This window comes from Punica granatum, chromosome 1 (genome assembly GCF_007655135.1).
Source record: "Punica granatum isolate Tunisia-2019 chromosome 1, ASM765513v2, whole genome shotgun sequence".
Taxonomy (NCBI): domain Eukaryota; kingdom Viridiplantae; phylum Streptophyta; class Magnoliopsida; order Myrtales; family Lythraceae; genus Punica; species Punica granatum.
This window is the reverse complement of record NC_045127.1, coordinates 51,055,606-51,334,755: the sequence shown is the minus strand read 5'-3', so window position 1 is coordinate 51,334,755 and position 279,150 is coordinate 51,055,606. Positions and strand designations below refer to the sequence as shown.

Genomic DNA, 279,150 nt, shown 5'->3' with positions numbered 1-279,150 from the left:
TATATATATATATATATGTTACTGTTGACCGTGTATGCTCGGTAAACAGGTAGCATTTTGGTACAGAGTTGCGTAGAATCTTCATTCAAGACGAGAGTGAATGGAAATAATTTCAGAGGGGCCCGATTATCAGGAGGATTTAATGGGCCCTTCCCTTCTAGTAAAATAGCTTCTGATTGAGGTCATCTTCTTTTTGTTTCCTCGTGACCCTTGAAAGCAAAAGCAAGATCATATGCTGCAACCTCAACAACAAGATCGAGTGGTTTGGACAGTTTTCCATCCCATTAGTTTTGCAATCTGATTTTAAAATTTTAATTCTAACTTTAACTCTACTCACTACACAATAAAAATTAACTCTTCCAATTCAAAAAGGTGAGCTCCATATATAAACCCACATACAACTTCATTATACTCAATTCAATTTTTAATATTAAATTCTTTCAACTATTTATTATTTTTTTAACAATTTAACAATACAATCATCACTTTCTCTTAACTATTCATTTTTTTTTTCATAATTCAATAACACAATTATTACAATCCAATTAAAATCAAAACTCAACTCTATTTAACTCTAAAATCAAACACGCCTGAAAATCTGGCTAGTTTTTTGTTGCGGCACGGGAGCAATTTTGGCCAAGGGAGAGTAAAATCCAATGGAGTAGGGCAATATGGTTTCCATTAAGCATTCTCCGTGCTTCATTGAATGACATAGAAATGGTATACGTTGGACTCCGAGAGCGTATTAACCAATTCAGCTTTGCTTGGAAGGTTTGGAGTTTATAGAGAAGTGAAGGACTGCAACTCCGAGCTGGCTTGGGTTGGTCTGTTAAGGGTAGAAGGTTGGACTCTATTGTTATTCTTTGCCTGTTCTAGACGTGTTATGTAAATCAGGTGTGGCGGGATCGTAACATTCAAATTTTTTCAGAAAAAAAAAAAAGACGAGCTCAATTTCCAATCTCGAGACTAAGGTAGAGACTTCATTAGCTGCTAGATTTTTTTAAATTCTGATATATATATATATATATATATATAATCCTTAATAGTTAGTTATTTTGTACATTCATTTGTTTGATCTTTTTCTTTTGCTAAAAGGTAAAGTAGATTCACTATAATCGACAGCAAAAGCGGATATAAAGGAAAAATGTCCAGTCAGATATTACAAGAGCAGAATCAAATGACTTATCTGACACGCAAACGACAAAGGAAAATGAGTGAAATAATTATTTCGACAAAAAATAAATACAATTATCATTTGCCATCTTAAAGTCCTTAGATCTAATCACGACCTCTTAATTGCATTTCATCATGGACCTCAAGTAAAAAACCAGGATGGTGGAGATAGTCCAAAATCCATTATGAAATTCTACTTCATTGCAGAGGGAGTTCCTCCGCAAAGTCGAGTAGATGAAGGGACTTGAGCCAGTATCCGTGTATAAGAGATTCCATCACATATCCAAACCCCAAGATCAAATATCAATGGCCCTAGCCCTAAATGACCCAATCCCAAGATAATCAAACCAAGGCAATCAAGCCTCGATTGGTTCAAACCACACTGCGGACTCGAGACCTGTCCAATATCCAACAAAAAAAAAAAATGGCACAGTTGAAGACAACGGCACAAAAGGTTGGTTTGAGCAGGCGGGAGGCAACCAAGCAGTCTAGTGGCCTGATCTAGTTTAATGATGGACGGTGGATGCTATCGTAGGGGGCGGAGGCGGGATATTCGAAGACTAGAAGCCGCAATTTGGGGAAGGAGGAGATCTGGTCGGACAGGAAGGGGGCGGAGCTGAGGCAGAGAGGCACCACGGGGTTGCATTGGCCACACAAAGGCAGGCCGAAAGCTGTCAGCGGCACTGCCTTACCGCTTCAGACATACCGCGCCATCGAATAGGGGGTAGGGACTGCCACCACTCCTAGCCGCATATCCGATTGGAGAGAAGGAGAGCTGATCACCAGGGGGGGGGGGCGGGGGTGCTGTCTCACCTCCACAACACGACACCCAAATTGGGGCGGAGAAGGATGGCCCCTACAACCTCCGTGTCGCCGTCGACACGATCTCCACCTCAGATCTGAGGCGGAGATGTCGATGGCGGTCGCAGCCTCCTCAGCTACGAAGAGGCGTCGGGTCGAAATCCACTGCGGGGCTGAGCCACAACGAGTGCTGGGCACAAGCCGACAAGTGAGGCTGATCCTGATCGTAGAAATCGACGCGGTAGAGAACAATCTACACCACAACTTTCAAAGGGCAAGCCGATGGAGCTCCACTGCCATACCCATGAAGACCAGAGGAGAAGAGAGGGGGAAAGGAGCAGATGCAGGACGCCATCGGAAATCAAGCCCACCGGAAGGAAGAGAGTCCATGATAAATGATATACTCAGGACACTTATTCAATAAAATAAGAAAGGAAAAGCACAGAACCCAGAGACGATACTTTAAAGCATACTTAAAGTATGTTTTATTAGTGCATTCGACCTTAGCCAACGGCCGAACCCACTTAGTTCTGTTTAAAGTCCTCGTTTTGAATGAATATGGATTTATTATGACTTTAAAACAGATTGGTGGGCCCAACCCATTGGGCCCTCAAAGCATACAGGGCCCACAACTTGTGATCGCGAGGTTTGTTTGATTTTAGAGTTAAGTAAAGTTTAGTTTTAATTTTAATTGGGTTGTAATGATTGTATTGTTGAATTATGAGAAAAAGTGTAAAAAAGTAATAAATAGTTGAGAGAAAGTAGTGATTGTATTGTTGAATTGTGGAAAAAGTGATTGATAGTTGAGAGAATTTAAAGTTAAAAATTGAATTGCATGATTAAAAAAATTGAAAAATAAGGAGAAAAATAATAATTGTATTGTTGATTTTTGTTATGTAGTAAATAGAGTTAAAATTAAAGTTAAAATTTTAAAAACTTGATTGTAAAACCAAACGGGGTGAATGTAAAGGGAGAAGGAGAATTATTGGCTTTTTTTTTTCTAACTTTCAAGAAAGAGTGCTTCTAATATAAGGAGCTTCCTTAAAAATGCGCGTTTAAGGAGAATCCAAAAAAGATAAATTTATTACTATTTAGCAAAAAAAATTGTTATTTAATAAGAATTTTACTGTATTCAAAATAATAAGTTTCTTATAAAATAATAAATTTATTACTATTTAGCCGGTATCAAAAAAATAAGTCTCTCATTAAATAACAAGTTTCTTGCAATTTAAAAAGTTTTTTATTATTTTGTTAATCACAATCATCTGACAAATTATGACATGACGTCCTGTAATTGATCTCTACAAATATCCCTTTTAAGGAGGTGCAGTAGGGAAGTGTATCTCGTGAGGAAAACTGTAAAAGAATCTTAATTCGGATTTCAACTTGCTTTATGATGACAAGTCGCAATTAACAGGAGAAAGGGGGAAAAGAAACACAAATAACCGCATGTAGTACTTTCTTTTTTTGGATCTTTAATTTTTTCAATCCTTAATGTTGCATATTTGGTCCACTTCAGTTCAATTATTTACTTTCTCATCAAAAAATAAATTCCAATCCAAATATATATTTTTTAAAATAATTATTATATAAGGAGCTACCGATGACATAAAGGGGAGAAAAGTGACCGCTGGTAGGGCCTCCTCCCCTAAAATCGACAGATCCTAACCAAAACTAGAACCATTGAATCTAGGGGGAGGGGAGTAACAACTCTTTTCTCCTCCAAGATTGTCAGTGATCCCAAAGGCCACTGAAGACATCGAAAGAGGAGGGTTAGTTGCTAATGAGGCTCTGATCGATGCACTCCTCCTCTCTGTTTCCTTCTCTAATCTCTGTTTTTTTTTTCTCGAAATTTTTCCAATGAAGTTATATTTTAAAAAAGCTTTTTTGAATGAAAAAATTACTTTTGTATGAAAAAGTATATGGTGAGGTTGAAGTGAATAAAACATACAATGTTAAAAGCGAAGTTGAAAAAATAAAATTAGAACGAAAATTTAAAAATAATATAAAGTTGATGATCAAAATGGATTTTTTTCCGTTACTCAAAGTGATGCATTCCACCAATAAAACTTCTCTCCTTTGACATGAAAAATTAATGGAAGGGATCGTAAAACTTGTCCCGCTAGTAATTAATTTCACATTCAATTTTCTTAAGAATTATCTTTCAACTAAATTTGTAATCAACTGTCATTAATTTTAGTGAAATTACAATAGTATATGCTATTGTGAATAGTTGCGAGAATTTTAAGGGGGATTAGTTGATTTTCTAGATTAAAAAAATCCTAAAATAATTTATTATAGACTTTGAAAACCCATATAGCAGTGCACCGGCATCCAAGGATTAATGCAAATGATCTTAATTGTTGCATGTCCCTGGGAGGTTAGGTCGGGTTATTGGCCCGCTGTGGCTGCCCTAACTAAGGGAACCTAACTGCCACGAAATGTTCCTTTCACTATAGCTCGCTGAAACTTTAGCCCAACTTGGTCACCGCAGTCCCACTAACATACGAGTGTATTAAGTCCAAGGCCCACTAGATTAAACATTATGGGCCGGCCACCGCCATCCGATAATACACCCACATAGTGGCGAGCTCTATGTCCTTATTGAAGTTTGAACTCATAATGTTCAAGTGGAGCGCTTAGAGCTTAACCACTAGACCATTGTGCTGGTGGTGATGTTCTTATGATCATTACTAGGCTAAATAGCGTATTAATGTTTTTTTTCTTTCGGTGTGGACCATGGTATTCGAAAACTCAATTGAGTCTCGATTAATGTAGTCGAGCCGGGTCGATCTACTAAAGGGTAAAGCACTCATAACATAGATTTTCTGCATTCACAAGGACTCGAACCCAAAACCTTGCTTAAACAGAACAAATACCGAACCGCTTGAACTGACCGATGTTAGTAAATAGCCCATTAATGTTAGCTATCAATTTTCCTTCATACTACTAGTAAATAGCCCATTGCCAGGTTGAGATGGAACTAACTAGAATGCAATATTTTCCGTAATATCATATATCGGATGAGACCTCGGCTCACTAATGGTCATAACATTGTATGGGCGGATGTTTATACTGTATGATTGCAACAGTTTGAACTATAATACAAACTTTGCACATGATGATCAGTTACTAGCAAGTAAAATTCTCGTGCTTCGATTTGAATACAACTCGTTACGAATATGTTCACATAAAATACATCGATAGACCCACACCAAACACATAAATACATGAACCGTTGATGTGTGTCAATCAAGTCCATAAACATGGATACGACCCTCAAGTTTGGTACGACAATCAACACAATCGGTGAAAATAATATGCGTTGAATTAGCGTTTAAGTTGAATTTAGTTGAACTCATTAGAATTTGAAAATTTTGCATTGAGTCGATGTCGATAGATTGTTTGGTTAGTAAGAGGGGGAGATGAGAAAGGTCAAAGTCAAAAGGGGTATGAATTTCCAACACAACTTAATTGCTCGCCTTATAACGTAAAAGGAAGGGAAGGGCTCTCTCTCCCCTCACCCTTTGAGAGCCCCAAGAAATTAGAGATAGATAAAGAGAGACGAGAAATTATTACATAGACTTAGATCACCACTTCATATATGGACTAAACCAATAAGAAAATTACTCATGTTATTATATCAGAAAGTAGCACGCCCATTATTTTAGAAAGAGTCCAAATCTTCACAACTTCGAAAATTTGTCCTCGCTCAATCTCTCTCCTCCATCTCTTCTCTCCATCATCTCTATCCTGCGGGCGCCGACTGCCGTCACATGCCCTTCTTCCCAAGCTCCTTTCCCTCGACCATCTATCCCAAACGTATCTTGGACTCGAGGTTCCTTAGGCCTTGAGTTTTGCATTGTCTAGGAACAGTTTATTAGGTTTGAAGGCAAAACCTATTCTTGAATTCTTGAGCAAATTTGGGAGAGTCAGGCTAGAAGGTTGCTGTAGATTGTTGTGGTAGCCGACAAAGCTCCGAAACAGAACCCTTCATGTTGAAGTAAGAAGCTCCAAAAGACAAACTTGCCTATAAATCAATTACCCAATAAAGGGAAAGGAAAAATTGAAGAAACTGCCCTTTAAAGCTTGAATTATCACCCAAAATTATTCTGCAAATTCCAATTTTTTTGCAAATTTCGTATTCTTTTATTTACTTATATTCTGATTAGATGAATTTGTCTAATTTAATTAAAAACCAGAATTGTTGTCGTCTTTGTTTTGGCAATCCACCATTAGCTCGCACAGCCATAGCATCACACCTATCTCCTCTTGAACTCCATGTTGGGCCGGTTTCTCTTCTATATGGAGAATGGTGAGGGCCGGTGTTGGAAGTAATCCCACATGGAAAAGTTGAAAGGAAATCCATAGGTTTATAAGAGATAATGGTCTAGCAACCCATTGGCTTAAACTTTTGGGTTGCGGATGGGCCCGAGTCCAAAGTAGACCTGTGAATTTTACCTAACAAGTGGTATCAGATCCCAAGGTAACGATCCTGGGGAAGTGCACACGCTATGCGTGGAAACCCACACCACGACAAGGCCCGAGTGTGGAACTCATGGCTAGTGATGGGCCTAACAATTGGTATCTGAGTCCGGAAGTGGAAGCCCGGCTCGAAGTCCTCCATATAGTCGAGAAGGGGGGGAATTGTTGGGCCGGTTTCTCTCCTATATGGAGAATGGTGAGGGCCGGTGTTGGAAGTAATCCCACATGGAAAAGTTGAGAGGAAATCCATAGGTTTATAAGAGATAATGGTCTAGCAACCCATTGGCTTAACCTTTTGGGTTGCGGATGGGCCCGAGTCCAAAGTAGACCTGTGGATTTTACCTAACACTCCATGTGTCTCGGAAGCACACTTTTCTACTCTTTACTCTGCCACTAAAAAGGGGTTAAGCTTCCTTCTCAAATTTACTACAAGCTCGGGCTTCCTCCGACCTTGGTTCCCTTCGGCGAGGAAAGCGCAAAGCTCGAGGTCGGAAGAACCTTGAGTGCAGGATAAATTCGAGATAGGTGGCCAGGGGGAAAGGGGCCTAATGGGGGGAGGGGCATGTGATTGCGGTCGGCAACTGCAGGAATGAGATGAAGGAGAGAGATGGAAGAGAGAGAGTGATGGGGGATGGAAAGTGAGTGATGGGAGAGGGGCATGTGATGGTGGTCGACAACTGCATAAAGGAGATGGAGGAGAAACAGTGAGTGGAAGCAAGGGCTCTTTCCAAAATAATGAGCGGGTTGTCTTCAAGCATAATAACACGTGTAATTATCTTATTGGATTAATTCATTTCTGACGTGGTGATCTAAGTCTATGTAATAATTTCTCTCTCAAGAGAGAGATGTGTTTGAGCTTTGGTTAAGCATTCCTATAAGAGAAGGGTTGGGGTTTGACGTGAATTTTTTATTATCTTCTGATGACTGTGAAAATCTGATGAAGAAAAAGAACCGTAAGAAAAATGCATGGATTTTTACTACCCGACACCCGCATGCTACCCTCTCTCTCCCGCATTTCCTTTGGCTTTCATTGCACATATAAATTATAAAGGGATAACACCAAATATCATGAACTTGCATCGTTTTTCCAAGTATAGCATCAACTCTCAAATTTTCCAATTATAGCAGGATATTACTCCCATTAGACCAAAAATGCCACTTGTCAATAATTATGTCACGGTTCGTGACGACAATCAACGTGACCTAATGATTTTTAAACTCCAATAAAACAACGACAAGTGGCCCTCTTTCACCCAACCGATTTTTCAAAAAAATTTATACTTTTTCATTTTTGAAATTTTGGCCCAAATTTTTTTGGAGGAGTAGGCAAAATCCTAACCCCGACTAAGGGCTCCCCACCGGCCCTCGATCCCCTAAGCAAGGTGGCCTGAGTCCGACCATCTCGCCTGAGGGATCGAGGGTCGACAAGGGAAGCCCAGGCCGGGTCGAGGCCCCCTCCCCTCTTCTCCCATTTTTCTATCAGAAAACAGGGGAAGAAAAAAAGGGGGTCCCGACCCAACTGGGGGCTCCCCTGCCGACCCTCAAACCCTCCAATAAGGTGGTCGAACTCAGGCCACCTTGCTTGGGAGGTCGAGGGCCAGCGGGGAGCCCTCAGCTGGGTCGAGCCCCTGCCCACTCCTTCCCCGCATCTTCCCCCTTTCCCCCTCGCCGGGTTTTTCCAAAAAAGTTTTGGGCCAAAATTTCCAAAAAGAAAAAGTGTGGGTATTTTTGAAAAATCGGCTGGGTGAAGAATGCCACTTGTCGTTGTTCTATTGGATCTTAAAAATCGTTAGGCCGCATTAATTGTCGTTTATTGCCACGTCACGAACTGTGACAAAATTGTTGACGGGTACATTTTTTGTATGACGGGGGTAACGTCCTGCTATATTTGATAAACTTGAGAGTTGATACTATATTTGGGAAAACTGTGCAAGTTCATGATATATGGTGTGATTATCCCAATTATAAATAAAAAAGTGAAGTATAACGAGAGGAACGTGTTTTAGTGTAATGACATAAAATGTCGACTCAAAATGATCAAGAAGCCTTGAATTTAATAGGATTGATGTGTTTTTTAATTTTGCTTCATTTTCATTCCTTTTATTTGGCCGTTAGCCTTTTTCATGACCGAAAAAGAAATTCAAGTATAACGACAAATGGAGTCGTACATCACTTCAATATATAGTGGACTGAGTAAATGTTTTGTTGTATAACATGCATGTACATATAATATTAGAGTGCCTTGTCATCGGCCGTGAAAGAAGCTAGCCGGTACGTCCAAACACATGACTGGATTAAAAACATTTTATACATGTGTTAGTCGACGATTATCTCGGTCTGAATATAGTTTCGTTGATTGTTTATGATCAAGGCAGTTCTTCCTTGTTGAGTTTTGAATCTTCATTGGGCTTATACGAACTTGAGTTCATTTCCACTTAAATGCTCAAGTTGATAAGTGTTGATACCAAAGTCTCATATAAACCAATAGATTTTGATTCATCTTTTCCATGTGAGTTTAATATCCTCAACACCCACCCTCACGTGCGATGTGTGATATATTTCTGCCTACACGATGTCACGTGCCCTTAAACACCCGTCCTCCACAATTGATCTCGAGTCGTGATCATCTTCCGTGCTCAGGTTAAGGGGGACACTAACACGAGGCACACTTTTGGCTACACTCGGACATATTAGGCCTAATGTGTATGGGTGCGCACACGTGCGTGGGCGCCCATACGCATAACTTAAGCTCTGATATCGTATTAAATTTCCATTGGGCATATACGAGTTTGGACATATTTCCACTTAAAAACTCAAGCCGGTAAGTATTGGTACCCAAATCTCATATAAACCAATGGATTTTTATTCATATTTTCCATGTCGGATTAATATCGTCAATATAATAAGGTTTGCCCGAATTCCTAGGTTTGCATAGACATTCTTGACCGATGTGTTTATATATATGTGTCCCATCATTAAAAAAATATAATATATAATAGGGTGAAAGACACTACCTCCGCTGAGGTTTTGCTAAATGTCGCTCCACCCCATTCTTGATAAACAATGGACACTCTACCCAATTTTTGATCAAAAATAGACATTTCACTCCATTGACCATCTTTGACTTAATAACATAATTCTTATTAAATCCCTATCCTTTAAACTGTTCAATTTCATCATAATTATTTTTTCTTTTATTTATTCATATCCTCAAGATTATGCGTGTCCACTTTGATTTCGTCGTTATGAGTTTTTGATAAATCTATTCATATGGAGGCTCTTGGCGATCTAGAGTGTCAGGTGGCAGTTCGCAAGGCCTTGCTACAAGGAGTGGGCACGAGACAGTTTGGTATGATTTTCAATATGAACTATAATCGTCTTAAATTTTTTGGACAAGAATTTAGCGAACCATAGATGAATAGCGTATTTGAAGGGAAAAAAAATCTCAAATGAATTGTATTCCATTTTTGCCAACGGAACTAAACCGATTGATAAAATTATAAATCATAGATCAAAATCCTAAACTCCAATTGTCATCGTAGTTTAACAATTCATAAATAGTTCACAGAATGAAAAAATAAATATATGAAAAATGAAACATATCCAAATTACAAAAATATATAAAAATGAAATATATCCAACAGTTCACCAATTGACAAATTCTTCTTTTATAGTGAGATTTCATTTTATAAAAAAATAAATATATAAAACACTTCTAAATTTGAAATTTTAGTTAAAAAGTAAGAAAAGAAAAATTCACAATTCTTCTTCTAAAGTGAGATTTCATTTTTTCTGTATTTATTTTTTTACTCGTTAAACTATTTATGAAATGTTAAACGGCGATGAAATTTGGATTTTAGGATTTTAAATTATGCTTTATAATTTTATCAATCGGTTCATTTTGATTAAAAGAAATGGAATACAATTCATTTGAGCTGTTTTTCTTCCATTCCAATACGATTTTCAAATATGGCTTGCTAAATTCTTGTCTAAAAAATTTAAGACGGTTATAGTGCATATTAAAAATCATACTAAACCATCCCATGCCACTCCTAGTAGTAGGGCTTTGTCAATGGGCCACCCGACACTCTAGATCATCCAAAGCCTCTATATTAATAGACATATCAAAAGCTTGAAACCGTGAAATCAAAGTGGACATATATAATCTTAAGGATAAGAATAAATAAAGGAAAAAGAATTAGGATGAAATTGAATAGTTTACGGGATTGAGACTTAATAAGAATTATGTTATTAAGTCAACGATTGTCAATGAGGTGGAGTGTCCATTATTTATGAAGAATTGGGTGAAGTGTTCGCTTTTAGTTAAGAATGGGGTGGACTGACATTTAGCAAAATCTCAAGGGATGTTAGCCTCTTTTACTCTATACTGTAACATATGATATGATAATAATGATGATGAATATATTCTTATGATTCAGAGGATTTTACTGCCACTTCTATTCCAAAGGCCGACCATGTCTATAAATAAAATTTAAAGGTGACCTTATGTCAATTACATACATATTTTAACCACTGCATTTATATTGTTATATATTTTTATCTCTGCAAGCCAATGACGAAGTCGGGAGACCCTTTCTTGCATATTTCATGTGCATGTGCCGAATAGCATACTGTAATTATTGTTTACCTTACCATGCAAGGAAGCATTGGTAATGACTTGATATCGGTATATATGATATATCTGAGTAACTAGGATACCATATATATAGGATATTACTGTTAATCTTAGCTATCATTTTACTTGAAATCTCACTTTCTTTTTTAATTTTTTTTCATTTGCTTCATGCAAATCCAAATCAAAAATCAAAATCAGAAAAAAAAATAAAATAAAAATAAAAGTAGAAACGAATGCGTGGGGGTTGGGAGTGGGATTATAATTCCAAGGAGGCACGGGTGCATGTGTGCGGGGTTCCGCCGATTTCTCCAATGCCATGAAATATATACATATATTATTGTCCCACTTCACTTCACTTCAATTCCCTTCCCCTCCCCCACTTGGTCCCCTTTTCCCATGCCATCGCCTCTCCCCTCCCGGCCACCTTGGTCTTCGAGCTCTCTACCTCTTTCTTATATATATTATACATAAATACACATATATATAATACATAAATATATATATATATATATATTTATATATATTCATCTATCTATTTACGAGAGTTTCATGCATTAATATAATTTGTTTTTTGAATTCGGGGTCGAAGCCCGATTGAATTAACGACATAAAAAGGTTAAGCAATACAATAACATGATATGATTACTCCTACAATATTGACCCAATAAAGAAAAATTAAGAGAAACTGATTAATCAAATCGAGAGTTTCTCAAAACAATAAGTGGTCGAAATTTATGATATAAATTGCTGTCTCTCTACTAGGTCTTTGTTTTTCTTTTCTTTTTTTCCTCCAAGCTCGGATTTTTCTTCGAAAAGATATATATATATCTATCGAGAGAGAGAGAGAGATAGTAGAGGGAGAGTAATTTTGAATATGCATGGCCGCCTAGTAGTATATAGTAGTCCTCGTGTCCTCCTCCTCCTCAATGGCTAAGTAAACGGCCCCGCCATTTCCTCTTGCTTGTTACCCGCTTCTTTGCCGTGTATATAAGAACCAAATGTCAATAATATATATATATATATATATGCACGGCAGAAGTGTATGTATTCATGTATGTAGAGTAGATGACCGTAAGTATAGGAAATATTGATATGGAAGTGCATTGTTGTTCGTCTGTCAAATTAATGTGGATAGTCTGTATGTGCATGCAGGGGATATAAAACATGGGGTGAGATCGTAGAGACAAAGAGAGCATTGAATTGGTGAAATTAGAGAGGGAAATCGAAAAATCGCATTAATTTGTTTTAGATGAGTAAAATCTCTTTGATTTGAGATTGTATATATGTGTAAAATTTTCCGTACAAAAAAAAATCAAAAAGTTAAGAGGTACGATTGATCCTCTTGGTTAATTCCTTCAATCCCCTCCTAGCTAAATATATACATGGCTGGTCACTCCTTCCTTGCTGTACAAATCTATATAGGTCAAGAGTCATTATGCTCCTATATATACCATCCTCCTTTAGGCCAAAAAAAGGATGTGAATATACGGAAGCAGCCTACTAGCTAGGGGCATGCATGCATATAATATAGGGGAAATTGCCAAAAAAAAAAACACAAACTTTACTCGTTTTTCTATTTATAGCACGAACTATTTTCTTTTGCACAAAAAACACCAACTTTGCCCATTTTCCTATTTATAGTAGGACGTCAACTTTTTTGCTAAGTTTAATGGATTTGCTGGCGTGGAACCTGACGGTGTCACGTGGTGCTTGGAGATTGGGCGAGTGGGACCAAAGCATTTTTAAAATTAAAAATTATTATGCGAAATTTTTAAAAATAACAAAATCGAAAAGAAAAAAGAGGGAGGGGGCTGGCCGGGTTCATATGTCGCCGGCGGTCTTGATTGGAGGGTGGTGGTCGGCAATGAGGCCCCTCAATTGGAATCGAAGGGACCCAAATATTAGAGTTCAGCGTGTCCATTCGATTCCAATTGAGGGGGAGCTTGCTATCGGCCACCCCCAATCGGAATTAAAGGGACCTGAATATTGGGGTTCGAAGGTCCCTTCAATTCCGATTGGGGGTGGTGGCCGGCGGCGAGGTCCCCCAATTGAAATTGAGGGGTTCGAAGGTCCCTTCAATTTCGTTATTTTTTTAAAAAATGGTAGATTAATTTTTTTAAACACCTTTGGGTCTCATCCATCGAATCTCCGAGCATCATGAGCCACTGTCAAGTGCCACGTTAGCAATTCCATTAAACTTAGCAGAAAAGTTGATGACTTGCTATAAATAGGAAAACATGTAAACTTAGTGTTTTTTTTTGTGCAAAAGAAAATAGTTCGTGCTATAAATAGGAAATAATGCAAAGTTTGTATTTTTTTTTTTACAATTTTCTCTATGATATATTATCGATGTATTATATACATAGGACTTAGACTAAATGTTGGGGAACGGGGCGGTGTAGTATAATGACTAGAAGGTGCATTAAAATAGAAAAATAAGAGTTGGACTTGGAGATACAATTTGAAAAAAAAAATGTGACAGAGAGATTGAGAGAAAATAGAGCAATATAGGAAGAAACTGATATTAGAGGAAGGAGAGAGGTGAGAACAATATCAAATAGATAAGGGTAAATTGCACTGGTGGTCCAAAATATTTTATAAATGTTTCATTATGGTTCAAAAAGTTTTTTTCGCTACATGATGGTACAAAATGTTTCAAAGTTGTTTCATGATGGTACAAACCATCAACTCGAGCTTGATGCCGTTAAGCCGACGCTGACGTGGCTACTACGTGTCACCTCTTGCTGACGTGGCCGAAAAATTTTAAAATTTTAAAATTTTAAAAATAATTTTAAACTTTAAATTTAAAATTTAAAATAATTTTAATATGACATTTAAAATAATTTTAATATTAAATATTAAATTTTTTTATAATTTTTTTTAAAAAAATTATTTAAAAAAATTTAAAATTTTAAAATTTTTTAAAATAATTTTAAAATTTTCAAAATTTTAAAATAATTTTTTTTTCTAAATTTTTACTCTTTTTTTGTATTTTTTATTATTTTTAATATTTTGTAAAAAAAATTTAAAATTTTTATATTTTTAAAAAATAATTTTCAAAATTTAAAATAATTTTTTTTATTTTTTTGAAAATTTTTACTCTTTTTTTGGATTTTTTAAATTATTTTTTGTATTTTTTTGGACTTTTTAAAATTTTATTTTCTCTTAAATGACGTGGCGCACTATGATTGGTTTCACGTAACAAAAGTGACACATAAGACGCGCCACGTCAGTAAAATGTTAACGTCGTCAAGGCCAATTGACGGTTTGTACCATCATGAAACAACTTTGAAACAATTTGTACCATCATGTAGCGAAAAAAACTTTTTGAACCATAATGAAACATTTGTAAAATATTTTGGACCACCAGTGCAATTTACCCAATAGATAATTACCCTTCAATTTCTCTTTTTTATTTTAAATTGTATGATATTTAAATTATATGAAAGATATGTTCGACTTTTCAATCATCCTTTAAATGAGAAGGTTGTTACAAAATTAATTTCTTGCTTAAATAATAATAATAGTATTTACAATAAAATATATATTTTCTATAATCTAAAAATTACAGATCCTTTTCTTATTAAATGAGACTTATCGTACTTTTTTTTATTGGTAAGTCATTAAAAAAATATTAACTGCCTCATATCTAGCTTTTCTCTTTTTTGTGTATACTTTAATTTTCGAAAGTCCAATAAATCTCGATTAATTTAATTTGCGCCGAGTGAAGCCTATTAAAAAAAATCTTAATTCATAAAATATTAACTTGATGCCTTATTTAAAAAGTTATTCCTTCTTTGATTTTCTTTACATTTTCTCCGGAAAGGGATCACAGATTTTGATTTTTTTGGGTAAAAAACAAAAGGCTGAGATATCGATTAACGTGAGGGTAAGAGCATATTTTATTACGTTTAGTAAAACCGATGATTCACCCAAAAAAGAAAACAAAAGTAAAACCAATGAGAGAGAGGCAGCTAGGGTTTTTACTTTTTTACCGAGGGTTTCGGAGCCCTTTGTTGACGGGTCAAACTTACAGTGTAAGTGAGAGAGCGAGAGGGGTTTTGTTTTGCCTGCCTGTGCGACCTTCAAGATCAATCTGTCTCCTCACTTCCTTTTTTTTTTTTTTTCCTTGTCTTGTTTCTATTTGGACTGATCCTTTCTCCAATCTCCGTTAAATTATAATACTATCTATTCTCATTTCTCATCTCTCCCAATTTTCTTAGAAATTTTATTTTTTGGTTACATTTTTAGAGAAATTATTTCGACGTGATCGTTGCGCGTATAGAAATTAGGTGTCCCAATATTGATTATAAAAAAAGGAAAAATAGTCTGAAAAATTAATTATTTTCATAAAATTTCTTAATCTATCGATTTATTTAAAATTTTGGCCTAAAAAATATAACGTTTGCTTCCGTTTACTTGATCTACCAATTCGTTAATTGAGCCGTTAAAACTGCTGATGTGGCCGTTAACGACGCTGATGTAACAGACGGTTGCCCACGTGAATGGTATGCCACAAGTTTGCTTTTTTTGCCTCATCTACCAAAATATTAATAAATTTTTCCTCATTTATCAAAATATCAATAATTTTGAAAAATCACATATTTAGCTTTTGTTCTCTCATATACCAAAATATGGCTTCTTTCAAAAATCGCATTTATCAAAATATGACTTTTTTGAATGATTATAAGTTTGAATTATGGACTTATATATATGCATGTTGATTTGAATGTTAAAAGATTTTTTAATAGAAAAGAAGTATTAGAACTGTTACAAATTTGTTATTTGCAAATAAAAAAGTGTCCATATCTGTTATCACATTAAGTAATATAGGAACTTAGACATATTATACTATAAAAATAATAAACATGCTAAAATAACCATTCCAATAGAACTTGTGCACACCAACATATATAAAATTTTAGCATGGTTCAACTTGTTGGACACAGGTTCTATTAGAATGATTATTTTATCATGGATATTGTCTTTGCAGTATAATATGTCTAAATTCCTATATATATGGAAGCATGATAAAAGTAGACCGTGTCAGATGGTCCAAGAACACTTCATTTTTTAATGGAATTTTCTCGATCTTTTGAGCTTTTTCTAAATAATAAAATTTTGAGTTTTAGAAATATATAGTTATAAATTTGTGGAATCATTCATTATTTTATTGATTTTTTGAATTTTTTTATTTTTAAATTTTAAAAATAAATCAATAAAGATTTGTGGAACTGGTAGTTATTTTCTCAATTTTTTAAATATTTTAGAAAAATAATTTTTATTTTATTTTAAAAGTATATGGATATAGATATCAGGGACCGATGGTTATTTTCTCGCATGTACGTAGTTTAATTTTAAGTACATTCACAGTTAGATTTTTGGAGATGAGTTTTTCAGCTATTTAATTTTTTCTCGCACATAAAATTTTTTAGAATTTTAGGATTTTTCGATTTTATGTTTGTAGTTTACATTTTGATAATGTAGATATGACGAATTTATGTCTTCAACATTTTCAACATATATATATAGGTCCCTAATTAAAACTTATAATCATTCAAAGAACTCATATTTTGGTATATTAGGGAACATAAAAAACTATATGATTTTTCAAAGTTATTGATATTTTGGTAAATGAGGGAAATATTATTGATATTTTGGTAGATGAGGGAAAAAAACAAACCATGTGATTTTTTGATTAAAAAGTTTGTGGCATGCTATCCACGTGGGCAACTGTTTTCCACATTAGCGCCGTTAACAGTCACATCAACAGTTTTGACAGCTTAAGTAACGGATCAGTAGTCAGGGAGACAAAGGTAAACGTTGTGATTTTTCATGCCAAACTTTAAAATTTTGATAGATCGAGAACTTTCGTGAAAGTAATTGATTTTTCAAGTTATTTCTCCATAAATATATATATATGTGTGCGCGCACGCGCGTGTTATCAGCGCCCATATAATTTGGTTAATTAGCATTCACGTCTTAGTACACTGACGGCGCAGCAGACTGCACTCTTCAGTAATAATATATTTGGACCTCAAACGATCCCCCCTCTCTATTAACAAAATATTAATTACTTCCGTTAAAGATTTAGCCAAAAAGTACGTTTATGTTACGAACACTTAGCTAGTATTAATATTACATAAAGTATATAATAAATTATAAGATGCACATCCATGCACGCACAACAATACATGGTTCTAGGTTAGCTATTTATTTGTCGTTTCATTTGATTGCAATTCTTCGTAATTATATGGTTCAGGGAACCCGATCATTCTAGTGAGTGGAAGGTCGGGCTCCCCGGACTAGTAGCTATCTATCGAAATATGAGGAATGATATATGTCCTATTGTCTGGGTGCAAATTAAAAGACAGAAAAAGTTCCGAAAAAAAGAAAAAGAAACCAACAAGAAGAAACTACTACATTTAATTATAAATACTGATATTTATAATGTAAAAAAAATTATATGTATGGTATGCATGTATATATCTCCACATATGATAGGTGGAAGTGATAAATCATTATACTGAACACTTGCGGTACAATGAAACAAAAGTTATGAGCGGATCGATACTGCATGAATAATTATGTGTATTGGATACAGTCTGATGGGGGGCAGAACCCCCGCTAAAACCGGGGGTCCACCGTAGGAGCCTTGAGTAATATTAGGTAATCTAACTGAAAGATTTTGGTGCAGAGACAGAAATTGTCGACGTAAAATTGTGAGATTTCGAGTTTAATTAATCCTCGTTAATAAACTTCCATGCTTCTTTGTTTTTCGGTGCGTATTTTGGTATTCAAAAATTTAATGGATTTCAATTAATCTAATTCGAACAGGATTGGCCCACTAAATGGGTAAAACTCTTACAGTATAAATTTTTTTCATTCATAAGATCGAATCCGAAACTTTGCTTAAAGAGAACAAGCATCAAACTACTTGAATTAATATATGTTGGTTCCATACTCTTTTAATTGTACATAGTTGGCTTCCGCTTTTCTTATATTGGGTCATAGACCCACTTTAATAGAACAAAAAAGTATTAGGTAATTAGTAGACGATAATACAAGAAAGAATATTAATGTATGAAGATTCAGTGCAGTAATATCGATCTGTTTCAGCTCATCATCCATAATAACTTCCAAATACAATCTATTATAATACTGCGTCGTGCCATTGCATGGGAGATTAGCACACAGTCCAATATTTATTTTACTGTCTCAAAAATCAGACTGATCAGGATATGGGGCTGGGGGAAGACACCTGCATATATGTACAATATGCACCGACAAAATGAAAATATATGGAAGTTGCAGGAATTGGATGATGTCCAACCCTAGTCCAGCTAGCTAGCTGCTCATCAATCAATGAGTATGGAGACATGCTCTCAAATATTTGCTTACAATCCATTATATACCATCACTATATTTATGATCAAGATAATACATAGTATATATCCTCATCGATTAGATGCATCAATAGCTCGACATCGACTGCTCGTGGCTCTGGTTCCTGATACAAGCGCTAATGACTGCTTAGTTATTTTCGTCTTTACGACAAGGCTGTCGACGACGGTGACTGGCCTTATATTCATGTATTAATTACCAGGAAAAAAAAGAAGAAGTATTGGATCTATACTATTTACACTAGCGTGTGGTCTCTAATCACACTAGTATCGAGAATGTATGAACACTCAAAGGAGACCATATCATTCTTCAAAAGTCCAAATGAATTAATAGTGTGTGGATTAATTAATTTACTTGAGTCCGACTTATGTTTACGATACCCCACATGGTTGTCATAGAGACTCATTTTTCTGAATCTTACCCCTCGTGCATGTGCTATTAATTAATTGGGATTTTTCCATTTTTCTCTCTACGGTCAAAGACATCCTTCTTAACTTAATTGTGTGCACCTCGACTTGACTAGCTCACCTTTCTTGGTTAGCATGGATGGACCGAGAGAGACTGACGTAAGCAATATTACCTCCTGAAATTTGATGTACTCCAAGAAAATTTGTATATGAATTAATCGTTCATTGATTTTTGATGGAATTATATATGTATTTCTTCCTAAATCAGAAATGTTTCGTTATTCGCCCTCTTAAGGATTCACAAATTCAATCTTTAGTTTATCTCTGCTAGTGAGTTAAATGGCGGGTCCTTCTCAATCGTTCTGCATGATTCAAATGGACATAAAAGCTCTCGTGTCCTAACTCCAAGATATAGTATACATGACCCAAAGGAAAAGAGCTAGATACTATTTATAATGCTATGGTTTGTACCATGGTTTTAATTATAATTATATATAATATCTGGGTACTAATTACATATATATGTCTCTGATAAATAATTTAAATATACAATCACTCAAGAGATTTTGAGTTAGATTTTTTATCAAGAGAAGAGAGATCATCAATATCTGTGGCCAAGCACATTCAAAGAAAGGGAAGAGAAAGAAAGATAAATTAAACTCTCAGTTTCATATATATAAATATGCATATATCCATGATGAATCACCATGATAAATATTTATATATTTTCCATTTTTTATTATCAAGTTATAAAAATAAGTGTTTTATATGTAACATGGGTATACCACATAGAGTGCGTTTGGTTTCAGAGTTAAAGTAACTTTTATTTTGATTGTGGAAAATGACAAATGAGATGATATTATAAATTTGACTTGGAAAACGTGTGTTTTTGTTGTGTAGTGGATAGAGTTAAAATCAAAATCATGATTCTAAAATCAAACTATGAAACTAAACGGGCCCTATGTCGTGTTGATAAAAATATATTTTTTATATGTCTGATGACATAGTGCCGTGGTGTACCTGTTATACACAATACCATCTTGATAACTAGACTGTAAATTAAATTAGGACATATATAGACATTTTTTTTTATTTTTTTATCAGTATTATATTTTCTTATCCCATAAATGTATAAATTTACTAACATATTAATTTATAATTTTTATCTTCATTAATATTGTTTTTTTCATGTTATTGGTAAAACTACAATTTTTAATAATTCAAAACACACATATTATATAATAAAATTGACGAAAAAGAAAAATTGCTTATGTTTATATAGTGCAATTACGGGCTTGATACCGAGTATATATACTTCCTCAGTGGTCCATAGCTTTCTTCCTCCTCTTCTCTCTCTCTGTCCCCCCTCTCTCATCTCTCTCTCTCTCTCTCTCTCTCTCTCTCTCTCTCTCTCTCTCTCTCTCTCTCTCTCTCTCTCTCTCTCTCTCTCAAGAACTGGTAGAAGACGATCATATATATGACTAATCTATCTATATATATCCATATAAATATAGTAATAAATAGGAATAATAATACTTAACTTATTAATTCATAGGTTAATTGCAATATATAAATTAATGAAGTATAATAATAATAATTGCTTTCTTATTTTATATGATTCAGCTAGACTGGATTAGTCGGGGCCCAATTGGACTTCCGGATACCAGGATTCATTCCGAAAAAAAGTATAATAATAATTGTTATTATTGTGATTAATAATACTATACAGTATGCGACACAAAAAAAATTCAAAGAAGTATTAAGAAAAAGATTTCCCATTTCATTAGTAAACAAATATTCATAATTTTTTAGAAGTATTTTATAGCTAACCTTGTTAAAACTTAATTAAGCATTTCTTTCATCAAAGTGATTGGGCCATTTTATCTAAAGTTATTCAAATTCATGAAACTTATTTATGTAATTTGAAAAGAATAAAGAAGCATATACTAACATTTTAAAATTTTGAATATTCTATGATTATTTTTCTTTGATCAAATAAAACTAAAGATTTTGAAGCTTTTAAGATTTTTTAAGATTATTTCCATAGAAAGACTAATAATAGAAATAATATATATGAAATTCTTTACTTATGAATTGAATATATATTCAAAATCGTACGTCAAAATTTACCGTATTAAAGTTTACATTAAGAAATAAACTTTTTGTTGATTAATATAAACTATAAATTCATATCAATTATAAATACATACAACAATCTGATAAAAAAAAAAGTATAGATAGAGGCTAATTCACCTTATAACCATCTAAAGTGCTTTGGACAAAAAGCAAGCTTTATCTGGTCTATTGCTCATTCCCAATCTTTATGCTGCGTTTGGTTTGTAAGTAATATTTTAAAATTATACTTTGATTTTGAAAAAAAGTTGTATAAATAGTTATGTATGGAATTCATCATTTGATTTTGTATAAATTATTTTATTTTGTTGTGGAAAAAAAATGGTATAAATGGGACTCACCCTTTGACTTTGTATGAATTATTTTGTTTTATTGTGGGTAGAATTAAGTTAAAGTAATCACACTAACAAAACAAATAAATTAATATTTCGTTGAAGAAAGAACCGTCTAATGTAAACAGAGCTTCCGCATCTAGGTCTGCATTTGCGCCTATGGTCAAATAGATTCGGGCAAAACCAACACATGTTAGCTCAACACATGTTCTATCCTGCCACGCACAGGATAGAACACTAATGATATATATGGTACGCATAGCTCAACCTCCGCACGCGCACGCAGCGTGCCGCCTCCTTGTGTTGGCCTCTTCCCTTGCTGCGCTTCACAAGTCTTTCTTTCCCTGCAGTACTTAACCTGATAGCATAGCTGACTAGAGAGAGAGAGAGAGAGAGATGGAAGCTATGAACAAGTGGTTGGCATTCTCCCTCTCCGGCGGCGGCCATCGCCACCCAGAACTGCAGCCGTCTGCAGCCACCGATCCTGCCATTTCCAGTGAGTGAAGACTATATATTTACATAAATACATGCGAATATTATTCTTATGCATATAAAGTGCTAGGTTTTGATGTTACCCTCATATATTTTTTTTCCCTTGACCTCGATTGCTCTCGATTTTCCAGCATCAGATTGGAGTATGAATGGGGAAGGTGAAGATGTGAACTGCAGGAGGACTCAGTACTCCTCGGCATCACCTTCGTCAGGAGATCAGCTGTCTATGCTTATGCGTGGTCACGCTGCTGCTGGTTCCTCCTCATGCAACGGCGACAGAAACAGCAATATTATTAGGGAACATTATGAACAACTGGAAGCTCCCAAGCTCGAAAATTTCCTCGGTCAGCACTCCTTCACCCAGTGTAACCCCTATGCAGCTGCTTGTACTGATCAGGACACAAGCCATCGTGGTTACTTGGCACCGTATAACCCAGGCAACAACCACCACAACAGCTGTTCAACCTCAGGGGATGCCATGGCGGACACAAACAGTTGTAGCCTTGGCGGCAATCACCCGAATAACGGTTCGTCATCCATTGGACTCTCCATGATCAAGTCATGGTTGAGGAACCAACCCCTGGCTCCGGCAGCTCCTCCTACCCATGATGATAACCGCCAGCAGCTCATCATCGAACACAGTAACGGCAACAGTGCCCAAAATAATAACCTGTCACTCTCGATGAGCGGCGAGACAGATTCACAGTCACAGTCGAGCTCCGGCACTCCTCTCCCCCTACTCACTCCGACAGTCTCTCGCGGTGCCGCTACTCCACTACCATCTGATCATGGCCATGATAACAGTGATAGCAATAAAAATGATAAGCTGCAACCGGACAGCGAACCAATGGAAGTAGTTCCCCGCAGATCTCTAGACACCTTTGGACAGCGAACCTCGATCTACCGTGGCGTAACAAGGTTCTCTTGTATTTTCTTTGCTCCCATCGATCTTCCCCTTAGGAAAAAAAACCCTAATTAATTTTCATTAATTCTTTTCATTATTATTATTGTAAATTCATATATAAAAATCAAATTGGAAGAAACCCATATATTTGCAGACACAGGTGGACTGGAAGATATGAAGCTCATTTATGGGACAATAGCTGCCGAAGAGAGGGACAAACTCGAAAGGGAAGGCAAGGTATACACACACACACACACACACACACACATATATATATATTACACATATATGTATGTTCCATATTACAATATTATCATTTGAAACATACACATGCCTCTTCATCTCTTCTTCTCCATTGTAATATCCGATCAATCATGTGTTGACTTCAACTAATTCACTTTTATCCGTGCCATGCGCTATTCTCTTCATCATCTGGGACTGCTCAATGCCGCTGATGCTCGTAATATATGTCACAGTATATCTGGGTAAGATACACTCATTCGAACTCATTGATCTTCTCAGAGTTTATGGTTTTTTCCTCGGAGGATAATTTCCGTGAAGGTGTAAGTAAGACTCCGAATTAATATAATCCACAGGCCCATCGATTTAATATATGCTCATTCTTGTATAGGAGGGTATGACAAGGAAGAGAAGGCTGCAAGAGCTTATGATTTAGCCGCATTGAAGTATTGGGGAACCAATACTACCACCAATTTCCCGGTATGTATTTATTCTGGTCCCCTCCAAATATATATGATGATCGGAAAAGTATCTTAACTCTCTCGATCGTTACCGCACCGGTAATACTGGGATGGAAGTTCACTTGGCATTGTGAGGCAAGCCTCCAAAGTCAGAAATAGCCGGTCAGGCCATTGATATCAATTGTTCGACGCATAGAGTGCACACCCGATGATTTTCTTTTCTTTTGTAAGCACAGAGACCCGATCGATATTTACTGCATAAACAAACAATTACTCTTTCTTTCTTTCTTTCTTTCTTTCTTTCTTTCTTTCTTTTGAAATTCTTGTTTGAAAATTATTTCATAATGCATGTAGGGGCGGATTCTCCAAATTATTCCTTTTGCTCGGGGGAAAAAGAGAGTCTCTTTTTTTAAGTTGCTGCATTGGAACTGCCATTTGAACTGTTAATTAGGGTTATGGCAAGATCACTATATTATATATATTTTTGTACTTACATATGAAATCCAGAAACCCTAATGTATATGTACGTATAGAATTACATGAGAGGTAAAAGTTGCTATTACGAGGAAAGTGTCTGAAATGCAGGAGAAAAGGAGGATCATTTGCCCGAGAAATGTGGTCTTTGTTTAGCTGCTAATATATAAAAAAAAAACAAATAATTTTATTTTTACCTTTATATCTAAAATAATTATTTGGGTAAATTTGAATTCGATGATCAGATAAGCAATTACGAGAAAGAGCTGGAAGAAATGAAGCACATGACGAGGCAGGAGTTTGTCGCGTCCCTTAGGAGGTATCTGCTGGCAGCATATATCTCTTCTCAATTGAATTTCTATATATGCATCCGTATGAATTAGTACATTGGAGGGTAACTACTGTACATGTAGCACGAAATGATGAGCGTAAATGATTGGTGCAGGAAGAGCAGCGGCTTCTCTCGCGGCGCATCCATCTACAGAGGTGTCACCAGGTAACCACATATTAACTTGGACCGCCCAGAAAATGTACCGAACTTTCCGAGTTATCCATGTATATATTTTATAGTTTAGGGACTATCATATTACAATATGGTCACTTGTTTCCTATTTTTGGCCAGAATGTGGTATTTTGCCCAAGAAATAAAAGCCAGTCTGGACTGTCAATCCGGGCTCTTTCTATGATCACTTTTTTTGAACAATCATTCATAACTTTCAAATATTTGATTAACTTAGGTCTTAGAGCCAACATATTCACACATAAACATTATTTGAAGTGATCATACAAAACTCGTGTTGATGAGTAAACTATACCATGCAAACTTGCATATCTGTTTTTTTTTTTTTTTATTTTTTTGTGATGAGAATTGAATTTAAAACGAGTTGTCACTATAAATATTTATGATTTATGTTCTTATTATGGATGAATGGCTGGATTTAGGCACCACCAGCACGGGAGATGGCAAGCAAGGATTGGAAGGGTAGCTGGGAACAAGGACCTCTACTTGGGAACTTTCAGTAAGCAATTGATTATATACATGGGAAATAATCTTCCAATGGTCCTTCTTCACGCAATGATTAATTAATCGACAATGCGGTATCGACTACCTTTTGCAGGCACGCAGGAGGAAGCAGCAGAGGCGTACGACATTGCGGCCATAAAGTTCAGGGGCTTGGATGCGGTGACAAACTTCGACATGAGCAGGTACGATGTCAAGAGCATACTCGAGAGCACCAGTCTGCCCATTGGAGCCGCCAAGCGTTTAAAGGACGTCAGTGATCATCCTCGCCACGTTCATCAAGCCATATCGACGGATATCCTGCAGGGTAATGGCTCTCACGAGAACAACCCCAGCAGCGCCGCGGCAATGATGCTTAATGGGATCAACAGCTACAGCCACGCAGGAGGGTGGCCTTCCATGGCCAGAGCCGGCTTGAGCTACCAACAAGCCCCTCTAGGCGGCAACTTCCTGCTTTACGGACACGGACAGTCGATGCAGAGGATCTGGGGTTGCAAGCAAGAGCAGCAGGACCAAGAAGCAGGTGACAACTCTTCATCTGATCATCGTCACCATCACATCTACAACTCGGGAATCAGCGGCACAACCCACAACTTCTTCCAGCCCCTCGCCAGCGGCAGCAATTCGATAATGTTGCCCCATGATTACCTCACGAACTCTGCTGCAGTCTCCAATCCTGACTTCCAGGTTTTATCTACCGCCTATGCAAGCAATGCTACTGCTTACGGATCAGTACCTGATCATCATCATGATCGGGAGGGCAGTGACACCCATCGCAGCATAATGTACGCATCTGTGACTCCTGATCATGATCCAGCTTACAGCAGTTACCAGGTAGCAGCTGTTGCCAGGAGCCTATACCAGAGCCAACAGCATTCATCGGATGAGCCGAGCAGCAATAATTACACCAGTTGGGTCCCAACTGCGATTCCCACAGTGAGTTCCTCATCATTGAACACTTCAGCCAGATCATCTCCAGCCAGCAACGTGAACGTGTCCCTCCATTGCCATGATGCTCCGGCTTTCACTGTGTGGCCCGAATGACCCTCCTGAATCACCTATAGCTTCTCCGAGCTATATATAGCAATCGATATCATGTATACACGTCCAATCCCGACTGATTGTCTTCGACTTCACTGATATGAAACAGAGGAAGGATAGGTTGAGATGATCTCTTTAATTAGTTCTAACTTCAGTAGTTTGCAGCTTGCCCTGCAGACACCTTAGGGGGTCTCTCTTTGAAGTTCATGCAATAGCATATGATCTTCATTTGCTATGATTTTGGGAAAACTTCAGAGATTCGAATGAGACCCCTCGGATACTTTTTCTTTTCACTTTTGGCCCTTTCCTTTTGTTCTTCTTCGATTGAACCCAACTTTGTAATTTTCCCCCTCGACTTAGAGATATACAAAGAATGAGTAATTTACTTTACTTTTCTATCAATTCAACGACACAATCATTATTTTTATATCTTTTTCTTCAATTTTCCTCTCTTACTTTTCTTATATATTATTACAATTAATTTTTTGATAATAAATTTTCTCAATCATTCAACATTTTTTTCCTCAATTTAACATTTTTTCCTCGTTTCAACAACACAATCATTATTTTTTTTATTTTTTCTTCAAATTCTCTCACATACTTTGTCCAACTATTTTCGTCTTCATCTTCTTAAATAAAATTAAATCAAACTTAACTTTGTTATCAAACGCAATGTATGATAAATTAGATTGTGTAAACAAACAAACCATTAGTGTACTATATAAGGAAAAGTAAAAAGGAATTATTTGTCAAAGGTAAACCACTAATTATGATTTCATATATTGCGCTGATATATCTCATTATATTTTTCTCCTAAAAAAAATCTAACTCCAGCCCTCCTAGACAGTTTATTGGTAGTAAAAAAAGTAGTGAAGTTGGCTTATTCTTTCCACAAAGTTCTTCGGATAGATTTCAAATTCATACATCAGAGGTAAAGTTCGTCTACTAACGATACAATTTCTCAATTGCGCTGTACCTCGTGGTTACGATAATATTTTTACTTGTTAAATTACAACATGTAAATATTGGAAATTTGAGGGGGGAAAAGAAAATAACGATTAATTGAGGAAGCGCGGCACTCTGAAAGCGGCGGCAGCCAAACGGAGCCGAGGAACAGAGGACAGTGAAGACAGTTCTGTCCTGTCTTTGCCCCTCCTGAGGAGGCTCGTGGAAGAATGGGTACTGTGCGGCGGATGACTCTGATTGGCCTCTTCCTCCTCGTCGCCGTCGTCGGATTAGGAATCCCGACCTCGGGGGCAGCAAGGACCGGTGACGAATCGAAGAGAGTGATAGAAGTGGAGGGGCCGGTGGTGTGGGCGGTGCAGCTGTCGGATCTCCATTTCAGCGTCCACCACCCCGACCGCGCCCTCGACTTCCGTCGTCTCGTGGGGCCCGCCCTCTCCCTCATCCGCCCTTCCCTCGTCCTCCTCACCGGCGATCTCACAGGTTCCCCTCCCTCCCCTTCCTCCTCTCTTCTTCCCCTCGCTCATGATGAGAGCAAGGTTTAGCCAGATTCGAACTTTCACGTCGTAGCTTGGTAAATTCATGGCTGGCTCTAATGGGATTGATGCCCTTAACGGCAGATGGGAAGAGCAGGGATTTGCTCACGATGAAGCAAAATGAGGAAGAATGGGTGGAATATCAGAGCGTGATGGATGATGTAATACAAAGGAGTGGTCTTGACAGGACCATCTTTTACGATGTCAGAGGGAATCACGACAACTTCGGTGTCCCTGCGGTTGGTGGTGCTTTGGATTTCTTCTCCAAGTACAGCATCAACGGGCGCCTGGGAAGGAGGAGCAACGTTAACAGTGTCACACTGCAGGTCAGTTTCATTTCAGCTCAATTTGCTGCTCGTCTCTTGTTCGATGTCTTACTGACTTTGCGTATACTTGCTCCGTACTAATGAAGACCCCTGAGAGGAAACATCTATTTGTGGGACTGGACAGCTCTATGCGGGTTGGTATTCGGGGCCCGACAAATCTTTTCGGGCATCCCACAGATGAAATGTTGGCTGAGACAGATGCGCAGCTCTCACAGTGGGACTCCCTCTCTGGGAAACCAGTGACAAAGATATCCTTTGGGCATTTTCCGCTCTCGTTCTCTGCTGCCTCTGATTCCGGGAAGACCCTTAAAGAGATCTTTCTCAAGCATTCCATCTCAGCGTATATCTGTGGACATCTCCACTCAAGGTTTGGCAAGAATTTGAAGCGGCATCACCGCTCAAGTGATCGCGTTTTATCCTCAGAGAGGTTCTTCCAGTTAAATATGAAGCCACAGGCTTCTGCTACAACTCAGAACTGTTCTCTTGGAGCTCCCCCGGCTGAAGAATTCTGGGAATGGGAGATGGGTGATTGGAGAAAGAGCCGAATGATGCGTATTTTGGCTATTGACGGTGGTCATGTTTCATACATGGACATTGACCTTAAATCAGGGCTTAAAGAAACCATCATCTTGCCAACGTTTCCCCTTGATTCCCGCTTCATGTCCACATCTTTGTCCCATCGCACATATGAATGTGAATTCATGGTTCCTTCGTCCCATGAGACAATCAGAGCACTTGTGTTTTCCAACTCTCCAATTGCGTCGGTGATAGTCAGAATCTTTGACCTGAGAGGTGGGGATTTTTCCATGGTGATGGATTCACAGATGACCAAGCGTGAGGATATCACCTCTGGAGGAGCTCTTTACAGTGCTCCATGGAATTACCGGGCTTTCGAAGATCCCTCTCCCGATAGATATTGGCTTCAAATCATAGCTAATGACGCTATGGGTAGGCCAACCTTCACTGACCTGAGGCCATTTTCTATCAACGGCCTGAGTGCTCACCGCTCTTGGACATGGAAGGAGTTCTTTGTCATGGGTTGTCAATGGGCTGCCCTTTATGGCCCCATACTTTGGTCTGTATTTTGTTTTCTATTCTCCCTGCTTCTCATTCCAAAAGTGCTCTGGCTGTGCACGAACAAGCAGCTCACTTATGCAAGTTCCCTTGCTAATAAAAGCATCTTCAGTGGAGTGGCATGGATTTTACAGGAGCTCTGCAACATTCCTGTCGTTTGGTTTGGTTTCCTCGGATATCTGTTCTTCCTTCTCTTGTTCCCCTGGTTTATCGGCCAAGTATTTACTAATGGTGGGAAGGGATACATGACCTATAAGGGTTGGGTCGTGAAAAGCATCAGTCAAAGAGGAGGAAATTTTTTTCTAGGACACCCCGATATCATGGTAATTGTGATTCCTCATCTGGTCTTTGTGGTCTTGCCTGCCGTCTTGGTTGCTGCAGCTCTTGCTGCTGAGAGGACCCGTTATCAGGAAAAATTTCGAACTACTATGGAGAAAAAGGAAGATGATTATAGTCTGCTGCACAAGGGATCTGTAAAGCATGATATCCAAGGAAGTAGAACGTCAAAGTTCCGGTTTGGCAATCGGTGGACGCAGAAATTCCTTTTGGTAGTTTGCTTGGGAATTTTTTGGAAGCATTTCTCGGTAAGTTTCAACTGCCAATTGTACTAGATTCTTTTGCCCACAAAGGAAAAAAGGAAGAAAAACGAAGGATAGATATTGTGTTGCCAGAAATTTTCCAGATTATGCATTATCATACTTGAAATGTGTCATTCCTATACTCTAAAATCCCTGACTTGGAAGAGAACAGTATAATGTTTCTGGATAAATTGATTTAAAGGCAGCGAACTAGTTTGATCTGTCTAGCAACTTTAATTATCTTGTCAAAAATGGAATGGTGCCATACGATTCTTTTCGCCTTACTCGGTTGCTGATTCTATGTTTCTTTCGATTACAGAATTGCAGGGCTCTCATCAAAGCCTATGAGATGAACCCGTTTTTCCATTTTCCATTGTACAGCTTCTCGGTGCCTCTGTTGCTGGCCTATTCTATGTACGATACAGGAAGAGTCGGCTAGAGCATTGAAGAAGCAGAAGATGCTGGTCCTCTTTGCGCTGAGGATTGTGGGGATGAACATTGCCCTTGAATGTGCTTGGAAGCATGCCCGCTACGGACATGCAGCGGGCTACTTTAGCTCAAAGAATGGACTGATTCTTGGCAGACGAGTTAAAGACAGGTCTTTGCACACGATCTTATTTTTTTATAGCTCTAGGAGACCACAACGAAGCCAGTGTTGTATTTTTGGAAGTTGATATATAACTTAGCAAAAGCATTTTGATTTAACCCAAAAAGCTAACGTTTCAATTAGAGAGATTCCTAAGCTCTTCATTGATAGCGATCCTTTCCCCGTCTCCTTTTGGTTTTTGTTATTCTGATTTATTCTTGGTGATAGAATGATCGTGTACATTTGTACCATTTGGTTTTATTTGCCTGGCTTGAAATTTGAAGTATAGAAGCGATTGCAAGGAAGACTGGACAAGATTAATTATGAACTGATATACGCAAGCAGTATCTCGAGCAAGAATGGATAACGTGACATGAATTGATGCTTTGAGCGACGGAATAGAATCGCCCAGTAATCTTACATTCTCATCCTGAAAGTAATTTAGTTGAAGTCGCTGCTTCCTTTATAGCTTGATAGCTAGATATTACATTAGGGGAGGAGAAGAAAATGTTACATTTCAGCAGCAAAACAAAGGAAAATTACAATTTACAGTCCCTCCAGCGATCAGCAGCCTCGGGGGTCGATGCTTCGGCACAAAGCCCTTTGCATCTTGTTTATTCAGTCGTCAGTTCCCAATTCGGGACTAGCAGTTCTCAGAAGAACAAGCAGTGGCCCCCTGTGGCATTATTTTGATGGCATACTATTAGAAGTTTTGAGTCTTGACCCTTCCTCCTCCTTCCAACTGGCCCCACGAAGCTAAATCTTCCAAATTGATCTCGTGTACCAGCACTGCCTATTGTGGGCGGGGATCTCAATCGCAAGTTGCTCCACAAACCCAGGAGGCAGGCTTCTAAATTTCCGAGGCCGAAGCATGAAGAGAATGAAACCATCTACTGGCGCTGGCGGCAAATTTGGCAAACGGTGACGGAGTTATTGTTTGCAAAGGTGCAATGTCGGCAGGACCAGTGTCCAGAGTCGTTAATGCTGCTGCTTCTACCGATGGATCTAAGTGCTGCAAATGTGACCTTGCTTCTCTCTCCTCTGCTGCTGCTGCCTTTGCCTCTTAAGCTCCTTGAGCTTCCTGACCTGCTGCAGGCAGACCGAGAGCTCACGTCCGACAGTCCATTCTCGAGGGCCCTCACCAGATTCTCAAAGTAATTTCGGGTAACACTGCTCCCACAAAGCTATTTATGTTAGTTTAAGTAAATTCCTAAAAACGGCAATGCACTCCGCCTATCATCAATCTCTGGCAACTTGACAAAAACCAGCATGCTCTTTTTTTGCACAGGACCCTTCTAGGGAGAAAAATGTGATTGCATTATGCATCATTCGTGACATTTTCACCTGGTCAATCCCGCAAGTTTGGTGCGGAACTCATTAAATTCTTTCGACAGGGCTGTTGCAGTGAGGTAACGCTGCAGCTCCTTCTCTGCACATTGGTGGAGGCGTTCTAACCCCGACTCTGCCTCACCTGTACACCTACCGCTCCAATTAAAAGAATGAAAGCAATAGACATGCACAGAATTTCTGGTTTGAGAAGACTACTACAGACACCTTGCAAGTACTCGAAGAATAGTCTCTTGGCATGTTCTTGCTCTGGTATATAGAATCCATAAGCATATGTCCATTTCAGAACACGCCTACATTCAGCTATCTGTAGAGAGCGAGCCATGAGGATACTAAAAAGCAGTTAATTCTGACAGCATACCAAAACTGCAACTTACCTGTTGCCAAGCATCTATTATGAATTTCAGTTGGGACTCAGGTTGGCACTGTATGTCACTTAGCTTCTCCAGCTTACAGAAGAGAACAAAACCAGAAAATTATGTGAGTTGAAGGGATCAAACCAGTCTCAAGCAACACAAAGCACACACAGATCTAATGCCAAGTCAGGCCCTAAAGTGTTCGACGCGAACAGGTTTTAACTAAGGGATTTTCCACAAGTGATACTAATAACCCATTTATTCAATCATACTTGGCAATGATTAGTCTATTCACATCACAATCATGGCACACATAATAATGCTGCCGGTATCATGCAAAAAACTTTAAAGTTCACCCGACCATCTAACTATTTTAATCTTTGAAGAAGGCTTTTTCTCTTCTGACAGCTATTAATGATAAATTAATGACCATCGACATCACAGAACAATGGTGAAATTTGATACTTATACTTACATGCACTGTTTGCATTTGCTGTAGATCTGCAAGTGCCTTCTGCCTAGACTGCATAATGGTTAGCAAAATTTAGACTGAATTAGCACAGTTTAACCATAGGAGACATTGAAATTTGCGCGTGCTGGCTTGTGCATCATGTGTGTTTGGACCAATTCATTGGAAGTAAAGAGAAGAGAATCATATGAGGATAAATTTGCAGATGATACTGACAGATTGATTAGTAGCCCATCGTTCATAATAATGTGTATATCTCTCAAGGGAGTTTTTGGCCGTCTCCCTCCGCTTCTCAGCCTCATTAAACTGCACCAAGTGATACAAGAGATAATCAGAAAGTTACTTTAACAATTACACATAAAAAAAGAAGGGAAAACTATACATTTGATCATATACCTTTGAATAATTTTCTATTTCGGTCCTTTTCCTTTTTCTTGATTCATTTTCATCCAATACCTTTAATTACTTTTCTATTTTTGTCATTTTATCATATTTTTTATTAGAGAAGATTTTATATTTGATCCTTAATCTTTTGAAGTTATTTTTTATCCTAATTCTTTTATTTTGTTCAATTTTTCTTAATACTAGATGTTTTGTTTCTTATACTTCAACCCTTCAAATTCTCATAAATTGCCCTCACAGCATTTTTAAATTTAAAATGATTATTATTTTAATTTCAAAAATAAAACAAAATATACCAAAATAATCAAATAAAAATCATGAACATACTCGAGAGAATAAGCATGGCCGAGAGTTTAGGTCGCACCCAATCTTCGCAGGGACAATGACAGTTTGCGTTGAAAGAATCGGTACTCAAATTTGCGAGTAAAAAAATGACAAAATACAGGAAAAAATAAAGACAATTGTAGATCAATAGTCACTAACCACACCTATGAGGTTGGTAGTAACACACTATGCAAGGACATGATAAATCTTGATGCACTGAATGATGTTGTAAAGTGTAATTGTGGAAGGAGGTATAGGCCTAAGGTGACCTCCCCTAGGGTGGTGCCCGACTTCGTCCCCTATCGGCTACCGCCACCTCTCCCCCTCTCAATTTACCGTCCTCCCTCTCAAAGTATATTTCTATTGATTTTTTATTTTTGGATTTAAAATAATAAATTTTTATAAATTTCAAAATGTCGCATAAAATTTTTATGGGAATTTGAGGGGTAGAAGTATAAGAAACAAAACGTTTAATATTAAGAAAAAATTGAACAAAAAAAAGAACTAGTATAAAAAAATTACTTTAAAAAGTTGAGGACCAAAGTTAAAATAGTCTCTAATAAAAAAAATGATAAATGGACGAAAATAGAAAAGTAATCAAAGGTATTGGATGAAAACGAATCAAAAAAAAGGAAAAGGACTGAAACATAAAAGTATTCGAAGGTATAGGATCCAAACGATAAAAAAAAAATTTAAGGACAAAAATAGAAAAGCATCCAAATCTAGAATACCAAATGTATAATTATCCCAAAAAAAAACTGCCAGAGATATTGGAAGATTGATAATATGCAATAATAAAGAAGAACTACAATAGCATACCACTCCGTCTTGCTTTGCAGTCTCATATCGATTACATGCATAGAATCCACCAGTTCTCTCACCATGAACTGACCATGGACCAAGGCAGAGCCTGCAATCAGCACACAATCTCAACAACTGAGAAAGAAACGGAAAACTAGAATGTGATTTTCCTCTTTTCTTATATTTCCTTTTTTGTCAAAATGAGGTGCACAACCAGAGACGTGCGCCAAATATTTAAAAGAAATATTTAATAAAATAGAGACAAGTTTTTCACTAAAATTCTAGCAAACAACTTCAGAGTGTTATGTGAGCATGTCACTCCATCAATTTAGAGAACCAACAAAGGAATTTATCATGATATTTTGTTATCTTATGGAAGGAGGATCAACCAAAGGGTGTGTAATAGCAATTACGAGGTCAGCCACGCTGATGCTAGTCAAGGAAAAGCACTTACTTACCAGCAAAACTCATATTTACATGGCGGAGTGCATGTGATATGCATACATCCTTGATTTTTCTCAATTGGCCGCTTGCATTTGGGACAAGGCTTGGAATTTGCCAATATCCTACAATTGATCAATGGTAACATCTCATATTGAAATTTGCAAATCAGGCAAAGGTGAAAAGGTAAAAGGAACAAGTGAGAACCATTTTTCCACATGCATGATCCCTCGCATCATGTTCTTCTATCAGTATCTTTTTCCATTCATTTAAATTCCTGACCTAGCTCTCTCCAATCAATTAGAATCAGTAGCATGAAATAATTATTTGCAGTCTGTTACCAGTTCATATTTTCAGATTCAGCACTATTCTTCAAAGTCCACCTGGCCACAGTATCACAGTCCACTGGACGGTGAGCTTCTTCAGTACACTGCAAGATAACTTCAACTGATTACTGCTTAGCAGAAGAGCTTTTCATATAATCTGTTAATTGGTTATAAGTCAAAGAAGAAGAAGCACGGTAAATGGGCCAGGTGAAAATTATATATAATCATGGTGGAAACTCACATTCCAGCAAAAGCTGTGTGAGCAGCGGCAGATGACATCGTAATATCCAGAGCCTACAATAAATTCTATAGCATAATCGCAGCCAGGTGCAGGACACCATTTTGTCTGTAAACCAAAATCGCCACATGCAGGTTCAACAAAACAAAACAAAAAGAAGGGACGACAGTCAGATGTTTTACATCGTTTGGTAAAATAAAACGAGGTATCAGCCAAATATCGTGGAATTACCTTCTTGTTATCTTCAATATAGGATCTAATAAAATATCGATTGTATTTCTTCTTGTCTTCATCAGAAGCCAATTTATCAATCATATCTTGACCAACAGCAGCTGTGCACGAAGGATCAGGACATCGCAACATCAAGCATCCAGGACCATCAATAATGGCTGTGCTCATAAAACCTGGTCAGGGACATAAAACAAATTAATGACATGAGAGAAGTAAAGCCCTGATAAAATCACGAGCCTAAACCGATAGGATTGGAGAAAACCTGCCCAGCATGCTTGACAAAAGAGATGGCCACAGGCTGCTCCATATATTCTATCACAGGGATAGGATTCAAAACAAATTCCGCAAGTAATCTGTTTGAAGGAAAAAGGATATATCAGCAATCTACTGACACAAGCCAGGTCATTTAAGCATAATAAGACTAGCTGCCACTACCCCAAGAGCTTCACAGAGCAGTGGACCTTTTAAGATCTTGATCCTAACAGACAAGCACATTACAAAGGGATGCGGTATCAATAAACAGTATAACTGATGGATGGATGTCTTACTTCATTATCATTTGGAAATTCCACGAGCAGTTCCTCTAACAAGCCAACAGCCCCACGCACTTTTTCCTCATTTGCGAACCATTCATCATGCACTTTGCTCACATTCCTGGAAATCCAAATTCCACGAGGATTACCTCGAGAAGAATACTATGCAGCTTCAGAACCTTATCTAGAAACAATGTCCAGTGCTAATTCTGTTTCATGGACAATTCTAAAACAAGCCTTGCTCGTGCTCTCTCTAAATTCAGCACAGTTAACCCAGAAATATGGAAAAAGCTGATGCAAGTTGAAATATACAAGCAAAGGTATCACAGAGTGGAAGCATCTTATCCCTTACCAATTATAGTGCCGAAGCAAGATACCAGCTGAAACCTTCGAAATGGACAGCACATTAGAGACCCTTATAATATCATCTTCTTGACGTTGCAGGATATCTTCTTCGCCCAAAACGGAATAATTTTGCTAAATAAGATAAGAGACATGAAAAAAGAGAAGGACTGTGAGAATGGAAAATGTGAAGGGCATATTTGATCGAAAATCGCTGCTTTTGTGTGAGGCATGGTGGTCAACCAATTGAAGCTTTCTCAGGAGGGATCTATATTAACGCAACAGCAGGAGTGTAGTAAAGAGATGTACTTCATGAGGAAAGGATGAAAACCATTCAAAACAGATGGAGAAAAGGGTACTCTAATCTTACTGGAGAAAAATGGCACCGGGCTAATACACGGAGAACTATGACGTGGTTCCAGTCCAATGGAACAAACCGGTCACGTTCCTTAGAATATGTGGCCCCATCCCAATACTTGTCCTAGGTTTTTTCGCTCCACCAAGTCATACATGATCCACTGCCACCAAATAATTTTCGAAGCCATCTCTAACATGCGGTTCTTTCCCAAAGGAACTTCATTTACTACATGGGACCTTCTTCCCATTAAGAACGGTTCAAATCAATATATACAGCAGGGAAGGTAGCTGGAAATGTGGGACAGTGTTCGACAATGACCACGGAAACATAAATGCCGTCTCCATCAAAACAGAAATACGAAGATGCCTTTGTCCCCGACATGGCAACAGCTCCAACGATAGCCTGTCGGGATATGCATACAGTGCATTGTGATCGAGCACATGAAAATTGATTATCAACAGTATCATATGCATCAGCTCAATCAGCCCAAAGCCGTTCTCAGACGACATAACAGGAACGGAAAGGGAGGAAATGACGAATTAAAATCTCAAGCGATCGGGTGAAGGGAGAGAAAGGAGAAGGACCTGGTGGCGGGCGTCATCGGAGACGTCGGAGTCAGGTTCGCCGGCCAGGTCAAGGTGGTCGCTGTCGGAGTCGCCACCGCTGTAGAAGTCAGCTTCATCCTCCTCCTCCTCCTCCTCGTCGTGATCCATCGACCTCGTCGGAAGGAAGTACCTTCTTCCTGTTTTCTTGGACTCCGGTGGTTGGCCGGAGAACGTAGGAGAGATGGAGTGCTGCTTGAGGATGAGGTAGAGGACACGGCGAAAATGAATGCATAAACTTAAAAATAAAAAATAAATTAATTGGTTTTTTTTATAATTATTAATTATTAAACAAATAATAATAATTAATGATAATTCAATTATAATATATATAAAAGTCGGCAAACCATACCGGAACCGAATTTTGCAGGAATAAAATTTTCCCTAACCGAAACCAATCCCGTAACCATATCATAATCATAAATACATTTTGAAAAATAACCATTTTTTCTGTTCGGTTAACGGAACCATCCCGAATTAAGAAAATTAACATTAAAGTTTGAATTTATAAAGTTTAATCGTTTTACAATAGTGCAATCAACACTAAATAAAGTGTAAAAAAAAAGAGCACATTTATGTATAATAATCAAATTTTTACGAAGTTCTAATTACCCAAAAATATCAAAATTCCCATCATAACTCAACACCTCTCAACCTTCTACACAATGACTAAATGATTTTTGAGATTTCTTTGCCAACTTTTTTTAAAGGAAAAAAAAAGAAAGTGGAAATATTTAAACTCAAATCTATAAATAAATATAACAAAATATACAATTTATATAATTTTACATATATTCGGGACGGAACTGTTAACCGCGATTTTTGAAATTAGAAACCATAATCGTACCGAAACCAAATGATTTGAGAATTTACTATCAATTTTTTTCCCGAAACCGAATAATTTGATTATTTTTCGGTTCATGACATACGTGACGTTTCGATTATTGATTATTTGTGCACAGTCCTAACGGAGATATGATTGTGCAATGTAAGCCAAATCACAAGCTCTCAGCTTCACATTAATTGACTTTTGAATTTCGACGAAACGAATTCTTACAACATTTCATTTGAGTTATGTTCAACTATTTCGTATATTTATCTGTATCCTTTGTATGTAATAATATTTCTTGATAATTGAAAAGATTTCTCGATATATATGTGATTTGTCTAAGTTTAATGTGTTAAATATCACATAAATTGGGGACAAGAAAGTTCATTTTATAGATCACCTTTTACACATCACTGTAGTTTTCTCTGTATTATAGCCCCTATGTAATATAGTCTGCTCTTCGTATGTATCTGCTTCTATATATTATATATTTATTATTTTTAATAAAATAAATAAATTATTTTATTTGCATAAGACATTGTATGTATTTACGTGTTCCGGTCATTATTTTCTAATTTTTTTACTCTCATTCATAATATTTTTATTACGTACATTCGAGGAAATATATAGCTTTAGCGTCATTGTTCTATTTGTATCATTCCTATACCGCAATATGTGATAATTATCTAATTTTTTCATATAAAAATTGACAAACAGTTATTGCGTAATGCCCGAGTATCAACTAGTCTATATATCTATATCTATATAAAATACTAAAAGCTAGAACAAAGCATCGAGAAGCGCCACATAGGATGAAGGAGAGTTCTATTTGCGTGACTTTTCGTATAACCGCCAATAGTAACTTGACAAATAAATCAATAATGTGCCACCCCACCTTTTGAAGCCGAACGTGCATTGGAAGATGAAAAGATGAACTTATAATCAATCTATCAAATTGCAGCATTAAATCTTCCACGGATGTAGAATGGTCTTCACGTTTCGCTCGGGATTCATCTTAGAAGATGGCCACTTGCTTCTAGTAATATTTTACTTGAGACATTGTTCACTTTTTTCAGTATGAACTCTCGTATCCGGAAGTTAACTAGACTCTGATTAATCCAATTGAGCCGGATCGGCCCATTAAGAGGTATAGCTCTCATAGCATAAATTTGTTGCATTCACAGGGATTCGAACCCGAGACCTTGCTTAAGCGGAATATACGTTGAATCGCTTGAACTAACCCACTTTGGTGAGACACTATTCACTTGCTTCTCATGAATTTGAATCACTTTTTTTTCTTAATTTTGTCATACTGAAAGTGGGATTCTTCCATATCGGGATCTCACTAGAATTTTAAATCAAGAGTGAGAGAGAAATTTTTTGCGATTATGGGAAGAATTCTGTCCTTAGTCCTCTTCTTGACTATAGAGGTATTAGTAATTTTTGTTCACTGAATCGACTATCCTACAAGATTGTACTATTAAAAAGAAGGCTTCTATTATTTTTACAAAGAGTTGGTCACAAATCTTAGTAATGGATGAAATAATCTTACCAATTATTTTTTTCATGAAAAACCAAAAATTGTCACCATGCATTATACAATATGTCTGTAATTTGCCTCACATGCGGTTCTGCATCTAATTATGACACTTAAATATTATATAAATGTTCCTAATAAATATTAAAATTTTCAATTCGCAAATAAATCTTAATTTTTTCAAAAAAAGTTAAAATTTTTATATGTTAATTTTCCTACACACTTAGCTTTCTCCATAAATTACATAACGTTTTATATATTAATTTTCTTAGACACCAGCGCAAAACTTTGGAAATGTACTTAGTGATTAAAAATATTTTAAAACGTACATTCGCAAAATTAAGGCAATCAACTAGTTTATGTTACTTTAGATCATATAAATTTTTTTAGGTGCCCAAGGATCTTGGTGACGTTTTTATATGATGTAGTGATTCAAAATTTAGTGGAAGCATCTTGTACATCATGATAAAGTTTGAGGTGGCGACTGAATCGAGACTAACACATCGTGATTTCATTGAATAAGAATCACACATAAGTTTTTATGGTGCAAAGGAGTGAAGTTGACCATTAATATAGTTAGGTAGTCAAATTTATAGGTGTTACTTACTATACCATCGATTAATATAACGTGTCGAATTACTTCATACGCTTGCGACATTAGAAGTGAACACTTTCACCCGTAGTAACGTGCAGGAATTCTTTTGGAGCTACGAAATAAACGGATTCATCGAGCCGAACATAAGACCCAGAAGCCCAAAATGATCTTTTGGGCCAAAACTCGCTGTGAGGCCCGAGTACAGGATAGTCATGGATGATGAAATGGCCCGTGAAAGGAGATGAAAAGCACTGGGATCGGATCCAAATCCAATCTTGAGATGAACGTAGACGAAGGTCCAATGACTTTCTTGTGGGCTTTATAGAGGCCAATAAATACATAGCTCAGTACTTTCTTTGAATGTTTAAACAAATTAAACGCGCGTAATCGAGAATTAGTTTGGAGCTGAGTACATATTGTGATCTCATTTAAAAAAAGAAGGTACAAACAAATTGCATGATCTCTTGAGTCTATATAGATAAATATACCTGGTACGGACCAGTAGATGTAGACAGACTATTATTCGCGGGGGTAGAGAGAGAGAGAGAGAGAGAGAGAGAGGAGCAGATTCTATGGCGTAGACAAAAAAAATTCTTACCTAAAAATGAATATTTTTCTTTTTCGAGCTTTTCGAAAAGCATAAAGCAATACACATGGACAAAATATCTTTTGGCTTTTTCTGGTATAGAAAAACGATCTTTTAAGAAATGAAAAGCCGATGTAATATCGTCGTGTGGTTGAAAGGGTAACTTGTTTGATGAAGTCTTAAACTCAAGTTACCCCATAAACAATGTAAAAGAATACATCATCATATATTAATTGGACCACATGTACGACCTCTAATCAAGTTTACCTATTTTGTAAGCTTGTATAATGTTCACGTGGATCATGAGAATAATTGGTCGAATTAAATCCGAACACCCTTTGTTATAAGAAAATATATTTTCTTCGGTTACAAGGAAGGTCAACGGGTTTAGTGTAATAAAATATAAATTCTAATAACTAGTAAAAATGTATGGATAATCCCATAATAAGTATCAAACCTAAAATCTCTTGATACCACGCCGCACCTTCTTTTGATATTATATATATATATATATATATATATATATATCATTGATATCATGAGAACTTTTAGACATAATTTTGGGCAAAAATAATACAAGTTAGTGGGACATAATTTACTGATTTCTCGTCTCAAATTAAGATGATTAACAATTTTTTAGAATATATATGTCATATCTATACTAATTATATTACCGATCCTACTTTTTCCTCTTCTTTCTCCATCTCTTTCATCTCCTTTCCTCTTTCTATTACCCGCCAAAATCCGAATCATTCACCTGCCTTTTTTCTCTTTCACATCTAACCATTTCTCTTTTTTAATAATTATTTTCATTTATTTGTATCATAATTAAAGAATATCTCTTTTAATCACTATAAAAATCTGCACATGTTACATCATACATATTAGAGACTTTAAAAGGACAAAAAATTACAAACAGATCGTGTATCGCACAAGTAATATTTTGTATTATCATAAAGGAAGAAGGAAAATAGTTGGTGTAACTTTTCTTCTCTCGATAATACTCATAGTAAGATTAAAATTATAAATTTAAGATACTTAGATTGGATGGAAATTAAAGGAGATATTAGTCATTTTAGTGATTACTTTAACTAAAAACTATCACTACCTTCCCACTATTCTCACTCGTTCGATTATTATATATATATATATATATATATATATATAGTGAAGTTGATCCAAACCCAATTGGAAAATTAATTTCCGCCCTTTCCTGGTTGTTAATGGAGGTCTATAAATCTTGAAATAACTAGAATGTATATATATATATATATATATATATATATATTTGGATACTTGCCCTTTATTAAACTAAACTAAACCAAACAATGCAAAGTCTTGGGGATGTATTCCTGAATACATCCTCAAATAAAAGCAAGTGCAATGCCCTGTGGGGCCAGAACTAAAGAGAATGTTGACCAATGGAACATACAGCGACAACTTCGCCATTCAGCACAGCAACGATTGTCCTCTCTATAAGTGAGTCAGACAAGAACTTGCCAATGTCAATCCAAAAATAGTACAGAAAGCTACATTATCACCGCGCTACTATCTCATTTCTGATAAGAAAATCTTTTATATTATTATGCAGCCGTGCATGCATGGGAATAACCAAAGCTGTGAGTTTCTACATTGGTGGATTCCCTTTAAGACTAGTGGCTTGGAATAGTAACATTTGTCAGGTTGGGATAAAAAGGACTCTCGGCAAGGACGATGAATCCCATAAATTCCCTTGCTGTGCTAGCTATTGCTATAATGATGATGTAGCTTGTACTATATGATATATAGAAATTGACCCCCAAAGAATCCCAAAGACTCTCCGATGTTGTTGTGGGTGAGAGAGGTCGAATTGATCATCAAATTTTATCATATCGAATAATAGCTGGCCACTGAATTATTGGGAGTTGATGAGTCGGTTTTTATGCCACTATGTCGAGTCTTTATTTCGTTTACGCATCTACGCATTTTCTTTCCACATATAGAGAATATTCATGTTTCATAAATATTTTTTCGTTAGATAAAACTTATCATTATGCGAGAATAAAAACTAATACACGTAAGCATTGAGATATTTTTAAACCCGTAACACCCCGATGATATATCTTTCAATTATGGGGCTGAAGCCAGAGAGAATTATCAGAGAAAACCTTAGAGATGCACGCTTGGGCTAGGGCAACCGGGCCTATTACAAATCTCTAGAAGAGCAAACAGATTACCTTAAGATCCGATGGACATATGACCAAGGTGTATCCACTCATATCATAAGTGCTAGAGCTTGATATCCGAGCCAGTTCGTATAGACAACAATCTCGTTCTCTGCATATCTACAACAAACGATAACAATCCAATTTCATCGATTGACGAAGAACATCATAACGTTGTGATGACGTAGAATAAATGCCCAAATACTTTCTAAAGTTTAGGGAGCTATTGTCAATAAAATGTACTTGGAAGGGGACAGATTTTGACTTGCCCGGGCACCGTTGGCACCCATAGCTAAGGCTTGGTTTGGTTTTATTTTTTACTCAATTTTATTATACAATAATTATTTTTTTCTAATTTCATAATAAAGTCTTTCATATATTTTTTTAATCATTTTTCTAATCGATTTTTTAATAATAAATTCCTCATATGCTTTCAAATCTATATACATATCAAATTTTTAATAATTAATATTTCATCTACTTTCACATCTATATATACGTATATATATTATCACGCATCAATATATTTATCAATACTTACAATCAAGACATAAAATTAAATTAAGTTGAATAATTATTCAACTCGAAAACTAAACACAATCTAACCTTTCTTTCTTCTCAAATCTTTTTCTTTGTGGAGAGAGGGGGTGGAGGGAGGGGACGTGAGGCTGACATGACATGGGCCGGTGTGTGAGACCAGAAGAGAGAAAGGCATTATGCTTTGTTTTTTTTTCTTTTTTAAAAGACGTTTTGTTGGGAGGGGGAAAATGATTTAATTCCCTTTTCTAAGCTTATCCTTTCCATTTTGGGAATACTCCCACAGCAAACTGAAAAGTTATTAGGGTTTGAACATCCAATCCTATCTGTCCCCTCTCTCTCTTGACTGATCCCTTTAATTTCCTTAAAGAAAGTAAAGTAAAAATCGAAAATGTCTCCCACCACATAAGCCCAACCCATGTCAATCGTAGGATTCTCATTAAGCAAGTTGCTGGCCGCCCCGTGTGTTCAACCCATGTTAGTTCAATGGGGAGCTAGCGGGACAGGATTGGAACATTGATGTCGTCCATACATATCGAGAGGGTAATTCGTTTACGGATTGGCTGACAAAGAGTGCTTTTCATTGACCCTTAGGACCTCACTCACTACAGAAAAAATGTTTTATAGATGGAATTTTGAGACATAATGAGTTTGTTTTTAAAAAAATTGAGACGTAAAATTTCGTTTATCACCTAATAAATGGAAAGAAAGATGAAAATTTCCGTCTCATTATTTGATACGGATTAGGAGATGAAAAATACTGTCTGTTAATATGAAGATGACACTTTCCGTCTTAGATTCCATCTCTACTATGGAGTCGAAATTGGTTATCTCAATTTTGAGATGAAAATTTTAAATTGAGACAGAAAATTCCATCTATCATCAAAGAGACGAAAAATAAGATTAAGAGACGGAAATTTGTCTCTTAATAATGAGATGTAAATATTTGTCTCAAATTCTCATTTCTATCCACATAAGACGAAAGTTTATGTCTCAAATTTCCATCTCTATGGATTCGGATACTACTTATAAGTTCGAATCTTCATTTATCTTTTTTTTTTTCGATTTTTCATCCCAAATCTTCTTCCTTTCCTTCTATAAAACTCGAAAGTTTTCTAGGGTTTTACACATAAAATTAAAACCAACTTGTAAAATTTCTAAGCTAAAAAAAACCCTAACACAATCAACCGAATCCCAAATTTTTCTTCAATACTCTCCTTTCATTGCCATTTCTTAATTTAAAGATTTGTTATTGGCTTTGATCAATTTGGGTCTTTCTCTTTGGAGTTTGAAAGTAAATTTTCGAGCATCTTCTGTTAGATCTCAGAATCAACAACGAACATTTTCTTTCGTTGAACGAGAAGACTCAACAAACGAGAGGAATGCGAATTATATATACTAAATTGGGAGCAGAGCATAAAATAGAGGCAGCACTGAAATGAAGAATCCAACTTTACTACTTAGCCTTCCTGTTGGATTCTTGTTCGTCTTCTTCTTCTACTGCTTGTGTGTTCTTTGATTTTCTTTATTTTTCCTTCGTTTGAGATAAATCAGATTGTAGTGAAAGATGAAGTATACTTTTAACCAGTTGAATTTTTTGCCGATTTCATTGCATCCCTCTATTGCTCTTTCTTTTTTGGATAATACATAAATTGCTGACCTGTCATTTATATTGCATCCACAAGGATTCAACTCAACATACTTAACGGAATAAATAACGAAAGGTATATGATGAAAATAGAAAAAAATTATAAAAAAAAGATGAAAATAGAAAAGTTGACAAAGGTATAGGCTGAAATATAATTGTTCCTATAAAATATAAGAAAAGTCTATCTACAAATTTCAAAAATTATTAAAATAAAATTAATATATTGATTGTACATTAAAAGTGTTGTAGATAAAATAATAAATAAATTACAAACAAGAGATAAATATTATTCGGAAAAAATGTACAAACTACAATAAGTGAAAGTGTAAAATCAGTCGAAGACATTTAACAAATAAGCAATAGAAATTTAAATATTAGTAAAATTTGTAGTTGTATAACAAATAAATGAAATGTTAAAATGTGTTAATAAATGAGAGTAGTTTAGGTGGTAATACGCATGCGCTCCATGGTGAAGACCTTAGTTCAAATCTCCGCGAGTGCAAAGCCAATTATAATTAGTGAGACATGGTGCATTTCACCCTGATAAGGGCATATTATACTGATATTTTATTGTGCAATTCATGTTAAATTATTATTAATTTTATAAAAATTATAAGAAGTTGGTGATTAATTATGTATAGTTTGATATTGTAGGTCTTTGAGGATTTCGATGGAATTACGAACAATATTGAGGAGTTTTGCGCAATTTGGAGGAAGCTAAATCATCTAGGCTAGCAGCTTTTGCCAGATTTAAGAGCCATCCTATATCTTTCGGAAATCTTTCTTCGTTTTGGATATAAATACTCCTTATTTCGGAAACTTTTTTTTCCCTATCTTTTACCATTCTTTTAACCTAGAGAGTCCTGGGAGAGAGTCCTGTTCTGGAGTCGTCACCTTGATCAATTGATTTGAAGCAAAACATTGTGGAAGAGACTAATCCTTGAAGGAATTGTTAGGTTTTTGTTTTAGGATTCAATGTTGATTTATTGAATTGTTGATTTCTGAACTATTAATTGTTTTATGCAATTCAATATCTTGAGTTTACTGCTGAATATGAATTTTATTCCAATGACTCCTTTGAATTATAATTGTGTTTTCAATTCCATGATGTTCTAAGCTTCTCTTGTGGGAATATGATGAAACCCTAGGTAGTTAATATGATGATTGTAGCCATGTTACAGGATTAATAGATGTATGGATGATTCATGATTGCAATTCCTATAATTTCAATTATAATTCTTAATTGGTTATAATTGTTAATAACACTATTGATACGGGAGTTGATATAGGGTTTGTTAGGAATTCTTGATTATACTAATTAGTTAAATGCGAAAGCTGCGTTGATTAGAGATTATCTTGGGATTAATGCAATGTTTCTAGTTTGTTATTCGCTAAGACATTAGAGATAATTAATTTAAGGCGTCAGGCAATTATAGCACTGGAAGGTGTATGATTGTAATTTAGAGTCCACTATTAATAATAGATGCGGGAGCTGATTAATTAATTAGAGGTTTAAAACTTTAATTTTAAAGGCTTGATAAACTCACTTCAATGACCGCATAGCTAATAATCTATATAACATGATGGCAATCTGATTAGTGAAACTAGTGTGGATTCTGTTTTTCCCACTTTCCATTGATATATTTTCATACAATTCTCTTTCTGCTCTTTGTGACGATTTAGGTTGGTTAGTAGTTAATTAGTTAATTCTCTCAATTTGATTGCCTAGATAATAATATAATCTAATATAGGTTTAGTACTTAATTAATCCTTGTGGGATCGACACTCTATTCATCACTATATTACTCGATCTGACCCAGTGCACTTACTGGTAGAATTCACGCTTATCTTTATATATATTCGCAACGGATCAAGTTTTTGGCGTCGTTTCCGAGGAATAACTTAATATCAGATCACCTTTAGTTCTATTGTTAATTTGCACTAGTTGAGAAGATATAATAGAAGAAGGGAAGAATTGCAGGCAGTTGAGATGGCAGACGATGACATCAACCACCGGATATAGGGTGCTACCAGAGCACTTAGAGACTATGCAGTACCTACTGTTATGGGTTCTGCGATCAGAAGGTCCACTATTCCGATTAATACCTTTGAACTGAAGCCGTCACTCATCCAGATGGTTCAATCAAATCAGTTTGGAGGATATCCCAATGAGAGTTCTGATAAGTATATTGCAGGATTCCTCCAATACTGTAACACGGTAAAGTTGAATAATGTCATTGATGATGTTATTAGATTACAACTTTTTCCTTTCTCACTTCGGGATAAAGTGAGAGCCCGGTTCAATTCATTGCCACAAGAGTCCATCACCACCTGGGCCGACCTCTCATCTAAGTTTCTCAGGAGATTTTTCCCACCAGCTAGGACTGCAAGATTGAGGAATCACCAAGTTCAGTGGTGAATCACTTTATGAGGCGTGGGAGAGATTCAACGAGGCAATCAGAAAGTGCCCACATCACGAATTTCCAGATAATCTCCTAATTGAGATTTTCTATCTTAGTCTGGATGAGACATTGAGGTCTCTAGTAGATGCTGTAGCTGGAGGCGCACTGATGGGTAAGAATTATGATGGAGTAAGTGCTTTGATAGAAGAGATGGCCTCTAGTGCACATAATTGGCAGAACGAGAGAAGCAAATCAAGAGTGGTATCAGTCAATGACATGGACAATATTTCTAATTTGACAGTCTAGATTTCAGCTCTCACTACCCAGGTAAGTAAACTCACCTCAGCCCATTCTTTCAATACTAATCAGGTTGCTTTTTGTGAGTTGTGTTCAGGACCACATTCGACTCTTGAATGCATGTTTGGAAATCCCTCAGCTTCATTCAATGGAGAGCAAGTGAACTTTGTCAACAACTTCCAACGGGTTAATCAAGGACCTTATTTGTACACTTACGATCCATGGTGGCGTAATCATCCTAATTTCTCATGGAGGAATGAGAATAATGCACTTAAATTGCCACCTGGATTCCAGAAGCAAGGCCCTGCTTAGAATGCTCCACCTTAGCAAAATCAGTCTAGAATGGAAGAGCTCATGTTGAGCTATATGCAAAAGACTGACACCATGCTACAGAATCAACCAGCTACTATTCTAAACCTAAAGGGTCAGATTAGTCAGATTTCTCAATAGTTGAGTAATAGACCATCAGGGTCTTTACCCAACAACAGTGAGGAGAACCGCAAGGGTGTCAATTCTATAATGCTAAAGAGTGGCAAGGAATTGGACACAGTCAACAGAAAAGCTCAAACCCAAGAGGAGAGTTCGGAGAAAGACAAAGGTAAGCAAAAGGTGGAGGAACCAAGGCAGAAGTCACCATAGGTGAAACCGTATGTTCTTCTTGTCCCTTTTCCAAGAAGATTGAAGCAACAACAGCTGCACGCCTAATTTGCTAAATTCCTGGATGTCTTTAAAAAGCTGCAAATCAACATTCCATTTGCAGAAACACTCTAGCAGATGCCTTCATATGCTGGATTCATGAATGATCTGCTCACTAAAAAGAAGAAGATTAATGGGAGTGAGCATGTGATGCTTACAAGGGAGTGTTCTATGATTCTCCAGAAGGACTTGCCTAACTTACCACGCAAACAAAGAGATCATGGGAGTTTCATTGTCCCTTGCACTATAGGGAATTTTCATTTTAAGAAAGTTCTTATCGATTCAGGTGCAAGTATAAATTTAATTCATCTGTCTACTTTCAGGAAACTTGGACTTGGAGAATGTAAGGAAAATCATGTTACCTTGCAACTTGCTGACAGGAGTATCAAATATCCAAATGGCATTGTCGAGAATGTCCTGGTGAAGGTAGACAAATTCATATTTCCAATCGACTTCATAGTCTTGAGATGGAGGAGGACAGAGAGTTGCCCATGATCCTTGGCAGACCGTTCCTTAAGACAGGTAAATCATTAATAGATGTGGAACAAGGTAAACTCACTTTAAGAGTTATGGATGAACAAATAACTTTTAATGTTTATGATGCCATAAAGAAATTTGATAATTGCAAATCATGTTACACCGTTGATATTATTGATGAGCTTATCTCTAAGTCTATGGAGGAGAAAGCATGTGTGGATACAATGGAATCAGTCCTTAGGGATCTGGATTATTGGAGTGATGATGATGAGCCTGAAGAAGAATATGTGGAGAAGGTCATTTATGATACTTTGCCAATAATTATCTTTTCTTCCTTGACAGGTGATCTAGAGCAATAGCTCTTAAACGTGCTGAGAGAGCACAAGGACGAAATAGGATGGACCATTGCAGATATCAAAGGGATCAGCCCTCTGATTTGCACTCACAGGATACGGTTGAAAGCTGAGTGCAAACCACAGAGACAACTTAACCCAACTCTCAAAAAGATAGTGAAGAAAGAAGTTCTTAAACTGCTGGATGCAGGTATTATCTATCCTATCTCAAATAGTAAATGGATTAGTCATGTTCAAGTAGTGCCTAAAAATAGTGGTATGACTGTGGTTAAGAATGAGGTCAATGAATTAATTCTAACTCGTACTGTGATTGGGTGGAGAGTTTGTATAGATTACAGGAAACTGAATGATGCTACCCATAAGGACCATTTCCCCTTCTCTTTCATTGATCATATACTAGAAAAACCTACAAGGCATGATTATTATTGTTTTCTAGATGGTTATTCTAGTTATAATCAGATTCATATAGCACCCGAGGACCAGGAGAAAACCACATTTACTTGTCCCTATGGCACTTTTGCCTTTAGAAGAATGCCATTCGATCTTTCTAATGCACCTGCCACTTTCCAGAGGTGCATGACGTCTATATTTTCTAACATGTTAGAGAATTTTATTGAAATATTTATGGATGACTTCTCTATTTTTGGGAAGTCATTTGAATCGTGTCTGACAAATTTAGGTTGTGTGCTTAAAAGATGTAAGGAGACTAATCTGCTTTTGAACTGGGAGAAATACCATTTTATGGAAAGAGAGGGAATAGTCTTAGGTAACAAGGTGCCAGAGAAAGGGATTGAAGTTGATCGAGCAAAAGTGGAGATAATAGAGAAGTTGCCATCACCCACTTCAACAAAAGAAGTCAGGAGCTTCTTAGGACATGTTGGCTTCTACAGGAGATTTATCAGAGACTTTTCTAAAATTTCTAGACCTCTTTGTAATTTACTTGAAAAAGATTATGCTTTTGTTTTTTTTATGATAGTTGTTTGCAGGCATTCAATTTATTGAAGGAGAAGCTCACTTCTACATCAATGATCGTTGCACCTAATTGGGAGCTTCCGTTTGAGCTGATGTGTGATGCTAGCGACTATGTTGTAGGAGCAGTACTTGGGCAAAGGAGAGGTAAGGTATTTCATGTAATATGCTATGCTAGTAGAACTTTGAATGAGGCCCAGAGGAACTATGCCACAACTGAAAAAGAGCTTTTAGCAGGCATATTTGCATTTGACAAGTTCCGGCCTTATTTGATAGGTTCTAAGATCATAGTATACACAGACCATACTGCCCTAAAATATTTGTTTGCTAAAGCCGATGCTAAACCTAGGCTAATTCGCTGGATTCTATTGCTGCAAGAATTTGACTTGGAAATTATAGATAAAAAGGGAACTGAAAATGTAGTGGCTGATCATTTATCCCGTTTGGAATCTAATTGTTTAGATCCACCCATTAAAGAAAAGTTCCCTGATGAACAGTTGCATGCAGTAAAAATCCAAGGATTACCCTGGTATGCTGATATAGTGAACTACATGGTTAGCAAAATCACACCATATGGTTTGTCATCTTAACAGAATTTTTTTTTTTGCATGATGTGAAATATTATTTTTGGGACAAACCATATCTATTTAAATGTTGTGCTGACCAAGTAATTAGGCGCTCTGTGCCTGAAACTGAACAGCTTAGTATAATACAACATTGTCATTCTAAGGAAGTAGGAGGCCACTTCGGTGTGGAAAGAACTGCAGGTAAGATCTTATTTTGTGGATTTTATTGGCCTAAAGTATTTCATGATTGCATGAATAACGTTATGTCTTGTGCTCAATGCCAAGGGACTGGCAATATTTCTAGGAAGCATGAATTACCACAAAACAACATTCTTGTAATTGAGCTTTTGATATGTGTGAATAGACTTTATGAGTCATTTTCCCTATTCTTTTTCAAATAAATATATTATTGTGGCTGTCGATTATATTTCAAAATGGGTAGAAGCAATTGCTCTACAAACTAATGACACCAGAGCTGTAATCAGATTTTTAAAAAAGAACTTCTTTTCAAGATTTGGGGTACCTAGAGCCATTATAAGTGATGGGGGATCGCAATTTTGAAATCAACAGTTTGAAAATTTATTATCAAAATATGGAGTTACTCATAAAATTGCCACCCCTTATCATCCACAGACTTGTGGACATATTGATGTGTCCAATAGGGAAATAAAGCATATCTTGGAGAAAACAGTCAATGCATCTAGGAAAGATTGGTCTTTAAAACTTGATGATGCATTGTGGTCTTACATGACATCTTTCAAAACCCCTATAGGAATGTCCCCATACAAGATTGTCTATGGTAAATCATGTCACCTACCAGTAGAGCTTGAGCACAAAGCATATTGGGCAATAAAATACCTTAACTTTGATTTACAAGCTATAGGTGAAAAGATGTTGCTTCAGTTGAATCAGATGGCTGAGATGAGAGAGGAAGCATATGAAAATGCTAAGATATACAAGGAGCGAGCCAAGCGATGGCATGATAGGAACATCCTAAAGCGAGAGTTTTTGCTTGGTCAGAAAGTCCTATTATACAACTCTCGCCTGAAGTTGTTCCTAGGTAAGTTAAAATCTCGATGGTCTGGACCATTTGTTATTTCTAATGTTTTTCCCTATGGTGCAATTGAGCTAAATTCAAAAGACGATCGCACTTTTAAAGTAAACGGTCATCTTCTCAAGCATTACTTTGAAGGGGAAAACATTGATGGTGATGCCACTTCGGTGGATCTAACAAATCTGGTTGAAGAACTGGAAAAGTTGAACTAGTGACTATAAACAAAGCGCTTCGTGAGAGGCAACCCATGTTTAACGCTGTTGTAAAACATTTTTATTTTGTTTTACAGACTCTCTAATATTAGTGTATTTTAGATTTTCGATTTATGGTACATATTACAGTTGAGGAGTAGGGAATGAGGAAGCACATGATGCTCACTACAGTCCTAGGACAAAAAGGGTGGATAAAAACTGCTGACTCTCTCTATTGCTATACTGATTGGAACTTCAATTACTTCAGCTTAATTTTTCGAAACCGGGAAAGTACTAGTATTTCCTTTTCTCTTATGTTCTTTATTTTGATTTTCGTTATACTAGAGCTTCATTAGGAACAGTGAGAACACTGTTTAATCTAAGTGTGGGGAAGGGAGATACTAAACAGATGGAGTATAAAATTGAGTATAATGTTGATGTCTGAATTCTATAATTTAATTTGTTACTCATGACATCTGATGCCTGTCTTTGTTGATAAGTTGTTATACTTTCTTATCACCTTGAACTATAATTGTCCTTAAGTTATCTGGCAATTGTTAGGCCAATTTTTTTTATTGAAATCTAGAGATTGTACAAAGAATATTGTTGATAGCATTTGTTTAGGAATTGTTTGAAAACTTGACTCACTTAGGCACCCTACTCACTACTGTTGTGATTTTTGTACTTAGTTAAAATTAATTAGTCAAATTTTTAGAAATCAAATTTACCTAGTTTTTAGCCCTAGTGTTTGTAGTTTAAGAGTTGGTCAAGTCCTTAAGTGAAAAATAAACAGGTCTACTTCTAGGCTAAGTTAGTTCGTATATCATCTTTTTAATTGTTCTAATAGCACTTTAACATTTAGTGAAAGAGGTAGAAGAAGTCTGAAAAGTGTTAGTGAGCATTTAAAAAAAACAAGCAAGCATAACCTTTACTCCAATGACTCAAGAATTGAGTTATGAGTATCATAACTTGAATGTTAGAGTGAGGAAGAGTTCGTAGGGGTCCCTTTAAAATCCGGTCACTTGGGTGATGAGCTCGGGATATGCCAACTTAAGGACGGAAATAAAAAGGATACCATATGAATTACGACTTGTAATAAAAAGGAAGAAAACCTAGGGATGAAGCAGATACCATATGCTTTCACTTCCTTGTTGGCTTGCTTAGAGGGATAATTAGAGGGATCATATGCCTGCTAACAACTATGAAATTTAAATGTGTATTTTTCCTTCTAGAACTGAATATCTACTTTTGAAATAGAAATCTTAGGCTACACTTGGATTAAAATTTGTTTTCTCTAGATTAGCTGGATAATTTCAACTGTAGTACTATGATCACATGTTTCCAGTTTGGTTTGAGCAGTGGACACCACAAAATAGCAAGTCATAAATTGTGAAATATCATATGCTTGAATCAGTGAATATGAAGCGAATTTGTACTCTCTATGATAGATTTCTTTCCTTGGTCTTATTTATTTCTTGAGGACAAGCAAAAGTTCAAGTGTGGGGAAGTTGATAAGGGCATATTATACTAATATTTTATTGTGTAATTCATGTTAAATTATTATTAATTTTATAGAAATTATAAGAAGTTAGTGATTAATTAAGTGTAGTTTGATATTGTAGGTCTTTGAGGACTTAGATGGAATTACGAGCAATATTGAGGAGTTTTGCGCAATTTGGAGGAAGCGAAATTATCTAAGCTGGCAGCTTTCGTCAGATTTGAGAGCCAACCTATATCTTTCGGAAATCTTTCTTTGTTTTGGATATAAATACTCCTTATTTTGAAAGCCTTTTTTTTCCATCTTTTACCATTCTTTTAACCTAGAAAGCCCTGGGAGAGAGTCTATTTCTTGAAGGAATTGTTGGGTATTTGTTTTAGGATTCAATGTTGATTTATTGAATTGTTGATTTCTGAACAATTAATTGTTTTATGCAATTCAATATCTTAAGTTTACTGCTGAATATGAATTTTATTGCAATGACTCATTTAAATTATAATTGTGTTTTCAATTCCATGATGTTCTAAGCTTCTCTTGTGGGAATATGGTGAAATCCTAGGTAGCTAATATGATGATTGTAGCCATGTTATAGGATTAATAGATGTGTGGATGATTTATGATTGCAATTCCTATAATTTCAATTATAATTCTTAATTGGTTATAATTGTTAGAAACACTATTAATACAGGAGTTGATATAAGGTTTGTTAGGAATTCTTGATTATATTAATTAGTTAAATGCGGAAGCGGCGTTAATTAATTTAATTAGAGATTATTCATGGATTAATGCAATGTTTCTAGTTAGTTAATTGCTAAGACATTAGGGATAATTAATTTAGGGCATTAGACAATCATAGAACTAGAAGGTGTATGATTGTAATTTAGAGTCCACTATTAACAAGAGATGCGGGAGCTGATTAATTAATTAGGGGTTTAAGACTTTAATTTTAAAGGCTTGATAAACTCACTTGAATGACCACATAACTATTAATATATATAACATGATGGCAATTTGATTAGCGAAACTAAGGTGGATTCTGTTTTTCCCACTTTCAATTGATATATTTTCATACGATTCTATTTCTACTCTTTGTGACGATTTAGGTTGGTTAGTAGTTAATTAGTTAATTCTCTCAATTTGATTGCCTGAATAACAATAAAATTTAATATAAGTTTAGTACTTAATTAATCATCGTGGGATCAACACTCTATTCATCACTATATTACTTGATATGACCCAGTGCACTTACTGGTAGAATTCGCGCTTATCTTTATATATATTCGCAGTGGATCACACCCCATGTATAGGTTGGTGGGCGCACCGACCCAATATCTTTTCTTCTTTTTACATTTTTCAGCGGAGCTCTGACTCTCCTTTTGTCTTATTCGTGAGATGAAAATTAAGACAATATATTCTATCTATCAGGTTGAGATCGAAAATTCCATCTCAAATTCTGTCTTAGTCGAGCATGAGATTGAAATTTTCATCTCATCATTTTGCAATGAAGCTTTTTGGAATGACCCCTTTAAGACAAAAAAGTCCGTCTCTATATCATGTAGAGATGAAGTTTTTCGTCTCAATTGCCATCTCTATAGGAGCGAATTCTTGTAGTGACTTTTTTTTTTTTTTTCAGATTTCACCTACTGTTCTTGCAGCGCTGATGTTCAGCGATACTGTTGGAAACTTCATAACTCGAACTCGTTTCTTTTTTATTTTTGTCGTTGTAATAGGCCTTGTCCTTGCTTTACTTGCCAAAAGAAAAAAGACAGTGTTGGGTCCCGACTTCTCACTTGGACGGCCGATCATCATTAGCTCATCAGATCTTTTGTCTTATGCAGTCTCGTCCATAGCTCTCTTCCGGCTGATTTTAACCTAGTTTTTCACTCTCTTTTTCTCATAAACTTGTAGGAAATATATTGCCTGTTAGTTGCTGATTTTGTACAATGGGTACATAAGGTAGAAAGTTTCGTGGAGGCCGTAAAAGATCTCGAAAGCGATGATTTGGATCCTCAGCAACTTCATTATACCATAACTTGAGTACATATTAGGATGGTTCTAGGATGATGCGTACGAGACTTTTTTTAAGAAGTTAATGTAACCAGTAATGGATTGTTGCGTATTATTTTTTCATGCACTATATACAACCATGGTACGACAATAGCTATTCACTTTGATCTATAATTTTAGCTTTAGTCATAGTCATGAACTACATCAGGTGTCCGCAGTTTTCATCAAACAGTAGCTAGATAAGCTTGGTCTGGTCCGATATAGTTTTCCATGGGACTGACAATTACGCTGACAGGACCAGCAGATTGTCGATCAGTCCTCATCAACATGTACATTCCCAAGGTTCGAGCCTTCGAGGACTTCCATAACATTGACTGGCCAAGGACGTGGACATAAAACTAGGATATATACAACTCCCATTTTGGAGTTCCATACGCAGTTGAGATAGAGATAGAATCGTCACACGCATACTGTGAGAAGCAGATATATGCATCTTCATCGAACTTTAACGGGAAAAAAATCATAACAGCTAGCGAGATGAAGCGAATTTTAAAAAGAAAAAACAATATTTTAGAGCCTAGTTAAAAAAAATGATAAATGCATCATATTCATATGAATAGATATTTTGAAGTGCCGGAGAGGTGACCAACTGAAGGTGTCATATCCGATCGACATGTCCATTGCCATCGATCATTGCATGTGCAATGATGTAAACGCGTAGCTAGTCCCATAATTAAAGAGAAAGGATGCCCCCCCCGGTCCCCCCCTTTTTTAAAGATATAGAAACAAGGCCATTCAGAACGAATGCATAGACAGAGCACTACGGCCTCGATCATCTCTAGTCCCTCTAAATATGGCAATTCCTCGTACAAGATAAGAAAGGCTCAATATTCTCTTTTCATGTGTGATTTTCCATCCTTTTTGCTTTTGGACTTCCCAATAAATAATTCCACAAACCTAAGAGGAAAAGAGAAGATTGCAAGGTGAATTCTCAGCGTTTGTCTGTTGGCGGGTCAATCTCAAGAAACCACAGAAACAAGAAATTATAAGTAGGAAAAAGAGAGAGTTGTTAATTTCGTCTGTAGGGAGAGGGAGATCAGTCATGTATGTCGCAAGGGATAACTTTGCCTTTTTAATTTCGTTTTGGTCTTTCCCAAAGTGTATGATTTGTTTGCATTTGTTTTCGGGTGAGGTGGGGTGGGGGCCTAAATTCAAAGGTAACAAAAGTTTTCCTCGTAAAAGGGATGTCTTTGTTAAAGTATTCTGCGCATTAAATTAAAGTTGCTTTGGATCCTCCATATTTCATCAAGAAAAGGAAGTTCCGTACGATGACACTCCATATTCATATTTGACATGGAATCATGGTAGTACATAAGTTCGATTTAGAATTTTATGTACCACTTAATGTGTGTTTGATTACTCAAATTAAATTAATGTGAAAAGCACTTCATGGGATTCAACTTGTTTAATAAACATTTTAAAAAAATGCCTCAACCTAATGGACTTAAAAAAAAAAAAGCTCTTAATCATCAAATAGATGGAGACTAACTTAATCATTAAGAACGTAGTTTTTCTCTGATTCGCTCAGGGGCAGTGATGGCTAGGATAAGAGGCACCACCGCCCCCTCCCTCTCCAATCGAGACCGTTCGATCTTTTTTTTTTTTTTTTTGCACTTTTCATTTTTTAATCTTATGAGAGTTTGGAAAAAATATAATAAAATATAATAAACTGAAAAGAAGTTAAAGTTTTGGGACAGCGTGTATATATAATTTCAACCTTTATAATTTTTATCCAACTAAACACTTCTTATTTAATCAATTAAACACTTGTTATATTGAAATCTTAAATTTTCAACATTTAAAATTAAGTCTAAACAAATACATACTTCTTCTTACTTGTCTCTTCCCTTTTAGAACAACGAGTTTTTTTGTAGCATTTGTGCAAATGTGCTATTAATAATGAATTGATCAATCTCCAGTGAAGAAACTTTGCGAATTAATCAACTAACGTAGATAGGTTCAGGTGATTCAAAGTCTTTCCCTCAAATAAGATCCCAAGTTCGAGTATATCAATGGAGAAAATTCAAGATCGGAAGAGCTTTACCCTTAATATGGACCAATCCATTCGAACTACATTAACTAGAACCCATTAGATTTTTGAATATCACTGTGCATATCGAAAAGAAAAAATTTTAATACGATAGTTGTAACAAAAAAAAAATGTCCCATATAAACCTTCGTTGTTCATAAAATATTTAGTTGAATTAATGATCCCCTTGTATTTCACCCAAAAAATTATTAACAAAATGTTTATAGGAAGGATCACTTAATATGCTTTTATTTCTTATAAAGGAACCCTATTGTGTGGGTATATATACATATACATATATATATATATCTATATATATAAACATACTTTCAGTAACTATATTAAAAAATAATCACGAAATGTTGATAAGAAGGATTACAAAGTCTATATATATATTATAAAGCGCGAATGAGGATTTGGGATAATTTTACTTTTTTCCAATTTTATCCATAAAAAACATATTTTTGTTATTTAATTGCGGTTGAATTAAGGTTATAATTGTAAATTTCATAACGTATAATTAACCTCCCACTATCCATCCATGTCTCCCTTCCCTCTTTTGATTTCTCACCCTCTCTTTCTCTCTCTCCCTAATATTAATCATCCAAACTTTTTTTATTTTAGTAAATAAGGTAAGTAACATAAAAAAAACCTTTAACGCCAACTTTTGAAAATTACATGTAAAATCATGAACTGTTATTTTAGTATTAAATCTAGTCTCTGTCAATTTTTCCATTATCTTTTGCCGATGTGACAAAAGTTCCATTGATGTGGCACTTGAAATTTCTTAAAAACAAATAATAAATTACTTAAAAAGGCTTGAACTTTTTATATTTTTTTAAATATAAATTGAAATAAAATAATAATTTTTTTAAAAATAAGAAAATAAATAAATAAAAATTAGGAATTTGAGTTTCCTTGGACGTCTTTGTTGAAAAAAAAATATTCCCGCACTCCCTCCACACCCTTGGATGACATCGTCAGCCGACAACCCTTATATTTGTTTGATTCATTGCAATCGAAATTTAGTTAGAATTTAGATTTGTTGATTTTCATTCGTATGAATACGAATGAATATGGGTTGGATCTGAATTGGTTAAATTTGGCTTCATGGTCTAGCTCTTGGCCGGAAAATCCTCAGGGACCCACAAGCCTTTGGTCCCGAGCCATTTGGGGCTTGCAAACCCCAGGGTTAGGTTCTCGAGCCTAGTTGAAACCTGATCCTATGGTTCATAAGCCTCAAGTGGCTCGGGAGTTGCAAGCTCGGGACTCACAAGCTTGTGGGTCTCTAAGAACACTTTCTGCTGGGATATCTGCCATCGAAGCCAAATATGGCCAATTCAAGTGGAGTTTAGCCCATGTAAGTGCGGCGCAAGAGGCCACGAGGGATTTGAAAATGTGATAGTCAAGAGTAAATTAGTAAATTAAGATCATATTATGTATGGGTAGTTCATATTACGCATGGGGTTGGAGCAAGAAAATTCGATATCTATTATGCATATTAGCCCAGTCTGTGATTATATTATGAATGATAACAAAGTAATTGAGATTACGTATGTAAATATGTATATAACCGAATTCCATGACAATGAACCAAACATAGTGTAAGGATCATCAAATAACGATGTGATCCGAGGGTGAGGAGGAGCGTGGAACTAAGGTTTGTCGGCAAAGCCGTCAAAGGAAAGAAATTTATTTTATTTTCTTATTTTTTCTGAATTGTTATTTTATTTTGGGAAAATTGAGAAAAAAAAATGAAAAGTTCAGACTTTTTTAGGTAATTTATCCTTTATTTTTTAGATTTATCATGTGCTAAATTAGCGAATGTCTCCCACATTAGCGGGACTTTTGCCACATCAACAAAATATGACGGTAGAACTAACGAAGACTAGATTTGATACTATAATGATAGTTCATGATTTTATATGTAATTTTGAAAGGTTTGTGTCAGAATTGAGAAAACGTGAACAATTCCAGCTTTCTTAAGTTTTTTACGTACCCTAAATTTTATCAATTTTTTGGTGCATCGCTTAATATCCGGAAGCCAATGGACCTTGACTACTTCAGGATTGAGCCAGGTCTTCCATATAGGGGAAAAACTCTCATTGCATAAATTCTTTTCATTCATAATATTTAAGCTCAAGACTTTACTTATTGTTTGACTTGAGGGAAAATGAGGGGAAGGGAAGAGAAGGAAAGGGAAGGAAATTTTTTCCTTTATTTGGTTTTGATATTTAAAAGAGACTAAGAGGAATTTACCCCAAAAAAATATCTACCGAAAAATATTTACCCAAAAAAAAGAGAGTAAAGGGAATGGAGGTGAAACTTTCACCCCCTTTCCCTCCAAGAGCTCATTTTCTTTCAAACCCAAATTTGGAGTTGAATGGAGGTGAAAAGATATTAACAACTTGTTTGGTTAGAGTTAAACCTCTATTTTAATTCACTACAAACTTTTTAAAATTTTAAAATGACCCAAATTTTTTAATATTTTTCAAAATGTGCCCCATCCCTTCTCTCCTCACTGTTCGTCGTCTTCCTTCGCGCCCATCTCTCTTCTCTACCTGATTTCCCTTTAGATCTCCTCTTGCCCATAAAGAAATTTCAGAACTTTTGATTCGACACATCGATTCTCAATTCCGTGCAATCAATCATGGATTGGAGCTTCCACGCGATTCCCTTAGCGAAGTTCTCGGAGGACCTCCAGCTCTGCATACTCTCCTTCCTCTCCCTCCCAAAGATCATTGCCTTTGCCTACATGCCCTCCGTGTGTAGTGGGTTCTAGCGCCTCACCGCCGCAGCTGCTAGCCCAAGCCATTCTCCACTGCCTCACTGCCACCTCTCGTGTTCTTTGGTTGGGAACCCTCATTTACGAACCGACTCAAGGGTCACCCCCTCCTCTATGACGTCGTTAAGTCGTTGTTCCTATGGTTGTCCCTCTCCCCAAGCGGCAAGGTCGTGAACTTCCTCAACCTGGATGGAAAAAGTAGCAGCTTTTCGTTCAAGGGAGTAGCAGGGGTTGGTCTGAAAATCCTAAAATCGGGAGAGAGAGTCTGAGGAGAGAGGGGGGTGGGCCATTTTTTGAAAAATAAAAAATTTATGGGTCACTTTTTAGTTTTTAAAAATTTAAAATCAAACGAAATCATAACTCGACTCCTTTATTAAACGCATCATAAAAAATTCAGCTTAATATAAAAAGACCAAATTGTATATCCCATCATTTTTTTAATATGCTCACGTAAAAGGATAATATAGTCATTTGATTTCTTCCCTTTCCCCTCCATTTCCCTTAATTAACATATACCTAAACAAAGTTGAATTTCATTCTCCCTTCCTCTTCCCTTTTCCTTAATGAATCGTATCCAAATAGAATAAAGGAGAACAAGAACCAAACTACTGAAACCAAAATCAATGTCAACCTATTTATTTATTTATTTAGTACATAGATGTTATCATTTTTTATTATGAGGAAGATTTAAAGATTTAATAGAATTTAGGATAAAATAAATATGCATGTAAATTTCACTAATGAGACTTTTTTTTTATGAAATATAGAAGTCGATGAGCTGTTTTTATAAATTCATTTCAAATGAGACATGCAATACTAGCTAATCACTCTCTAGTATTATTTTATTTCTTATAAAGGAACCCTAATATATATATTCCAAATTTTACAGTGTATAATTTTGGTTTTTCCACATCAATATGAGCCCTTAAATTCCCATTAATTTAATATAAACCGTCCATTTTACATATCCTTTCAGTTTCAAGTTCTATATATATTCTTTGAGTTCATTATTTGATTACATCGCCACTATGCGAGATCAATGAGGTATGACGAACTTTACCTTATTTAGGATTGCGCGTTGCCTCAAATGTAAAGAGCTTACCATATTCCAAATTACTTGTTTTGTTTGCTTACAAAATCAAATTTAACTTAACTTAAATTTTTCCTCAATTCAACAACACAATCATTATTTTTCTACCTTTTTTTTCAAATTCTCTTTCAATTTTTTTATCTATTATTACAATTAATTTTTTAATACTAAATTATGTCAACTAGTCAACACTTTTTCCTCAATTTCAATACTTTTTCCTCAATTCAATAATGCAATAATTACTTTTTTATTTTCTTTTTCAAATTCTCTCACATACTTTTTCCAACCACTTTTGTTTTTATCTCTTCAAATCAAATCAAACTAAATTAAATTAAATCAAATTTAACTTTGTTACCAAACGCAATGTTAAGAACATCCCTCTAACAATCTTGTGGACTACGTACAAACTTTTTTTTTATTTTTATAAGCCTAAAGTTAGTTCCTTTTGACATCATCTTATGCCACGACCATACACACTTGAAACCTTCCCGGGGAAGAGCATGATTTTTGTTGTATAGCTCGATTAGGGTGGTGGGTTCTCATATTCCGAGTCGGACATAGCCCATGTCTGTGTCAACATTATACATGAAGCAATGAGGGTGACATAAACTATGTTTAACACGATGCATGATTGTAACAAGTGTACATATTCTTCTCACATCAAACCTTCTAGCTTGTGCCATTTTCTTGCTTTTTTTTTTATAAGTAAAATGGTGGACTGCAGTAGTGGCAATCTTGTCGCTCTCCGCTACGCAATGTTTGGACTCTCGTGTTCAACCGCGAACATATCAGACTAATTGAACAATCAGCACAAGCACTAATTCCGTCAGCGTAGCACTGCAAAAGACCTAGTATAGTTTACAAAAGTCGGTATCCCCCAAGCCCAAGCCAAAGCCAAAGAACACACAACTAGTAAATATTTTTGACAAATGCATTAAAGGGGATTTGAACTTGGGATACTAGGGTTACCAAACCACATAGGAATAAGCTTATTAAACACTAGACTACTACCTTTGGTGGTTGTGTCATTTTCCTGCTACTGGAATAATAGCTTTTACTAATATGTTTTTGCCAATGCAAAGTGAAGCGTCACTAATGTGGTAGGTCGACCAACGATGCTCTTCAAAAGTGTTGATAGATGCTTTTCCAAAGTGTTGATAAATGTTAAGTTTTATGATACCCAGAAACACAATTGGTCTCGACTAACCCAGTTCGATTGAGAGTCGGCCCACTAAGAGGTAAAACTTTCTCAACAAGCGTGAATTTTTTCATTTATAAAATTCGAATTCGAAATTTATTGAAGGGAAACAAATTTCGAATCACTTGAAACAATTCATGTTGATTTTTCTAACGCTTTCATAAGCATCGTAAAGTATTTTTTAAAATGAATTCTTAAACTTTTTAAATGGGAACAATTTTATCGACACTTTGAAAGCGTCAGCAAAGGGACGTTGGATGAACGCGCTGACGCCTATGTCAATCTATAGATGACGCCTAAGAGTAGAACATCTCTCCTTTAGATTGGCGCAAGTGTCAATCTTTGTCAATCGTCAAGGTCGTCATTTTTTTTCTTTTTAATTTAAATTGACTTGAGGCAACACTAAAAAGGGTTGCCAATCCTTCTCTCTCTCTCTCTTTGTTTTAATAATCATTGGCCTATATCAACACTAAATAGCATCGCCATATAGGCTTAACCGTCGGCCAAACCTTTTTTTTTTTTTAATCTAATTGGTTTAAGCCGATGCTAATCAAATAAGCATCGTTCTAGACTTGATTTTGGCAATGCTTCCAAAAGCGTAGATCAAAGGGTAGTTTTAACTGGTGCTTGATGAGAGTGTCCGCTTAACTGTATATATCAACGTTGTACGGCCGACGGTTTTCAGACATTGGCAAAAGTGTTACTGTCAGTTTATACTTTATGCCAACGTCCTTTTTTATTGAGGCGATCAATTGCTAGCTCTTGAACGTCGAAAGTGTTACTGTCAGTTTATACTTGATGCCGACGTCCTTTTTTATTGAAGTGATCAATTGCTAGCTCTTGAACGTCGAAATGTTCATTCATATATAACATCAAGATCAGAATCAACAATGACCTGTTGGAACCCAAAGGTTCCCAAGTTTTGATTCTTGTCATAAGGCGACCTCTCGTGCCCCTTCCGCTCCCATTCTCCTTCCTAATTACTGAACCCATATATAGATGGCTCGAGCTACCTTAAAACTGAAAAAGAATATAATACCAATAAGACCCTAAAAGGACCAGTCAGCGAACATGAAACTTAATTAATTGGATCCACGCTCACGTGCACTCGGGCTGGAACATTTTGGTTCGATAGCGACCCATATATGTTTGTGTGGAGTGCACCTTTTTGTATTCCACAGACAGAGAGAAAAGCCAGAAGCATTTCAACATTTGGAACCTTTTTTTCTTATGGAGAAAAAGAAATATACTATTCTCTCTGTCTTTTATAGAACAGAGATCATCAGCCAAAAATCAAGGCATCGTGTATATATATATATATATATATGTATGTATATCTATATATATTGTTCTGTGTGGACCGTTGTATTATATACAGACATCTTATATGTTTTCTAACATGTATATCCTATGTCGTGGAAACGGGGTTTAGAGGGACAAAACAACTATTTCACTAGGAGAACTTTACCGAGAATTACAAGCGCGACATCTTCACGAACTCCCAGGAGCGGCAGCTGCCCTTCAACCTGTGCATGGATTCTGGCGTCCCACAACAATATTGTATATGTTTTTACTCATATAATATATATATATATATATATATGTGTATTATTGTGTTGGGATGATTTCTCTCCTATATGAAAAATGGTGAGGGTAGGTGTCGAAAGTAGTCCAACATGGAAAAGTTGAAAGGAAATCCATAGGTTTATAAGAGATAATAGTCTAGTAACACATTAGTTTAAGCTTTTGAGTTGTGGATGGGTTCAAGTCCGAAGTATACCTGTGGATTTTTCCTAACAAGTGGTATCAGAGCCCAAGGTAAAGATCCTAGGGAAACGCAAACGCTATGCGTGGAAACCCACACCACATCAAGGTCCGAGTGTGGAACTCGTGGCTAGTGAATGGCCTAACAATTGGTATCCGAGTTCGGAAGTGAAAACTCGGCTCGAAGTCCTCCATATAGTAGTGAAGGGGGAGAATTGTTGGGACGGTTTCTCTTCTATATGGAAAATGGTGATGGTAGGTGCTGGAGGTAGTCCCATATGAAAAGTTGAGAGGAAATCCATAGGTTTATAAGAGACAATGGTCTAACAACTCATTGACTTAAGCTTTTGAATTGCGGATAGGTCCGAATCCGAAGTATGCCTGTGAATTTTTCTTAACATATTGAATATATGTGGGGAAGGAATGTAAGGTCTATTGTCCCCCACGCGTGGCCCTTCTAGTCCACTTACAGGGTTGAAAGATAGATTGTAAGTGAGAGGGGGAGAGAGAGAGATGATTGGGAAATAGAGATGGTGGGTTGGTGCTGATGAATGCCATTCAAACCAGAAATAATCGAAAAGAACGGTCTAATAGGAGCCAGATAGATTCTGTTGATGGGGATGGATAAAAGGCAGAGAACCTCCCTGCAGCAAACAAATGTTATAAATAGGCCATTTCAGCTCCTCATAAGCCACCGTGACCGTGTCATAGCATTCCCTCATCGATACATATCACCCGGTCGATATAAGATATCACCATATACAATCCGGTATCAACATTAGTTATTATCATATTGCAGTTGTTCACTTTGTGTAATTCAAAACATTCAGCAAAATAGAAGGGCTCGTTTTGTGATTTTCTGCTGTGTGTGGAAGCTAGGAAGACAAGGAGAGTCCACCAAGCAATCGAGAAAGATGCCAAGGGACAGGGACAGGGAGCCGCTTGTCGTGGGGAGGGTGATCGGGGATGTGTTGGACCCCTTCACTAAGTCCATTTCTATGAGGGTTACCTTCGGTAACCGGGAGGTCGCCAATGGTTGCGAGCTCAAGCCCTCCCAAGTCGTCAACCAGCCTCGGGTTGACGTTGGTGGCAACGATCTCCGCACTTTCTATACCCTGGCAAGTTTCTTTGTGCTCTTTTCAGTTCTGGCACTACAGATTCGATAATTTGCATGGGTTTTTTCTAATAAAGTTTCCATTCACTTCATTCATCAATGTTAAGTCATGGTCGTTACTTAGTGCAGGTTATGGTAGACCCCGATGCACCGAGCCCAAGCGATCCCAATCTACGGGAATACCTGCATTGGTACGTCTCTTCTCTACTCACCAACTTTTCGGGTACTAGACCATACATATAACAGCCATTCAGAACCTGAACTTTATAACTACATGCAACTAGTAATGCTGGCGTTTTTTCGTCAAAATTCATAAAAGAGAAGGGAATATGCTACTAATCGTATTTAACCTTTTTATTTTAGGTGTTATTCACAGGTCAATATAAAATAAAAAATATCAATCATCCGACGAGCAGATGATACGAATATTGATTATTAGTCTCAGCCATCATACTAATAATTAGGACAAAATCGATTTTCTAATAAAGCAATTATATAAATATAAATTAAAAAAGAGAAACTTCACGAGGAGATAATAAAAATAAAAATAAAAAGGGGGAAAAATTGCTAATTAATAGTTCCCAGTTCCAACACGAGAAAGCACTGAATCCATCATTTCTTAGAGGTTCAGTTAGATTTTCCTAGATACGATGCCTAATTGTTGCGGGCTGACAAAGATTCTTAGGATAACTGTAAAGTAAGTCGGAATCGATTACTGATCAAAGCTGCTATGCTAGTACGTCGTTTTTGTCCCACAGTTGCTTTGGCACGATGTTTCAGTATGGGTCCTACTTAGTCTGATTATAACCTATTTGATTTTAGAGTTAAAGTAAAGTTAAGTTTTGATTTTAATTGGATTATAATGATTGTGTTGTTGAATTTTGAGAAAAAAATGTGAAAAAGTAATGAATAATTGAAAGAATTTAGTATTAAAAATTGAACTTAGTATAATAGAATTGTACGTAAATTTATGTATGAGACCCATCTGTTTGACTTTGAATAGTTAATTTTTGTTGTGTAGTGAGTAGAGTTAAAGTTAGAGTTAAAATCTTAAAATCAGATTGCGAAACCAAACGGAGTATAAGATGCGTTCTCTTAAAAGGGATCGGTCTTAATCTCTTACTACGAACATTTTTTCGATTTCTTTTCCATATGAAGTTCATGACATGCGAAAACATTCTTACGGTTTTACGACATTTCTTGAGCTTTCACTTTTTTTATTTAATTCATTTCTTCCAATTTATCCTTAAAATGTTGCTTACTTAAGAAAAACTCAACAAATAATATACGTCTTGAATTAACTCATGCATAATGGTCACGGATGCACATAATGTTCGTTAATTACAAGTTGGATACTCGCGCGGAACATATTTTTTACAAAAAGAATGCTGTGGGCCTAGCCATTGGATAGTAAAGGAGGAACATACGGTACAAGAACCTGCAAATACTGAGTTAATAGTTATTTTGATTTTGATTTTGATTTTGATTGTAGAAAATGACAAATGAGATGTAGTTATAAATTTGATTTGGGAAACGTATATTTTTGTTGCGTAGTGTGTTGAGTTAAAGTTAAAGTTAAAGTTAAAATCAAATTCTTTGAAAACAAACGGGGCATTCTGATCGAGAGTTTATCTTAGAATTCGGTATGGAAATATGGACTGCCATTCATTTCATTGACCCTTTAAGCTTGCTCATGGAGTACTCATGCTTTACGTACGTAGCACGTGATGCTCTTTGATGCCCATGCCCGATGTGAGAACTTATGTGTTATATATCGATATTATCCTTCCGCTGTCCCTTACTAGACTTATGGACATTCATTAATATAGTTGGGAGAAACGGGTTATCGAATCTTTTCCCATATAACGAACAACTTATATGCATACACATTCATCTATATATGTCCGATTCTATTTGTATGTGGTGCATATATATATATATATAATAAATATTTATGCGCGATGCGTACTAACTAGTATTGCACTCGTATTTCTACCCTTTCCAACAACTTATACAGGTTGGTAACTGATATTCCCGCGACAACAGGGGTAAACTTTGGTACGTATGTTTCGATTTATTACTGATATCAGCCTGCAATATCATAAAATCGGGTATTTCATGATACGAGCTTAGGTCATATGATAAAGCCCATTACTTATGATAATAGAATTTCATGCCAAAAAAAATATGGGCCGCGACGTACACGAACAAGAAGTTGTCATTTACAAGGACAAATTAATCAATCGATTGTCGTCTTTACGTGTCGTTCCTTTTGGATGCAAAGAAGTTTGATTTGACCGAGGGGAGAAGATGTGATATTCACTTAACGGTTCAGATGGAATTGCAGGGCAAGAAGTGGTGTGTTACGAAAGCCCAAGGCCAACGATGGGGATCCATCGATTCGTGTTCGTACTGTTCCGTCAGCTGGGAAGGCAGACTGTTTACGCGCCGGGGTGGCGCCAGAACTTCAATACCCGGGACTTCGCCGAGCTGTACAACCTCGGATTGCCCGTCGCCGCCGTTTACTTCAACTGCCAGCGGGAGAGCGGCTCTGGCGGACCGAGGAGACAATGACAAATTAGACAATATTTACTGTGTCACTTTCGCTGATCTTAATCATCAAATCAAATAATAAACAGAAACTATTATTATAATCGACACCACCAAAAGTCATATGTATCACACATATATATATATATATATATGAACAGGATGGACTTTGGTCGTTATATTATGGAGGGTGTGTATATATATATGTATAGAAGCATGCACGCATATTGTCATATGCTGTCCAAGCTATACATGCATATATACACGTATTATATTCAGTGTTATTAGAATCGGATCAGATATTGAACCGACCGAGGTATGGGGTCACGAATTTATGGGTTTAATCAGGATTCGATGGGTCGGACTACATATTTAATTATAAAATAAATAAATATTTATTAATTTAAGAAAATAATATAAAAATTAGAAATATGTTCGAGGAACCTTTCCTCAGTACCTTTCTTTAGCCATTTCTTTTCTTTTCTTTCCTCCTTAGCCTCTTCTTTCGGCTTTCTGAATCAGTAATGTTTTTTTTTTTCCCTTTTCCCTTATAGAGCTTTAATGCAGCACCAGAACCAAAACAACATGTTAGAATCAGCATAGCCGTGTCCAAAAACCAAAAACCAACCATGATGCATGTTCGCTATTAAGCTGTTAACCCACCCCCAAGAATACATTGCGGAAGTACATATAGCTGTCTCATTGGAAAACCAAAGAAACAAGTCCATCTAACTTGCAGAAAATATAAAATCATCAAAGAAAAACCACGCTAAAACATTTGACAGCAGAGTTAATTTCATCAGCAATTCCATACACTCCAATCTCCACCATAATTTTTACGAATATTGTCTTCAGCTGCAACATCATTTGGTACTTCAAGAGCTCCAAAAAATATATTCTGTTGGACTTGGTCATTGACATTCCCTTCATCAATATTATCTTCAGCCTCATCACCCATATCAAGATCTTCCAAATTCAAATTCAACAAATCTGACAAGGAATATAACTTCTTAAAAATGAAATTGAAATATACATCATGATAATCGAAATGAAATAAGAATATTTAGTACCATCATTTCCAGTTTCTTGAATGCGCATTTGCAAATCTCGTCTAAATGTTCGCAATTCTTCATTTGATAGGACTGTTGGCTCATCCTCTAGTACCCAAGTAGAATAAGAAGCGAACTTTTCGAAGTTAATTGGGTTGTAATTTCTACCCTTGAAGTAGTTCCTGCAAAACAAGTATCTCATGTATACTTACATGTTGCAAGTTGCAATAGATCATCAAAGTTTCAAAGCAAAACAAATCTCCAAATATGAGAAACAATATCTAGTAAAGTAAAAGAAAAAATGGAGAGAAGCAATATGTATGTACCTTTGTTACAACTTCAAATTATAATGGACATAAACAAGATCATTCAACCGTTGATGCTCAAGTCGGTTCCTTTTCTTAGAATGAACATGCTCGAATAAACTCCAATTCCACTCACAACCCGAGGCACTACAAGTTTGGCTTAAAACACGAATAGCCAACTTTTGTAAATTTGGTGCACTCGAGCCATACTACATCCACCACTCATCTAGACATAAATAAAGAAAATAACAATAAGAAAATGAACAAATTCAAATAAAGTAAGAAATAATGATTGAAAATAATTTTTACAACATACCCGGAGCCATCACGGTGCGATCAGATACTGCAGATACTAGTCCAAAATCACCTTCAGCATTTTTAAAAATTTTCATTTCACTCGTCAATTTTGTTTGCAATGAGGGCTTTCCATAAGAATATCTCTCTATAACATCCAACAAACCACAAACCGTTCCTCTATTATTCTCTATCTCGGTCAAGTCATATTGATATTTATGATTCAACCAATACCCAGTAGCATGCAAGTTCTTGTGTAGTTGCCTATCCCATCAAGCATCAAAAATGTTAATATATGGCTCAAGCTTCTTCTTTCTCCTATTGAATCTTTTAAACATCTCTTCCCTAGCTTTGTATATTGCTTCAAGCAGATATCCCATAGCAGGCCTATCATCACTATCAACAATACGTAACACACGAACAAGAGGTTCACTAATCTGCACTATGGTTGCACATTCAAACCAAAAAGTCTCCACAAATAACAATTTCACAAATTCTTTTGCTTTATTTTCCTTTGTATGGATTGAACTAGTCCACTCACTAGATATTACCATAGCCCTCAATGCATTTTGTTGTGCCACAATACTCTGCAATGCAATGAAATTCGTGGCAAAACGAGTTGGAGCAGGGCGAAGAATCTCTCATCCACCAGTAAATTTTCTCATCATATTCAATGCAAATCAATGATTATAGATGTACTTAGTAATCTTCGCAGCATGAGTCACAATATCATTCACTTCGTCCAACTTACCAATATCACTGAGAATTAAATTAATGCAATGAGCCGCACAAGGAGACCTAAATATCGTCTTGAACTCCTGCTCCAACAAGTGACCAGCAGCCACGTAGTTAGCGACATTGTCTGTCACAAAGTGAACAATATTCTCTTGACCGACAAATAAGACCACCTCTCTAAATAATTTGTAAAGCATCTCCCCTGTCTTCGAAGCATCTGAAGCATCAACCGACTTCAAGAAAATAGTCCCCTTAGGACAATAAACTAAAAAGTTAATTATAGTTCTCCTACATTGGTCTATCCATCCATCTGCCATTTTCGTGCAGCCTGTCTCTTTCCAAATAGATCGGTAGCTATCGACGTACTTTCTTACCTCCTCAACATTTTTTGTCAATAAGTATCCCCGAAGATCATGAAAGTCCAGACCTTTATAACCTGCCCCCATGCTAGCAATGGCATCGATTGCTTGCTGGTAATAAGGAGAATTAACCGTATTAAACTGTATACCTGTGGCAAGCATCCACTTAGAAATGGCAAGATCACACTTCTTGGTGACTTCTTTGCTTTGCAAAACACTCTTGAGTGTCCTTTGAGCTCCTGGTGTTGTTCTCGGTTGAAAGTATAAATTAATTTTCATCTTGTTCGGTATCGCTGCTTTTGATTGAGTAGCTTGAATTGCCTTCCCTTTTGCTTTTGAATGAAGATGTGCAATTTCTTCTATCTCATCATCATGCTCGGAGGGTGCAAACATGTCTTCCTCATGAGCTCTATAATGTGGAGAGTATGGATTTTGCTCATCTACCATATCACGCTTCCTTTTCTTTTCCATTATGTGTCCAACCAGATGTTCCTGCATTGCATATCAAATAGGATCTGGTACCTTCCGACATGCCTCTGCATTCCCTTTTAATCTTGCCAAATGTTGTTTAAATCGATTTATATCGCCACCGGAGAGAACCTTTGAACAGTACAAGCATTACAGACCCTTCCTTCCATTTGCTGATGATACTTCCTTGCAATGTGCCCATGCGGGGTCAAATTTTCCTATAGTTATGGCTTTTGGAGTAGAAAAAATCGGGGTGGATTCTCTAGTAGATGGCGTGGGAGTAGGTGTGTTGCTGTTGCTGGCACTAGCAGAACTCATTGTCTAGCAGCCTATAACGATGAAAAAAAAAATATTTCATAAGAGTAAAGATCAGAACAAGACAGGAGTTACAGAATAGGACAAGAGTTATAGAACAACAACATAATGGGAGTTACGGAACAGCTAATTTGAAGTAGCAGCTAATTTGAATTTGATACACATAGGACAAGAGTTACTTCAACGTTCAACCAGCAATGCAGTAGGTAATTTGAATTCTATGCAGTTTGAAGAAATCGACATTTCAAATAAAATAAATTCATCAATTACTTCAACGGCTCACCCAACAAATTATTTGAATTCTATTCAGTCTAACATGTTACCTCAGAAAAAATCACAAAACTTGCAACTGCAGGGCACACAGCAAAGAATAGGTCACAGTCACACAGAAGCAGGGCAAAGAATGGAGCCATAGATAACGCAATTCTCATCACAGACAGAGATACTCTTTGGCTCGAATTGCTGCAGCTGATACTGAAGTAGGAGGAGGAAGATGCGGAATCGAAGCTGAGAAGAGACAAAAGGAGAATATGAAGCTCTAACCTGTTCCAATCTTGCATTGCTCGATTGAGAAAGGGAAGCTCAATCTCGAACTGAAGTTGTTGATGAGTCGAATCAGCCGATGCCTGGACTTAATAGGAACGAAGAGTGACGACATTGACGAGACGAGGGAAGATTGAAGAGGATCGCCGACTAGGGTTTCACACATTCAGACTTCAATTCAGTTTTCGATTTTTTTTCTTCGATTCAATCTAGCTCTGTTGAGTTTGAGTGACTGAAGTCACTAAACACTGAATTTGGTTTCGGGCTCAGGTTGGGAGATTTGGATTTCACTTAAAACGCGTGAACCCATCAACCGGCCGGTTCGAATGGGTGATGGGTTTGTTTAAAAACTGACCGGTTTTTTGGACTCGCCGATTTTTTATGCAATTTCGGTTTTTTAGGTAACCGGACCGGACACAGGTCCTGTTTCCGATCCAACCGGTCGAACCATCTGGTCCGGTCCGGGTCTAATAACACTATATTAATATATATATTTATCTTTTTGGTTAGTTGTTACAATATTACGTGGGGTATGGATAATCCTTCCCCGGCACAGGTTTTCTTCTAGTAATTTGGGGATGTGTTCTCTCATGGGAATACATCATAAATTATTAATAATACTTGATATTATTAAATTACACTAATTACTCTTTTTTTTCCTTTTCCCTTTGAAATTACACACGAAGATTGTGATGCGATATTAATTGGACGAGAGCTAACGTGCATCGATCCATATGTCTTTCGACAGCGTGCATTGTTGTGGCAGGTCAACAAGACAGTATTGCTAATGAAGTGAATTCGCACCCACATACATGTCACGATGTCTAACGCACGTGCTTTTGCTTTAGGAACAATATTTAGTTAGTTAGTGCATCAGCCATAGACGTCAATATAATACGTCTTGTTATGCTGATTGATCGAATATGCTGTGGTACACAACTATACATGACTTATTACTTGTCCTGTAAAAAAGCCTGACAAACGGCAATGAGAGATGATCTTTGTCGACTAGATGGACTTTTATCGATCATTAGATGCTCTGAAACGACCCCACCATACTTTGAAGACCAGACACTGCTTTCTGCACAAGACATACAAGCTACCCAGCAGGCCGATTGAGAACAACACTTCATTACCAAACCCCTTAAATCCATCTGATATGGGTGGTATGTGACCTCTGAAACCGTCTCTAGGCAATCTCATTACCGATCCAAGATGGTAAATCAATACACCAAAAGAAAGCTGTGAGTTTGATGACGACTTTTCTGTACAACTAGATCAAAGTGAGAAGTTGCAGATTTTATTCTCATAATAGGACTATCCGTATCCCTTTATTAGTTATTATGAATTCTATTTTATCGAATCAGGCCTATAAACATCATTTTTGTAGCCGAAAAAAAAAAAGAAAAAAGAACCGGGTAACAGCCCAATTCAAACTGGCCGGATCCTGATTATTGGGCCCGACCCAAATCATTTTGGCCCACTTCACATTGGCACGTGATGCGCATGCAGCAACACCCAAATTCTCCACCATGGCGCCAATCCCCAATCCGATTTCGGACATTTGGAGGCAAAAGGATTTTCGCACTTGGCGCCAATATAGAACCTCTTCCCACTTCCCATTTCGCACTTTGCACGAGACGGGAAGACCGAAATCTCTCTCAAAGCGTGCATCGTCGGTTCAGTCTCGGAGACTCCAATCAAACCCTACAAGCCGAGCAGCAATGGCGGAGACCCAGCCCCACGCTCCTGCCCCGAAGGCCCTCAAGCGGAAGCGGCCGTCCCTTCTCGGCATTGACTGCCCGACCCCGGAGGAGAAGGAGGCCCGGATCGGTGCCCTGACGGGGGAAATCGAAGGGCTAATGAGGTGCTACGGGGAAGTCATGGGTCAGAAGCTAGGGTTGGAGGCGATGTCGGGCGGGTGCGGTTCCTTGAACGGGCAAATCGCTCGCTTGATGGAAGAGAGCGACTTGCCGCTGTCGGCGCTGGTGGAGCAGATTCACGGGAGGCTCAAGGAGAGGAATGAGGGCTTGACGGTGGCCTCCGTGAAGAGCGGGCTCCTCCTCGTAGGGCAGAGGCTCATGTATGGAGTCCCTAACCCGGATGCCGATGTCCTTGAGGACCATTCTTCTTCATCTCTCTGGTGTTGGGAGGTGGGTCACTTCCTTTTCTGCTTTCTTTCGGTTTTGATTTGTTTCCTCGTTCGGCTCTTTGTGTATGGCGTTCGATTTGATGCAATCTTTGTCGATTAGGAGGTCTTTCTCTACGTTCAATTGTCGAATTTGGTTTCATTTTCATGTCGCGTTCCTCTAAGTGATTATGATCTTGATTATGGCTTATGCCCATTCTCTACTTAACTTGCTCATTGGGAACTCCACTTAATTGTCCTTGCTTTGCTGAACTTTGTTCCTGTAACTTATTCCGTAATTCTGCAGACTAGGGAGGTCAAGCTCTTGCCGAAAGCTGCACAGGGAGCAATCAAAATTCGGCGGACATGTCGGGGGAAGATTCATGAAAGGATTTCTGCTGTCTCTGGTGAGACTTGTCCAGGCATTTTCGTTGATTTAGCCGTTTGCCCCTTTTGAATTCAATTCATGATTTTGATGCTCGTTTGCCTATCCCAGATGTGTTGTCTGCATTACAGAAGCCAGATATTGACCAAAATTACAAGACTGATTTAGTTAAGGCATCGGAAAAGCTTGCCAAAGCATTGGCTGAGGCAGATATACGAGCCTTGGTCGATAGGTTGACGGAGAGAAATGTTGCAAACAAGTATGTATTGCTTTCCTTTTCCTCGAGGCTGAAATTGGAATGCAGGAATTTCTTTCCTTTTTCGTGAGGGTGTTCTATCTGTTATATTAGGGCCAAGAAGGAAGCTAAACGAGGTGAGAAAGCATGCATTAAAGAACTGGAGAGGAGTAAAAAGAAGGCTGAGAAGGAGCAGAAAAGGATGGAGCGTGAACTTCAGAAGGAAAAATTGAAGGCTGTAAGTGTCAAATGCCAATGGTGAACTATATTCTTGAGGTAACACATACCCTTATTGTTAATGTGATTTGATTTTAGGATAAGGAATTAAAGCGATTGCAAGAGGAGGCAGAGAAGGAAGAGAAGCGTCGTGAGAGGGAAGAGAACGAGTTGAGCAAACAGCTAAGAAAGCAGCAAGAAGAAATTGAAAGGGATCAGCGCCGGCGAGAAAGGGAAGAAGCAGAACTGAAGCAGCAACTCTCTGTACAGAAGCAAGCTTCTATCATGGAACGTTTTCTTAAGAAGGCCAAGACTAGTCCCTCGTCCCCAAATCAACAGTCAACCAATGGCACTGGCACCTGGGATAAGAAGAATGAAACGGTAGTGCACGGGGCAGTAACTTGTGCGATGGACTGTGCTCTTTCTTCAAATCTAGAAATTAATGCCGAGGATATCCTTAAGTGCGTTCCCTTTTTCTTTTACTTGACATACTGCTTCAGCTATGTCCGAAGCCTCTATGCACCTAATGTTTCTTAATGTTAACAGGTCACACTTGTCATCTTGGCGCCATGTGGGTCATCTCATTCGATCAAATAAAGAACAGCACTGGAGCCTGCGCAGAAAGCCGAAAACTGCACTCATTAAGGAACTGAAGCTCACCACCAGTACTGACAGAGGGCTGGTGCAGGACGATGAATTGAACATTGAAAAGCTTGTGGATGAGTGCAAAGAGACGGTTTCTGATAAGGATTTAAACACCACAGGGTCTCATCCGGATGCAGAGCAGTACAAGCGACAGAGGCAATTGTTGCAGTTTGATAAGAGCCATAGGCCTGCATTTTATGGGATATGGACAAAGAATAGGTATTATTTTCTTTGTTTATTTATAATTCACGCATTGCTTAACCTTAGACCATCTAAATTGAGTAGAGCTGATAGAGAGTTGCATAGATGTTTCATATTCTCTTATGTTGAGATCCATTATAGAACTTCTCAGTGATTAAGGTGCTTTTCTCGGCTTAAGGCATTATCAAACCACCTGAATCCCTCTATCCATGATGTTGATGACAAAATATTGTTAATAATATAAAGGAATGCAATCAGCTATGGGAGTCTCTAGGAAGGAAATGGGCAGGAAAAAAGACATTTCTTGCAGCCTGTGAATTGCGCACGGTTGTTTATAATAAGTCCGAAGAGGCCACTGAATTGATTTTCAAATTTTATTATCATGTGTGGCAGTCATTATTACAGCAGTTATAGGTATCTGGCTTGACAAATCTTTGCGGCTTAAAACTATTATAGGAAATCGTGTGATGCAAGATGTGACCTTTTATTAGTCCTCATGATGCAGTAGGAGAGCATTCAGTTTTACTATATCTTGTGTTTTATTTGTTTTACATTTCTTAGGCTGGCAAACTTGCAAAGATTTGGAAATTAGACATGCATGTTGGGTTGTTTCATTCCTCTGCTGATGCATTTAGAAACTGTCCTTTCAGCAACATTGTCGGGCCTCGCCACCCTTTCAGCAAGGACCCTGAGCTAGACTATGATATTGATAGTGATGAAGAATGGGAAGAGGTAATGTTGGAGAGTGATGTCTCAAACTTTGAGAAACAGTAGTCTGCAATATTTATTAACTAATGTCACCCTTGTGCAGGAGGATCCTGGTGAAAGTTTGTCTGATTGTGATAAAGACGATGAAAGCTTGGAAGAGAACTGTTCAAAAGCTGATGAAGAAGATGAAAGTGAAGATGGTTTTTTCGTACCTGATGGTTATCTGTCAGAAAATGAGGTTAGTCTTATCAACCTGAGAGCATTAATTTTGTGTGTATGGTTGTAGGTCATTATCTGATTTATCTACTAGGATATGGCCACTGAATATGGGAAGTTCAATGGAATAAGAACTTGCATGGGCATGATAGATACTTATTTTCTTTAAAAGGAACTGTCAAGGAAAATATTGCATCTGAATACGGGAAGTTCAATGGAATAAGAACTTGCCCGGGCATGATAGATATTTATTTTCTTTTAAAGGAACTGCCAAGGAAAATATCGCATCTGGGCAGTGTTTCCAGAAAGAACTAAGTCCGTTTTTATGCCTAAAACACCTGTAAGCTCCATGTAAATGGCGTGACCCATGTTTTGAAGTGAATCTGTATAATTCTAGCTATATCTTTGTTGTACCCTTTTCCTTGGTCCTAGTTGCAAGTTGCCTCCATATATATTGACCTGTGAGTTCTTTGAATTGGTTAGGGTGTGCAAGTCGATAGAATGGAAACCGATCCTGCTGAGGTTAGGACTACTTCCTGTGAACAAGAAGTAGAGAGTGAGGACCTCTTGGTACTGCTTCGACAGCAGAAATATTTACACTCTGTGACAGAGCACGCTCTCCGGAAAAACCAGCCCTTGATCATTTCAAATTTAAAACATGAAAAGTCTTTACAATCAAATCCTGAAGACTTCAGTGGCACTGCCAAGCTGGAAATTATGTGTTTGCAAGCGCTGTGTATTCGTATGTTCTCCGGGGATACGGCTCCGGATGTCTGGATAAGCAACGATTTAGATGAGGAAGAGGAGGATTGCCCCGCAAGAAACAAGAACAGTAAACAACCACCAGTTAATGTGATAGCTGTATCTGACTCTGATTTGCCTACCATTGTGAGTCGTTTCTTCATAAGCTGTGTTGTTTATTCCTCCAGAAATTCTGATAAGTGCATCATCCTATTCAAAACTGTAGAATTCCTGAAGGCATAGCTGTTAGTGTATTTGGCAATGTTCTTTTCAGAGAAGTCATACATGCTCAAAAGTGTAACATGAGTCTGAAGTTTCAGGTGTCCACTATTCGTTCGTGTCCACTGGGCATCAATAAGGTGGTAGAGCGTCTGCAGCAGAAGTTCCCCGCTATTTCAAGGTCTCAGTTGAGGAGTAAAGTCCGGGAAATATCAGATTTCGTGGATAATCGTTGGCAGGTGGGGGGGTCTTGGTTTAGTTATTATATGTGAACTGCATGACATTTCATGGGAACTGTTGATTTATAAACATTTTTTCTTTCTTTCTGATGTCTGTTGCAGGTAAAGAAGGAAGTTCTAGACAAGCTTGGCCCGTCTATATCTCCTGGTATAGTTTAACTAATCAGCGTTAAATTGTTTTAAGATATAATTCCCTTCTGTTTCAAGTTTATAATACTTCAGATTCTCGAAATTGCAGAGAGGGCTGGTGGACGGACAAAAAGTATTGCAGCATTTTTCTCGAAGAGGTGCTTGCCTCCTGCTGCTAAAAGTCTGAGCTCTGATAATATCTCATCATAGCATTACACGGTTCTGCTTCTTTATAAGATCGAGTATCCTTTTCTAGGAATACTCATTTTGTTTAGAAAATTTAAATGACCTGGGTCTGGCCCCATCGCAGCCAATCCTCGTGATTTTGGGTGGGAACCGAAATTGTTTGTAAATTGATGGGAGCAAAATGCGGCTTTATAGAAATGAACGACAGTTGCTCTTTTACTGTATGTTTGATCCAAGAAATCCTTCATTCATATATAACTGGTATTGTCTGAGCTCAGAGACATTTGCATCAGAACTATAGAGAAGGTGCAGATATGGAAAATTAAAACACACATCATTGACATGTATGATAATATTTAGAAAAGCAAGGAACAAATGAAAGAATTGGACAGAATCGAGCTGATAAACCGAAGCAATGCTTCTGGAGGGACCTTGATGGAGCACTGATCTACCCGGTGTAAGTAGACTTCTTAAACCTGGAAAGGCCAGGGCCAGTCATTGACATTGTCATCATGCTGCACCTTGGCGCTCCTCTTGATGGCACCAGAGCCGTACTCATCACGCTCCACGTACGCATAGTACTTGAGGAAGAAAGCGAGGACAAGGACTATCCACTCGAGGCAGAAGATGAGGATGCAGAGGCCTCCGGCAAGCTTGAGAATTACAGTCCCGTCCTCCTCCCTCACATACGACTTAAGGCTGCCAAGGAAGTTGGATGTCCTCGTGAAGATGAGCACTGATACAGAACCTTGGAATATGGCGGTCAGGACAGTGGCCACCATGTGCGCTGCATACCATTTCCCCCTCCCACCCCCCGTGGAGGCTGCGGCGCAGCCAGAGACAGCTCCAATGATGGTGAAGACATGGAGGAGGATGAGGAAGAAGCCGCAGAGAGAGGGGAGGAGGCGGAGGGAGAGGGTGAGGAAGATGCAGCTGGAGGCGGCCCCGAGCAGGACGTAGTTGCAGAGCAGGAACACCTTGTGGGTGTTGTAATGCGATGAAGACACCTCCCCCTTGCCAAGGCTGATCACTGACATCTCCCCCATCCTTCTTGTGAACTTTCTTCTCTCTTTCTCTCTCTCTCTTCTAGGATCGAACCAAAGCTTGAGCAGAGCCGATGCCGAGATGAGGCTGGGAGTGTTGTTTAGTGTTTGCTCCGATGAGGGGTGTAGCTGCTTACTGAACTGGCGTGCGGATGATTAGAAACGGGAAGGAAGGGGATCTGATTTATAGTCCCCGCCAACGGTCAGATTCGACCGGGCCCCACCATGCTGCCGGGGAAAAGGAAAAGAATTGGGTTAAAGAAGATCCGACCGTTGAGAGGACGGTGGGGCCCTGCCCAGGCTGATGCCCTCAACGGCTACTTTTGACCTTTTTGTCCAATTTTTTAAATAAATATTAAGACGGATCTCATCTGTGAGAGAGGAATAGGATCCGAGGCGGGCTAATTGGAACGACCCAGCCCATACATTGTGGCCTATTTGGGCTTTCTTCATCCGAGCCCATCTGGCATTTTTAGGCCCAGCCCATGCAATATATGCACACACTCCTGCTTTGGTGAAAAAGAAGGAATTGGATTTTATTTTCACTTTCATATTAATCGTGTCCTATTCTAACCTACTGATTTCTATATGGTCATGAGGCGCCATCAATTTATTAGCTGAGACCAATCCTCATTTGGGTGTCGATTTACCTTTGCCAGACCTATTTCTATATTATCAAAGTTAATATGTTCTCGACTATGAAAAACACAAATACGAAATTTATATCTTTGAATGATGTTCACCTAAATATTAAAAGAAATGGAAGCAATCAAATTATACGTTCGTACACCTGACTGTGACAGGAGAAGGGAAAGTGATAATCTTAGAAAACGAAGAATGCAAAAAAAAAAAAAAGGGACCAAATGCAAAGATAGAAAAGGTAAGAGTTGTCGTACATAAATAGATACGTCCATTGAAGATCTGTACGTATAACAAATTAAAGGTAAGTTACGTACTTTTCATGAGACGGCTCCATTTACAATCTTAGTTTTTTTTTAAAAAAAAAAGCATGATTTTTCATTTTTTGACTAATTGCAAATGCCACATTTAATTGAAAAAATTACAAGTTACCCTTCTCTTTTTTGCATGTTCTTGCATAATTTGAAATATTGGGTCACCTACCATGAATTGATCCGACAAAAAAGTTAGGCCGTATGATGTAATTTGTCCGACAAATAAAAATTTTGAATTTGCATACGTAATTAATCCGTAATCAATATATCTTGTTTATTACACCTCGATCTATTATTTAAAATATATAATATAAGAGTAGATTATCACTGTCGCCATCCATTTATTCATTAGCCATCTTTTTGTCCCGACATATTTTTACCATCAATTAACCTCAAATGTTGGCATTTTATTTACCATTTATACCCTTCCGTAACGAAACAGTAACGAAAAAGGTAATGCCGTCCATGAATTTTCCGTCATGAAAGTTAACGGAAGGATATAAATGATAGACGAAATGTCAAAGTTTGGGACTAATTGGTGACAAAAATATATTAAAGATAAAAATAATGACTAATGAATAAGCGGATGCCACAGTGGTATTCTACTCATAATATAATATCTTCACCAGTTTCACGGGTTACTGTCGTCATGTCGTCGCGGACACCTTGCAGCCTGAGGCCGAGTGTCTGTCGTCTTTTTGACTGTCGGTACGGGAGCCGCTGGAACCGAAGAAGTTCGCCGTAACTGTTACGATCAGCTGAAGAAGGCAGCAGCTGAGCTGCCACGATCCGTAGACCTGCCTCCCTCTACTGTCTCTCACTCTCCCTCTCGCTCTCACCAGTCAGAAGATGGCGAAGAAGGAGATGTTCGAGGACGGCGATGTAGGCCAGGCCAGTGCCGGCGCCGTCTCCCGCACCGATTTCCCTCCCAACTTCGTCTTCGGCGTCGCCACTTCTGCCTATCAGGTTCATTCCCCTCATCTCTTCTCACGCATTCACTCATGCATTTCTGGAGTTGAGCTATACTGTTTGTGCTGCATCGTTTCCCATGTTCATCAGACAATGTGCTTCTTTTTGATGATGACGATCCACTGGCGGGGATAGCCCACCCTGCCTGCCCATTGATCATATATTGCTGCCGTATCTCAGGTTGAAGGAGCAGCCAGTGAAGGTGGTAGGGGTCCCAGTATCTGGGATGCCTTCTGCCGCAACAAAGGCAAGCTCCCCCACTTTTCCTACATCTTTTGGCAGATCATTTTCCAGTAGAATGGTTTGCAGACACCTGTGATGCGTCTTCTTGTTTGCAGGAAAGATCGTTGATGAGAGCGACGGGGAGGTGGCAGTTGATCAATATCACCGCTACAAGGTCGCTTATTCAGCCCTTGTTATGGCCTCTTTTCGAGTTCTGTTTCATCTTTACAGTTTGATTCTCGAGTAATTAGTTTCCCGTAGGTGGACTTCCAGCACTAATATCATCTCTGAAAGCAAAGATCCATCTTGTACATAAACAAAAGTGCCCTTCATGGTTCTGATGAGATTGAGGAGTCTGGTCTCAAGCTGCTATCTTGGCCACATTTGCACTGATTTGTCATGTTAGACGTCGCTTAACGAAGAATTTGAAATTTTATTAAGTCATTCATCTTAATTAAATTTTGTCCATCCTTTAAAACTCATCCTGAAGTGCAGTCTTGTGGTTTTGGAATGCAACAAGGAACGTATGTCTTTCTTCGTGCTGCTAATTCATTTTAGGCATTATAAACCCATCATTAATGTGGAACTGATTTTACTCAATGAGGTTCTACCTTCTTTCTCCTGCAGAGTTCACAGGAATTCTTTTCTTTTGGTATTTTGTCCATTTTCCTTGAAATTCTCCTGTGATTGTTGAGATGCAGGAAGATATTGACCTTATAGCCAAACTGGGATTTGACGCTTATCGGTTTTCCATTTCATGGTCACGCATCTTTCCTGGTAAGGAGCGTCTGAATTGAATAGTAATTTTCTTCTCAACATGATCTCTCTCCAGAAGTTTGTGGAAGTACTTTCACTGTAAATTAAATAATATTGCTAACTTCTTCTTTCTTAGTATTGAAAATAAAACCAGGGAAAATGATACTTCTTAATGCGAGTAGTCCTATCTAGAGCACAAATCGTGGTGTTGTGCTTCATGCCCCTAAAATTGGAAATCGTCCTCATTTACTACCCTCTGTTATGTTGAATATATTGGCACTTAATTCCACTTTTATTCGTATTAGCCTGACTGCCGAATGATTGCAGTTTTCATATGGCTTAGCATGATCCTGGTGCAAATTCTATCTATTGGACTGTACCATTTTTGCAGATGGCTTGGGAGCTAATTTAAACGATGAAGGGATCACTTATTATAACAATCTCATCAACACTCTTCTAGAAAAAGGTACGCATCTTCTTGCAGTCCTTGTTCCAGATTTTTTTTCCTATCTTTTCTTTCACAAATTTTTTTCTTGAATAATATGTGTGTAGGTATCCAGCCATATGTGACTCTGTACCATTGGGATCTCCCTCAGCATTTACATGATTCAATGGGAGGGTGGTTGAACAAGCAAATTGTGTAAAAACTGTCTTGTACTTGCATTCCTTTTTTTTGTCTTTTACACTTTTTTTCTTGTCCATGTGTGCTTTACAGCTAAAGCAAACGTAAGTCTGACCTTTGTTATTAACTGAGTCACCTAATTATGCTTTTGAAGCGATGTATTATATATGATGAAACCAAAGATTTACAACCTACACCCTGGAAATCCCTCTGGTTGTGACAGAAGGAAGACTTTGGGTAAAAATCCCCAGATTACCTGGATAAACAGGAAAAGATAGAAAAAATATCATTTCATGAAATATACAGATCCTTTTTCTAGAATACCTACCTGTCCATGTGTTTATTTTCTTGTCAAAATTAGAAATTTGTTGTCTAGAAGATCTAGTTGTGAATGTATGAAGCAATCAATGAGTTTTAACTTTTCCTGGCAAATATCCAGGGAATACTTTGGAACGTACGCAGAAACATGCTTCGCAAATTTTGGTGATAGGGTAAAGAACTGGGTTACATTTAATGAGCCGCTCCAAACTGCTGTGAATGGATATTGTTATGGCATATTTGCTCCTGGAAGAAGTGAAAATCCATCAACAGAACCATATCTTGTTGCACACCATCAGCTATTGGCACATGCAGCAGCCGTCTCTATATACAGGAAGAAATACAAGGTAAAGTGTCTGGATATTTCACAATAATGGTCATGTGCAATATACTGTCCACTGAAGATGTGTGACCTGGCATTATATTGTTCCCAACGTGATCCATTCAGAAAGAATCCAACTCAAAACTTCACAAGCTTTTTCAGTTTGAGGTTTCAAACTTGCAGTTTATTTTTGAGTAAATAAGCAATTTGGTTCCTGACTTTTCACAATTGCAACAATTTAGTCCCCGACTTATTTTTTGCATCAATTTGACCCCTGACTTTTCACGATTACATCAATGTGGTCCTCGTTACATCATTTAGGTCCCTCACTTTGGAAAATTTGCATCATTTTGGACCTAAATGATGCAATTTTACAAAGTGAGGGACCTAAATGATGTAATGAGGACCAAATTGATGCAAATTGATAAACTCAATGATTGAATTGATGCAAAAAAATAAGTAAGGGACCAAATTGATGTAATCATGAAAAGTCAGGGACCAAATTGCCTATTTACTCTTTATTTTTTTGTACAGTTGAGCTATATATTCATTCCAGCATGAACTAGATGTTCAACAATATTTATAGGTAAAAGAAAGCAGAACTCGGGTGGAGAGACAATCTTCAGTCTTGCATTTCAAATAACAAATAAAATATCAGGAGGACCTATCAGTAGATACTTTGTTTCTCAGTTGTTGGAGAAAATAATCCTTGTATGATTAAGGGGTCTCTTGGTTTCTATGAATCTGTCAAAGGGTTCTAATCATCTACTAATAAGATGTATGATCCCTTATATAGAAGATAGCATTACATCACTCTGACTCTGACATTTCATTATCTCAAACTATTGGCTGTTCTTTATTAATGCCGTCAAATACTTCTAGAAGAAGTCCTATCTATTTTCCATAGAAAGCTTAATTGTTCTGTTATATCTCGATTTTCGTTTGCTGCTTTGGCTATTGCAATAGGTAGTCATTGAATGAAATGGTCGATCGTCTTGATATTCTTCCAAGCTATCTGAATTGTTGCTATGCTTCGTGTCATTGAATTCCCTAGCAAACCCTGATGTGTTTGCTTTCATAGCTACTGATTTGACATGTGGCACTTTGACTAGGAAACTTGAAGTTCCAGATGCCCCTTCATCTTCTCGTAATCTGAATATATATCGTTAGCTGGACACTCTCAAAATAAATTAGCACAAGAAAGACAGAGGTGGGAAGTGAGAGACCTATTATGCAAGACATTGAAGAATGATTAGCAATTTAAGTTACAAGAGATTGAAGAAACTCGTAGTATGAGGTAACTTTAGAAAACATGAAGATACGAATACTGATAGTAAAAATATGATTTGTTGTAATATCAGTCGACTCTTTTCTGGCTGCACCTCGAATAGGGCATCAGTTAATGTATATTTTGAGTATTGAAAATTTGATAACATCATGTTGTATTGATGAGAATCCTTTCTAGCATGGAAATTCGTGCATCAGTTCACTTTTGCACTTGTTTTATGTTGATTTTTTGTTATGGTATTCCAGGACAAGCAAGGCGGGCAGATAGGCTTGGTATTAGACTGTGAATGGGCAGAGGCTAATTCAGACAAACTTGAAGATAAAGTTGCAGCTGCAAGGCGCCTAGACTTTCAGCTTGGGTGGTAATTCTCCCGACACCTAGCCTGCCATATGACTGGCAGCATCTCAGGGTCTTAATATTCTTTAGAGAAACGAGCATGTATATGAGAATTCTCTAATAGTTGCGTATGCTTTCTTCTCAGTGATATATTATTGAGCCGTAGAGTTTGAATCTGATGTCATAAGAGAATCCATTGGCTACTATTAAGGTCCATGAAAGTCTCCTAATTATAATTGGATTAAAAGTACCATTTTCCTCTTTAAGCAGTTTCCTTACTGATTTTACTTCGTAAGATATTCCTGGTGGTGTACCTGGAGGATGAGGGAAAGATTTCGAGAGTGTAGGAGGGTGTGATAGAATAAGCAGCTTTAGATTGCTATCAATCGGAAGTTTATATTTGTTAGTATTTCTTTCTTTCTTTCTTTTTTGGTTGGTATTTTGATCGCTATTAATGGGAAGGTTATTTTTGTTTTTTTCTTTTGGTACTTTTTCTCCATTCTCTGTTTTATATTGATGAACTGGATATATGATTATTGGATCAATTAACTGTTGGTAATATTCTGGTGGTCCTAAGATATCTTATTTTCAATCTTATTTACCCTGTGAAGTTTAAAATTGCAGGTACTTGCATCCCATTTATTATGGAGATTACCCTGAAGTTATGCGCGAAAGACTTGGAGATCAACTTCCCAAATTCTCAGATGAAGAGATAGAAATGCTCAGAAATTCCGTGGACTTTGTTGGTCTAAACCACTATACATCTAGATTCATAGCTCATGCAGAAGACAGCCCTGAGGAAGGTCACTTCTACAAAGCACAGATGATGGCTAGAATTGGTAATTCAACACGTCCCTGGACCTATCTCCTCGAAATTACTGAAACTTTACTCAGCTTCTGATACTCTTTGATTACAGCTCAATGGGAAGGTGGGGAATCAATTGGCAAGAAGGTATTTCTCTCCTCTCTCTCTATGTGCGCGCAGCTGTGGTGTGTGCGTGTTGGCAGGTGGTGTCTGTGCCTTTGTGTTTTTGCTAAGTGACTGCATGTGTGGACTGATTATATAAATCGGAATGGTGAGCATATGGCAAAAAGAGGAAACCTAGCATTAAATTGAATTCAAGAAAGTAAGTTTCAGGGATGATACTCAGGGAAACTAAATATCTGAAGTGGGGGATAAAGATTTTTATGGCCTTGCCATGTAAGGATCCATTCTTTACCCTATAGTCCAGGGTCAGGTAACTCACATGTTAAAATTTTTCAGATGGAACTTGTATCTAGAGTTTCGATTCTACCTTGTCCAGCTCTGGAAAATTGAAGGAAATGATCGGCTGAACTAGCTTGTGGTTGGAAGAGCAAGTTTGCCTATGATTAACCTGGACAAACCAAGCAATATCTAGTAAATGTTCCAAAAGTGTTAACGTGTCTAGTGCTGTCTTCATATCTTGAACTTGATTGAAAATTGTAATTATTGGGAATGCCTGAGATTACTGATGGTACAATTTCGACTAAAAGCAAAAATGGTGATGCATGGAGCACATATACAGGTGTTCTAGGTGGAGAATTGTTTAGTCTTGTGATATGTTTGAGTACCGTATATCTCTGGCTTTTACATGCTTGTGGCCGGGGTTGGTGGAGACTATGATAGAAAAGGTTGGTCGAGAATTGTTGCCTATTTCAGGCAGCAAATTTTTACCATGTTGATTGTCTACTGAATGATGCTGCTTGTGGCAGGCAGCTTCAGAGTGGCTTTATGTTGTTCCTTGGGGCATCAGGAAGGCTCTCAATTACATAGCACATAGATACCAGAATCCCCCAATATACATTACCGAGAGTGGTATGTATTTCTTAAGACTTGATATCCCATCAGTTGAACTCTAGTTCGGATTCTGTTAACTACTTCTACATGGTCTGTGGTTTTATACATCCCGTGATCGAATATGCTATACTTGTTCAGATGAGTTTCTGTTATGACCTGAAATGCGCCGAATCTTTGGTGGGTGGATAATCACTAGGGACTAGATTTGCATTTTCTGAAGTTCTTATTCTTCTTCCGATGCATTTTAGGTATGGATGATGAAGAAAATGATACTCCCCCTATCCATGAGATGCTAGATGACAAGCTCAGAGTCACTTATTTTAAGAGTTACCTCGCCGAAGTTGCTCAGGCCATCGAGTGGGTTTCCCTCGACTCTTATACCCCTGCAATATTTTCACATATTCTGTTTTAGGATTTGATTTGAGTATGCATGCTGCCTCAGAGAGCCATCTTAGTTACGATATGGAAAAGGAAAGGCCTATACTTTCATGTTTGCTTCCACTGGATGTTAGTGTTTGGTGAGACAGTGGGGAAATGCATAGTTGGAATCATGCGGATTTGAGCAGATCGATTTGTATAGCCAGATAATCTATGTCATAATTTCATCGATTTGGCTTCGCTTCTGTTGGTATGAGAATAGTCGGTATTCGGTAACAAAAGATGGTTTTCATGTCTCTGAAACTGGCAATGGACAGGGATGGAGCGGACGTGAGAGGATACTTCGCGTGGTCGTTGTTGGACAACTTCGAGTGGGCTCAAGGCTACACCAAGCGCTTTGGCTTGATCTACGTCGACTACAAGAATGGGTTGTCTCGGCACCCAAAATCCTCCGCATATTGGTTCTTGCGCTTCTTGAAAGGTGACGAAGGGGAACACAGCAAAAAAGAGTAACCCAATTCGAGCTACCAGATTATGTAACTTTTTCAAATTAACCCCAGCATTTACATAAAATCAACACCTGATTGAAAATAACGATGTGTTGGGGATGCCTGTTGATTCTTTTGCGCCTCAACTGTTCCCGCTCGTATGATTTTATATGCTAAAATTTGGCTATTCTGATGCTATGTTGGATATTGGAATTTCGTGGTCCATCACATGGTGTTCGTATGTGCTCAAGAGTTAGCTCAAGCAAATCCAAAACTCGAGTGGATTCCCTGGCTAGTGTACATATACCGGGCTAGTGTACAGATACCAGCTTCCCTGGCAGGACATCGTCAATACTCTCTCGTATTACTGCATCATATGAATATCAATCAAGCATCGAACCGCAACATGCTCTTAAGAATATACTTCGAAAGAGGGACAATAAAGAGAAATCCGAGATATTTTGAGAACATATGGCTAGGGATAGCGAGTGGACTGAAAACCAGATGTCTTTAAGAACAATCAAATTGGCCATAATATTCAATCAAAGTTTGCCTTATGTAAGCTATTTTTACAGATATTTACACATAATGTTATGACAACAGTTAGAACAAGCAGATGCTACATAGACGGGTGCCGCTTGCCCTTCCCAGAGAACATTAATGCTACTACACCCCAAGTTATGGTGACACCAAAAGGTCGGAGGCGGATAAAAGAGATGCGACATTATCAATCACAATGTGAAACAGCCACTATGGAACAATAAACCTACATATTTAAGCGAAAACTATAAGCTGAGCTACACCGACGCCAACACTACAATCAGGAAAGGCCTCTACATATATGGTACTTGAATTAAAACTGCGATTTCATCAACTTCAACCCGGGCTTCAAATTGATGTTATCAAACGGCTTCACCTGTTCCACTTGGATGTAGTCCCTCGTCTTTAAAACCTGTGAAAAATCAGTGAACTCAGTGCATCCATCTCCATGAGAAAACAATATTCCCAGAAGAAATTGGATTCCTTCTGTGAATCAACTTCATGACATCTATTGACAAAAGAAACTGGCATTGAAACAAAACGTGTTTGATGAACTCACCAAGGATTCAAAGAACATCCTTGATGCTTCCTTACGAGTTTTACCAGCCAACAAGCTGTCCATGGGCAAGGTTGACTTCCCACGTACAGCCTTCTTGTCGAACAATGTCTGCAGGTACTTTGCGACGGCCCTGAATAGATGAGGAAAATAGTTATTAAAATTGGGCTCCCAGAAAATGAAAGGGTTCCAGGTATTATGTTTAGAAAATGGTACAGAGAGGTGACGCGTCACTGTCCTTGACGGATACACATGGTCAAAATCAACTGATGTGAAACAGCAATCAAAGAAAAAGGGCAAGACACAGATTTAATATAAAGAAAGAAGTCTTTTTTCCTAATAGCAGGCATATGCCGACAATAAAAATATTAAAGAAAATGTTACAATGAAAAGACAGTCATGAATGAAGCGGGGTGGGCACGTTGAACATCGACTAAAAATGGAACTTGAAAATTTGAAAAAAACCACTCAATGTTTGATTAAGAGCAATCAAAGAGCTTTTCTTCCTTGAAGAATAAACACCTTGTGCGAGAAGACCATCCGCTGTTGTCTAGAAGTCGAGAATCCTCAGCATCAGACAGATGTTCGTTATCTTCATCTACTTCATCATCATCCACATTCAAGAATTCTAGAGAACAAAGAATGAGAACTCGCGTCAAGTCTAGGCAAATCAAACATACAGAGAACAAGCACCCATCTGCTCCGCAAAATTTAGCTAAGGGGCATCATAAGCTAACTAGTCATGACATAACACAAAAAAGAAAATGAAAAAGAAAAGAAAAAACCTGTGTCGTTTCCAATTCCAGTATTTTCAAGATCCTGCACCAGCCACCGCAACAAGGTAAGACATAAATACTCTTTTAAGTCATTTGAATGTTCAGAAAACTAGTCATTAGAGGTTAGAACAATATTTTCCTCCTTATGCATAGAAACTTCTCTCAAAAAGAACAATGAAATAAGTTGAATAACTTACATCACGGCCATCTGCATCTATATCCCTGCCTCCCAGATCCTCATGGAAGCGTGCCTCCTCATCACCAACCAGGGATGTATTATCTGTATATCCCTCATGTTCGACGGAGTGCCTAAAGTCATCCTTTGGTATGCTGCTGCTTCCGATATCAGCCCCACCCACAGCATCCACATTAGAATTTCCGAATCTCTCAGCATCTTCAGTGTTTTCCATCAAAATCAGGTTATCCTGTTCTTCTGGTGCTGCCAATGCTGTTCCACTTGATACGTACACAAGATCACTCGGAATAATGCCATGCTCCATTGGAAAATCGGTAACTGCATCAACTATACCAGCAATTCCTGTATGAAGTTCAGCTTCAGCAACATGAGCAAAATGTTCGGCAACTGCATCCGCTCCTTCTATGAGCACATTGGCTTCTGAAGAATCCTTCACTGAAGGATGTTCATTCAAAGTATGATGAGGAGAAAGGTGAGGTTCACCAGCAACACCCTCTTGTTCCACCAAATTTGCCTCGGTAGCCAAGTTGTCTGGCACATTACACCTATCTTCAGGAACTGCATCAGGGGCTGCCATATCAAGCTCAGAAACAACAGAGAAACTCGGTGCATCAGCTCCCTCTGCTTTCCCTTCATCCATGTCCATTTTACTTGCCATATCAAAAGATTCATGTCGAGCTATGAGCACTTCGGAGTCAGTAATGAGGGAGTCAGTGGCAAACTCTTCATCTTGATGGTTCTGATCACGTGGAAGAGTCTCAGCAGCTTGCACTTCCCCATCATCTCTAACTGGCAAAGTTCCGTGGCTACCCTTTTCGCTTTCTAGAGTGACATCAGACCTGACAGAAGACTCCTTTGTAACTTCAGCAGGAGCAATAACTCCATCAACTTCACAAACCTTTGTTCCACTGACATCATATGTTTCTTTGTGCATGTAAAACAATTCCCTCGACAAACCTGCAAGTTTAGATTGTCCATTGAGTCCCACAAGTGCCTTGAATAAATAATTCCCATGATTTGGGCTGATTACATCTATGATCAACCACCAGTTCCTGATAAGACTGATATTCTTCCATGCATGCATGCATGCGTGTGTGAAAGAGATTATAAACAACTAGTTCACATGAAAAATAATGAACTTAACATCAGAAATAAATATTTTGACTGCTACATCAACAGCAGATATCAGTAACATCCCCACTTTGACTTGATGAGCTCAGATACTTAGAAAGGCACCTTAATAATGTTGATGACAACCAAAAGTATGCCATTGTAATAGTTGACGATCTATTCAACATCTTATGTTTTTAGTGAAAACAGCAATTTTCCAATTTAATAAATGGTTTACACATAAACCAGCATAAACTGCACTAGGAACTGACCAGCAAGGGTTGGTTCACCAAAAATTTCATCCTCCAGAAACTGCCTCTGAATCACTGATATCTCCGACAGGGTACAAGGAGCTTTCTTTCGCACGCGACGCAAGTCTTCAGTACTCATCAATTGTTGCCTTATCATACTAAAGAAATACAATCATAGAACAAATTATTAGTCTTAATTCTCAGCCCTATATAAAAGCAAATAAGAAAAGAATTGCAGATGCTGGACGCAAGAAAATACATACTCGCCAAGCAAGACCATGGTCTCATCTATAAGCACCTTCCTTTTGGAGGCACTAGCACGCTGAGACATCCGAGGACGCTTTGAGGAGATGACTTCAAGTGGCGCTGGAGTAGGCTTCATTTTCAAAACAGAGGACCTTCTTCCAACTTAAAAAAAAAAAATTAAGAAGAAAAAAACAAATTCAGTTATGGAATAATTATGCTACATGAAATAACTTGATCTAAATAATAAATTCATGCTTTTGACCCATAATAATAATCGAAGAATCTAACAGTGATCTGGTGACAATACCTAAAATGGAAGAAAGCAAATCATCATCATCGGGAATTGACTCTCCTGTTCGCTTAGATTGAGATAAACCAAAGGTTTCCAATGAGTTACTCTGCATCGTCACTGCACTTTCAGTTAGACTACGTTTCCTTCCTGAAATTTGCTTTAATCCTTCCTCCAGACCTTCCTTGTTTGGAGTTGACTCCACAAGCAAATCATTTGGCTTATCAGCGACGAAGTCTGATGCAGATAGCAATGTTTCTGGAGCAGGTGGGTCCAAATTGACAGTACTGTTGTCATTTCCTGATATATCTTTCAGAGCTTCACTGTAAAATTGATCGAGTAATTCTCCAGCATTTGTTTGCACTTTTCCATTCGAAGCAGGTTCTATCACATGATTCTCATTAACAGCAACTCCGGTAACATCATCTGCAGAGCATTGCTGATCTCCTTCAAGCACTGATTTGTTCTGATGACTAACATTGGAATTGCAGGGCTGGAGCCCATGAATGAACTTAGATTGCTTATCTTTTGGTAAAACAGAGCTAGTTTCATGATCCTTTAGTTCCTCACAGAATTCCACTCCATCAGCAACCCCAAGTGAATGAAGTGACCCCAACTGACCAACTGCATCTTCTGATGATTTTTTGGGGGAATCTGCCATTTCTGCAGCTCCATCACCCATGATAGGACTGCGTTTTTCTACTTCAAGAGACATAGGGGAAGCAGCATTTTCATCAGGCCTTGCTTCTAACTTTTCTGTGTTTTGTGTTTCAGTTTGACGGTCAATGCAAATGTTTGTTCCCTCATTGCCTTCAATTCCATTCTGGATCCCATCAGCACTTTCTAGCACCATTACTCCGTTCGGACACTGTGATGCAGACAACATGGGCTTCTCTGGCTCAGGGTGATTAGGAGAATGCAAAGCACCATTTTCTGAGGCACGTTTGACACACTCTGAAGCTGGCTCTGAGTAACCCTTTGTCTCGGCTTCTTTTACTTCCATTTCACCATGAACGTTGTGAGCTTCAGACTCCAAGTGATCATCAGATACAAGTGCCTCCTGGACACTTGACAAGTTGGCCTCTTCCACTAACATAGGAGTAGCTGGAGCCTCAGCATACTCACTCGATTCAGGCTTTGTGTCTAGAATTTCAGCCTGCTTGAAAGGGAATAGTGCTTAATAGATTTTAGAAGATTAAACAACATGGCAAATAAAGCAAATATGAAGAGCTTGAGCTGACTCATAGCAATGAAGATATAAACAACCTGATTTCCACCATAATTCTCCGATATGATTTTCGAACCATCGGCCATGCTGCCATCATTGTTATCATCTGCCTCAAAAGGTGTCATTGGGGGAAGAGATGATTGAGGGTCATCACTGCCAACATAGAGGGAAAAAGGTTCGTGAACATCAAAGAAAATATGTGGCAATAGACTTGCCAAATGAGAGATTTTTGTCATGCAAAAATGTGGTCTAGAGTGAATTTGGAAATAGCAGGAAATTGCCGAAGAGAAGCAAAATTAAAGCAGGAAAAATAGAAAATAGATTTAAGGTTTGAAATCTCTAAATTAAGAAACGATAATAAGACTACTAGGGTTTACAAGATCTGCAAAATCCCAACCCTAATCAGGTAAGAACTTAAATGGCCTGTTTGTTTTCAAGGTTAAAATCACAAAAATTTTAACTTTAACTTTAACTCAACCCACTACACAACAAAAATACACATTTCCCAAATCAAAAATTTTAACTTTAACTTTAACTCAACACACTTCACAACATTTTGTCCTTTTCCACAATCAAAATCAAAGTTACTTTAACTCTGAAACCAAACGCACCGTAAAAGTCACAAGCTGGTCACGTGACCGCTTAAACAGCCAAACCCCCTAAACCTTAAATACAGGCCTAATTGGCCCAAGCCTTTATATAGAGAAAATAAGACAGAAACATAATAAATATAAATATAATAAAATTCTACACTTAGCGAATACCCCTGAATCATGATACTATTATACAGATCAACAGAAAAGTAATTATTAAACAGCTAATCCTGCCTAGAAAGCAATTTTATGACAGATCTATTACATTTCAAATAATGCTAGAATAATCTGAATTGCACAAGGTGAAGAGATGAAAGCCCTGAACTTGATAAGTGATTACAGAAATAACTTACTCGAAAGCTCCATCATTCATCGGAGTGGCGGCCGGAGTGGCTGCCTTTCCCAATAGAGCTTCCTGCTTCAATTCAATGGAAAAGCAAAACTAGAATTTAACATAAATTAACATTTTGGCAGCGTAGATAAGGAACTAATAAGCTTATTCATGGATGTTTGACAACTATTACTTCCAGACATGCGAGCTGAGCAAAAAGAGACATCTACAGGCATCAGGCAATTTATTACTTGCAATATTAGGCCCTTGATATATTGTCAAATTATAAAAGCTGGAGCATTTGATTGTTCTCGTCAAGATATGACTAAAAAATATATATATATTTGGTACAAATTTTTCGAAATAGTAAAAATATAAACATGGTATCCATCGATATTTATACAACATATTCTAGAAAATATTTCTATAAAATGTGATATACCTAATAAACCACAGTTGCATTAATAAGATTTTGCCCCAACCTACACTGCGAGGTATTTCAAAAGATAATGGTATCCAGTCCAGTAAGAAGATATTTTCCATATCAGAATTACAGCCTCTAACATGGCTACTTATTCTCCGGAAATTGGATGAAGTTACCATGGTTAAGGACCAGATCATTCAATTCTACAGTTAATATATCAATACAACATTCGCCAACTCGGTCAATTATTATATTATTATTTTCTAACTTGGGTAATCTGAGAAAATTACCTCATTCAGGTCAAGACCAATCTGACAAGTGTCACCATCACCAAACCGCTCTGACATCAAAAATGACAAAAATGACAAAAGACGGGAATTAAATAACTAACTGATGTAGGTTAGAATATTACACTATAGGCATTAGAAACATATATATCCCTACTACTAACCATCCAGACCAAACTGGGACGTGGAGTATACAACCCCATCCATTGTATCTTGTAGCGTAATCTGCTCCTTTGCACTAACATGATGATCAACATAGTTACTGCCAAAAAGAAAAGGTACGGACCGCGTACCCATAAAATATCAGTAAAACAAGGAGACCTGAATAATTATGTAATGAATATGAAATTGAATGGCTATCAGTACCGACCCCTGAAATATTTCATTATCTGGCAGCTCAAAGTCATCGAGATCAAAAGTCTCAGGCAGAGTTATGGAGTGATATGGAGCAGTAGATTCTTCCGGTGGCAAGTCAACAGCAGTGGAGCGAAAAGCTTGCTTTATCTTAAGCAGAGCTTCGCTGCAATCATCGAATAGGTAATTGACCTTTCTAGAATATATTCTCACCACTCCAAGCAGGAGATGACTAGACAGGCGGAGGGCAATCGGTACTTCGGGGAAAATAATCGAGTCTGTTCATAGGCAGAAGAAATCGCACAAAGCAATCAGACAGCTTATAAGAAGATAATCAGCCGAGTCGAAAAATTTCAGAACAAGAAACAGATAGCAGCAGGATGCTTTTACCTACAGAGACACCGATATCAGTATCAGCAACCTGGTTCTTGCGGAGCTTTCTCTCCAAATGGGCAGCAATCCAGATGGTCCCTAGCGGACCTTTCTTAGCCAAAATGAACTGAGAATAAAACATCTCTCTCTATTTTCTCTATTCTCTTTCAACACTTCGAAACCCTAGAAGCCATACCCGAGCCTGTGAAAATTGAAAAGTTTCCCCTTTTCACAATGAACAGAAACCCTAGGCACCAATCGGCTACAAACCCACAATTCTCGAGCACCCAGAAAGCAAAAACCAAACAGCCTAACCTCAAATTCCCCCCTTGTCTGAGTCGACCAACCGCAAGCAGGAAAGCAGCAAACTTTATCTTCAACTAGAAACCCCCGACCTCAAAACTCCGAAGCGCGACAGAGAAGGCACCCAGCAGGTAAAAGACACCCAACAGCAGGAGGGAGCACGCTGAATGAAGCTCCTTTCAGCTAGCGAGCAGCAGCTCCGACCCCATCAAAGGACGTGCTTCGAGCTGGCGCCGTTCAGCTCAGGCAGGTAGCTGCCGAGTTGACCATTCTTCCCCTCCTTGGACTCTCTGAACAGGCACTGACCCGCGCCCCACCCCCAATTTATCCGGTTCAGTAGATTCAGCTGAGCTTCAGCGGGAAGGATGCGAGAGTTGCGGGAGCTTCTGACAGACAGATTTTCGAAGGCACAGAGGAGGGAGGAGGAGGCAACAAACTGTGTCTGGTGTATCGAAAGCTGGAGCTTCGTAAACCCGACCAGATCTTTGGCTGTTTGGTTCGGATCGGGTGAGACCGTGAGAGGGCGAAAGGCCTCTCAAATGAACGGCTGATGATGCGGGAGGGCAAGTGCCTTCCCTGGTCAAACCCCGTTTGACTTAAAATTACAAGCTCCGCCGCGTACGGCCGTATTTTCTCCGGATAATAAAAATAATAATAAATTTATTGATAATCCGATATTGTATACAAAGTTATTTATTTATTTATTTTGGTTAACCAGGATTTCATCATTACTGCAAAATCAAATATACGACGTTCCGTGAAACATACATTGAAAGGATCATCCAATTCACGGTGCCTTGTTTTCATGAAAAAGAACCGTCATCTTTAGAAACATTAACACGTGATAATATATGGCAGTTTTGTTAGGAAAAAAAAATTCTTATATTTAAGGTTTTATTTAGAAACAGAGTCTTTTTAACTTTACTACCAACATTTTAAAATTTCAAAATTGATTCAAATTTTTTAATTTTTTTTAATTTTACCCCTCTCCCTTCTCTCTCCTTCGACTCGGAGAGATACGCTCAGACCCTGCTGCCCTCTCCTTTGATAACCCCTACCCCACACCAAGGCCGCCTTCGTCCCCGACAAGGACTCCTCCTGCCTCGACTTCCTTGACATCTCGCGTCGAGCTCAATGCCAATAGGAACTCCGAGATCTTCGAGCCCCTTACCTCCTTGCCACCTGGAGTCGAGCTCCGCAACCTCCCCTACTGCTGGCCCCTTCCGTCCCATCCTCTTTTGTTCTTTTTCCTCCCTCGTTGGAGGCTAGGAACAGGAGCTCCTCATGCCCCGAATCGAATCATCGAGGCTTCGATTGAAGCCTTGCTGCTATGGTTCAAGGCATAGAGGTCGATTGCGGGAGAGGCGGAGGAGGCATATTGTTGTGCAGGGTTGATTTGAAAATAGTAGAGGCGGAAGTGAACTGAACAATGGGAGGAGAGTAGAGAGAAAAGAATGCTGCAGAATAGTGAAGGAGATAGAGGGGTGGGGCACATTTTCAAAATAAAATGAAAGTTTTGGGTTATTTCAAAATTTTAAAAAAATCTAAAATTAAATGAAATCATATTCTACTCCGTTATAAAACGCGATCTAATTCATTTTACGTATTACTCTTGGCAGCTTCAGCCAACAACAGAGCGGACATGCCAATCCTCTCTCATCGAGGACGTCCTCTCTTGCTGCCTTCATAATTTTCTTTCCAATTACAACAAAGGTCCGTACACAAATTAAAAGAATACAAAATGAGAAATAAAACGATATGAAATAATTTTTCCGTTGAGAATTCAACTCATGTAGAAGAAGTGTTTCATTTGATTTGCCCTTGTCTTTTTGCTAATACTAGATGGTGACATGAAGCCATTCACATTTGCTTGCTTTGGGCATTAGTTTCATCATTATAATTCCGTTTGTTTTTCTTAATTATCTCATGTGATTCCTCATAAAAAAAATAATAAATTAAGAAAAAAAACACATCCAACATTAATTAGTACTTAGTAGGGAGAGGAGAAAGTGAGGAGGGAGGGAGAGAGAAAAATATAAAATAGAAAATAAAAAGTTAGACGAAATAAATTCTTTTTTAAGTAAATATAAATAAATATTTATTTTCAGAATGACGGTAAATTTTATTATTTTACTGCAGTCATGATTTTATTTCAGGGAAATGGCAGGTGGCCCATGCTGATTGTGCCGACAGCCGAATTGCAGGGAAATATCAAGAGGAGTGCCTTATCGTCATTCACCGTTATCGCTACTCGCTGGCCAGGAAACATACGAAAAGAACAGATGATTCACATGTTGCACCTTTATTTTTTTTGTTCCTTCATGTTCTTCAATATTGTATAGAGCCTTGTCGAGTACAAGCGTATACGACCAACGAATTTCCGAAATCAAAATTGTATTCCAGAAAAGGAAAGAAAACAATCAGACTGATGGAGCTGTCCGCAGGTTTGTCCAAAATCTCAGATAAAATTGGAAGACAAAATGATGAATCCAAGTTCGATGTTTGGAGTCGATATGCACTTCCTAGCTCTGAAGTCAGATGCCTCACCAACAGAGCATACTTGCTTGTTACTGTTGGGTCGAATCGCCTTGTGTGGGGGAGCATATAATCTCGAAGTTCCTCGAGCAAACTTCATGGCTGACTGGCCTTTCAATTCTATGGACAGAACGGATCAGGCTTAGCCTGAGCTTTATTTCCAGAAAGAGGAAAACAATGCTTTCACGACGTCTTTGCTTCGGCCGTATCTTCCTCTTCTGTCTGGCTCCCTATCCTGACAATATCTTCGACAAGGATCCTTCCTTCTGTTCAAGGGGGAAAATAGAGTATAGCAGTGAGTGTATCTGTGCTCAAATGATCGTGTCATGGTGCTTTCCAGCATGAACAGATATCATCGGTTTCATATCGATGAAACACCGCTATGTCTACCTTTTGTATTCTTATGGATTGGAGCTTTAGAATGGATGAGGACGCGTTTTTCATGTGTGTGTATAATACGCAGCTCACGCACTTTCGCGATCTCATTCTCATGGTCAGGCATTTATAAGCTGAATTAAACAAACCAGATTGCAACGAAGGAAGCACAAAAGTTATCGTCGCTACCTATGTCTTTTGAGAGGTTGCTAATGAGTTCTTGGATGCCCTCTTTGCCCAGCGTGTCCTTGAGGTACATGGCAGCAGATGCGACCTCCTCTGGAGTCACTTTACCGTCATAATCCCTAAGCATAACCAAAATCGTTGTTATTTACTGCTTGTATTTATAGCTCGATAATAATAGAGTCTGGTCAACGTTTCACTAACTTGTCAAGCAGTCTCCAGCGATCGCCAATTTTAGCATCCACATCATCGATTTCCTTTTCAAGCTTCTGGAGCATGGCATCTACCTGAACTCGACAAATGAGAAAAATTAGCAACATGTAGCTGTCAAGTTTTAATAAACAGTGAACCTTTATAACGTCGATTGTGGAATATTCTTAAAACTTTCATTACCCTGTTTATCAATGCCGAAGAGACCTTGTCGCCGACGGCCATCTCTGCAGCCTGGTCACTGTCCTCTCTAGCAGCTTTATACGCCTTTTTCGCCTCTTCTTCACCCTCCATGCCCTCTTTCTCCAGCATGTTGTTATACAAGTCTATCTGGAAAATAACAGAAGTAAGATTATCTAAAACAACAAGCTAGAAAATCTGCAAAGATGTGAAGATTAATGTTAAGCATTGCCACTATTCTCAGCCTGCAAATATCGGTTGGCTAGCTCACTTATAACAAGACAAAGACCATAAGATTGACAAATAATTATGCTGATATAGTCGTATCTTCTCCATTTTTGGCCCCATTCCCTATTGTGGCCTCTTCAAGAGCATATAAATAATTCAGTAGTTTCAATAAAATTATATCAGCTTTCTTGTTTTGGATTCTTCTACATTAATTGTAGACACTTAAAAGTCCTTTGAAGCTTTCAAATGAATTTAATTCTCCACCGCAAATTATATATGGAAAAAAATATGCTTCAATTACCAATATAGACCACATAGATGCACCATTAACTTTAGTATGTAGACAAAGGTCATCGTGTTAGACATTGTTTCCAACTACAAAGGGGGCCAGTACAACAAGAAGTTTATATAATGGAAATGTAATATCACCTTTGGCTTTTAAAGACAGGATACACAACCACTGAGGGGAAACAGTAATTTCTGACATGTATGCACAGTTACAACAGCAAACAGATCAGGAAGTTAAAATATGGGAGAGGGATTACAGTTAGGATCTACGCCCTGTTTTGTTAAAGAGCAATAAAAACATTTGAGAATGGAATTGCTGCGTAAAACTAGACTGGAATGGAAGTGCATCGCATTTTAATTACTAGTCTTTTTCTTTTTTCCAAAGTTACTATTCTATGATTCTATCATACGAACAATTTAGTCTGCAAAGAAAATGACAGATTTCAAGAAAAAGTAGCTAGGAATTGAAAAGGCAAACTTGCCAGCAAAAGAAAAGAAAATTTTATTTTACTTGCCAAAAGAAATAATATACTTGTTTCTTAAGGGTGGCTCAGATTAGAAAGTCTACCTCCTTTTTAACCAGCCTCAGAAACTCTTCACGCTCCCTGCTAACCGACTGAAATTTACGGGGATAGACATAAGAAAAGCACATCAGATGAAATACCAAATAAGAAGTGAAAAGAACACTACTTAAATAACATTGCCTATGATGCATACAGATGCTGAAGCTAACACAGCCAATGCACGGCTAAGCTCGCAAAGTTGCTCGTGTTTCTCCAGTGTTTTGGCTCTAGCCTGTTCTTGTGCTTCCCTTGATGTAGGAATGGTCATCTCTTCCAAAGCCACATCCTTTTGACTGATAGATTCTTTCAATTTGGCCTGCTCTTCTTCCTCCTCCTCTTCTTCCTCCTGCATATCAATAACTGGTTAGAGCATCCAAAGGGACAGAGGAAGCATCTCACAGACAAATGATGGACTATTTTACCCCTTTTTTGGTGAAGGACTAGGAAGAAAACCAGAAGGCAGTATTACCAATCTACCACTATTAAGCACTCTCCTTATATTTCCTCAGGGGACTTTGAAAACGAAAAGGGTAGGAGAGGAAAATGATAGAATCCCCCTCGTTTCCCCTCCTCCAAACACTCTCGATCACAACATTAAGTCAAATTTCTATAAAGCTCCCAAAATGTAACCAACCTTTATCAGTTCTTCCTGCATCTCAAGGAACTCCAATTTCCTTCTCCTTTCTGAAACAGAATCTTCAGATGGCAATGTTGTCACTCCAACCGTATCCACAACCTCATCTGGCAGAGATGACAGCGTAGCTTGAACAGCTTCCTCTGGCCGGACTTTCCCAGACACAGAGAAGGCTCTGCAATATACCACAGCGTTTTAGCAAAAAGAAAAGGGTCATCCCATATACAGTTCATCTAAGGACACAAAGCTCATGTTTGGTACAACATAAGGGAAATGCGCCACGCAAACAGCTCCAGCTTTATGTGCTGAAAACATTCCCAAACATTTCCACTTCTTCGTGCAAGTATGGTAAAAGTGTCTAGTTACCGTGATAGAATTAGAAGCGATGATGGGACAGAATAGTTGAGTGACAAATCCAGCCAATCACGAAGCTGCAAACACAAGTCATGAGTCAAATGACTTAACTAAGATGTGTTAGACCTCAGATAGTATAACATGTGCAACAGGCTGATTAACTGCTTTCCTGGTCCTCTAAAAATTGATGAAGTTGGTCTTCATATTGAAATCAAATTTATGAGTAAAGGACATCCAACGGTTAACCTGTTGTCGCATTTCCTCGACTGAAAGTAAACCAAGTAAGCCTCGCTCCCTGCAGGCTTGACGAAGCTCTTCTTCTGAAAGAGACTCCACACCTTCTGCTTGGATCATCCTATCATCCGTCTTGATCCTGCCAGACACGATGGAAAACAATTCAAGTCGAATACTAGCTTAACTAGTAATCAATTTTATGGTGACCCTGGAACTGTATGAAACTTTACATTCACTACATTTATCTTCACGAAACATCCATATTATTGTAACCTTTTCTTCATTTGTGGCTGAGCATCCAATATGTTATTTTATTGGCCCCCAAAATAAAGCAAAATACTAAAAGAATTTCAAATTCACCAGAAACATGAACATTCAAGAGGAATAATGTAGCTGAGAACCAAAACTCTATGAATCTAGGAAGGACAAAAGAGAAAGACAAACTGCACAAATGCAAAATGAAAATATGACAATTTACAGATTGAAGACAAATAACTGATGCGATATCCTGGGAAGCGGTTCTTTATGTAATGTGTGGTTGTTAAAGATAAAGCAACATTGACAACAGCGCAAGCTTTAAAAAGGCTGCAGCCCGAATACGTAAATTTAACAGACAACTGACTGAATTAGAAGAGTTATCTTCATCAGAGAACACATGGTCTTACTCTTGGAGTCTCTTCCGAAGCATATAGCGCAGGTATGCATCTGTTCCATATGGGCTGATTCCCATATATTTGCACATATTTACAAGTCGAGGCCTGGACAAAGACAAAACGACAGTAACAAGATAAAGGAGACCTTTTAGGTCACTCAACCAACAATGTTTCTTCAGGTGGCAAGTAGAGATAAGATTGTGACTAAGAAAGAAAAATATTTGGAACACCCATCCACCTGCTAATGTTATCTAATGTAAGCTCATCATTGAATAGCTTGGCAAAGCCCAATATTTCTTCATTCGAAACACGAGCACCTGTTCTAACCTGTATAAAAGGTAGACTGAATCAAAAATATGGAAATTCTCTCTTTTTCTTCTTTTCTCTATTTCTGCAAGGGAAGGCCATCTATAAAAGTACTTTAAGAATCTGAAAACATGGTGACTGTACAAAACTTCACCTTGTTCATAAATTCATCAAGATCTGCTGCTGTCTTTTTTATTTCCCCACTTCGTGAGTTTTGGACTTCCTTTGCCATTTCTTTCACAGTGTCCTGAAGGAACTTTGCATACTCTATTCTCGCATTAAGCCGCCTTTTCAGTTGCTCCTACAATTTAAAAATTATCTTCGAACAATAAATTTGTCCGAATCACAGAATGCAGGTACAAAATATGTAATCACATGCATCTTCTATGCAACAGGCACACCAATTTATGTGCTTGTTCTGCTTATGAACTAGGCTGATCAATGATCAAGGAGAAAAAGCTTTGCAAGTCATGTTACTTCCCAAATCACAACAGCAACCATATGTTGACCGCCAGGGACACGATAAAAAGTTCACAACAGTAAGTCCTGGTTGTAGAAGTCTTAAGAACCATAAATTATCATAAGAGAATAATATACTGTAAAAAGCATCTTATAACTAGACAAATAATTGATTTCCCCAGTATATGGAAGAGACAGCATTTCTTTTTGTCTGCATATATCTAATTAACATGATTGAATGCGCCCCTGATGGCAAATATGCAATCAAAGAAAACAAGCTGTAGAATGCAACATACCTCTTCTTTCATCTTGTCCTGGAAAGTTGATGGCAACATGTTCGGAAATAGTTTCAAGAATACCGGCAGCAAAAACTCCATGAATGGAACTATAATAAAGACTGCGAAAGGGACTAGCCTGAAAATATCGGCTGTTGTGCGTGTCAGTTGTTGTCTCTCTCTCCTAGAAAGACCCTTTCCACTAGCTAGTTTTACTAGCAGCCGTGAGCTAATCCTAACATCAGCCCACAGTAATTTGGTACCCAACCAATAATGTTGCAGGGTGGACTTAAATTCATCCTTCCAGTGGTGAATCTTTTTGGCCCAATCCTCTCTGGAAAAAGTAGAAAATTAGACAAGAAATTTATGACTTGCATCAGATACAACTTCAGATTACGTATACATATATACATGCAACATCAACCAATATGTACACATAGCAAATAACCTGCTCATGGAAGCAACAGCTCTCAAAGCGGGACCAATGCCCAAAAGCATGGCCCATATTCTCTTTACGACAGATTTATCACTCTTTTGAGATTCTTGAATTTGTTTAGCCTTTGCCTTTGCTTTTGCTGAACTCAGGCCTTCAACGGCCTGGTCACAGTCCTCAGGTGAAGCCTCCTTATTCTGTTTAGTAGCTTGTTGCTTCCGTCCAGCTTTAGCACTGCTGGATTCAGGTTGATCAGCTGTTGCTGTTGAAGCATGACGAACAAAGTCTACCGTCCTTGTACCTCCAAAGGGAGAAACAAATTCTCTCCTCTCAAATCCAGAGTCCAATCTGGAAACTCCAAATAGTTTGTGTTTCCTCAGAAAAACTTCAGTAGAAAAGACTGATAATGGCAACTTCACATCAAAACTTCCATCAGCCCTGTCATCACTGTTAGAAGGTGAATTACATGCCAAGCGCCTGAAATTCCACCGGTGATCACAATGCGAAGCTTGATCATGCTCGAAGCCAGCAAACAACCGAATCAAACCAGAGGACCGTCTCGGGAGGTCTTGAAGGTTCTTCCGCCTATACAAGATTGCTCTCGAAGCCATTCTCACTGTCTGCAGGTGCTTATTCTGGGACCAATGCTGACATGTCCAAGACAGAGGGATCAAATCTCGGGGTCAATCACTTCGCGGGCCAATCTGTCAACAGATAAAAATGGTCAAATAACCCATCAAAATTGACTAACCCAGCCTCAAAAAGCAAGTTCAAGATTGTCTCTTCGAAGCCTAAAAAGCAGTATCGCAGCAGTAACTTCTAGCACCTCTAAGCTTCATCGATATCATTCTGATCAAAACAAAAACTATCAATGACCACGACGGACAACACATCCCCAGGCAGTCAAAACATACTCAAGGGCTCATCCTCTCGGCAGCTAAGCATGCGCGAGTGACCGAGGGAGAAAATGAGGGGCAGTAGCAAACCTATCCGTGAAGCAGGGAGAATAAGAGGCGCAGCGAGAAGAGGTAACAAACGAGCTCGGGCAATCGTATTTGATCGAGCAACGCGACAACGAAGAGCAAACAACACTCCCTTCCCGCATGATTCACCAGCAATCGAAATGGAAGCAAGCAAATGTCGGGACCCCGAAAAAAGCTAATCTCGGTCAACAATCAAACGGGTAAAGTCAAGCAGAACCGAAACTCACCAGTGTATCTCGCGGCGGACTGGGAGGCGGAGAAAGGAGCGCAGAGAGAGAGAGAGAGAGAGAGAGAGAGAGAGAGGGTGGGGACTGAGAGGCTGTCGGGACGGAAGGAAGAGAAAGGAGACGGAAGCTGAGAGTGGCCGAGTCGGCAGGCTGTGGGAGTGGCCGTGGGTCCCCTTGGGCTGCGCTGATGCTATTTCTCTGCTTCGGTTTTTCTTGCGACGCCGATAGTCTCCGTCGGCTGGGGGGGGCCTTTTACATTTGACTCTTCCCGGCTTTTAATTAGTTTTTGGTTGTTTAAGACCTTACCAATGTCATGATCTCACCGTTCCACCGTTCGCTCGCATATACGGTCCGGTTTGTTGCGGCTCTGGTACCGAAAACCAGCTCCTCCGGTCGCCTCATTTGAATGTACCGTGTGACCGGAGTTAACTTGATCTCGGTAAAGATCATAATAGGTCTCGGGGTTGCCGGTGATCCCAGTGGAGTAGTCCTGACATATCGTGGTAGACCTATCGCCCCTTAATTGGAGCCCTGCACGAGCCCACTGACTGCATGTCTAGCCATTTGACGATCTCGGTCGAGCACTGTGGTCTTTTCCGAGCAGTAATGGTACCGGTGTCATGACTACGGGGGCTCCTTCAGTCGATGGTAGAATATTCGTGCTACCTCTTGTACTCAATCCAACTTTAGAAAATATTCAGCAAAAAAAAAAATCCAACTTTAGAAAAAAATCGTCTGAATATTTTGTCCATACAAAGTTCTTAAGCTGTAGCCTGTACACCGAACAGAATATATATATATATATATATATATATATATATATTCTTATTATACGTTGCAATAAAAAAAAAACTATATTTTCTTTTCTTTTCTTTAGTTTTTCAAAGTGGAAATAGGAAAAAAAAGAAAAAAGAAAAAGAGAGAGAGATCCTCTGAGCTAGTTGTTATGACAAGCAGTTCGTGATAAAATCTAACAAATCATCCGATGCTACAAAGTTTAAACATAGGTTTGCTTTCTTATACGTTGTTTTAAGGGATATTTGGTTCGAGCAAGGTTAGCCTCAACCGTGGATCAAGTCTTGTTGTCTATGATCTCGTTATGTGTTTGATGGTTGTTCTTCTGGTGATCTTTCTTAGCACAGTTGATATTAAGGGACTTCACAATCTCTCGTCTATGATTTCGTTCCGGTGCAATCAAACCCTAGGCTAAAAGTTTCAAGTCATTTTTTTTTTCAAAATTCATATAATTTACTAATAAAGTAAGTAAAAACTCTTCAAATCCAGTATATTTTATTTCCATTAAAATAATTTATTGGAAACCTAAATAATTTATCACAATTAATTTTCTTAAAATGTGTAATTTATTTAATATTGGGTTATTTTACTGCTACTTTGGGTAATTTACTTTGCATGTATTTTAATGTGATTGCACTTTATGCATTCGTGAAGTTTTGACTTTCTTGCGTAAAAGAAGAAAGAAAAAAACATAAATACTAATGAAAGCAAAACGATGTTCGAACATAAGTAAGTCTCAGCTATTGAGATTCATAGCGTAAAATTATTGGGGACAATGGACAGACTATCTCCAATGGGGGGGGGGGGGGGGGGGGGGGGGGGGGGGTGTTGAATTGTTCTATGGGCTCATCTTGTACCCGGCTAGTTTGTAACCGGGATTTTCTGGTTAAAGTAATTTAAGTATCATTTTTAGAAAAAAAAGATGAAATCAACCGGAAAAAAAAGAAAAGAAAAAGAATTTGGAAAACAATTATAAATTTGACTTTGACTAGGGAATGAACCATGTGCTGCATAAAAAATAAAAGAAAATAGGAAACGATGTCATAGTGAAGTGAGCAGTAACTGTGGTTGAGCAATGAGACTGTGACAAGTGAAGCTCGCCCTCTGATCTCCCTTCTCACCCGCCCACCTTCTCCCTCCCTCCCTCTCTCTCTCTCTCTCCATGGCGGCGGCCGCGACACCCTACGGCGCTTCCCTGGGCGCCAAACTAGAAGCTCCGAGCACCACCGCAGCTCATGGCCATGGGAGCTGCAGCAGCTCCCGTCTCCTGCTCTGCCATTGTCGAAGCAAAGGCAGCTCCCGTGCTGCTGCTGCTTCTCTCCATTTCGGACCGCTACGTCTCAGCCCCACGAGCAGGGAAGCGCCGAGGCCGCTCTCTGTGTCCAATAAGCTGGGAGAAGCCTCCTCCTCCTCCTCCTCCTCCTCCTCCTTCTCCGGTCCTACTCCGCCCAACAACGCACCTCCTCCCGCTGCCCTCTCCAAGTCCAAGTGAGCTTCTCCTCACTCTTATCCTTCTGTTTCTTCTGGCGACTTGACGGAGGCTGCTGCCATTATGGTCCAATCTTATCTCATTTCAGGGTGAAACGCCATACCATCTCGGTGTTTGTCGGGGACGAGAGCGGTATTATTAACCGCATAGCCGGAGTCTTCGCTCGGAGGGGCTACAACATCGAGTCCCTCGCTGTCGGTCTGAACAAGGACAAGGCCCTGTTCACCATTGTCGTCTCGGGAACTGACAGGGTCTTGCGACAGGTCGTGGAACAGCTTAACAAGCTCGTCAATGTCATCAAGGCGAGTGGAGTCTCCCATATCCCATTCAAATTTAACACCTTTAGTGCATCATGTGCCGATGACCTGCTCTAGTGTGGATTATGAATCTGCTGTTTCGCTCAGGTTGATGATATCTCAAAGGAACCCCAAGTGGAGCGCGAGTTGATGCTCATAAAGCTTAATGCGGACTCTACCACACGGCCCGAGGTAAGTTTAATGTAGCGTGTTTTTTATGTCGAGGACGAGATGACTAATTGACCTGTAAGTGTAACTGCAGCCTGATTTCGTAGTTTATGCGGCTTGCGTCTGTGAAGAATTTGGTTAATTTGTTTCTTTTTATCTTCAGATCATGTGGTTAGTGGACATCTTCCGAGCGAGAATCGTGGATATCTCAGAACACACGCTAACTATCGAGGTAACTGGTTCTTCAAACCTCTCATTAGTCTAACTGGAATTCAAATTTCATATGGATGAGGGCCGACATTAATCTACCAAGTGTTATTAGATGAATATAACTTAATATACTTGGGACTTCAGGCTTCACTGTCATCGAATGATTTTTTTATTTCAAGTTCCGTGCTTGACAGGTCACCGGAGATCCTGGCAAGATGGAAGCAGTTCAAAGAAATATGCGCAAGTTTGGTATCAAAGAAATTGCAAGGACTGGAAGGGTAAGATAACCAAAGATTTAGGACATTTCTTATTCCAATGTGGAGATAGAAATTGCTTATTGAAATCACATTGGCTGATTACCTCGTATGCAACGAGTCGTTTTAGCCCCAGCATGTCGGTCTTCAAGATGCCGGTTATCTAAAATTGTCTTTCTATAGTGCAGATTGCCTTGAGACGAGAGAAGATGGGCGAGACAGCTCCATTTTGGGGCTTTTATGCAGCCTCTTATCCTGCACTTGACGGAATTACTCCTGTTAAGAAACCTTTAAAGAAATCAAATCAGTCATTTAATGGCAATTCGACAGAATCTTCACGGGTATCAGTCTTTCTCCCTATTAGGCTTTAGATTCAGTTTTACTATTATTTATTACTTGTGCATATATGTCTTCTGGAAATGATTTCAAAGTGGAACTCTTTGTGGATCACTATGTTGATTGTATTGTACTATCAAATGGATGCATGATAACAAATTTGCAACACTCACATTGGCCTTTAGTCATGTCTTTAGGTAGAATGGTGTAATTTTCAGTTGTCCAAAAGTATGTCTTGTTGTCTGGAGGATAGTTAACATGGGGTATCTTGAGGCCTCGTAAATAAATGGCATAAAATCATGATTGAAAAGGTTCTATCTCTGCATCTCTTATCGAATAGAATAATGATTCATGCATCTTATTCATTCAGCTCAGCAACCTTAGTTGGGTAATCTCTAGTGAATTCCAGCTTGAGTGACGATATGTTTCTTCTCTCCCTAGAGAAAGGGAGATCTATTTGAGAGCTCCAGTGAGCATATTTACTTATGGTCATTCTTTTCGTCCTTTCTCTTAACCCATACACGGAGATATATAAAAAAGAAAAAATTAATTTCCAATACTATCTTCTTATTGCCTCTTTTTCCATGATTTTCATGTTTCTCTTTGATTGTTTATGACAAAAGTCAGCCAACTTAGATCTTACACGAGAAATGATGAATGTCTAATTCTGTTTTGAAGGGTGATGTTTATCCAGTGGAACCTGACGACTACTACTTACTTAATCAAGTTCTTGATGCTCATTGGGGGGTCCTCAATGATGAAGATGTAAGATCCTTTAACCACTTATGTTTACAATATGTTCACATTAAAGTCTGGAAATTAATGTGCAATATAGTCACTTGAGAATTGTGAATGCAATTGAGCTCCCTAACAGCTTAAGGAGAATTGAACTGCGGATTTATGTGTATACTGCCTGTGTTTCACATGATAATTTAGATTGGGAATGCATATTCTTGTCCAGTTTTGGAAATTTGGAGAGTCCTTCTCTTACATTTTGCTCTCAAGCACTAGGGCGTCTATTGCTTAGGATGGTTGTTTTACAATTGACGAGAAGTTCATTTGCGTGACTTAATGCTGCATGAATATGCTGTTTCTTTTTTAACCCATTGCTCCATAGACTGAGAAGAAACCATCACCTTGTTTGGTATTCTTTTCAAACATCAGACTTCGCTGTTCAATTCTCTATTATGGATCTTTGTTAGACAATTTCAACATTGGGTTTCTGTAATCACTTCGCAGACGTTTAGGGGAAGCTTCTGTCATGTACTGATTACCAATAATTCCCTATGTTGTGCTGTGCTGGGTATCATTTCTCTCATTCTAAAATGGACAATATTAAACTTAATAGGAAATGGGATTGAGATCTCACACCTTGTCCATGCTTGTGAATGACACTCCCGGGGTCCTCAACCTAGTCACCGGGGTTATATCCCGAAGAGGATACAACATCCAGGTTCTTCTTTTCACATGAATTTGTTATTGTTCTTTGTCTGTTCTCCAGCCAGCTGATACATTTTCTTGTATCCATTTTCAGAGTCTTGCTGTCGGGCCTGCTGAAAAGGAGGGAATTTCTCGCATTACAACAGTCATCCCTGGGACTGATGAGTCGATCAGCAAGTTGGTTCAGCAACTCCACAAGCTTATAGATATGTATGAGGTATAATGTAATTATTATGAATTTAGGTAGTATCTTATCAGGGGATGGTAAAAGAAGGGGTGCCCTCTGCTTTCAGACATTGGAATACTTAACTCGCAGCACGCACTGATTTTCCAATTGAACGTATATGGTTTCTGCATCTATGCTAACCGTATCCAGACATACTAAAATTATTGTTATGGTTGCTGCAAAAGGTTGCATACGTTGGGTTGGTGACAATTCATTTCAGATGGAGAGAACTCATTCTTTTATGTCAAGGAGCTTATTGCCTTAAAAAGACAATCAGATTGTGTGTTATGTTGATTTCTCTTTTATTCTTTAGCATGTAAAATGTTGCTGGTAGTTATTTTTTACACTCGAGTTTTTTTTTTTGTCAATTTTGCCCATTTTACTTTATATGAATCAGTTCATTTGTAAGCCTGTAAAATTCATGTAGAACATGACTGTTGATAAGCCCCTTTCAGAATTTAATCTTTTTCATGACTAGACAGTGGTGTTAGTTTTTATCTCTACTGGTAATCTCATTGGTATTTGTCAGTAGTGCGGACAGGAATAACAGAAGTTGCTATCATGAATTTCAGGTTCAGGACTTCACCTACCTGCCATTTGCTGAACGAGAGCTTATGTTGATAAAGGTTGCTGTTGATGCTGCTGCTAGGAGGGATGTTCTTGACATTGCCAACATATTCCGGGCCAAAGCTGTTGATGTTTCTGATCATACAATTACACTTGAGGTGAAATTTAACACGTTACGCCGATGGCAACTTTGTCGGTGTTTGTTTCCATCGTTTTAAAGATATTGAATTCCTTTTTATCCAATCATTTGGTCCGACATTGAACTGGTGGAAGTACGACGCAGTCTAACTGTCGTAAAAGCTGTTTAGATATTCTATCCTTAATTTATATGTTGGCCTAGAACTCCATCAGATTTTCAGGTGGCACCTGCTTGCACAATTTTCATTTGGCATGACACTAATAATTTGCTATACTAGCTCGCGGTCCTTTTCCTACTCAATTTGTGTTCATGCTGTTTAAGGCAACTGTTTCGTGTTTTCCAGCTTACTGGTGATCTGAGTAAGATGGCTGCTTTGCAAAGGCAATTAGAGCCCTACGGTATTTGTGAGGTCCGTTTCCAAATCTTATTGCCAATAATTTGGTAATATGTATGTATATATAAAAATCTTTACAGCTGTGTAGATAATTTCCTGTTTCATGATCATTTCTTTAAGTTAATATTTCTTGCCAAGTAATACACGGATTTAAGGTTCAGAGTAGATATATATCTTTATGTCCACTGTATATGGTTGGTGATCTTTTCACGACATAAATCATTGAGGAATATAGGAGACCGAACCATTGCCCCCATAAGTAAATATCGTATGCCTCCTTTTAACTCAGATGTCTTGTTTGTTAAAAAAATATGGAATGTCGTACTGGAAATTTGGAAGGTTGAATTTTTTCTTTTTCCCCTTTTTGATAGGTTTAGAAGGTTGAATTTACTTGAATGGTGATTATCCTACTGTGTTTGTCCAATATGATCATTTAATAATGCACATTCCAAACGGGGATGTGGCTGTTTGTGCCTGTGTGATCCCTAGTTCTTTCCTCTGGTTTATTTATCGTATGCTCCGCAGTTTCCTTTCTTTGAAGATTACTCTTCAATTTTGCTGTCATCTTGACCTGAATGCATTATCTTATTGACTGAAAACCATCCCCTTACTAATGGAAAGGTGGCCCGGACCGGAAGGGTGGCATTAGTTCGTGAATCTGGTGTGGATTCTACGTATCTTCGCGGGTACCCACTTCCCTTGTAATTGTCCAAACTTCTCCCGCAGCTGCAATCATTTCGAGCAGGTGGCAATTGGCATCACACCTTCCATATGGTGCTAGCTCGTTTTAGTGCAAGTTTGTGCTTACCAGCATCGACCAGTCGGGTAGTAATGGAGCTGGTGATCAACGGAATAAGAGTATTCCTAATTTGCTGATTAGTAGTTAGTATTCAGGTGCGTCGTGTAAGGCAAGGACTGCCATATCTTAGTAGCAGAGATGGTATGAATGATATTATTATTGTATCAGACTCATATGCAATGCTTGAATTGATATCACGGATCCATATTGTTACCCCTGCACATCTTTTCCTTTTTTGCCTTTATTCTTTCTTTACATCTGAACAACCTCGAGGCTACGAGGCATTACTCGAGAACTGCTCCAGATTCGACATTCTGAAGAAAATATTTTGATTTGGACATTGGAAGCAAAATCTCGATAAATTAGCTAGTAGTTAACATGAATATGACTCGTTGAATAAAAATCATCATTTGGTTCATGAAGGCCAACTGTCTTTCGGATTTCCAACAGCTGAGAGGGCGAATATCGAAAGCACAGCTCGCATTATTAACCTCGGTGAGATGAGACCTTTCATTCACGGGCTACACATATGACCTGCTTTCCGACATTCTTCCCGGAAAGGAGACCGACAAATGCAGCCGGAGCACTGTCCAATCCCTCACAGAGGTCCTCAATGTAAGTGATGTTTCCTCGGCAGTATTGTTCCACGGCGTGCTCGACAAAGCGCGGGAACAGGTGCAGGTAGTCACTCTGCAGGAACCCTTTCATTGTTATTCGCTTCGAGATGAGGTTGTACAGATTGTGAATCCCCCGATGGTCGGAGTGGGCATGCTGTGATACCATCCCACACACTGCTATTCGCCCGTTCACCCGCATGTTGAGAAGTGCTGCGTCAAGCATGTATCCCCCCACGTTGTCAAAGTAGATGTCGATCCCTTGAGGAAAGTACCTGCTCGAAAGTCGGGATACGAGGTTGTGCTCGGGATGATTTGATAATAAGAACAAGGATAAGCCATATGGCTTGTCGCTGCGGCTGACCTTTTTAAAGCTGCATCAAGGTCCGGCTCGTCTTTGTAGTTGAAAGCTTCATCGAATCCAAGCTTGTTCTTCAACAAATCAACCTATGGGAAATCCCGAAAACATTTCTCAGAACGAACTGCGACTTTGATAAACTGCGGAACAGAGAAAGGATACTTATCGGACCTTCTGGCTCGAACCGGCACTCCCGACTACATAGCAACCGTGCAACTTGGCGAATTGGCCGACAAGCTGTCCAACTGCTCCAGAAGCCGCCGAGACGAGAACTGTTTCCCCCTTTTTCGGGGAGCACACCTCGTAGAATCCAGCATATGCTGTGAATCCCGGCATTCCTGCAGGCGAGACAGAACAAGGAATTTTCATCATTTCTGCGCGACATAGAAATGTTCATGGATCTGTCACTCGATGGGAATGATAATCATAACGCTAATGAGTCATGATAGAAGATCACGAATGAATGCCTAGCACCTAGGAGGCCGAGATGGTAGGAGAGGGGGACGCCGAGGTGCGGGTCAATCTTCCTCAGCTGCTCGTGTTTACGGATCAAGCTGTAGTCCTCCCACCCAGTGGTCCCCGAGACGATATCCCCGGGCTTGAACGCCGGGTCATCGGAATCGATAACTCTGGCCACGCCGAACCCTTCGATGGGCTGCAAGACGATCAGGCAATGGAATCGGAAATGGAAGCAGAAGCAGAGGAGAAGGAACAATGGTGGGGCAGTGGTAACACCTGACCGGGGACAAAAGGGGGTATGTAAGAGCCATAGTACTGCCGCATGCGGCGGAACATGTAAGGGTCGCAGGAGAGAAAGAGGTTCTTGACGAGGAAAGCCGAGGAGCCCTTTGGCGCGGTGAGACCGCTGCGGCTGCTCTGCTGCACCTCCATGTCCGTCTCCTTGGGCGTCCCTTCCACGTACCTCTTCAGCACCACTTGCTTATTCTTCACAGTCGCCATCTCTGCACTCTTGTCTCTGCTCTCTGCTTTCTGCTCACAGTCACTGCTCCCCCTCTCTGTTGGGTAGGAGGGAGAGTTATTTGTATGGCTTTTGGGAGCCTACCTTAGCCCCAAAACTCAGCTACCTACCACCATGTGAGCTGAGCTAGCTCTAAATAGTTGCGTCCGACATGTAAAATTTTCGCTAGGCCTATAAGTCCATTTTTTAACTTTCCCGTGTGGGATACTATCACAAAACCCGCTTTCACATGGCAATTGTGGGTCAACATGTGCCACTAAACAGGGCATCGTTTGTGCATTCACTCTCTACCAGTCAAGTGAGGTCATGGAGCAGTTACTCGGTCCGTAAGACTACTTAAGAAGGTTCGGACGGATCCAGTTCTCGTACTTATTTTATGGCAAACATATCCATGAGCTTCAATCTATTCGATCGTCCTGTCACAGGAAGGCCAATCGCGATACTGCCCAAGAAACCCTGCCCAAGCATATAGGAATGGGTCAGGTCGGTACCTTCAAGCGAGATCAGCAGGCAGTATGGGCTTTTGCTCAGTTAGAAGCTCGGTAAAGAGACGAATTAAACATGCTGTGTAATCGGTGGCAGGGGAGCAACCGCACCCGACAATAAAAGAAACTACATCGGCCTTATGAGCTAAACTGGTTACCATATCCGCGGCAAAAAAGTATGGCAGCGGTTTCGGATTATATACTCCTATTAGCTAGAACCATCTGATCTCACCTATAACTGCATACTGGAAACATTAACCTGTTACGATATTCTGAATTTTGGACCACACATTTCGAGCCTGAGGTCCCGTAAGGAATAACTACCTGGAACCTATGGGAAAGGGAAAGACTAGGCACACGGACTATTTGCTTCGCGCCTGCAATTGTTCCTATTTAATATTTTCTCTATCAAATCTAACCTTTTATCCATTAATTGAAAAAAATTATGTGTTGTTATTCCCATGCCAAAAGCATTCCGAGATCGTTTTTCCAAAGTTACTTTCATGTCTGTCTTTCTCGGAAGTTGATGGAGATAATCGACTGATAAACTGAAAAGGAAAATGATATTGCTAACAATGCTCTCAAGAGCAAGAAAGTTCAATCCGAAATCATCGATCAATATTATCCTTTCCGAACCATTGGGTGGTGAGTCTAACCCAGATGAATCTTTTCTGGAAAAACTTTGATCGTTCTTCTCACCTGCAAGTTCAATTAACTGGTCATCCAGTCCTTTTTTCTTTTCACCTTCTTTCTTTTCGGCTTTTCCTAAAGTGTGCTGTCAAGGGAAGTCCATTCTACTTGTACACAAAACAGTTACTTGGTTAGGTCACCACGCGGGGTGCTCCTTGAAGCCATGGTGCCGAGATGATGGGTGCTGATGATCCGGTCACGTTTGGCATCCTGCAATTGCATTGAAGACAGCGTGATAGAATGAGAGCAGATCATTTACTTCCTGATTGCCTGTTGGCTACCAAAAATATACTATGGATGAAATAGAGCTTTGTCGCGTGTAGTTTTCGGACTGGATGTAGTAATGCAGTTGAGTTTTAGAGGGAAATATATATAAATAATCATTCAATTTCGATTTTTAACTCCATGGTGCTGCATGAAAGAACTGCATTGCGCAGGTATTGGAAAGTCCAGATTGTTACCATATTTTTTATCATCCTTCCAAGGCCGGAGGCATTCGGCGGGCCAGGTGCTGGTTTTGGATCGGCTCCCAATTTCCGAGCATTCATCATTTTCTCCACCATCCGACTTCCTAAAATCAGCGACCCATTTACTCCTATTTGGGCTGATTTGGCCTTGGTGGAGGAGGAGGATGTGTTGGCTTCACTTGCTCGGGATGGCTCTTTCCGACCCCTTGTCACACTAGGTGAGCATGATTGCCTCCTCGGATTTACAGGTCGTGCTTCGGTCTCGGACTTGGAATTGGTGGCAGGTCGACCTCGGGAAGCAGAAGTTGCACGATCTTTCCTCAGATTAGGAGGTGTTTCATTGGAGAATCCAGGAAACTGAGATGGAACCGACGATCTCACTAAAGGTGACACGCCCCTAATTCTTGGCTTCGCTTTGGAATCAGAGTCTGTTCCAATGACTTTGGGATTGTTGGAAGTGGGAACCTTATTGTAACTGGGAGTTGCATTAGCTCTTCTACCCCGTTCTTCATTCAACCGAGTCATCCCGCCTAATGGTGGCACCAATTTATTGCTTCTGAAACCAACCAGTAAAGAGCTCGACCTCTGACTCGGGGCCACTGATCGTGGAGGGACCTTAGCTTTGGTCTGAAGAGACTTTTGGTTCGTTTCCTTGGAGTTTCCGGCAAACTGGTTGTAGCGCGCGCGAAAAAAAGTTTCAGTACAAAAGGTTGATTCCATGAAATTTGATATTCCTAATGCCTTTATATCCTCTGACTATACATGTTTGCCAATTTCCAGTATTAGAACTGAATACTCTCTAGATATATCAATTGCCGATAAGTATTCTTTTCCCCTAAGCAGAGCAATAAGCTATTTATCAAAAAAAAAAAAAGTTTGGAGTAAGTGTGTGGTCAAATGCGAAAGCCAGTTTTAACCATTGAAGCAAGCTATTCATACCCTGGAAAGAGGCTGGATAATCGGCAGTTCACGCTGTAACACAACTTCTGCAGTGCCCGGTTCCATCTCTAGAGACGGAAACAGAGGAGTCGCAGGTGGAGTTTTCAACCTTAACAGATGAGGCATCCAAAAATTGCCATTAGAAAATAGCCAACCAGTAATACATGACTTGCTAGTTACCTGCCGGAACCCGGAGCAATAAAACTGAAGCAAATTACCAGTTGTAGTCATTCTTGTCGTTATCGGCCAGGAATTCATTATCAGAACTCTTCTTGGCTGAAGCAATTCTGTAGATTGGAATACTCCCTGAACGTTAACAGAAGTTAATCTTCACTCTGAGAAATAATACATAACCGGTCCCAAGACAAGGGCCATTCAGGAAATGATTCAAAGTAAGCACCGGCATAGTTGGGCTCAAATTCATTGGAAACGGGCTGAAGAAGGCTGATGTTGTCGCGCCTATGCAGCTCCCGGAACAGAAGGAGGTCTTCATCTCTATCCTTGCATCCACCTTTCGGCTGAGAATGATTGCAGAAAGCACTCATGATCGATGATTCCTTGTCGAAACGAGATCTGATATCTTCTTGGTTCCGGTTTCGGTTCTTTCTGATGGTGTTTATATATATGTGAAGTGTTCTGCAGGCGCCAAGCAGATGAGTCCAATTGGGTAGAATTAGGATTAACATATTAAGAGGCTTTAAGGCCGGCAGAATCTAAGAGGATTGGGTCAAAGTCAGGTCCTTAACAGAGCCAAATGGAAAGAAGTTGAATCCTTACTGCATTTTGGTTATCTATGCAGATCAGAAGGTATTTTGCAGCCCACTGGTACTGCATTAGACGCCATCGCCGATACACAATTTGATTAACTGATGGGATCGCTGTTGGCCTTATCACATTTTCAGCAGTGATCGTGGGATTTTCAAGTTTAAACTGACAACCATCACTATCCGTATTTCTATTAAATTTTGCAGCAAATTCGTTTTCTGCTAACATCATCAGTTTTAATCGAATTGAAGAAGTTACGTGGTTTCACCGAGTTTCATAGTTGATGTATGTCATTTGGCCTAAACTAAAGGAGAGCCTTCCAAGTTCCAAGTAATATTACATGACATATATAACTCAGGTATTACAACAAAGACCACGTACATCGGTTGTTCGTTATTGATATCGACCCCGAGAGAAGCTAATCATACAAGAAACGCCAACAGAAATGAAGATTCTCATTCTCAATTTAAAGGGCCGATAGAACAAAGGCGGGCTTGGAAACATTCGCAACTTTGCGACCCTTCAGGATGTGGTCCAAGGCCTCCACGAATCTCTCCATGGCCGGGCCCGGCAGGCAGATCGGGACCACGATGCCGTCTTCTCCCTCATGATTCCGGAATGGTATGTAGAAGCTCGCCACCCCTGGGATGGCCCCTACTCCCCCCTTTGCAGGCCCACCATATACTGGCTTCCCCCACCCAAAGTCCACCTCTCCGAACCCGGCCCTAGTCACATCCGAAACCAGGTAGGTTCGCACCACCGTGAAGTGTCGCCTTCCTGTGGTTACCATGAGGTCCGCGACAGACCTCATGTACTCCCCGTTCACGTCCGCCTTGGCCTTCCTCACCAGCTCCAATGAGTATCCCAGTGGGTTCCCGCAGATCTTGGCGGCGGTTGCCAGTGCCACCGGGAAGGCGAAGGCATTCCCATAGTAACCCGCTGGCAGGGGAGGGTTGAACTTGGCGCGTGCATTTACAATGCAGATCACGCGCATCTCCTCCTCCGGGTCGGGCTGGAGGGCAATGGTGCGGCACTGCCAGAGGCAGGCGGTGAGCACCTCGAACGTGGAGCATGACCGAAGCTGCTCGGGGACGCATTGGCGGATGGCAGCAATCTCAGCACGGCCAAAGAAGAAGGACCTGTGGGTCATGTCATCCAGAGGGATGATAGTGCCTTTGGTGTCGGCCACCACGTCATACTCGCGGTGGGGGAACGTGGCCCGGGGAGAGTTCCTGGCATCCAGGAGCTCTCTCTGCCACACTGGGAGGACCGAAGGACGGGTCGCTTCCCTTGCCATTTCCGCGACCGCATTCAGGAACTGGCTGAGCCCACTGGCGTCGCTCATGGTGTGGTTGAGGCGGACCGCAACGATGAAGCCCCCGCACTTAAGCCGTGTCACCTGCATCATATCAACCCGAACCAACACCATGTAAAAATCTTGAAATGACCATAACCGACTGCATGAAAAGTTTACCATACTAGATGACGGTATAATTCGTTATTTATCGTTAAGAAAGTACATATACCTGAATGAGAAGTAGGGGTGAATCAAGCACCCCTCCGGAGCCCGGGACGTCGAAGAGGAGCTCCTCCAGGCAGGGGAAGGGAGGCTGGAGGGCATCCCCGAACTGCTCCAGCCGGAGGTCCACGTCAGCTTCTATGAACATCACCCCCTCCCCGGTACACTCCACAACAAGCTTCCTCCCCTCAGTCTCCCTCAGCCTCCCGGCAAACGGGTAGTAGTACACCAGGGCCCGAGCCAGCCCGTCCCTCACGGCCTCCACGGGGTCCCTCCCCCCCATTTTAGGATCACAGCGGTAGAAGTAAATGGTCGGGATCTGGAACCGGAGGCTCTCCTGGTCATCGATGTCGGAGAGCCTCCTGAACTCGTGGGGAGTCGGCCTGGCTGGACGGATAAGCTCGGGCTCGCTTCTCCGGACCTTGAACACTAATTCACTACTTGCCATGACAGTGATAACTAACAATGGGACAAGCCTAAAGCCGTTGGGAGCATGGGATTTAACTGATCGAGTGATAAGCTTTCTCAGCTCAATTACTCATTTATATAGTTGGAGAATCTTTGTCATATTCATTTTGCTGAAGGTGGACCAAAGTCCGCTTAGCAATTTCCCGGCTGCTTCAAACTATAAGTTGACGCCGCTGCTAATTATTAAATTATTATCATTATTAAGGGATATATCGAGATTTGTGGAGATATCGTAGATATTTTTGTATTTTATTTGTCTAGCCTTATTAGTCCATGTAATTTAGGCAACCGCAGATACTTGCTTCTTTGTAATCGTACGATAGGTTTTATGTATTCATACATTGAGTTAAATGAAGATTGAGCATTCATTCAGAAATTAACAATCGTATCTTTTTTTTTTTTTTTTGGTTCGACGATAGGTCGATGGTCATCATGAAGAGACATGGCACGTATGTGAACAAGCTCAAATTCACTGGAAGCATCGCAAGTGCACGACCAAGCTGATGCTCAAGCGAGACACCAAGCTAAGAATGCTTTGAGAAAGGAAAATAAATGTGATGTAACTGGCAAATTACACCCCACGAATAAACTTTAATTGCTGTATAAGAGTTGAAAATTCAATGAGAACATCTCAAATTTAGGACCAAGTCGACGCTCAAGAGAGAATTAATTGTAAAAAGTAGAATGAAAATATGTCGTGATCTCAAAAAAAAGAGAGAGAGAGTATAAAATGAGGGGAAAGAAAAAAGCACATGAAATGCTCCATTAATAAAAGACATACTCAAAACCTCTTCATTTGGACCAACGGCATGAGTTATTTGTGCAGTAAATTATATCGCATCCTCAATTATTACACCTTTTTTAAATTTCAATGGATTTATCTACCTAAAAAAATTTCAGTGGATTTAATAATTACGACTTTAGACCTCATTCTTTTTTTAGATTTGACACGACTCGGGGAGTGGTGTGGAAACACTTGCCTGGTCCCCCCCACAACCTCATCGTAGAACACATTGATATATCTGGCCCAATTGCGATCAGTTCATACTTGAATCATGTCGAAGTAATTTCCATTAAATGTCAGGAGAAAGTCGACATCGTGGCTTAGGTACTTTCTGCGTTCTCGTGCCATAGATATATTTGGACTGAATTATGCAGACTTTCAACATCATCGAACTTTTCCCGGGCACTTATACGAATTTCTACGAGTCAAGTTAATGAAAATCTAAATAAAACCAGTTCACTAGAAACCGGAGAAAAAAAATTACATTACGTACATGTAAGCTACAATATATTTTCAAGTAGGATCATTTTCGAGGTAATTGCATGCTATAAATAATAATATTACGTGTCAGTATTTATCTAATGTGCGAGAGTTATACGAATTTCTACGAAAATCCAAATAAAACGAGTTCATTAGAAATCGGAGGAAAAAAAATACATTACGTACATGTAAGCTAAAATATATTTTCAAGTAGGATCATTTTCGAGGTAATTGCATGCTATAAATAATAATATTACGTGTCAGTGTTTATCTAATGAGTGAGAGTTATACTTTGTTTAACTCTACTCCAAATTTTTTAAAATTACAAAACGATCCAAATTTTTAAAAAGTTTTCAATTTTTCCCTACCCCCTCTCTCTTTTGCGCGTTAAGTGTTCGTCATCTTCTCTTCCCCCTGTTCACCGTCCCGACCTCTCCTTCGACTCAGGCGCGATCTGCCCCGAGCTTGCCCTCTCCTTCGACACGGCGAGATCCGTCCTGACCCCGCCGCCCTCCCTCCACCCTCTCTCTCTATCTCTTTCTCGATCAAATCAAGCCCCCTGCTTGGCTCTCTCGCGCTCCATTTCTCACTATAGTCTGCTCCAACATTCTTCGTATGGCTAGCACCGAACCGGAGCATGAGCACGGGGAAAAAGAGGATGCCGCCGCCAACGAGGACATTAGTATTCAGGTCACACCCATTGTTAAGCTCGAGGAAGTCGTTGTCACACCAGCAAAAAAGACTAACTTCGACCCCATCCTCGATCTTCAGATCTCCTCCCTCACTCCGTTACCAAACCTAAAACCCTAGGATTTGGAAACCCTTGATTTGCTTCATGATCACGATTGCAGGATGGCCATCCTCGATCTTCAGATTATCAATCGGTGAGATGAAGAGAGAGAGAGAACTTGCATAAGAGAGAGAGAGAGAGAGAGAGAGAGAGAGAGAAGGAGCGGTATATTTTGAAAATTTTTAAAACTTTGAGTCGTTTTGCAATTTTAAAAAGTTTGGAGTACAGTTAAATAGAAGTGTAACTCTAACACATTAAATAAACACTGACACGTCAAACACGAGATGATAGAATGAATTACATTGAAATGGTTTTAAAATTTAATGTATCAACAAGTTACCAAAAAAAATTTTGGACCAACCTGTAACCTTTATGAAACTTTTTGAATTATCAGTGTAATTAATCCAAAACTTTTATCTAAGAAGAATAATATTTCGTATAAGAGAATTCTTTCTGTACCTAATGAAAAAGCACTTGTGCGAAAAAAATTTCATGCTTTAGTTCAAAACTTTCATATTAGCAACTTAGTACGAAATCTTGATTTTATTAAGCAAAAATCCTTTGTACAAGAAAAAAAATTTTGGTATACAATAGTTTCTCTTATAGGAAATATTTTTTTTTGTACAAAAATCTTTCACATATGAAGAATAACATTTTGTACCGCCTTTTCATACTTGTACTAGACGTTCCTTAAGTGCGAAAAATTTTCATACGTGTACGAAATTTATGCACTTCGCATTTATTTGTTCTATGAATGCGAAAAGTATTATTCTATTTTCAATTTTTTGGCATGGGGTTTTTTGCACCCGGACTGGCTGAAAAATCCACCACGTGGTAGAATCTCCGTGTTCAATCTTTAGGGAATTTGATTTGATTCCTCTGTCTCGATCGGGTCTATTCAGAAAATTGACGTGATTTATGTTATAATTCAGGTCTTGTTTGTTATAGAGATTAAAACTCTGAATTAACTGATAATTTCTTTCATTTTTTGGGTTTTGTGGAACATCGAAAAGGGCTTGAGAAAGAGACAACGAGTCTAGTAATAATAAATCAGCATCCGAGAACTTGCATAAAAATATCTTAATTCTACCTGCAGAAAATTCAAATTAACTGTTGTTAAAAAAAAAATCATGGGGATCTTATCTACTGTAATTTCTAATTATTATGTTTAGGGCCCTTTTGTTTCATCTAAAATAAATAAGGGAAAAAATCGGAATCGGAACGAAGAATTTCATTGTTGGGAGATCGGTTTCCCATTCCCCCGGTATGTACGGTAAACTCGGCAAAAGATGTTAGACGGATTAGCTTGGCCAAAAAAAAAGTTACGCGGATTAGCAATGTGATATCCTTATTTATTGTATCCCCACTTATCAAGCTTTTGTTATTATTTTATTTCTCATTGTCATGTTTTTAATAAGATGGGCATATTTTAAGTTTCTTGAATATTTTATATATGTGATATGACTAATTATTGATTTGCATTGACGCTAGTTAGTTGTTCACACGATATAGTACAGATAATTATCGAGTTTTCAAAATTGATTTAGACAATAAATTAACTAAATACAAATGGAATTGAATTTTTAAATCCTTATCGAACAAAATGAAAATTTATCGCATTTCCGTTCCATTCTACCTCATTTCTGATTCCATTTCAATTTTCATTTCCGAATTGATTTCTCGTTAATTCGACTTCCCTTTATCGCTTCATTTTTCCCTAATCCTAGCCATTACTAGGTCCACGGCCTATCTTGTATCCTCGATGTGTTTTCTATTGAAAGATCTCGGTCATTCATTATTTAAAAAAAAAAAAAACAAACGAAGAATGGTCGGATCAGGTCAGGTGGGTTTCACTTCACTCTTTCAAGAAAATGGAGCGTCTGTTTTTATCCATTCCTCAGCTTAAATAAATAAATAGATAGATAGATAAATAAATAAACCAGGTCTTGGTCTTAGTCGTCAAAATTAAACTAGAAAATGCTACATTTGGCCTTTATCAGGTAGTTGCCATGAAACGACCAGGAAAATAATCTGAATCAATTCTCCACCAACCGTATGAAACGTATGACCAGGAAAATAATGATGCAGAAAATAGTTGAACCTTAAAATAATAATGATTCCCCATAAATAGTTGAACCGTATGAACGTTCATACGTGTGTTTCTGCCTACTACTCCCTAACTGACAAGCCCTTGGTAGTATAATGAGTCCGAGGACGAGGGTGTCTCGTCGCGTTCTGCATTAACTCGTTGCACTATTAGCCCAGCAAGAAAGTTGGGATCTGTCAAGAAGCTCTCGGGGAAAAGCCGGAAACCCAACCATATCGTCTTGAAATGGTGCCGCAAACTACGATACCGAATGAGTGGGCTCACGAAACAGAATGGAGCCGCATAACGAAACGCTCTGGATAGCCCATTTATCCGTCGGCGAGGTCCAGGGACATCACAGCGGGTATCCTGTGACGCTTCAGGATTTTAGAGGTAGCGACTTTTGCCATGTTATAGTCCAACACGATCACTCTCTCATCGTCCAAATCAAATCTCAGGCCTTTCCCGTCGAAACTCTCCACCAGCCGGCACAGATGCTTTAGATTCTCAACAACCACCCCATTGACTTTCTTAACCTGCTCAGCACACCATTAATAGCATCAATATGTGCTTCCTAGTTCGGCATTAGCATCTGCCGCTACAATAATTTTTCAGCAAGTCCAGCATATCATTCACAGAGTGAACATATCACTTGAATATCTACTACTTTGTCGAGTTCAAATTTCACTTACGGAGATGAACGATTAGGTAAATTTCTCAAAAACAACCGACCAAAATATTTATCCTTGAAACTTCTTATGAATCACAACACACCTGCAATTCTGCAAGACGCTCATATCCCGCATTGATGTCATCCATCAGAACCTGCAACAAGTACACGCGCATTTAACACACAAAAATAATTCTTCCACGACCTAACTAAAGGTAATTTGAGAAAATATAGAATCTTCTAATACATCTTTCATTTTTCAGTCTTTTTCATGTACAGTTGCCACGCGTTAACAAACAGAAGGGCTAATATTCAGGACATATTTCTAATACTACTAAATTTAGGCTAGGAAAGTTGTTAATTGGAAAGATTATCATTTTTGGGTTCTGAATGAAATTGTGCACGTACTTCCTCATTCATTTGTTAAAGTTCTCCAGTGGTGTAAGATCTCCCCCTTATATTAAGCTGAAAACAAAGAATGCAGAAAGAACTCTACTTCTACCTGTGAAAGGACAACAAGTTGTTCTCCGGGCTTCTGAGGCAGTTCCCTCAAAGCACGTTCACACAAGCGGCGGGGCGAAGTATTGTACCAGTCGTCTCCATACTCGTGAAGGTATGGCTGAGTGAGTGGCACAAATACAAGGCCAGCAAATATGTAATAACTGGGCAGCCTATCAAACTGGTGGACCGGAACTAATGCTTGCAACTGCAAAATTGTAAAATTTTAAAACAAATTATGGATGAATGGCCATCTAAACTCAGACATCCAGTAAATGACGTTTGTGATCATTATTATAGCGGCCATATCAACCGGATATCAGGCATCTAAGCAAAATCTGTGACTACTAATTCCAAAACAGAAGGAAAAGGATCCACAAAGACTGTAGTCAATACTGAATTTAGCATCATATAAAATCTGTGGCCTCCACATCTGCAGGCTTCTTAGCTAAGGGTAGAACCCGAAGTACGGTCGCTCGGTTGTCAATAGTAAAGGCATTTAAAGCACTCAGTGACAGGCCTTATAGCAAAATTCACAATTTCAATGTTCCAGCTCTCAAATAGATACCACCCTCTTAAGATATAAGAGGAGTCAGATTAACGAGAATTATTCTGAGTGAGCTGCAATCTTCAAATCATTAGCAAACTCTAAACCCTATGAGAAGGGCCAATAGAAAGTCATGACAAGAAAAAAGGCTAAGAAGTTAAAACAAATAGTTAGGTTGCTGAATATTTGTCATTCGTGATTCTTAAGGAGTATTCTTTCAATCCCCTATGCTCAGTATAGGATAGTGGCCCAGGAAATATTACACTCTAGATCCTCCACTATTTCTTTGTTTATCTGGGTTTACAGTACTCAGAACTCTGAAAGGACGTCAGATCCCTAATCACATGTCTTTACATCACCCTGCAAGAGGTCCAATTAGATAAATACAATGAAATCCTCGGTTCATGGATCCCTTCTGCATGATTATCCAAACTATATTTTCTAAAACACCATGTACCATGCCACTGCCAGTCAAAGTATAACTAATGAGGGTAATAAAGCGTACATAAGCATATCACTTGCAATAAAAGAAGAGTTGATCAGATCCAAGAAAAATGAGGAAGAATGACTCACAGGCCGGAGCATGATATTGAATTCTAATTCTTTTCCATCCCTGAGAACTCGAATTAAAGCTGTTTCGTTGGGCTTCTTCATTGAGGCCAAATGGTCAAATGTTATCCGCTCCCTGTTGCGGAAAGGAACTGCAGAGCGTAAACAACAAGAAATGTGTAATTGTAAACTCAAACCTTAAACTGAAAGACACCAACTATAAAAAGGAAAACTCATTGAAGCTATCAGTGTGCTTGATATAGGTTGTCGTGCACCATCCTGAAAGTTTAAATTTTTCAGATTGCTGACAACAGACCTTAATATGATACCAATCACAAGTTCTCATTTTGGTTTTTTTCCTATATTGCAAAACATGTGTGTGTGTGGTTGTGCGCTCACGCGTGTGTGCATGGCTTGATTCTATCATTCTTAGATCCAGTTCATGCCACATTCAAATGTAATGCTTAACTGATATGAGAATGGAACTGTTCAAACTTTGTTTGCATAGATTGAATATGGCTTCTTAACAGAAGCTCCTACATCCTGTAAAACCAATATAGGTATGGCAGCCATAAACCAAAGAAATATGAAGGATGTTGACAGGGGAGTAGGCGACATATTGTGGTACTTACATCAAGCAATCAGCTATTCTATAACCATGCACCGACTTTGTTGTCCTTTTCTAGCTTCTTAATTTAACAAAAAAGTAATTGTCGCCCAACCGCAAAATCAAGAAATTGGTTGAACATACTTGTTCCGTCGTTTGCTATGGGCACCTCATCAAATGCAAGGATGATGTCATCCTTTTTGAGGATATTATAAGCATCTGAAAGGGGGTTAATTCTGTTGACAAGTACCCCAGTCATTTCAGGAAGCATTTGAAAATGGTTACGGATTTGAGAGTTCTCAGTAGATTGGCATGATACACCAAGAGAGCAGAACCCAATGTACTTCCCGACATCTTCAACACCAGCAATGAAGTGCTTAATCACTGGAACCGGAATTATGTAACTGTAAACAATACAACAAAATCATCATTAGTCAAAATTCTTCACTAGAGATTGATGAGGTTATCTTCCAGTACAAAGATATCAAATGAACTCACCCAATATTTTCTGCACCTGAAAGATTCTGGAAAGCTACCCCAACAACTTTATCACCCATAATAGCTGGCCCACCACTATTGCCTGGATTAATCGCTGCATCAATTTGTATAGCCATAAGTTGGCATGCACCGTGCGCATATTGCGTAGGCTCAACTCTGGAGACAACGCCTTTCGTGATAGATATATTGTCTCCACCTGCAGACATGGTTTATGCATGACTGAAGTTAAAATGAAGCCTAGGATCAGATAAAAATTACTCGTACGGATGTTAAAAGAGTAATTCAATAAGTTCTGATTCTCTTGCAAGAGTACCTTGGGGATAGCCGATAACGGCAATGGCTTCTTGCAGATGGGGGATGTCTCCAAGATCCAAGAAGTTCATACCCTCCCAAAACTCTTCACTTTTCAATTCAAGGATTGCCAAGTCGCATTCATGACCAACAGCTACGACATCCGCTCGATACTTGACAGGACACCCGTGCTTTCTCACGAGGACAAAGGTATGGTCGGCGACTACGTGTGCATTTGTAAGAATTCTTCTTCCACGAATAAGAAACCCTTCAATGCACACACCACATTGTTAGAGCAAAGAAATCTCCTCACGCCATTCTCATTTCTCAACCTTTTCTTGTTCGGTCAGCTTCAACCATCCATGTAAATAACTTTTCTTGATAGCATATACGAACGGGAAAGGAGTAAAAGGGAAGGGCAGGAGAGTACCAGAGCCCATGGTTTCACGCTGCGGCTTGTTCTGCCAAGGAAGGAAGTAGTTGGGGCTACTGGAGACTGTGAAGATCTTGACAACCGAGTCTAACGCCGCCTCTATTGCCAAGTATGACCCTCCTTCCGCTGCATCCACACTGCTCTCTCCTTCATCTTGAACTCGCTCTTCCAAATCATTGGCGGTCCATGAAAATGTTGAATTGAAGCGAAGATCTCTTCTGGAAGAAGAAGAAACGACCCATTCTGAAGCAAGAGTGTCGCTGATAGCACAGAGGCTGGGGGCGGCGGCGATGGTGCTGAAACGGCAGAGAAGAGAGCCCTTGTTGCTGAGAGAAGGTGGAACCCCATTGGGTCTTGAGCCCAACCGATTCACCCGATCATAAATGCGACGGAACTGGACAACGGCGCGGGAAGAAGCCCTCATCATTGAAGCTAGCAGAGCGGTCAATGCTCTGCAGCTGGTAATGCTTGGCTCCGGCAACAATGGCGACCGGCAGCTCCCACCATCCTACTTCCGAATCCCTTCTTCCGTTCATTTCCGTGGAGGGAGGGGCTGGGTTTTACTAGGGTTTTTGGCGCCGAATTTAGTTTGATTTTGCACCCTAGTTTTTTAATTTCGATCGTTTCGCTCCCTGAACTTTACAAAACGTGAAAAAAGATTTCAGTTTCGCATTTTGCACCCTAAAATTATAAATTTGATAATTTAGCTCCCTTAACTTTAGAAAATGCAAACGTTTTATCTCCAGAGCCATACGGGACAGTAGTAGACTAGTAGTGTCATTTCTCATGCCGCATAAGAAATTGCAAGGGGGAAAATAGAAAGAGTCCGAATTCGAGTTCTCAGGCTCAAAAGCAAAACTGGATGATGGAATGACAATCCTTCCTCTTCGGCTCGGCAGATTAGATTTACGAATCCGGATCAACCAACCAAATGGGCTATAAGGTTTTCAGTTGATGGCCTGAAGACATCCATGGGTGGGATAATCTGAAAACGGCAATCTTTGGTGTTTATATAAGAAGCATGACAGACCAAAAGTTATTGCCGTTTATTAGTTCATTAATCCATCGATTCATTACTAGGCAAGCGCTCTGCTCGTTCAAGTTCGAGACCCAGAACCAATGCTGTCATCTCAATATTTTCTAGTCGGGAATCGGAGTTTCTATTTCATGCATCGAGAATCACATGAACTATACATCTTGCAAAAAGTCCGAGGTTGCCGGAGTAGCCAATAGTCATTGGCCACAGTTTGTGGTTTATCCAACCTGCAATGTACCAAGAGTAGAGACTGCTTCCAAGACTCTAACAGCTCTTTTCACTCTGTCGAATCACGGAGATTCGGTAATCTTTCCAAGCATATAATTTTCACAAGTTGAATGTAAATTCAGGTGTAATCAACTTATTAACTCGATTCCCCAATGACCAACTGGAACAAGAACGTACGTAAAAAACAAATAGCCTGGAACGGGCAATAAGAATAACAAACTCCCTGACAGCAAAAATTCCAATGCTATGAGCGATCAGTCACGGTCAGGGCTCAGAAGTAAAGGATCAAAACCCCACCTCACATCAGGGTGCGATTTCAAATTCGGTGCCAATTGGTAGATGATCGCTTGGGTGGTAATTGTTTGGTAACCCACCACTCACGTCGGGGGAGTCTGGACTCGGAAGCTCAAGGAAACTGACCGGCTTAAGGTACAAAGAAGGGGAGAAGAATATGTAATCAAGCGTGTCTGTGAAGCTGGGAGTGCAGTTGGTAAAAGGGGGCTCCCCTCTAGTAGAACCGTAGACGCTCCGCAAAGGGATTGGAAGCTCATCCAAGCATTTAGGCACAAAGGACGAGGAGTCACCCGAAACAAGGTACTGATACACCTGCAAGGATAAAAGGAGAATTGGCATAAAAGGAAATCCCTCATTCTCATACTCAGACTATCTCAAAAGCAATGCCACATGAATGACGTAGGTGATTAAATATAAGCCCAATCATTTTTCTAAAGATTACTTTTTTATCTTGTAGTTGTATTATATTAGAGAATCGACTTGAACAGAAATAAAAGATAGCGTTTCCTGAAGAAAAACGGCATGTTGAGCGTGCTGGAATGTAAAGAGAATATCATATAAATGGCTGGACCTATGGAACAGATTTGATATACAGTTTGATTCCAACACCTCTATAAGACCACAAGGTAAAAAGAGAAGAGAAAGATAAAGGCAAATGAGAGACCTTGTCCCCGGGGGTTGAATTGAAGTCACCAGCAACAATAACAGGTGGGACAGCTTCAAACTTATCCGAGACAGAGGTTCTAAATCGAGCCAAGCGCGATAAAAGATATTTAGCCTGAGCGAGCTTCACATCTGCCCATTCTGGATCCCTGAACAAAGGTATTATTCTTAGTCAAAAAAATGATGCAGCAAAGACAAATAGTTCGTATAGACGCCTGTTGTGGAACTGATCAATTGCCATAAGCCTCCACGGACTTGGTGAAAAAGGCTAAGCTCAAAGGGCCAGGCTTGTACAATGAACTGATTTGGCAGTTTGCTAATGAAAATTAATGACCACAACAGCTTAGACTTGACATTCAATTTTACCAATTGATCAAGCTAGGACAAAATTTTAGGCCACCAGAGCTTGGCTGGCACAGGATAAATTTAGTCAAACATCCATCCTAACCCGAACCTGCCCCACCCATGATCAGGTCTTTCCTTCTTAATCATCCATAAGATAGATTCACAGAACTGCTTTAGGTAGCTGAGACCAGCTTACCAATAAAGATGCGTATTTGCAACGATAATTAATCGGCCTGAAGAGTCCTTGAGTCTGAAAGCAGCCATAATTCCCACACAATCACGTTTTAATCGTACACGAGGATCGTTAGGATCTCCACGGTCCTCAGTTGACTTTTTTGTAGGTGAATCTGGAAATAAGGAACACAGTATAAGTGAACAATGATTCAAATTTTCACCATTATTGTGAAAGAGGAAAGAATTCTTGTGCATAACTTGATTGATTAGATAGACACGGAATTATATTACGAAGATGTAATTCACATTGAAATAAGATCTTTTCAAGCATCACTTTCTATGAGAACATTTTGCACTATTGAGGGAGCTAAATAACAAGTAATCGCTTAAAGCAAGAGAGTTACAAGGATAAGAAAGTAGAAATGCTGACTTCCAACACCTTAAGAATAGAAGAATTACCAGGTTTTGTTTCAACATCTTCATTTCCATTGCCTGGTTCATCATTGCAGTTATCACTTGAATCCGTGCTCTCTTGGATCATGTCTACCAGATCATTGTACTCGATCCTTTCCTCTAAAACCAGCTCTGCCCTGGGTAATTTAGCACCAAAGAAGGGAATTAAATTTGAAGATCACAAAATGTTTCATGAGAAGAGATCATAATTCTACCAAATATAAAGTATTAGAGATCATAATTCTAGCGAATAAAAAGTATTTTTTGCGAGTGACAAGGACAAGATTGAAAAGTCTGGTCAATACATTATTAGTAAATGCATATCACCTAGGAGCATTCAAGCATTCAAGTTTGGCTTCAACTGACATAATTTATCACTGCTCTAATGAGAGCAATCTACTTAGAAACCTTCACCTTTTCTTTTCTTATATATTTGTGGAGAGGCAATTTGTTCTTTACAAAAGAATTATGAAAGTAGACCAAACATCAACCAATCTGAATTTTGCATGGATCAACAAATGGAAAAGATCTTTTACGATTAGCCACTTGATTGGGCTCATTTGCCAATCTGCCTCTCAAAGGAACTCTGATGGGCAGTAAACATCCCCTTTGTAAAACTACTCTTAAGAGAAAAATGCATTAACCTGTCTTGCTTATAGAAAATGCCGCAACCATCACGTTTCTGTCCACTTCTCTGAATATATATGCCAGTGTAACCACTATTTTCCATATTAGCTCTGTAAAATCCGTCGTACTCATCCACTTCCTGATGAAGATTGCATTGTCAACTATAAAAATAAAATATTACATAAGATGGGAAAAACGAGGTCATCAAGAAATTAACCAACAGCATAGGATGCTGAGAATTTTAAGATAGCATTAGAAATGGATGCAAACCTGTAAGCATAAAAAGTCAGCTTTGAGGTTATTAAGAACAGTTAAAATCGCCTGGGATCGAGCTTTCCATCTGTAACACGTATGAATTGTCTATCTTTTAGCCCATCAACTGTAAAGACAGAATGCAGAAATAGATCTCTACCAGAATCACTATAGCTAAGTGGCCAACATTCAAGAACGAGATCAAAGTTGGTTACAACATAAGGATAAGAAAAGAAGTGTACAAACAGAATTTGAGAATCCACATTTTCCGAAATATCTACCTGAGGCAAGCCTTTGGAGAATGAGGGAATAAGGAACTTTTCACATAAACCTACAGAGTAAATTGATATAAAAGTCAAAAGTCTGGATCTGTGAATCAACTTTTAAAATGAGCAGCAGAAAATGGTATTGATAATGGCAAATTGCCAATGATCTGGAGGCACGCCTCTTTTTCAAAATATAATCCTAGGTAACTAAAACCTTATCAAAATAGCATATAAAAGAAGGGCTTAGTGTTATTATTTGGTATGAGAGAAAGAGTTAAACATTGTCCCGGAAACTGGATAAATCTTACAAGAGTAGTTATTATGGGTTTTGTTAAAACTCATATCACTGGGTTACATGGAGACTCCTCTTCAAAGATGTTAGCAGATTACAGCACACTCCTTCCTCAAGCAGGCTTTATTTAAGGGAAAACATCACAAAGTTCAAAGGAGCTTCTTCCACTTATAAATGTCATCAGTTTAGAGGTCATTTGTAAAGGCAATCAGTCAGACCTCTAGAAAACTATCTCAGCCATCAATAATCTATAAATGATGAAAGTACATCAGAAACAGCGGTAACAAACTTGTCTTACACAGAATTCAGGATTAAAGGTGTAGAGTAACAGCCTGTTTTCCAAAACTAGTCGCCTGTGGTAAGTAGTCAATATTCAACTGCAGAGGAATAAAATAAGAACCAAAGGCATCCCACTACAAAAGCAGAATTTTGACAACCTTGTCCTAAATCTCCTTTCCACGAAGAAAGACAGCTTTGATCCATTGAACCATACTAAATATAGTCATGTTCGGTACAAAACGGAATGAATGCTGCTTAGCCACATTCTCATCCTACCATATTCACTACGCAAAGAAACGCAGAACATTTGGAATCAGATTACGAATCCATTTTCCCAACACCGCAGAGGGATTAGATTACATAACCGGTGAAACAGTTACATCAATAAGTAGAGGCTGGAACAAGATTCAACTGCATCATACCTGAGCCAATACATTGTACGATACAAGACGGAATCTGAAGCCTGTATGGAACCCAACATTCAAAAACTGTATCAGTTCACAGGTTTTAGCTCCCAAGGCCACAAACTCCATCAAAACTCCCAACTTTGCTAACAAGAGGAAAGAGACCCTCCAATGTAACAGTAGCAGTAAGGTAATAGCAATACCATCAGGTTGGCTCCTAGAGTGGATATCGCGGGCTTCCACAGAGATGAACTTGGGGACAACTGGAGAAGGATTTGTACTCATCTTTTTCATACAAAATCTGCACTCCAAGAAACAAGAGTCAACAAATGCAAGAACAGACAACCAAAGCTGTTCGCATTTCCATTCATGGGTTGGAGTAGATCAAAGGGTAGAGAGGGGAGGGCGGCGACAGAGGGATAGAGAGACACCTGGTGAAGGAGGGTACAATGGTGAGGCGCGGGAGCACAGTCAGACCCCTTTGCATGATATGAGATACTGCACACTACCCCGACAAGGAAAATAATATTTTTTTGGTGGGGAAATACAAATAAACGGGAAGGGAAGAGCTCAAAGTTCCGATCTTTGGCCGCCGGGGGACCTGGTGCTTGCTCAGGCCGCGGCGCCGGTGGCGGTGTCGGGGTATAGCTCCGGCTCCACGGCTCCCGTTCCTGAAGATTCAGTAAACGTGGTTCAGCTCCTTGGGCCGATTGGGCTTTTGAGCTGATAAGGCCCATTGGCCCAATCAAAACATGGGCCCAGACGTTCACGAGCCGACAAGGATACGCCTCGGACAAGCTTGAGTTGGGCCACGAATACAAAATTAGACTATTATTAATTAGAGAAAACTAAACACTTTGTTCCTCAAAATCGTAACGAGCCATCACTTGAAAGGTCCGAATGAATTGTGCCAGCAATTCGCTCCTCCAATTCTGATTTCGTCTTACAGTTGAGTTCGCTGTCGATTCCTTCAACAAAAAGCTGATGTGGACGCTTATATGGTGCTAGCAGCGTCAAATATATTACAACTATTAATATAGTCTAAGACGCCACATATTGATATAAAGTTTTAAGAATCTATTATTTAAAAGTTTCAATAAATATCAAGAGGAATGAGACCATTTTTTAAAAAAAAAATTTTGCCTTTTGGGGTGGGAGGTCCTGGCCGACTACTGCTCCCATGTGAGTCACCAAGCACATGACTTGTCATCGGTGACCTCACTTGAGGGGGAGGTGGTTGACCGAGGAGCCCTAACCGGTCTGCTCCCCCTACTCTCACTTTTCGTCAAAAAAACGAAGAGTGATAGGAAAGGACGGACTTGCTGGGGGTCCCTTAGCCTACCGTCTACCCCTCAGCCAGGTCACTAGCGGCAAGGGGAAGGAGTCGGACAAGTCCCTTTGCCTTAGGGGGCTCGACGCCTGAAGGGGAAGCCGCTGGTTAGGGGGGCCCCCAATGAAGCTAGGTTGCATGCAGCAGCAAATGGAGGGGGTCAAACAAATAGAGCTCCCCTGGTTAGCCGCCTTCCCCTCAAGTGAGGTTTTCCGCAAGACTAAAAAATTTGGATTTCTAATTGTTGACCTTCTACAAATTTGAGGACCGAAGCGTTAGTTTTCTCCATTTTATCTAATCAAATAGAATAAGTAATTACAATATTTATATTTTTTAATACTGCCTAAAACGTAAAATAACTACAAAAAAAATATATTTTTTATTCATTAAAATTTGAATAGAATACATAGAATATGATAAATAAATAATCTGATTTCAGCTGCCTAATAAAACAAAGTTTTCTTTGTCTTTATTTTTTACTCATTAGGAATTGATTAAAATGCATATAATATAATAAATTAAGCTACGAAGATAAATAAGAGAATACCTTTTTTCTTTTGTTTTTATTCGATAAAATTATTTTAAAGAATGGCCATAAGTTAAATTGTTGAAAATGAGACCAGGAGAAAGTATTTTGACGAATATGATCGGTTTAATCTATTGAATTTCTTTCTCGATTTACGGGCTTAAGATTCGAGCGTAGATTTCATATGTTGATGCTGTCCCAACCTCTCTCTCATTGATTGTCTGTCGAACATTCTGGCTTCATTATCAGACCTATAAGTTTGTCTATAAACTTATTTAATTCTGCGTCCTGAATATATAATTAAAAAAAATCGTAGCAACTACTTCAGAGTAGATTTGGTAATTAATCGATTAATTAAATAAGCTTTTAATTTGTTAATTAATTCAGTGGCCGATAGACGAAGGGAAACACTAGTGAGATGAGGATGTGAGGGCATGTGACTGAGTTAATATATACAAGATAAAAGGCTTCTTCTGGTGGAGATTCAGGTTGGAAGAACATGGAAAGACCAATCACATTAACATGATTTACCTTAAATTTTAGTATTGAAATCGGTAGCAACTTATCCCCGGAATTGATGACATTCTCATTGCGAGGACCATGAAAAAATTCGGTTCGATTTACATATGACAAACAACGTATATGTTATCTATTGAAATTGCAATGTTATTTCCCCTTAAACGGAACAATATTTAGTCTAGGAAACGAGATTATGTATAATCGATGCGTGCTGAAGTTATCTGAATTTTCGTGAATACGCGCGTAGTTGGTCGATACATGCGATTTGAAGTTGAAGCAATCTTTTTTCTTCGCAAGCCTCCCTTTCTTCTGTTCTGGTGTCTCTTTCATTGATTTGAGCCCGCTCTATATGTAACCATATGTATCCTCTAGTGGGAAGTTGTTGCGTATTGAAATTGAGCATGCCCCACATTGCGATGACTTGAATAATTATTCTTTCCAAGTTGCTTTCGGGCACCGAATTTAATGCAAAACATGCAACTGATGTGATGTGAAATTTCAATAGAAAAACTTTAAGTTAGAATTATATACGAGTGTAATAAGACGTTAAAATTAATCTTCGCGATAGCTCAGATGATTCGTCAGTCTCCAGCCAAACTGATTTCGTATAGATAAGAACTCTCAATTGATAAGAAATGATTGGATGAAACTTCGCATCGAGGATTCGGAGGAAGAATGAGGAAAAGATGCGTCCACAACGATAACAATTATTGAATTAAGAAAATAATTTTTAAAAAATTGAATGCATTAATTATATTTGGCGTTGATGCGAAATATGCATCTTTATATCATTATCGTTATAATATCCAGCAAAAAAATCGTTATCGTTATAATATGCAAAGTGAGCCGCAGCCTTTAAATAAGTGGGCTGCTGCTTTTTCTTGAAAGTAACTTGTCCAACTTTCTTCTTATCTCGACAAGCATCAGCACAAAGATTTGCCATTGGCGGAGGTCTGATTCAATCTTCCTCTAATAATTAGTCCATTCGCAATTTTATCATTGTATGCATTGTTCTTATCCATTTTCATTTAATAACAAAAAAAAAATTACGTGGCTAGTTATCTTTTCGGATCTCGGATAAGCATATACGCATCTTTCCGATCTAGTCGTGGCTAGTCACAATCGGTTGTCATCGACTTATACATCCCCCTATCGATATTTCACTGTGCATGTGGATTTTCTTCTTTTTTGGTAAGGTTTATGAACGCGACGTAATAACAGTCGAGAAACTCTAGCTAGTTAGACACGAGTCGATTCAAAAACGGCACCTAAATTCATTTTCGTTTTGACCTGAATCACTGACCATGTTTAGTTGATTCATTTATTGACCTTTTTTCCCCTCTTTGGTAGGTATTTTCTTTCTGACCAATATTTGGAATTTGCCTCAGTGTATGCTGGTGATATGATTTTATTAATGCGACCGTAGGTAGAAATAATATTAATATTGACATTATATTTCAACTGTGCAGGTGACTTTTTGTCATTTATTTTGGTTAATTTTTGCTCGGCGATCACTGTTTTCTTAAAACAAACATATTGTAATCAACGTAAGTTGATTGAAATGATTTGTCACTTATTCTCCTTAAACATATCTCGAGTTCAAAACTTGTGAATAATTAAAAATTCATATTAGTAGATTGGCACGTTTTTTGATATTAGGATGCTCCTAAATATATATTGCGACACACTATGCCACAAAAGCCAATATTACACTTGCAGACAATAATTTACGTGTCTTTGTATGCCAGCTCTCGTGTCGTTTGAGTCGTGCAGTGCATTTGCATTGTTTCCAAAATATCAGTTTCGAGGAGCATTCCGAAGAATCTAACGCAATCTCGGAAACCAAAGTGTCATCGGATGAAATGGGACCAAAGGAACCCCCATTTTCTTTCGTTTTTGGCAACATCAATTTTTTTTTTTAAAGAAAATGATAGATGATCAATCACGATTTCAAGCAACCAATATCTTAGAGTGCGTTTGGATTTAGAGTTAAGTTGAGTTGAATTGAGTTTTGGTTTTAATTGATTTGTAATAATTGTATTGTTGAATTATGAAAAAAAGTGTGAAAAAGTAATGAATAGTTGAGAGAAAGTAATAATTGTGTTGTTGAATTGTAAAAAAGTAATGAATAGTTAAAATAATTTAATATTAAAAATTAAATTGAATGATTAAAAAAATTTAAAAATTTTAAAAAGTAATGATTGTGTTGTTGAATTGAAAATAAGTGGAGTTGAGTTAAAAATTTTTTAAAAAATAAACACACAAACCTTTCCGTTATATAAATCCCATAAAAAGTTAATCTGACAATTGGATTGCAAGAGATCAGTCCTCAAAGAAACGGGACCATATCTCGATACATAACATAAAAAAAGTACATACATAATTATAGCAAACGAATGAATTAGGTCGTTATCAAAAGAAAATGCAGTACAGTAATATATGTACTCGTCTAATAACTAAAACATTTCAAGTTCAATATTTAGTGAGACTATCCGTACCATTTAATTATTAATTATTGTGTTAGGGTACGTCCCACTTCCTTTTTCCTTAAAGAAATACTCCTTCAAACATTGTTTTTTTTTTTTTTTCTGGATTTTATCTTCCTAAAAATCACACATAATGAATAATGAAGCATGACATAATTGGCAAGCAACGTATTGGTACTGACTTTATTTACTGTAAGTATTTTCCTCGTCAGACTAACCATTATATTCCGTATTCTCACGAAAAATTACATCACAATCGTCGCCATTATAACAAGGGGAGAATTACATTGGATAATAATTAGAGAATAGTTTTCTTCAATGGGAATTATAGCTAATCAATCACATGCGAGCTCTATCAGGTGGGCACGAGGGGGAGGGGGGGTGCCCCACTTGACCCGATCACCGTCCATCGCGCTCTCATCGGCCCCTAGCCTTTTTTAGTTCCACCAGACTGACCGCTCACCCACGACCACTCCCTCGAATCACAACCCACCACCTGTCATTCCCACATCGGTCCCACCAGCGACCACTCGCAGCCTAGAATTTCCGGGGCTCCCACCGATCGAAGTGGAACCAGCTGTCCCCCTTCTTTGTTAGGATGAGACGCCGCAGCTGCCCTTTTCAGCCTGTGACCCGCTGACCCGCATTCAATAGTGGGCGCGCTTCCATCAATGAGATTCGTCGTGACCTTGTCCCCACTTAGATCCCGTTTCGTGGGGTCGGCCCGAGTCACCCGATGCCCGCTACACACATCGTCGATATGTGATGTAATTTCATCAACATCTAACTCTTTTTTTAGCTCAGCAATCAATGATTGTCCGTTAAATAACAAAAACCTCCATTGCAGTTAAGGAGAAGGAGATAAAGGGAAAGAAAAAGGAAGGGGAGAAGAGCCATCGGGATCGAAGGTAACCGGGAGGTAGAGGAAGTCGATGGCTTGGCGTGGCGTGGCGTGGCGTGGCGTTGAATGCACTTGCAACGTGACTTCTAGGATTTTTTTCTCTTCTTTTCTTTGAAGCTTGGGAGAGAGAGGAAAAATGGGAGGTTGCTGATCTCAGACTTCAATTCCATCAACATCTAACTCGTTCTCGTTGAAGTTGACGTCGATGATAGGGAACTTTTATACTTACTTGTACATGAGTCGATCTTTTTTTCCCCCCTAAAACAGGTATGAGTCCGCGAATTCTTTCAGGAAATTGCAATTTCAGATTATCAAATTTCTAATACGTCTTGAAGTTGCTTGCATCCTGAGAATTTGTGTACCTCCTAAGCACGAAAAACGAGCGATAGTGAAGAAAAAAGTGAGATCTGACTTATATCATTTCAGTTTTCAATTAAATATGTATATAAATTTATCATACTCCGTTTGGTTTCGCAGTTAAAATCACAAAAAATTTAATTTTAACTCAACACACTGCATAATCATTTGTCATTTTCTACAATCAAAATCAAAATTACTTTAACTCTGAAACCAAACGCACCTTCGAAATTTAAAATTTTGCCCCTTGAAAGACATAAAATGCCCCCCAAAATGTTTTGTTATTTGATCTTTGCCCTAAAAAATCACTTATAAGTCTAACTAAATATTAAAAATTTTAATTTGCCCCCTCTGATAAAAGGTTCTGACTCCGCCCCTGTCAGATGTAATCCTAAAACATAGAGAAAAAAGTGAAAATGAGTTTTTTTTTTGTCTTCACTTTCATCTACTTTTTGTAAAAATAACTTGTGGAATTGACGAGACATGAGAGTTTCACATAGCAAACAAGGACAAAGGTACTTGCTAGAGCTAGTCGGAGGGTATCATATACCATATAAAAGTCGTTCATGGTTGAGCATCGCGACAGTAAAGGAAAAATATCCTAATAAAAAGGCATAAGACAAATCATAAATACGGAGAAGAGACGTATCGTTCGCAAATAAATATACGAAAGAATGTACATGAAAATTGTAAAGTATATAATTATATGCCAATTGTAGAATTACATTTTCGAGTTTTATTTGGCCAGATCATATGACATAAGTATCTATCCACCCATGTTAATGTTACCTTTCTGATCATCACCGGATAGAACATATTCTTATCCTTTTGTTAGCAATAAAAGGTCCTTTTTTTTGGCCGAAAGATAGCGAAAAAAAAAAAAAGAGGAAGAAAACGCATAATAATGCCGTCAAATTTGAGCTAAAAAACGCTTTTCTTGGGTAATAAAGAGGAAAAAACCGAACAGTTTTTGTTGGAGATTTGGGCCAGTAAGTGTCGGCTCTGGCTGTGCTGCTGCTGTTGGTCTCCCTGTCTTTCCTTATAAGCAGCGAAGCTATGGCTGCTCCGCTTGCTTTCTACATAGCACAACATAAACAAACAGTTTCCTTCTTCCCCTCCCTTTCTCCCTCTCACCACTCTTTCTCTGCTCTACCCACCACAGGAGCGCACAATTGCCCATCACCCCATGATTGAGCACTGAGCTCTGTGAACTGGGTTGAAGCTACATTCTCTCAAAACGGCTCGTTTTGGGAGCTTCATCCCTCCAAATCTCTCTCCCTTCAGGTACCACGGCAGAACTCTGGCCACAGTAACGAATGTTGTCGGCATCCAGTCAAAGTTCCAATCTTGGTTTTTGCTTTGTAAAACTCTGGAATGCTTGAATACTAATGGGAGAGCGTGCTTGTTAGTGGGCGCAGAATCTGCTAAAAGCAAAGAGCTTTCTACTCATTGCCTTTTTTTCTTTTTTTCACTGGAAAGATGTTTTCATTGGGTTGCTTTAATGTCAAGCTGGAAAAGGATTTTAAAGTTCGATTCTTTCTATGATGTTTTCTGAATGAACATTTCTGCCGTTTCATTATATTTTTAGTAACTCAATGTTTTGTTGATTAATTTATTAGGTGCAGAATGGCTGATCCCAGATTGGGTCAATGGATATGCTCTGCATTGGGTTTGCTGCTGTTGCTTAAAACTGAAGGCTTATATGTTGGGATGACTCTCCTTGAAAGTGCCGTGGCTAAAGGCGCCGGTGAGAGACTCGATATGGCTAAGTCCATTAACATTTCCCTTCATCTGAAGGATAATTGGAAGTCTTCGCTTTTGGCATCAACTGTGCGGTTGAATCTGGATTGTGAATTTGTCTTGCAGTTTGTTTAGATGGCAGTCCCCCAGCTTACCACTGGGATAAAGGATTCGGATCGGGGATCAACAGTTGGTTGGTACATATAGAGGTTTGTCTCCCTCTTCGAGAGTCGGCTGTTTCCTTTATTTGTCTGGACAAAGTTGCCCACTTATTGCATTTAAGAATGCAAAACATGGTTCTTGATTTTCTGGTATTATTATCATTGCAGCAAGCCACCGATCATTGCTTTCTGAAAAAACTATTTTAGTTTTGTAACAAAAAAAAAATAGTAATTGTTTTATTTAGCTAATAAAGTATCTTCTGATATTCCCTTTTTGGGGTCATCAGGGTGGAGGCTGGTGCAACAATGTGACAGCTTGCCTTGGTCGAAAAAAAACCCGTCTTGGTTCCTCTGATCATATGGTGAAACAGATTGCTTTCTCTGGAATATTAAGCAACAGCAGAAACTTTAACCCGGGTAAAACTGAAATCTTGTTCGTGTTTCTTTGGGAGTCTACTGTACGTTTACTCTTGTTATGAGATACTGGAGTATGACAAGAGGTTACGCTTCGGGACAGATTTTTACAACTGGAATAGGGTCAAGGTGAGGTATTGTGACGGTTCATCATTTACTGGCGATGTGGAGGCTGTCAATCATGTAAGATCTTCGATAAACTCCAAGAAACTTTTAATATACCAGATAAACCTCCGTTTTACTGAAACTCATGTTCCTTTTTTCATCCAAAACATTGCTGTATTTCATATTGTCCCTTCAGGTTACTAAACTACACTTCAGAGGTGCGCGGATTTGGCTTGCAGTGATTGAAGATCTATTGGCGAAAGGAATGAAGAATGCAGAAAACGTAAAATAAGGACATCAAAAGATGAAAGTCATTTACTAATTTAGTTAGATCTTCTTCTTATCCTCATCAGTTTCCTGAGCAAATTGTTATTTCACGGCAGGCTATTCTCTCCGGTTGTTCTGCTGGTGGATTGACTTCGATACTGCATTGTGATGGCTTCAAAGCTCTCCTGCCTATGGGAGCAAAAGTAAAATGCCTTTCAGATGCTGGTTATTTTATTAATGTGTAAGCTCTAATAAAAACCGTGTGATCAATTTTGAAAACAAAGAAAGGCAGAAAAGAATTTAACTTTGTTTGGCTTTTCTTTGTATGATTCCTAACGTGGCGTTTGATTAATGTCAGGAGAGATGTTTCGGGCACACGTCACATACAATCCTATTTCAATGAAGTTGTTATGACACATGTAATCACTCTAGGCCCTGCCCAGAGATTCCGGTTACTCTGTTTGAGGCTCGAATTTCTCATTTGATCTTATATATCTTCAGGGTTCATCAAAGAATTTGCCTCGGTCATGTACTTCAAGATTTAGTCCCGGATTGGTGAGCAAGACAATTTTCACCTTTAGTTTTAGCTCCTCTCCTTATCTTTGGCACTTGACTGAGTCTTATTATCTTGGTAACATTACAGTGTTTCTTCCCTCAATATACTGCTCAACAAATCCGGACACCTCTCTTCATCCTGAATGCTGCATACGACTCTTGGCAGGTTAGACACTTCTCAAAATTAGAGAAAACCGGCACATACATAGAGCTCATTCTTCATCTGCAAAATTTTACTTCTGCTGCATGATAGTGAGTTAGAAAGACAGAACTGATGAAATTGTCTCGTTGATAGTAAGTTTTAAAGGCCACTCAGCAGAATCATTTTCATGTAAAATTCTTTACTGGGTCCCGGATTTGTGGCATATCCCCTTCTCTCTAAACATTAAAGAAGCCTTTGATGGAAGTATAAGTTATATCGGTTATGCATCTCTTTAGTTTGCTTATAAACTGATGAACAAATGTCTGCTGCTTGCAGATAAGGAATATTTTGGCACCGCGTGATGCGGACCCTCAAGGAGCCTGGGTTAGCTGCAAGCTCGACATTAGTAATTGTTCACCTGTTCAACTAAAAGTCATGCAGGGTAATGGAAAACCTGAACTTCGGGCAGTAAACTTAGTTTCACTTTCAAATGCGCAAGTATGATAGGTCTTAATCACTTGTTTTCTTCCCTTTTCAGATTTCAGGATGAGGTTCTTATATGCACTGAGTAGACTACAGAGGTCCCGATCAACAGGAATGTTCGTAGATTCTTGCTATGCCCATTGCCAATCCGAAATGCAAGAGCTTTGGCTCCGGGATGATTCCCCAGTATTGGCCAAAACGGTATGAGGCCCGCTTCAGATTTTCGGCACTCTCTTTTTCGGTGTTAAGTAGTTACATCAGAGAACCGGCCGAGTAGGAATTGAGCGTGTTTACATCCGTGAAAACGAAATAGTGCAACTGGTTCCGCTGCGAAATGATGCTTTTAGTCTCACGCTTCCATTTTTCCATTTTGCAGTCAGTTGCAAAAGCAGTGGCGAATTGGTTCTATGACCGGACGCCTTTCCAGAAGATAGATTGCCCATATCCCTGCAATCCCTCTTGTCCCGGCATGGCTTCTTCTCCAGAAGAGTACACGGAAGCATAGATTTGATAGGTCAAATTCAATACCGATTCATATATATATATAGATTAGTTCCTCGAAGAGGCGTATGGCTTATATACACATATTACATTACAAGATCAAATAAGATGCATCATTCATCACTAGTCCATTTATCAAGAATAGCGAGAAAATAAACAAGCATGCCATTGCATGACCTGTGTGCAGGGTATTGTCTCCATTAATTATTGTTCGTATTGCCAGATATTATTCATTCGTGATAGTGAAGTGCGATTCACTCGAGCTTCGATTTCTCTTCACGGCTTTTTGCACTAGTGGTATGGTTTTGGAATAACAGTGAAGGCATTTCTTCCTAAAATTCGAACAGGACATACACAACCATTCATCATTGTACTATTTCAAATGCCTAGGATGTCATTGTCATTTACCGGGTATAACAGTGTTTGTCGAATCTACGAATTGAAAACTTGGTGACGTGCATGTAATCGATCAGTCTCTCCTGCTTCGAAAATGTTTTGAAGGAATTATGCAGCTTGTGTAGGTGAAAAGGGAATTGTACCATGGAGGCAGTACTTCCTCTTCAATTGACTCATAGATTGCCTCAAGCCTGTCGGCCTTAATGAAGTACCTCCAAATAGTTCTGGAAGTCCCAATAAGTACAGCTTCCAAATTCGGGTCGATCCCACAAGGTACAGTCCATATGTGGTGGTCCGAAAACTTACGAGCCATGTAGACAAAGCGTTGATCCAGCAAAGCCATATTGACGATGTGCTTGAGATTCCAATCACGCGATGCCCTGGGATTGTCGATGGACCAAAGGCGCAAAAATGGATAATCACCCTTAACATAACAGAGACGTCCCCTTGATAATCCGATGCATCCTCTGTGGCATCTTTTTTGCATCCCATGTGGAAGCTCCATCACACGAAACTTCGAAATATGTGCAATTTGCATTGAAATTTGTAATCCTACTTTCTTTACTAGTAATTTACTAAAAATTTAAGTAACTTACCAAAGATTTATTTAGTAGTTGTTGATTATCTCACGTTAAAACCAGTATTGTGCAACAAATCAGCTATCATCTCTTCTTATGTCTACAAAAAAGTATAGTAAGAGTACGGTCATATATAACTTATGGAGTCCAAAATCACCGATCTTCACGTTATTGTTGGCATCCAGAAAAATATTTACCCGAGACAGATCCCCGTGAACGATCCCCTTCCCGTGTCTAAGCATGGTGAAGGCTAGGGTTCCCTCCACAGGGGAGGCCAACAATACTGGCAAGCTGCTACAATCCATAAAATCTGTTTAGGAATTGATTAAAATGCATGAATACAGTTATTGGAACGGCTAACGAAATTCGAGTCGGTTTTTCCAATGACATTTACAGTCTCTTCTGATATTAATAAATCCGTAATGCTTATTCTAATTAAGGGTAGAAAAAATAATTGATTATATTGGACCACATAGGGATGATCCAAATGAATAAGGACATGTGCATGCTGAAATATAATAAATTGAGTGGTAAAGGCTAATTAGTCAACCTAGTAATAAGTTCTGAACGTTCTTTGTCTTGTGCCTGAATGCATCGTTAAACATATTAAAACTAGTAATTAAAGAATTTTAACATATCTTCAAAAGTAAAAACAAATAAAAGCTATCTAGAGAATACGTAACCTCTAAAATTGGAAACAATTAATCTGAAAAAGGTCAATGAACAAGGAGCAACAATTCCAACAAAGTTAATAATACTGAGATCGAACTAACGTTTAGATCTCCAATGTTCGACCGCAAAGGGCATAACATCAACATTTGTGTCAAGGTGGAATGCCTAAGTAAGTATACATACTTAATACAAAAGAATAAACGATTTGAGCTAATGTGACGACGTAGGCCCTGCATGTGCAACCATCATTTTTAAATGGGGCATATGGTTTGCAATTAATACCCTTGAATGCCAAAACCGACTTCACATTGCAAAATCGAGCTCGGAATCGGGGCAAGTTTTGGAAGCAAATCTAACCTATCGTGAATAAATCTAAACCCTAGTTGAGCTCACAACACATAACCAGTAATTTCCTAATGGGAAACGGCGGGAGACCTTCCACTGGTAAGAACTTGAATCTCCTTAGCTGCGGGCTACTGCTACACTAAAATTTTCAATAATTCAAAACAAATTACCATCGTGCTAAATAATTTCTCTGAGAAGATTATGGCCCTTAGCCTGCCCATATTTATCATAATAATTTGATCTCGAAATATCAGCCCTAGGGCAACTGGCAAGACCCAAGAGAGGATCCCCGATCCTGAAGTTGCGGGCTTAGACCCCATTGTTGAGGATGACGTCCCTGGAAATGCTTGTCGCGCCTCTTTATTAACTATAAGAATTTATATTTCATTGTATTCGGCTCATGGGCCATCTTGTAACTGAATACATGCTATATAATTTCGATATTTTGCAGTTTAAGCAAATGATAAGCCATATACATGTATATGGGGACAAATCACACCACGTTGCTCTCAAAAGAAGTATATCATTCTCAGCTAGGCGAACTTTTATTCCTGCAACATCACCAACTAACATGCGGCTTCTCATATTCCTTAAATTACCATAAATAAATTTATATCGGTAAAGTTAGATCAGCAATATTATCTTTTCAACTCAAATTGGCAATCATACAAAAGTGTCAGGTTGAGCTATCAGTCTAACTTCTTCGATTTAGTAACTGTATCAGTTCATTCTTCTCGATTCATAATAAGATAAGCACAACTATAAAATATGGAAGCTCAAACAATAGAAAATAATCAGAAATCAGTTGCACTAAACCCGTCTTAAGCTAATTACTCGCGTTGTTATTCGACAAATAAATAGATATATTTCGAGCAATTCTATTTAGATATAAAGCAACATCGATTGCCATCATCTTTAATATCGACATCATAATCTAAGTACTTAATTGGCTCCAAGACTAAAAATAAAATATTGTAAAATACATTAAATCATAATTATTCTTATTCACGACATAGATCACGTTGTTAACCCCATGCTACATTGCATTAGTACACCCTAAATGTTATGTTCTCAAAATGTTTTTAAAACATACAAATCAAAACCAAGGGAAACAATCAGAGGAACTTGAGATCCGAGAGAAGCATCCACTGCAACTCAACTTCTAGTTGCAGGCTGATCGAGAAGGAGCCTTATATGTTCATGGAAGTTGAGTGGAAACACGATCTCTTGCTGATCATATGATATCATGAGGACATCAACTTCCAGTTGCATGTCGATCAAGCTCAGGCCCTGTCTCTAAGCAGGATAGTCGCGAGTGGAATCATCAGGTCTTGCAGATTCAATATAACAAGAACATGATAACCAAGTTAGTTCTAAAGATTATTAAATTTGGCAAAAAATCACTATAATCATGTTGATCTTGTCAGCTAAATTTGACGCTTCAATTTCGTTGTCAAAAAAACCGAATGCAAATAGGTTATTACACAAAGAGCTATAGCCACTGTAATAAAAAATACCTTTAATATCAGCATTCTCTTGTTATATATCATTTATTAATACTAGAGTTTGCACTGCGCTACGCGCGGTTGATAAACTAATTAAAATTATTTTATTACAAATTTTTAAAGAAAAATTATATTAAAATGAAATAAGAACAAAAAAAAAACTAAATGCAATGGAAAAGTGAAGGTAGAAACGGTATGAGGAGGGGAGGAAAAGGGAAAATAGGACAGGAGGCATAAAGAGAGAATAGAGAGAAAGTTATCGAAAATTATAGTTTTATCCCTACATTTGACGCGTTATTTTTCTTTTTCTTTTTCAATTTAATTAGAGTTATTGAGGGCAATTTATTAAATCTATATATAACTAAAATTTATTTGGGTGCATAATAAATGAGATTGTGTGCATAATAAATGGTTAAAAGAAAATTTTAAAAAATGAAAAAAGATAATTAAAAAACAAAGATAATTATTTTTATAAATGCAATTAATATATCTAAATCTCCTACTCACTATGTAATAAACAAAATATAATTAACATAATATGGAAAAAAAATTAAAAAAGAAACAACAATTACAAATATTTAATAAATGCAGTTAAATGTACATAAATCTCTTTCTAAATAGAATTAAGAGAAAATTTTTGTTGTAATTTCTTAATTATATGTCAGTGATAAATGTATATAAACACTTGACATCATAAAAATTGAACCTAACTTGTAGAAATTGATATAAACTTTTTGATATTCTTATGAAAATTATGGAAGCATATATATAATTTATTATAACAACTAAACATATATATGTACGATCACATTAAAATTAAAGTAAAATTTAACGTGTTAAAAATAAGAATCATGAAACACAAAAATGATTACCTCTTAATAAATTCTAAAACAATAAGAAATACATAAAAAAAACAGAGTTAATATAATGTATACAAAATATTTATAATGTTATAATGTCTCATTATATAGAACAATAACAATCCTTACCCACAAAGGAAGATTATATATATAAATTGAACTCATAAAAGTTAAATTAAGTTAATCTCTAGTTGAACTGATTGGTCATTTTATATAAAATTATTCAAATTTATAAAATTAATACGTGAAATATGAGTGAGAAAAAGACAACTACAAATACTTATTATAAAAATAAAATAGACTCTGTGATTATTAATCTTTCTTTTAAAAGTTTGAAATTTTATATTTTTTTGTATATGAAATATTTTACATGAACGATAAGTTTATGAGCTCTTAAATCAATTTTATCTTGCATGTTTATGAATTTATTATATTAAAGTTTATATATATACTATAAGATCAATTTTCTATATATTAATATAAACTATAAGTCACTATTAATAATTTTTTGATATCTAACAATTCATAATAAATTTTCTTTATAAAACTGATGCAACGTACCGGTTCAATACTCTAGTTTTCTCTGTAAAAATAACAATATATAAACTACTTTATACATTTAACCAATTCGCGAGAAACTGTGCCCCTTCTGTATTGGGCCTGAATATGGGCCGGGCCTGACAAGTGGGTTGGGCTTCTCTCACCACTCTCTTCAAGCCCAATGCTTATTCATCCATCAGATTTAAGAAATATATATATATATATATATATATTCATTAAAGATATAAGACGTAATTTCTTCTTGGCCACACCTGCAGGCCTTACCGGAGCTGCTCAGTAATTCGTCACCGGCGATCCTCATTCCCCTCCGAGCAGCTGGTCGACCTCAGTGGCCGCGGCCCCACTCCGATCTCTGGACAGTAGTCGTCTTTCGCTCTCCCTCGCCGTCCTCCTTCGGGCATTTCGACTTCGTCTCATGGACTGGAATTTCGTAAGCAAAACTTGGGACAAGTGGGTGACTGGCAATGTCGGCTCCTCCGGTGAGTGACGGCATCTGTCAACACTTGCCCTTTCCCATTTCTTATTCTCTTTCACTGAAAGCTTGTGAAACTGTGTCTGTTATCATTTGGTTTTTGAGTCGTGCAGGGCAACCCCTGAAGGCTGCTTTGCTGCTCAACTACGACCCAACAGGACCGTCTCGTCTGTTGTCTACCATGTAAATTGACTGTCTCTGAATTTGCCTTTTCGACTACGCAGCTGAGTTTTGCATTGTACTGACTAGTTATGTAATGTGGAAGATCCACAAAAAGAGCAGCTTGATATGGTGAAGGAATTTGAATGCGGGAGAGCCGGGAGACTCGTTTACTAGAAATGTTTGTTTCTCGAACTGGATAATCTTGAATCACGCAATTATGGGTGCTAATTTGTTTCAGAAAAATGTTGGGATTCGAAAAAAGTGGTAATTAGCAACATCAATGTATGCGTTGCTCCTGTTAATCTGGGTAATGCACGTGATGTACCCTATTGGCTTAGTTTAATAGATTGAGTCTTTCCATGTCTGCTCCTGTCACATAACATCTATTCCATCCTCTGATAGTGTTGTTTGTCAGTTTTGTCCCTTCTAAAACCCAGGCTCTGAAAATTCAGGTTGTTGCAGATTGAAGTGTGAAGGCATGCAAGCAGATCCTATCGAGCTGAGTCAATTCATTGATTTTGTCAACCGTGGAAAGCTGCAGATGGAGACCTTCTTCATTGGGCCAAACCAATGTACAGACTCTCTCTCTCTCTCTCTCTAGGTCCAACATCCAAACTACGATGAACATACTGATGGTCTCAGCTGATGTGCTTCGATTATAACCCACTTAGCTGATCAGCCTTTATGATCATAACATAATTGTCATTGTCGGAAAATAGCAAAACAGAATTCTGTTTAGGCGAATATAAACATAATTTTCTGAAACCTTTCTGCAAAACAATGCTGAAGGGGACAAGAATCTGCAATATAATGATGTAATGGTAAGAGTTTTAAAGTATTATAATGCAAGGTATTGCCCTTAATTTTGACCATTGGTTTAATGTAAATAAAATGGCATATATGCGATCATCATGATCTAAAAGGTGCTGGCAGTTTCTTGGAATATGTAAGCCGATGCACTACAGCAGAGACATATCCTAAAAGGTATTTTTTAACCGTCCTCTCAATGTCGGCTGGGGCTATATTAGTTGGCAAAATGGAAAACTCAGCTTTACAGTCTCGAGTCTGACATGTACTGATGATGGAATCTACTGACAGACATGATTACATCCATCCATGAGAACTGGTTTTCTGCGAGATGCATAGACACGTCGACCCCAGCTGGTGAAGGTGCTGTAGTTATGCAGACAGCAGCTTTCATCGTGGTGGCACTGTAAGCAAATTTAGCATTCTCTCGTAATAACGGAAGTCTGGTGCTCAATTTTCCAAGCAACAGAATGAACATGATGTGAACTTTTTAATAGCTTTCACTTCTTTTATTCTTTGAAAATGGTGTCAGTTTTTTGGTTTTGTTACTATCTCTTCATAAAAATCAAAGAAAATAAGTTTGATACTGATCCTTTTCTCAGGCATTTCTTTCAACTGTCTATTGCAGGTACGATGGCTCAGTTGGTGCAGCATCGCGTGCCGTGGTAGCAGCTGATCAATTCGCGTGGCAGTTGAGTCGAAGGAATCTGTAACCCTTTCTACCAGAAACACGAAAGTTGTGAGTGCTTAGCTTTTACGGGTCTTAAATCAGAGAATTCTGCAATGACTATTAATACTTACCTGCACATGTTTTCCCAATCGGGTAACTCTTGCCTTAAACTGAACTGCGAAGTGCGAACCCATCTTTTCTCAGGACTAATTCAGTCTTCCTTGCAACCCAGTCTTTCCTGATAGCCTTATGGGTCCTGATGTAGATGCTGGGGGATACCGACAAGGTTGTGAGGAGCGTGATGGTTAGCCTTTTTCAGTTCAGGGTAATGTGAAGCAGCCTCGCCTTTCATGCTTTGGGATCTATAGAAGTTTTACTGAGCTTGTTAATGCTGGATCTTATTTCAGAGAATTATCTACAAGATTGTGCATTGGTGATGCCTGTAACAAATCTAATCAATAGTCACCAAAACCTTTGCTCCTTGTGAATTGGCTGCTCAAATCGGAGTGCATATCCTGTCGAATTTGATATTTGAATATTTCCCAAAGTGGTGTTCAGTTTGTCGAGGTCCTCTTCTCGAGAGAATGCTCAACATATTTGATAGCTTTCCTCCATCATATGATAGACTACAACATGGCTAACTTGAAAGATTATTCAGACACAGAATATGGCTAATCAATTGACCTATCGTGGCCAACTCAATTATCCTTTACTATCTACTGATCATGTTTCATACTTGGTATTGCATCCGATCATCTTACCATGAAAAGCACAAGGTTTTTCAGCATGGATTGATATCGATTAGTCTACATTCAAGCCATATGCAGAGGACCAACAAAACTGTTTCCTACTGTTTCAACGTCTTATCCCGATTGACACAACTGGAATCACCTAGATCTATACTATGTTACGGGTTGTTCTAGATACGCATTTGCTAATGTCTTTTTCGTACAACAATATCTCAAGATACCTTCGAAGACATAATAAGTCTAGATTCAAGAGGGAAGTATACATCTCATTAATGAGGTCCTGATGATCATTGGAGCAACACTTGATGGTGGACTCCACATCGATCCAGTGATCACGTTAGGACATCATGAATGAACCGTGGATCGGCCTCATGAACCCTGGTAGTGCAAATATAACCGAACCAAAGATTCATAGGAAGTGCTGTGGACCTCCCCCTGAATTCAAATGTGCATACACAGACAGGTATGTGCACTGAGCTTGGCTGGGCCTGAAGAGATAGGGAGGTGAAAATTGAAATTGGGCCGGACAACGAGGCAGAGGCTGTGGCAGCGAGTGAGTGAGTGAATGATGAAGTGCAAAATTTTGAATGCGGAAAGACAGGCAGAGAAGACGCCATGGCCATGGTCTGTTCTGCTGCTGTCTATGTCTTTCTCAGCATCAGCGGCAGCAGCTTCCATTAAAAAGAAGAAAGTCACTGAAGAAGACCCTGACTGTAGAGAGAGAGAGAGAGAGAGAGAGAGAAGGATTGATGAGAGTGAGTGCTCCCTACTCTTCTTCTTCTTCTTCCTCCTCCGCCTCCTTTTCTCTCCCCCAAGAAGAAGCAATCCCTTCCCTTCCTCTCTCTCTCTCTCTACAAGTTCATTTGTCTCATTCCTCAGCTACTCCCATCACCCCCCCACCTAAAATCTCCCTCACTTTCACCCAACTTCAGTCCCACTCATTGCATAAATCCCACCACTGCTGAGCTTTCACGCCGTCTGGATCTGGGAGCCCGGATTCCGAGAGCCGGCAATGCGGTTCCATGGCCTCGTCTCGAGGTTGATTAATTAATCATTGAAGGGCGCTCCGGGAAGATGGGATCTGGAGGCAGCAAGGCCTCCTCTAGCAGCGGCCGCAGGGACCGATCCAAAGGCAAAGCTAGGGTCTTCCAATCGTCCTGCCTCGGCTCCCTCTCCGGATCCCGTCGCGGTCCAGACAATGCCGACCAGGTTGTTTTCGGATTCTGCTATTTCGGTTTTAAGGATTCGTACCGATGGTATCGGCATTTCCATGCTCATAGATTAGAATGTTTGTTGTTGCATTTATATGTATTAAAATTGGATTTGAGTAGCCGATGTCGTGTTCTAGCATTCGGCTCGATCGTAATGTTGCTGAACGATTGTTAACGGAGAGAATTTTTATTGGTTTCTACATTATGAGATGTGATCTGGAATTTTTCAATTCGTGATTTTGTTTCAGGTTTACGAGCCCTGCGACAAAGATGGTGATGACTACACTCAACGTGCAAACCAAGATGAAGCAGATACAGACCAGCTTAAGACAGCATCAAACAGAAAAGGCGAAGTTGGTTCGCTCTCCGAAACGGCTGGTGTATCTTCCAATGCCGAGCTGCAAGAATGGGATCGATCATCGATTATGTCGGATACAGCTTCCAGAGCTGGTAGCAGCTCTGTCCGAGCTTCCATTAATCGCCAATTGAATCCTTCCAGCCGCTTCTTTTCTCGTTTTAGTTTCAATCGGGGCAATGTGAGCTTCAGACTGAGTAGAGCAACCAGTTTAGGGTCTTCAAGGGATTATCATGTTTCTCCGACAAATTTGACGAGATCGGATGATGAAGAGGATCTTCATTTCCACGGAGCACCCAGCAGTGGTTTGTTCGATATTAATGAATCCCGACAAGGTAGTGACTCGCTACATTCATCTCGGGTAAATAGAGATCCTACACGATTCATTGATGGTGCTCTTGGTAATAGATGGTCAAGTTCTCTTGCGTCTGAACCTTCTGACAATTTAGGAGCCAACTTGACAATTTCCTCTACCTCAGATGTGGATAGAGATGTTGACAATGCTAGAGCTGCAGTTGACATGAATTTTCGCAATCCAAGATTACTTCCTGAGCATGGGTATGTTGAGTCTGGACCATCTGATAGACGAGCTGGAGCTCGAGAGCCCGTTGAAAGGAATGTCCGCTTCAGCCGAACACTTAGTGTTGGGAGGCTTCGTGATAGAGTTCTCCGTCGCTCGTCATTATCTGAATTTACTTACTGTCCTGTTCAACGTGAGGGTGAAGCAAGTGATGAGGGTCAAGGCACTGAAAGAGAGGGCTTGGGCGTTGAGACTAGGACTTCAGCCGCAGAGAGTAATGCTGCAAGCCTTCAACCTACGTCAGGATATTCTCCTGCTGGTTTGTCTGATAGCTTGTTCAGTGACCAATATCATGAAGCTGATACATCTCGATCAAGAGAAGCAAGGTATCGCGATTTATTAGAACATCGGTCAGATTTCCTGGAGCGCAGGAGGAGAATACGTTCTCAGGTGTGTAAACTTTCTGCTGTTTGATATTATCATGGGTTATTGAACGAAATCGCTGTTAGATCTGTTCTCATGTCTTGTAAATTCTAAGCGAGTTGGAGCGTGCCATAAATGCTTCTACATTTGCACATCAGTGTCTCATATTCACCAATATGTGGTATTAGAGCAGCCTCTCAGAGCGGGTTGTTCAGTATTTCCGGGAAATACCATTCTTTAACAGCACATAGATGATACCTTGCCTGTTGTAGGTTCGTGCCCTTCAGCGACTAGAGAGCCGTTTTGAGAATCTTTCTGGCCATGAGAGATCATGCATCCTGTCTGGTCAACACAGAACAGGTCGATGCACTTGCCGTAATGGTAATCGCGGTGCTAATTCAAATGATGACACTAACGCTAGGGCTAGCATATCAAGAATTGTGATGTTGGCTGAAGCTCTATTTGAGGTAATTCTTATGGCATGGCTGACTCCATTTGGGCGCTGATCCACTTTCTGCTTTGGTTATTATTCATGTAAGTTGAATATTTCGTTACTTAATTAGGTTCTGGATGAAATTCACCAGCAATCCGTGGTTTTATCTTCACGACCTTCAGTATCATCAATTGGGTCAGTACCTGCTCCAAATGAAGTAGTCGATTCTCTTCCGACCAAATTATACAGCAAGTTGCAGACTCAGAAGACCGAAGAGGCTGCACAGTAAGAAATTTCTGCTAAGCTATGGAATTTAAGCTTGCCTCAGGGAATCTTTTATTGTCCTTTGAGATTTATTTTGTTGATCTACATTTGAAGCAGCAAAGATAAGTACCAATAGGTGCAATTTAAGAACTAGACTTCCCGACTTGCATCTCACTTGAACGAGTGTGATTATCTCCATTAGAATGTTAAGGCATTATATGACTATTCATCTGAGGTGACAATTAAGTGAGAGTGCATCTGTAGCAAAGGGCTAGGGTCGGATATATAGATATCGGAAGTGGAGTACTGAACTGTCAAAACAACTTTTAACCTCAGAACCTAGTTTGTATTTGAGCAGTAGGAAGTCATTTACGATTCTTCTGTATGCTCATTAGGCTCTGAATATTTGAACTTTTGTTAGTCTAACCGTGCTTATATATCATTTACATTTATGGTAGATTTAACAATATTATGCCCTTCATACGCTTATGCATTTTTATGGGGAAACATATGATGCAGATGCTACATATGCCTCGTTGAGTATGAGGAGGGTGAAAGTGTCCGAATACTGCCTTGTCACCACGAATTCCATAGGGCATGCATTGACAAATGGCTCAAAGAGATTCACAGGTATCTCTCTAAGTATGAGCCATATCAATTTGCATTCACTATTTCTTCGGCGCAGGTCGGTTCCATTAATACAATTCATGGATATGCTTTGATTTTACTTGCCCTCTTGAGTCATAATTTTTTTTCCTGAATGTACCTAATTTGAGTTGTGCAACTGGAGTTCCGTGTCCCGACCATCTAATTTCATGCTATTTGAAAGGTATCCTCATGCAGTTAAGTCGGATTATCTTGTATGCAGGGTGTGCCCACTTTGCCGTGGGGATATTTGCAGATCTGGTTCATTCTCTGCAGAGAATGAAGTTTAAAAGTATCTTGGAATCCACTTCTTGAAGATGACAAATCCCTTTCCCGATCTGATCATGGATGTAGTCTTCGGGAATCTTGTAAATTCTCTCCAGGCACTGGCATGATCGTTGCATCGGAACCTCGGTCCTTCTTTGCCAAAACCTGCTAATAGTGGATTCAACTGCTGTTGTGTGTGATGTTGTAACAGAGCTCGAATCACGGGAGGTAATTATACGCAGAGAGAGGACCAAAACATGGATTGTAACATTTTGCTTGTGTTAAGTTCACCTCTTCCTGCACATTTTGCCAAAAATATTGACAGGTTTTTTGATCTATAAGTTTCATTACCTGTATGAGCAGAGTAATTGAAAACATCGAAAATGAGCTATTGCCTGTTTCGGGATCAATACGACCACAAAGAATCTCAATCTCGTGTCAGGTAATAGATCGTAAGTTTGTCTAAGTTCCTGCCCTTTCTCTCATTCACCTTGAACTTGCATTATACTAGGTTTTTATATCGAACGTCAACATGTAACGGCCTTAAAACTTGCTGCCGTGCCTTTCCTGGTACTCAACAACCCGAACGCAGTGGTTCCAGACCCTGACGCTTTTCTGCAAGATCTTGTCCGCATAGTCCTGGGGCTTCAGCAGAAGGTGCTTTGTGACCACGCCGTCGTGACACTCTCGCCCCATCTCCACAAGCTTATGACAGCAATCATCGAAGTATGGTGGTGTCCCCCGCCCGAACAAGTTAATGTTGATCGCGTCCCCGCACTCCAGCCCCATCTTCCTCTTGCACTCGTTTAGGAAATCCTCCGGCTTCGGCTTAAGCTCGTATGAAGCTGCCAGTGGGATCAGGATCGCACTGAGCGAGAGAATAACAAAGGCGGAAACGGTACCGACGCTCGTCGCCATTCTGGGGATGCTGATAGGTCGAGAATAGTAGAGACCAGAGGGCTAAATAGCAAATTCATCTCTCGATGGACCGTAACTTGCATAATTAATGACACGTTATAATAATAATAATAATGGTTGGGGGTTTCATGGCCTGTGATTAGTTATCATTTTAAACAAAGATCATCACCCGCGTTCCATACGTACATGAAAAATGAACAATTGCCAGTAAACCTGGTCGACCGACCTCGCTTCGTGTTATCGGACAATACGGGTTGTCTCGAGCAATACAGAAGTTTTTGTTATTACATGATGATCATATTGTATATGTCCACCACGAAACTACCCCGTGAAAATCGAACTCGGAGTAAAAACATTCAGGCCTGTTTGGTTTCAAAATTTAATTTTAGAATCACAATTCTAACTTAACTCTACCCACTACAAAACAAAATAATTCATACAAACTCAAAGAGTGAGCTCCATTTATACCACTTTTTTCTACAACAAAATAACATAAATCATACAAAGTCAAAAGGCGGGCTCCATTTATTCCACTCAAAATCAAAATCAAAATCAAAATCAAAATCAAAATCTGATTTTAAAATCCTACTGTGAAACCAAACACAACCTCAGTTCTACTTCAAGTCGGCGTAAAAACGATTTGATTCTGCCTCGTCAGCGACATGTGCCATTGCGAAAAACAAAGCTTCCCAACCCAACCGTTCAGTCACTCTCTCTCTCTCTCTCTCTGCAAGGAGTGTGTGTGTATGCAATCCTCTGAATGAATCCGAACTCGAACTTCAATTCGGATATGGATCCTCACATGGATCCAGGCCCCGATCGCCTTCATCACCTCCAGCATCCGCAGCCTCTCCACCCCCAGCAGCAGCCGCAGCAGCAGCAGCAGCAGCGCCGGCCGCGTGGGTTCGCGGCGACGGCAGCTGCGGCGGCGTCGTCTGATCCCTCCTCACCCGCCGGCGGGGGGGCTAAAGGGAAAAGGGAGAGGGAGAAGGAGAAGGAGCGGACGAAGCTCAGGGAGCGCCACCGCCGGGCCATCACCAGCCGCATGCTCGCAGGGCTCCGCCAGTACGGGAACTTCCCCCTCCCGGCTCGGGCCGACATGAATGACGTCCTCGCGGCACTAGCGCGGGAGGCGGGCTGGACGGTCGAGGCAGACGGCACCACTTACAGGCAGTCTGCTACTCCCTCCCAAATGGTACGTCGCTGCACATGGATGCCTCTGAGAAGCACAACAATTTCATACATTTGACTCTGTCGATTTGAGTTTGGTTTATGTGTGATTGATTGGGCAGGCAGCGTTTCCGGGAAGATCCATGGAGAGCCCCGTATCTTCGGGGACTTCATTGAAGAGCGGCACTGCTCGGGCAACATCAGGGTTGGAGGGTCAGCAACCTGGGGGGATGAGAATAGGTGAGAGCTTGTCGCCAGCTTCTCTCGATTCTGTCGTGATAGCTGCTGAGAGGCATGTGAAGAGCGGGAACTACGCGAGCACCAGCCCCATTAACTCTGTTGTTGAATGCTTGGATGCTGATCAGGTAATATATTCTTCTTCGATCACTTGAGCGCTCCTGTTGTCATCCGGAAGGTCAAGTGCTCGTCTTGCAGTATGAATTCCAGTTTCAATGGTGGATAATGTGACAATATGAATTGAAGTGGTAAACTAGATCAGTTTACTGATTTTGTTGAGTAATTCTGAAGATATAAGTGAATCTCTATCGCTGTAAGTGCTACTTTGAGTGGATTCAATGGTTTAAATGCCGTTTGTTCGAAATGAATATGTTGTCCGTACTGTCTAATTCTCGACTAATATCTGACTGATTTTATGTATTATATAGTTTCTCTATTTTTATTTGGTTGCAACTTCCGGTTTTAGTTGATATTATATTTGTTTTATTATGCGGGTCATGAGGTTTGCTATCTGGTTTGGATGACATGAGTCAGCAATTTCACTTTTGAAGATATTAATTTAATTTTCATCTGCTGGGAGCTAGTTTATCTGATGGCATTTTGTCGTGCAGCTTATCCGAGATGTCAATTCTGGAGATCGCGAGGATGTCTTCACAGGGACTCCATATGTCCCTGTTTATGTTAAACTTACGGTAAGCTTTCGGTTTTATACATCCTACTTTTCCAAGTTTCACATTTTTCCTTGAAGAAAGTATAGTCGCATTGTCTGCTTAACTTCCAATTTTTAGTCTATACTCTTTCATTGGGTTGCTCCGTGTCATCCCATTGAATGTTTTACCTGTCAATTGAAAAAGTTCCTTGAATTTCTATTACAGAAGGCGATTATCAACAATTACTGTCAACTGGTTGATAGAGATGGTACCGTGCAAGAGTTGGGTCATATAAAGTCATTAAATGCAGATGGTGTTGTAGTAGATTGTTGGTGGGGTATTGTTGAAGCGTGGAGTCCTCAGAAGTATGTATGGTCTGGATACAGGGAGCTATTCAACCTCATACGAGAATTCAACCTGAAATTGCAGGTAGCTTTTCCATATAGTTGTATCAGCACTTGTTTGTCATTTCCATATACTTCCAAGTATTTGAGAGATGCAACAGTTGACATGTAACTTTTCAGTTCTATAAATGACCAAGTGACTTTATTTTCAACTGTGAAGATTGTATTGGCATTCCATGAGCATGTAGGACGCGATCCAATGGCCATGCCAGTGTCTCTTCCCCAGTGGGTTCTGGAAATTGGAAAGGAGAACCAGGATATATTTTTCACAGATCAAGGAGGAATGCGGAACACCGAGTGCTTGACTTGGGGCATTGACAAAGAAAGAGTGCTTAGGGGAAGAACTGGTATTGAGGTAAATAAATGCATCATTTTTTTCTCATCAATATATTTCATTTTTCGACTATGTCCTGCACGTGTATTGAGCTTCATCTTGATTTATTACATATTTTCTAACCGTGCTCTATCTGATGCCTGTTTAGTATGACTCTGAACTGTTTTCCATTGATGACAATTCTTATGAGTTTACTGCTTTCTCGCTGAACTCTTCCTCAGCTATCTTTTGTAGGTATATTTTGATTTTATGAGAAGCTTGCGGACCGAGTTTGATGACTTGTTTAATGAGGGTCTTATTTCTGCTATTGAGATTGGACTTGGAGCATCTGGTGAGCTACGGTATCCTTCTTTTCCAGAAGGAATGGGATGGCGATATCCTGGTATTGGCGAGTTTCAGGTATCTCAGTGAGCAAATTTTGTTGATACTATTGCCTGCTTTCATATCGGCTTGAGCGTCCTCATGAACTCCTGAATTATTTCTTCCACTTGCAAAATAATATACAAAAGAAATTGGAACCATGTCATCACCAACAAGGATTGGTTCACTTAATGCTATTCTCGATAGACTATTTTATTTATTCATATGGAAGACTGCAAGTGCAGAGAGTAGGGTTTTGCTGTAGGTTGCAATGTTTATGCCTTGATTCATGCAAAAGAGAAATAAGTGAGAAGCAAGAGAGCATTTAAAGGAAACTTTGGTGGGGTTTTGCCTAGCTCACAGGATCAATTATTAATGGATAGAGTGTATTTGCAGGAGAAATGTAGTTATTCATGGGTAACACTTCATGTTCTGTTCAGCAAAGTAGAAATCAACTTTGTGTGGGGGATGTGATGATATTGTGGATTCACTTCATTGTCTTGCCACTGTAGCGAATGGTTAATACATTGTCATTAAAATTTAACTGATCTGCAACTTTTATGGGTGTTTTGAATGCTTAAATTCCTCCTAACAGACTTCTATTATTCATCTCTTTGTTGCAGTGCTATGACAGATATTTGCAGCAGAATTTGAGGAAGGCAGCAAAATTACGTGGACATTCCTTCTGGGCAAGGGCACCTGATAATGCTGGTCAATATAATTCGAGGCCCCATGAAACAGGGTTCTTCTGCGAACGCGGTGATTATGATAGCTATTATGGGCGATTTTTCCTGCATTGGTATGCCCAGACTCTGATGGACCATGCAGATAATGTTCTCTCTCTTTCTAATCTTGCATTTGAGGAAACAAGGATAATTGTGAAGGTATTTATGTCATAAATCACTTTCCTTAATCATGTCTCAGGAACTTTTCTTGCTAGGTGGAACCATAATTTCACTATAGACTAGCCAGGATTGCAATTTTTGACATGATTGGATGTGATGCTAATTCTGACACTGTAAAAGAAATATCAAGTTTACAAATTCTGCCTCTGTTAATTGAAAGCAAGACAACTTAGAAAGATCCATGATAGAAATACCATCATGACATGATAACCTGAAGCCAACCTACTGTGGTGGTAGTATCATCAGCCCCCAAATGGAATATATGCTACTTTAGATATAGGGAAAAGTGAATAGCTGGGCTTGGCTGATTAATGTTGGTCAATGTGTTCTTCATATTACCCTCTACTTATCTCCCTTCCCCATGGCGGTGGAAGTTATTTGGTGAATATTGTGGCTTGGGAGAAGAAAGAATTCAAGGATTTCTTTTTTGTTTTGAAATTTTGGCTGCTGTTAATGTGAATTGGCAGTGGGAGATCTGATGTTAAACGTCTTTTATAATATATAGGTTCCTGCAATATATTGGTGGTACAAGACTTGTAGTCATGCAGCAGAGCTAACTGCAGGATATTATAACTCCACAAACCGAGACGGATACTTTCCTGTGTTTGAGGTCCTGAAGAGACACTCTGTGACTTTGAAGTTCGCGTGCTCCGGATTGCCCATTCTTTGTCAGGAAAACGATGAGGCATTGGCTGACCCAGAAGGTCTAAATTGGCAGGTTCGCATTCTCTTAACTGCTCTCAACAATTTTTTGTGTGTTTGTTATTTGGACAGAAAACTTTGGACCTAAACCTGGGCTAAAGCTCCACTCTTGGGGACTAATGCAAGTGCACCAATTAAACTATTTATAGAGCAATCAGAAACACACATACACACACACACACACGAAGTTGATCAAGATCGAGAAATAAGTATTAGTTATTGGCTCAGTGGAGAATCCTTTTCGGACCTTTCCCATCTTAAAATTTTCCTGGGCTTAAAGTAGCATGGGTCATGGGAAAGGTGTTCTTAGGCTCCTTTTTTGTGTTTCCAGGTTCTGAATTCAGCATGGGACCAAGGCCTAACTGTATCTGGGGAGAATGCACCCTCGTGTTATGACAGAGAAGGTTACACGAGAGTAATTGAAATGGCAAAACCTCGGAACGACCCCGATCATCATCACTTCGACTTCTTTGTCTACCAGCAGCCCTCTCCTCTGGCGCAAAGAAGCTTCTCAGATATGGACTTCGTGATCAAATGCATGCACGGTAAGAGATCTTAAACCTTTAGAGCACAGCCATCTCAGTAATTCTGTGTACTGCTACGGAATGTTAGATAGGCCAGAGATAATACAGGATCTACTACTTACTATCTTGCACGTTCTGCCCCATCAGTATGACCTACCATCAATGTGATAATTGATAGAGAAAAAATTGGGATGTCTTGCAGGAGATCTTTCAGCTGATCTAGTGACCTGTTAAAGGCCGTCTTTCCAGGATAGACTGACTAAGATGCAATGAACGCGAGTCTCCGAGTCTCCGGGGATACTGAGCTTGGATGCAATAGAATGTGAAACTCGAGTAGGTGACTATATATTGACATAATTAGTTTCTTCACTTGGTGTGATTTTTGTATAAAATTTGCCGGTGAAGATTCATGGTTGCCATGGATAAATATTACATCCTTTGTGCCTCGTGTCAATATGTGGTATATACGGGAGAAAAAGAATTATTATATTCTTATATATATATATATATATATCTGAAACCAATCTATTTTCCGATAAAAATATGTAAAACAATTTGCTAAATAATCACTATAAACAAATGACATCAAGACATTGACATGACCTTAAAACAATGTACAAAGCGGAAACTGGTAGCGAACAGCCTCAACAGCCAATTTCTTTGTGATGGCTGCCATCGCAATCCGTCGAACCAGAAGTTTCCTCTGACACATTGACAGCGAACCAAAAGCGTCCTCGGACGCATTGATGGAAAAGCTGTCTTTTCCAACGCAAACATAAAAATTTAAAGAAAAATTTATGAAATTATTTAATTTGTTGAAGTGCTCGAAATTTCAAGAAACGGAGTAAAATGACGTATCTCTATATGATTTGATTAACGAGCGCCCTTTTTGCAGCGATCCATGAGACCCCACCGGGGCATCAAAAGCTTACAAATATAATCACAATATCGGGTTTTCGTGGCATGGTAGCTCAAGAGTTTATTTATTTATTTATTTATTTATTTTGGTATGCATTCCCACACGTAGACTCTACAACTAGAATTCAATCTAGTTGAACCAAAATTCAATCTCAACAAAAATTCAACACACTTTAATAATTAAGTTGAACTTAACGTTCTTGCCCCCACCGTATAAGAAGAATAATCACGAGTTTTGCCATTTTTTTTCCTGGATTAGAAGGAAAAAGTTCATGAGTCTTGTATAAAGAAACGTAAATAGACACCGAATAAAGGGAACGCGTAGTCTTACTATAAGAATCGAACTTTAAACTTCTAAATTAACATGCGAGAACGCGTGTCACTGTATGACACGCTTTTTCTCTATATTCGCCGATTATTAACTAATTGTGTATTATAATATACCATACATACATTTATATATATATGGAAAAATTACTAAAGCCGATGCGTGCATGTCTTGCCAATATGATCTCCGTTGACGTATGCATGGAGAATGTGCCGAGTGGTCATGTTGTCGGTCAATACCGGGTCACTGTCTCCTGAGGTTCACTCAGTATTACAAGAAAATGATCAGCTAGGAATCTATGAATAGGATTATTGACTATTATGGTTGAAAGAACGTGGGAGAGAAGAAGAATCGCTAGCAGTTACCGAGGCCACCATGGCCTGCCAGCCAGGGACTTCTCTGATAGCTCACGCGCTTTGCGAGATCACGCACATCAGTTGTCACGTGCTCAAACGCGCCCCTCGGAAAGTTGACCTAGTACTTACCCTCACGCGCTCAATCGCGTGGGAGGAGACCAACATCCCGCCGTTACTCCTTGCAGCAGTCCAAGCGATGCCTGAATCTCAGCCGTTGGATCGCCAGCTGGCTTTTGTGAGAACGTCCGGATTCGCACCCTTTCGTTGCGTGACGCGTGCAAAGCAACTTCCCCCCTTCATCACCATTCAAACGGAAAGTTGGGGGGGGGTAAGTGTTGGGGGATATAAAGGCTGCCTTCGATAAACTCAACTTGTAATCATGAGGTCCATAATTCAACTAGCCCATTTGCTAGGGTTATAAGCCTACGAGGCAAAAGAGAGATGTCTGGCGTCTCTTTTATTCCTATTCCGTAAGCTTATATTTGGTAGCGTCACTCTTTAGGAAAAGGTAAGACACGCCGCTCTAGACAGATTCTCTTCACCTCACCATATACTCGGGGCCTAACTTAATCATCGAAAGGAGAATTCGGGAACACCTCTTGGCCTCTTGCTCTTGCAGGCACCGAGAGTCAGAGTCACTCATGAACTCAACCCGACATCTGAGAAGATCGTGGACTTTTCTCATTCACAGATTGATGTTATATCAAATCAAATTTCAATAAATTTTTTCATCAAATTGGACCTTGAGCAATAATTATTGGACCTCGAGAAATTTTTTGGTGGAGAAAAAGTAATTGGAGGTCATCCCCTACTTGAGCAAGAATTATTGGACCTCCTTGAGATGCAAAAAGCCTCTCTTTTCCGCCATGTTCACTATAAATGGCGGACCTCCTTAGAGATCATAAACTCTTAAATTTGTCACAAATATATCAAGAGTTATTATTTTAACCTATAATCATATATTTTTATTTTATTTACATCTATTATATGCTCTTTCTTTGTTGGTCCAATTTTGGGTTAATTAGCTGACTTGGCATGCCACATTGGCTTAGTGAAATTTTAACGCTACTTATTAATAATTATATAGATTTAGGTAAGTTTACATTGTTTAGAAGTGTTATAGGTTGCACTCAAAATCTTTATCTGTAGAAGATTAGATGACATATACTAGGGGATACATGAGAACATGTTAGAAAAATATACCATAGACATAATAGGAGCCGATTTGATAAACTAAAAAGCATATAATTTTTTTTCGGTGGAAAAAATGTATCTAATTTAACTCATTTAGACAAGATATTATTTTTTTGACTGCCAATAACTATATTAATATAAAATATTCCCGTATATGATCCAAAAACACATTCTAAGTGATTTCCTCTGAATGATCTCGTGATTAAAGAGGTCATTTAATTAAATCATATTTGGCAGTTCTTACTCACCACTGACATATAGCACAGAATTATTCTTTCATCATATCTAACACCCCACACAACATTGTATTTTTTTTCACAGTATAGTATTTTATCAAGTGTTGCATTTCATATAATTTTAGAAACAATTCTTCAGTCGAGGTGATATAGTATATACTCAAATAAAGAAAAGTATTTATCATTTTAGTAAGAAAAAAATTCAAATGGTATGTACGAAGACATATATAAGTAGAAATAAGAAAAAGTACAACATTAGATTAAAGGTCAAACATTAAGGCCCCGTTTGGTTTCATGATCAGATTTTAAAATTATGATTTTAATTTTAACTCTACCCACTACACAACAAAAATACACGTTTTCCAAGTCAAATTTATAATACCATCCCATTTGTATTTTCTACAATCAAAATCAAAATCAAAATCAAAATCAAAGTTACTTTAACTCTGAAACCAAGCGCCCCCTAATATAACAGATAAATATACCGTGCTTTCTTTTAATAAAGGAATCCAACACCCTAATTTTAAATCATTTTGGATTCTGGAAGATATATGTAGTAGGCCGTAGAAAAAACAAATGAGAAACTTAATTACATTGAAATAACATGATAAGATCGTGAAAAAGGTTACATTTTATATGTAGTTTAAAAGTAGTGATTAAAAAGTCTCCGGTTACATTTCATATGTAATTTATAAAATGAAAAAAATGTGATGTAACCTTTTTATGTCAACAGCGAGGAAGATATTTATTGGAATAAAAAATGAGGTCGGAATCTAAATGCAAAAATGAAAAAAAAAATTGTTGGAAGTTAGAAATAAGAAAATTATGAAAAAAAAAGAGCAGAAGTCCCATATTTATTTTCCTGAAGTTTTCTCAAACTAACTACATCTAGCAACTCTTAATTACAAATCCTCTTTGGCCCATAGAAAAAAGAAAATTGTATATCCTCAATTTAGGAATTCTAATCAAGAAAAAAGAATCTAAACTTTCTTAATTTTACAATTTGTTGTGATCAAGTTGACGCTCGAGAATCTCTTTACAGATTGAATGTTCACTTTAGCCTATAATAAACACTATCAAAACTTCATGGTAATATGATATAACTCGTATTGACGAACTCTTTCGTCTTCTACACAAGAGTGCTGCTGCCTTCATCACAACACCAAACTGCAATTTTGGAAAAGAATCATAGCCTCCTTTCCCTTGCATTGCTGATTGGGTGCCAAAGATGAAGGAAATCGCTGATCGGGTGCCAAAGATCAGGGACGAGACTGGAGTAAGCATTCATTGCTTCCTTCCTTCGCCTCGCCGATCGGATTAAAGATCAGGGAAGAGACTGGGGAAAGTGTGCTTTCTACGTAGCAGCATCAGATGCCCAAGGCTGTAACAAAGAGGGAATTCAAAGGCATGCAGAGAAGATCTAGTTGATCCCATTCCACTAGCAAGCATATCATCTCTCACAATATGCATACCCGCACATATTCTCGTACACTCCAGAGTCCAGAAGCATAGCATCCATCTACTACAGCAGTGGGTTGACGAGCATTATCGAATCGGTCCCTGCCTTTCCTCTCGAAAAACAAAGCGGGAACATGCGTCCTCATTGATCTTGGGGGCGTGCAGCTAGTGATGATCAATCTCGGCATTGCCATGAGAAAAAACAACTAGGACATGAAACATGACCGTGCTATTGGACGCTATATATTTGTCGGACTTGTGTCTGAATGCGCTGAAAATATTACATAATGAGACGGGAAAATACAGTTCATCGACCCGCTTAAGTAAGAAGCAAAATATGAGATCAACATATTTTGATGGGTATATTCTCATAACATATTACCCGCTTAAGTAATGTGTCTGAAAGCGTTGAACACTTTGATGATCAACATCAAAGCCGGGAAAATAAGACAAGCCCGCTTAAGTAAGAAGCAAAATATGAGACACAAATAAGGCGAACAGAAGAAAGAACTGAATGATTGAATCCAATGGCGATAGACTTTCCTATAACATTACATAAACAACAGAAATGTCAAAACGACACTTCCGGTAAATTGTCTACACTAGTTAGTACCCATGAACAAGCTAAACAGCTTTCAAGAAATTGTCCCACCATGAGGAACATAAAGACCACCAGTCATTGCAAATTAACTTGCAATGGCTTTGATGACCGCGGAATGGAACCACAACTTCCGAAACACTGTTCATCAACCCTCACTAAAAAGTCTGAAACTGAATCTCCCGGATAAAGATTAGTACAACAATGAAAAACTGAAATGACCACCACAAGCATCCTGCTGGATTTGATCAATTTTTATTCGTCCATTAATTTATATGAATCCATTAAACAGAGCTTCTATGGCTGCGGGGGAACCAAAGAAACATCGGACTTGGATTGGGCCACAAAGTTTCACAGGGAGCGACACCCTCCCAATCCAGTGGTTCAGATGTTTACCCAAAACCATAGAATTTCCAAATTTAGACGATTAATGAAATATCCAGGTCGATTATCAACATAACTACCAGAAATGCATCCAAAGAATGATCAATGCTCGCATCAAAAACGAATTACAAGACTGGATGTTACTGATTCTTAAAAATAAAAAAAAATAAAAAATTCCAAGAGAACATATCAATTGGAAGGTTTTAAATGCCATGGAACAGTACTGAAAATTGAAATGCATCCCCGCCTCGATCATATCATAAGGCAAAAATTAGAACTCTCAGAAGCTGCAAATTCTTTTGTCAAATGGCTGATAAATCATCGGTGAACATCTGATGTGCTTCAACAAACCAGAAAACCAATAAGAATTAGCTACAAGATAGATTGCATGTAGTCAGATCAACACCCGTGCAGAGTAATCGAGATTCGATATTAAAGCGGCATCAGATCAAAAGAAGCCAGCTTTAAACCTCAGGCGTAGTCAAGCTTTAGCAGCTATAAGGACAAATCTGAAGCATTACAAACCTTCCCCTAATGGATTCATCAAATACCAAATCGAGAACAATCTCAATGGCGAAGGTACCAAGACGAGACGAGATAAGCTGAGCTGAGATCTGCACAAAGCCGTGGCAGAGGCTCGGTGAATCGTGGGACCTTTTCACCGCCGGCCTCCGATTCAGTTGATGCAAGGCGGGATTCGATATGCGCTCGGAGCAAAGGAATCTCAAAGCGGCGCAACCGCCCGGTGAGCGGAGCTGCGAATCGGTTCCCGACCTGCACCAAGCGAATCAGAGACCGCCGGTGACTGAAACCTCCGACGCGCCAGCAAAACTCTGAGCTACCGGCGGGATTAATCCGCCGTAGCTCAGAGAGAGACAGAGAGAGAGAGAGAGAAGGGCTTGGACAGTTAACCCTACACCGAGAGACAGATAAGGGAGGGCTTGGGAGGGATTTGCGGGGGTATTTATAGCGAGGACAGACGAACCTGATGCTGCCACGTCACCGTCACCGACTCACCTGTGCAACCATCTAGAGGAGGATAACTTTTATTCGGCAAAAAAAGAAATTTTCTATTATTTTTACAGCTTACCTCAAAAAAAAAAGAAGAAGAAATTCTTTTATGTTTTTTCCTTTTAAAATAGGTTGCAAAATTATTTGATACCCCGAAAGCATGTATATAATCAAATACTATTAATAAGGCATCCTCATTCATTTCGAAGCGTGACTGCGTTTTGCGAGATTTCGTATTGGTTATATTTTTTTTGATAAAAAATTCCTTTATGTTAATTCCTTTTAAACTAGATTGAAAAATTATTCGATACTCTTAAAAGATGTATATATATATATCCTGTAAGTATGTATTTAATTTTCAGTTAATTAATCTGCAGAACAAATAATGAATTCCCATTCATCTCGAGATAAAGAAATGATATGAAATCTGGTCTTCATGAGTATGAGTATGATCCGCAAGATCCTATATTGGTTATGTTCCTCTTTCTTCGTTGCATTACTGTAGGGGACTCGTGGTGGTGAACGATTTTTGTGTGGGTGGAAAATAAAACAAAGAGTCAGCTTAGCTTCCATTGCAACTATCTATTAAAATTGCCATTGAACTTACACGTATTTATGCCCATATTTATTTAAAAAGCTCAAGCTATTAAGAGTTCATTTGAAAGAGGTGGGAGATTTCATAATCATTTTTTCAAATAAGTTTAAGCAGATCTGGTATTTTGTGAGAATTTTTGAAACCATGAGTCGAAATTACGGTTGCAAACGTGATTTCCTCAAGCAGGTTAATAGATACTTATAAAATCTATTTTTTCTTATTATGTTTCAAGTATTAGCAATTGTCTTTTTTATCTTTAACAGTTTTAAATTAGTTCACTCGAAATACTTTAACTAATTCTGAAATCAACACTTATTTTTCAGTAATTTTATTTCGATACTTCTCCATCAGCAACAACATTCCCAAACTAAGTCTAAATGGTGATACCAAAATCAGATATAAATCCATGTTTTTCTTCTTAATTTTTTAATTTGAAATAATAATTTTCAACGCTGTCTATTAATTTCGTGGTTTATAATTGCATGCCAAGAAAGAAAAAGAATTTATTGTTTTAAGAAATTTAGGAGGCTCACGGTGACGGTCACTGAGCAAGGGGCAGGTGCCTCCGGCGAAAAGGACCAGAGAGTTGGCACGTATTTGCGAAAGCGCCCCTCTGGGTCTTGGGGTCGGGGGAATGACGTGGCAAGAGGCTACAGTAAACGCACGTGCGCGGGGAGCGGTTAGGCTGAAAACAGTGAAAAGTACACGAGCCACGAAGTGGAGCTAGGGAAGTGAGCTGAGCTGAGCTACGGGTATCCCCGTAAAAATTAATTTGACGGTCTCGGTCAAATTTTTTCCTTTTTTACCATTTTCAGTAGTCAGTTAAATTTCCTGTTGTGTTCTGTTCCCTTCCCGACCACCAAAAGTAGATCCGGACATTTTGTAATTATTAAAAAAGAAAAAGAAAAAATTTAATGAGTTTTTTTCTCCCAATTAATAAAAAATGCCATATCTTAATAAAGAACTCAATATGATAAATTGATTTAGATGGTTCAATTAATATTTTAAATAAAATCAAAGCCATGGGTAATTTATTTATGTTTCTATTCTAGAGGTGTGGGTTTTATTATCAAATTTATAGAAAAACAAAATTTTGATGTTGATTTCCACATAATTGTATTGTAGAACTTCAAATTGCAATTAGATGGTGGCAAAATAAATGCAATTAGATGGCATTTACTCTCATTCGTCTATCTGACATCATCTTCGATTGATTTCTTACAGGAAGTGCTTGAATATACATGAATGATCTGACCTTTCTAGGTGAATACGAATTCCATCTTCTATTGCTTCAAACGAATAGCTAAGTAGCAATTACATTTTAAATGTAGTGTGTGTGTGTGCAAGTTGCGAGGTAGCAAAATTTAGATATATGCTAAGAAATGTATAAACAATAAGTGTATGTACATATTTCATTTGTTGTGGATCTATATGAATTCTCTTCATGTTATGAAACAATTTGTAGAAAACTTTGTCTACAATTGGTAATCCAATTTGAAGATCTGATCTCTGAATTTTTCGTGAATTTCTCTATATATATTGATTGTCTTTTAATGACTTTTTGGTTTTAAAATAGCAAGATAACATAACCAGTATTAAACTCTTGTCATATTTATATATATGAAATGTATTATATTTAATATGCTCACGAAACTTTAATAATATATATATATATATAAAGTTAAAAACGATACAACAAATTGGGGTTTTTAAATACAAATACACAATTCATTGACATTAACTAAATATTTTTTAAGTAAATTACCAAATATTTTATGAATAATTAATAATTATGATAATTTAATTCTGGTAAATTAACTTTTTTTCAATTAGTACCATTCGGATCCATAGGAATTTGTTACTCTTAGTTAATCTTCAAATTCTCGAAAACAGGTTACATTCTAATCCTTTAGTAATAATGTTAATATGATAATTATTTATTTCTATTGTCCATTACTTTTCTTTTTCATTTTCAATTAAATAAGGATTTAATGGTAATCAATATTCAATTAAATCATGTAAACATAATTCTATATATTACTTAAAATAATAAATAAGTTCATCTGTGATTAGAATGACTCAATACAATTAAGGCTAATAGCATTAAATTAGTAACTGCATAATATATTAAGAGTTTATAAATAATAACACTTAATAAATTTTATTATATATGTATAAATATATTGGACGTGAAATATATTGTTTTTAATATGTTCACAAAAGTTATGATTATTGTAAACAATTTTGTATAAATTTTTGAAAAATTAACAAAAAGTAATTAACTTTTGAATTAGATCAGTACAATTATATCTATTGTAAAAATCCCGTGCAATGCACGGTTCAAAAAAACCTAGTTAAAGTATATAGTTTTGACCGATAAATTGTTGCCTAAACTAAGAGGTGCATATAAGATAGAACTGGTGAGTAGGAGGCTGACATACGTGGTGATGCATGTGCTACATTGTCAATTTGAAAAAAAAAAAAAACTTAGTCGATATCGATAATCAAATCCAGTGTCAAAATTTTCATCATAATATAACCCATTTGCAAGCGTCTCGGCCTCTAATTCACCGGTCCATATTTGACATGGAGCTCTTAGCTTAGATAATAATTAATTTCTCATTTTGGCCGATAATAAAGTCCCGACAATGTGAGTTTATACATCGATTGATAATCGGGTTTATTCTGCTAGCAGGACTAAGTCCACATATAACTCGTGCTCTATTTAATGTTTCCCATAAATAATCTGATAAAATAATCCATCCCTTTTTTTTTCTAATATTTCGATGTGCACCCACTAATATATGAAACTTGATTGGTCTTAACTAATTTGAATTCGAGCCGGACTAATCCTAAATTTTCCTTATTCATAAAAATCAAATATGTTGTTTGACGAACTCATAACCCGCTCCTGTAGAAAAGAAGAGGAATTTTTGAAGGGATAAATTCTTAATATCATAAGCAATGTAGCAAAATACTGAAATATAAATAATATACCCATGTCTTTGTCTGACGAACTCATATGTTGCATGGCTTTTCCATTCTAAAAAATTAAGAGGTTGGGGTGAGGATTGATTGAGGATCATATATATATATATAGCCAGTTTTTGATGCAGTTATTTGACCACAATAAATGGAACTAATTGAAAACGAAAAAGAAAAGTAATAGACAATAGAAAGGCTTAATTACCATATTAATATTATTATTAAAGGATCAAAATGTAATTTCATTTTTAACGCTCCGTTTGATTTTACAATCATGTTTTTAAAATTTTAACTCTATTCATTACACAATAAAAATCAACAACACAATTATCACTTTTCTTTTTTTTTTTCAATTTTTTAATCATTCAATTCAATTTTTAATATTAAATTCTCTCAATTATCTATTACATTTTTCACAATTTAACAGCACAATTATTATTTTTTCACATTTTTTCTCATAATTCAACAACACAATCATTCAAACTCAATTAAAATCAAAACTCAACTCTACTTGACTCTGAAATCAAACACACCGGGAATTTGAAGACTAATGAAAAGTAACGGATTCCTATGGATCCGAACGGTACTAATTGGAAAAAGTTAATTTATCATAATTATTGTACACTTTATACGTAAAAATATTTTGTTCATATTATTTGTTCACATATATTTTACAATTATTTACAGTTGTGCCCCCATTTAATGTAGGGAATACAACATTTTATATATGTATATATATATATATATATATTTTGTCACGACTAGCCCCCAATTACAAGGTTGCTAGCTATGATGAAAAAACTCAAATGTATGTAATCATCGAGAGCTAGCTTAGGTTTTGACTTGCGATGTATACAGGAAACTTTGAAATCTTTGCACGAATTACTATTATTAGGATTAAACTATATTACTAGATTAATTATTTGATGGATAGGATGTGATAAATGATTTATTTGATTGAAGTAAGACCTCAAATGTTCCAATATTTTTATATATGTATTCTGTCCATTCAAGTGATTCGCAGAAGACGAAATAGAAGAAAGGGAAAATTCTCAAGGAGACGTCTAATTAAAAAATATAAATTTGTTTAATGAGATTACCGAATATTTTTAATTTATTATTATTTAAATAAATAATAATAATTTTCAGTTTATTAGTTGAGATTAATCTCGTTAATTTAAACGTCGATTTGATCTTGTCGCGAGATGCTAACGACATGGATTTCTGAATGGGGATCGAATTGAACATTCAAGGAGATATTATCATATCATAGTGCTAAATTGCCAATGCAATTATATATGAGATGTTGATTATGTGGGGCGAAGAGAACCTCTTAAAAAATGATGACCTTCATTTTCTTTTTTTACAAAATTCAAGGCCGTTAGTCACAGACTCACACGGCATGATGACATTTCATGCTTTGTAGAAGATAGAGCCAATTGTCGGGTCTCAGAATTGAAGACGAGGCAACATCGTCTCTTGGAAGGTCTGCCTGCAAAAATTCTCTCTCTCTCTCTCTCTCTTTTTTAATAAATCCCCCCCCCCCCCCCCTACTTTTGACCATATGAATCAATAATTTATTATTAAAAGTAAGGGGGCATATGAATCAATAATTTATTATTAAAATAAATTCATTCCAGCAAGATAAAAATCCGAAGAAAAAGATAATTTAGATAAAGTAATCTAACCGTGCTTCTCGTGGGTCCATCTCGTGTGCACATCAATTATGACTATATATATAATTATTATGGTAGGTGGGTGATGCATGAATAAAATGGTGTTTTTTATTTTTCCTGATAATAGGAGGACAGGTAATTGCATTAAATTATAAGGCATGCTATTGCTATTGCAAGTCAAGATTCGAAATTGATTACAGAAGTACATTACACATATGTTAATATCGGTAAAGACCGAATTTACACAATAAAACAAGACATCTTCAAAAAACGGATAATGTTGGAACCCATTTGTGGTATGCTTTCCCTTTTGGTTTCCTTTCTTTTTCTTTTCGGGGGAAAATCATTTTTGGGAGAAATGGTTTTCCATTCTTTTATTTCTTTATCAATCAGAATTTGCATATCTATTTATTTGCAATATTTCTGCTTTCTGCCTTTTGCTTTTATAAGAAGCTATATGATAATGATACCCAGGAATACTGTTAGCATTTTGCTTCAATTGAAATCGCACTTGAAATCTCGTGATCATTGCAAGCGAAAAACTGAGCGGAGTTTAATTTCATCCAACAAGTTGAGAATTCCTCATAATTTTTAAAAATTAAATACTCGAGGTGGATAATAGGAAATTTCTCATAATCAAATAGAGAACAAAAAGTCCTTTCTGAAGAAGTTAACCCTCAACTCCAAGTAACTTCTTGATCAAGCCAAAGGAAAATGGTCCTCGTAGGAAGTTGCCTCGTCTCTGATCGATCCATCTTTTTCATAATGTTCCGAACTATCACCAAGTTCTCGGCACCAATCGAGTACTCGACGATCCATTATTTTCCCTCTCATTTTATTGCTCTCACTTTTGCTATTGTATGATATAATTCTTCTTCACATATGATGTGATTTACGGGTACCACTCAACAGGGCTGTCACTTTGCATCCTCTACTCTTTGTCCTGTCCCCATCGATTATATATAACAATATAAACAATACATGGAAAGCCAAAACAAATGGATCTCAAGCTCATCTTCGAATGTCAATGGCCGGCTCCTGCACGCTTGACATCAACAATATTCTATATATATATATATATATTATAGTAGAATAAATTAGACCAAAAAGTACGAAATTTCATTTTTTAAAATCTCAAATATAGCCTCTTTTTCAATTGTTTCATCAGTTATATGAAAATAGAAATCTATATAAAGGGATATATATAGTGCAATCACGAAAACCCAAAACCTATAATTGATTGAATTACATGAACACCGCATTTTGTTTTTCTTAATATGTACCGTGGTATTTGAAAGTTCAGTAGATTTTAACTAATCTAATTCGAATGAAGAGTAAATCTTTTTCAATGTGAATCTTGTTCGTAGATAAGATCTCACGAGACCACTTCTTTTTTTAAAGGGCAAAACCGCGTATGCTCCAAAATGGACAAAGTATATACCTCTTCGATAGGATCTCCTATATATATGTCACGAGTGAACGCAGTTAATTTCTTTTAAATATATATATAAATGGTGGGGTGTTATATTCAAATAATACATTGCTCACGCCAACTATTATAAGTAAATCATATCTAGCTAGGGACCTCTATGACATCACTACTGCATAATTAGGAAAAGTCGAGGTGCATGCCCGACATGCTTCGACTTATTAGTTTCTTCCTCGAGAAGGATTCTCTTTATTTCTAAACGAGAGAATATTAATTCAACATTCTTGGCCCCATTGCCCAGGCTATCAGACAATATAAGTCCAATCACGACATACTTGCATATGCTGCATATATACCAATTGACTTTTATCAACCTAGAGTTTGCCCACCTCATCCCTTTTCTTCGGCACGACAAATCGCTAGCACGAATTCAAGGCATTCGTGGAATAATTTCGCATCACACTCTTTCGAGTTGAACTCAGCATTACGATTTCAATATTACTATTCGAGGAGCTATTTTTCTGAAGTTAGCGCAAGTGTTCTCCGATTTCGACCCAATTTTATCGCATGTCTAAGAGGCACTATATACTCTTGGATGTTAGATCATTCATATATAAGTTGAACCAAAAAGAACTTGTATCTAATTAAGCTATTTAATTACCTTCAATGAAACGCCCTTAACGAGTATGAACTGAAAAAATAGAAGGAGACAATTTCAAGGAGCTTGGCCTAGTGGTAAGGAGGAGTTTAAGTATTTATTCGATTTCGGGTTCGAAATCCCTTGAAGTCACCTCCGTTTCGTACATTGCTGGGGATTTACGGAGTCTCTGAAATTAGTCAGGCGAAATCCGGACACCTAAGGTTAACAAAAAAAAAAAAAGAGAGAGAGAAAGGGACACCATACAATGTAAAACCAAGACTTTTGGAGGGAAGGGCCTATAATCAGTACATCATAGATCAAATGAAGCAATAATTTTCTGCCAAACGAAGTGGGTCCGGTTGAATTTTCCGACAGAACTTTCACTATTAAGAATCTTGACTAATCTAGTTCATAATATTATGATTTAACTAAAATTATCAAATCACTATAATTTACCGTTCTCTTTCGGGCTACAAATATTACCGACAAGTCTAAACATAGATAGGTTCTCGAATGAACTGCTATACACCGGTGTTCGTATCTCTGTCTATGGACGTACACGACTCCAATCAACTCGAGCCAAGAACCCAAAGAAGAGAGCTGGCAAACCTAAGCTAGCTGGCTCCTTTCCTCCAATATATTCAGCTGAAAATGCAGATTAGAATAATGAGGAACCAACAGTCGAGCCTAACCTTATCTAACTTCGACGGTCTGCATTCAATCTCACACACACCTCTCCAATACCCTTCCCACCTGGAAAGTGACTTGAGGACTCCTTGATGATCCACACATTTTTAGAATGGACCTTCAATGAAAGAGAAGCACATGCGTGGAAACCGACTTCTATAGCTCATGTATACATGTTTGTATATATCCCATATGTATGTATATATGCTATTCGGTACGGCAGAACCTTAGAGTCATGGACAGGTCTAGGACATCGGGTAATGGCAGGATGTCCGGAGATGGGCCATCTCGCTTGAACACGGCAATAAATTGTAGGACGACTGACACACGTACCTTGCCTAACCATTTTTCCAATGTGAATCATAATCTTTGGAAACTCAATGACTTTCGATTAATCCAATCGAACCGGGTCGATCCATTAATGAATAAAACTCTCTCGACGTGAATTTTCTGCATTCACAAGAACTCGAATCCGAGACCTTACTTAAGCGGAATAGCTGAATGCCAAATCGCTTGAATCAACCAATGTTAATTGCCTAACTATTTTCCCCGCGCGTGGCGCCAGCGGTCGAAATTTAATGCACCGATATGGCAGGGGTACAACGCAACAAAACGAACCGACACATCATGTGTTCCAGCCTCAACAATTAGCCAAAGTCCCATTTAATGCTTCTACGGTCCCTGAGTGTGGGCAAGGCGGGAGCGATGGTCCTATATCAACGATCAGACAGCAACCCTTCTTAATCCTGGGGTCGTACTTCTTTTGGCAGCACAAATGAGAGGAACTCGGAACTTGTCCGAGCCATTGAATCGTCCGATATCATTAATTAATCACAACCCGAACGGCACGTTTCTGTTGATTCAGGGACAGCTCAAATTGTTCGGGTTGCTTTCCATGCTCATTATTATGCTGACCCTAAAAACCTAACAGGACGGGTGGCATCATGGAAAGAATACACAATACGGATAGATAAAGTAGGAAGGTCCAAGCCTTCAGTTAGCCGATTTATTGGTAATTTCAGAGCCACATGTGAACAGAAAGAAGATTGCAGCTTCCTTTATTTTTTAATCCAACTCAACTCTATTATTCACCAAATTTAATAATATAATTTTTAAGCAAAATAAATTATTCAATCAAATTCAATTCTATTCTTCACAAAATTCAACAATATAATAATTATTATTTATCTTTTCTGTTATTTAATAATAAATTATCACTCATTCTTTTTCTAACTATTTTTATAATCGATTCTTTAATAATAAATTTCTCATTTACTTTCACACACACATATATATATCAATTTTTTAATAGTAAATTTCCCTTTTACTTTCATATCTATATTACATATATATATATATATATTCTCACACATCAATATATTTGTCAATATTTGCAATTATTGTATAAAATAAAGTTGAGTAAATCGTTATCCAACTTGAAAAACAAACACAAGCTAAGTTTTTGACTTACCAGATCCTCACCTTGCCCAAACGAGACTTGGCAATGTCTCATAATAGAGAATTGGCACATCGTGTCTTCCATATCATGTACGAAAGATAGCCCAAATTCTTCTAGGTAAACAATCATACTCCACAACCTCATATCGAGCCGAACTATATCCACTGACACAAGATCTTAACATCCACAGTCCAGGCAGAGCACGAGCTAATAGATTAGCCATATTGCAACGAACTACCTTTCTATGTTTGTCTATACCAAAACATACATGGTCTGATTACTTAACCTATAGGGCAAGAAATTATGTACAAAAAAGCGCAATGTATATGCACAACAGCAAGCTGTATATTCCTAGCTAGGTCTCCTTCAACACGCGCAATCAAAATCTAAAGCTGAACAACAAACTAGCTAGTAGGAAAAACTATGTACCAAACCACCTCACCTTCTGATTGAGCATGCTCAGGCGCTCGGGAGTGAGCATCCGGGCAACCTTCGGTAGGGTTGGGTAGGTCAACATTCCGAGAATGAACCAGTTTAGGCTCAGCAAAGCCACAGCATCAGAGGCGGGTTTATTCTTTATGGTGGAGAAGAACTGGACAACGCTCTTTAGGGACATACCTACCACGGTGAAGAGAGCCATCACGAGAGGCATGCACGGGTCCTTGGCTTCCCACACGATCATTCCAACAAGGAAAGAGAGAATTGCACTGAAGAGGCTCCGTTGGAGGGCAACTTCCCTTTGCTGGTCGAGGACCCTGCTTCTTTCCGATTCCAATCCAATGAGGGATTCAAATTGATCTGGATTCGAGTTAGCCAGAAGATTGAGGAGTGCGTCCGCATTTTTCTTCTCACTGTCAAGCAGGTCTTGAAGGGACTGGCCACAAGCTCCATCACGTGGGGCTTTCAAAGAGGAGATACCATAGGGGATGTCGCAGAAGTTCGGGGTGGTATTGGTGGTTTGAGGCTTTCTTTGGTTGGGTTGGCTTTTGAAGTTACAGCTTTCCTTGTCTCGGGTCTCCCTGAGCTGGAGATTCTTGGCTTTAAGAGCTTGCAACTGTCAAAAAATCACCAAAAAAAAGAAGAAAGAAAGAGATGATTGGTTCTAATTACTGATATAGTAGGATACGGATATATTTGGTTATAACAGGAAAGCCACAAGCTTAAACAACCTCATGAACCACTATACTAATCAATTGAAAGCATTTAAAAATGACAGTTCATTGCCAGGATCCTTAACATATAAAGAGAGACACGCTACCTCATCCTCGAGAAGTTCAAGCCTGGAGATGGCTGTCTCATGGTCTTCCTCGAGCTCCGACAACAGTATTTCCATCACTTTACATTCCTTAATTGCTTTCTCAAGACGAGCCTCGAGCTCCTTCTGATAGCACAGTAGATACTCTAACTCCACCTGTGTGTACTTCAGGTAGGCTTCCAACTGCAAGAACAGCTTCAGTCATCTTCACATCATAGAGTGTCGAATCAGATCAGGCCTCGTGAATATTCAACCGCACAATCAGTTTGTCATAAACATTAATGCTTCATTCATCATCAAAGGCTCAAGTCGATTATTATCATCAGTGACAACCTCAAATATCCAACTCTCCCAATTGAGTAACATATAAAAACTCAAAACAATAGAGCAGACTATCGAGGTAATTGGCAATGTCGATAAGAGGAGTGCGAGAACACACGAGAGCAAGAAATGACGACTAACCTGCCTTTCCCTTCGTACTGCAGTCAAAACCCGTATCGGGAGGGTTATGAGAGCAAATGTCCATAGGACTACTTTCCCGAATACGCTGATGTTCAAAGAGGTTCCAGCTTGGATCAACTCCACCCAAGTGCTAATGACTATGAGAGTAGTCTTGACACAGAATAGACATATCAGCCTGGTAATGGAGAACAGCTTCGTCACTAATTCTGTAACAATGCCCATCAAATCCGAAGAACAGCCCCTTCAGACCAAGTACAGCTAAAAGTCACTTGCAACCTATAAATGAAAACAAAACTAATTAAAAGGAAGTTAACCGATATCGTTCTGAAATAATGAAACCCTTTTTTGTATCGATCACATTGCCACTACAGATAATCAAATCATTCACTTGGCTTACAAAGGCAATCACAACCGTGTAGAAGTTCACATGTATTCTACATTCTAGCAAACAAAACTAATGAACTCCACTTTACACATTCATATGTAGCTCGCACTCTCTCCCGCCGCGAAAGAAATAAGTAACAAATCACGTCTTCATCAAGCATAACTTTTATCAAAATTTTAATTTACCGCTTAAGCATTCATCCTTCGTCCTCCTCCATGAGAAGAGAGGGAGGGAAGGGCTTAGCTAATAGTGAATAATAAATAGCTTAGCCGATCCCGAGGATTTGCCGTCCGAGGAGAAGCAGCGACAGGTGGCTGAGGAATCGACTGCATGAGGGACACGTGGCTACAGCAGGAAGACTACACACTTACACACAGAGAGATCACTATGGACTTCATCACTTAGAAGAAGAAGAGTCAAATTACTTAGGGGATTGCTAATTCGATTCCTGTTCTTCTTTATTTTTCGTTTAAAATATAAAAGGTTTTATGTTTGATTGTCGTCGATCCGTTTTACTGTTCATTTATTTAAAATTATGTTTTTCCTTACTAGCTACCGGCTGCTATGGAGTACCGATCCCTCTCCTATAATCGAAAAAAAATCAAAGCTGCCCGTGACATGAAATGTCACCCATCGGCCACCTTCCTATAAAAGATAAAGTGGGGGAACATTATCTCCGACCAATCTTTTCCCCATTTTGAGAAAATACCAAGAGGAGTCGGGTCGAATTTTACCATGACAACGGAAAATCCTACGTCTCCTTCGGGGTCCAGTACTAACCTTCAATAATCGATAGGGGATCCATTAAGCTTCCAGGTGACCACGTGCTTGATCTACAGCGGCTTATAAGATCTTAAACAGACCCGACGCGGGATCTAACTAATAATCGGTTCCGGGAATTTATTCACATATAGTTGGGCCAGGCCCAGGCCCACTCCGGAATGTGCAGTGGCCCCCGCAATCGGCCCATCGTTGCTATGGGGCTGGCGTTGGCGTTGGCTTTGGCTTTGGCGCCGTGCTGGTAGTAGAAGCCGTGGATCCTTGGAATAGGCAAGCGTGGCACAGACCAATCCATTCATCCTCCGAGCTGAAGCTCCCCCGCAGCGGAAACAAGCCATGGCCATTGCCCTGGGTGCATGATGCGCCCGGAGCAGCCGACAATCCTCTCCTCCCAACACCGGCGGCCGCCATTTGCATGACCACGTAGCAGAGCAACTGTCTCTTCACTTCTCCTCTCCCAACTCCACACCGTTGGTTTTGGTCTGGCTGAAGATTTTTCCTCAGTTTCGTTTCCCTTCCTTCCTCCTCTGAATGCTTCTTAGTTTCGGGGGTTGAGCTTCTTTTCAGCTCCCATATATGCCTCCGACCTCCCGTGTTTCGTTCTCCGCAGAAACGGAAACATGATGAAGTCTCTGCTTCGGCCGTCGATCACAAGACCCGCCAAGGACAACCTCGAAGCTCCTTCCAAATGGAGTCCGTTTCCCAAAAGGGTGTGTGTTTCTCGGCCTTCTTGCTTCAGATTCCCAGCGCCGCCCACTTCCCGATCATCATCGTTGGAGCTCCGAGCACACTCTACTTCGTCGGCGGTGAGGGCCCCCGAGATTGGCTCCCACTCCACAGTGTATCGTGATTCTTCGCCGCAGTCTGAATTTCTCGAAACCGAGATAGAGAAGGTGAAATTCCCCTTTATTGTACACTTATGAATGAATATCAAGTTCGTATCTTGTCTTAGCTATGGAGCAATGAAGAATTTCAAGACTTGAACTTTGAGAGTATGGTGAAAGATAGTCTAAATGGATGAAATTTTTTGTCTGCTAATCCACTGTTTGAGTATGCTGCGGTTGCTGTGCCGATCATCGATTCGTGTATGTGCAGATTATATATGGGTTCCGGTTCATGACTTTTCTGGGAGTGATCGGTTCTTTGGTTGGATCATTCCTATGCTTTATCAAGGTACTGCCTATGCTGCTCCACGCGTAAACTTTAACTTTCTTTCACAATTATAGTTATGGGTAATGTTTCTTCTCGAAATTCATGTTAAAGTTTGAAACATTTTAGGATGCTCAATTAGCCGGCGCTATTTGAGACCCTTGATCCGAAACAGGGACATGGTACTTTAGCGTGTAAATCATAAGCATGTGATTCGGTCCTGCTATAGATGGTTAACGGGAAAGAGAAGAAGAGTTCCACTTTGAAGTTCAGGGCTGAGGATAGTTACTAGTGATGATATTTAGTTGCATAATAGATTCGGTAAGCCCAAAAAGTAAAAAAGAAGAATTTGGGTACATGATCTATAGGATAATTTGCAACAACCGATATCCTCTAAACAATTTTGATGGTATTATCTGATTGATCAAGTCAAGTCTCAGGCAATCTTTGATTAGCAAGGCAATTGTGACCTGGATTATCAGAACTTTCAGATCTGAACCCAGAGAAGAAGTTCGACCATAAATCCTAGCACTTATCGGTATAGAGAGGTGCGAATAGCTCCATAGGAAAAGCTTTCTTTTGTTCTTGTTAACCTATTAATTCAGTATCTATCACCCCTAAGAGTTTAGGTCTAGCAAAGTTAAATCATATCAACCTCTCCTGACGGTATAATTATTATATCCTCCATGTCGAGGATTTAATCATAGTTGTTCTAGTTTCTGAAGCAGTTAAATGACCTGAAATAAATGCACGCTTTTGTATCTAAAGTTTTTCCAAGAGGTTAGGGCAACAGAAGCTTTGCAATTAGCAAGCTCTCTGGTTCTCCGAACATTGGACTTTTGCACACCTCTCTCGGGCTCTGCCGTAACATACAGAGAAAGGAAAGATGGAGTCATTCCAGTTCTCTTTCTGTTGATCTTATTCAGATTGCTCTTGTTTTTCCCACCCGACAAGTTATTCATATATAGTAATGATGCAGGGTTGCACTTATGTTGCTAATTCCTTTGTGGAGTACGCCGTTGGTCGTAGCAAAGTGGTGTTCTTGTTGGTTGAAGCTATAGGTGAGTTTTAATCTTTTATGCAGTATGCTCACTATCTTTGAATCCATTACTGGAGTTCAAAATAGATCAGCTAAAGCTCAAATTCACCAAACAACAAGTAACATTGCTTGACATCATCAATACCTTAAAATCATGGCACAACTTCACGCTAACATCAATGGATCTTGCTCAGACCGGATTAGTCTGTTATGTTGGATGTTGTTCTAATAATCAGAGAACAGAGAACACCTTGCGTTTATGTATATTTTTCTTCGAAGCATCCATGAATGGTATCTAAATGCTTAATCAAAATTAATTTCATTTTCGTTACTTCTTATCCTGTTTACTCATCCAAAATTCGACTCTGGTGGTTTGACTTGATTGCCTCTTCAGATGTGTATCTCTTGGGAACAGTGATGCTGGTCTTTGGAATGGGTCTCTATGAGCTTTTCGTGAGCAATCTTGACATTGCAAAGTCGCTTTCAGCAGAGAAAGGCCAAAAGACATCAAATCTATTTGGGATGTTCACTCTGAAGGTCAGTTAGGACTTGATTTCATATGAAGGGTCTTTTTCATAAACTGCTGAAGGGTGCATTTAATTATTTTACGTTCTTCATGTGGAAAATGCTGTTGACTCGAGTTCCTATTTTCTTTGAGAATGAAAAGGGAACCTACCGCAGTTTTGGTTTGGTTTCTTCATTGAGAAAAGTAGGAATGGATTTTCATTGAATTTTAAATCATGCAGTGCCTTAGTTCTGGGGAACTTTTCTCAGCAAATGCATCAATTTATTAGAGCTCCTGTATAAACCTTGCGAAGATCATGATATCTGGTTTCCCCCTCTTCTGAATATTGTACAAATGAAGATTCATAGCCTTTAGAAGTAGTAAATTTGTGCAGTGAGTGATGGAATTTGGTCCCTTCTTTTTTATATGCAGGAGCGGCCGAGATGGCTGGACATAAAATCAGTAAACGAGCTGAAGACCAAACTGGGCCACGTGATCGTGATGCTTCTCCTGATCGGTCTGTTTGACAAGAGCAAGAGGGCGGCAATAAATACTCCGTTGGACTTGCTTTGCTTCGCTGCATCGGTACTCCTCTCATCGGGCTGCCTTTACCTTCTCTCTAAGCTCACAGAAAACTAAAACGAAAATCACTTTGATGTACATCATCACTTGTATTTTGTATTCGACTTATGTAACTTGTATACGATGACGAGCCAACTTATCTGCTGTATATGCGCAGTTAATTTGCCGTTTTTATTTTGTTGGTATATATTTCCAAAAGTTGTTGACAACAAATGATTTGCTGCATATATAATTGAATGTAGCAGCCTCAAAGTTACGTATCTGTAACATAATAATAGAGGCTGAAGAAAGAGGAAGTAGTCCTCGTCTATTCTCACTTTCACTTACCCAAAATATCCTTATTATACATAGTTCAACTTATAAGAACCACTAAATTGAGGACATGTATGATCATAAATTTAGGGGCAGTAGCTTTCACTTTTCTTTTCCACTCCCCTCTTAAATCTGTCCTTCTCCCTCTTCCTCCTAATCAATTACCCATGCAGATGTATACTCTTTTATGTTATTATTTTTTTTATCATAATTTTTAGGCATTACAATTAGTTTTTATTATAGGATATTTTCAGAATTTAATTACGAATTAGAGGAATAAAAGGAACAAGATATATCTCATCACGAATTGAATTTTCTCGAAAATATCTTGGTTACAAGTAGAGAACAAATTTGTTATCAATCTAATAAATCTTATGCATAGCGTAGACATACGTCTATGATAAAATAAAGGCTGAATTTTCCAGGCTTAAGATTATTATTTTGGATAAGTGATAAATTCTATTAACCAAAGAAAGATGTGCATAATACACTTATCCAATGAGAACCATTAAAGAAAACTATTTACATCAAGATCAAAATTTGGAATTCCTAGCGGCTAAAGAGAATCTAATCTTAGACTTTAGATTCGGAAGAGATTGGACTCTAAACTATACAAGACTTGTAATTTGCTGTAGAATGGAGGAAACAATGCTGCATTTCCATTGAAAAACATGAGCATTCCTTTCCCACCATATTTGATAAACATAGTAGGTCCAGCGTAAGTGCAACACGATAGAATTAAATTTCCGAACTTTAAAATGACAGACCCACTTCACTTTAGATGCCCAATTCTTAACATGTTTGTGAATACTAAACCTGCTTAGAATACTCTTCAGGTAAAGAACATATGGTCCTGAAATTCAAGTTCTGCTACTATAATCCCCCATTCCAGTAATCTCTATTTCGCAGCAAGCCTACCTTTCGAAGTGAGCCAACAAATAAAAGTGGCCATTGGAATGTTCCACGGGAACCATATTGCTTTACTCTATTGAACTTGTGGTTTTTTTTGCTCGGAGCTGCTCCCAAGCTGAGGTTGAAGTAAATTGTCCTGATCTAGATTCAGTCCAAACAATACTATCTTGTTGCTGCAATTGAAGAGCGGATATTAGTAACTTCAATTTCTTGGCTTGGACGTCGGATGTCTGAAGCTACTCCCATCCATCAGACTTTGGAACAAAATTTATCTTCGAGTTTTTTTTTTTTTTTTTTTTTTTCCAATAGTTGGGAAGTATAAAAATCCCCTAGAACAATAATCCGAGAGAGGGATGTCCAGTAGCTATGAGTCATGCTAAAAGAAAATACTCTCACCTGAACCCACACTATACCTCATAAACGGTTTTATTAAAGATCGCATATCTTGTTCCAACTCCATGAGCAATCACCAGGGGCATTAAGTACCCAAAAACTCCTGCTTTTAATGAGGAACTTGTGCACCCAAGCAAGCCAAAGAGAACCTGAGTTAAGTAGTAGAGTCCAAAACACCCGAGTTTCTAGATTAATCTATGCCAACATCTTTGAAATATCGAATGCACAAACTATTGATGTCAGTTGATCGACAATATGGGTTATTCATATACTTGTCGGGCCACATGTACATGCTGGTTGAAATTTCCCTTGACGAAAACTATTGTGGTTGTAAGTGAAATTGCGCCATTAATATCATAAACTAGTTGTGAAGCCTCTGTGTTGTACACGTTAGAAAGTGATATCTTTTGTCTTTTTGTCAATTGTATTATATGTCATATGTATGCTTATTTTAGACAATAAAGTAAATAAAAATATATAGTTATTAGTTATTCCTAATGAAAAATATGTAGCTATTGATATAAATCGTATATTACAATCAATAAACATATATTATATTAGATATATATATATATATATATATATGACTGAAGTTAAATGAATTTTGTAAAAAAAATATATAGTTATTCATATATAACTATATATTTATTTTAATATATTTTATTAATATTAATTTGATTATATATTAATTTTATCCCAAATAAAAAAATCAAGATTATCAAATATCACGTAGACTAGTGTTATCAGAACCAGACCGAATATTGAACCGGTCGAGGTATGGGTTCACGGGTTCGATGGGTAGAAATGTATGTTTAATTAAAAATTATATAATACATAATTATTATAAAAACAAACCCATTTTTTTTTTCAAAAATAACCCATCTCTCTCTCCCCTCAACTCCCTCAACTCCCTCTCTCTCCTCGACTCTCTCTACTGCTATGTCCGTCTACCCTCGATCCACTTATCTTCCCACTGCCTCGAATCACAGCAACAATCGAAGCCTCTCTGCCTTAAATCACTATAGCAAGTCTTCAATCGAAGCCTTGCTTATTCTATTAGGCAGACGGATAATGGACGTCACCAGTTTAATTAAAGCTAGATCGAGATCGGAGACGGACATGTTGCTTCAATCAAAGCTCTATCTCTAAGCTCGGATCGAGATTGGAGACGGACGTGGACGCTGTCAGTTTGGACTTGGCTTCGGGTGACAAGCAAGCTCCTGTTGCGTTACCAAACAAACTAAAGGATGGAGATTCGATTTATAGTATGCCCATGAACCAAAAAGATGAACTTGACTAATCTTCGATCAGGCGGAGTAGGAAGCTCGAAGATGTTGACGAGGAGAAGCTGAGAAGAGACATAAGGAGAAGAGGAAACTAAAGTTGTTGCCAATCTTGCGATGCTCGAAGGAAAAGAGGAAGCTCGAATCGAAGTTCCTCTGTAGTAGAGGTTCTACTCGATCAGTTCAAGTGTTCAATAGAGACAATGGTGAAGAGAAGACTTAACTCAAGACTAGGGTTTCTTTTAGCCTTCAGTTCAGAATCGATTGGAATGATGCAATTCAATAAATTTAATTCATTTTCCTTTAAAAAATTATGAACCTATGTAATCGGCCGGTTCACATGGGTTTGTCTAAAAACTGCCCGGGTTTTTGGATTCACCATCTATTTACCATCTATTTATTTTCGATTTTCAAGCTAACCGGATCGAATATAGGTTCGGTTTCCTGTCCGGCCAGTCAAACCCCTCAGTCCGGTCCAGTTTTGATAACACTGACGTAGATGGTAAAAATTTCTAAAATATTTTATTATATCAATATCTAATAAAGAATATTCCTTCAATTTTAAAATTCAAAAAATAGCTATATGAGAGATAGTCGTGCAACTATATATTATCAGAAGAAACATATATATATATATATATATACAATTTTTTGGTTACATATATAAATACATTTATATTATATATAAACATATCTTAATATATACTTATTTTAATACTAATATTAATGTAATTAGATGTTAAATTTTTATCTTAAACAAAAAGATCAAAATTATCAAAGATTATATAGATAATAAAATCTTCTAAATTTCAAATATACTCCACTACATTGATATCTTATAAAAACATATTCTTTTTATTTTTAAAATTCAAATATTCGCCTATTTATTAAATTAAATATTATGTAATTGACAATATCTTATCTGAAAATTAGAAAATATTCTACTTTACTCGAAGTGTCAACAAGTATCTTTAAAAAATTTTAAAAATAGTTTTTATTAAAAATTATCATAAAAATTTTAAAACTCAAAAAAGGAGAAAATCGAATTTTATAATACCATATCTTTTAAAATTTTAAAAAATCATTTTTATTAAAAGATTAATGTAAAAAATTCAAGAAAATTCTATTCAGTAATCTAGGCATTCTGAAGCCATTTGATCGGGCCTACCATAACTTTGCTTTATATATATTCTAAGTAGATATGCATATAGATATAGATATATAGATACACATAGATTTATAACTATACATGCATTGAAATTCGAAATAAGAATAAAAAAGGCTTACCTCGTTGAAGTTCCTAAAGAGATATACGTCTAGCTGCTTTGTCGGGCCCTCATAGGTAAATATGCCTTTTGACGAAGTACAATATATAATGATGTAACAACTGAGATGCGCGTCAACTTTCTTCACCTGTACCATGTGAGGTTTCAACTCCCGTAGCTATTGATTGAGTTGAAAGTGAATTATTAGGTTTGGGATAGAAAGTAGTCGAATGGAAAAGTGGATGATTAAGAGATCAGACAAAGATTGAGAGAGGCTGTTAATTAGGGCAAGAAGATCTATCCAAGAATGGAAAGCAAATATTCTCTGAGGATAAATAATCATATTTATCTTTTAATGGGTCGATCCGGTTCGACTGAATTAGTCGGGGTTCAATTGAGTTTCGAATATTAGGATTCACGTAAAAAAAAATTATATTTATATATATCTATATACCTATATCTATTTATATTACAAAGTGGAAAAGAATGGCAATTGTAATAACATTTGTATTTCCTATATTGTCCATAGTAAAAAGAACATAAAAAATTGGAACAGCTAAATTAAAAACGAAGTTGAGGGTATATTAGTTCATTCACATATTTTTAACTATCACATCCTTCTTCCTTCTCTGTTCCCTCAAAACTGCCGATTATCTTGCCTATTTTCTCATTTTCTCTATCCATTTGACCTTTTTCATTTCAAATTAATTTTAGCCTCTAATAGTTTAATTAATAAAAAATCTTTTATCTTGAAAAATCTACATAAAAATTAGAAAATAAAAAAAATCATATTTTCTAGTAATTTTGAAAAACAAAAAAAAGAAGTTATGGAAGTTCGTGTGTAGCACATGCTCGTGTCTAGTGTGCGTGTATATATATATATATATATGACAATCTAATATTAAACTTATCTTAATCATAGCATGACTTAATAAAAACATTGGAGAACATTTGTAAGCCCCACCAATTCTGGTTCCACCAATTTCAGGCCTAATAATCATTATATTTGATCATTGTTGCTTCCAATTTCCTGCAAGCAAGTCAACTACCAAAAGAGAAAAAGACAGAGATTCTAAGCCAAAAGTAATAAAAGAGCCGAATACAAACAAGGGAAATGATTATCCATGCTTGGATGATACCTTCGCTAACATCTAAAATATTGATTTCACCATTAATGCATTTTTCAGCATAAGCAATGCTGCTACTGATATGGAAAGAATATCGTCTCAACTAAGTTCACAGATATTAGAATAAAAGCATTGTCGATCGCCTAACATGTTAAAAGTACATATAATGTTTCAACTGTCAAATTTAATCCTTATTATTATTTTAAAATTCATCCTGAAACACGCTAATACTATATTAAACCAGCTTTCAACTTGACAAATGCTCATGGTCTGGTAACAAATATTAATTAGCTGAACTTTGGAGAAAGAAATATTCCAAAAGCTCATTTTGTGAAACCCTTATGCGCTAGTCCATTTTCAGCCGCCTGTCATGTCCTGTTAGAGAAAATTACGCTAAAAAATTCGAAATTTAATCCATTTCGTTATTTTAAAGCTTTCTATGAGACATTGATTCTTATGTACTAAACCTCCTTTTCCAACTTAAGGAATAATTCGGTCTGGTAACACTAATTGGTCGATCGAACTATATTCCAAAAGCTCATATTCCGAGCACTTTATGCGTTTGGTCTTTGCCTCGGACCGTTGATTCTTTCTCGATCGATGAGTGAAGCATTACTTTTATTTAAAATGGTTAATTAATTAATTAAGGGAGGACCAGACGAAGCAGTTTCACATGGTCGATCCTTCTTGTTTCCTGCGAGTTGATATAAGGAAAAGGTAAGACCGATTCTTAATTAATGTGATCAGGTACATTGGTTAACATGGGATTTGCCAATTTGGGAAAGACCTAAGAGGGCCTATGCCTTCGTTGGTGTCAAGTGACTTTAGGCAATATAATCAGAAAAAGGTTCTTCCTCTTCTACAAAATGGTCAACTTATCTTTCTTTATTATTTTGCCCAAATAAAATTTTTTACGGATTTTTTATGATAAAAAAGGGGTCTGGACAACCTGTATGGTTTCGTCACTACAATCCCACTGCAATTCCAATGAGATTTCAAAAGAATACCACTCATTAACAAGTCTAGTATTATTGTATTAATATTACAAGCATGTTCAACAAATCGGAGTACCTCTCTCCCTTATTTACTCTAAAGACTTTTACTCTAAAGTCTCAAAAGTCTTACTTGAAACTCGAAATTTCTGCATCACCAATTGAACTATAACCTTATCGGTAATGTTCAGAATTATTTTTTTATAGTATCCTATAATGTTTCAGATTAACTTTCGGTGGTGTTCAATGTTACCGCAAGTTGTTTTTCCAGCAAAAAAAATAAAATAAAATTATCGCAAGTTGTGTTTTTTCTCTAATGAAGGTTATCGCAATGATTATCTTGCAGAATGTAAATAAAAATAAAAATTATATATTATCTGTACATAACGATCTGTGGAAAAGTACTATTTACTGGGCCGAGTATCCTCCCACAATTTCTTACGCCAGCAGAGGCTTTTATCTAATTCCCAACTTATATATACTTAAATTGTTTTTACCAAAAACATATAATTGTAAATATAATACGTATAATGATAATGAAAATATATAAGATATATAAAAATGTTTTGTGATCTTAATTAAAATTTAATGAGCATCAGTACTAGACGACAATATTAACATCGGGAGGGTAGACAGCTGAGTCATGAGGAGGTGTCTTCATCAGGAAGATATATATATGTGTATATATATATATATATATATATATATTCATGCGAAGGCCTCTTGACTCGATTCCTGAATTCTTCTTTCTTTTGTCGGATTCCAATATCAATCCAAATTAATTAGTGTGCAAATACATTCACCTACGTGGTACCAAAACACCAATAATATAACACGTACATGAAAATATATACCCATAAAATGCTCATTTTGCATCGTCTAACACATATGTATTAATAAGACCCTAATTATAATCTTAACATGGAAACTGTACTACGGGAACGATGCCCAGTCAAAGCAGGTCATTAGATGATGGACAACTTAGATTTTTTATGCGTAGTCTTGAAAATCGAATAAGAGGGCGAGATGAAAAAGGACCTGCAGCACGTAATAAGTTATTAGAAGAAAAAGAAATGGAAGAGTATCATCGATCTTAATTAGTGAGTTTGGCTTATATATATTGAATGATGTACATGCATATTTAAAATGTGTGGTGGCTAAAGAAATGGACTTGCACCATGTCGCAGAATCAAATATCGGGATGATTAGTTTTTTCGTATACACTACCCCTCTTCCTCTTTCTTTATCTGCATTCATGATCGTTAGTCTATAAGAGTAATGCTTACTACTAGAAGTAAATATAATATGGGGGCTTAATATATGTCGACCTTGTACTTAAAATTTGGGATAATTGCACTGTTGGTCCAAATTTTTTTATAAATGATACAATATGGTACAAATAGTTTTTTTTGCTACTTAGTGGTACGCAATCTGTCAAAATTGTTTCAATGTAGTACATACTGTCATCTCGCGATTAACGCCATCAAGCCGATACTGACGTGGCTCACTACGTGTTATCACCTTTCTGACGTGGCCAAGCTCAATCTTTCAAACTGTTATCTGTTTTTGGTGGAACGTTACATGATGATACAAACTCTTTTGAAGTTGTAACTTAATAGTACAAAATGTTTTACAGAAGTTACATAATGGTGTAAAATGTTTCTTTAAGTAACTTAAGGGTTCACACTGTGACAACTGAGGACAAAAGGGAGCGAGAAAGGGAAAGAGAACAGGTAGAAGAGCGGGACTGAGTTCGTGAGCTCGGGATGTAGAGGAGGTGGGGCTGCTCTTCTCCTTCTCTCCCCGATCTCCTTCTCCAACCTCTCCTTCCAAACTCTGATCTCTCTATCACCCCCATCTACCTTTTTCTTCTTCCTCTTAGCTCGTCGTCAGTTCGTCCACACTACATTCATCTTCAGCTCGTTGTTGAAGGCTCTGGCTTCTTCATCCTTCCCCTTTTCCCCCAGCTATAATGAAGCCTTCGACCGGAGCATTTAGGCATCAAAGTGGAAGCACAAAAGCTTTGATTGAACCTGTTTTTCGATTTCAAGGCATAAGGGGTTTGATAACGCCGCTGCCTTCTCTTCTCCTCCCTCGAGCTTCCTTCCTCAACTCACGGGCTATAGGTAGGGAGAGAAAATGGAGAGTGAGGAGAGAGTGAATAGAGAGATCTGGGTGGGGAGAGGAGCGTGAGAGACGTGAAAGGGAGAGAGATGAGAGAGAAGAGAGAGAGTGGACAGATAACAGTTTGAAAGATTGAGCTTGGCCACGTCAAAAAGGTGCTGACATGTAGTGAGCCACGTCAGCATCGGCTTGACGGTATCAATCGCGAGATGACGATATGTACTACATTGAAATAATTTTGAAAGATTATATATCATTAAGTAGCAAAAAAAAAAACTGTTCGTACCATATTATAAAATTTGTAAAACTTTTTGAACCATCGGTGTAATTACTTCTAAAATTTGTGGTGGTCAAAGAAATGGATCGGCCCTGCGACATGTCGGAGAATCAAATATCGGCGTGATTAGTTTTTTCATATACACTCCCCCTCTTCCTCCTTTTATCTGAATTTACAATCGTAAGTCTCTAGAAGACTCGCAATGCTTACTACTAGAAGTAAATATAATATGGGGGCTTAATGTATGTGGAGCTTGAGCTTAGTATATTAGCTTCATTGTTGGTTAGGATTTTTAGCTATAATACGGTTTGGGTCGCACTTGATTGAGTGGAACCCATAAAAGGTGACGTTTTTCATGGTCTTCAAGCCCTCATCTGATCTGACAGTTTAACAAACATATCTAATCTATATCTTTAAGCCAAATGAAATTTACAAAAAAGCCACAACATATAATAAAGAATATATATATTTTGTTTCTTGCTCCCTCTACTCCTTTTAATGAAAAAAAAGGAACCTTTTGAATTAAAATAAATAAGGAAAAATGTCTAATATTATTCTTCACATTTTTTTATTTTGAATTTCATCTTTCAATTTTTTCCTTTTAGATATTATCAGCACAATCCTATCAAATCCTCTTATATTTCCTTTTCATTTTTCATCGTATTATTTTTTTGTTTTCTCGTCCTTTTCATAATTTCAAGTCCATATATATCAAATCTATCTGTACTATTGAAAAAATGCAAAAGCAGAATTTCTACGGGAACGTAAATCATAGGAGCTATATATTGTATAGAAAATTGTTTAAATTATTGCAACTTATATAAACGTTTAAATCTCCAAATGACAGAATTACCTATACAATCTTATAAGATATGATACTATGCATTATTTACTGTAAAATCGCAATAATGTGTCAAAAATTTAAATATAGTTAATATAAAAGGCCAAAAGTGTGGAAATTATATACTTGGTAATGTATATAATATATAAAGTGACATAAAATAACATGTTGATTTGAAATATTACATACTTTTCGGATATGTATGTAGTACACAATATTTTAACTAAGTATTTTCTATCACACTCATGCTTATGTTGATTCACTAATTTAAAAAATTGCAAATATATATTAACTGAGTGTAATGGTACTTAATTAAGTGTCAATTGCGTATATAATTGGACAAGCTATAGGTGGAGGTAATTGATCACCCGATTGCGGGCGACTTCAGTTCCCAGTATGAACAGAAAACATAAGCTTAAACGTGTTACTACATCTTTAAGCATCTTACGCAAAATAATAACAATATATATATATACATACATACATACATATAATATTTATATTATACGTGTATATATATATATATATTATTGACCCCGAACTCGATTGATCTCTGACACTTGTACGAGGAAACCATCCGAACAGCAGCGGGGATTGGACAGGAAGTTGTGTGCGGCTTTATTCTAAGGTGCACGCCCACCTCAAGATGGTGGATACCCAATACTTAATTGAATGAAATAATTAAATATTTAATTAATCTATGGAAAAGCTGAGATCATGCCTGCCCTCCAATTTTAAATTATTAGCCCAAGAAATCACTTTCGATTCAATTAATAAACTAATTGTAAGGTCTGTTTTTTTTCCTGCTCGATAATTGTCAGGTCTTTAATACTAGCCCTTAAGAATTCTGGAATCTCACATCATAATAATAAAGAAAAATATTATATCATAACATGTCAGCTTGAGTTTTAGATTGAAAATAAGTCCGATCACTTATATATGTCAATAAAAATTTTAAATGATATCAGAGTTAGGCCTAGTTTCGTGCTAGCGTGATGGTTATGTGACGCTTTGCATACCACATGCTTACACCACTGTGCTTGTGCTGGTGTGTTGACTTTGCATCTCGTCTGACAATTGACTGGTTTGTATCCACGCCTCGTGAGGTGTGGGTGTTAAGGATCCTAGAAAATACCACATCAGAATAATAAAAGATAAATATTGGTTTTATAAAAAACTGGGAATCACAACTTGTCAGTTCGAGATTTTTTATTGGAGATAAATCTAATAGCTGAAAATTTTACACAAGCATTTGGGTTATTTCCCGTTATTGTTTCTCTTTTTCTCACCTAAGCTTTATCTTTCAAAAAAAAAATCTAATATAAAGTAGATCATTTAATCATATGTGTTTATAAAATGAAGTCGATATGTAAAAGCCGATCAAACTAACAAATAAATAGAAAATTAATTTATTGGTAAAATTAAAACAAGAAGCATTTTTGATACTCAATAAATTAAATGTTCTAAAAAAAGTAATTCACTTTAAAATATTTTTATAAGAAAAAACACCATTAAGAATAATGACTATAGTTGGACGTTTGTTCCCTTTTTATAATTGATTATTATTAGTGAAAGTGTGTTCATACGTTGCTGCGAGGTTAAATTTATAAGAAAATCGGATATTGAATTAGCAATTATATTATAATATGTCCATAATCATTATAATCTCTCTCTCTCTCTGTAAGATTTTAATAGTTGTACGTAGTGAAACGTTCTTTAATATTTATTATTTATCATTATTATATATGTGAGTTATATCATGATATGGGAATGATCAGATGACAATGAATTAGCAAAATATGCTTTTTATCTAAAATACATGATATTTAAAATTGAGTAATCAATACCATTATAGTATTAAAACTTAAAAATGCCATGTAAATGGTTAAATTTATATAAGTATAGTCATCGTATACATTAAACAAAAATATACTAATTCTTTTTAACAGAAAATATAATAATTTATAGACAAAATATTATATGAAGTCATAATTATTGAAAAATATAACAATTTGTAGACTAAATATTTTTTTGCACATTAAATTTTAAAATCTGTTCAAACATAATTATTTATTGACACAACGAAGTATACTCTTTTTTAATTAAATTTGATCCTTACAAGTTTATTATGAAATATTTCTAGAACACATTTTATACTTGATAAAATCTACAAATAAAAATCTTAATTGTCGTTTAACTATAATCTTGACTATTCTCAAAGTAAAACATTTAGAAATGGATATATATATTTTTTGAAAATGGGAGTGATACAATGGCACACGCTCTCATTTAATTCTCACCGGTGAAATTTTTGTATCTCTTATTTAGTTTTTCATTTTCATTTAGTCTCATGCGTCTTCCTTATAACCAAAAGAAACGGACAATTTTTGGAGTCCTACTTCTAATGGAAATAAAACTTTAAAATATATATAAAAAAACATCTATTTTAAAATTTTGAAAATTCAAGGTGTAGTATATAAAAATGAAACATCGTTTTATGGGATTTTACCCAGATATTAGATAAAAACATATTCCCTAGAAAATAGATATATAGCAAAGATATTGCAGCATATTTGACAAGCACTTGCTATCAGGATTGGTCAGTTTTTCTTATTAATGTCTTTTTAGTTGTTAACAACATGGTTTTAAATTTTACTTAGGGTTTCAAACGGTCCATTTGGTATCCAGGTTTACTAAAGTATAAAACATTTGAATAGGATGTCTATCGTTTGATGAGCATTTCAACATTATCTCAACCCCTTACTATATATATCGCATAACTACTAATTCAATTAAAATCAAATATATGATAACCCGTCTACAAATTATGCAGGGCGCTGAATATATTAATTAAAAAAATTCTTGAAAAATTGAAAATTGAAAATTTTAGATGACAAGAAAGGAAATTCATGGCATAGAGCTTAGAAATAGAACAAGCAACAAAGATGTGTATGCTCCGTTTGGTTTCGCAATTAAATTTTAAAATTTTAATTCTAACTTTAACTTTACTCACTACACAACAAAAATCAACTCTTCAAAGTCAAAAAGGTGAGCCCCATACATAAACCCAACTCCATTATACTCAATTCAATTTTTAATACTAAATTCTCTCAACTATTCATTACTTTTTCACACTTTTTTCTCATAATTCAACAATACAATTATTACAATTCAATTAAAATAAAAACTCAACTCAACTCTAAAACCTAACACATTAGTTGTATTTATTAATATCAATGATATGCATTATTATTATTTTTTATTACAAGGGAAACTTGTGAGATCAGTTCAATGATTTTAAACATAATAAATGAATACAAGCAGTTCATCACGAGAATCGAACTTGAAAGTTCTAAGCCAACAGACAAGAGCATGTGCTATTGGACTAAATCCCGTTTCACTTAAAATTAATAATTGAAAATATATAAATAAGGGAAAAATAAGTACGTAATGTTTTGTGTGTATATATATATATATATATATATATATATACTCTTCCCCATCTAGCTAGTGAAAGTTCTTTTTTTTCTTTTCTTTTCAGAAAGAATCAAATTCCAAGTTGTAAAGTGCGATTTCGGGAGAATAAGGTTTTCAGATTGGCTATGAAACTGCTCAATTGCTAGGTTCTTTTCGCCCTAGAAATCCTATAGTGGGGGTCTCCAAATTCGTACACTAATTAACAGAAATGTACGTACTTGAGGAAAACTTGCAAATAAACTATATATAATAATATGATGTAACATAATATACAAAATGCCCTTATTAAAAACCTTATAGTATATATGTACAAATGGATAACTATGATCCTATATAGTCTAGGGCTTAAATTATACATGTTGATTATACATCCATGTGATATTCACATATATCACATGGCACTAGTCAGAACTCATCTTTGACATTTAATTAATTGGTCCGGAAATCTTCCTCAACTGTGTGGGCTGCTGGCGTAGGCTATCATATATATATTATCATACTACGAACTAAGTTCTAGGTTAAGATTTTCCTTTAAAAAAAAAAAAAAGGCAAAGATGGACAGTGACTATATAGTGGCTATTATATCTTCATATAACTTTTTCTTGGTGATATTTTCCATATAACTTTATATCTTTCCACTCTAATATATGAAATATAATAATATTGAAAATTTCGACTTCTCATCGTCCTCTCTCTATTTTTTTGTATTACTTATTGTCTTTCTTTTTCTTTCCTTTTTTTTTTTAAGTCAGTAAACAGTACAAAGATGAGTATCTCAGTCGTGCAATAATAAAAACTACCGAGTAAATTGACCCTATTGTACTAATGTGAGTTGATTCAAGTTATTTTCCGTTAATTCCCCATATACAAAGTTTCGGGTTCAAATCTTGTGAATATGAAAAATTCATATTGTGAGAGTTTTACCCTTAAATAGGAAACCGACTTGAACTGAATTAACGGGGCCAATTGGGTTTTCGGATACCAAAATGTACACCGAATAAGAAAAATGACCTTATTGTATGATAGAAAAAAGAGCATATATAATTACAAAACCAAGCTAGGGATGATCGTTAAACACAATATTGTTATTAGTGGACATTATCAATACAACTCTCAATAAAAATCAGCCTGAAAAAAAGGATAAGTAGATGTGGATGATGTGGATTAATATTATCACACACTTCTGCATGTATTACGGAAAGACCGAAGCCTGCCTAAAATCCCACTCATCTCGATATCTGGGTTGTAGGATCAAAAATTAATCTAATTATATTAATAATACTTTTGGACTAGATATCTGGATTGTAAAATTTCACTCTATCGTGAAATGTGATAGACAGGTCGTGGTCAAAATTAACGGTTTCAAGATGGCAATCTTTAATTGTATTGTGTTCATTTTCATGTATACTTTTCTTTGTAGATTGCTTGGAGGATAAACTGTTATATCTCGCTCTTGTAATATTCGATTGGATAGTTTCTCCTTATTCCTATTTTTGAGTGAATATATGAAGAATTCCAATCACCGTTTCGATAAAATAAAAAAATAAAAAAAAGAGTGGGCGTAGAACTTCCGCTGTACCGAGGTTTCGTTAAGCACGAGGAAATACGGAGAGTCACGGGCCGACAAAACATCAAGGGGCTCATGACCTCTCCAAATATTCAATGACAAAATTGATTATTTAACCCACCCACATGTAGGGTTAATTATTTTGTTCGTGTAGTGTTTGTGGCGTCTATTTATCTTATTAAAACTTCGTGTTGGACGAACACCCTTTTTATATATTTTGTTTTGGTCAGATTTGCAAGAGATTCGAATATCTTGTACAAATCTTGTTAAAATCCAAATTAATTATCAAGTCACCTCCTCGTAATCATATTAATTTGTCTATATCGCTGCCATGTTTTCCCAAGCACCTTTTTCGGCGAGATGCTGATATCGTTAGTTTAATGTACAATTTCTACTAAGCTTATACGTAAGCCAAATTAAATACGTTCTAGTGTTAGTTTGTCCTCATACTGAAGTATTTTCAATGGCATTCGACCTTCTAGACTTCAAATTGCAGTTGGGTCATATATCCTTGTAATTGCAGGGGCTTAATTAAGTTGAAATTCATAATTACCAAAAAACGATAGTTGTAGTTAGTTAGTTAGAGGGCATTTGGTATGAAGTAATCCATGCGAATTACTCAAATTTGATTTTAAATTTCTCGGGCCCACTAGATAGCATTATATGAACCTAGGAAAGATTTATAGAAACAAATCGGGTTAATTAAATACCTACAGCTCATCTTATGAAAAAAAATTACATTTTGTAAAAGAGAGTGTAGTTTAATGACGCACGCCTTTAATTGAAAACTAAGAGGTTTTAGATTCGATACTCGTTATAGGACTATCCGTACCCTTTCATTAGATATTAAGATTTATATTTGATTTTAATTGTACTATATCTATGTCCTCCCTTGTAACCAAAAGAAATGAAAACTTACCTCATTAGGTCAAGTCAATTCTCAGACAAAAATTACTTTTAACCAATAAACTAAAAACTTATCATATTACCACAGAGAAAATGATAGACTATACGAAAGCAAATCTAATATGAAGAGTTTACATAGCGTGTGATGTAAGATTATTGCAATGATCACTAGGGTTTCCTGGTCTAAAATTCAGCCCTATATTCCTTCCGAGTCGGCGAAGCAGGCCATTTATATGAGCGCGTGAGTTTTAGTGAATGGATTGTTTGCAATGAAGAGCAAACAAATTAATTCATGATCTTAACAAAATCATTTACAAGCTCGGTGGAAGAAGCATTTTACTTTATTAAAACAATTAATCAGATATAACCTTTTTGCAATACTTTTGATGTTTGTGTACCACACCATGCTACTAATTAAACAAAGGGATTAAAAAGCCAAAGACATGATTAAAAGAGCCAACCATGTTAATGGGTGTTGTCTAATCAAAACCCATGGTTACTACTCAAAAATTCGATCAGCATTTCAATGAATGGCTGTGAGAAAGCCTCTTTGAAATGGAATGGCTTAGGAATTGCCATCCGTTCCATTTATGGAAAATATTCTCATGCTTCCCCCAACTCCTTTTAATATCTGACAAAACCCTTATTCTATGTGCATGTTGGGAGAGCTAACATGTTCGCACGAGGGTCCATTAGGATAATCTTAAATACCTCATCACAGCCTTGTATATAGCCTGCCAAAGTTAGTCTAAACCTCTCGAACGAGGGACGAATATTGAAAGCCTTTGTTGTTTCATTTCTCTCGTGTCGTCGAGCATAGGCAGCTAGCTAGCTAGCTTATAGTGTTCCGATGGCATGTAGCAACTTCGCCCTGGTTGCCTTTATGATCCTTCTACTCTTACATCAACACTTTGAGAAGTTACATGCATCGAGGCCGATAGAATTCCACCCACCTGCTATTCCGGGATCCGTGTCCTCGAGAAAGATGCCTAAACCTCCTTCGACCCCTCTTCACAAGATACATCATTTTAAGAAGGTCACACCTGAAGCCTTTCGGCCCACGAGTCCCGGTCATAGTCCTGGAATCGGTCATGACGTTCCACCGGGTGGTTCATGATGTGAAATACATATATAGTGTGAATGGCTGGTCATGGATGGCTGGAGGTTGCGCTAATAAATGTTTTTCTCCGAGGAGCGGGGGTACTTCGATCGTCTTGAGCAATCAACTCGTCTGCATATTCTATGGGTGAAGATTATTATATAGTAAGATAATATAGAATTCGAGTTTTGATTTGTGAGTAAATTGGATTTGTTTTGCATTGTATTCCTCTGGTTTTTTTTTTTGGCCATCATTGTATTCCTGTTTGAGAGGGATTTTTTTTTTCCTGGTAAGTTGTTTGAGAGGGATTTTGTTAATCTATTTGACCTTTTCCTTTGACCTTTTATTGGAAATATTTCTGAGTTCCTTATATAATTTAAATATTTCTACTAAATAATAACTATAATACATGTAGAAAGAGAAATGGGTGTAGAGCAGTGGTTAACACCTTCACTTGGTAACCTAGAGGTTTCGGGTTTGATTATCATCAGTGAGATTATCATTGCCCCTTTATTTAGATTTCATTTTTATTTCTTTATATTAGGACATGAGCCTCCTATTGTAATCGAAAAAAAAAAAATACATGTAGAAAGTTAGACTCTTCCATATGTCACTTATCAATCACTTGAGAAAAGGTATATCTGCATTTCTTTTGTGTCCCGTTCTTCATGTCAATGTTGACCGGAACATGTTGCAATCCTTACTACTTTAATTACGTTAACTCAACATAAAAATCAAAGACTAGATAAAGAGATATAGTGTGACGACTTGAGAGGTTATGAGTTTTATCCTCACTGATGAGACTTCTGCATATACTTTTATTTATCTTTTCTATATTCTTGACTATGTAGATTCTTCCACTTGTCCTGCAAGTGAAACAGAAAAAATACTTACAGGTATCTCGAAAAATAAGACAGACAATAATAGTAAATTCACTTACTGGTTGAACATACATACATACATATATATATATATATATATATATATATATATATATATATATATATATATAATCGACAAGTATACTAGCTCTAATTTGAAAAAAATGTTAATATGACTCCATGTTACCGTGACATGCATACTTAGTATTTTAGTTTAAATATGTAGTATTTTAGTTAAAGTATTTAATATTTTTACTATTTGTGATGGATTATATAAAATACTAAATATTTTTCTTAATAACTCGATGAAGTTTCATTACAAATCAAAGCTCAGTACATCGAGGTGTATGAGAGTACAGAAGGAATACAAAGAAAGAAGGGAAAAAGCACAAAACCGAAAAGAACAAAATAGAGAGAAACCCAAGAAATTACGGCCAAGCAGTAAAGTCCTGGATCCTATTGATTCCCGACTTAGCAAGCGAGTCAGCAAAAGAATGCTCTATAGGTGTGCAGGTACCTAATGGTGTTGAAGTGAAGAGCCGAGAGATGAATATGAGTGAAAATCTCTTTGTACTTACATGGGGAGGCAGAATGCTTTTGAATCCATCTAATGACGTTCATTGAGTCTGACTCGATTATCGAGCAAGAGCCGTACAACGATGAATTGGAAGATGGTTAAGGGCCTTCCTAACAGCAAGCAACTCCGCGAGATTCGACTCCATAATGCCAGAGCAGCAAACATACAAATAATTTTGTTGGACGAGTCGCTAAGGACACCTCCATTACCTGAAGGTCCAAGTTTTCCCAAAGTATGAGTCATTGAGCTATTCGATGAAAAAATTTTGCCCACATTATCAAAAGAGGGTATATCATAATGATGAACGCCATCGCTGGTAATTAAGATATTCCAGGTTCAATACCTTGTGGGACTATCCGTGCATCTTTTTTAGCTATTAGAATTTTCATTTTATTACACTAGGCATACAGGCCTCCTCGTAACCGGAAAAAAATTGCCCACATTAAATAGGCATGTACCATATAAGATCAAGTTGAGGTTACCTAGTTATGTTTGGCGTATCAGATAGAATAAATGGCTATCTGATTACTTCTCTTCATTTCACTGTTTGATGTCTTTTCTATGAGTTGGAAATAACATTTTATAGGAATAGTTTTTTTTTTTCAAAACTTGATGAAATAATTTTTCTATAAAAAATATAAATAATACTCATTCCATCATTTCAATTAATTTTTATATATGTACCATGTATTATTATATATAAAAGCTGAAAAAAGAAACTTATGAGCTCTGTTTGACAACTTTGAGCTCTTAGTTCAATATTGTAAAACTCTTAACTCATTGTTAATTAACATTTCATTCGCTTAAAAAGATAGCTATACCCATAAGAAACTAAAACTCTTAAGTACTCACTCTTTAGAAGATGAATTTAATTAATTATTTTTATGAAAATAAGGAAGAGTATTTTTATTTATTTTTGGGTAAACTATACATAAAAAATCACAAATAAGGGCAAGTTGTTCGACCCCTTGCATTAATCCCATGACATTAGCCGGGACTTCAAATACTAAACGTAACATAATAGTTTGGTATTTAATAAACCACATGAGCAAAAAAGAAGAGGCAAACAATGTTGTTTCTGGTTATAAGTTAAAATACAAATATATGGAATTAATGTGCTTACATATTTATGATTGAACAAATATCTTCACTCACGGCAACCTGCCAGCTATGTACCTAGTTTTTTTTTCTAGGCCTATAGGACTCTATAAGGATATCAAATAAAGCGAAATAAATGGACATATAAGTATCTCGGATGATGATCGACTATAGAACCTTTTGATTTTAAGTCAACGCATTATAATATATATATATATATATATATGATGAAATCTTCACATAGACAAGTTCATTAATTTTTTCTAAATTATATTTCTTCATATTTCAACTTCAACAAAGATGAAAATATCAATTTTCTCAAAAAATATAAATATATTTCACGAAATTCATTTCATTCAATCCCATGTCATATTGTTCGTGTATCAATCACGACCAGCCACCGTACACTGATATAAGAGAGAGAGAGAGAGACCAGTTACATGACCATATTAGAGAAGGCCAAACCAGGGAATAACATAAAATGTATACATTAATTTATACTATATATAAATTATGAACCACTCCGAAGTATTTTCTTCAATTTTTTTTTCCATTTCTACCATTCTTAAATTAACAATATCACTATTTTACCATTCACTCATACTTTTATTGATTACACCCAATATCCTCCATTTGGATTGAGGGAAATAAAGGAAAAGGAAAGGGATGGAGGAAAAGTTGTATGAGAGTTTTTGAAAAATCTATCACTTGTCCTCTCCTCCCTTTCTTTCCTTCATGTCCAAACAAACTCTTAAGACTTATGGCACCCTTTGGCACTTTTTCCCCAAAACTAAATACCTTTTAACCCTTTTCACTAAAAAAAGTTAAACTAATTTTTTTATTTTTCTCGTAACCTTTCAACTTCATATCACTCTTTCATACTTTTTCACTATAAAACTATCTACTGTATTTACATTCACTTAATGGAACCCAACAAATATGAGGTGCCTTTGTTCCTTTCTCCTTCCCTATCGTTCAGATGATCGACCAATACGTATTAGGTAACTGATCCCAATTCTCTCTTTCCTGTTAATCAGTAATGTGATTTGATTTTGTGAAACTGCGTACGTACTGTTTAGACGAATTAATGGAAGCAAATTTGATTGCCTTCTGCTCTATAGTGACGAGACGTGAATGCGAAATGCCATATGTTTGTGACTTGTCCTCTCTGTTTCCATGCAGAGAACGCCCCTGTTGCTTGGTTTGAAAGGTCTATCCTAGATTTGCTTATTACGACATATATTGTATGCTCCCATAATCCCTACACCCCTTTATCTAAATTTTAGCTTTTTTACCAACATGAGTTGTATCAAATAATTCGGCGCTTGTTTCCCTCATATTAAAGTATTACAAATGGAGAAAATCAATGATTGGAAGAGCTATATCTTTGAGTGGGGCTCGAACTAGATTAATCGGACCCGTTAGGCTTCCGGATATTAGGGTGCCCACTGAAAAAAATTATCTTTTATCTTAATGTAAACATTTATTTCTTGAACTTTTATCTTTTGATGTCAAGAGGCTTTCAAAAAATTTGTATTTTCATTTTATTGTGACATTTAGATTATATTTTATTAACTCAAAACCCCCATGTATGACATTATGCGATGATAAAACTTTCCACTCACAAAATCAATTTGATCGAGAGAAATTTGGTATAATGTATTAGCACATATTTTGCTCAAAATCAAGAGATTCGGTTTCACACTCAACAATGAGACTTCTCTTATACTGTTTTTATCCTTTTTCGCTATCTCTTAACTTGGTACATATGCCTCTTTTAAAATTGAGGAAAAAGAAAACAGTTAAATAAAAAATTTATAAGGAGAAAAAGAAAAGAAAAGGCACATATGCCTCTTTGAAATCGAGTAAAAAGAACATTGTTAGATTAAAAAATCTACGAGGGAAAAAAGTCCATCCTGATGAACAATTCTATGGGTACGAATATAGCAAATTTAAATGAGATTTCAGATATTATAGTGAATACATGTCATTTTCTTTTTGAATTATAGTATACATATCGTTATCTATCAATTGGTCTGATGCACATATATATGAACTTTTCTAGATCGGTTACTCATATGTGATAAAATCTTGTTTGGTTAGTAAAAGTTATATTAAATTATATACAGACGCAATAAGCGTGAATCTACTAGTACGTATATAATTAATTTATGAAATATCTTTTGCAGTAATTATTAAGAATAGACTAGTGCACTACAGTCACTTTCAGTTTCTACTTCCTTTGACGTGGGTTTCGATCAAATGTTTAAAATATTCTGCAGATAAGCTTCCTTTTGTCCCCCAGAATTTGATCTCTCACTAAACCTGCACTTCCTAATTGATTAAAGAATATATTGATTTTAATTTCATTATACTGTCCCACCTAACCATGTCCTGGTTCGGTTACGAGAGGCGCGTGTCGAATATCCATGATAAAGGCATTCTATGACATCCAAAACACATGATCGCAGGTTGGATTTATACAATCAGGTCGCTCATATAGAGTGTGATACCATATACTCAAATTAAATTTCTTGACAGAATTAACAAGTTGTTCAATATCTTGTTATTGATCGATATTGTAGACGTTCTACGACATGCATGTTGAGATCCAATATCGTAGTTGTTATGGACATTGATTTGTATCATATATTTATCTATCTCAATGTTTAAGTTAGAAAAATGTGAAGATGTTTGCAGAGGCAGGTCCATGCAGCAGGGAAAGTCAAGTTAAGCTCGCGCCTTAAAAAGTTGGGGCCTGTTGCCAGGCCAAAGCAAGTTTATGCGCATGCAAAAGAAATATGAAAATTATCCGGTCGCTTAACCGGACCAACAGCTAGAGGGGGATCTGATATTGACTCAATGGCACCGACTAGGCCGGGAAGTGGAACAGTCCGGTGGCTAAAGGACCTGTAAATTCGCATGAAAAGTTAGGTTGATTCTGTTCATTTTTAAGGTACGACGAGGAGCTCCTTAATTCCATATAGTCATCCTACTCATGCCAATGGCACTTGCAACTTGCAAGACATGAACAGATCGTGTTTGTTTAGATCTATATCTAGGAGACATGACAACACACGTACCACTTAAATCAGGAGAGAGCTTAGGTCCACTGTGTGTCAAATCATTCACACCTTGCTCCCGACATATTATTCAAGCACCAGATCGATGTGTTGGCATGGGTCTGGGTTTGGCGAAGTGAATAATAAATTTCACGTTACTGGCATGGGACTGTACCTTCCCTCTTGAACTGATCTGCATATGTAAAACGATTCCGATTTGGCCAAATTGTTCAGCATAGATAATACCACTGTCTCCTCTACGTTGGTTAGGGCACAGACAAACCGGGATTTTGGTCGAGCATGCATGAAATGGGCCGTACAGCTTGATGGTATGACTGCATGCGTAGCCCATGAAAGGGTCGTTTTTTTTTGGGTAAAAATGAAAGGGTCGTATTAGTTCCCTCTAACTTTATATATGTTTTCTAATCAAGTCCACCAACTAAATAAGAAAACTAATTTAGTCCCTTCCTTCAAATTTCCATCAGCCGCACAATTCAATCATAACCCTCAATGCCCACAAGCGAGGGTCACCTCTTAATTGTTGTTGGAGATGTCTCGCATTAAGCCCGAAAGACCCAAAGAATCGAAAACCCGGTAGGTGACGACGAGATTGGTTGAAAAGAGGAAAATGTTATATTTCATATTTTCTAGAAATTTTGTTGTATCTTTTGAATATTTAAAGAGTGAAATATTCATATGAGATATTAGAGATATTTCTAGGATATCTTTAGATCATGTAAAAGGGAAAATATCTATATCTCAAAGGAAAAATTATTTTAGAGGGATTTGGGATATCTTTGAGATACGAGGGCTCATGTATATATGTATAGGGAGTTAGTCATGTACTCAATGGTACAACGTTGCGAGGGATGATGAATAGTGGGTGAGATCTTTCAGGATTCTCTTGGGAATATTTTCTTTGTAATTATAGGGCTTTAGAGTGAGAAAGGTGAGAGAATTGAGAGGTCGGGAAACATTATTCTCGGTGAGGTTCGGTCCGTAAAGGGGGATTGGGAAACAAGAGTGATATCTCGGTTGTAATCTTCGATTTTTCGATTTAGTAAATACTCTTACTCTGTTCCTGGATATTTCACTCGGTTTGAGGGTTTTACCACGTATATTTGGTGTCATTTAATTTTCGATTTATTGTTATTTTAATCTCGTTTGGACGTCTTTAGGACAACAAGTGGTATTAGAGCACATGCTTTAGAGCTATTAAAGATGTCAGGTGCGAGATTAGAGGTGAAGAAATTCGATGGGAAGAACGACTTCAGATTGTAGTAGATAAAGATGAAGACTTCGTTGGTTCAGCACGGCCTAGAAGGAGCACTAAGGGGAGAGGACAAGTTGGATCCGACTCTGATGACAAACCAAAAGAAGTTGATCATGGCTAAGGCTCTCAGCATAATCCAACTAAGCCTGCCAAATAAAGTCCTACGGGAGGTGTGTGATTTGGACTCGGCACCTGATGTTTGGAAGAAGATGGAATTATTGTATTTGTATAAGTCCTTGATGAATAGGTTGTACTTGAAGCAACAATTGTACCGGCTAAGATTGAATCGGGGAACCTCCGTAGGTGATCGCGTGGATTTGTTCAATCAAATAGTGAGGGATCTCGCAAATGTGGATGTCAAGATAGAAGACGATGATCAAGTCTTGTTGTTGTTATGTTATCCATCGAAGTCCTATGAGAACTTCGTTGATACCATACTCTACGGGAGGACAAGCATCATCTTGGAAGATGTCAAGGTGTCGTTGAACTTGAAAGAGCTGCAGAAGAAGGTGATCGGGGGAGCGATGGTGAAGGACTTATTGCAATGTGCAAGTCGATTGAGAAGGGGACCCGTTGCATGAGCAAGTCAAGGCGCCAGAAAAGGACTTGCTAGATTTGCGACAATGAAGACCATCTCAAGCAAGACTTTCAAAGGCGAAAAGTCAAGGCATCAATGAATATAGGGGTGACGGAGCGAAGCGGAGGAGAATGAGACATTCTCTCGGTTGCAGCGGATAGGGGGACAAGGTCTCTTACTACATCAAGTCGGTTAGGTACACTACGGTTATCGATTCGGGTAACTCTTATCATATTTGTCAAATATAGAGTTGTTTACCACTTATTGGTTGACAAGGGGTGGTAGAATTCTTATGCTGAGTAATCAGACATGTAACATTGTTGAGTTGGGTAGAGTTAGAATTAAGATGTATGATAATAGTGAGATAATACTATCAGTTGTTATGAAGTCCCGGGTATAGGGGAAAATTTGATCTAGTTAGGAAGTCTTGATGCCCTTGATTACAAGTACATGAGGCCAAGGTGGAGTTTTGAAAGTCTCGAAGAGAGCTCTTATGGTGATAAAGGGTTGCGGGATGGGCTATATGTTATGCAAGTTCAAGCTTATACTACGACAACGTTCGAGAGGTCAACTCTGGAAGAAAATTACTTGGATGATATCGACCTTGACAAGGTGGATGGGTGCATGTCATTGCACTCGATTAGTAAGTCCTTGAAATTCCTTATTAATCGAGTTATTGCTTTTGATGAAGCTGCTTTGGTGGAACAATGTAAGAGCGGGAGCCGAAGACAGGCGGATGACCCGTGAAGAAGGTGGAGTTCGTGGAGGAAAACTCGGAGACTCTTGAGACTCAGCTTGTGGTAATAGAGGATGTTCATAGAGGAAGGTTTGAAGGGAGGCAATAATCTCTATGGAATAGTTCATTAACAAGAGACAGGCGTATGGAGCATTTGAGATTGTGGGATTGCTTCGGGCTTGCGAAGTTGGTGGTCTCAAGTAGTGCTAAAGTCGGGAATATGACTTGTAGATGAGTCAGCTTTGAAGTGTGCACAAAAGAAAAGCTAAGGAAGTCCGGCACCTCAAAGGAGTCTAAGGGTGGCTTGGACTGGACTGGCATGCATGCAAGATGAGGTGGAACTCGATAGGGGCTGTGCAGTCAAGTAAGAGGCTGATTGTGCTTGGCTAAATGCGAGCCAAAGTGGAGATTTGTTGGAGATATCTTGCATTAAGCCCGAAAGACTCGAAGAATTGAAGGCCCGATAAGTGGCGACGAGATCGGTCGAAAAGAGGAAGGGATATATTTTCTATTTTATAGGAGTTTCGTTGTATCTTATGAATATTTGAAAAGTGAAATATTCATAAGAGATATTAAGAATATTTTTAGAATATCTTTAGATTATTTAAAAGGAAAAATATCTATATCTCAAAGAGAAAATTATTCTAGAGAAATTTATGATATTTTTGAGATATGGAAGATCTTTTATCTATATATAGGGAGTGAGTCTTGTACTCAATGGTATAACCTTGCGAGAGACATTGAGTGTTAAGTGAGATCTTTTGGGGATTCTCTCGGAAATATATTTTTTTTAACTTTAGGGCTTTAGAATGAGAAAGGTGAGAGAATTGAGAGGTCGGAAAAGACCTTTCTCGATGCAGTTCAAATTGGTAAGGGGCTTGAGAAACACGAGTGATATTTCAATTGTAATCTCCGGTTTTTCAATCTAGTGGATATTCATGCTCTGTCCGTGAATATTTTCCTCCATTTGAAAATTTTACAATGTATATCTAGGGTCGTTTATTTTTCATTTTCTCGTTATTCTAATTTCGTTTGGACCTTTTTGGGAAAGCAATTGCATTCCAAGTAGCCTTGAACATCCGTCAAACAAGACTGTTGAGGCTTCCAACCAAAGCTTGTCAAGATACAACTCATGGATAGAACAAATCATATTCCTTAAAATTGACGACTTAATTAATTAGAATGAAAAAAAGTGATTAAGGTTGTACTTGATTATAAGTTTATCAAATAAGTACTTAAGAGTTAGCTATATAAAAAAGTGAATAGGAGAGAGAAAGAAATATGAAAGATAATGGTCACATTTAAGTGTAACAAAATTAAGTTCTAGGCCGCAAGATGCGCATGTGTCCATTTTTCGGGCGGCCGAGTCCTTCTCTGTAGGATGGCAGGATCAGGTTGTAGTTCGCAGAACTGTTAGGGAATGGCAACTCGTGGGTTGGAATCGACCTTCATGCTGGTGGATCAAGTTAAACACGGATGGAGCCTCGAAAGGGAATCCGGGTCCAGCAGGAGCGGGAGGAGTCCTTCGGAAGGAGGATGGTGTCTGGATCGCGAGTTTTGCGAGAAATGTTGGGATTGCCACGGCAGTAGTGGCGGAGTTATGGGGAGTGCTTTCTAGATTGGAGCTGGCATGGGAGCTCGGCTATCGGCTTGTTTTATTGGAAGTTGACTCTTTATTAGTCACTCGTCTCATCGCTGGAAGTGGGCCGAGAGCACCACAATTGAGAACCATAGTTCGGGAGATTCGTTCGTGGCTCGAGCGTGACTGGCAGGTTGAAGTCAGTCATCAGTACCGGGAAGGGAATTCTATAGCGGATTGGATGACACGATGGTCACTTAGCCTACCCTTGGGGTTACACATTCGACATATTCCACCGTCGGAAGTTAGAGCTCTACTTGCTGGAGATATTGTTGGGGCTGCCTTACCCCGTCTTTGTTCGATTTAATTATTTTGTATATTTGCTTTCTGTTTTGTTCTCGGGCTTCGGCCCCCTATCAACCGAAAAAAAAAAAGTTCTAGGATCAATGGTGATATTTAATCATTCTCTTTCCTTATCTTTCCTAGGACTTTTCTTATGATTTTTTTTATTCTATCGTAAGTTAACCTATGGGCCAGACAAGGAGAGCGTAATGCAAAGGCACCTAACCTCGCTAGAGGTTTCAAGTTCGGTTTTCATGGTGGGACTACCGTTTTCCTTTCTTAAGTTTTATATTTACCGGTACTAAATTCATGAACCTCCCTAGTTTATAGCCGAAAGAAAGAAGAGAAATCTATGAACATAGTAAAAGAATAAACATGGTAACTCAGTTGAAGTTTAGTTCTCGTGGTGGAATTTCATGTGCCCATTTCTTTAAATTTTCTATTTGTTTTTACTAATTCTATGAGTTTCCTTGAAATGGAAAAGAAACCTATGAACCTAATAAAAGAATAAAGATGGGAAAATGAAGGGCAATTAATTAAAAAGAAATTTTCATTGGTGAAAGTCGAGGAAGACGTGGGCAACTGCATTTTACTTCTTTTCTTTGTGAGGTTTACTCCGTCTTTTAGACAGGAGAATCAAGGTAATAAGGCAAAAGCTTCTCGCAAAAGCTTCTCTTTTGTTTGTACTATATTTATCCGCTGCTTCTTCTATATATATGTGTGCGCGTGTCGTGACAATTTGACAAGATGACTCTTCTGCATGGCAGTCCAAACTCTCCATATAATTTCAGTGATTTTTTTTTCATTATGAGAAAGGTTTACTAATAATCTCACAACGAGTATCGAATTCATAATCCCTTTGTTATTAGACAAAAGAGTATTTCATTGTGTTAAGCCATTTCAAATAAAAAGACTTTTAAGTACAAGAGGATCTTTTAGAATCATCTAATTGAATTTCTTTGCTCAGAAGGAAACTTCCTTTTCTAGAACAAATTGTGTGGTGTTAATCCTGTGGGCTCTGTTGGAATGAATAAACTGATATACGTGAACGACACCCAGTTCAATTTAATTTCCAGTGGGCTCAATGAAAATTAAAGAGCAAAGCAGAAGAGGTGTCGAGTGTTGCAGGGGTAGTAATTGAACTAGACATATTATGCATACCAACGATTATTATTAGACGATGACATGGGTCGACGTACCCCCAATTGCAATTTGATGGATAGATAAATATATATATATATATATATATATATATATATATATCTAATGTATATATTTCAACAATATTCCTATGCAACACACTCCATCGTATCGTTTTCCTTTTTTTTTTTCCTCGCAGAGGATCTGAATTCCATAAGTTTCGCATATCAGAATCGAGAAAAGAGAATAAATTTAAAGAAACACATGAGAAATTTTATCGATGATAAGAACTGAGCGTAAGACATCCTAATTACAAAATTGACGATGAGAATTAATTAATTGCACCGGACTTGCTTTCTCCGCTGTATCGTGTTCTAAAAGTAGTATAGGATAAGAGCGACGACAAAGGCAGAACAGGCTAAAAGTAGACGAAGGCAAACCTGACATATATCATAAAATAGAAGAGATAAAACATGACGACTTAGTCAAGTGTGTAGGTGCTTAATCTATTAAAGTCTGATCAAACTCCTCCATAGATGCTGACATTTTAGCTATTTTTTTTGTTTTTGGTAAGCACATTTAGGTAAATTCTATTAGTATTGGAGTAGAAATACGGCTCATGACACCTCATAAAGGTCGTAACTAAACGCTGAGATCATGCAATAATTAACTGATTAATATGGGTGTAACTTTTGGACAACGTTGACGCGGACTTTTCGTTCGATGTAAAATTTAATATGAGGTCAACACTTCGATCGGCAAGAGGATTTGCGGATGCTATCTTGAGGTCTCAAGAATGAATTATATGTCGATCGAGTGAACGTTTGATGCGCATGACGACTGGGAGAGATATCCTACTACTTGGATCAATCTGAGGAGAGAATAGACGGGATTAAGTCTATATATCGATCAGACATGACATCAAAATATTACTTCGCCCTTAATTAAAATTTCCATTTTTTTAATCTTCAGTTAAATATCACTTCTCTGTATTTCCATTTTTAATTGTTGTTGAATGACTCTTAATATTTGATATACAGCAACTTTTTTCTGAATAGCTAGTCTGTAAACCAGTGCATGCACGGTTGTAGTTATATGTTTTAATATTATAAAAATTACATCAGTGTATTTGGTGTTTTTCAATAAATTGACATAATTAAATTATATCTAATAAGACAATATAGAAAAAAGAAAAAAACTCACTTGTCGCACCCGCGGCAGTCGGAGAATGAATTCACTGTCCACCTCAAACTTAGAGACTCTACAACTTTATATGTATTAGACAGATAGATATTATTTGTCAAGTAGTATATCATTCAGTACCATTATCATTATTTTTTATAAAATCATAATTCGTAATTAAAAGAAATTTTTACGTTAAATATCTCATGATTTCATCCGTTTTTCAACTCTATCCCATGATTTAAAAATTACCCAGAATGACTTATGATTTTTATCTGATTCCAACCTATCATGGCGTTAATTTCTCCGTCAACATTTAACGATGTTGTTAAGGTGGAATGTAAGTTGGCCATTCTCGCCACTGTAACCCTTTGCTGGGAACAGATTTGAGAAAAAATTTAAATAATGAAATAGGTTTGGAGCCCACTTACGTTTCATTAATGGACAAATTGATCCCATGATAGATTTGAAAGAAGATGTAAACCATAGATTTTTTGAGTAATATTTAAAGTATGTGATAGATTTGCAAAAAATGATAAAATTATGTGACATACGATGAAAAAAAAGAAGAAGGATTGTCCCCCAATGGGCCACGTAAGCATATCTAGTTGATAACCAATCAACTAGCTAACCGAAAACTTGCCACGGTACGACAATCTAGATATAATTATTTGTAGCAATAATTTGTAGAAAATCCTATGAGAACAATGCAAGCGAGGAGATACATAATTTTTTAGATCTCTGTCCCAAGATGGGACCGGATGTAAATGTAACGACTGAATAACAATGCTCCAACAAGGCAAGAGCACACACATGCGCGCGCGCGCATATATATATATATATATATATATGCACTACAATGTTGACTCACTACACGGAAGTGAGTCTAAAACAATTTTTTTTTTGAAATTGTGATTTATATTTTATGAGTAGAATATTTTTACAGGTTTATTCATCTACATAAAATAAGGTTTTTATGTCTTTTATATTCTTCCTAGTATTTAAAAGTAGCTAATTCATAGAGAGTTTATATGTGGGAAATTTTAAAAAAAAGGTTGAGGAAAGATAAAAATAAGAAAAAAGGAAAAACAAAAAAAGAAAAAGAAAAGGGAGATAAAAGGAGAGAATATGAGAATTGAGAGAAGAGAGAAAAAATGAGAGGGAGAGAGAAGAAAAACTCAAATTATGTTATCATTCCGCTAGGGTTAATTACGCATGTGCACCTTTTTAAATTTATTTTTTTAGCTAAAAGAACATTTTTATATAAACTAGCTAGCCAATACGTTACATATAATTATATGTCTAGCTACTTCACACACATATATATGTGTGTGAGTAGATATTTCATGACGTGTCAATCGACTTGTAAAAGAGACATACAGAACTATTCGCATAAGATCAATGCAAAATATATTATAAAATAAATTAGATATGTATGGCGGAGAGATTTAGAAGGCAAAAGGAAATCCGTGGATTGGCAGTTTTTCCTTTTTTTTTACGGAACAAAATTATAAAGGGCATTGATGATCATATTGATAAGCACATACGTAGACATTATTATAAACGATAATGCAGTGAAATTTAGAAGCTGCGAGTGGATTGACATTTGAGAGTAAATATATATATTTTAACGGAGCCGACTATACAGTGTCTTTTGGACAGAACGAGAGAGAGAGGACTTGGTCGATATTGACATCGTCCTTTTTTGGGCGAATATATCGATATCGTCCTTTGGAAGAGTTAGTTGGGCCACATTTGCCTTATCTATTATTATTATTATTATTATTATTATTATTCATGCATGCCCAATTGCAAAATATGCAAAATATGCTTGCTAGTATTGATCTTCAACGACTTCAGCATCATTAATATATAGATTTTAATTGATCAATCAATTAAAAAAGATATCTCAACGTTCAACTAACTAATCAGCTATGTTGGAGAATTGTCATCACCTACCCCTTTAATGGCGGCAGTTGAATTGTTTGAATTTTGCAATGAGCTAAGAGAGGGTCAGTTATGTGTGCGCTACGGCCTTCTCATATGGCTGCAATGCAAAAACAATTACGAGCAACGGGTTCAGTGCAATGTTATAATTATCATCTACTTTAATTCTATTTTGATTTTTTCTAACAGACTTTATGTGCTTTTGTAGTATTTCATTTTCTCTTTTCTTGTGTTAAGCATATGAATCTCTTTTACAACAAAATATATATATATATATATATATATAATTATAACTGGTCTATATCCGTGCTTATATATATATATATATATATTGACTTTCTGTTGTTTTCAGAACAATGCTCCAACCGTCAGATTAATTGTTCCTTCACTATCACTTCAGTTAGGAGTAATCAAGATTGGGTCCTTTCAAAATATAAACAAAAACGTCATCGTCGATTTGGTTTTGTTAATTTACACAATAATGGAAAGGCACGTATATATATTGGTGTACTTGTCAGGAGTCGCATTGTACACTGTCCTCAGTGTTTCAAAAAATCAGAACTGTGGTCGGGAAAGGAATCACTACATATATATATATGTGTGTGTGTGTGTGTTTATGTTATGTGTAGTATGGATCTTTTAATTTTGTAACCTATTATGGTGCAGGTACTAAATCAAAATTAAGCTCATCCTTGACAACAATTAATGTTTGTTTGTGTATCCTTGACAACAATTATTGCGCAATTGATAATTGATTGTTATCTATAAAAGGCTGGAAGTATACGTGGACTTAAAATCCAACTACACTGAAGTCGACTCCCACTTCATAATTAAACACTATACCACAAACGTGTATAGAAATAATGCAAGCAACTCCTACCAGAACTTTCTTCTTATATATGTGTATATATAGTAGTTCAGGCCATAATAATTAATATTAACGGCGTCTAATAAAAAAGAGTATGGTGCAAAAGCACACGCTGTTTCAAATTTGATATTTACGGTGAAATTATCCGTACTCCTTTATTAACTATTAAAATTTTATTTTATTATATTGAACTAGAAACTTCGTTATAATCTAAGAGTGTGTCGTTTCAACTTAATTAAATAAGCGTTTAAAAGATAGTTGCAAGCAAGTTATAAGATAAAGTGAATGGAAAAAATATGGAAAGATGAGAGATGAGAATGAACTACTTATTAACTACAAAATTATTTAATGAAATACATAAAAAATTTTGATTTAATAAAATAAGTCATTTTTCAGTTATTGTTGCTATTTACTTTCTTACGAAATTTTTCTCATCCTTATCATTCATTCCCACTTCCTATACATTTTTTCCCCTTAACTAATTAAGTGCTTAATTTTTAAGTACTTATTTTATCAAACACTACCTAAATATTGGTGTTTTCTATGACTTCACCCCTTCATCCTCCTGAATTTGGTGGATCAAGAAACCAGCATTTGTTAATTTTGATAGTAAAAACCCGAACTTTTTGTTCTATTCCTTCTTCTTGATTCGACGTATAATTAACTAGACAGAAATTCGCACGCATATTATACACAAACCTTACATTAAAGGTAACTATTTGATAAGAAAGACGGTTTAGCGCAGTGGCATACGTCCTCACCTGTTAATCAAGATATTGCAGATTCGATTCTCATGATAAAACTAGCCATACCCTTTTATTAGCTTTTAGAAAATTTATATTTCAATATATTAAATACATGAATCTCCCTTATAATAAAAAAAAAGAAAGAGCCATTTTAATTTCTTTTGGATGTACGTGGATAGTGCCGAAAGATTAAAAATCAAAAACATCCTAAACAATCTTGTGGAAGTTGGGGTTATTAGTTGCTTGCATTCAAGGTTTTCCCGGACAGTTATTTTGCCCGTTATTTGTCATATATATTTTGGAGCATCATCAGTGTATCTAAGTCATACTTTTTGAGGAAAGCTTCGCCCAACAGGTGAGGGTTAGGGCAAGTATACGCGAAGAAGAACGTTTGCTTTCATCAATTTCAATTTCTATAAAAGATGTTAGAATTAGGAAAAAGTTCGTGAGGAAAAAAAAATGCAAAATTCAGAAATTCTAGAAAAATCATCGATCTAAAATAGGTGCAAAAGCTATATTACACCGGGATCACCGTATCCCGCGCGACTTGATTTTTCGTGCATGTATATGTATACGATATTCTTTTGGACATCCATGATTATGAAAAGAGGGTTTAGCGCAATGACGCATATCCTCGCTTGTTGATTTACAAGTCGCATATTCGATACCTAGTGAAACTACTCGTGTTCTTTTATTAGTTATTTAGGAATTCTATTTCATTATACTAGTCTTATTAGCCTCCCTCGAAATTAAAAATAAAATAAAATAAAAAAAAAAAACCCCCAACCACATACCTAATCAAAGTATCTTGCAAAACTTAACCTATATTCCACCTTCTCCCTTTGGATGCAAGGATATCATTAGCAATTAGAAACACCCCTACGTAATATTTTTCAATTTGCCTGCCTTCTGTCCAGTAGTTGTCCAATTAATGCAAGTGGACCATGTCAATAATCTATACATAAATTTATATATAGTTATCATAATTCAAACTCTTTGAATACATACATAAATATTATATATATATATATATATATTACATTATATGAGATATTAGATATATTGATTTGATTATCACATCAAGTTGCAGGTGTGCACTGGACATAATATTCATACCAAGGTCTCCTCTTTGTTCGACACCCCAGCACAACTTGCTTCTGACACGGTTCGGTTCGTCATCTTCACCACGTGTTCTTGCTCTCTTATTGATCATCACTGTTAATTTTGTGTATGATAAATTAATATTGTAATGTTCGGTGGACTAAAGATATATTATTTGTTGAGAAAGTGGATTTGGTATGGAGCGGCACAAGTTGGTGTCCGGAACTATGAGGTCTCAAGTTCGATGCTCATCAATCGAATCCGTGCCCTTTTTACTTAGCTTTATTATTTCTACTCTTATATTAGATCATATGCCTCCCTTATAACCGAAAAAATATATATTATTTGTTAAAATATTATTCTTTTTCCTTAAAAATTATTGTTCTTAAAAAAAAAAGTCTTATTTCCTTCATGTTCATTATTGTTCAATGCTATATATACCGATATAGTACACTGAGCAGTGACCTTTCCCAAACCACTACATAAAGACCTTTGCCAAATTCGGCTTTCAAACACCTACGGCAGCTTGCGGAATTTGCCAATAGCTTGCTAAGACGATAACTCGTGATCAATTAATGGAGCGAACTAACATGGCGGGGGGAGACGCTAAATTTATGGTGGCTCCGAAGGGTTGCACCGAGCTAGAATTGGACTGCGAGACCGTGATAGAGATCGGAGACATAGACAATATCAGCTCGCAATTTGGTAGTGGAAGAGGAGGAGGAGGAGATCATAGAATGAGAAGGGTTAATTACGTGAACTCGCTCTCGGCCCGTCAGATGGAGTCCTTGACCGCTCTCTGCGACACCTTCTTGCCCTCTGTTGAACCTCCTGCCAGCGTCTCCTCTGACGATGAGTCCATGGCTGAGTTCTACCGGACTTCTGCTTCGATGGCTGGAACTCCTGAATTGGTAAGAGTCAGCTAGCTAGTAAGGAAATCATGCACAGTTGATGTGTTATTGTTATTTTTGCACCAGTAGTAGCTACTTTACTGTTGTCTAGGTGGGAAATGAATTTTAGAATGAGAGGCTCAAACCACATCCGAGGTTGATTACTCAATCGAATGCACCTATGATAATTTCTGGAAGAACACTGTGAGATGAAGCGATCATGCGCCATCTCACATGCACGATGATCTTTCACAGAGTTAGAGATCAGAAAGAGGCCATGGTTTAACCCTAACAAACAAGTACCAATATGCATATCAAGATCTTGTGTGCTCATAATCCTAGCTAGTATTGCATGATGCGCATTGCTCGATGATCACGAGGCACAAAAGATCAGAAAGAAGTTTTCCGTCATTCGCGATAGGTTATTGCAGAGTGTTAGTGTCCGGGATGAAATTGGAGTCGTCACTGTACCCTTGTCTCGTGTGTTTAAGATAGGCTGGCTCAGTATATATTACATATACACAACGGGATAATATCGATGACTATATATGCCACAACTGCGATAGAATAATAATACAAGTCCGAAACTTTCGAGTACGTGTAGATCATGGAATTATGGACTATGTCATATATATTTACAGGTAGGAGGGCTGATAAGCGAGAGGCTGAGACACCCGAAGCTGTGGCTTCTGAAGTTGGCGCTGTGGGCGCTGTCGACGTGGATCGGGACGCTCGTCATGTGCGGCTGTTTGAGCGTTACTTGTGACTTCCCCTTCTTCCACAGCTTCCCTCAGCTCCCGCTGCAGCGCAGGGAAGAGATCGTGATCGCCTGGTCCCTTAGCTGGATTCACATCCTGAGGGTACTCGCCAAGTCCATCAAGTTCCTCACCCTCCTCGTCTTTTTCACTCAGGTACATACGTTTATCCCTACTACTATGCCCGACTGATTTACCCAACGTAAAATCCCTAATGATACGTCTCTCACATTGTGATTTAACCTTATGAGAAAATATTACATATTAGATGGTTTTGGACCAGTACGTAAAGGGACCGAGCATCAATGCCATTCAGCATATCGACCCCAAAAGAACAATTCAGTTAGGGCCCATCCAATGACTCCCATATATATATATATATATATATATGCAGTGCTGCATGTGGGATGAATTGGGTATTAATAATTATCTGTCGCCCTACTCCACACCTACCCAATATATATATATATATATATATATTCATGCAAACCATATTCCCTTTCTTTTTCCTTCTGAAAATTAATTTTTTTCCATTTTATATATAATAAAAAAAACATGAACCTAATAAGGAATCAGTTATATGAAACAAATGGGTTTGAGAAATCATGTTGGTGATATCCTGAGGAAAAGTGTTGTGTATAACGGTTATATGTGATGGAATTTACGTAGTAAAATTATAAAAAAAATTTAAAAATTTATTTTTGTGATATTTCTAAAAACAAATAGAAATTGGAATCATATTTTCATGCAACGCCTTTAGTCAGTTTTTAGATTGAAGCGAATGCTGTCCTACACCAGATCCTAATCCTTTCCTCGAGAAATTGGGATGCGCCCGTGTCATTCTTGTCACACCAAAGGCGCGAAGCACGTATGGGTCGATATGAACCAATAAATAAATTCCAAGAGGTGGGGCTTGTGTCAATAAAACTTAAATCATCGTATCATATGTTTTGATTCCGTTCGTACAGACAAAAGGGGTAAGAGCTCTTTCCCAAATCATTTATGGCCCCGTTTGAAATTTGAGTTGGATTTTAGAATCGTGATTTTGATTTTAACTCTACTCACTAAATAACAAAAACACACGTTTCCCAAGTCAAATTTATAATACCATCTCATTTGTCTTTTTCCACAATTAAAATCAAAATTACTTTAACTCTAAAATCAAACGTCCCCTTAAATTATTATCCGTACGTAGAAGGGATTTTGTGAATCGTTCCAACATAAATAAAACAAAAATTGTTCATCTTAATTCGTTTCCTAATTATCGAATTACTCCTCAAATATGACAATAGGATCTCTGACCAAAGCCATTGCCATTTCTGAAAGGACAAATAAAAGGCATTTAAAACATGATATCGACGATGTATTGAGTATTGACAGACCAGATGTCAGGCAGAACAAAATCTGAGTCAACACAAAGCTTAAATAAATAAATAAATAAAGATTAAATAATGACATGGACATGTCACCGTCCCCGCCTCATGCAGAGCTTGCATGAAGGACAGGTTGCCCTTACTACGTCACTTGCATTCAATTTTTAGTTATTATTATTACTATTCATTTATGTATTTATTAGTTATTATTTTCTTTGTTTTTCCTGGAGCACGTAATATTGATGTAAAACATGTGAAGCCCTATATTTCCGATAAAATTCGACAAAGAAGTTAAAGGCAGCTTTGGAAAAGATTTGGGGGTGATCGAAGTTTTTTTTTTTGGGGGGGGGGGGGGGGGGTGGTGTGGGGTGTTTAATCACCTCTTTTTTTTTAAGGTTTAATGATCTAATGGTATGTCATATTACTGTAGTGGGGAACCTTCTAAGATCTCAGGACAGGACCCCCTGCCATCAGTCCAAGAACCTGACAGCCACACCAGCAAGAGGATAACAACTAAGTTAGAGGTCAAGATACAAAATGATGCAAAGATTTGGGGCGATTTTGTGACAAAAACAGAATTAGAGTACCCACTATGATTTCACTAGGGATATTATTAGAAAGTAAGAGAGATGATTACAAGTTTTAGTTTTTGTACCAAAATATTTGATTGATAAAAGGTTTTGTCCCAATTGTGCAATTTATCCTATATCATTGATTAGACTCCTTTGCTATATGTAACACAAATGTGTTCTTTGGTAACCAGGTAAATGAAAAGGAAGAGAACCTCTCCTGGAAGGCAATTGGATACTGTGGGCCCGACCCAGAGTTTAAGACCCGAGGGTCACGACCCGAGAGGTCGAGCCAAGACGAGCCCGAACATTTGGAACCTGAGGTTGAACTGGGGCAGGATGATCCCAAAGAGGAAATGTTTGGACCCCTTTATAAAGGTCTTGTTAACATGACACACCCGAGGGAGATGGTAGCAGATACCCTCCGGAAATCTGGATTTCCTGTTGGCGTATGCCCGTTAGAGTACAACACGCCCAAGCTGTGCCTTCCGTCACTCAGCATCCGATGTGATGTCGTCGTGGTGGGGTCGGGCTCAGGTGGTGGTGTTGTGGCCGGTGTGCTAGCAAAGGCAGGGTACAAAGTGCTTGTCCTAGAGAAGGGAAACTATCGTGCTAGGTCTAACCTTTCACTCCTCGAAGGACCGACCATGGACCAGATGTACTTGTCCAGCGGCATGCTGGCGACCAAGGACATGAGCACATTGATCCTTGCCGGCTCAACAGTCGGTGGAGGATCCACGATTAACTGGTCTGCCTCGATTCGAACCCCTCAGCACGTGATGGATGAGTGGTCTGACCAGCACAACCTAGAACTCTTCGGCAGCAAGCTGTATCGGGAAGCAATGGATGTCGTATGCAAGAGGATGGAAGTGCAGCCAGAAGTTGACGAAGAAGGTTTCAATAACGCGGTACTAAGGAAAGGTTGCCGAGAGTTAGGTTACCCCGTGAACAACATTCCCCGGAATTCTGCATCGGACCATTACTGTGGTTGGTGTTGCTTGGGCTGCAAGGATGGGAGGAAAAAGGGCACCGCTGAGACATGGCTCATGGATTTGATTGGTTCGGGCAATGGGTTGATTCTCCCCGGGTGCGAAGCTGTGGAAATCATGCACGGGCCTGGAAAGGGAGGTAGGGGTCGGAGCACAGCAAGAGGAGTCCTCTTCGAGTTTGAGTGCAATGGGACAAAAGAGATGTGCATTGCCGAGTCGAAGTTCACTGTTGTAGCCTGTGGAGCTCTTAGCACGCCGGCTTTACTAAGAAGAAGCGGCTTGATGAATCCCAACATTGGAAGGAACTTGCATCTCCACCCTGTGGCAATGGCTTGGGGGTATTTCCCCGACACAGGTTCGCCCGGTCAGTGGCCAGAGACAGAGAAGAGGAGCTATACGGGAGGGATAATGACGGCAATGTCCACCGTGGCAGCGAATCTTGACCGATCAGGATATGGAGCAGTGATACAGACTCCGGCACTGCACCCTGGAATGTTCTCAGTCCTGATGCCATGGGCCTCGGGTCTCGATATAAAGGCCCGTATGTGCAAGTACGCCCGGACGGCTCATATATTTGCACTTGCAAGAGATAGAGGGTCAGGAACAGTCTTGTCTCCGGACTTGGTTACTTACCGGATGGATGCAACCGATGAGTTGAACTTGCAGAAGGGGCTTGATAAGGTACTAAGGATACTAGCAGCAGCGGGGGCAGAAGAAATCGGGACCCACAACTCCCGGGGGAAGACACTGAATGTGAAGCGGGCAAGCTCGCATGAGTTCGAGAAATTTGTGAAGGAAGAGAGCTCGAAACCGCTAAGGAACCTCTCAGCCCCAGTCAGCTCGGCCCATCAGATGGGGAGCTGCAGGATGGGGACCGATCCCAAGGGATCAGCCGTGAACCCAATGGGTGAGACATGGGAGGTGGAGGGACTGTACGTGGCAGACACAAGCGTATTCCCGACAGCTCTGGGCGTGAATCCGATGGTCACAGTCCAGGCAATTGCTTACTGTACCGCGCAATCCGTTCTCGAATCTCTTAGGCGGAAGAAAGAACGATTAATTTGATTGATCCTAGGTCTGTTTATGTGTTTGTTCTTTGCTTGCTTCCCTCTTTTACTTCTGGAATAGTAAATCCCACTGTCCTTCGATAATGGCTTGCAATATAAGGAGGTGTGGAATTGGTACGAAGTGAATCTCCGGGAACACATGGAACGACGGAGTGTACGAACATATCTAATCCCATTACGTACTAGTTCGGGATTCTTTTATTTCATCCGTCTCGCAACGTGGAAGCTTCTGCATATATATTCAAAACCCATCAGTAGACAGCTAGGAATAAGGGTACGCTGCCTGACCTTAGAAGCAATGCGATTAACATCTTTGGAAGGAAGCTTCAACCTCAACCACCACCAAGAGGGTACAACGACTGGTTCTTTCCCATATTTCCTTTGTCAATCAATTCCTAAGCCCCTCCACCTCTCCATTTTCTATTCTACACGACTTCCTCAGAGAACCACGAGCCCGCCATGCAAAGAAGTCGATTCAGTCTCTTCCTTGTCTTCGGTGCTACCGTCGTCTTGCTCGGCCTTACCTCTTTTGTGGCGTGTATGGCGGCGGAGATTAAAAAAGCAAAGGTAGGACAATCCCTAGGGTCAAGGTCGAGAAACTTGCCTTTTCTTATAACAGCTTATTGGAATAATTGTTCATGTTTTCATTCTGCAGAAGAAAGACCTCAAGTTGGATGGTAAGCTCTGCTATCTGCCTGGAAGCAGGGCATTTATGTACGGGGTGATAGCCTTGGTTTGTCTATCAGCAGCACAAATCATCGGGAATTTGGCAATTTGCAAGATCATTTGGTCGAGGGAAAAGAGAAGCAGTTATGGCAAGAAGAACCCGATCGCTCCAACAGTTCTTTTGGTTTTATCCTGGTAATGATCATTCCAGTGGTTCCGATACGCAAAAAGAGTTGCCTTCTGATAGTGTCATTCATCTAGCTTCAGAATCCCAACTTCAAACTGAATCAACTTAATTACCAATAAGGTTTCTCGCTCTTGATCAGACCAATCCAATGGACTGATCAAGTCTTGCTTTTAGGATCACAGTATTTTGGTTGATTTGAGAACACACCTAAAATATAACGTTTGAGCACTATACTAACAACCATCAACCTGACGAAGAACAAGATTAAACCTGCATGAGATGTCAGATTCCATGGTCCAGGATTAACAGAGCCATTGCTATTGCATTATGACCATAATCTCGGGATTTATGCATATGTTTCAGGATCAGCTACGGACTAGTGATTCTATTACTTACTGGAGCCACGAGTATGAGCCGGAGGCAGGGTTATGGGAAAGGATGGCTAAGCGGGGAATGCTACCTTGTGAAAGATGGTGCATATATAGTCTCAGGAGTATTAGTCCTAGTCACAGTAGTTTTCATTATCAGTTCAGCCATTATAACGACTCGCGGAATTCAGAACGAACAGCCTCAGAAGATATAAGCACCAGCAGCATAAAATGGAAGAGGTGTTACTGACCTGAGTAAGATAACTTCTTTGTGTAGAGGACACGGCTGCCCTCTTCACAGAAGACGTCTCGAGCACAACCAGGATGGAACGAGCAAACTTCATTGTTGTGCTGGAGCTTCCAACTTGAACAGAAAGCCCTATATAGTGCTCCTGACATATGTATCACGACCGAGTACTACACAGTCGTAATATGTACAATATAGATTCTTCATTTTGTATTAGCTCTAGAACCAGGAGTGAACAAAGAAATTTCTTGTATACCCGTCATCTAAAAACTCAACATAACAATGAGATACACCCATTCCCTATAGCACTCTACCAAATGCATTCGAATGTTACATGCAGAGAAACCCTATAGCTCCCTCCTCCTAATGAATCAGCAAGAGATAAATTTATAACCCATGCTTTCTGGACCGGAATAAATCATTCTACAGTGCATCTAATCGTTCGGTAAAGATAGGTGAGCAACCTCGGGATATCCGGTTGGTTATTTTCTGGAAGATCACCAACCTTATCAAGAGCGGCTATATCCCAAAACGAATTTCGAAAGCAAGAATCGAAATCTAAACAACCCAGGGCTCAGGCTCACCTAACCATCCATGTGGCGTGGCTTAAAGTGGACATTTCCATGCCAAGACAAGTAAATATGCAATTATATATTGCATATGCATATATCTAGACAGACCAGCAGATAATCTGTACCATTCTTAAATCCAAGCCAGCAATAAAATAAAAGCACGTGACAAGTTCAACAGTATTCATCATAAATTAGATTCCAAGCAGCAGGTGAAAACCCCCGCTAACTAGAAGAAACTGTACTCTGGACAAAGGCATAGTCTATCCCCCTTAGGATATATACAAAATGTATGGTCAACAACACATACATTCTCAGTTAACACTGATGTTAACGAGAATATAAAGTTCAAGTTCCTAAAACCGAAAGGCCAAATCAAGGAATGGGAAAGAAAAAAGAAATTGACTATGAACCACCAGCTCTGCACAAAATAAACCTGGTTCCTGCCACTTGTCTCAAGTATTGACATGGTACTTGGCGACTGGTACTGCTCTTCTCAAATAGTCGGATTGTCTATTTCCAAGTGCAAACGGAAATCATGAGGAAAGAAGAGACGAGAAGCAGTTACTATGATGGAAGAGGACGTAGTTGAAAACTCTATTTTCATTAGGGCATGTTTCTGCTGTTCCCTCTCCCGCCATAGCCATATCCTCTTCCCCAGCTGTACTGACCGCGGTAATTCTGACCACGGCCAGCACCATAGGTACCATAATTTTGATGAGGAGGCCTGACCCGAAAGTTACCAAAAGTCTGGAAGCAAAAAGGAAAAAACAGGTTAGGAACTCTTAATACAAAACAATTTGGTCATAGAATAAGAACTATAGGAGGAGAGAGCAATAATATAGTTCCACAGACCTCAGCATCCATCTTCATCCTCTCGGAGAATCTGTTCTGACCAGTCCTTGCTCCTTGAGATAGTGAATTGCAGGATATCATGTCAAAGAAATCATCCTTCTTATATGCAGCCTGGAACAGAAACAGATAAAGATCATCATTATTTGATGCAGAAAGTTCAAGAGACTTCATCTTTTGCTTAACACTATATATATATATATATGTATGTATGTACATAAGCAAAACTCGAGATATTTCAAAACCAACCGTGGCACTGTTCTTCACTGAGAGGCCATTGCTCTCTCGAACCCCAAAGTTTTGATCAAATGCAGACTCCTCAGTTTCAGCTATATCCCTTTTATCTAACTTTCCAAGGGCACCCCATACTTCATCCTTTTTAAACTTCTCATTCATGGCTTCAAAATCAAATTCTTCGGTGAATGGAGCGGAAGAGTTTTGCTGTGGCAGCAAGTTGACAAGGCAACATATTAGACTCTCCACGAAATATGTTGCGTATTTGCTGGGATGAGCCTTGCTAACAAATGAACCTTCACTTTCAGGCTTATAGGAAAGAAGAGCACCAATAAAAACAGGAAGGTGATTTGGACACATCAATAATGCACATTAACAGACAGAAAAATTATCAATAACATGCACATTTCCACCATGCTAACTAACCTGAACTCGCAAATCAAAATATACAAAAGCAGCTCATTCATGACAATTGCCAGAAAAGATGCTTCTAATGTAGGAAGAACTGGACCCACAATATTTCGGATGATACTACTCATTCAGGAAACTGCACACTGACAAGAAGCCTTGCTAACAAATGAACCTTCACTTCCATGTTTATAAGAAAGAAGAGCACCAATTAAAAGAGGAAGATGACTAGGACATATCTATAATGCACATCAATGGACAGAAAAAAAAAATCAATAAAACACACATTTCTACCATGCTAACTAACCTAAATTCGCAAATCAAAATCTAGAAAAGCAGCTCATTCATGACAAATGCCAGATAGATGCTTCCAACGTAGGAAGAACTGCACCCGCAATATTTCGAATGATACTACTCATCCAGAAAACTGCACACTGGCAAGAACTTGTCTACCACCAATGAACAAGACACTGCCTTCATACTATGATTTCACATAAAGTATAACATACTGCAGTTCACTTGGAAAAGTAAAATAGTTTCTCAACTTTGCAAACATATTAAATATTTATAACGTCCAAATGCACGCCAGATCAGGTGACAACAGCAATTAAGGAAAAAGATACAAGGCCTAAAGTTTTACCTGTTATATTCTCCTCGGATAAGCTAAAAGAAAACTTATTTACATTCTTAAGTCTAGTTACAGCTGGTGAACTCTAAACCACAAAAAGACAAAGACAAAGAAATCTCTAAAAGTAATCAGCAGATGAAGCAGGCATAATTGAATTCATTAAACAGCAGGGAATAAGATTAGAACCTGGGGTGCAGGAGTTGGAGGTGGCAATAGTGGTTTTCCAGGAGTTTGGCTAGAAATTGAGAATATATCAGCTTCTGCTGGCATTGCAGTGCCCATATAATTGTTAGAGACACGTTTCTGCATTTGAGGAAGTACATTGAATCCAGGTTGTGCCAATTGATTTGGTGCTGGGGTAGACGGCGGTGGTGTTAGCGGGGGACCTAAAGTAGGTCTTCCAGAGGCAGCAGGATAAGCCAAGGAACGGTCAGGAACTGCCTGACTGTTAACCATTGGTGGCATAGCTAGATTATTAGAAGGGACCAATGGTGAAAAAGGAGATAGGGACAAGTTTGGGGTGGATGATGAAAGAACAGGGGAGTTGAAAAGTTGCATTAGTGTTGGAGAAGATGAAAGAGTTGGATGTACAGGAAATGATGCTACTGATGTAGGAATGGGATTAGTGCCTTCAGATGTGGTAGTCAAGACAGACGACTGATGGTCAGAAAGTTGGACTTGATTTTGCACTGTCCCAGGAACTAATGGACTGGGCTGGGACAATGAAGGGATGCTATGATGTGTATGGTCAACAGGACTGATGACTGCCCTATTGTAACTTTGCAAGGAAATTGGTGTTGAGAATCGTGATGCAGAAAGACTCTGAGCAGATTGAGTTTGATGCACTACACTAAGATGCACTCCAGACTGATAAGGATGCAGCTCTTCTGGCTTCACTCTAGTTATCACAGCAGGAGAGTCATGGAACTGACTTTTGCCACCAACTGCGACTGGGGGTGATGAAAAAGACACCCCAGGGTAGTGCGTCTGGCAGAGGAGATAATAATCATACAAGTCAGTGAGTGCCTTGAGTTACAATAAATGTCAGAAATTCTTCAATATGCTCTGATAAATACATACCTGGATTATAGCCGGATCATTGTAAAGTTGTTCTTCTGATTTAGCAGGTGGGGAAGACTTTACTTGCAAATCCTACAATTTACATATAAAAAGGATTAAAATTTGTTTCCTGCTTAGAAACAGAATAACAATCATCACATCCATAAAAGCCCAGAAAACTATATCAAATAAAATACGAGCATCGTGTGAGGCTGCACATCATTAAACTTTGAGATCATTTCTAGACATTGCCACTATGTCGTGATTTGGCAATATGTAATCTCCATTTTAAATGTTCAGCAAAAGAGAATGTAAGCTTATTATAAGAAACACAAACTAGTGTAGATAATCGATGCTTATACAGTTGCCAACAGACCTTCGGCAGATATCACATTTATACTGAGATAAGGAACGTAAGCCATGGAAGGTTTGTGGCAACATCAAGCTAGCAACAATAATAACTTCAAGTAGAGGGAGTATTTTACCTTGATGTCACTTCCTCGAAAAAGAATAAACTCGTAGACCTTCTCACTTGGAGGAACTTGAGGTCCATCTTTCCTCCGCCCCTCAGTTCCATAAGATTTTACTGCCATATCAAACACAAATCAATAAGTGAAAAATAATACTATAATCCAACATTATCTGGTGAAAAAAAAGGACTATTAAATTCTTATGTAGGGGGAAATCCTCTTCTTATCGAAAGCTCGCATAGTCCAGTAACTGTGTGGCATGAGAAAGGACTGCACCAGCTCAAACAAAATGTATTTGCAGAAACCGTGTCCAAATAAAAATTGCACAGGTCAACTGCAAAGCTTTACAGAATCCGCCAAAACGAGTTTGATAGCGATAAATGTTCGTCTTCTGCAAATAATACCGAACGCTTAACCTATTTTCACGATCCAACCGATATGTTCATTTTTGCTCATATCTCAGTCCATTGTTTCTCTCTGACTCTGCAAATAACTAGCACATCATAGGTAGTTATCGCTCTAGAAATACATTTCGCACGCAATGCAAGACATATCCAGCAGCTGAAACCGAACATACATTTCGTTGCGACCGGTCACACGAACATTCCCTGCGCACGGGACACATGCGCAGGCATGTAATAACTGGCACGAGAATGAGACGTACCGTTCTTTAAGCCGATGGTGGCATCCTTGACGTCGAGGCAATACAGGAAGCCCTCATAACGGATATCGGACCTGGAAATCAAGCTTACCAAGCTCCCAATGAACGAATCAGCCGCGTTGGAGCTGCTCGACGGTGGATGTGTAGCCTCAGACGCCATCACCGCAGCGGAGGCCTAGCAAATGACGATCAGAGGACGGAGAGAGAAGGCGGAGGAGGAGGATGTGGCGAGCTAGGGCTTTCGGTTTCGGTGGTGAGGTGGAGGAGAGCGCGCCTTTCCTTCGAGCGTTACTCTTCGCTCTCTGCTTCGTCTCTGCTTTTGAGTTTTTATGTAACGCGCGGTTAAGGAAAGAGAATGGAAAGGGAGGGGGAAACAAAATGCTATTGCTGCTGCTCTTCGGAGGAAGCGAAGGTTCGATTCTGGGCCATATTCGTATGGGCTAGAGGGCGTCATGTCGGCTCAGCACAATTGATATATGGGCCGGATCCAGATATTGGGCCGGACCCGGTGACCCGTTTTCTCTGTCGTCTTCCCCGTCGACTCCACTGAATCAAATCCCCAGAAATTTCCATCTAACTGTCTCTTTCTCTCTCCCTCTCTCTCTCACCGTCCGCCTGAAGAATTGCAGATCGGAGTTGCTTTGGAGTTACTCCAGCTCCGATCAAGGCCGGCTCTCTTCGCCGCTCACTATCTGTCTCCGCGGCTTCACGGCATCAGTTGAGGGTGAACCTCGTGCATCGAATCAACTCCGATCAACCAGTACAGCGGCAGCTCAATCGAAGCTGGAGCAGCTAAAGACAATCGGGCGGGAGCTCGCCATGGGCTCTCAGGGCGGGTTCGGCCAATCCAAGGAGTTCCTCGACCTCGTCAAGTCCATCGGGGAGGCCCGATCCAAGTCCGAGGAGGACCGCATCATCCTCCGCGAGATCGAAACCCTCAAGCGCCGCATTGTGGAGCCTGACATCCCCAAGCGTAAGATGAAGGAGTACATAATCCGCCTCGTCTACGTGGAGATGCTCGGCCACGACGCCTCCTTTGGCTACATCCACGCCGTTAAGATGACTCACGATGACAACCTCCTCCTCAAGCGGACCGGTTACTTGGCAGTGACTCTGTTCCTGAACGAGGACCACGATCTGATCATCCTTATCGTGAACACGATTCAGAAGGATCTCAAGTCGGATAATTACTTGGTGGTGTGCGCGGCTCTGAATGCGGTGTGCAGGCTGATCAATGAGGAGACCATTCCCGCGGTGCTGCCTCAGGTGGTGGAGCTCCTCGGACATCAGAAAGAGGCCGTGAGGAAGAAGGCTATAATGGCGCTTCATAGGTTCTATCAGAAGTCCCCCTCCTCTGTTTCGCATCTCATCTCCAACTTCCGGAAGGTTCTCTAAGTATTCAACTCAGATTTGGCTCTCTCTATTGCTGAAAGACAGTATTTTTCTTCTGGGTTGGACGCATGCATGGCATTGTATGGAAGCTAGGATATACTGAGCATAGGAATCGGATTGCCAGTTCCTATTGCAGCCAGTCCAAATAAACATCAACTCTTTAAATAATTGGCCCAATTGATTCGTGTCTTGGCTGAACTTAAGAATAATGAGCTGCTTGGGGAATCACATTTTGATCCCTTATAGTAGTGCAGTTAGATATTCCATCTGATTCCTATTCAACTTTCTGATACTAGTCACAGAACAAATGGTATCTCAAAACTTCATATACCTCCAAGCTAAAACCAAGTTGCCCGGCAACTCCGCTTGAATCTGAAAATGCGTGAATTGGAAAAATAAATTTTTGTATTTGTTCAGCAAAATATCAAAGCATCTTATGTGATAAATCAGATCATAGCTTTCTCTAGTTAATGCATGCTCAAAATCATGGGAGAACCCTGGGATTGTTCCAAATATGTGGTAAAGGGTCAGATAGTTTAGGTTATCTAGTTGTGCATGAACTTATTGGAATGATATGCTAGTTATTTTGGTTGTCAAATATATTTACTTTTATTAGAGCTGCACCACATGGGTAATATATTTGGTTGATCACTATAATTGGAACTTAAATGTATATCTATATTTTCTACGCTATCCTCTCAGCCAGCAGAGCTGAATATACCTTCCTGTGATTCGATTTTGCAGAAGCTATGTGATAATGATCCCGGGGTCATGGGAGCAACACTCTGTCCTCTTTTCGATCTCATAACTATTGATGTTAAGTCCTTTAAGGACTTGGTAGTAAGCTTTGTAAGCATCCTCAAGCAAGTTACTGAGCGTAGGTTGCCAAAGAGTTATGATTACCATCAGATGCCAGCCCCATTCATTCAGGTCTGTGTCCATATCTTTGTTAATCATAAAAATGGTTGCTAACATTGAAATATGAGTCCTATGAAGATTTCTCTTAATCATAAGGGGATCAGTGTGTTAGATCATGTTTTTAGTTCTCTTTCCTTTCATTTTCTGGCCATTTGAACATAGTGTTAGGTCAACTCCAGCACCTCTTGATATATTTCCGATTTTGATTTCATGTATAATTCTATGATTAATTTTCCATTTTCTGAAATTTTCCTTTGTTCCTGGAACTACGACTTCTGTTGCAGATCAAGTTGCTAAAGATTTTGGCATTGCTGGGAAATGGTGACAAGCATGCGAGTGGACAAATGTATACTGTTATTGGTGATTTGATGAGAAAATGCGATGCATCAACCAACATAGGGAATGCTGTATTATATGAGTGTATTTGTTGTGTTTCTTCTATATATCCAAATACTAAGTTATTAGAAGCTGCCGCGGAAATAATTTCGAAATTTTTGAAGGTTAGTCTGTTTCTTGAACTGTTGCTTCATTGTTATTTTCATCTCTAGCACCTTCTTTCAACACACAGTAGTAATTTTGTTGTTTGGGCAGAGCGATAATCATAATCTGAAATACATGGGCATTGATGCACTGGGAAGGCTGATAAAAATAAACCCGGATGTTGCTGAGCAGCATCAGCTTGCTGTCATCGATTGCCTAGAGGTGAGGACATATCTCACTGATGCGAATGTGTTTCACTCGAAGTACTTTTGGGATAATTTTTTATTAACTGTGCTACTTGTTGAATTGTTCAGTTATTGATCAGCCAGAAACATGTAGGAATAAATATATTTAACTTTTAGTTAGTTACAGGCGCCTTTTTTTGTTTTATTGGAAGGTTAATAGCAATGCATAGTGGTAGATAGGAAGTTCACTTAATGCATCTGCAAATCTCATGAGTGCTTGTCTATCAGCTGGTGCTTGCAATTGTGCACCTGTAGGTGATGTAAACGGGTTTGTGCATAATTCATTTAAATGACAGAAGATGACAACGTCCACTCAGTGTGGTTTTTGCTAAGCCTGTGTTTGCGGATTAAGACTTGTTGGCCATGTGAAAATTTTTCTTTTGGTCTTTTATCATCAGTTGAACTTCTCTCCAAATGTAAATAGACGGATTCTTTGCTTGAAATAAGTGATTTGTATTGCCAAAAATTTAGAGATGCAAGAACAAAATCTCATCTTGACACGAGTTGAAATGTCTACATTAGCTTATAGATGTGTAGAATCGTGGAACATCTTTTTGTTTGCAGATGTGGATGTTCTCAGATAGGCACATGGGGTTATTATCTCTGTGCATTGAATTTTTCATGCATTAACTTTTTTGGCAATGCTATCGCTCTTACCTTTACTTCAATTTTGACATGTGTCATGCAGGACCCAGATGATACTCTCAAGCGGAAGACCTTTGAATTGCTTCATAAAATGACAAAGTCCTCTAATGTGGAGGTGATTGTGAACCGAATGATTGATTACATGATAAGCGTCAACGATTTTCACTACAAAACCGAAATAGCATCTCGATGTGTTGAACTTGCTGAGCAATATGCTCCTAGCAACCATTGGTTTATCCTGGTAATGTGGCATTCCTCTCTGCCTTTATATAACGTACATCTCCATGTGTATATAATTGGTTTTATCGAAATTTTCTGTTTACTAAGTCCTGAATTTTTCCATTTCAAATATTTACATCTATGCAGACCATGAATAAAGTCTTTGAGCATGCTGGAGACCTTGTGGATATTAAGGTTGCACATAATTTGATGAGGTTAATAGCTGAGGGCTTTGGCGAGGATGATGACGCAGCAGATAGTCAGCTGAGATCTTCTGCTGTATGTTTTGTGAATCCTCATTTTCTTTTCTGCTCAACAGTGACCATAAATTCCAAATATTCTAGTAAAATTACAGCAAGAAAATTCATTTTTATGTTGCGTTTTCTGAACCTCGATGGCGGGGCAGTGTCATATGATATTTGACCTAAGTTTTATTTACAATAATTATTCTCTTTCAAAAGGATTAGAAAGGGAAAGTACAGGTAAAAAGACAGGTTAGGAAACTCATTCAGCTATTTCTCTACAAAATCCATGAAACGAGCTAAGCCTAATGTATCATGAGTTCATTGGAGGAGCAACTTGTACTTGCACGATGCACCTTTTGATCTGCCATCAATTGTCAACACGGTAGAGGTGCAAAATATTTATAATTTAGCGCGTGCCTAATACAAATATGTTTTCAAGCACCTTATGCAATATAAACTCCTAGGATCAATGACATTTTGCAGCAAATAAGATGTATTCATAGATATAGATGTAGATTGAATGTCTCTCTACCAATGTTTGCATCTGTTCTCTCTAATTTCTTCTGTATATGAGGATGATATTAACCTATAATTTTATTTATATTAATTAAAGAGAGTTCATTAGTTGAATTCAATTGTACAGGTCGAGTCCTATCTGCGCATTGTTACAGAACCAAAGCTTCCCTCAGCATTCCTACAAGTAAGAGCTGGCACATTGGGGAAATTTTTTATCCTGCCTTCAGATTTCTGTGTGATGAAAATAACATATTTTATCTTATTCTTGGCCACAGGTAATTTGCTGGGTCCTGGGGGAATATGGGACGGCAGATGGAAATTATTCTGCATCCTACATAACCGGGAAAATTTGTGATGTTGCAGAAGCATACTCAAGTGATGAAACTGTCAAGGTATCCTGATGGTAGCTTCTGTTTTATGAATTCAACGAAAACCCTTCTAGTATTTCCTTGATTTGTTACAACCTTTCCACTAAGCTTTTCATTTAGCTGACTCTGCTTGTTTGGTTTCTTGAAGGCATACGCGATAACCGCCCTCATGAAAATCTATGCATTTGAAATAGCTGCTGGAAGGAAGCTGGATATATTAACTGAGGTGTATTTGACTGTCTTGATTAAGATTCTCCTTGTAGCATTCTGATTTGCTTTTTGATGTATGTCAAAATTTTGATTGTTCTGTTTGTGTAATTGCTTATAGCATCAATTAACTTATTTTGTAGGTGTTAGAAATATTATGCATCAGAAATTTTCCGCTGAGGAAGTTCGTTACAGCATCATGCAAATCTAATTCATGATTAATTATCTTTTAGCGTGACGTCAATGATCTATCACCTATTCTTGAGTTTCTGCTCTCTAATATCAGTTTATTGAATCATCAGTTCTGTGTTCTGTGGCGGGTGTTCTCATTATTCAAATTGGTGGTTGGAACTAGTATTGTCGATCATCCTTTAGCACAAGTATCTGATCTTGACAATTGTGCAGTACTTCATATTTAGCTAGTTTTAGCTTCGTTCATGAATATAATAATTAACTTGTACCTGCTCTTCACGGTTATTATATTGTCTGATATATTACATGGGATTTTTAATCATTTGATTATTATGGCATTTCCAGTTTCAATCCCTGATTGAAGAGCTAGCAGCTTCTCACTCAACAGACTTACAGCAGCGTGCCTATGAGCTCCAAGCTGTGGTTTGCCTGGATGCTCATGCTGTTGAGTGTATTATGCCTTCTGATGCCAGCTGTGAAGACATTGAGGTAGTTTCCAATTTCCAAATGTTAATGTTGGTCTAATTTGATTTTAGTTCATGACAGTGTCATGCTACTCTCATATGAGTGTCTCTATTGTTTTTTTTTTTTTTTTTTTAATCTTTCACTTTCTCTTCCTACTCTCATATGAGTGTTGCATCGTTCCGCCTTCTCTTTATGTTTATATATCACGTTCTATTTATGCTTTTGCTGGCATTTTGTTCTTTAAAACTCAAAAGGTTTTGCTTGGAGTCTAAACCAATCACTTTGCTTTTCAGGCACGTTGACAGTAGTTGTTCCTTTTTCTAGATGTATCGTTCTTTAAATGCTGATGTTTCTGCCATTGGTTTCTGAATTATTGCATATCTGATCATTGAGAACTTTGTTATGTAGAGCAAAGAGAGCCTAGATAGTTTCTTCACGTCCATTTCTTGTAAGCAGTTTACCATCTTATCCTATATATGAATGAAAAAACATATTTAAGATCAAACCTCTCCTGTGTTTACTTAAAGTGGGTTGTCTAGGAACATATCAGACTATTGGCTGCCAGCTTTTCTTTTCTCCTGATCCACTTCAAGGACGGATTCGAATCTTAAGATTTGGGTCGCTTTCAGTTGCTTGTCAAGTTTCTTATAATAGAAATCTTGCATATTAAAGGTGCCACTGTAGCAACATTTGTGCATGTTTTCAGGAAGTTATGCTTCTTCTTTCTCCCTCGCTAGTCTTTCCTTTTACATTCTGATGAACTTTATCATGCACAAGAATCATGACCGGGATACTTGTGTCTGCAGATTGATATAACCCTCCCATTCCTCAACAGTTATGTCCAGCAATCTCTTCAAAATGGTGCTCAGCCTTATATTCCTGAAGATGCACGCACTGGAGCCCTAAGTGTTAGCAGCTTCAGTAATCAAGAACATCGCGAGACTTCCTCGCATGGTCTCAAGTTTGAGGCTTATGAGATGCCTAAACCTCCAGTTCCATCTCGTCCTCCTCCAGTTTCTATATCGACCGATCTAGTCCCAGTTCCTGAGCCTTCTTATTCTAGGGAGACCCACGTTTCTCCACCGGTCTTGTCAGCCTCAAGTTCAGGTTCTTCAGAGCTCAAGCTACGACTGGATGGGGTCCAGAAGAAGTGGGGGAGGCCCACTTATTCCTCCTCTCCAACATCCTCTTCTGGAGTCTCCCCTTCACCTGCAAATGGGGCTTCAAAGGTGGAGCCGGCAGCTCCCTCAACTTCAAGACCTCGGGAAACCTACAAGGACTCCAAGAAGGCTGAGGTCGATCCTGAGAAACAGAAGCTTGCAGCCTCATTATTTGGGGGTGCATCGAAATCTGAAAAGAGGGCATCTTCTACTAGCCACAAAGCTTCTAAAGGAAGCAGTCATTCTACAGGGACATCCTCAGTTTCAAAGTCTTCAGTTCCCTCTACTTCTGAGGTGAAAAGTCCTCCTCAACCACTTCCTGACTTGCTTGACTTAGGCGAGCCGACAGTTTCAACGATTGTTCCATCAGCAGACCCATTCATGCAACTAGAGGGTCTTCTTGATCATGATGAAAGCGGCTCAACAGGGAGCAATGCAGCATTAGACAGCACTGCTAAAGTCCCTGATATTGTTTCACTGTACTCGGAGCTTCAGGTGAGTGGGCACGACAGTAGTAGCACCATCAGCCCCCTTTCTTCGAATGGGAGTAATAATAAAAATCTCAAGAGAACTGTCTCTGGAGGATCACCACAAGGTATGAAGGGACCGAACCTTAAAGAGGCCTTAGAGAAGGACGCTCTCGTGAGGCAAATGGGAGTGAACCCTACAACTCAGAATCCCAACTTATTCAAAGATTTGTTCGGCTGATTTTGGAGTGATGAGGAGCAGGATCAACTTAGTATTAATAAGAAGCATAGGAAAGTTCGACGGTTTGAACCGGAGGGAAGCTTGCAGTTATCATCCCATTTGCAGACACAGGCACAATTTGGCAAGCATGAAGATATCATGTTCGGTGTTCATGGGCAGCTCTTCTTCTGATAACTTAAATGATGGATTCGGAGCTGTGTAGAAGGTGTTGTATTGCCATGCTGTTACGATTAAGGGTGCTGTATAATTTTCAATTCTTTTGTTCTCAAGTCGGATTATATAAGTTGAGGTCATGTTCATTGTTCCGGCCCTTGTATATCCGGACACCCATTTTGCTTTTAATTTTTGCATAGCAAGGATCATGTCAGTTAATGCAGTGGGGGTTTTGCTCTATTATTGTCCTGTGCGCTCTAGACTGAATCAAGAACCTTACCATTGGACTGTTTGCCGACCCGTATAAATTCCGACGTAAATTGTGAAGTTGAGACATCTTTCACTTGGACCTGGTGGTGTCGTTTTTCTCCTTTCATGTTTTCGTTTTCCCTTACTCTAGTCGAAACAGTTCCTTTGTTGTTTTTGCCTGCAACCGAAAATCTCAAGTTGATTTTCCGATACACAGTGACTTGGTAAAGAAGATGGCGATGGCTGGTCTTTACGGGATGAATACTTCGACATTATAGAGACCGAGGCGAGTCGAGGCCAATGTTTCCCCACTTCAAGATTGAGTTGCAGGTGGCCTTGCTTTATAGATGATCTTGATACTGGATAGATGACACTAACGTTGGGAGATTGGCTCAAGACCGTGGTGATTTATACGTAACGAACAGCTTTTGTCATTGGATAATGTTACGTAGAGGAGAAAATGGAGAAGAAAAACACTATCAAGTTTCCGATATATGGCCTTGCTTGCGGACTTCATCAATAAAAGTAGAAACCGAACAATATCCGAATCGGGCTAAATCCGATTACACGAGTTTCAATCCTGCCATGTGTGGAGCTCTTCTCCTTCCCTGTTAGTTCTTCCCAAACAGACAAAAAAACAATCAAGGACAGAAGTGGCTCTTCTTCTTCTCTTGTCAATCAAATATTAGCCAATTTTTGTACATGTTATCAGAGACACGCCACGTGGCCCAATCAAGTCATTAGACGTGACGGGAGCATTCCTGTAAATTACAAAAGTCTGGGGATACCGGCATAATGTTAGTAGAACCCTAGAAAAACGGCGTCGTTTCTGGCATAGCGAACAAATTCAAATTCTAAGCCTATAAATAGATAAAATCTAGACGTAACTGTGCGTGGCACTGCATGACTCAAATTCTTTGACTGATTGGCTTGACGTCGTATCTGAATCATAACTGCTTTAGAATTTGGGCACTCACAACAACGTCTCTATGGGCAGTTATAGATCCAGAAGATAAAATTTATCCAAAGTGGACTAAGTCAAAGTTGTGGATAATTATCACGTAAAGATAATATGACGGTTAAAAGCAGTTGGATAATAAGGAGTCCACGTTTTGAAGATCAAACAGGAGATTTTGCCTGCAGGGTTTAATACACAACTCATTCAACAGACAGAATCTTTGCAGATCTCTAAGCTCAGACGAGTTTTTATCCTTGGGAGTATAATTAATTTAAATATCCCAAGCTTGTAGCGGCGGGGTGATCCGCTCATCGATTCAAGTTCACAAATCTGTGGCGACAAGATTACATCCTTAACAACACGGTCACGACTCCATAAGCTTATTGACAGAAGGTCTCACCCTCATCGCACGGTCATTCGCTCAGAACGTGTCAAAGTGATTACATTCCTTTTACTTTGTTTACAGGTGACCTCATACCTGAATTCAAAGCTTAAACTACCTGCCTCGATGAAAAGCAGATTAGGTCATTCTCTGTGATTTTGGTTTGAATTGTTTATCTTTATCTCGATTGCAATTCCATCATTTTATATATCTTCTTCATTTAATGAAGAATTCACTTAAATTTGAAATGAAAAGAGGTTTTCAGTTTTCTCTTTAGAAATCGCCTTTCTCTCTCACCAAAATCCGATAACAGTACACTAATATGAACTCTCTCTCTCTCTCTGTGCTGAGTTATGAACTCTCTCTCTCTCTCTCTCTCTCTCTCTCTCTATCCCCTCTTCTCTGCTCACTTCCTTAATCTCTCTTGCCAAAAATGGAGAGAGGAGTTTCGGTTCGATCTCTTGCTCCAAATAGGAACGCGGCACCTGTCCCAGCATAGCTAAGGTTGCAGACCAGGTGATCTGTTCCCCTCCTGGTGCTCTATCATTGATGTTGTGTCCTGAGGGACAATCTAATGGGCAATCCATTCAAGGGAAGAGCAAATGGGCCGTACTGAATCCCATTCTCTGAGCTCATCATAGACCACCTGCATCAGACGGTTAACAGCATCAATTATCAGCACAAGCTTCATCGTAATAGAACCTTTATCGAGTTTAAAGAAGGTCGCTAGATCAACTTTTCATTTGTATGAATTCACTTTAGGAAAGAAAGTTGATAGGATGACACAGGAGGCCGGTGCTGAGCCATTTAATGAATCTGATTCAACCCTTCATGCTCCTAGGAATGCATAATTCCTTACATGCTAGTGTCAAAACTGTCCAGTCCGATTTAATCCAAAGATCTATGTCACAGTCGGGACCAATTCCTCTGCGTTATGGTCATCATTGAAAGTTCATACTACACTGCATGATGTGGTGAAAAGAACCAACTCCCGTTAAAGAGATGATGCATACAACATATGCTTTGAACGTTGTCGCAGTCTAAAGTTCGTGGTGCAAACAGCTTGCCTGTATCGAGATGTAAAACCATATAAAAATGACGTCACTGTTAGATTATCATACATATGAGATTCAGGATGTACTATACTAATCTTCTTCTTCAAAAAGTAGGGTGCAGTCTCAGAAGGCAGATTTAGATTGCACCGTACAACACTGACACTACCGACACTCTGAGAATGAGACTTTTGTATAGTTCCGGGGAAGGCTTCTCGAGCCCCCCCCCCGGAGCGTCCGATTACCATCTATGTTTAGCAATGGGGCCGACCCACCTCGGTTGGACGGTTCCGGAGTGGGTGGGGGCCCCGAAACCATAGAATTTCAGTCTTATGATCGGAGTACGAAAACTATCACGTGTCCGAGCTATCGTTAATCAGAGGACAGAGGCCGAGGGACCACTGACTGACCTGTACTTTGTGGTGAGATGGTGGAGAAGAACCAAAATCTCCAGCTTTGCTAACTCACTCCCCGGACACGAGTGGGCCCCACTGCCAAATGGCAGGAAAGTGTTAGGCTTTGGTGCCACCTGTCCCAATATTTGCACAGACACAGATACGCAAAATTAATCATCTTCATCAGAAACAGAGAAGTGCTGAACTCGGTGATTAAGGGGTTTCAAGTTTGATATTATTCGTATTTTTTTATTAGATATGTAAGAATTTTATTTCCCTAGTAACCAAAGAAACAAAAAATCAACCTTCATTTGTTTTTTTAAATTATAATAATTATTATTTTTTACTGTGTCCACTGCCTAGAATATTTACCGCCGGAGCAAATCTTACCTCGAATCTTGATGGGTCAAACTTGTGTGGCTCTGGGAAATTTTCAGGGCTGTGGTGAATGTTCCTGAACAGCGGTAAAACCTTCCACCCCTTCGGTATCAGATATCCTGCATTTAAAACAGACAAAAACCGAGAAACCAGATCAGTACAGCGACACTTGTCACCGTCCCGAAATCAAGAATTTTTCATATCCAATATTGCTCTATGTTTCGGGTTCCTTATTTCGTACTAGACTCATGAGTTTTTGTTTCACTCGTGACAGTAAGAAGTCGACAATAAGAGTAAAATGGCCAAGAATTTATTTTTCTTCCTTTTCCAATTGTCTCCAGAGGACAAAACGGGTTTTAATGCAGTGACAATGCCTTTCGATCTGCACCCGAGATATTTTTGGTCCGACTCCCGTCGCCAAGGCTTTTCTTGTCTTTTTCATCTCCACTTTGGTCCATGACTCCATCCATATCCAAGGGACTGTCGGACACCATCTGACTCTGAGGAGACTGAATGAATCAAGCTATGGTACATACTGACCTTGGTGTTCCACATCTTCGACGGCCTCTCTGAAAGTGAAGGACAGGATCGAGGCAACCCTCAGCGTCTCTTGGATCACGCGAGAGGTGAGCGGCATCTGCCTCGTATCCGTCCAGTCCAGCCGTCTCTTCGCCTCTTTGCCCTTCTTCCTTATTATGGCCTCCTGCTCCTCCTGCAGCAAGGCATCACCATCAGGCAACCCGCGAAAATTTCAATTATTATGTACATGGCCCCTTGCCCTTAAATATTCCGAGATGGGACTCGTCGTGCACTTTGTGAAAATGATTACGAATATTCCGAACATTACTGTTAGATCGTGCAATAATTATTCTCCCCGTCAGATGTGACCGAGCGGTTCTCAACGTAAGGAGCAGTGGCAGAGGTATATCTTACGGTAACAGCTTGCAAGTCGCTCGGGTACTCGGACAGGAACTTGAGGCACCAAGTGAGGACGCTGGCGGAGGTGTCCCGCGCTGCGAAGATGACGCCTATGACGTTGTCCGCAATCTGCTCATCGCTCAGTCCTTCTCTCAGGTCCATGAATGACCCCAACAGATCGCTGCTGCTGCTACTGCTACTGCTACTGCTATTCCTCCTCCTCCTCCTCCTCCTCGATATTATCTTCGACAGGATTCCGGCAAGCTCTCTCCTCGCCTTCATGGACTTGTGGAAGAGTGTTCCGGGCATATTGATAGGCATCGAGTTGTAGCCCTCCTCGAGGACGTAGTAGCACCTCTTCAGGTCCTCCCTGTACAGCACCTCGTCCTTTCCGAATATCGACAGCAGAGCCACGTTGAATGAGTACTGCCGAATTACAACGAAACTGATGTGAACCTCCAAATGAAATCTTAGAATAGAGCAGCTGCCCCGTAATGGAAAAGAAGCTAAAACTCACCGTCTTCATTTCTTGGTAGGTGTTGATGACCCGGCCTTCCATCGACCCGAGGCAATCCAGGGCGATGGACTCGATATCAGAGACTCGGTTCCAGATGGCGTCGGGCGTGAACGCTCTGAGGACGAGTTTCCTAAGCCTGTAGTGGTACTCCCCTTGGTGGAAGAAGATGGCCTGTTTGCCCAGCATCCTCTCCTTGCTTGCCGGAAAAGTCGGCTTGAAGAGATTGGACTTCGTCACAAGGACGAACTTGGCGCTCTCCGAGCTCGAAATCATCACACAAGGGCAGCCCAAGATATGGGTCTTGAAGATCGATCCGTACCTAATCCCACGAGAATACTCTTAAATAAGAACAAAGAACAAGACAACATGGTTTTACGACGTTTATCATCGAAATGGGCGAAATTCGGGGAGGCTAAGGTAAGAGAAGGACAAGGACCTCTTCTGCTTGGAAGCAAAGAAGACATTTGGGTTCTGAGAGTAGAGTTGGAATGTCTCGCCTATGTAGGGCCAACCCAGAGAGCCTGGAGGCAGAGGCAGCCTTTTCCTTTCTGCTACGGAGCTTGGGAGGACGAACTTGATCACGAGGTTGATGAGAAAGGCCAAGAAGATGCAAAAGCAAGCAATGGAGCTGAGCTCCATCATGCTCATGATTGATTTCATTTGGGACATTCTGTGTGTGTGTGTGTGTGTGTGTGTGTTTGTGTGAGTGAGTGAGTGAGAGAGAGCTTGGGATCTGAGGTTAGCAGTGTGGAACAAAATCCATCTTTGAAAGGAAATGATTTCATAAAGGGGTATTTATAGGGGGAGCTACCCACGAGTGAGTGGAAGAGAATATGATTGAGGCTTTGTTATGGGGCGGGGCTCCTCATGGAAAAAATGGTACTGAAACTATAGTATACAGAACTAAAATACTTGGGTTTCATTAGACTTTCAAATACTATATATAACAAAAAAAAAGTACGAAAAACAAATGTGATGACAGTTGTTGTCTCCTGTCGGAAAAATAGAAAAGAATTCTGATTATATAAGATGGTTGAGTCCTTTATTCTATCAGCTCAAACTTTTCGAATCCATATGAGTTCAATAAATTATATTTTATATGTTATCAAAGAGAATTTTAGGCTAATACGAGGTCACACCACGCGCATATCTCCTTTAAAATCTATGTCGTTATCAATTATCCTTTTTGCTTGAATATAGAAGAGGATGCCCATTTCGTGGTTATTAGTCCGAGCACAGAAGTGAGCTCGACTCTAACAATGCGTTTGTTTTCGGAGTTAAAGTCACGAATTTGTGATTGTGATTGTGATTGTAGAAGAAGACAAAAATATATGGGGCCCACCAATTTGACTTTTGAAATATAAAATGAATGGAAGGTAGAGATAATTAATTGTAATGAGATTGTATTTTAATAATATATGGGGCCCACCAATTTGACTTTTGAAATGTGTGTTTTGTTGTGTAGTGTTTTGAGTTAAAGTTAAAGTTAAAATCTTAAATCACGACTTTGAAGCATATTTGACCGGGGCTTAAGATATGCAATTTTTTTACTAATGGTTTGGGGTGTTGTTGCTGACAAAAAGTGTTTGATTTTAGAATAAGTTAATGTTTGAGAGTCACCAATTTAAAATTGTTGAAACTACAAACAATGCTTGAAATAGAGAATAATCAGAAATAACTCTTGTAAGCATAAATAACTCATAGAAGTAGCTATTAATTTGTTGGAGAAAATTACTTTTTTTTTGTCATAAGGAACGATATGAGCCTATTATAAGGGGAAAAAAAAAAAGCAAAACAAAGGAACACATAAGTATCAAACATGATTATTAAATTTAGGTACTGTTAGTTCCAATTTGATGCCTTGTGTCACAACATTAAAACTCTTTTATCGGTATGTATCATAGTATTCAAAAGTCCATTGAATCCCGACTAATTTAGTTCAAGTTGGGTCGGACTACTAAGGGGTAATCCCGGCATGTGTTAACAACACTAAGACTCTTTCTCGAAGAAAATCACGTCTAACACCACTAAATCAACCAAACCATGGAATTTTTTTTTAATTACAACCATGGAAATTATTTATCAATCACTATTTCTACTTAAAAACTAGTAAAGAACAGTAATTATTCAACCCCTTGCACACTCTCAAATTCCAATCACCAAAAGAACGCTAAATCAGCTTGAGAAGATTGTATTTGCAATGCACTCCCAATTTCCAAAAGAACTTTAAATCAACTTGAGAAGATTGCATTTGCAATACGAATTTGGAGTTTTTACGGCTTTTACGAATCCTTTAAACAAACATTGAAAAGTAGTGAAATGAAAATGTTGAGAGTCGCCAACAAAGTATTGATTGAGCATTAAACAATTTCAATTCCCGTAAGAAGGACAATATAAGTTCGAGTTTAATTAGTAAGCGCACTTGTTGGAAAGGGAAATAACATTTAATGCTCGATCTCCCAAAATGGCAAGAATAATGTTTCTCATAATTTTAGTTCATCTGGAAAAAAAAATTAATGATTTCAATATGATGTCAACTTATATAGAAGGTACAATTTGAAGTTACTTGCGTGAATAAGAATACGGTTTTTATAGGGATCATCTACTAATCACATTGAAAAGATAGTCAATCTGAAATCAAGTCATTATTTGAAAATCCTACCATTGGAAGGTCACAAGAGCGTTCCAAGCTAGCACTCGTAAAGGGGAAGTCTTGGAAATTCGACCACGAAGCAGTACTAGTTTTCAAGGTTTACCCGTGAAACTGCACATATCTTAAGGATGATTCGTGTATTTCAACTAAAACATTTTTAATAGAAGCAAATGTTAAAAAATAAATGAAGAAGAATACTATGAGAGGGGGCTCAGGTAGAAGTGGGTCCCAAGTTTTTCAGGTTGACAGCATGATGGAATCTTTGCTTCCGGCTAAAGAATGAAATCCTCGTCTTATGCCAATTCAAAAAGAAATTGTATGTCCATGTAATTTGGTATAAGCAGGGAGCCAACGTGTCAAGGGCAATGCAAGAAGAGCGTGTGGGTGGGATTGCGTGGATTGGCGTCTCTCTCTCTCTTCACGAAAGAGGTGAGGTCTCTAATTTGTGCTTATAGCCAACAAAATTTGAAAAAAAAAATAGGCTTAATTAATTTAAAAGTACTACATTTACACTTTTTTCTAAATATAACACAATATTTAAAAAATAACACAGAAAAGCACGACTTTTGTATTTTTTTTCTAAATGTAACACGACCTAAAGGCACGACATCTGTATTTTTCTCTAAATATAGTACGACGTAAATTATTCGGTCAGATTAACAGCTAGCTGGAGTTAATGATGCAATGTAACAAAACATGATTAAACGAGTGGCACCTGGCACCGTTAGCTCCATGTTAACTATTATCATACAATCATGTGAGATCTACTCGTCCAATCATTTTCTGTCACGTAGCACCGTTAGCTCCACGTTAACTGTTATGGTTACAATTTTACTGAATAATTTATATTATGCTAAATACGCAGCTAAACCTAAAAATCATGTTATATTTAGGAAAAAAGTGCAAATGTCGTACCTTTATATACTACTATTCAAAAATCGTGCTACATTTAAGGAAAAATGTAAAGGTCATGTCTTTTTGTGCTATTTTTTTAAAGATTGTGATATATTTAGGAAAAAATGTAAAGGTCTTGTTTTTTTAGATAATTAATAAAAAAAATTAGTTAAGTGTTATTTATTTTTGAAGAGAAAAAGACAACATATGGGTACATCACCAACTTAAACCTATAAGAAGAAGGAAACGCGCTTGCTAACTCTTTGCTTAAGAAGGAAAGAAGGAGGTGAAGTTTTCACGAAACTTGTAGTGCTATCGAGGTGTTGCTGAGTCATCACCGAGTCACTGCCTCGTCGTATTTCTAAATCGCCGATTGATTTTAAGAACTCGAGCGAATTGTATCTAATTAATTGCAGTTCATAACGCGTAACGCTACAATCGTTGTGAATAAGGCTCCTGATGTCATGCTGATCCCCTATAAGGGAAGAAGATCACGAAGACAAATCATCTTCAGAAGGCAAATTATCTTCGGACTATTCTATTCAATGCATGGTCAGTAACTGATTAAGCTGACAATTATTCAATTTGAATGAGCCAATGGTCAGGAACTGATTATTTATTAAGAAAGGCATAATGTGATGCACCTTTCTTGGCTATATTTATTCAGTCATATATGCCGCACCCACCAACCTAATTGCGGATGGAGAAGATCTATATACGAAGTGATTCAGCACAGCCAGTCTAATAATCGTGTGCCTCGATGATGAAGGTCCTTGGTCGAATCTCTGTCACTGCGATGCACCGTTTTCATTCACACTCACAGCTACACCAAAGTTTGTATATAATCTTTTTCAATTTCTCCACGATAAAAATCAAACCAAAGAACAGAAGTTTGGCAACCTTTCTCCCTCTCGCTTAATTGAAGGGCACGCGAAAGCCTACCGAGACAAGAGCCCTCTCACTAGGAGTTACGTATCCAGTAGCTCTACTACAATTTTATCACCATATTATGACAAATTTTAATCACCCGCATGGCAGACCATTGGAATTGCAACTGGTCAGGTAAAAGAAGAGAATAGGTAAAAGAAGAAAATATGCACCAAATAATCGTTTTCCATTACTTCGTCATAAGTTACATATAACATAGTTGGAATGGCTACAATAATATACTGCCTCATTTGCAGCAGTCGCAAACAGCTATTCCAACATTCCACAAACATCTACCAACAGCAAAAACCTAAACAGTTATTCCAAGAGACAAACTTAACAATAGCTTCTAAACTACCAAAGCACCAACATCACAATGCAGCAACCTATTTTACCCATTCAAGCCTAACCAAACAGCACTCATCCTCAGAATGCCACAGCCTTCAACGACAATGGCCAGCAATATCGCCAACATCACCACCAGCATTGCCAAAATCCAACATACACAAGTAAGTTTCTTCACCTTTCTCTCGTAATACACGGTCCTCCTCCTCAGTTGATTAACCACTCTCTGTTCCTGGGATAAATTTGGAGTGCTCATCAATTGATCTTCCCACTCAAAGTAGCCACAACACATTGCCTCGTTCTTCCAAAATGGGCATCTAAAAAATGGCATTTCAGGGTTTGCATTGGTGTTAGAAATCATCCTCACAGCTTTTCGCCCACAATTGCAGAAGAATCCTGGTGCTCCGGTAATGCTCGAGTTGCTCCATTCATATGTACCTCTTGAATTCCTCCAAGGAGAGTCGGATCGAGACTGGTTGCTCATTCTCAGCTCCAACGTCGTCTTCAACGATAGAAAAGGGGTTGGATTTTGGGAATTAGGGTTCGAAATCAGAGAAATTTAGGAATTACGGTTCGGAATCAGAAGCTCTCAATCTCAGCTCCAACGTCGTCTTCAACGAGCCTTTCAACAACAAAAAAGGGGTTGGATTTTGGGAATTAGGGTTCGGAATCAGAAGAATATGGGAATTAGGGGAATTACGGTTCAGAATCAGATATTTTGGGATTTAGGGTTCGGAATCAGAAGCTCGATTTGGGAAATTAGGGTTGTCCGTTCGATTTTAGGGGTTTTGCTCGAGAAGGGGCAATCAAAACGGTGGCGTTTTCAAGCGTTGTACGGTTAGAGGCAATTACGGTGCCGTTTCATGCATGGCTCATGCCTCCGGAGTAAAAAACAATTTCATTGACGGCGTCAGGTCCAGCTAGGCATCCACGTGAGCATTTCGTTAAGTTGGTTGACGTCGAGGACCATATTGATAAGCAGAATGAAAACGGTTGGGTTAAAATGGTGACAAAATTAGTAGAGGGACTAAATTGATGGCACTGTACAAGTAGAGGGATGAAAGTGATAGTTTTCTCTTATATTAACTATACTGCAATACATGCAAATGTACTTGTGTACTTCAACGTCTATGTATAGCAGTCAATATTCGACGTACGCCCTATGGATCGATGACTCGGATGATGACTACTTGCAAGTTGCTACTGGAAAAAATTGCAAATGATGCGATGATTTTATGACGAGTATCGCATCACCCTACAGATATATATATATAGACGAGGTTCTACGCATCGTATCATTCGGAAAATTCCATATTTGAATTTGAACGTGCAAAAGCATTCATGCAAATACGGCCACGTGTGATTGAGATTTGAATTGAAAGAACGCATGCATGCACGTACGTCAAACGCAAAGGACTTAATTATTGTTAGACTAACCGACGTATATATGCGGGAGAGAGAGTTATAAAAAGGCAAAAAGAAAAAAAGACGTAGGAGTTGATTTTCCATTTGGGTGTCCATAAACAACCAAAAAAAAAAAACCACAAACGCAGGAATTGACAGAAAAATTCCATCGAAGGAGGATTCCAGGAAACATTCGATGTCCAGTGACAAAAAGTTGGGTTCAGATCAAGAGTGCATTGAATTGAAGATGCATATTTTATTATGTTACGTCAACTGGCACGAACTCGGAGTAAGTTTTCTTTATAGATCATGTAAATGCAAACCATGCACCAGTTAACTTTTCTTAAGAGAAGTATTTAAATTGTGCATCACTAGGATCGATGAGATTACGGGATTGGAAGGAATTGCATGAGAGACCGACAAGATACTCCTAGCTAGCTAGCGGCTGCTCGAGTCGATGAAATTACACTTACCACAGGATCGGAAACTGGCACCACACATATATATGGATTTTGTAAGAAATTCATATTTGTAATTGTGTAAAGTCCAGAGCAGGATGCAAAATGGCCATACACATGGCCTCGTATTTTGCTAAAATAATTATAATAAGAAGAACCAAAAAAAAAAAAGTAAAAAAGTTTGCTCTCCTTTTGGGGTGGTAAGCAGCATAAACTTTTCCTTCTTTTTTTTTTTAAAAAAAAATTCAGCATCATTTTTTTTTTTGGGTTCAATTGATGAGCATCTTTGAACAGGGGGCTTTAGGTGGAGACAGATGTCGATAAATGCATAGAATCATATATTTTTCCAAAGATATATAGTCATACATGTATGTATATTATATAAAGGTTATGTTAGTAGAGTTAGCATTATGATATTCATAAATTCAAAAACTCTTATAAATTCAATTCGAGCCGAATCGACTTCTTAAGAATAAAATTCTTTTAACGTGAGTTTTCTCCATTCACAATATTTGATTTTGAAATCTTATTTAAGAATAACAAGTGAAGAAATCATTAAGATTATGTTAACATAGGTGGTGTTCACAGAATCCTTGAACTCATGGCTGTCCAGTTTGGCCAAAAGCCAAGAGAGATATATCCGACCCAAGCATATAGAACTCAAATCAATCATCTTAGATATGATAAAAATAAAGTGGAAAATCTTTGCTAGTTATCTATATTATATGAAAGACAAACCAATACGGTCGACAAATATACGTGAATAAGGGTTAAGATTCAAATGTTGCTAATAAAAAAAATTACATTGAGAGAGTTGTGCTTTTTAGTGGATCAACTCGACTCAAACTAAATTATTTGGAACCTATTGGACTTCCGAATAGTAAATTACATATCAAATATATATATATACACGTGAAACGTGAAGACCAATCACATAGAATTAATTAAATGGAAAATAAATAGATGCTTTTTTTAAAATGTTTATGCACTCTATTACCGTATAAAAATCTGAAGTCTCTTGGTCATTTTAAAATGTTAGTTGATTTATTATAGATGAAAAAAAAATGATGCATCATACTTGTACTTGACATAATCCCTCATGCTTTATTAAAAAACAAGGAACATTGATCATCAATTTAGTTGTTATATAGTTACTATCTTTCATAGTTACAAAATGTGTTCAACCCAAAGCTTTTCTAAGAAGATAGAAACGAATAATGTGCAAACATCGAAAAGTTCATGTAAGCCAATGGATATATATTTGCAAAAAGTAGGAGACAAGCATGCTTCCGTTGATGGAAGAACTTTTCCCGTCATATTACTTGTCTACTCATTACTATTTTTCATAGTTACAAAATGTGAATGAAAATTTATCAACCGTATCACGTCTCGTAATTACGTTGATGGAAAAATATGAAGTTCAATGTACTCTTTTTATTTTTTATTTTCCCCCGAGAGAGAATTTGAAGTGGGAGTCAATCACAAAAGAGGCTCAACTTTCGAAAATATGCCGACGACATTATGCATCACGTCATTAGTAATTCCACATTTGGGAATTCATAATTCCTTTTTTGCCCTTTAAGAGTACCTTTGGAATTTGAGATCATGCCTATAAGATTTTATGCCACAAGTAGCAATATTTTGTTGCGGCTTTGGTCAATTAAAATGGCGCATATGGAAGATTATGATGGCCTCCCTCTTGGATTTTGATCCCTCCATTATTTTAAGATCATGGAATGGAATCAAACCGATATTTCTTTGATTTATATATTCACTCGAACTATGCCATGGGAGGAGCCATGAAGTAATAGCTACATGAATGTGGAAGGATTAGGGCATGGTTCCTATTCTTCATTATTGCAAATAAATGCGCAATTTGCTTGTTATGAAGGACCTCTTCACATCGCAAATTAACTGCCCGCATGCATGTATCGGTATAAACCAGCGTAATGAACTTATGGTGTGGCTCCCCAGAGTCTTAATATGGTGGACCACGTGACCAAGTGCATGCTAACATCGGATTGAGGTGAACGGTATATCATAGTTGTTGTGCTGAACTCCCTGACCGAGACTTAATCATTACATTCGTTTTTTTTTTTTGTTTTCCATCAACAGACTTCGGTTCTAGAACACGAAAAGAACACAAACCGCGAATGTCGATAGCACTAGGATCTATATGTCCCATGATTCAGGACCATCAAAGCACTTTCCACGGCAATTCCTCTTTGTGGGCGAGGAAATTCTAAGTAGCATTAATATACATATCAACAAGACGCAACCCGCTCTACGTCCGGCCTAATGTAATTATTTATGTTGTTATTTTACAATTTCAAAAATATATCATTACAAACATGGCTGATATTAGTGGGCCTTTTACTGGGCTTCCAAATCGAGGGCCCAGTACATTTTCGGCCCAAATAGGACCAAAGAAAGCCCCCAACCGCTCCCCACTGAATATTTCAACACAAACCGCTTTCCGACATGCTGAAGGATGGTGGAAGAAACATTTGCTAAGTGATAATGAGCGGATCGTCGGTCATAAAGCTCAGAGCTTTCTCAAGGATTCCCGGCATTCGAATTGGAGCACCCACAGAAGCGAACCCGGTGGTGGCCGGGTTATCGCCATTTTCAACCATCAACAAGAGTTTCAGTACTTCGGATGCTCATGATGTCGGAGACGACCAGCTGTTCGATGAAATGCCTCAGAGGGTACCCAACAAGCGGAGCATCCATTTCGACCGTGTCCTCAGTCTTCTCAGAACCCCCGCTGTCCTGGGAGACACGGCATTCCCCTCAACCGGACATTGCTTGGCCCTCAAGATAGGGGCCCTTTCTCATTTACCAGTCCTGACCTCCCTCATCATGGCCTACTCCAGGGCAGGTGAGCTCTGCTGCTGCCACTACCTGTTCAATGAGATTACTGACAGAGATGTGATTATTTGTAATGCGATGATCACTGCACTGGTGGACCACGGCTGCTTCGAGGAGGCGATGGACTTATTCTCTAAGATGTTATCATGTGAAATAGGATTCAGCTCCACTTCTTTGTTACTCATTGTTTCGTCACTAATTTGCTTGGGTGACTTGGTTCAAGGCCGTATTCTTCATGGGCTAGCCTTGAGATCTGGGACACTATCGGATACCTCGCTTTGTAATGCTCTGATAGATATGTATGCCAAATTCGGTGAACTTCTCTCCTCAGAACTTGTGTTTCACGAGATGGGCAGTGTTAGGGACACTGTTTCCTGGAACTCGGTGATGAGCGGATTTCTCCATGGCAATGATCCTGAGAGGTGCTTGCTCTACTTTCTGGGGAGAGCCCGTGATGGAGAGAAGGGTGACAGTGTAAGTCTCTCATGTGCAATTTCGGCAGCCTCTTTTCTAAGGAATCTGAGGTGGGGCGAAGTTGTGCATGCCTTATCGAGCAAGACTGGGCTCGAGAACAATCCTAACAATAACTCAGTTGCCAACTCACTTGTTTCATTCTATTCTGCCTGCGGACATAGTGCAGCTGCAGAAATGATATTTAAGGAAATGGTGGTCAAGGATACGGTTTCTTGGAACACGGTGATTGAGGGTTTGAGGTTGAATGGAGAGATAGGAGAAGCATTCCATCTCCTACATGAAATGCAGTTCACTGCACAAAATCGACCCGATAAGATAACTCTTCTAACAATAACTTCAATTTGTGCGGATGAGATGCTATTAGTGGAAGGTAGAACCGTTCATGGCTTCATTCTTCGGGGAGGAATGGAGCTGGATTCATCATTGAGAAACAGCCTGATGTACATGTATGCTAAATGCGGGAGAGTTGAGTATGCTCTCTCCTTGTTCGAGTCCATGATCCCTAGAAGAGACTCGGTTTCATGGAACACAATGATCTCAGGGTATACCCAAGGAGGGTTAAATAAAGCTGCTCAGAGTTTGTTCAGGGAAATGCTAAAGGGTTCTCTAGAGTGCAGTGCGGTGACTCTCTTAGCGGTCCTGCCTTCCTGTGATTCCCCTGAGTTTCTTATATTCGGGAGATTGATCCACTGTTGGAAGTTGAAATCAGGATTCTCATACAATAATCTTGTTGTAAATTCGATTATCTACATGTATATCAACTGTGGCGAACTTAAAACAGCATTCTCGTTGTTTCGAGGGGATTCAGATATGAAAGATGTCACTTCTTGGAACACGGTTATAGGAGGTTGTGTGCAGAATTACTATTTTCGAGAGTCTTTAGATACATTCCATTTAATGATGAGAGAAGGCAATGCTTCTTTCGATTTCGTTACTCTTGTGAGTGTATTATCAGCTTGTGGTAACCTCGAACTGGTCTCTGGAGGTAAGTTGATTCATGGGCTTGCCATCAAGGCTCTCTTGGGATCAGAAACTCGTGTACAGAATGCTCTAATGACAATGTACGGGAGATGCAGAGAGATTGAGAGTGCAAGATCGGTTTTCACCACGGGTTATAAACTTAACTTATGTTCGTGGAATTGCATGATTTCTGCCTTTTGTCAGAACAAGAACCCAATGGAGGCATTGAACCTCTTCTGTCATCTTGATCTGGAACCTGATGAGTTCACCATTACTGGGATCATCACAGCTTGTACGCAGCTCGGGTCTATAACACAAGGTAAGCAAATCCACGCTCATGTTTATCGGTTTAGGCTCCACAAGAATCCAGAGATATGTTCAGCCCTTCTCGATATGTACAGCAACTGCGGGAGATTGGACCTTGCTAGTCAAGTTTTTGGAGAGCTGTCTAACAAATCCATTATTGCGTGGAACTCGATCATTTCAGCATACGGATATCACGGTGATGGAAAGAAAGCAATTGAACTTTTCCAAGAAATGTGCCAGCGTGGGAACCAACCAAATAATGGGACTTTTACAAGCCTTCTTTCGGCTTGCAGCCACTCGGGACTGGTAAAAGAAGGGATATACTATTACCATCACATGTTTCAGGACTTCGGAGTCGAGCCCATTGCTGATCACAGAGTATGTGTAGTTGATATGTTGGGCCGCTCGGGAGAGCTCCTTAATGCATATAGATTCATCAAGCAGATAGCACCCCGACCTGAGTCGGGCCCTTTGGGAGCTTTGCTGAGTTGGTCCAATTTTTATGGGGACATCGAACTGGGAAGAGAAGTTGCGGAGGCTCTGTTCAAATTGGATCCCGAGAACAGCGGGTACTATATCTCTTTGTCAAACATGTATGTTGCTGCAGGGAGGTGGAAGGAGGCTGTGGAGCTAAGGGGGGTGGTTGAAGCGAAGAGATTGAAGAAGCCACCCGGTTACAGCCTTATCAATGTCGGTTAGGTGCGATAAATAAAAGAGAGAGAGCAAAAATGGAAATGGTAGAGTTACAAACATGGCTAAGTGAAAACATTCGTAATTCAAGCTCATGAGCTGTATGTACAAAAAGATATTAATAGGAGGCGATTTTCATTTCCTCATAATGTCAGAAGACAATATTGTCAAACCCGAAACCACAAGATGCTACTGCCGTCCATCACATGTATGGATTATTATTAAACATATTCATCAAGCAGTTTTTAATAGTAAACTTTCAGTCGAGACCATCTCCTCAGATCACTTCCACTTCCTAAACATTCCATGCTTCCCGTGCTTCCCGTGCTTGAACTTGCCATGCTTTCCATGCTTGAACTTCCCATGCTTGACCTTCCCGTGACCGTAGCCATACCCATAGGGCATCCCATGGCTGACATGGTGTGACCCATGTGACATGTGGGAAGCCCCATAAGCAGCCGCTGCAGCAGCTGCTCCTCCAGCGAGGAGCGCCCCCATACCTCCATGACCTTAGGAGGCAAATAAAACTTCAATCAATCTAATTGTCAATATAACCTTAACTATTCTACAGTTTGCAAAACAACTGCAGTGGTCGATCCAATCATTTGTAAATTGTACAATAGCCAACTAAAGAATATGATCATACAATAAATCATTAACGAACAACTGCAATTCAAGGCCATCAGGAATGTCCAAAAGCACATTTGGGATATGGAGTGGACCACCACGCAAAAAAGTAATCCTCTTTGCATTATCATTCTAGAACTATATGATTTTTATCGTCCCAAACATGGCTAACAGAACTGTCAAGTATCACAGTGCCACCAGGTTTTACATGCACCATTGATGCCCCAAATAGGCCATTGTAAAGAAAAACATAATCTACAAAGTCATTCTACATGCCATTTAATTCATCTCTTATCCATTATATTATACCAAAAAGTCCAGGAATAAGTTGAACGTATCCAAAAATACCTAAAATATGTTATGAGAGTAAAAAATTCTTCAATTTTCATTATGCCGTAGAGCCAAACAATTTCAATTCTAGTAAAATCTATCCCAAGAAAAGGAAGCTCGACAATGTGAGAGTTGAACAACTTAAAAACCTGAAAGAGTGCCAATAATACCTGAATGGTGAGGAGCAGATGTACCCGGAGGGTATCCAGCAGGAGGGTATCCAGCATGAGGGTGTCCACCCGGAGGGTATCCGGCAGGAGGGTAACCTTGAGGGGGGTACCCTTGTTGGGGGTACCCTTGAGGGGGGTACCCTGCATTGGGAGGGTACCCTTGAGGTGGATATCCTTGAGGAGGGTAGCCTCCATAGGAAGCTCCATGCCCACCCATATGTGCTAGGTGGTCAAAGAGTCCTTTGTCTTGCCCATCGTGCTTGTCCTTGTCCTTCCCGCCTCCCATTGTGCTTTTGGTGAGTTGCTCTTACTTAACTGCCACAATATGTTATAAATTAGACTAAGATAGTATACATATTGGATGGTAAAGTGTATAAAGAAATGCAGATCAAAATGCCAATAGCAGACCGAGTTTTCTAAAATGAATCAAAGGCCATGGTGGTACTAGAACTCCTATAGGCTATGAGACAAACACAGCCTATGAAGCTAACTACGCGTCGATATGCCAAGAATAAACGCTTGCCTTCTTAGCGAATCACCAAATAATTGCAGCAAAATAGAAAATGATCTGACTACGTTGTATCATGCCTACTCGTCCACCAAGTATGAAACCCTATATACAGGGAAAAGGGAACGATGGTTCGAACAAAAGTTGACCATCAGAATGAAACACATTGACAAGAAATTTCCTTCATTAGATCTGACTACAAACATGCATGTTCGACATTGCTTGATCATGATCAATTTGCTGAGCCATGTAGTCACATTAGAATAGCTAAGATTCTAAACCAGAACATGATCACATTGATCAACCCGAGAACTACGTCGACTCGCAACAAACAGAAGTCGTAATCGAGATCTTTAACAAGAGGGGACGACAATCAAGATGAACCATTCCATTTGAACCCACCCGAGATGCGAAACTCATGACATAAAATTGCACATGATGGATCGCAGAGATAAATCTGTCCACTGTGATCAAAAACCACAACCAGAATGCGTCGAGCAACGATCAAACACCGAAAAGGGTGATCCGGTAATCACGAAAGGTACAACCTTTGACGGAGTAAAAAGCCCCAAAACAGATCAGAAAGCTTACAGCAATCAAGAACAGGGCCAAGAAACATAGACACGAACGTAAGATGGCTTACAAAGGAAGCAGGGCGATTGTACCTGTCGCTTTCGAAAGAAGGCCCTTGCGATTTTTCCCCAAGAAAATATCTTTGATGAGATAACAGGGAGAAGAAGGGATAAGACGGAGCTTCTATATATAGCTTTTCAATGGAAGAATCAGATTCCCCAAATTTACCTATTTTATATAATAGTATCAAGGGAAACGCGTTCGAGTTCGAGAGCTACGCGTGAATGACGCGTCTCCAAGCAATTTCTGCGCTCAGTGGCACGTGCGGGGTGGGTGGCGTCTCTGTCCTCATCCCAATTCCCTTCATTAGCTTAAACTTAACAACGAAGATGAAGATGACATCCATCAAGGCGTCGCTGTTACATTACATGTGGGAGGGGTTCTTGGGAGAAGGAGCGGCCATAGCCGTTGACTTTCAAAGGAGAAGGCAGGCAGGCCAGGCCAGGGCTGCAGCAGCCATTGATTTCTCGGTCTGTTCTTTTGTTTGACCAGTTCTGACCCTCGCATGGCCAAGGTGGCGCACGCGAACGCCATCTGTCGGAGCCTCTGACCAGGTCGAGAGCGACATCACACCCATGAAGCTCCCATGATGTAGATATCTTCCCTGTTGATGTTACTCTCATAAAGAAAGAATCATTGTTTGTTAACAAGGAACGACAACTAATAACGCACAACAACAGATCAACTACAGGGGTTGACTTATTATCATATATATGGTTTTGTGATAAACAATACCATATATCTTATACACAAGGAACTACATCAGAAGTAATATAGTAGTTAACAAGTTTATTCCCACGTGATTTGATAATTTCAAGGTCTAAGTTCAAATCGTCACAACTACTACTATCCACCATCTTACCTATGAAAAAAAAAAAAAACAGCTATACGGAAGTTATTTACGAATGGGCACGTTTCGTCCAAGTTCTCCTAACCACTTTGCAAACAATCATCTCCATCCTTAATGTATCATTTGAGCTTATCTAACTTTCACTCACTATACCCCTCTTTCTGTATGTTTCTTAGACTGGCTCCAGTGGGCGTCTCTCCCGCTGGTCTCTCTTGCCGTGTGGCAAGTTGAGAGACGGTCTAGAGAGACCCGCACACGGGGAAGCTCGTCTCAGTCTCTCATTTGAGAGACTAGTCTCTCAAACGAGGGACTCATTGGGACAACCGTGTCCCCATGCAGCAGCTGCAATTCCCTTTTCTTTTTTTTCCTTTTAAAATTCAAATGTGGGATCCAATTAAAATTATGTCTGGAATGATGAGTTTCTCTTTTTGTTGAATATGTTTCTGAATGAAGTGGAGATTATGTAGCAGTGATGGGCCACTTTAGAGACTCAAATTAAAGACAATAGATGGAGAGTCTTGTTAATATCCAGCTCCACTGACCGATGATTCTTTGTCTAGATATCTCAGTTTATTTGAGCAATAAATCGCCAATAAACCCATTTAAGTATGATCATGAGCCATGAGAAATTCGATCGATTTTTCCAGACATTCCCGAAGCATATTAACGCTAGAAGTTCTTGCGGCCTCATTGATATGATTTACAGAATTTGTATTCCTCAATCATGATTGCCAACATTTTGCAGTGGTACATATCAGAATTCTTTGCAGTCAGTACTTTCCCTCAATGTTCACCAATAATCCCCCCACGAGCATTGCCCTCCACTGGAGTGGTGGAACCAATATCGATCTATTAGCAGAATCTCCCTATCATAAATCGTAGACACGAGCTTAGCAACAGGGTGACAATCTCCACCGATACAAAGGTTACAATCCGTATAGGTCTTGAGGGCACAGCAGTGATCAGCCCAAATGCAATTGTTAGCTTCTCACTATGCAGATTCTGGGCCTCGCTTCTTCACCTCTTCTTCTTCTTCTTCTTCCACCAGCTGCAGAACAAGCGACTTGTTTGGCAAGCAACCAAAAGACTTTGGATATGTTTGATCTGCATAAAGGTGAAAATTATCGTTTACGAGAAACTCATGAATGGTCGACCTCGATGGAGCTACCCGGTATTTTCTTTTCCCTGCACTCTCTAATGAGGTTTCTTAATTTGGAGACACCAGCTCACTTCCCCTTCATGGAATAAATGTTCGAGAAAAGCAAATAGGCAGATGCATCATTTTGAAGGTCCAAGTTACGCAAATTTCAACAGAACTCTTGGACTATATATATCAACAATCTCATGAACCCGATCAGCCCCAAGCAGGGTCCTGAACTCCATTCTCCTTCTTGAAGGCAATATCGACCATGCAAGCTTCGTAGTGTTTGCTTTAAGGAACAATCCTCGAACTCTTTCCATTCTTTTTAAACCAAACCTTTTCCTCTTACACCAGAACAGAGTGGCTGCAGGCACATAAGAGGATTTTTGTGTAAGTCACAGCCCACTAGGCTGCACCTTCGCATCTTGCACCTTCAAGAACAGGTCTATTCTCCTCGCCCGTGGATCGCAACCCCACCAATCATCGCACTCCAAACAAAGACGATCCTTCCATTCTGCTGAATAAAAGACCTCAAGTGCCTTCTCTAGATCACTACTCTCGGCATACATATCTAGTTAGATGGCAATTCAGCAGGGACGCCACTCGCAGGCAGGCAGCCTGTCACGAGGCTGAGGGAGGTGTGGAGGCTCAGCGCAGGATCAGGGCTTTAAGCATAAGCTCGTACGAGGGTGTTTCCACACGTAGAAGCTTGGCTAACGAATTTCGTCGAAGACCTTGCAAGCGTAGGGCGGGCGGTGGGTTTGTGATGGCCATTTCCGACCAGAGCTTGTTTCTCCACCGAACAGGCGGTTAGCCATCGAGAACAAGGGCTGATTGATGATCGCAGATAAAGAGCAAGCTCCGATCAATCCCACGCCCGCCCGCCGTAAAATTTGGAAAATCTACTTTTAGTCCCTACATTCATCTGCTGTATTACTTTCATCCTCAATTATACATCAAGCCGTCCACTTTCTTCCTTCTCCTGCTCGACAGCCTGACTGGTTGCTTTAATCTGAACGCGCGGTCCCCCGCCAACACCCCCCTTTTCTTGCTTCTCCTGCTCGACAGCCTTCCTCCTTGTCTTCGCGAATCTCTTCTGGTCCTGCCCGTATTTCCCAATCTTCCTTGCAGGTTTGAAAGGCAGCTCCTCCGACCGACCTCCTCTCTGTCCTCTGCGACTTCGGTGTTTCCCTGTCAGCGAATAGCTGCTTCCGTGTTTCTTCTTCGTTGCTGACGCCGGCCCCTCCCCCTGGTCGCCTCTGCTCGTCGCCGGCTCTGCCCTTCGCCGCCTTCTGCCCGGATAAGCCCTTCCCAGCATCCTGCCCGTCGATTCTTCCTGGCCGTCGCCCACTCCTGCCCCCTCTGCCCTTTTCACTGGCCCGTCTACGCCTCCTGCCCCTCTCAAGACTCCTGCCAAATTTAATCAGGTATGTCCTTTGGTGCCAATGGGATCTCGAGGCTGCCCATTTCATTCTCGCTTTGTCGTTGATTTCATGCCCTGTATATGTATGATGATGATGATGATACCAAGTTGAATTGTTGAAGTATCCTCATATTGGGCATTGTCGTTGGTGTCTGAATCATATTGGGCTTGTTCTTATTCATGCTTTGATATCATATATGATGATGATACGAGGTTGCATTTTCATCGAAATGGGCGTGGGCTGACTCATACTATGATTCTACCAGATGATATTGGGCTTACATAATTTGATTGAGTCCGAATTGGTGACTTCACTTGTGATTTCACTACGGCTCGCGCATGCTTACTGCGATGTCACATGACTAGTTAAGTTTGGTTGCCTGAAATTGGGCGTTGCTGGTAGGCAATCACCGGTCATCAATGAGTTGATGGGTGATCGGGTTGGTCATCTTGTGTTTCGAGCTGTAATTAGAGTTACTGGATTTTATTTTATGGTATTTCAGTAAAAGACACAAGTTTTCCGTTAATATCTCTTTCATTCCAAGCAAGGTAATGTGGATTACCGGCAAGATTACCGGTCCATACCAAACATGTAATCTTAATAGTAACTAAGTGGAAATCTAGACTGCTAGTAATGTTAAATGGTAATGCACCAAAGGCCACCTTAGATAATGTAGTTTTTATGCTTGCTCTGTGTATGTTTATATACATAGTTTTTTGATAGCTATTGAGTTATTGTTAATGATGTTGGAATTGTTAATTGTTGTTGTAATTCTCATTGTTTTTCCATTCCCAAGACATTATTATCTTCCCGTTTGGTATGCGGAAATTAAAGGGGTTCTATAGAATGAAATGTAATGGTATTATGAGGAAAGTTTCGATTTTTTTGTTGAACATTACTGTTAAATATATAGATCTCAATAGTTTAGGACTTAAATGTAAATAGTCTTTAGTTTCTCTCTAGTTGTGTAAATAACTCATTGGAGTATATAAAATGCTAAGTGTGGATAATCCCACTTACGATTCTTTTCCCAATCTCTGTGTTTTCATGGTATCAGAGCTAGGGTTGGGGGAAAATCGTCAACCCAGCTGAAGCAATCGTCAATCGTCAACCCAGCTGTTGCTTCCTTCTCCAGTCGCTGTCTCTTCGTCTCTAGGCGTCCTGGCTCGAAGCTTTCTCTAGTCACAGCTTCCTCCAGTCGCTGCTTCAGTCGCTACTCTTTGTTTCCAGCTGCCTCCAGTTGCTGCTTCGGTCGCTGGTTCTTGTCTCCAGTCACTGAAGTCGCTATTTCAGTCTCCAGAGGTCGCTGGTTCCGTCTCTTCTTCAAGTATTGGTTCCGTCAGTCTTCAGGTGGTCGCCCAGTTCGTCTCAAGTGGTCCCCTCCTTATTTTCAGTCTGCTCCCGTGGGCCTACTGGCTTCATCTCCACCCTACTGGTACTTGCTTTTGAGCCCACTGGTTTCTTCAGTTACTGCTTTCGTTGCTGCTTGCTGATGCTCTAGCTGGATAAGTACTGTGGGTGTCTGTTGTTGTTTGCTGAAGCTCCTTGCTGCTTCAGTGTGCTTCTGCTTGCTGCTTGCTAAGCCCACTGGCTCTGTTTCTCTGTTGTCTGTAGTTCTCTTTAGTTAATATGTCAAACTCGATAAGTACTGTGGGCGTTTCCCCAATCTATGGGAACCCTGTAGTTTCTACTGTTAAGTTGAGTGGAAGAACTTTCGCTGATTGGAAGGCTTCGGTTGAGCTATGGTTTTTGGGTCAAGGGCACTTGGAGCATCTCACTAAAGAATATTTCGGAGATTGAAGAGTCGAAAAAGGCAACTTGGACTCAAATTGATGCGTACCTGTGCACTCTGTTATGGCAGTCCATTGACCCATCTTTAATGTCCATGTTCCGCCCTTATAGGACATGTAAATCAGTGTGGACACGTGTGCAGGAGGTGTATACCTGCGATATCACCCGGGTGTATGATGTACTTTCTAATCTATTTCAGCTGAAGCTTTTAGATACGGATATGCACACACACTTGGCAAAACTTCAAGGATTATTTACTGAGTTTGATGAGATCATGCCCTACACAGCTGACCTAAAGGAACAACAGAATCAACGTGACAAAATGAAAGCGATCATTTGCCTGCAGAGTCTCGGAGCCGAGTATGAACATGTGAAAAGTCAAATTCTTAGAGGAGAGGCAATCCCTCCATTGGCCGATGTGGTTGCACGATTGATTCGAGTGACTGATGTTTCACAAACTCCATGTATAGTTGAGGAGAAGGCGGCACTTGTTACTGAGTCCAACTCATCTAGTGCAACCTCGAGTTCAGCCGGTGTTGCCTATACTCACAAGGGTCATCGAGGATCTAAAACAGGAAAGGGTCGGGGGAATCCCCCAACGTGCACCTATTGTGGACGCCGCGGTCATAGTCGGGAAAAGTGCTATTCACTACATGGATTTCCTCCTAAGGTCGCGAATGCGGCTTAGGTGCAAGTGTCGGTCGACACTGATAGTAGTTCTGCATCATACAGAGGAACACCCACTGGATCGTCATCTTCAGTGGTTATTTCGGCAGAGGACTACGCTCAGTTTACTCGTCTCCTTCAGAACCAGGCAGTAAAGCAAACATCTCATCCTCCTATTGTTTCCTTTGCACAGTCCAGTCAGCCAGTGGCATGTCTTACCAAATCATCTCCATTTGGCTCTTGGGTTCTCGACTCAGGTGCATCCGATCATATGTCCGGTAACTCTAATTTGTTATCCCACTTCCATAATTCTAGCTCTTTGCCCTCTATTACTTTAGCTAATGGTTCTATCGCCTCGGTAAATGGTCTTGGAACGGCTCAACCTACTGCTTCCATTCCCTTATCCTCCGTCCTATATCTTCATAATTTTCCCTATAATTTAATATCTATTAGCAAACTGACCAAGAGTCTCAATTGCATTGTAACATTTACCTCAGACTCTGTGGTGATTCAGGACTCGAGGACCGGAGGAACGATTGGAACGGGGCGTGAGTTTCAAGGTCTCTACCGACTATCTACTCCAACAACATTTGAGGTACCTATTGCCTGCACCGCTGCTGCTTCTCCAGAGCAGATTCATAGTCGCCTAGGTCATCATTCTTTAGCTAATTTGAAACAAATGGTTCCAAATTTGTCCAAGGTTAGTCAATTAGAGTGTCAATCCTATCAGCTTGGAAAACATATTTGGGCCCAATTTCCAAGTAGAGTCAATAAACGTGCTAGTGCACCTTTTGTTTTAGTTCATTCAGACATTTGGGGTCCTTGTCCAATTCCTTCAAGTCAAGGTTATCGTTATTTTGTAACCTTCATTGATGATTATTCCAGAATGACATGGGTTTATCTATTGAAAAATCGTTCTGATCTATACTCCACATTTGTGTCCTTTTGTACTGAGATCCAAACACAATTTGGCGTTTTAATTCGTACTCTTCGTAGTGATAATGCCCGAGAGTATTTTTCAGCTTCATTTCAATCATATATGTCCTCTCGAGGCATTATACATCAGTCTTCTTATGCTTATACTCCACAACAAAATGGAGTTGCTGAGCGAAAGAATAGGCATCTTGTTGAGACCCTACGCACTCTCTTGATACATATGAATGTACCAGTAAAATTTTGGGGTGATGCACTTCTCACTGCATGCTATTTGATTAATAGAATGCCTTCCAGTGTCCTTCATGGTCAAATTCCTTTTTTAGTCTTGTTTCCTCGTGATGCAATCTATTCCTTGCCTCCACGTATTTTTGGATGTCTTTGTTTCGTCCATCAATTGCTCCCAGGTTCATCAAAACTGTCTCCTCGCTCTTTAAAGTGTGTATTCTTGGGATATCCTCGAGGACAAAAAGGATATAGATGTTATTCTCTGGAACAACGCAGATATTTTGTGATTGCTGATGTCACATTCTTTGAGTCCACACCTTTTTTTTCTGAGTCTCCCAATCAATCTGAGTTGGTTTCTGAATCGTTGTCTCTCCCTCCTCCATATGTACTTGTCCCGTCTAATGTTCCATCAACATCTACTCCTCCTCCTGAGATACCTGAGATAGCTGCATCACGTGAGTTGATCACTTATCAGCGTAGGAAAAAGGTACCTCATGCTGAATCACAGCCAGTAGAGAGAGTACAGGTGATCTCTCCTACGAGACCAGAGGACTCTACCCCTGTTCCAGTCGCGCCTCCTTCCTCGGATCTACCATTGATGTCCGTCCCTGAGCAAGACTTACCTATTGCCCAGAGAAAAGGTACCCGTTCCATTGCCAATCCTTATCCTTTATATAACTTTCTCAGTTATAGTCGTCTGTCTCCTATCTATTCTGCCTTTCTTTCCTCTTTGGATTCTATTTCTATTCCTCAATCCGTTAGGGAGGCATTGTCACATTCTGGCTGGCGGGAAGCAATGGAAGATGAGATGTCTGCTTTACATGCCAACAGTACTTGGGAACTTGTATCCTTGCCACCTGGAAAGACTGTGGTTGGTTGCCGATGGGTGTATACAGTGAAGATGTCACCAAGTGGTTCTATTGATAGATTGAAAGCTCGTCTAGTTGCCAAGGGCTATACACAAATTCCTGGATTAGATTATGGAGATACCTTCTCTCCTGTAGCTAAGGTGGCCTCTGTACGTCTATTATTGTCATTGGCAGCTGTTCGTCATTGGTCGCTCCACCAGTTAGACATCAAGAATGCCTTTTTACATGGAGACTTAGAAGAGGAAGTTTATATGGAGCAACCGCCTGGGTTTGTTGCTCAGGGGGAGTACTTCGGCAAGGTATGTAAACTCCGTAAATCTTTATATGGGTTGAAGCAGTCTCCTCGAGCATGGTTCGGTCGTTTCAGTTCAGCTGTTCTTAAGTTTGGTCTAGTAAGAAGTCAATTTGATCATTCGGTGTTCTTCAGACACTTTGGAGGAAGACAAATTCTCTTGGTTGTATATGTTGATGATATTGTAATTACGGGGGATGATGTAGTTGGCATTTCTCAACTGAAGACTTATTTGCACTCACAGTTCCAAACTAAAGATTTGGGAGCCTTGAGGCACTTTCTTGGGATTGAGGTTGCTCAGTCTGAGCGTGGTATTTACATATCACAAAGGAAGTATGTGTTAGACATCTTAGAAGAAACGGAATTGCTTGAGTGTAAGCCCGTGGATCCTAATGTCAAGTTAGCACCAGGAGAAGGGGAACCCTTTCTAGATGTTGGGCGATATCGCAGACTGGTTGGTAAGCTGAACTATCTCACAGTTACTAGACCAGACATATCTTTTGCAGTGAGTGTTGTCAGTCAGTTCCTAGATTCACCAACTGAAACTCACTGGAATGCTGTAATTCGAATTATGAAGTATCTTAAGGGAGCTCCTGGTAGAGGATTGCTATATCAAGATCGAGGTCATAATGAAGTCGTTGGATATACTGATGCAGATTGGGCCGGTTCAAAATCAGACAGGAGATCCACAACAGGGTACTGTGTCTTGTTTGGGGGGAATGTTATTTCATGGAAGAGTAAGAAACAAAATGTTGTTGCCCGATCGAGTGCCGAAGCTGAATATAGGGCAATGGCTTTAACCACCTGTGAACTGTTGTGGGTGAAGCAATTGCTTGGAGAGTTAGGAGTAGAACAACCTGGTCCTATGAAGTTATTTCGTGATAATCAGGCCGCACTACATATTGCATCGAACCCGGTTTTTCATGAGAGAACGAAACATATCGAGGTTGACTGTCATTTTGTTAGAGAGAAGTTGCAATCTCAGATCATTGTGACAGCCTTTGTTAGTTCAAATGATCAATTGGCAGATATCTTTACTAAGGCTCTTAGAGGTCCTCGAGTAGATTATATTTGTAACAAGTTGGGCATTCACAATATATATGCTCCAGCTTGAGGGGGGTGTTAAATATATAGATCTCAATAGTTTAGGACTTAAATGTAAATAGTCTTTAGTTTCTCTTTAGTTGTGTAAATAACTCATTGGAGTATATAAAATGCTAAGTGTGGATAATCCCACTTACGATTCTTTTCCCAATCTCTGTGTTTTCAATTACAATACAAAGGAATATAATTATAATGTTGGACTTATTTACCAAGATATCATTCTACATGTATTCTTAGATATATGAAGTTCAAAGAAAATATATGATACATACACAAAAAGTAGTTGAAATGAGGTACTGACCATGCTTTATCTTTTTTGAGGGAATGTTCATTCGAAAAAAAAAAAAGCTATCATGAGGGAGTGCCCTTTCCAACTCACAAAAAGACACCAAAATGAGAAAATAGAGTGGAGGGATGAAATGTTCATTCCATTCCATTCCATTTCACTCCAGCGTACCAAACGGGACCTTCCTAATGGAAGCAACATGTTCAAAATTTGATAACTGGAACCTGTGGTTCTGGGTAGGTTCGGATCTGGGACTTAATAAGATAGGAGCCCAGGTAGGATCAGGATCTTGAATTTAAGAACTTGTCTCATATAGGGTTGACTTCTCAATGATTGGGTGATTATGGTTTGATGATGCTCTGACGAGGAGGTAGGGCTACTCGCTTTTGTTTCATTTTAACATTCACGAATGACTTTTTGGAAACTTCCGAATTTCAATGGAGTTAGAGCTTCTGCAGGTTTAGATAGGGATTCAGTATCTCTATTCTTCATCTGCAATGATTGAATTATGCTGCCACGAGAAGTCTCCAAAGGACGATGACTGTTGCTAATGTTCTTGGGGTTGCATTCTGTAATCGGTCCCTGATTTGACCGCATCGTTGAGCTTTACCTTGTTGAAGTGGATGTAATTGGTTTTTGAGTGGAGTAGCAACAGTTCGATGCCCATTTCTTGCTCGTGTCCATTGAGAGATCATATTGTATCTGCTTGTCGTTTCTTGTTTCCTCTAAATGTATGTATGTTCCTGTAATTTTCTGTTGAAGTATACTGAGCGGTCATCATCTTCTTCTCTGACTCAAATCACTTGCCTGCAGTAGAGCTTGTACCTTTGCAGTGCGTATATCCAACCGAATCTTTTTGAGAAGAGTGGATCAAATCAGGCTCCTTATTTTTCGAATATGAAAATGTATGTCCTCATTGAAGGTCCTCCTTCTCATTTTTTTTCTTAAAGATTTCTCTCCTCTGTTTTAATCTTGTCTGTATACATGGGTTCCGAAAAATTTTAATCAGGCTCAGTTGTTCTTCTCTTTAGTCTGATATGCTCATTAATCACAATCACTCTGCAGAATAAAAGCCAATGATGGTCCTCTTACAAATTTTGAGGTACTGGACTATTTGCGGTCAAGAGGGGCTTCCAAGGAGGTTGCCGTCACAGTTGCCCCATCAGAGTATAAGGTTGTTTTGCTGTCTATGAAACTACAAGAGTAGCTTCATTCTTTCAGTTTGAAACGCAATGTAAGTTTTCCATCTGATTCCAGTTCTTGCAATTAGGTTTTTGAGTATTTGGTCGAGACTGCTGCATGCAATCAGACAAGAGAGCATGTGACCGACTTTGTGCAAAAGGTCAAGACATACAACCTTGCAAAGGCGGAGGTGCTTAACATAATAAACATTAGGCCTCCACTACCTGTTGGAATTTTCACGGTGAGTTTAATTTCACATTTTCCCCTATCTTTATCTTGTCAAGTTTAGGTGGAGCTTGAAGAATCTTTAACTTGCAATGAGCTTCTTTCAGCCCGGTATATCAATTTAAAAGATGCAGTGACATGTTTGGCAATGAGGACTGGAATGCAAGTGAATATAACTTTTCTATCCATTATGAGAAGTGACAACCTAACGGGTATTAGTCTTCCCTGGGTTATTTTTTTCCCTTAATTTCTCATGAAAAGTTTGTGCAGATTGTGGAGAATTGTGACGCTCGTTTGGGTGAAGCCGCAGCTGAAGAGCTTGCAGAGATGGTCTCTGAAACTTTGCCCCCTCCTCTGGCGCAGCCAGAGATTCAAGATGCTGACCAGCTGGACGAAACTATAGCAGATGGCAATCCACAGCCGATTGCTGATTCTGATGGAGAAGCAGCTTAAGCTGTGGCCGGAGGGGCTGTTAACGGTGGAGACGATATGGTTGAAGATGGGAACTTGGGGGATACAAGGTGAAGGATTTTCTTTGCTCAGATATCCATTTGTAGAACGTGAAATCACATCTCCAACATACAAAGTCCGGGCCAAAAGAAATTTTGAAGTTGTCTATCATGGTTGGGGCTCCATCTGTTCAAAAACATTCCAAAAATTCCTTCTTCTTCTTGTTCTTTTTTTTTTTTTTTTTTTTGTAGTTATCAAGCTCCTGCTAGCTAGCTAGACTGCTTAGACCATTGATACCCGTTTTCGAGTTTGACAATGCTTTCCTCAAATAGCTCACTGGCCTCTGAGTCTGCACATATTATACTAAAGCAAGCCGATCACTTGACCATGGGCGAGACGATGCATTGGCTTGCTTAGCCAATGCCAAACTCTTGCTTTGCTTAACCTTTATGAGTAAGATCTCTAGACTACGCCGAGCCTGAAAACCGATATTCGATGGAGCTCGAGCATGAGGCTGATCTTTTCAAGTCGAGGAAGTTTGAGACTGTCAGCTCCGCAATCATGCACATCGTTTGTATGCTCGCGGCTCATAACTGGTCCAGTTGCAGCATCTTTTCTTTTTTAGCAACTGAGATGATAATGTTTGATGTGACTCCATATGGGCGCAAGTATTACTTTGCCTGCCTTTGCTGCCGCAGTGAAATTTTGCAATGACAGCCAAAGATGCCCATCTCATGTCTTCAGCTCTCTGGAAATTCGAAGAATGGGAATATGGGGCTTTTGCTTTTCATATATATATATATTTTAATAAACTATCATTTTGATACGTGAAGTTTACCGGAGCAATCAATTTGGTCATCAAAGAAATTTTGCCATCAAAATGGTACATGAAACTTCGAGTCCGTCCATTACGACTTTCACTTTGTAATCCCTTCGCATATTCACATCCACCGAAGCCTCAAAATTTGATTTCTCGACGTCTAAATCAAGGTATATGTGAGTCGGAATAAGCTATTTCCATCTATAATCAGAATTCAACCTTAAAGCCCAATCTTTGTTCTTCGAGTAAATTAAATTAGTCCCCTCTAGAACGTACAAGACATGCGAGCTTCGAAATTAAAGAAAATGCACATGAACTCAGCAGCGGGAAATAATCAATCATCCAATCAAGACGGGAGATATTTTGACATGATATCGACATTTGCATCGACATCAATTGAGATAATGGAATGTTCGGGAGGGCTTTTGTTAGGGTCAATGGAGTCTCAAGATGAGGATATGAAACCTAATATCACTGGTATGGCACCACCTAGTCCACCGTCAAACCCAACAATGATGTCAAATCAAATATCAATTGAAGATCAGTAGTCAATTTATTTTTCCTTTATAAAAAAAAAGGAGATAAAATCAATGCTAAGCTAAGCTAGTGTGTCTAGTAGTGCAGAAGGATAGTGGAGCAATAGGGCAGAGCTATTGTGATTTGACAGATTTCATCACTTCTTAAAATCAAAATTAAAAATAGTTGCTCGGTAAAACAAATTGACTACTAAATATTCACTTCGTAAGCAAGGATTATAGAGTTTGTGCATATTCTCTGAGAACATTGATACAACAGCAAACTTCAGGAATCAGCAGAACCTCAAAGCATCTTCCAACTCCTTCTCGTCGGCACAATTGTATCCTAACAAATAAGCCCGCGCTGCCATAAATGCAAAATTTATAGCACGATTTGGTGAGCAGTGAAAGGTAACGCAGCAAAAGGACTTGCACATAGATAAAAGGAACAAGATGCTTAATCAGTACCGAATCGACCAGACCCCATGAATGGTTCAGCTTCATCTGTCGCTGCCCCCCCTTGCTGATCCTGAATTCCCATGCAAATTAGGAAACAGCATAAAGTAATGATCAATCATTGGCATAAAATGAAGTGTAATAGTAAAATACTAAACTCCAGCAAAATAAAATAAAACAGATGAAAAACAAATAATTTATTCTCACAGCGTCCGGTTCCATTTCAGAGGGTGACAACATCCTATCGAAACAATGCCCTGATATCTTGCACACCAACAGTTCATTGGTAGGGTCCATATCGACTTCTCTGCACGTATCATCACAGACTGAAAGGCAATAGCCAAGATTCAGATACAACACAGTTAGAGATGAAGCCCAAGGACAATGTAAACCGAGCGTACTTGCCTCTAGAGAAGCTTGGAAATTGATAACAAATGGAAACATTCTTACCATGAACATTCCCAGTCTCCTCACAAACAAAAGCATCTCCAATCCGGTAGTAAGAACAAGTTTCACCGGAACAGGCATGGTCAAGTATGACCTTATCAGTGAAACCGTTGTTCCTTTTCCAGATAGAAACTTGGTCTGCAACCGTCTTGTCAAAAAGTATTCGATCATCCTTCACCTAAACAAATCCGCAGATAATCCAGCAGGATGATATAAGTATAGGCCAGCTTAAGCAGAAGCAGTAGTTAGTCATTGTATCAGGTGATACCACACCATCATCAACGCAATATCACAGGTCAACCCTTGATCTAGCAATGACTGCAACGTACACCAGGTCATATGGAACATCAAATTTCTACCCCAACTTAAAATTGTTGGATAAAGTCGAGCAATAGCTTGAGATGGTATCTAATGGGAGAAAAAAGCAATTTGGGTGGCAAGAAAGTCTTTTATGACACAAAGAAAGATTATTTGTTTTCCAAGCCTTTCCTCGTTACCAATGCCAAAACTAACAAGCAGTCTGAATCCTCTTCACCTGAGAAGGAAGGGGTGCCTGGCTTCTCTTTGCTGCTTGCATTTGCATGTAATAACCTTTGAACTCGGGCTGGCAATTCTTGAGGAGTCCAACCATGTCCTCCCCATCACGCTGCACAAATATATATATTTTTTTTTTTAAAGTCCCTGGCTTTTGTGAGAGGGCATTAAAAGATAGGAACGAGAGAGCAAGGTTGTAAATTAATCCTGGAAAGGCTACCTGAACATAGAGCTTCTTCCATGGACATTGTCGAGGGGTATTTGTAAGAGGCAAAAGACCCCAACGCATGCAGTAGCTGCATCCATTCAACGGGAAGTTCAACTAACTGATTGGCTCTCAGTATTTATACATAAAAGATGACAACTCAAAATTCAAGGACTGGGGGCATGATAGCTAGAACACACATATATGCATGTACATACTTATATGCATAAATCATCTAATAGAAATGCCATTCACATGTGAACTCCAACCACACTGAAAGAAACAAATGCAACTTTATAGCTCAAGCTTGCGGGATTTATGGACTATGTGTGTAGAACAGTCAATGAAGGCTTTTAGATCCAATAATCTTTAAATGAAGCACAATTAAGGGTAGTTGGCAATCTTCTGCGAGGTTCCTAATGAAACCGACATGATTTATGTGCAAGAACTACATTACCAGGAATTACTCATTGACATACGATGTAATTATAAGAAGGAAAAAATTTTAAAAACTAGACAGAGAGGACAAGAACTCACAGGCGACGCCACAAGGATTCATCGGATGCAGCGAAATTCAGACATCTGCACGCCAGCGAGCACGACACCAGATCCTGCAGAGGATCAAACCCACAAAACAATTACAAGGTAATGCTTGGAACACAAAAATTCGAAGCAGAGTGGCTGTGGCTTGGCAAAAGGAGCATGAAGGGTTATTGTCGCGCCTCGCAAGAGAGAAACTTGAGGATGTGAGGGAAGAGCTCCGGAGGGATTCTGCCGATATTTCCGCTCTCAACCCTCAACGGCGCTGCGCTTCTGCTGCTGCTGCTGCTGCTGCTGCCGACTTGGTTGTCTCCATCGTCGTTGTCATCGTTCCTCCGGTCTCCCTCTTCTTCAAAGCAAGGCCTTTTGGCTTCCGGCTCATCAGGGTCGGGCTCCTCCTGCGAGCAACCATGAAAAATTGATTCATCGACGAAGAACATAGAGGAACGGTAATCCGTTTGCTTCTGGCGGGGCAGAAAACGAAAGCACATCGAATGAATTGGGTACCTGATCCGACATCTCAGAGAGCACCTCGGACTCGAGGAAATGTGCGAGGCTCTCGTTCTCGTCGTCCGACATCGTCATGGGAGCTACCGGACGGCAACGTGGTAGCCGGAGACAATGATATCATAACCAAAATCAATCAAAGCAGTCAGCAGATAGAAAGTCGATGGACCAGGACGGAGGAGGAGGAAGAAGAAGAAGACGCGGGCTCGGGCTCGGGCAATTCTGGTGAGGAAATTCGGGCCAGGCTGGGCCCGACACTGTCGCAGGTACCTCTTACGTGGGCAAATATCTCTCCCAGAATTAGATGCCTTGGACATTTACTCCTCCAATTTTTGAAATAAACAGTTTCACTCCCCTAACTATCGTAGATGAACACAACCGTCCCTCACATTTGTGGCATCACCAAGAAATCTACTTTCATGAGCATAACAAGTTAATTTTTTGGGACCAATGTTTATGGAGTAACTGATTCAAAAAAAAAAAAAAAGCTCAGCAGTACGAGGGGCAAATTTTTATATTTTAAAACTTCCGAGAGTCACTTTCCAAAGTCTATTATCATAGGGGAGATGATATTCTCTATTTTTCGATCCGTAAATTTAGCTCTTTATTCAAAACGAAATATCAAGTCCATCACAGCTGGGCCACTAGGAAAGATTGCATGCATGCCCACATCACTTAACGGATGAGCACATAGCTGTGAGGAGCAAAACAGGATCGAAAATAAAACCACATTGAGCATACAGCCAAGCTCCAAGGCAAGGTAGGGTGATTTTTGCATAGCAAACGCCCAAACCGTGAGAGATCGTGAACTGTAGATTAATCATGATATACCCCAAGCTTCCAACCTTCTTTTTTGCGAGTCATTCTTTATCTTCTTCTGCAAATCAGCTCCTAGAAGCTTGTACTTCGCGGGTTGCTCGATACATCCGGTTGTCCTGAATCCTGATCACATAAGGAGTTAGCTCCGCAAGAATCTGGTCATTTCTTGCTTCCGTACGTAATCAACACAAGCATGCCAAGCAAGTTCTGTAGTAGCAGCATAAATAGACTTCCCCTTGTATTTCTTTGCAGCTCATTCAAGCCCAAATTCCCAATCCCCTACTTCTTTCCATTCTCCCCCATTATCTCAAGATACCATTCCAAACCACGGAAGAAAATGAACGCTCAAAATAAAGATTCCATTTCCATCTAGAAAGCCTATCAAGGGTATTAATCCTGTTCCTAATGGCAAGCCAGAAGACAAAGCAATGTCTAGGAATAGAAGAGGAAGACCAAAGAAACTTGTACCAAGTCATGGTAAACCCTTTAATGCGAAGACCATTCCATGTGCAGGCAATAGCGAACTGTCCTTTTGGATAAGCTGTCTAAATTATCTTGAATTAACACTTTAGAATGAACATTCATCGGTTAGAGGATGATTTTTAAGTTTGAATTTGTCACCTTGATTATTGCCTTATGGAACATGAGATGTGACACTTTCAGCAATCGGTGTATCCATTGGAGCTTGTAAATATACATAAGGGAATAAGCTAACCCTAGCATTATCTGGAACTCATCAAAAGAAAACTTTCTTTGCTTGGAGTTGGACTCGATTTTATTACATGAATAAAACCATATAAACATGGTAATGGCACCAACTTAAGATACTCTAGTAGCCGAAATCTTTTCGTATACTCGAATGTAGGCAAGATTTTGAGCATCACGCCAATGCTCCCAATGTCTAAGAATCAACAATTAGACGGGTCGGGCAGGCTTCTGAGACAGCAGTTTGACAATTTCTGCTATACCAACAGAGTCTTTCCCCTCTAATACACTCTTCAACTTCTCCTCGCAGAGGATGTCCTTCTTGACTCCGGGATTCTGCCAGACAAAGTTAGTCGGCACGAAGAATCAGAATGCACACATTTTTTTGAAGCTGTTGATGGAAGCAAATGAACCGAGTGGGAAATTCTTTAGCATTCTTGATTGATTTCAATCTCTATGACACATACCGAGTGCAACCGAACCCCATGAACCCAAACAAGATCCAAACTTTGAACTCCTAACGGTGGAAATCAAGCCTTTTTCAATGAAAAAAAATGACGTATTTAGAATCCATTATTCAACATGTGGACGAGTTAATCTTTTCAGAGTATATTTCGTCGAACAGGTAACGTGCAAGGACCAAAGGGCGACGTCTAGGGATGGGGACTTTGACTTTGATTCTGGAACAGACCTGGCGGGTGTGGAGTTTGATGAACTTGGAGATCAAGATGGAGGTGTCAGAGCGAGGCTTCTCGGGTATGCCCATGAACTTGCCGAGCTCCGATGAAGCCGACGGCGTCGTTGCTTTGCTCTTTCCTTTGAGTTTGGGCAGTCCGCTGGTGTTGCTCCCCTTTGCAGCCGCCATTAAAGCCCTGCTTCCTCCACCCAATGCCCTTGTTAGATGACTAGTACCCGCCATTGTTGTCTCCTCCTCCTTCCAGTTTACCGTACGCTTCGGGCAATACTGCTACTGTCGGGTCAAAATTTGAGGGGCGAACCGTAATTTAGTAAAATTGTGTTTCGACCCCCTGAAGTTTTATTCTGTGACAATTTGTGCCTCATTGTTTGCAGGATACCTATTTGGACCCTTGGGAACTTGTCCGACTGTTGGACATATTCCCTTCATGTGTCTAGCTGCAGCTGATGTCCGAATACCCAAGGCAAGTGTATTCGCCGAACCCATAATATGAAGTTCAGGTCTAAGGTTTCTACAAGGTTATCCAATTTAACGAGGCTCGAGTTACCGAGCCTATGCCGGCAATTTTTTGTACAGCATACTTAATTTCCCACATCATTGTTCTTCGTATCATTGAAAGTAATTCAAAGGTCAGTCCTTTGATTTAATGGACGGATTGCTTGGCCAAGCTGAACTATACCGGGATAAATGATCGTGTTTTCTAGGGTTACCTATGCATGCCTCTCATGTAATTATTAAATTTTTATTGGGCTTATACGGGCTTAGACCAATTTCCACTTAAAAGCTCAAACTGATAAGTATTGGTACCAAAACCTTATATAAACTCATGGTTAGTATTTCATTTTTTTTCATGTGGGATTATAATTCCTAACACTCGCTCTCACGTGCAACGTGTGGTCTATTTTTGTCTATACTTTGTCACGTACCCTTAAACACCTACCCTCAACAATTGACCTCAAGCCGAACTCTTTTTTCGTGCTTGGGCGAGGGGTACTAACACGAGGCGCACTTTTGGCTGCACTCAACATATTGGGTCTGGTGTGGTGTGGGTGCACACACTCGCGTTGGCACGTATATGCGTGACTTGGGCTCTGATATCATATTAAATTTCATATTGAGCTTATACGGGCTTGGACCCATTTCCATTTAAAAACTCAAGCTGATAAGTGTTAATATCCAAACCTTATATAAACTAATGATTATTATTTTATTTTTTTCACGTGGGATTATAATTCTCAACAGTGATGTGTCACGCACCAAATACGATAATATCATATCAAACTACAAATTTCAATATGGCTGGTCACGCTAGAATCCCGGGAAGTGGAGGGGAAACCACACAGTTAATATCATGTTGAAGAAACAGGAAATGGATGCCATCCATATCCACTTCTTTTCTTTTCATGTTTTAGATTAGATGAAACGTAGAGTTGCGTCGCTGTCATACCCTAAAACTCATTATCTTCTTAAAAGACGGAGCAACTCTAGTGATCGGCAATGGAGATAGATCGCAGAATACCAAAAAAGACAATCATTTGCACTATTTCTTCATTATTATTATTCCGGATATATTGAGTCAAATCATGCTTGTAGTTCTCTGCAAATTTTTTTTTTTTTTGCTGTCGATAGTGTCTGGCGTCGTAGTTACCGATTAGTCCACTAGATGATATATTGTACTCCAGATGCCGATCCCCAAGAGAATTGAATTCTGAACCTAACCAACTGCTCGTTGTCTCAAATTCCCTTAGCATATAATTGATTTTCTTGTGACACAGTACTCCAAAAAAAATGAGGTCTAATAAGTCAACATGACAATATCTCAGTGAAGGAAGCTATCAATAACTTTTTTTTTTTCCTTTGGATGAACGGATATCCATTAGATGTCTCTCCACAAACTAGCTAATGAGTAGCAAATATAAGATATGCATATAGATAATACATACATATATATGTATCTCTATCTTGTTGTGCCACGTTTTAAGATATGCCACCGTGATTGTTTAGGAGCTATAAGCCCCTGAAGATTCGAAAACATTCCTAGACTTCCACCTTTGTCTGTTGGGTTAATATGGCCTTTGGTCTGTTTCCTTTCTTCGTATTCTGGGCTGGAGTTGCAGAGTTCAAATCAAACTAGTATTCCAACATGTGCAGATTCTAAAAGAAGAGCTACCCATGATTCCCATCTATGGAGCCTATTGCTAACTGTAGCCTAGCCACTCTCTCTCTCTCTCTCTCTCTCTCTTAAAGAGATGAAGCCATAGCCCCCTTTATAACAAAGAAAGAACAAAGGGAAAGATACACTACGCAGATTTGATGTTGTTTTACATGTTTTTTTTTTTAGTCTTTTCCATGTAATGGAATCATTCCGTACAATTTAAAAAAAAATTCATTTTGGGTTGACGTGGATGTGCACTAGCAGGGTGGAAGTAGGATATGACGTGGATTTTCTATGACTTTTTGCGTGTCAAAATATTTTTTTTGCTTCTGTGTTCCCTTTGGTTGTGTTCACAACCCGAGAGGGCCCTCGGTCCCTCCTTGATGTTCCCTCCTCCCATTGTTTTCACCCTCAGACGCTGTCGGCTTCGAGCTTCTGAGATTCTTTGGGTTGCGTTTGGTACAATGTAAGTAACCACATTACCGACAATCCACAACGTAGAAAAATAACCACACTTTTTTTTTCGGTTATAAAGGAAGTTCATGGACCTAGTATATTAAAATAGAAAATCCTAAATATCTAGGGCCCGTTTGGTTTCATGATGTGATTTTAGAATCATGATTTTGATTTTAACTCTACCCACTACACAACAAAAACACACGTTTCCCAAGTCAAATTTATAATACCATCTCATTTGTTTTTTTCTACAATCAAAATCAAAATCAAAATCAAACTTAGTTTAACTCTGAAACCAAACGCTCCCCTAATAAAGAGGTACGAGTAGTTTCACTGAGTATCGAACCTGAAACCTCTTAATCACCAAACGAGAAGTACGTTACTGCGTTATATCCTCTTTCGATAAGATAACCACACTTTAAACTGATGATAATTTACCATCGCCATATTTGGTATTTGGCATAGCGACAACATCGGTTGTAGCTGAGTTATATATGGGGACCGGTTTGGATTTGGCTTGGCTACTCGGATTTGAGTAATTTGTTGTTGCTGAGGTTGATTCTGAAGCTGTTCGCAATCTATTCCTAAAACATTCAGGGACTGATTAACTCGATTAGCAGGCTGTTGGCACAAGATTGGCAATTATGGGTTCGTCACGCTTTCGAAGAAGGGAAGGGAATTGGACGGTTCACTGGTCATTGGAGCTTCCTTCAGGTGTTCATCATTCCTATCGTCACCTGGAGGGTGTTAATAAACTCTTGTTTGGTGATATTATTAGGGCTTTTTTACCCCATTATTGAAAATGAGTATTTTAGATCGAATCGATTTTTCAATTGATCCAGGTACTTGGGATCCTATGGATGAAGACATGATTTCTCTGGATACTATTGAACTTCATTCGAAAGAAGAACCTTATAAAAATTTATGAATAGTATACTCGATCAAGTGAGTGATTTTCTCTCCTACTACGGATCCTATACTACCCCTCATAAACTGAAAATCCATAACCCCAATTGCTATGAGAATACCGTTTAGTCGGCCTATACATGCATGAGAGAAAAGCATATTGACTAGCTGGTGATTGTGAGGCCCCAATTCTTGACTGGAGGGGATACCAAAGTCCTCTGCCTTTCTATTTCTTGGATAGATAGAGAGGGAGGGCAGAGCTTTTTGGTTATTTCATGTTGTCAAAGAGTTGTGTAGTCTAGTTTTTCTTTTCAGACTTCGACCCCTATTTCACCCGAAAAAATCTGATTTTATTGTTTTTAATTTTGTAAAAATTATCAAAAATAAAAGCGAATTTTTAAAATAATCACCCACAACCTCTCTTTTCTACTTCTTCCTCAAAATGCTAGCTCACCCTGTTAAACTTCTTGTCTCCACCATCTCGCAGCCAACTTGTCACCTCGGCCATGCCTCCATCACGCTGGCAGCTGCAGCTTGCCCCCACCACCCTCCACCATGCTAGCACGCATTCACCTGTGTTGGAGTTTTTCGTCCAATGGGGGTGGAACTGGCGATGGTGAGGGAAGCGGCCAAAACTGATGGCTGTGGCTGCTGCTGTTCGTAGTGATAGTATGGGTCCTATGAGGAAGAAGGAAAACAATGAGTAATTGAACGGTAATTTTTGCCTAAAAAATGAAAATTTCATGAAAGTGATAATATAGATACATACATTTATATATATATATGTATGTATGTATTTATGTAGACACCTCCCATGGTGGAAATGTACATTACCTCTTTAGTGGCGACGTGGTTGCAATGGAGATCCACATTTCCGGTATTGTGTTCCAACCAAACGTGGAAATCTTGTGAGTTTAGGTAATTCAAACAAACATTACCTGTAATATGGATATATTATCGGCTACCAAACACGCCCTTAAAAGAGTTTATTTAGGTACATGTTCGTATGGTTATTGATGATTTTAGCTCCATACTGTTACATACCTTTGTTCCGTTCATAACATGTCAGTATCCTCCACTTTTTGCCCCCATTCGAGTCCTCAAGACCTCGAGGGCCTGTCTTGAATCATCACATCATCCGGTATAAGAGTAAGGGCATTAAATAGAATAAAATCACTTTCCATAATGAACTATTTCGATAACGTTGTAAACTACATTATCTTTCCATTCTTATGTTTCCATGGTGAGCTTCATGGTCTTTTCATTCCTATGTTTTTAGGTGTTGCCTGCTGTATTGCTTGCTAGGAAAGAATAGAACGGAAGTGCAGTGGAAATGTCATACAAAACGAGAACAACTATGTAAAACCATTCTATTCCGTTTATGTTATCTTCATTCTTTATTGCGAGTGCAGTCTTTGCTAGTTCCACGGGGCGCAACGGAAGCGAAAAGGAACAGAAATTCAAAATTTCCTACCCGTGAAACTAATTCCAAGACCTACTAGAAGAATAAGAGTAAATAAAAACGTACCTGGAATATTTAAAGTTGTCGACCGAGCGTCCCACGCGTGACGCCTCTACTGGAATCCACACCGACTTTGTCGACGAGTTTTCGAGATCGGCGGTGCTAGCGACCAACACTCGAAAGAAACACCGATGCGACACCCGAAATTTTCAGACTAATGGACCTAATTTGAGTTGAACAATTCAACCCAAATTATATATATTTTATATGCACACATATATGCACGTACATATATATATTAGCATATATATATAATATGTGTGCGCTTTTATATATAAGCATATATATATAATCATGCTTACTGCCCCTTTTTATAAGCAATATGGGGGGTGAAGATGAAATCCCAACCGATGTGGGATTTAGGGAATTAAGGTTCCCTTATGACATGTGTCCTTACACATGTTAATCCACATAAAAG

General features: G+C 38.6%; 32 protein-coding genes and 1 long non-coding RNA gene across 58 annotated transcripts; 17 read left to right on the top strand and 16 right to left on the bottom strand.

Annotated features, from left to right (window-relative positions):
* Window positions 1-21,568: 21,568 nt before the first annotated feature.
* Window positions 21,569-26,406, top strand: LOC116196263 (AP2-like ethylene-responsive transcription factor BBM1). The gene is made up of 9 exons (XM_031525907.1): window positions 21,569-21,867; window positions 21,995-22,781; window positions 22,922-23,004; window positions 23,244-23,252; window positions 23,399-23,487; window positions 24,188-24,261; window positions 24,388-24,438; window positions 24,885-24,961; window positions 25,061-26,406. Exons 1-9 carry the CDS (start codon window positions 21,768-21,770, stop codon window positions 26,005-26,007), a joined length of 2,217 nt encoding a protein of 738 aa, XP_031381767.1. The 5' UTR covers window positions 21,569-21,767; the 3' UTR covers window positions 26,008-26,406.
* A 650-nt stretch (window positions 26,407-27,056) lies between these two features.
* Window positions 27,057-30,368, top strand: LOC116201044 (putative metallophosphoesterase At3g03305). 2 transcript variants are annotated; one of them, XM_031532127.1, is made up of 4 exons: window positions 27,057-27,450; window positions 27,588-27,829; window positions 27,916-29,487; window positions 29,863-30,368. In XM_031532127.1, the coding sequence occupies exons 1-4, from the start codon at window positions 27,180-27,182 to the stop codon at window positions 29,926-29,928; spliced, it is 2,151 nt and encodes a 716-aa protein (XP_031387987.1). In that variant the 5' UTR covers window positions 27,057-27,179; the 3' UTR covers window positions 29,929-30,368. The 2 variants fall into 2 exon arrangements, with proteins under 2 accessions (XP_031387987.1, XP_031387978.1); XM_031532118.1 differs by having other exon boundaries at window positions 29,801-30,368.
* Window positions 30,369-30,416: 48 nt separating this feature from the next.
* LOC116201060 (probable E3 ubiquitin-protein ligase ARI8) lies at window positions 30,417-37,068 on the bottom strand. The gene is made up of 15 exons (XM_031532139.1): window positions 36,820-37,068; window positions 35,888-36,012; window positions 35,551-35,656; window positions 35,265-35,355; window positions 35,003-35,175; window positions 34,775-34,879; window positions 34,549-34,637; window positions 34,225-34,332; window positions 33,785-33,875; window positions 32,456-32,545; window positions 32,246-32,293; window positions 31,792-31,863; window positions 31,622-31,721; window positions 31,412-31,538; window positions 30,417-31,237 (listed from the first exon to the last, which is right to left on the bottom strand). Exons 1-15 carry the CDS (start codon window positions 36,946-36,948, stop codon window positions 30,958-30,960), a joined length of 1,734 nt encoding a protein of 577 aa, XP_031387999.1. The 5' UTR covers window positions 36,949-37,068; the 3' UTR covers window positions 30,417-30,957.
* A 27,624-nt stretch (window positions 37,069-64,692) lies between these two features.
* On the top strand, window positions 64,693-68,052 carry LOC116193213 (protein HEADING DATE 3A). 3 transcript variants are annotated; one of them, XM_031522018.1, is made up of 5 exons: window positions 64,693-64,978; window positions 65,085-65,327; window positions 65,453-65,514; window positions 67,341-67,381; window positions 67,659-68,052. In XM_031522018.1, exons 2-5 carry the CDS (start codon window positions 65,124-65,126, stop codon window positions 67,895-67,897), a joined length of 546 nt encoding a protein of 181 aa, XP_031377878.1. In that variant the 5' UTR covers window positions 64,693-64,978; window positions 65,085-65,123; the 3' UTR covers window positions 67,898-68,052. The 3 variants fall into 3 exon arrangements, with proteins under 3 accessions (XP_031377878.1, XP_031377877.1, XP_031377879.1); XM_031522017.1 differs by having other exon boundaries at window positions 64,695-64,978; window positions 65,089-65,327; XM_031522019.1 differs by having other exon boundaries at window positions 64,708-64,978; window positions 65,089-65,327; window positions 67,671-68,052.
* A 5,481-nt stretch (window positions 68,053-73,533) lies between these two features.
* Window positions 73,534-78,413, top strand: LOC116196152 (chromatin assembly factor 1 subunit FAS1). 2 transcript variants are annotated; one of them, XM_031525739.1, is made up of 12 exons: window positions 73,534-74,094; window positions 74,377-74,476; window positions 74,566-74,713; window positions 74,804-74,927; window positions 75,005-75,366; window positions 75,452-75,769; window positions 76,402-76,483; window positions 76,563-76,697; window positions 77,159-77,563; window positions 77,731-77,874; window positions 77,977-78,022; window positions 78,113-78,413. In XM_031525739.1, the coding sequence occupies exons 1-12, from the start codon at window positions 73,666-73,668 to the stop codon at window positions 78,211-78,213; spliced, it is 2,394 nt and encodes a 797-aa protein (XP_031381599.1). In that variant the 5' UTR covers window positions 73,534-73,665; the 3' UTR covers window positions 78,214-78,413. The 2 variants fall into 2 exon arrangements, with proteins under 2 accessions (XP_031381599.1, XP_031381607.1); XM_031525747.1 differs by having other exon boundaries at window positions 73,536-74,094; window positions 77,737-77,874.
* On the bottom strand, window positions 78,404-79,403 carry LOC116196190. Its single transcript, XM_031525792.1, has one exon. The coding sequence runs from the start codon at window positions 79,233-79,235 to the stop codon at window positions 78,660-78,662; it is 576 nt and encodes a 191-aa protein (XP_031381652.1). The 5' UTR covers window positions 79,236-79,403; the 3' UTR covers window positions 78,404-78,659.
* A 1,416-nt stretch (window positions 79,404-80,819) lies between these two features.
* On the top strand, window positions 80,820-87,916 carry LOC116196181 (beta-glucosidase 42). The gene is made up of 13 exons (XM_031525779.1): window positions 80,820-81,151; window positions 81,335-81,401; window positions 81,493-81,551; window positions 82,078-82,153; window positions 82,524-82,598; window positions 82,685-82,772; window positions 83,194-83,419; window positions 84,928-85,043; window positions 85,643-85,857; window positions 85,936-85,970; window positions 86,753-86,855; window positions 87,086-87,194; window positions 87,533-87,916. The coding sequence occupies exons 1-13, from the start codon at window positions 81,035-81,037 to the stop codon at window positions 87,726-87,728; spliced, it is 1,482 nt and encodes a 493-aa protein (XP_031381639.1). The 5' UTR covers window positions 80,820-81,034; the 3' UTR covers window positions 87,729-87,916.
* Window positions 87,917-88,210: 294 nt separating this feature from the next.
* LOC116196138 (sister chromatid cohesion 1 protein 4) lies at window positions 88,211-96,168 on the bottom strand. Of its 3 annotated transcripts, XM_031525726.1 has the most exons (15): window positions 95,572-96,168; window positions 95,275-95,458; window positions 94,901-95,162; window positions 94,695-94,792; window positions 94,534-94,583; window positions 93,842-93,906; window positions 92,934-93,048; window positions 91,686-92,823; window positions 91,396-91,540; window positions 91,154-91,290; window positions 89,773-90,728; window positions 89,585-89,618; window positions 89,322-89,427; window positions 88,803-88,932; window positions 88,211-88,655 (listed from the first exon to the last, which is right to left on the bottom strand). In XM_031525726.1, exons 2-15 carry the CDS (start codon window positions 95,396-95,398, stop codon window positions 88,557-88,559), a joined length of 3,459 nt encoding a protein of 1,152 aa, XP_031381586.1. In that variant the 5' UTR covers window positions 95,399-95,458; window positions 95,572-96,168; the 3' UTR covers window positions 88,211-88,556. The 3 variants fall into 3 exon arrangements, with proteins under 3 accessions (XP_031381586.1, XP_031381582.1, XP_031381589.1); XM_031525722.1 differs by having other exon boundaries at window positions 95,275-96,168; XM_031525729.1 differs by having other exon boundaries at window positions 93,842-93,903; window positions 95,275-96,167.
* A 1,674-nt stretch (window positions 96,169-97,842) lies between these two features.
* LOC116196168 (mitochondrial proton/calcium exchanger protein) lies at window positions 97,843-104,960 on the bottom strand. Of its 2 annotated transcripts, none has more exons than XM_031525759.1 (15): window positions 104,680-104,960; window positions 103,485-104,173; window positions 103,058-103,370; window positions 102,457-102,603; window positions 102,235-102,323; window positions 102,009-102,101; window positions 101,356-101,482; window positions 101,122-101,186; window positions 100,756-100,930; window positions 100,276-100,467; window positions 100,127-100,174; window positions 99,046-99,192; window positions 98,857-98,939; window positions 98,659-98,774; window positions 97,843-98,360 (listed from the first exon to the last, which is right to left on the bottom strand). In XM_031525759.1, the coding sequence occupies exons 2-15, from the start codon at window positions 104,078-104,080 to the stop codon at window positions 98,278-98,280; spliced, it is 2,274 nt and encodes a 757-aa protein (XP_031381619.1). In that variant the 5' UTR covers window positions 104,081-104,173; window positions 104,680-104,960; the 3' UTR covers window positions 97,843-98,277. The 2 variants fall into 2 exon arrangements, with proteins under 2 accessions (XP_031381619.1, XP_031381628.1); XM_031525768.1 differs by lacking the exon at window positions 104,680-104,960 and adding an exon at window positions 104,456-104,602.
* Window positions 104,961-106,526: 1,566 nt separating this feature from the next.
* LOC116214324 (acetolactate synthase small subunit 1, chloroplastic) lies at window positions 106,527-111,997 on the top strand. Its single transcript, XM_031549740.1, has 12 exons — window positions 106,527-106,962; window positions 107,052-107,265; window positions 107,368-107,451; window positions 107,591-107,659; window positions 107,832-107,915; window positions 108,080-108,232; window positions 108,906-108,992; window positions 109,576-109,680; window positions 109,762-109,884; window positions 110,466-110,618; window positions 110,943-111,008; window positions 111,615-111,997. The coding sequence occupies exons 1-12, from the start codon at window positions 106,637-106,639 to the stop codon at window positions 111,696-111,698; spliced, it is 1,548 nt and encodes a 515-aa protein (XP_031405600.1). The 5' UTR covers window positions 106,527-106,636; the 3' UTR covers window positions 111,699-111,997.
* A 103-nt stretch (window positions 111,998-112,100) lies between these two features.
* On the bottom strand, window positions 112,101-113,860 carry LOC116214334 (2-alkenal reductase (NADP(+)-dependent)). The gene is made up of 5 exons (XM_031549753.1): window positions 113,500-113,860; window positions 113,239-113,419; window positions 112,936-113,102; window positions 112,771-112,853; window positions 112,101-112,681 (listed from the first exon to the last, which is right to left on the bottom strand). The coding sequence occupies exons 1-5, from the start codon at window positions 113,722-113,724 to the stop codon at window positions 112,303-112,305; spliced, it is 1,035 nt and encodes a 344-aa protein (XP_031405613.1). The 5' UTR covers window positions 113,725-113,860; the 3' UTR covers window positions 112,101-112,302.
* Window positions 113,861-114,794: 934 nt separating this feature from the next.
* Window positions 114,795-116,918, bottom strand: LOC116192627. Its single transcript, XM_031521223.1, has 5 exons — window positions 116,725-116,918; window positions 116,543-116,630; window positions 116,325-116,433; window positions 115,380-116,054; window positions 114,795-115,128 (listed from the first exon to the last, which is right to left on the bottom strand). The coding sequence occupies exons 1-5, from the start codon at window positions 116,867-116,869 to the stop codon at window positions 115,042-115,044; spliced, it is 1,104 nt and encodes a 367-aa protein (XP_031377083.1). The 5' UTR covers window positions 116,870-116,918; the 3' UTR covers window positions 114,795-115,041.
* A 485-nt stretch (window positions 116,919-117,403) lies between these two features.
* LOC116193195 (benzyl alcohol O-benzoyltransferase) lies at window positions 117,404-119,144 on the bottom strand. Its single transcript, XM_031521992.1, has 2 exons — window positions 118,616-119,144; window positions 117,404-118,488 (listed from the first exon to the last, which is right to left on the bottom strand). The coding sequence occupies exons 1-2, from the start codon at window positions 119,054-119,056 to the stop codon at window positions 117,556-117,558; spliced, it is 1,374 nt and encodes a 457-aa protein (XP_031377852.1). The 5' UTR covers window positions 119,057-119,144; the 3' UTR covers window positions 117,404-117,555.
* A 3,913-nt stretch (window positions 119,145-123,057) lies between these two features.
* On the bottom strand, window positions 123,058-127,861 carry LOC116209802 (protease Do-like 10, mitochondrial). The gene is made up of 8 exons (XM_031543507.1): window positions 127,307-127,861; window positions 126,899-127,144; window positions 126,586-126,781; window positions 126,232-126,491; window positions 125,505-125,632; window positions 124,389-124,592; window positions 123,991-124,041; window positions 123,058-123,752 (listed from the first exon to the last, which is right to left on the bottom strand). Exons 1-8 carry the CDS (start codon window positions 127,734-127,736, stop codon window positions 123,546-123,548), a joined length of 1,722 nt encoding a protein of 573 aa, XP_031399367.1. The 5' UTR covers window positions 127,737-127,861; the 3' UTR covers window positions 123,058-123,545.
* Window positions 127,862-128,644: 783 nt separating this feature from the next.
* LOC116209809 (carbon catabolite repressor protein 4 homolog 4) lies at window positions 128,645-134,187 on the bottom strand. 3 transcript variants are annotated; one of them, XM_031543528.1, is made up of 10 exons: window positions 133,054-134,181; window positions 132,826-132,923; window positions 132,641-132,681; window positions 131,663-131,712; window positions 131,400-131,469; window positions 131,147-131,268; window positions 130,509-130,639; window positions 130,072-130,222; window positions 129,532-129,679; window positions 128,645-129,179 (listed from the first exon to the last, which is right to left on the bottom strand). In XM_031543528.1, exons 1-10 carry the CDS (start codon window positions 133,107-133,109, stop codon window positions 128,877-128,879), a joined length of 1,170 nt encoding a protein of 389 aa, XP_031399388.1. In that variant the 5' UTR covers window positions 133,110-134,181; the 3' UTR covers window positions 128,645-128,876. The 3 variants fall into 3 exon arrangements, with proteins under 3 accessions (XP_031399388.1, XP_031399380.1, XP_031399394.1); XM_031543520.1 differs by having other exon boundaries at window positions 132,641-132,923; window positions 133,054-134,187; XM_031543534.1 differs by lacking the exon at window positions 131,663-131,712 and having other exon boundaries at window positions 133,054-133,097.
* Window positions 134,188-138,008: 3,821 nt separating this feature from the next.
* LOC116198557 lies at window positions 138,009-138,674 on the top strand. The gene is made up of 2 exons (XR_004155343.1): window positions 138,009-138,250; window positions 138,331-138,674. It is a non-coding gene; the product is annotated as an uncharacterized LOC116198557 (long non-coding RNA).
* A 938-nt stretch (window positions 138,675-139,612) lies between these two features.
* Window positions 139,613-143,382, top strand: LOC116192004 (pectin acetylesterase 8-like). Its single transcript, XM_031520387.1, has 13 exons — window positions 139,613-140,025; window positions 140,361-140,488; window positions 140,608-140,690; window positions 140,930-141,059; window positions 141,160-141,239; window positions 141,358-141,444; window positions 141,545-141,669; window positions 141,787-141,847; window positions 141,930-141,983; window positions 142,072-142,149; window positions 142,462-142,567; window positions 142,664-142,809; window positions 142,985-143,382. The coding sequence occupies exons 2-13, from the start codon at window positions 140,368-140,370 to the stop codon at window positions 143,111-143,113; spliced, it is 1,200 nt and encodes a 399-aa protein (XP_031376247.1). The 5' UTR covers window positions 139,613-140,025; window positions 140,361-140,367; the 3' UTR covers window positions 143,114-143,382.
* Window positions 143,383-148,257: 4,875 nt separating this feature from the next.
* On the top strand, window positions 148,258-150,697 carry LOC116192009. Of its 4 annotated transcripts, none has more exons than XM_031520408.1 (6): window positions 148,258-148,505; window positions 148,612-148,681; window positions 149,123-149,232; window positions 149,759-149,873; window positions 150,096-150,206; window positions 150,403-150,697. In XM_031520408.1, exons 1-5 carry the CDS (start codon window positions 148,442-148,444, stop codon window positions 150,178-150,180), a joined length of 444 nt encoding a protein of 147 aa, XP_031376268.1. In that variant the 5' UTR covers window positions 148,258-148,441; the 3' UTR covers window positions 150,181-150,206; window positions 150,403-150,697. The 4 variants fall into 4 exon arrangements, 3 of the variants coding, with proteins under 3 accessions (XP_031376268.1, XP_031376277.1, XP_031376259.1); XM_031520417.1 differs by having other exon boundaries at window positions 150,370-150,697; XM_031520399.1 differs by having other exon boundaries at window positions 150,342-150,697.
* A 722-nt stretch (window positions 150,698-151,419) lies between these two features.
* Window positions 151,420-155,414, top strand: LOC116191916 (E3 ubiquitin-protein ligase RNF6). 2 transcript variants are annotated; one of them, XM_031520369.1, is made up of 6 exons: window positions 151,420-152,095; window positions 152,346-153,422; window positions 153,668-153,862; window positions 153,980-154,113; window positions 154,612-154,722; window positions 154,961-155,414. In XM_031520369.1, the coding sequence occupies exons 1-6, from the start codon at window positions 151,961-151,963 to the stop codon at window positions 155,025-155,027; spliced, it is 1,719 nt and encodes a 572-aa protein (XP_031376229.1). In that variant the 5' UTR covers window positions 151,420-151,960; the 3' UTR covers window positions 155,028-155,414. The 2 variants fall into 2 exon arrangements, with proteins under 2 accessions (XP_031376229.1, XP_031376161.1); XM_031520301.1 differs by having other exon boundaries at window positions 151,442-152,095; window positions 153,959-154,113; window positions 154,961-155,354.
* On the bottom strand, window positions 155,382-156,062 carry LOC116192032 (protein DOWN-REGULATED IN DIF1 11-like). The gene has a single exon (XM_031520430.1). It carries the CDS (start codon window positions 155,920-155,922, stop codon window positions 155,548-155,550), a length of 375 nt encoding a protein of 124 aa, XP_031376290.1. The 5' UTR covers window positions 155,923-156,062; the 3' UTR covers window positions 155,382-155,547.
* Window positions 156,063-156,586: 524 nt separating this feature from the next.
* LOC116191971 (beta-amylase 8) lies at window positions 156,587-161,703 on the top strand. Its single transcript, XM_031520348.1, has 10 exons — window positions 156,587-157,117; window positions 157,215-157,457; window positions 157,941-158,021; window positions 158,205-158,408; window positions 158,544-158,738; window positions 158,952-159,116; window positions 159,701-159,961; window positions 160,488-160,700; window positions 161,016-161,229; window positions 161,411-161,703. Exons 1-10 carry the CDS (start codon window positions 156,683-156,685, stop codon window positions 161,440-161,442), a joined length of 2,043 nt encoding a protein of 680 aa, XP_031376208.1. The 5' UTR covers window positions 156,587-156,682; the 3' UTR covers window positions 161,443-161,703.
* A 15,446-nt stretch (window positions 161,704-177,149) lies between these two features.
* Window positions 177,150-179,609, bottom strand: LOC116195550. 3 transcript variants are annotated; one of them, XM_031524806.1, is made up of 4 exons: window positions 179,450-179,609; window positions 178,880-179,155; window positions 178,421-178,600; window positions 177,150-178,216 (listed from the first exon to the last, which is right to left on the bottom strand). In XM_031524806.1, exons 2-4 carry the CDS (start codon window positions 179,099-179,101, stop codon window positions 177,584-177,586), a joined length of 1,035 nt encoding a protein of 344 aa, XP_031380666.1. In that variant the 5' UTR covers window positions 179,102-179,155; window positions 179,450-179,609; the 3' UTR covers window positions 177,150-177,583. The 3 variants fall into 3 exon arrangements, with proteins under 3 accessions (XP_031380666.1, XP_031380674.1, XP_031380683.1); XM_031524814.1 differs by having other exon boundaries at window positions 179,353-179,455; XM_031524823.1 differs by lacking the exon at window positions 179,450-179,609 and adding an exon at window positions 179,277-179,295.
* Window positions 179,610-180,313: 704 nt separating this feature from the next.
* On the top strand, window positions 180,314-183,528 carry LOC116192503. Of its 2 annotated transcripts, XM_031521061.1 has the most exons (6): window positions 180,314-180,547; window positions 180,655-180,937; window positions 181,140-181,217; window positions 182,173-182,254; window positions 182,627-182,769; window positions 183,170-183,528. In XM_031521061.1, the coding sequence occupies exons 2-6, from the start codon at window positions 180,665-180,667 to the stop codon at window positions 183,374-183,376; spliced, it is 783 nt and encodes a 260-aa protein (XP_031376921.1). In that variant the 5' UTR covers window positions 180,314-180,547; window positions 180,655-180,664; the 3' UTR covers window positions 183,377-183,528. The 2 variants fall into 2 exon arrangements, with proteins under 2 accessions (XP_031376921.1, XP_031376920.1); XM_031521060.1 differs by having other exon boundaries at window positions 180,315-180,937.
* Window positions 183,529-216,981: 33,453 nt separating this feature from the next.
* LOC116214404 (long-chain-alcohol oxidase FAO4A) lies at window positions 216,982-222,767 on the top strand. Its single transcript, XM_031549813.1, has 3 exons — window positions 216,982-217,914; window positions 218,535-218,804; window positions 220,785-222,767. Exons 1-3 carry the CDS (start codon window positions 217,579-217,581, stop codon window positions 222,642-222,644), a joined length of 2,466 nt encoding a protein of 821 aa, XP_031405673.1. The 5' UTR covers window positions 216,982-217,578; the 3' UTR covers window positions 222,645-222,767.
* A 146-nt stretch (window positions 222,768-222,913) lies between these two features.
* LOC116214431 (protein MODIFYING WALL LIGNIN-1-like) lies at window positions 222,914-224,422 on the top strand. Its single transcript, XM_031549839.1, has 3 exons — window positions 222,914-223,213; window positions 223,302-223,507; window positions 223,863-224,422. The coding sequence occupies exons 1-3, from the start codon at window positions 223,106-223,108 to the stop codon at window positions 224,080-224,082; spliced, it is 534 nt and encodes a 177-aa protein (XP_031405699.1). The 5' UTR covers window positions 222,914-223,105; the 3' UTR covers window positions 224,083-224,422.
* Window positions 224,423-224,818: 396 nt separating this feature from the next.
* On the bottom strand, window positions 224,819-229,348 carry LOC116214407 (decapping 5-like protein). 2 transcript variants are annotated; one of them, XM_031549815.1, is made up of 7 exons: window positions 228,999-229,348; window positions 228,350-228,450; window positions 227,886-227,957; window positions 226,992-227,792; window positions 225,785-226,078; window positions 225,539-225,649; window positions 224,819-225,433 (listed from the first exon to the last, which is right to left on the bottom strand). In XM_031549815.1, the coding sequence occupies exons 1-7, from the start codon at window positions 229,153-229,155 to the stop codon at window positions 225,290-225,292; spliced, it is 1,680 nt and encodes a 559-aa protein (XP_031405675.1). In that variant the 5' UTR covers window positions 229,156-229,348; the 3' UTR covers window positions 224,819-225,289. The 2 variants fall into 2 exon arrangements, with proteins under 2 accessions (XP_031405675.1, XP_031405678.1); XM_031549818.1 differs by having other exon boundaries at window positions 225,785-225,976; window positions 228,999-229,347.
* Window positions 229,349-229,549: 201 nt separating this feature from the next.
* LOC116214397 (AP-4 complex subunit epsilon) lies at window positions 229,550-237,235 on the top strand. Its single transcript, XM_031549809.1, has 11 exons — window positions 229,550-230,381; window positions 231,132-231,317; window positions 231,590-231,805; window positions 231,897-232,007; window positions 232,719-232,916; window positions 233,042-233,173; window positions 233,783-233,839; window positions 233,931-234,047; window positions 234,172-234,249; window positions 234,768-234,911; window positions 235,694-237,235. Exons 1-11 carry the CDS (start codon window positions 229,815-229,817, stop codon window positions 236,753-236,755), a joined length of 2,868 nt encoding a protein of 955 aa, XP_031405669.1. The 5' UTR covers window positions 229,550-229,814; the 3' UTR covers window positions 236,756-237,235.
* A 1,477-nt stretch (window positions 237,236-238,712) lies between these two features.
* LOC116214410 (abscisic acid 8'-hydroxylase CYP707A2-like) lies at window positions 238,713-242,566 on the bottom strand. Of its 3 annotated transcripts, none has more exons than XR_004158272.1 (8): window positions 242,194-242,563; window positions 241,758-242,076; window positions 241,256-241,666; window positions 240,863-241,034; window positions 240,335-240,441; window positions 239,960-240,078; window positions 239,357-239,564; window positions 238,713-239,143 (listed from the first exon to the last, which is right to left on the bottom strand). XR_004158272.1 is itself a non-coding variant. In XM_031549820.1 (8 exons), the coding sequence occupies exons 1-8, from the start codon at window positions 242,424-242,426 to the stop codon at window positions 239,041-239,043; spliced, it is 1,518 nt and encodes a 505-aa protein (XP_031405680.1). In that variant the 5' UTR covers window positions 242,427-242,566; the 3' UTR covers window positions 238,713-239,040. The 3 variants fall into 3 exon arrangements, 2 of the variants coding, with proteins under 2 accessions (XP_031405680.1, XP_031405686.1); XM_031549820.1 differs by having other exon boundaries at window positions 239,511-239,564; window positions 242,194-242,566; XM_031549826.1 differs by lacking the exon at window positions 239,357-239,564 and having other exon boundaries at window positions 242,194-242,560.
* Window positions 242,567-250,280: 7,714 nt separating this feature from the next.
* On the top strand, window positions 250,281-254,011 carry LOC116214390 (pentatricopeptide repeat-containing protein At4g19220, mitochondrial). Its single transcript, XM_031549804.1, has one exon. It carries the CDS (start codon window positions 250,959-250,961, stop codon window positions 253,746-253,748), a length of 2,790 nt encoding a protein of 929 aa, XP_031405664.1. The 5' UTR covers window positions 250,281-250,958; the 3' UTR covers window positions 253,749-254,011.
* LOC116214440 (glycine-rich protein A3-like) lies at window positions 253,844-256,223 on the bottom strand. Of its 4 annotated transcripts, none has more exons than XM_031549846.1 (3): window positions 256,040-256,223; window positions 254,867-255,181; window positions 253,844-254,248 (listed from the first exon to the last, which is right to left on the bottom strand). In XM_031549846.1, exons 2-3 carry the CDS (start codon window positions 255,150-255,152, stop codon window positions 254,022-254,024), a joined length of 513 nt encoding a protein of 170 aa, XP_031405706.1. In that variant the 5' UTR covers window positions 255,153-255,181; window positions 256,040-256,223; the 3' UTR covers window positions 253,844-254,021. The 4 variants fall into 4 exon arrangements, with proteins under 4 accessions (XP_031405706.1, XP_031405715.1, XP_031405711.1 ...); XM_031549855.1 differs by having other exon boundaries at window positions 256,018-256,151; XM_031549851.1 differs by lacking the exon at window positions 256,040-256,223 and adding an exon at window positions 255,777-255,972.
* Window positions 256,224-259,293: 3,070 nt separating this feature from the next.
* Window positions 259,294-267,619, top strand: LOC116214465. Of its 4 annotated transcripts, none has more exons than XM_031549877.1 (5): window positions 259,294-259,425; window positions 266,405-266,496; window positions 266,657-266,765; window positions 266,862-267,014; window positions 267,269-267,619. In XM_031549877.1, the coding sequence occupies exons 2-5, from the start codon at window positions 266,489-266,491 to the stop codon at window positions 267,449-267,451; spliced, it is 453 nt and encodes a 150-aa protein (XP_031405737.1). In that variant the 5' UTR covers window positions 259,294-259,425; window positions 266,405-266,488; the 3' UTR covers window positions 267,452-267,619. The 4 variants fall into 4 exon arrangements, with proteins under 4 accessions (XP_031405737.1, XP_031405741.1, XP_031405733.1 ...); XM_031549881.1 differs by having other exon boundaries at window positions 259,392-259,425; window positions 266,408-266,496; XM_031549873.1 differs by lacking the exon at window positions 259,294-259,425 and adding an exon at window positions 259,585-260,857 and having other exon boundaries at window positions 266,408-266,496.
* A 1,190-nt stretch (window positions 267,620-268,809) lies between these two features.
* Window positions 268,810-271,723, bottom strand: LOC116214423 (F-box protein SKIP31-like). The gene is made up of 9 exons (XM_031549833.1): window positions 271,473-271,723; window positions 271,148-271,363; window positions 270,963-271,036; window positions 270,441-270,516; window positions 270,222-270,332; window positions 269,690-269,864; window positions 269,447-269,565; window positions 269,252-269,312; window positions 268,810-269,147 (listed from the first exon to the last, which is right to left on the bottom strand). Exons 1-9 carry the CDS (start codon window positions 271,548-271,550, stop codon window positions 269,077-269,079), a joined length of 981 nt encoding a protein of 326 aa, XP_031405693.1. The 5' UTR covers window positions 271,551-271,723; the 3' UTR covers window positions 268,810-269,076.
* A 1,219-nt stretch (window positions 271,724-272,942) lies between these two features.
* On the bottom strand, window positions 272,943-274,014 carry LOC116214486 (upstream activation factor subunit UAF30). Its single transcript, XM_031549890.1, has 2 exons — window positions 273,688-274,014; window positions 272,943-273,332 (listed from the first exon to the last, which is right to left on the bottom strand). Exons 1-2 carry the CDS (start codon window positions 273,913-273,915, stop codon window positions 273,207-273,209), a joined length of 354 nt encoding a protein of 117 aa, XP_031405750.1. The 5' UTR covers window positions 273,916-274,014; the 3' UTR covers window positions 272,943-273,206.
* Window positions 274,015-279,150: the final 5,136 nt, after the last annotated feature.

Coding starts and splice junctions, on each gene's coding strand:
- LOC116214440 (XM_031549846.1), bottom strand. CDS start 255,152: ATGGGAGGCGGGAAGGACAAGGACAAGCACGATGGGCAAGACAAAGGA. Junction 254,249..254,866: donor ATCTGCTCCTCACCATTCAG/GTATTATTGGCA, acceptor TTGCCTCCTAAG/GTCATGGAGGTATGGGGGCG.
- LOC116195550 (XM_031524806.1), bottom strand. CDS start 179,101: ATGGGCATTGTTACAGAATTAGTGACGAAGCTGTTCTCCATTACCAGG. Junction 178,601..178,879: donor CAGTACGAAGGGAAAGGCAG/GTTAGTCGTCAT, acceptor CTGTTCTTGCAG/TTGGAAGCCTACCTGAAGTA. Junction 178,217..178,420: donor TTGAACTTCTCGAGGATGAG/GTAGCGTGTCTC, acceptor ATTTTTTGACAG/TTGCAAGCTCTTAAAGCCAA.
- LOC116214324 (XM_031549740.1), top strand. CDS start 106,637: ATGGCGGCGGCCGCGACACCCTACGGCGCTTCCCTGGGCGCCAAACTA. Junction 106,963..107,051: donor GCTGCCCTCTCCAAGTCCAA/GTGAGCTTCTCC, acceptor ATCTCATTTCAG/GGTGAAACGCCATACCATCT. Junction 111,009..111,614: donor AGCCCTACGGTATTTGTGAG/GTCCGTTTCCAA, acceptor ACTAATGGAAAG/GTGGCCCGGACCGGAAGGGT.
- LOC116193195 (XM_031521992.1), bottom strand. CDS start 119,056: ATGGCAAGTAGTGAATTAGTGTTCAAGGTCCGGAGAAGCGAGCCCGAG. Junction 118,489..118,615: donor CACCCCTACTTCTCATTCAG/GTATATGTACTT, acceptor GATATGATGCAG/GTGACACGGCTTAAGTGCGG.
- LOC116196190 (XM_031525792.1), bottom strand. CDS start 79,235: ATGGGGGAGATGTCAGTGATCAGCCTTGGCAAGGGGGAGGTGTCTTCA.
- LOC116209802 (XM_031543507.1), bottom strand. CDS start 127,736: ATGATGAGGGCTTCTTCCCGCGCCGTTGTCCAGTTCCGTCGCATTTAT. Junction 127,145..127,306: donor GCGTGAAACCATGGGCTCTG/GTACTCTCCTGC, acceptor TGTGCATTGAAG/GGTTTCTTATTCGTGGAAGA. Junction 126,782..126,898: donor CGTTATCGGCTATCCCCAAG/GTACTCTTGCAA, acceptor CCATGTCTGCAG/GTGGAGACAATATATCTATC.
- LOC116196181 (XM_031525779.1), top strand. CDS start 81,035: ATGGCGAAGAAGGAGATGTTCGAGGACGGCGATGTAGGCCAGGCCAGT. Junction 85,044..85,642: donor CTAGACTTTCAGCTTGGGTG/GTAATTCTCCCG, acceptor TTAAAATTGCAG/GTACTTGCATCCCATTTATT. Junction 87,195..87,532: donor GAAGTTGCTCAGGCCATCGA/GTGGGTTTCCCT, acceptor GGCAATGGACAG/GGATGGAGCGGACGTGAGAG.
- LOC116214390 (XM_031549804.1), top strand. CDS start 250,959: ATGAGCGGATCGTCGGTCATAAAGCTCAGAGCTTTCTCAAGGATTCCC.
- LOC116193213 (XM_031522018.1), top strand. CDS start 65,124: ATGCCAAGGGACAGGGACAGGGAGCCGCTTGTCGTGGGGAGGGTGATC. Junction 65,515..67,340: donor CTACGGGAATACCTGCATTG/GTACGTCTCTTC, acceptor CAACTTATACAG/GTTGGTAACTGATATTCCCG. Junction 67,382..67,658: donor GACAACAGGGGTAAACTTTG/GTACGTATGTTT, acceptor TTAACGGTTCAG/ATGGAATTGCAGGGCAAGAA.
- LOC116192503 (XM_031521061.1), top strand. CDS start 180,665: ATGATGAAGTCTCTGCTTCGGCCGTCGATCACAAGACCCGCCAAGGAC. Junction 180,938..181,139: donor TCGAAACCGAGATAGAGAAG/GTGAAATTCCCC, acceptor GTGTATGTGCAG/ATTATATATGGGTTCCGGTT. Junction 182,770..183,169: donor TTGGGATGTTCACTCTGAAG/GTCAGTTAGGAC, acceptor TTTTATATGCAG/GAGCGGCCGAGATGGCTGGA.
- LOC116201060 (XM_031532139.1), bottom strand. CDS start 36,948: ATGGATCACGACGAGGAGGAGGAGGAGGAGGATGAAGCTGACTTCTAC. Junction 32,294..32,455: donor GATGGGCTACTAATCAATCT/GTCAGTATCATC, acceptor ACCATTATGCAG/TCTAGGCAGAAGGCACTTGC. Junction 31,722..31,791: donor TAATAGATGCTTGGCAACAG/GTAAGTTGCAGT, acceptor CGCTCTCTACAG/ATAGCTGAATGTAGGCGTGT.
- LOC116192627 (XM_031521223.1), bottom strand. CDS start 116,869: ATGAGTGCTTTCTGCAATCATTCTCAGCCGAAAGGTGGATGCAAGGAT. Junction 116,434..116,542: donor GACAAGAATGACTACAACTG/GTAATTTGCTTC, acceptor TCATCTGTTAAG/GTTGAAAACTCCACCTGCGA. Junction 116,055..116,324: donor TTATCCAGCCTCTTTCCAGG/GTATGAATAGCT, acceptor CGCTACAACCAG/TTTGCCGGAAACTCCAAGGA.
- LOC116214397 (XM_031549809.1), top strand. CDS start 229,815: ATGGGCTCTCAGGGCGGGTTCGGCCAATCCAAGGAGTTCCTCGACCTC. Junction 232,008..232,718: donor CTGTCATCGATTGCCTAGAG/GTGAGGACATAT, acceptor TGTGTCATGCAG/GACCCAGATGATACTCTCAA. Junction 233,174..233,782: donor GTCAGCTGAGATCTTCTGCT/GTATGTTTTGTG, acceptor TCAATTGTACAG/GTCGAGTCCTATCTGCGCAT.
- LOC116196152 (XM_031525739.1), top strand. CDS start 73,666: ATGGCGGAGACCCAGCCCCACGCTCCTGCCCCGAAGGCCCTCAAGCGG. Junction 74,928..75,004: donor AGAAGGAAAAATTGAAGGCT/GTAAGTGTCAAA, acceptor ATTTGATTTTAG/GATAAGGAATTAAAGCGATT. Junction 75,770..76,401: donor GGGATATGGACAAAGAATAG/GTATTATTTTCT, acceptor CTGTCCTTTCAG/CAACATTGTCGGGCCTCGCC.
- LOC116196138 (XM_031525722.1), bottom strand. CDS start 95,398: ATGTTTTATTCTCAGTTCATTTTGGCTAAGAAAGGTCCGCTAGGGACC. Junction 95,163..95,274: donor TGATATCGGTGTCTCTGTAG/GTAAAAGCATCC, acceptor GCCTATGAACAG/ACTCGATTATTTTCCCCGAA. Junction 90,729..91,153: donor TGGTGAACCAACCCTTGCTG/GTCAGTTCCTAG, acceptor CTAAACTTGCAG/GTTTGTCGAGGGAATTGTTT.
- LOC116214407 (XM_031549815.1), bottom strand. CDS start 229,155: ATGGCGTCTGAGGCTACACATCCACCGTCGAGCAGCTCCAACGCGGCT. Junction 227,958..228,349: donor TTCGAGGAAGTGACATCAAG/GTAAAATACTCC, acceptor TGTAAATTGTAG/GATTTGCAAGTAAAGTCTTC. Junction 225,434..225,538: donor GGATGAAGATGGATGCTGAG/GTCTGTGGAACT, acceptor TTTTGCTTCCAG/ACTTTTGGTAACTTTCGGGT.
- LOC116191916 (XM_031520301.1), top strand. CDS start 151,961: ATGGGATCTGGAGGCAGCAAGGCCTCCTCTAGCAGCGGCCGCAGGGAC. Junction 152,096..152,345: donor GTCCAGACAATGCCGACCAG/GTTGTTTTCGGA, acceptor ATTTTGTTTCAG/GTTTACGAGCCCTGCGACAA. Junction 153,423..153,667: donor GGAGGAGAATACGTTCTCAG/GTGTGTAAACTT, acceptor TGCCTGTTGTAG/GTTCGTGCCCTTCAGCGACT.
- LOC116191971 (XM_031520348.1), top strand. CDS start 156,683: ATGAATCCGAACTCGAACTTCAATTCGGATATGGATCCTCACATGGAT. Junction 159,117..159,700: donor CTGGTATTGGCGAGTTTCAG/GTATCTCAGTGA, acceptor TCTTTGTTGCAG/TGCTATGACAGATATTTGCA. Junction 160,701..161,015: donor CAGAAGGTCTAAATTGGCAG/GTTCGCATTCTC, acceptor TTGTGTTTCCAG/GTTCTGAATTCAGCATGGGA.
- LOC116192032 (XM_031520430.1), bottom strand. CDS start 155,922: ATGGCGACGAGCGTCGGTACCGTTTCCGCCTTTGTTATTCTCTCGCTC.
- LOC116214334 (XM_031549753.1), bottom strand. CDS start 113,724: ATGGCGACTGTGAAGAATAAGCAAGTGGTGCTGAAGAGGTACGTGGAA. Junction 113,103..113,238: donor CTACCATCTCGGCCTCCTAG/GTGCTAGGCATT, acceptor TCTCGCCTGCAG/GAATGCCGGGATTCACAGCA. Junction 112,854..112,935: donor GTGCCGGTTCGAGCCAGAAG/GTCCGATAAGTA, acceptor GATTTCCCATAG/GTTGATTTGTTGAAGAACAA.
- LOC116214486 (XM_031549890.1), bottom strand. CDS start 273,915: ATGGCGGGTACTAGTCATCTAACAAGGGCATTGGGTGGAGGAAGCAGG. Junction 273,333..273,687: donor TCAAACTCCACACCCGCCAG/GTCTGTTCCAGA, acceptor TTTGTCTGGCAG/AATCCCGGAGTCAAGAAGGA.
- LOC116209809 (XM_031543520.1), bottom strand. CDS start 133,109: ATGCAAAGGGGTCTGACTGTGCTCCCGCGCCTCACCATTGTACCCTCC. Junction 130,640..131,146: donor ATTTTCTATAAGCAAGACAG/GTTAATGCATTT, acceptor TAAATTACCCAG/GGCAGAGCTGGTTTTAGAGG. Junction 129,180..129,531: donor ATTCAACCCCCGGGGACAAG/GTCTCTCATTTG, acceptor TTATCCTTGCAG/GTGTATCAGTACCTTGTTTC.
- LOC116214465 (XM_031549877.1), top strand. Junction 266,766..266,861: donor TTGCCCCATCAGAGTATAAG/GTTGTTTTGCTG, acceptor TCTTGCAATTAG/GTTTTTGAGTATTTGGTCGA. Junction 267,015..267,268: donor TACCTGTTGGAATTTTCACG/GTGAGTTTAATT, acceptor AAGTTTGTGCAG/ATTGTGGAGAATTGTGACGC.
- LOC116214404 (XM_031549813.1), top strand. CDS start 217,579: ATGGAGCGAACTAACATGGCGGGGGGAGACGCTAAATTTATGGTGGCT. Junction 217,915..218,534: donor TGGCTGGAACTCCTGAATTG/GTAAGAGTCAGC, acceptor ATATATTTACAG/GTAGGAGGGCTGATAAGCGA. Junction 218,805..220,784: donor TCCTCGTCTTTTTCACTCAG/GTACATACGTTT, acceptor TTTGGTAACCAG/GTAAATGAAAAGGAAGAGAA.
- LOC116196263 (XM_031525907.1), top strand. CDS start 21,768: ATGGAAGCTATGAACAAGTGGTTGGCATTCTCCCTCTCCGGCGGCGGC. Junction 21,868..21,994: donor CACCGATCCTGCCATTTCCA/GTGAGTGAAGAC, acceptor TCGATTTTCCAG/CATCAGATTGGAGTATGAAT. Junction 24,262..24,387: donor TTTGTCGCGTCCCTTAGGAG/GTATCTGCTGGC, acceptor TGATTGGTGCAG/GAAGAGCAGCGGCTTCTCTC.
- LOC116196168 (XM_031525759.1), bottom strand. CDS start 104,080: ATGGCTTCGAGAGCAATCTTGTATAGGCGGAAGAACCTTCAAGACCTC. Junction 102,102..102,234: donor ACATTAGATAACATTAGCAG/GTGGATGGGTGT, acceptor GTCTTTGTCCAG/GCCTCGACTTGTAAATATGT. Junction 98,940..99,045: donor CTTCGGCATTGATAAACAGG/GTAATGAAAGTT, acceptor TGTCGAGTTCAG/GTAGATGCCATGCTCCAGAA.
- LOC116214423 (XM_031549833.1), bottom strand. CDS start 271,550: ATGACGATGTCGGACGACGAGAACGAGAGCCTCGCACATTTCCTCGAG. Junction 270,517..270,962: donor GAATCCTTGTGGCGTCGCCT/GTGAGTTCTTGT, acceptor GAATGGATGCAG/CTACTGCATGCGTTGGGGTC. Junction 270,333..270,440: donor GGAAGAAGCTCTATGTTCAG/GTAGCCTTTCCA, acceptor ATATTTGTGCAG/CGTGATGGGGAGGACATGGT.
- LOC116201044 (XM_031532118.1), top strand. CDS start 27,180: ATGGGTACTGTGCGGCGGATGACTCTGATTGGCCTCTTCCTCCTCGTC. Junction 27,451..27,587: donor CCTCACCGGCGATCTCACAG/GTTCCCCTCCCT, acceptor CCTTAACGGCAG/ATGGGAAGAGCAGGGATTTG. Junction 29,488..29,800: donor TTTTTTGGAAGCATTTCTCG/GTAAGTTTCAAC, acceptor TTTCGATTACAG/AATTGCAGGGCTCTCATCAA.
- LOC116214431 (XM_031549839.1), top strand. CDS start 223,106: ATGCAAAGAAGTCGATTCAGTCTCTTCCTTGTCTTCGGTGCTACCGTC. Junction 223,214..223,301: donor CGGAGATTAAAAAAGCAAAG/GTAGGACAATCC, acceptor TTCATTCTGCAG/AAGAAAGACCTCAAGTTGGA. Junction 223,508..223,862: donor GTTCTTTTGGTTTTATCCTG/GTAATGATCATT, acceptor CATATGTTTCAG/GATCAGCTACGGACTAGTGA.
- LOC116192009 (XM_031520408.1), top strand. CDS start 148,442: ATGGACTGGAATTTCGTAAGCAAAACTTGGGACAAGTGGGTGACTGGC. Junction 148,506..148,611: donor TGGCAATGTCGGCTCCTCCG/GTGAGTGACGGC, acceptor TGAGTCGTGCAG/GGCAACCCCTGAAGGCTGCT. Junction 148,682..149,122: donor TCTCGTCTGTTGTCTACCAT/GTAAATTGACTG, acceptor AGGTTGTTGCAG/ATTGAAGTGTGAAGGCATGC.
- LOC116192004 (XM_031520387.1), top strand. CDS start 140,368: ATGGCTGATCCCAGATTGGGTCAATGGATATGCTCTGCATTGGGTTTG. Junction 141,240..141,357: donor ATGTGGAGGCTGTCAATCAT/GTAAGATCTTCG, acceptor TTGTCCCTTCAG/GTTACTAAACTACACTTCAG. Junction 141,848..141,929: donor ATGAAGTTGTTATGACACAT/GTAATCACTCTA, acceptor ATATATCTTCAG/GGTTCATCAAAGAATTTGCC.
- LOC116214410 (XM_031549820.1), bottom strand. CDS start 242,426: ATGTCCCAAATGAAATCAATCATGAGCATGATGGAGCTCAGCTCCATT. Junction 241,667..241,757: donor CCTACCAAGAAATGAAGACG/GTGAGTTTTAGC, acceptor GTAATTCGGCAG/TACTCATTCAACGTGGCTCT. Junction 239,565..239,959: donor CATCTCACCACAAAGTACAG/GTCAGTCAGTGG, acceptor ATCTCGATACAG/GCAAGCTGTTTGCACCACGA.